Source organism: Salminus brasiliensis, chromosome 21 (assembly GCF_030463535.1).
Source record: "Salminus brasiliensis chromosome 21, fSalBra1.hap2, whole genome shotgun sequence".
NCBI lineage: Eukaryota > Metazoa > Chordata > Actinopteri > Characiformes > Bryconidae > Salminus > Salminus brasiliensis.
In genome coordinates, this window is record NC_132898.1 from 30,255,273 (window position 1) to 30,518,302 (window position 263,030).

At 42.8% G+C, this 263,030-nt stretch overlaps 10 protein-coding genes across 28 annotated transcripts in view; 8 read left to right on the plus strand and 2 right to left on the minus strand.

Moving 5' to 3' along the window:
* Positions 1 to 1,927: 1,927 nt before the first annotated feature.
* On the plus strand, positions 1,928 to 95,026 carry acap3b (ArfGAP with coiled-coil, ankyrin repeat and PH domains 3b). 6 transcript variants are annotated; one of them, XM_072666471.1, is made up of 26 exons: positions 1,928 to 2,137; positions 42,171 to 42,228; positions 46,738 to 46,854; positions 48,290 to 48,343; positions 58,150 to 58,208; positions 60,749 to 60,932; positions 63,358 to 63,402; positions 63,592 to 63,687; positions 65,371 to 65,445; positions 66,478 to 66,489; positions 75,517 to 75,629; positions 75,723 to 75,774; positions 75,863 to 75,963; positions 77,161 to 77,272; positions 77,449 to 77,657; positions 79,836 to 79,905; positions 80,005 to 80,099; positions 80,210 to 80,424; positions 81,218 to 81,313; positions 81,479 to 81,580; positions 81,692 to 81,912; positions 82,895 to 83,004; positions 83,459 to 83,569; positions 84,124 to 84,185; positions 87,034 to 87,080; positions 89,069 to 89,815. In XM_072666471.1, the coding sequence occupies exons 1-26, from the start codon at positions 2,091 to 2,093 to the stop codon at positions 89,135 to 89,137; spliced, it is 2,532 nt and encodes an 843-aa protein (XP_072522572.1). In that variant the 5' UTR covers positions 1,928 to 2,090; the 3' UTR covers positions 89,138 to 89,815. The 6 variants fall into 6 exon arrangements, with proteins under 6 accessions (XP_072522572.1, XP_072522575.1, XP_072522570.1 ...); XM_072666474.1 differs by lacking the exons at positions 87,034 to 87,080; positions 89,069 to 89,815 and adding an exon at positions 94,997 to 95,026; XM_072666469.1 differs by lacking the exon at positions 87,034 to 87,080.
* On the plus strand, positions 92,808 to 98,423 carry LOC140543362 (ubiquitin-conjugating enzyme E2 J2-like). 2 transcript variants are annotated; one of them, XM_072666476.1, is made up of 7 exons: positions 92,808 to 93,093; positions 94,997 to 95,127; positions 95,354 to 95,394; positions 95,567 to 95,669; positions 95,753 to 95,891; positions 96,459 to 96,539; positions 97,570 to 98,423. In XM_072666476.1, the coding sequence occupies exons 2-7, from the start codon at positions 94,997 to 94,999 to the stop codon at positions 97,855 to 97,857; spliced, it is 783 nt and encodes a 260-aa protein (XP_072522577.1). In that variant the 5' UTR covers positions 92,808 to 93,093; the 3' UTR covers positions 97,858 to 98,423. The 2 variants fall into 2 exon arrangements, with proteins under 2 accessions (XP_072522577.1, XP_072522576.1); XM_072666475.1 differs by lacking the exon at positions 92,808 to 93,093 and adding an exon at positions 93,669 to 93,776.
* Positions 98,424 to 101,822: 3,399 nt separating this feature from the next.
* Positions 101,823 to 112,994, plus strand: hipk1b (homeodomain interacting protein kinase 1b). 3 transcript variants are annotated; one of them, XM_072665938.1, is made up of 18 exons: positions 101,823 to 101,896; positions 102,033 to 102,143; positions 103,042 to 103,712; positions 104,311 to 104,684; positions 104,900 to 105,023; positions 105,132 to 105,251; positions 105,762 to 105,848; positions 105,971 to 106,155; positions 106,295 to 106,445; positions 106,760 to 106,946; positions 107,175 to 107,293; positions 107,566 to 107,700; positions 108,985 to 109,142; positions 109,342 to 109,476; positions 109,840 to 109,980; positions 110,143 to 110,345; positions 110,533 to 110,651; positions 111,136 to 112,994. In XM_072665938.1, exons 3-18 carry the CDS (start codon positions 103,044 to 103,046, stop codon positions 111,550 to 111,552), a joined length of 3,324 nt encoding a protein of 1,107 aa, XP_072522039.1. In that variant the 5' UTR covers positions 101,823 to 101,896; positions 102,033 to 102,143; positions 103,042 to 103,043; the 3' UTR covers positions 111,553 to 112,994. The 3 variants fall into 3 exon arrangements, with proteins under 3 accessions (XP_072522039.1, XP_072522040.1, XP_072522041.1); XM_072665939.1 differs by lacking the exon at positions 107,566 to 107,700 and having other exon boundaries at positions 108,982 to 109,142; XM_072665940.1 differs by lacking the exon at positions 107,566 to 107,700.
* A 2,978-nt stretch (positions 112,995 to 115,972) lies between these two features.
* b3galt6 (UDP-Gal:betaGal beta 1,3-galactosyltransferase polypeptide 6) lies at positions 115,973 to 120,830 on the plus strand. Of its 2 annotated transcripts, none has more exons than XM_072666017.1 (2): positions 115,973 to 116,276; positions 118,475 to 120,830. In XM_072666017.1, exon 2 carries the CDS (start codon positions 118,485 to 118,487, stop codon positions 119,487 to 119,489), a length of 1,005 nt encoding a protein of 334 aa, XP_072522118.1. In that variant the 5' UTR covers positions 115,973 to 116,276; positions 118,475 to 118,484; the 3' UTR covers positions 119,490 to 120,830. The 2 variants fall into 2 exon arrangements, with proteins under 2 accessions (XP_072522118.1, XP_072522119.1); XM_072666018.1 differs by having other exon boundaries at positions 115,973 to 116,207.
* A 259-nt stretch (positions 120,831 to 121,089) lies between these two features.
* On the minus strand, positions 121,090 to 138,619 carry LOC140542723 (protein FAM107B). Of its 2 annotated transcripts, none has more exons than XM_072665634.1 (5): positions 138,313 to 138,619; positions 123,456 to 123,495; positions 123,187 to 123,331; positions 121,476 to 121,620; positions 121,090 to 121,227 (listed from the first exon to the last, which is right to left on the minus strand). In XM_072665634.1, the coding sequence occupies exons 2-5, from the start codon at positions 123,478 to 123,480 to the stop codon at positions 121,126 to 121,128; spliced, it is 417 nt and encodes a 138-aa protein (XP_072521735.1). In that variant the 5' UTR covers positions 123,481 to 123,495; positions 138,313 to 138,619; the 3' UTR covers positions 121,090 to 121,125. The 2 variants fall into 2 exon arrangements, with proteins under 2 accessions (XP_072521735.1, XP_072521736.1); XM_072665635.1 differs by lacking the exon at positions 138,313 to 138,619 and adding an exon at positions 130,150 to 130,336.
* On the plus strand, positions 130,182 to 134,835 carry tmem167b (transmembrane protein 167B). Its single transcript, XM_072665636.1, has 3 exons — positions 130,182 to 130,312; positions 132,399 to 132,530; positions 133,572 to 134,835. Exons 1-3 carry the CDS (start codon positions 130,303 to 130,305, stop codon positions 133,652 to 133,654), a joined length of 225 nt encoding a protein of 74 aa, XP_072521737.1. The 5' UTR covers positions 130,182 to 130,302; the 3' UTR covers positions 133,655 to 134,835.
* mapk14b (mitogen-activated protein kinase 14b) lies at positions 138,097 to 169,056 on the plus strand. Of its 2 annotated transcripts, none has more exons than XM_072665633.1 (12): positions 138,097 to 138,634; positions 146,488 to 146,617; positions 152,065 to 152,123; positions 158,312 to 158,423; positions 159,055 to 159,084; positions 160,405 to 160,452; positions 160,714 to 160,828; positions 161,156 to 161,227; positions 165,407 to 165,486; positions 167,885 to 167,963; positions 168,130 to 168,303; positions 168,448 to 169,056. In XM_072665633.1, the coding sequence occupies exons 1-12, from the start codon at positions 138,516 to 138,518 to the stop codon at positions 168,513 to 168,515; spliced, it is 1,086 nt and encodes a 361-aa protein (XP_072521734.1). In that variant the 5' UTR covers positions 138,097 to 138,515; the 3' UTR covers positions 168,516 to 169,056. The 2 variants fall into 2 exon arrangements, with proteins under 2 accessions (XP_072521734.1, XP_072521733.1); XM_072665632.1 differs by lacking the exon at positions 165,407 to 165,486 and adding an exon at positions 166,141 to 166,220 and having other exon boundaries at positions 138,099 to 138,634.
* Positions 169,057 to 173,064: 4,008 nt separating this feature from the next.
* Positions 173,065 to 220,598, plus strand: srpk1b (SRSF protein kinase 1b). Of its 4 annotated transcripts, XM_072665398.1 has the most exons (16): positions 173,065 to 173,121; positions 178,134 to 178,188; positions 204,286 to 204,404; positions 204,880 to 204,988; positions 205,788 to 205,875; positions 206,141 to 206,228; positions 207,346 to 207,452; positions 207,565 to 207,730; positions 210,004 to 210,029; positions 211,138 to 211,354; positions 212,168 to 212,629; positions 213,566 to 213,666; positions 214,489 to 214,596; positions 215,719 to 215,788; positions 217,072 to 217,164; positions 218,165 to 220,598. In XM_072665398.1, exons 1-16 carry the CDS (start codon positions 173,109 to 173,111, stop codon positions 218,347 to 218,349), a joined length of 2,007 nt encoding a protein of 668 aa, XP_072521499.1. In that variant the 5' UTR covers positions 173,065 to 173,108; the 3' UTR covers positions 218,350 to 220,598. The 4 variants fall into 4 exon arrangements, with proteins under 4 accessions (XP_072521499.1, XP_072521498.1, XP_072521497.1 ...); XM_072665397.1 differs by lacking the exons at positions 173,065 to 173,121; positions 178,134 to 178,188 and adding an exon at positions 182,257 to 182,464; XM_072665396.1 differs by lacking the exons at positions 173,065 to 173,121; positions 178,134 to 178,188 and adding an exon at positions 190,071 to 190,276.
* Positions 220,599 to 221,715: 1,117 nt separating this feature from the next.
* Positions 221,716 to 228,153, minus strand: lhfpl5a (LHFPL tetraspan subfamily member 5a). Its single transcript, XM_072666216.1, has 3 exons — positions 227,739 to 228,153; positions 224,494 to 224,733; positions 221,716 to 221,789 (listed from the first exon to the last, which is right to left on the minus strand). Exons 1-3 carry the CDS (start codon positions 228,151 to 228,153, stop codon positions 221,779 to 221,781), a joined length of 666 nt encoding a protein of 221 aa, XP_072522317.1. The 3' UTR covers positions 221,716 to 221,778.
* Positions 228,154 to 241,950: 13,797 nt separating this feature from the next.
* kif21b (kinesin family member 21B) overlaps positions 241,951 to 263,030 on the plus strand; it is an 85,770-nt gene continuing 64,690 nt past the window's right edge. For 4 of the 5 annotated variants that reach the window (XM_072665391.1, XM_072665394.1, XM_072665393.1 and 1 more), the window contains exon 1: positions 241,952 to 242,291. In XM_072665391.1, coding sequence (XP_072521492.1) covers positions 242,251 to 242,291 — 41 coding nt within the window. In that variant the 5' untranslated portion in view covers positions 241,952 to 242,250. Of the gene's footprint in view, positions 242,292 to 263,030 lie in introns of all 5 variants that reach the window. The other variant, XM_072665392.1, reaches the window with a different exon arrangement.

Consider the following 263,030-nt stretch of genomic DNA (forward strand, 5'->3'; position numbering starts at 1 on the left):
GCTACCACCTTCAGCGAATAGACCGCTTTCACGGTCCGTCTGCAGTCAGGACCCCGCCCGCGGTTTTGTTTCCCGCCCGTGTTCCGGACTGTCTCCGTCTCCTGCGCTGCTATTGGCTGATTCGCCGTAACGCTTGTAAATATGAGCTGTTAGCCAATCTGAGCACCAGCGCTGGGAAGATACCGGCCAATCCGAGCGCAGGGAGGCGGGACTGGTCGGAATACAGGTGGGAAAAGAACAGTAATGACTGGATTATTGCGAAGTGCTTGTAGGCATTTATAACGTCTCTAATTATTATATTTAATAATTAAAATTAACTCGTGAGAAATTTACAGCTATATGATAGTAAAAATAGCTGCAAGCTGCAATATTAAATTAATCTTTAAAAAAAAAAAAAATAATAATAATGTCTGATTGCACGAATCTGAAGTTCATATACCTGTTCAGGTAAAAGTACATTTAGCCTACATGTTAGTAACAGCCTCTAAATTGTAAATTAGCCTGTCACAGCTATTCCTGACTGGAGTTTTGAATTATAGTTTGGAATATTGTACTATATGTCCAAATGTTTGTGGACAGCTCTTCTAATTACTGAATTCAGTTACTTTGTGCAGTACAATCTTCAAAGAGTCATAGTGTTTGTTTTAATAAAGTGTGGCCACAAGATAATATACTGAGGCCACAGATTAAGTTCATAGTGGCCACAAAACAATATACGGAGGCAACTAGATAATATATTGAGGCCACAAGATAATGTAATGATGCCATGAGATGATATTTTAGTACAACCGCAATATATGAAATGTAGCTACTGTAAACTTAATTTGTGACCCTAACATAATAACTTGTGCCATGCCTTTTTAAAGAAAAAAAATTATAATAATAAGTAATAATAATAATAAGTAGAGCTGGGTGATGTGTTGTCTACACTTTTTGTTTACACGTTTTGCTGTGAAGACCAGTTTTCATATATTACCATGTTTACCTCTTACCATGCAGTTTACCTCTTCAGTGTATGAAAGTTATTTGGAATAAAATATTGCTGCATTATTATTATTAAACCAGCACTGCTCCCAGCGGACCACATTCACACACACTTAACTACACACACATGTTCAGGGAACAGAGGTCCCTCAATGTTAAAATACTATGTGCAATACATCCCCCCCCCCACACACACACACACACGTGCAATTAAGAGTCATTTGCAATAACCTGTATATAATATTGATATTGCTTTTTAAAATCTTATTTATATTGTGTATATAGTGTAAATTATTTATCTACATTTTTTGTAACTGAGTGTCTTGCTACCCTTTCTGCTGTGACACTGAGAATTTCCCCACTGTGGGACTAATAAAGGATTATCTTATCTCTTGAATCAGAATCAGAATCAGAATCTCTTTATTTCACCAAGTATGTTACACATACAAGGAATTTGTCTTGGTGAGAGCAACACGTATGACAAGTAACAAAAAACACAGAACACAGATTATTTACAGTCTTAAACTAAAGGAAAATTACACTAAACAATAAATAGGGTAGGGGATAAATTAAAAAAGTAAGAAGTACTAAAGGTAATAAAGAGCTGATATTTACAGAAAGTAAAGAGCTGATATTTACAGAAGAGAACATCTGTACAGTGTGCAAATAGACATAGTGCTATATCTTATCTTATGAAAACATATTACATATTCGGACACAATGAAATCCCTCTCTCTCTCTCTCTCTCTATATATATATATATATATATATATATATATATATATATATATATATATATATATATATATATATTAATAATTATCTAATCATTACTTTAGGTTAAAGTCAAGTATTTTTCGTTTATGATCCCTAACGTTTGCGTGAACTTTGTGGACGGTCCCTTAGCAGAGCGGCGCGGCCGCCGGTGATGAAACTGAAGCTGGGGGAGTGAGTGAGTGAGCGGAGCGTGTCACAGTGTCACTGCTCCAGTGGGCTAGAGGAGCTCAGGACCCGCTGGATCACAGCTTTACAGGACGGTCTAACGGACAGCAACCTATGAAATGATTTTTTCAGATTTCTGACTGGAGACGGATTAAACAGCCAAAATGACGGTGGATTTTGAGGAATGCATCAAAGATTCCCCCCGTTTCAGGTAAGAAGAGCCTGGGGATCGTCCACTAAACTAAACCGCTGCTGAGTTAGTTTTAGTGTGTATTAGAATAACATTCATATTGCTTAGTGCAGATTTTGTGCTAATATTTCCTTAAATTGTACAGTTTTTTCTGTTGTTTTTTTTTTTTTTTTTTTTTTTTTGCTTTAATACATCTGCATTTATTTTTTAATTTAATTTTTTAATTATTTTACCGAGTTACACTTAACTAGCTATATCCAAACATTAAACCTCGGTGTGCTCCTTTAAGGAAACCAGTTGAACGCTCACTTTTAGGGGATCCTTATTGACAATAATTATCCAGCTAGCCTTGAAAAGCGAACACATACGAGTGTTTACTATGCAATCAAATTAAGTATAATATGTGTAGTTCAGATTTGAGAGGTGTGATAAAGCTTAAAATTGAACAGAACCCCGTTAATCGAAGGACACATGCTCGAAGCCCCCGTCGTCAAGCTGGGTCCTGTCTCGCTAAAGCAGTGCGTGTGGCGTTGCTTGTTTTTCCGCCCGTATTTCGGAAAGCCCGCCCTCTCTGTGCTGTGATTGGCTAGTAGAACACACTGACACGCAATCAGCTGTCGGAGTTGTTTGAGAGGATGGTCCGCCAGCCAATCGTAGCGCGGGGAGGGCGGGCTTTGCTGAATACGGGTGGGAAATGAATGGAATAACGTGCAGGGGGGCGTTGCTTGTTGCTCGGAGGTTATCGAAGTTATCAGTGTTAGCTAGCATAGCACGTGAGGACGTAATGACACTATGAGACTATTATATTGCATTTATTATGCAAATTGTAAATTAACGCTATTGTAATAAATAAAAAAAATATTGAAAAAGTCCCTCATGGACAAAAGTGGCGAGATGTTACAGGGATGTAGTTCAGATGGTCGTGTTGTCTCCTTCTCTCAGGGAGTTCATATTTGCTTAAAAATGTGCTTAAAAATATGGCATCACATATCACCAAGTTATGGGTCAACAGCATGCATGTCTTCATAACAGAGCCACTAAAAGCATGGTTCCAATTATGGGCTTCTCTCTCGTGACTCCTTTACACCACTGTGGGGGTCCTAAGGTGAGATCATACTTGAACCTCATTTAAATCTAATAACTACAGGGCTCATATTTCCTGTGCACCACTGGCCTTTTTATTTTACCAAAGCTTTGAGAGTGAGAGGTCTGGTCTGGGGACTGTGGTTGACTTTGATATCCTTACTAATATGGTGGGACGTTTCTCCTGGATCAGTTTCCTAACCCGAAGGCAACTGATAGCCTGAATATGCTCACAGAGGTGCAGATGTATGTGCTGCTTGCTGTGTCACATTTAGCTAAACTAGACATCTCTGGGTCTAGGCCATTTTTATCTATGGGAAAATGAATGGAGTATTTCTGAGAATTGCCCTCCCAAACATTACTGGATCCTCTGATTTACAAGGTCACCGATGCCTCCTGCTAGTGCGGACCACACCCTGAGGTGAGGAAGGCTTTCCGGGGTCTAGGTGTGACGCCTGCTTTTTGCGGCCACAAGGGCAAGACTAGCTTATTTAGAAGGTAAACACCTAGAGCCTTAACAGCCATATACACTATATGTCCAAATGTTTGTGGACACCTCTTCTAATGAATGCGTTCAGCTACTTTAAGTTGCACCCATTGCTGACACAGATGTGCAAATGCACACACACTCACACAGCTTGTCTAGTCCTTGTAGAGAAGTACTGCCAATAGACTAGGACTCTCTAGAGCAGATAAACATGAACCTGTTGGCACCATGCTGTCTAATGCCAGGCATGGGCTAGAGAGGTATGAAGCCCCCCAGCATTAAGCATCAGTGGCAATTTAGAGAATGGCGTTCATTTTTCCCATTGAAAAGGGAACTGTAGACCTGGAATTCCTAATTTGGACACAATGCTGAGGCGCCGATGCTGAATTCACACTTCCAACTTACATATTCATGTCATAGTAGTTGCCAAATAAAAAGCCTCAAGATTAATAACCGAACAATAGCCCTGCAGTTTAAAGGGTTAAAGATCTTGCATCTTTCCTTATGCAAGGAAATGGAGGCCACATGGATGTATTTCCTTTCCTTTTTTCAGTCCAGTCCATGTGTGGGTCACACATGAGGCGGCCCAGTGCAGCCTGTGTTCAGTTTGTTGATGTAGGTATGATTTATTCGCCCTAACTCAAGGGCATTTAGACTTGGCTGCATAACACTGCTGGACATCGGGGCGTCCGCTTGTGTCTCACGGGTGATGAGTGATGTTCGGAGGCCTGACCTCCTACCCCTGCAGCAGGGTCTCCCAGCCAGAAGACCCTTTGAAGGCCAGGCAGGCGGGGGGACATGTAGATGGGACTCTCCATGGGGAGGTTGCATATTCTGGGCTAAGCTCCAGCACGCTTCGTTCTTCTGATGCATAAAAAAAGCTAACATAAACCAGGGACTGGAGGCCGAACTGCTCTAAACGGCCACTTGGCAACTTTATGAGGTAAAAACACTGTCAGGGAATTGCTGCTGTGGCATCAAGGTGAATTATAACTGTGTCTGTGGAGCCACAACTCGCATGGTTGAGATGTTTCATTGACATCAACCGATAAGTCCATATCCTTTGGGTTGTAAAGAAAGAAACATCCCTCATCCTTTGGTATTAGTTTAATTTGGCATTTATTTTTGCATTTAGAGACCACACACACATAGACCATCTCTACAAAGTGGTGTGTCAAAGGCCAGACATAGCCTCTTGCCAGCGTTACCTGTTTGTCTGCTACCACTTAGTTCACAGGAAGCATCATGAAGAGGAATATTCACTCACATGCTTCCTCTCCTCCCTCTAACTCTTACAGTTTTACCTCTCGCAGCCATTCGCACTGCCCCTCTCTCTTTGAACCATCTGGATTATACCCTGACATCTGAGTTCACGCTCGTGTCACAGAGGCTAATGAGTATTACAATATTAGATAGGCTCTGCAGAATACAGCAGATTAAGGCAGATTACCACATATTTTCAGTTGGAGTCGCAAAGATCTGCAGATTTGGCCCATGAGCAGTAAAATGGCTATACTTTCTACAGTAAAAGGAAAAGGCCTGTACCTGCCTTCACAATCCTGAGTTTGCACCAAAAAAATGCGCCATCAGATTTATAAGGTTTATATTTGACTAACTAGTCGCGAGTTCGAATTCCAAGCAATGCTGCTTTGCCATCAGCGGCCGGAGTCTGAGAGAGCACAACTGGCCGTGCAGAGTGTGTCCCACTACATATACACACACTATGCACACATTGAGTCCTAAAAGTGTGAGTTATTTATTAATTATTTAAACATAAAGACTGGAGCTGGAGCTGGATCGTTACTCATGAGGTACTCGGATCAGATTGGGGGACAAGAAGACTGGATCTGGACATCTCTAAAAAAAAAAAAAAGGGAGCCATGCATGTCATACATTTTATGTCAACATTTATGTGGCCTTGGCCAAGCCATATAAAAACGCAAGTATAAACGCACCCAAGATGCACTTAAATCCGATGCAAATCCGATCACTCAAACGCATCCAGGAGGAGGTCTGAGATGCATTTCAGCCACATTATGGCAGTGTAATGACATCCATCTTTCTCTAGGACATATCTGACAACCAAAATCCTGTAAAAACCTCAAACACCAGTAAAAATTGCCATGCTACCAGCAAATCTGCATATTCTGTAACACACAGCAATCAGATTTCAGTCTGACTAACCGAAAAAATGCATGGTGCATTAAAAAGGCATGAAGAAGCATCTACTTTTTCATACATCGTATAACGCTGATACCCTGTGTGTTCAGTTTCACATGAGGTAGCTTCATGAATACCCAAAGCCCTTGAGCTCTGTGAGCTCACTGATGGACAGATAGGCTCCTGTGGCTGTTGCGTAATGCTGCGGAATTGGGCCATGAGAAGGAATGCTCTAGTAAGACCTTCCCACACACTGCTTGTCACCTGCTGAACTGCTTGAGGTGTATAAACCCCTGCCTGTCTCTACCTGCATGTCTGAACTGGGGAGCTGTATGAGGAAAAGGCTCGCTTGGGTGGAGCTGGGGAGATTATACATGCCAGAAATCAGGAAATCAGGACTGTCTGTTGTTCTTATTGGCTTCCTGTTGTATTCGATGCAACTGAAAGGAATCTTAATAAGTCTTGAACGAGATGGGGCATGTTATGTTGTCATTCAGATTCATTCAGGTTCTGGGTCTGTGCAGGTTTTGTTGATGGGTGAAGCAGACTTTGCTGTCTTTGCTGTCTGCCAGGAATTCCAAACCCCACAACTCTGCCAAAGTACACAATTAACAGACCTTTATCACAGTCTCTGCGTCGTCATGTCCGTCTGCACCCCCTTCAAAATCTTCATTGGGCTTCGGCACAGCCAACAGGAGGTCAGTTAACGTGTCTGGAGGTCCGTGACCCTGCACGTCTGCTGCCGCCCGCTGATCAGACGGTGGAGTGCATCAGAGTCTGATCTGCTAGGAAGTTTAGAGGAGCAGAGAAGGAGCTGAGGGTTCACACCACTTCAGTTTAACTCTCGTTTTATTGGTCGCCTTGATAAAAATGACGCAAGATGGGTGGAGTTTCTCAGCTGGAGTTGTACATTAAACTGGATGGGGTGGAAACTTTGGTAAATTATGGGTGTATTTAGGAAAGAGTAGTAAGTAGCCTCAGCCATTGTTTACAATAATGCTATTTATGCTACTACACTAATGAACGTAGAGGTGTGATAATGGTCTAGACATTTTTTACGGGCCCTGTCAGTCACAGGCTCTTAGAAGGCTCACAGAAACCTAACCCCACCCCTCATATGGCGACTATTTTCCTAACAGCAACCTGCATGTATCCCTCTGCCATAAACTAAGGCATTAAATAATACATATTCATCATATTTTTGGAGTACAGTCCAAGTTGTGAAATGTCAGAATTCCCAATGTTCTGAGGTGCAACATGCCTGAGTAACCTCTGGTAACCTCTCTGTACTGGCACACAGCCTTCAAAGTGACTGCCAGTGAATAAAGCACTTGGGTTTTATCAATGTATTGTCAATGGACACCAGTGTATGACAAAGATAGACCGTTCTACTGGAACGACGTCCTTTCATTACTCTCTCTCTCTCTTTCACACAAGTACATTCTTGTCGCAAATTGGTCCTATTCAGCCTCGACCCACGACCTACGGCAGCCTCTCCTCGAACAAAAGCAGACAAACTAGTGTTGTGAAGCACGCTCAAAGACATGCAACCTGAACCTCGGGCACCCCACCTTCTATGCATTTTCACACACGCTGGTCCATTCTGCTGAGGACGTCTGCATTTCAATGGTGTCCAGAGCAGATATTCATCACTAAATCTCTTGCTTCCAGTACAGACTATAGCTGCCTTTCAATTGGTAAGATTGACGTGGCTCTGGGAGCAGATGGACTGGAAGCACACCCAGCGAAACAGGCTCCTCCGGTCGCCACAAGGCAAAAGCGTGCTTTGTCCTCGCGCTGTGCTTTCACCAACCGGCACTGATGACTGTGTATTTTCTATTTGGTTGCCGTGGTAACAGGAAGCTGACACTTTCCTTTACCTCGGCTGCCCACGCCAGAGGGAAATGCACAGATATGGGAGGTCACGACCTCGAGACGGACGCAACATGTGTTTCTAATGGAGGCTCTTCCTTAATTAGGGTGCTGGAATGCTCGCAAGGAATATATGGTCGGTGTTGACGGTGTGCCCGACCTGTGGATTTATAATATCAAATGCTCAGCCGCTGTGACCCAAATGACCCATGACTATATGGACAAAAGTATTGGGACAAATACTACTATAATTGTTTCCTCTGAAATCAAGGGTATTCAAAAAAAAATGATCCTGCATTTATTGGAGTAACTGTCTCTACTGCCCAGGAAAGAAAGAGGCTTTCTAGTAGATTTTGGAGGAGCATTGCTGTGAGCATCACTGGATGGAGCACCATCATCCATCATTCCAGAGAACGCAGTTCAACTGCTCCACAACTCAATTCTGGGGGTCTTTATAGGCATGGTGCCAATAGGTTCATGTTTATCTGCTTTAGAGACTCCTATTTTAGTGGTAGGACATACGTAGATATGCTCAGACTGGTCTGAAACATGATCAGGAGGCCAGAAATCACAGTCTGCGCCCCTCACAGACTGTCGAATTAAACCTGCAGACTAGAGCCAATCATTGGGACTGAGAATCAGGACTAAAATCAGGGTACAAATCGCGTAGTGTGACCCTGGCACAAGCGGGACTAATTCTACTCCCTTTGTGATGACCCATGCAGTTGGTCAGTACTCAAGAAGTACTAATGATACCCACGATATTCTCAGAAAAGCATGTTGTGCTGCAGTTGATCACAATAACAGTGAGTATCATCATATTGCCCAGCTTTAATGCCAGAGCTATCAAACAGTGTAGTGCTAGGCTTCATTCTGGACAGCTGCATGGGCTGTATGTATCCATAGGAACCTTTATTTGACCAAAAGCACTTCATATGCAGCCTCCACAGAACCTTCGTCAATTACTTCCTACCAGCATGTGATCTTCTCTCCTTGCTGACCTTTTCAGAAGATGAATAAATGACCAGCTGCCAGTAAAAAGCGACAAACTACCTTCTGCAGGAGATATCTCATCAGTGGCAGCCATGGCAACAGGCTTTTTAGGTCGGGAGGTGGATGCCTGCCTCACTGTGTGTGCATGTCTATGTGTGTATGGGTGTATGCGTCTTCATTAAGTGATGGCTAACCGGTGATTCGCCTACCCATGCTGATTCACACTCATGCACAAGTGGAATCTGTAGAAAAAGGATGACAAGTCCCACTTCTTTATGTAGGTGGACGGAGTGAGATATTAGTGGAATCTTGAATGTCTTGCTGTATTATTTCCACAGAGACTGCTCCTATGTCTTAACTCAGGCAATATGTGCCATATTCTTTAAGGATGCACAAGGGATCTTGGAATGATATTGGCATTGATGGTTTAGTTAGTTTGCATGTTGAATGGCATTGTGTAGAAAAGCAGAAAAACAACACTTTAAGCAGCACTATGTAGCTTTTTTTACCTTTTCAGAATCATTGCGATGATCCACTCGGGGGCACCGAATGAGGGGAGGTAAAGGTAGGATGATTCTAAGGGTCTGTGACTGACAGAGGCCCTAAAAAAATATTAATTCAATAATTTGGCAGAATTTTTAGAATTGCAGGCCTAGTGTAATGTCTTTCAGTGCCTCCACCGACCTGTAATAAAAAGAATAGCTCTAATCTCTATCACTCAGCACGCTGCTACCTGCACTATGTAACTTTGGTGAAGTGGACAGGACAACACCCTAGAACTGCAAGAAAATCACAGTCATATCTGTGTAAAATCCTGTAATACTATTCGACCACCTCAGCCCACATGCGTCTCTACCTTTCAGCGAAGGCTCTCTATCTCTTAAAAGTCAAGACATGCATAAAAGTTTGTCCTTTTTGAGAGTTGGCTCAAAGTGCGGATTCCACTTTCAGACAGTAGGGGGAGGCCTTAGCGTAAGTGCGTTACGCACGTAAGCTATGTCCGAAACTTTGCCCTGTTCACTATATATGCACTACTTTGGGGTTCCACTGTTTTGTAGGGGTGTCTGAAAAGGTAGTGCTGAGTTTTAGCTGAGGTTAGTATTCCAGTATTCCAATGTTCATCCAGTCCACTCGTCATCCCCACCCAAGCAATTAACAAAAAAGCCCTAAACAAACTCGACTCGAAGACTCTGAACTTTACTTATTTCCTTCTCTCCATGAAGACTGGGGCACCATGGCTTCCGACCCCTGCTGTGAACACCAGGGCACCCTTTTTCATGTCGGCAGGCTGGCAGACCCTTTGAGAACTTCAAAGCGGCATGAGAAATTGAGATGTTGCTCTGCTCATAATGTGTCGAGGCTGCTTCAGAGTTGGTATGAAATAGTGGTGTTTATGTTCTCAGCACTTGAGTCTGGAGCGTTTATTCACTCCTGGGATTAGTCGTTGCAGTATTGATGACTCTACTGAAATGCATCTTCTCAGGATGCCGGAGCTATCAAACACTATATGGACTCTGTCGCTACTCTTCACTCAGAACAACTGCATTGGCTGATCTGATGTAAATAGGTTCTGATACTTACTTCGAACAGACTGTCTATCACAGTCAGGGCAAAGGTCTTGGAACAACCAATGCAGTGATCAAAATCAATCGCAGTCAAGAGGAGGTCTCAGGACAAGGTTATTAGAACCTCCTCCTGCCAGGGCAAAGGTCTCAGGACAACTAACACAGTGATTAGGACCGATTAGAACGAGAACAAACAAGGTAATTAGAACCAATCACAGTCAGGACAGAGGTCTCAGAACCAAACATGCGGTGGTCGGAACCAGTTGCAGTTAGGAGGAAGTATCAAAATAATGGAAGGGATAAGAACCAGTCACAGACAAAACAGAGGCCTCAGAACAGTCAACACAGTGATCAGGACCAGTTGTAGTCAAAAAAACAAACAAGGTGATTAGAACCAATCACAGTCAGGGCAGAGGTCTCGGAACGAACAATGCAGTGATCAGAACCAATCGCAGCCAAGGGGAGGTCTTAGAACAAACAAGGTAATCACAGTCAGGCCAGGGGTCTTTTATCAATGTGATCTCAACCAATCACAGTAAAGACAAGGTCTCATAAAAAAATAATGCAGTGATCACAACCAATTAAAAACAAAGGGAGGTCTCAGGAAAAAGTGATTAGAACTAATTACAGTTAGGTCAGAGGTCTCGGAACAAAACAGAGACCAGTGAGCAGTGATCAGAACCAATCGCAGCCAAGGGGAGGTCTAAGAACAAACAAGGTAATTAGAACCAATCACAGTCAGGACAGAGGTTTCAGGACAAAACGTGCAGTGTTCGGAACCAGTTGCAGGTAGGAGGGAGTCTCCAAATAATGGAGGGAATTAGAACCAATCACAGACAGAAAAGAGGCCTCAGAACAAACAACACAGTGATCAGGACCAGTCACAGTTGAAAGAAGGTCTCAGAACCAATAAAGTGATTAGAACCAATCACAGACAGAACAGAGGCCTCAGAACAAACAACACAGTGATCAGGACCAGTCACAGTCAAGAGAAGGTCTCAGAACCAATAAAGTGATTAGAACCAATCACAGTCAAGACAGAGGTCTCAGAATAAAGGAGGGGATCAGAACCACTCACAGTCAAGAGAAGGTCTCAGAACCAATAAAGTGATTAGAACCAATCACAGTCAAGACAGAGGTCTCAGAATAAAGGAGGGGATCAGAACCACTCACAGTCATGGCAGAGGTCTCAGATCAACAAGGTACAAAGACGTGACCAAAACCAATTACAATCAAGGGAAGTCTTAGAACAAGTGAGGGGATTTGAACCAATCACGGACATGGCAGAGATCTCAGAGCAAACTACGGTGATCAGGATCCAGGACCAGATCTAAAAGAAAATGAGATGGTGATTAGGACCAATCGGTCTCAGAACAAACTATGTGATTAGAACCTATCACAGTCAGGCCAGAGGTCTTCTATCAACGTGAACTCGACCAATCACAGTGAAGACAAGGTCTCAGATTAAACAATGCAGTGATCACGACCAATTACAGTCAAGGGGAGGTCTCAGGACAAAACGATTAGAACTAATCACAGTTAGGTCAGAGGTCTCCGAACAAACTATGCAGCGATTTGAACCAATCACAGTCAGGGCAAAGATATCAGAACAAACCACAGTGTTCATGATCCAGCACAGTCAGGAGGACGTCTCAGCACAAGGGTGGGTTCTAAGAGGAATCCAGACATCTGTGCATAAGCCTTAAGTTAATCTCAGGAAAAGCTCAGCGTTTGGTCACAGTCTCTTCCAGTGGAGGTCTATCTTGAGAAGTCCGTCCAACAGCATGGTCTGGAAAATAATTCAGGAAGCACCAATATCTCTGGTAAGACCTTAATACTTAACGTCCATCCCTGAGTCTTTCACTGCAACCTGCCATGTCACACAAATCTCATAGCTTTACCTAAACAATGCATGCTGTGTCTTTCCTGTTCACCCTGGAACCAGCAGAGCCAAACCGGAATAGCAAGGCCGTGAAGTCACTGTCTTGCATCGGAGCGATAAGCGCTGTTTTAACAAGGTAATCCCGACATGTCTTCTCGGATGCTTCCGAGAGAATGAAAGTGTGGATTGTCTCCGTGTGGGCTTGGCGTCTGTTTATCCTCTCTCAGCACAATGCCAGAGGAATGTTTTTTTTTATAACTGCTCGTCAGGTGAATTCACTGACTCATAATACGCACTTCTGTTGAATGAGCTCATCCGTTCTTTATCGTTTGACCATATCTGTCTCATAAAGAGGCCCATTGTTGCCTCCAGTGCAGTTTTGGACAACACGTCATGACTAGCGGCTTTAATGCCTGGGCTTGAACTGAAGCGCTTTAGAGACGTTATTATAAAAGATTTTTATTATATAGGCTGACATTAGAAACAGATGACGTACACTTAATGTCCAAATGTTTGTGGACACCCCTTCTAATGAATGCATTCACACACAAACAGGTCGTCTAGCAGATTAACATGAACCACTGGCACTTTGCCTAATGCCAGGTGTGGTCTAGAGGGGTTTAAAGCCCCCCAGCGTTAAGCTGTGGAGCAGTGGAAGAAATGTGCTCTCTGGAATGATGGTGATGGTGCTCCATCCAGTACTTTTGGGATGAGTTGAGGAGTTGGGGATGAGGTGGGGTGAAGATCATCATCCAACATCCTCACCTCACTAATGCTCTTGTCACGAAATGCAATCAAATCCTCAAAGCAAAGCAGCAAGCCTTGACAGTTACTCCCAACAAAAGCAGGATAAACTCTTTTTAATAGCCTTGATTTTGCAGGTGTCCCAGTACTTTTGTCCATAGAGGATCTTTTGTAAATGCGGTAGCTGCGTTTCTAAAATCTGATTGGCTGCGTCATGTGAGAAGCTGCTGAAAAATGCCCAATATGATCAGCTGCAATCTCTGTTAATGTTGCAGGTGTACCAGAATCTACTGTTAATGAGCTACTAACAGAAAAGTGCATTTCCTGAAGGAAACGTGGAATGGTTGCGTAGCTTAAATGGTTCCCACCGCCTGCTGGGTTGCTGTTGTGGTGGTTTCTCTGGTGTTGCTGGCTGACGGTGGATGCTATTGTCAAGTTCCACCTTAATTTCAGTGTCAGTGTAAACTCAGTACTACCTTAAAAGAAGTTCCACCTTAAAATTCAGTGCTACTTAAGCACAATTCCACCTTAAAAGCAGAAAAAATATATTTTAGACTTGAGGCCTTTTCTTTTATTCAATATTTCAACCTTCCAAGCACTGGCCCTATTGTCGGGGGTCGGGTTCATGTGTTCCAATCCTTGCTAGTGAATGGGAACTGATCATAACTGAGAAGAGTGACTCAAAAATTGCATCACTCTGTAGAGATAATGTCTTTATGGAAGATTGTGTTCTGGGATGAGGTCATAACCTCATATTGAGGTTTCATATTAAAGTTATGGGAGTTATATTAAAGACCTCTGGGAATATAAGTGCACACATATTCCATACCATAAGAACCTTATCTATATTAATCCCAGGAAGTGGTGTTCAGTATGGCAGCCTTGTCCATAATGTTTATAATGGCCTTGGCGGTGTGGGTCTTAGGCTCCTTTGAGATTAGAAATGGCACAATTCCACTCTCTCCTTTCCGATATTGGTAGCCATACTTCACTTACAATAATAAAAGTTGGCTATCATGCTTTAATCACTCAAATGCTCCAGTACCTCACAAGATTTGGCCCGATTGACGCTGAAATGCCATCAAAAACATGCTAGCACATGCCTTCTCATGATGGTAGACCATTAGCCGGATGCTAATAATGTGTGGTGACTAATGGTAAATAATGGTATGCACTCTGGCTTAATTAGATACATTACATGTCCAAATGTTTGTGGACACCCCTTCTAATGAATGTATTCAACCACTTTTAAGTTGCACCCATTGCTGACACAGATGTGCAAATGCACACACACTCACTAGTCCCTGCAGAGAAGTACTGCCAGTAGAATAGGACTCTCTAAAGCTCAGAAATGTTCTGCAATCTAGTGAAAAAGCCTGTAAATCAGCTCTTTTTTAATACCCTTGATTTCAGAACAAATAATGAAGGTGTCCCAATACTTTTGTCTATATAGTGTAATTGAGTGTAATCAATGAGCGGATAATTGGATGACCGAATTCAGGGGAAGATTTAAAAAAACAATGCCAAAAAATGGGCAATACCAACATTAATGTGGGGCTCTAGGCTTCAGACGAGCTAATGAGCTAAGAGAGCCAACCAGTGCAACGCTGGATGCCACTGAGGACAACTTTCTTCTTAGGGGACAGCGTGTCAACGGCTATTGTAGTTATCCTAGTTAGTCACGCCAAGAACCCAACACAGGACATTTCTCCCTAACTTTTTGCTTTATGGGAGATAGTTTTGAAGGGTCTCATCATATTTTTTGTTATTTTGTGGTATTTTGCTCAAATATTTAGAGCAACCAGTAAATTATACAAAAAAATTCCTTTGACAAATAGTGAAATATATAATCAGGAAAAAGAAACCACATCGAACTTGTGTTATAAAATACATCATTTTATTAGTTGCGATGATAATGCCGGTTGGTTAGGTGTTTTACTATTAGCACATTGTCGCTGTCATGCAAAAACCTCTCATCTTCAATATGGCAACTTTACAGGCGAAGGAAAAAACCTTCATTCAATGGAAGTCACTGCTAAAATATTTGATTTAATTTAATTTATTTTTAGTCCTTTTGGAGCATTTCTGTTGGCCCATCCATCATGAACTCATGATACAATATCAAGAACAATGGCCAGATTCAAATTATGTCAATACGTCAAAAAATAAGGTTTAAAGGAGAGCTTATATGGTCATTTTTGGTTACCTATTTTTATCGTTGCTTTACATTACTACCTCTTGCCCCACAAGGTGTTTCCCTGCTAAGAGAACAAAACCCAATCCCACTGTGGTGAACTCCATTTGAAACCGAGGGCTACTTTCTTTATCATCACAGCCTGATGATAAAAACACAGAAGTGATAGCGTGTAATCGAGCACAGCAGCCTACACTGCTCACGCTGGGAATGTAGCTCAGTGAAGCATCTGCTTCTCAAAACTCCAGGAAGACATAGTTCCTGAATGGCCTGCTGGAGCAGTCCAACAGAATCTGGCAGCCTAGTTTTTTTTTTTTTTGGCTTTTTTTCCATCAGCTATTCAGGACGGCTCCGGCGATAACAGAGCGGTTTGTTTTGTCTAGGCTGTTTGGCAGTTTTGCACTTGTGGCCCGAAATCCTGTGTGGTCAGTCATGTCATGTGTGGTAATTGCTTCTGCTCAGTTGCATTTGTGACCTCTAACACGCTTTAAATCTGGGTCACCCTATGCTGGATCTCTGTGGAGCCGGGCGTGAATCATGGGGTTCGCTCTGAAATGCTCGTGGAAATGTATACAGTAGAGCCGTGACTCATTCTCCAAAAGCTGGACTGAAGTGCATTGGCCATCTGGAGCAGTTTGCTCAGTGTGACAGTCGACCAAACTGCCATGACTCAAAGAGTTTACATTAATCATTGTTTTGTGTAAATCACACACAGACAGTCTGAAGATCCCATGTCCTGTTCCCATTTTCTGAGGCCTTATTGGGATTTGGCAGGTGATTATAATAGAGAAGCCTGGCCTGCTTCTGAAAACTTTGTAATGTATTCAGAATTCTAGTTTCATCACCTTTTCAGCCAATTAGCATTAGTATTTTTCTACTATTTCTACTCATTTAATTTGTGCAGTCATGCAAAAGTTAAAACTGTGCTTCAAGTATTATTTTTTTTTATTTGCTTTTATCACAGGTTCTTAATTGCTGGGGCTACACTACATGACTTCTACCCCGATTCCAGCGCCAGTTGTCTGTGCTGGTTGGCTCTAGTCTGCAGATTTTGTTGGAGAGAGAATCGGGTAGTGTGTGAGCCATGCAGACTCCATATTTTGAGCACTTCATCCAAACAGATTAATAGCCTATAAAAAATAGAGCATGCAAACTGCAGTAACGCTATAACCCCTACTTACAAGTAAAGCTAGTACCACACTTACTTGATCACGCCTGTTTAGCAGGATGACGATTCTCCACAAGAAGGCTCTGTAAGTACTAAAATAGCTTTTCGTTTTAATGACACTGTGTTGAATTAACATTGTTGAAGATATTTTCTGCTGATATTGGTCTGATATCAAAAATCCATCAATACTGATGTCATCTGTAGTTGACATTATCAGAGTGTGGCTGACAATTCTGGCAGATCTGACTATAACAGCCTAATTATAAAAAGGAGAGAGCCAGAAGGTAACACAGACACGGGCGCACCCTAAAACACTGGCATCCATCCGCTTCACCATGCACAAACCTGTAAAGTGATCACATGCAAGCAGTGGGACGAGAGCTCCAGCATCTTAGTTTGCCACAATTCCCTGTGTCCATGAACCTGCAGCCTGGATTTAGAGGGAAACGTTCATTACCAAAAGCTAAACCAAACAGATGAGTTGTCAGCCTAGACTTCAGGTCTGACTATAAAGCTGATGACTTCTTCTGCTAACAGATACAACTGTGATGTCGATTATAACATTCCCTGAACCTGTTTTCAACTGTATAAATCTGGATCAATGAACACTTTAATTTAAGCAATTCCCGGGCATTAACTGTGATCTCTGAAGGCTGAAATAGAATTTTCTGCTTGCACTTTTTTCATGGAAACCGAAGCCATAATTTTCCACACCCTTGCTGAGCTGACGCGGAATTACCCATGACTAAGAAACCTGTCTCACAGAAAGTGTGCATGGAGATCAGCAGCTCGGTTGAGAGAGCTTTTCCAGCTCCCAAACCCAAAATGACCGGGTTTGCTTGTCAAGTTGTTCTCACTGTTTCTCTGGAGCATTCCAGTCCTGCTGCATGTGGAAATATGCTGCTGTTTAGGGCTCGACCATATTGTCCACAGGCCTCAGCCGCGTAGCCCCTCACGCTTCTTTTGTTGTTGCTTTTTGGCCGCAAATGAATCAGCGAAACACTAAATAGGCGATGACATGTGGAGCGCATCTGAAACATCCAGCCCAGCGATGTTTGCCTTGCTAATGGGCTAACGTCCCCAAACTGTGGTGGAAAAGAAGCTTCTGCAACAATCCTGAAAGATCTCGGAACTTCTCAGACTCAGCAGTAACGCTTTGTTGTGGGTTGACTGAGATGGAACGATTTATGGATTTGCATGAGAAAAATGTTGGGCTGTTTTGCCAGCTGGATGTGCTCCAGACCAAGCCTAGTCACATTACATGGGTAATTTTTTTTTCTCCCATGGAAATTTTCATTCATCCCGGCCCGGCTGGCCTGAATGCCTATGACTTGGATTCCTGTTTGGATATACTGCTTACTGTTGCAGGATGTTTGGGAATTGGGCTGTCCCACGTTGTGTCACAGGCCAAAAAGTTTTATACTTTGCTTATCGTCAGTGTCATGTAAAAACCTCATAACAGGATTTTTTTGTTCTTGTAAAGACTGTCTGAAATTTCCAGCTGTCTTTTGCAGCATTCCATGCTGAGTGGATTAATGGAAGCGGTCCAAAATACTTGGACCTTTTTTTTTTTTTTAGATAAACTTTCATTCAAATTAGTGTTAATTGGAAATTTAATGTGAAAATTTGATGTGAGGAATTTTCAAGTCCAACATGGTATCAGGGAGGGGTCTCTAAGCCACTAGCTAATACCTTAATACCTACATTTTACCCTGCCCGCTCCTTCATGGTGACCAGAATTACTTAGAAGTGCAATGAAACCCATTTAACCCATCTATGATAGTGAACACACACACACACATAAAACACACACACAGATTGGTAGCCACCTCATTACTCAAAAAGCATTTGGAAGAACGCTTCACTCCCACACTACCCCCTAGTCCAGGGAACAGAACCAACGACCTCCCGGTCTCAGGCCCGCTTCTCTCAATAGTCAAGAGGTATTGGAAGATACTGAGCTCCTTGTAGGCAGTAATGCTGCGATATCTGGCTGTGATAACTTGCTGTGAAAGCTCGCTCATGTGTATTTACTCTTTAACATACCGTAAATGGTCTTTCCTGTTGATCAATATTGGTGAATAGCATTCGTGATTGATCGTGAGAGCACGTCCACCAACTGGCTGCTACTGAGGCACTTCATCTTGATTTCCAATACTGAGCTCAGAGCGTTGGCTTTGTTTGTGTGAGTGAGTAGTGTAATGGTATTGACGGAGGCTCTCCCTCCCTCTCCACCTCTCTTTCTCTCCACTCGTTCCATTAGTAGTAATGTGTGCACTTAAGGGGAAAAAAATCAATCAATATTACATGTTTTCGGAGCCTTTCTGTTTAATTTTCCAAACCAGGCAGGGGTGGGTACGGTGACATTACTAGAATCATATGGAGCCCCATGCAAACAAAAAAAAAAAAAAAAAAAAAAAAAAAAAAAAAAATTTCCCGGGTCTTACTGGAAAGTGATGCTGTCACACAACCCTGTCACACAGAGGATGCTAAAGCCAGTGTGCTGCGGTTAGTTTTTAGCCTAGCATGGATATGCACTTGCGACAAAGCAAAAGCCAGGGAAGCGACCTGCTTTCAGTCACCCTTCCTGTGGACACTGACCTAGGAGAAGCAGTGGTGACGAGGCCTGGTTTGTATAGCGATAACTAGTTTTCCATATCTAGTAGAGGTCTGCTGTGATAGGGTAAATATGACGATTCAAGACTGTGATGTAACAGTTTTGAGGTTTTAGAAGTGGCCTGTTTTACAGCTCTGTTTTGGTTATGCTGGATATAAATCTTATTGAGGTTTGACAGTATGTCATTTCCATGTACCAAACTCTCATTATTCAGTTACTTAACCAAGACAGTTCATCATTCTAGGACACTTTTACTGATTTAAATGTGGCAAATTGTTGAAAGCGCAGTGAAATTCTTCTGTAATCTGTGTTCTTACAAAAGACTGGCCCCCATCCAATAATATAATAGTAATAAATAATAATACAAAATAGTCCATCTGGCTTTGAGGACGGTCAGACTACAAAATTATTGAATTCTTATTTTTTCATTTCAGTTCAGTTTAAGGGGAAAACTGTTGCACAAACCAATGTGTGGACTCGCTTCCCTTCTGAAAAAACAGACTGTCCAGATTAGCTCTTGATTAGCATAGCGTACGTTTTCGGTTTTGTTTGAGGGTTTAGCTGATCAATTGTCCAGTTGTCCAAACTAGAAAACCAGTAAGACCGAGCTTGATCATGCTGGTTGGCCTGTATGACCAAGCTGGTTGACCAGCATGACTTCCCTGGTCGACTAACATAACCAGTATGACCAAGCATGAACAGCATCACCAAGCCTGCTGACCAGCATGACCTTTCGACCTTTCGAGGCATGGACTCCACAAGACCTCTGAAGGTGTCCTGCTGTGGTATCTGCCACCAAGACTAGCGTTAGCAGGAGATCCATTAAGTCCTGTGAGTTGTGAGGTGGCCGGGGCCTCCATGGATTGCATCAGTGAGCCTTAGGTGGCTATGACCCTGTCACCTACCAGAACCCACAAGGCCTGCCTGATGCTTTGGAGATGTTCTGACCCAGTTATCGTCTAGAACATCACAGTTTGGTTCTTGTCAGAGTGTCTCAGATTCTTACGGCTGCATTTTCTGCACCTCCATCACCTTCAAGATCTGACTGTTCACTCGCTGCCTAATATGTAGATCCCACTCCTTGAAAGATGCCACTGTATTTCACTTCATTTGTCAGTCAGGCGAATGTTACGGCTGATGGTCGGGTATTTAGCCTTTGGATGTCACAGCTATTGCTGGCCGTAACAATTACCTGGTGTAATCTGATTTTAGCTGATATCTGATTAGTGTTTGATGGAATCAAGCAGATGATACTTCTTTAAAATACAGATTCTACCTTTTCGGTCATCACCACAGCTGATTTTGTGGGTAGAACAGGAGGTGTTGTGTAATACACTTTTTCCCCCACATTTTAGTCAGTTCCTGACATTAATACAAACGTAAGAAGTCAGAAGTCAGAAGTTCTGACTGGATACAGTTCTTACATTCTGCGGCTACAGAACGAGCTTCACAAGGCATTCCATAGCCTGCAGGACCATCAATTTTCCACGAGGCATCTCTAGAGTGAGGCCCTGCAGGAGCTGGAGCTGGAAAATCTGCACAGCTGAAGCGCTGTCGTGTTTCTTAACGGATGGGTTCGCCTGCAGGAAGGAAGTGCACGCTCAGTATACTCTGCGCATCGGGTTCGGTTTGCTTCGCTCCGGATCCAGACACTTGGAGGGCTTGGCCTGAACCCAGTGGACGACTGCACAGCTTGACCGTGTCTTAACAGCAGTGCGGAGAAAGGGGGAAATGGGATATGTGAGCCAAAGCAGGAGCTTGGCAGACTCTACGCTTCAGTCTGTACGTCAAAAGTTTGTGGACGTCTACCTTTACAACGACTGGCCAAAGGAAGGCAAAACAAGCTGTAGAAAGAACAACTGGGAAAAGTCCTAGCGTAGGAAAAGGGCATACTTCATTGGGAATGCATGAAAATGCACCATGTTTTTTTTATTGTAATAATATTCACTCATTCTGAGCCTAAAATGAGACCTGAAATCAAAATGGACATTTTTTACCTTCATTTAAAAAGATAGAATTTAGATTTTCTTCCAATCTCCAATTAAAATATGAATTTTCTGCCTTAAAAATGCCTTCTGATTCTTGATGACATCACCCTGCATCACTGGATGGGGCTAAAAATATGAGCTGCTAATGATTAATGTCAACAGACATTCGACAGAAATGTCAAATCAACTTTGTTGTCAGTTGACATGGGACTAAGATGACACATGATCAATAATCCCACAGTCATTTTCCATCTAGGGCTACACCAGGATTTGAACCTGTGACCCCCAGGCCATAGTGGCAGCACATTAGACCAGGTTTCTGGCTAAGAAATGACTAGGAAACCCCTTTTTTAATGATATTATGTGAAGGTAGGAAGAGTTTTTGATGAACTATAAGAAGTGTGAGACTTGAGGACAAGTTGTTTAAAATGTTTTTTTTTTTTATGACAACGTATGTTTTTAGACAAATATAATTTTGCCATGTCTCCACTGATTGACATTACATTTAAGTAACCTTTAAAAACTTATAAAATATAGAACTTATTGGTTTGTTAACATTATAAATGAGTTTTTTCCCACAAAATAGTTTCAACCCTCAATTTTTCAATTTTGCTAAAACCGTAGTTATCAAATATTTGTAAAATACAATCCTAGTACAGAAATATCTCATGTGAAAACAACATTTTGTACAATAGTGTTAAGTGTGTTAGCAATTTTAGTATGAAAACCACCACATTCAGTTGAATTTGTTGAATGATTGTTACAGAGTTGAATGACATTTTCATCTTTGGGCACTCATTTCTAAGAATCACTCCTAAAATCCTGAATTCTGTCAAACCAAGGAGGTGAAGGGATGCAATACTACACTATAAATGATTACATAGCATGCCAGATAACACACCACATGCTAGTTTTAGGCCGGAATGCCCTTTTAATCTGAAGGTAAGGGTGATAATCCCAAACCCTGTCCAAAGCAGCCTGGGTTGCTTTACACTGGGCTATACGCTACCGCTCCGGTGAAGTGAGCCGGGACCCTGAGGTATGAATCAGTCATGATGTTATGAGCAAAACTGAAAGGGTTGAAAGTTCACCTGGAAATGTGGTGAACATCCTGTGACCCCTGTCTGTCTGTAACGCTGATGCTAACTGAAGGCTGGAAGGCTGCCAGGTTTGTCCCCTATAGCTCTTAACAGTACTGATGCATCTTCAGCGGCTGGGACATTCTGTCCTAGCAGAACACTTCAGATGATTTCACATGAGCACACACATGCGTCACACCTGCGCAGACTTACATACACACGGGCATGTTCTCTACAGCTTCCATAGTGTGTTACAGACCACCCTCTGCGTTACTGTAAACCTACAGAGAGGAAGCTCTCAATCTTTGACTAGTCACTCATGACTATCGTCTTTCCTTATTCACGTGAATGTATCCCTCCCTTCCACGTCTAATCTTGTCTCAGAGCAACCCCCCGAGGCCTGAGCAACAACAAGGCTCATTTTGTCCTTTTTTTTCCTTCTCCACCATCGCTTTCATGTCAAGTGACCCTTTTTTCAGAGCAAAATAAGATGGCAAGGGCTCTTCATGAGTCATCATATGCCCTGTCCTGCAGTCCTATGGCCCTCAATGGTGCTTGCATACCCTCCTCTGACAACCACAAGGTTGAAGGCTGTCCCAGTCCTCATCCTTAGGCAGGTCCAGGACCTTCTATCCATAACTCCCATCTAACATCTAATAAACAAGCCTTTCCTGAGTTGGCCGTCGATTGTTAGAGAAGGACACCACTCAAATGCACAGGGTCCATGGGATCGGGACCACTGCTCTAAGGGGTACAAATGTGTGCCTTTGCCATGAACTGTACTAATGCAGGGTCAGCAAGGGCCTTCAGGTGAGTTCCCATCCGAGTGGGTGGCTTATTTACAGCTTTCCGACCAAATTTGACTTTTGACCTTACTGGTTATGTCACATACAGAACCTGCAAGTGGCTTGATTGATTCTACCACAAATGCTTTGACACATAGAGGTAGGTTTTTTGCCCCCATCATCCAAGTGTGGGGGACCTAAGGTGCCTTTTGGAGTCTAGAGCTGTGTTCATAACTGACACTATTCACTATCCTCTACATCTGAAAATCCAGAGCACTAGATAGAGCACTGTTATAGGGGACAGAATTTGACATGGTAGCAATGCACCTCGAAAATCTAGCAGAAAGCTTGAATTCTTTGGATAGCAGAGACAGTTACAAGTCCTTGGGTCAGGTCCCTTGAACTAAAACATTGGAAACCCAGATAAACCCAGATAAAGAGCTAAATATGATGGTCAGGTCGCTTACATGGGTGTCTACATATGCCTTTGAATAGCGTCAGGATATTTCCTATAATAAAATAATGCTTCTTGTGACCACAAAGGCCATTATGTAGATTATGTAACAGTATGCGTTTGGGTATGTGGCTCCTAGTCCCACATTTACCTGGAACTTCAGTCTTGATGAAACCCACTGTAAGCAGAAGCACAAAAAAACCTGCCTGAAGCCTGAGGCACTTTCTTAATATGGACTCGCCTCAGGGCCTGGTGGCTTTCCTGTGTGAGTCCAGCTGTTCCGTCATCATATTGCAGCGCTCATCAGGGCCCTGGCTGAGCCCGCATTGGTAATACACACTTTAAACACATTCCCCATGCGGAGTCATATTCACGGCCACAGCACATATGCCTTACCCACAGCCTTGTGGCTCTGGTGAACGTTCTGTCCCTCGATTTGTTTTTCCTCTGTCAGAAGAAGCAGAAGGGCTATTTTTCTACAGCTAAACAAGGTCCTGTTACATGAACATCTGTATGTTTCACTCTCTTTTTTAAGAAACAGTCCACTCCCAGATGTACGGTGAAATTGCTGTTGAGCAATGGCTCAAGAACCAAGCTAACAAGGCCTGCTGCCTAAGCACGTGTCGAGCGATGGTGACTCTTCTTCTCTTTGGCGGAAAGACAAGTTGGTCCGAGGAATAATGGTCACCTTCATAGCAGTGCTGGATTCAGCCTTGTTGTCTCGGGAAGATCTTCAGGGCATCAGTCCTATGTACCTTCCATTAGGGCCGTCATTTTGAGCGTGTCCTCACAAGATGAATGACCCTGGCTTCAAGAAATGGGCCGAGAAAAGCAAGATGGGTGTGTTTACTCACAATTCCAAATGATGACTCAATTCAGCATTTCGGATCAGCACGGTTGACGGAGGAGGATAATGTGGTTTGAGTCAGACAGGGATCAGCTCTTGGGTTTCGGTTCTTCGTTTTGTGAGAAAGACGTTGGCCTTGGGCTGTTTAGAGAAAGCAGAGGGGGAAAAATCCCTGCCAGTGACTATTTGCATTGTTTGCATACAAGACCAAAATTCAAATAACTCGTAGGAGTTGAGTGGAACCAATACTTCCTATCCAGTTTCTTTCTTCCAGCCTTTCCCTCTTCACTGGAATGACAAGCCTAGGCTTATCTGTTCGCTCCAGCTCTTGCTGCCAAGCACAACAACCCCCGCCAAGACAATTAGCCCCTCTCGCCACAGATCCAGCGGTAGTGCTGGCCAGCCACGAACGCTCCACTGTTCTCATGCATTGGCCGGCAGTTCTTTCTTTAGCGCACTGTGGCTTGCATGCTGGTGCCTTTGGAGGGTCGTCTAGTGTGGCTGCCTGTGTGTTTTTGGTACGTTCCATGGAAAAGTGCTTGCGGAGGAGTCGCAGTGATAAGAGCCTCTTTTTTGCAGAGGGTTTTAAGTACAGGAGAAGCACTCCATGGCTCCAGCCTGTCTTTGTTCCTCGGGATTAAGACTTAAGGCTTGGTGGGTGCATTCTTGCAGACATTCTTCCAGGCCGACGCGATGTGTTCACAACTGTATAGACAGTGATTTCTAATGCTTGGCTGGAGGACAGGAATGTTTGGATTGGTGATGGCCTACCTGTGCACTTATGAGCAGGTCTTTGTCAATTGCTTCCCCTCTCTCTCTAGGTCTATTTCTGACTCTCCCGCTCTCGAGAAGCAGGCAGAAAGGATATAATATGAACCCAAACTCCATAGGGCTGGACTGGCTGAGCTGACTCTGGTCAGCCTTAGACGCTCCATCCACAGCATTATTTGGACCAAGTGCTGAAAACTATCCACATTGATCAGAATCTTGGCCACATCTATCAGGATCTTGCCAATTCCACTCTCATTGGCTATCCAAGGGGAAAATTTGAGCTTATTGAGCTATCAAGTCATGCTAGCTAGTCAACTTACATGGGTTTGTTAGTTGCTTACTCTGCACATTGTGACCATCATGAGCTTTTTGGACCAAGATATAGCCACTGGATTGAGAAGGTTTGGGATGTTTTTGAAGAGTTTTGCTTGAAGCTGACACTGCATTCCCTGCTCAACGCTGGCCCATTGACCCCATTTACACCTGGTTATGTATTTTGAGTATGAGCATTGTATCTGGATCTCGGATAATTAGTCTGATCCAATGAACTGATCCATTTTTACGGAAACCGATTCTCGCACCGCCAGTATTCTAGGCTTCATAACTCAGGATCAGAGTAACTTACAGATGTGATACACATATAATCCAGCTTGTCTTCCATATGAGGAGAACCAAGAAGGGAAGAGCTGCTAGCTCTTCTTTAGTCTCACAGACTTGGAATTTCAGAAGAAATTATTTCAGAAGTTATTCATTTCATATTTTAGTGACAAATAAATAGAAATTGGATTCATTTATATTGGTATTTATTTTTTATAGTTTGTTTTACGTGTTTTAAGTTAGTAATGTAATGTGTAAGTCAATTCTGATACCTTAAGTCTTTCACATGGTGAGATATATGATTTATTAATTCAACAATGGTATCGGACTGGTATCGGGTATTGGCCAGTACACAAAGTTCATGTATCGGTATCTGTATCTGAATAGAAAAAGATGGATTGGTGCATCCCTAGTGTAAACACACCCAAGACTCATTCAAACCTGATTCAAATCTGATCCCTCAAACCACTCCACTTCTTTGACAAATTTGAGTCAGTTATAGCAGTGTAAACGTACCCATCTCTCTCCAAGACACATTTCACAACCAAAACCCCTCCCAGTACAACCAAAACACCAGTAATAACCGCTACGCATTGGGCAGATTTGCATATTTCATCCCACACTGCAATCGGTTTTCAGTCTGTCTAACTGGAGACGCATTTAACTACCAAGTGTAAACACATGTATCTGAAATCTTATCAAGATATGATCCAGACACATCACATTAAGTGATCAGGTGTAAACAGGGTCTTAATATGCCCCTTTTGTTCTAGGAGGTCTGTTTTTGTTAAAGCTCTGTTTGAACAATTTGCAAGTGCTTACATTGTTCTCGGCCTCATTGAGAGATGAAGCCAACCAGCCTCTGTGGAGATCCCCAGAGGACTCGAGTTGATCCTAACCACATCAGAAGCAGGATTTGATTTCATTTTTGCTAGTTCGAGGTGATGATGTCCAGGAGCGCTCCACCGATGTCTCTGATGTGTCTCTGAGTGCCTTTGACTTGCAGCCCATTTAACCCATGTGGTTGCTTCCCATGACCTACTGGGGTGCTTCAAGTGGAGAGGGTCTGAGGTTCTCTCTCTCTCTCTTTCTCTCTTCTCCCACTCGCTCAGTTAGATTTTTGCGGTCTCTGGGGAGTTGTCAAACCGCAGGCTGTTTGGCACAGGTTTAGGTCGTCTGGCTGGTGAACACACTGCACGGGTGGGCCACGGCTCTAACACTTTAGAGTTTAGCGCTGTGTCAATGCCTTGCCGGCCTTCGGCCTCTGTGAAACATATTACAATAGTCTTGTAACGCAGTGTTTTATAACGAGTGTGACTTGTGATGATTAGTGCTATTGGGTAGGCGCCCACCGTCACAGACAGTAATGCAGTAGTAAATACAGTACATTAAGAACTGTAGCATAGCACTAGTTTTCTTAGTACACAACTGCCAGCCTGTTTAACTACTTACTACTGTTCTGATGTTCTGATATTTTCGTGCCATGCCTTGATCTATTTAAAGGGCTAACAATTGCCAGGGGCAGCTGCAGAGCCACTGAATTACCCTCATCACCAACAAGCTCTTGACAGAATTGCTAAGACCTGCCTACAGCCACCAGTGATGCAAAGTCTTGGCCATATGGGGTCACGTGTATTCAGCTTCTCAGTGCAAGAGCTGACCTTGGATCAGCTTTGATCACTCATATGGTCACTTATACAAATCCAGGAGGTGGTTGATGCAAAATTGGCCTGGACCTGGTCTGTTTTCCATGGGCATCTTTCACTTCCTGGGTCTTCTGGCCACCACTGCAGCAAAACTAGCAGGGAGGGATCCATCATCTTGCTTCTGCCAATGGGAAACAAGGTTTCAGCAAGCCTCTCAGTGCAGGAATTGACCATAGATCAGCTTTGATTACTCATATGGTCAATTATACAAATCCAGGAGGTGGTTGATATATATATGCTGGCCCTGCTTAGGTTTCCATAGGCCCCAGGGATGATGAGGCTGGTCGGATCTTGGTCTTGCTGGGTGTGCTGAGTTGAGTGCAAAACTGGAGGAGATCCGCCATATTGCTTCAGACTATGGGAAAGAGTGTGCAGACTGTCTTCTTGTAAAATGTCTGGAGAGCATCAGTGTACGTTAGTGTTTAATAACACTGTAAGTCAAAGGATTTTAAAGAAGAGAGGGTTATGCCGTTAAATCACACTTATACCATACAGCCCTTGTACAAACTAAATCACTCAAGGCCAAACCCAAACCCTAACCCTAGATATGACTGATAGCTGGTTTGACATCTTTTGTATAAACAGAGATCTGTTTACTTTGTCATAGCATGAACAAAATCATATTCACTGGCTGCTTTCCTTTTTACTTAATATCTGGCACAAAACTGCAAGGCTGCATAAATATTTATGAACATTGCAGAATGCATAATGTTGGGGTCACTGGAGAGAGGAGGCCATGGTCAAATTCTCAGCAGCATAACCCCGCTAGCGTCTAGCGCGAACGCCATAGCCATGGTTCAGAATGGAAAGGAATGTGTCCGTCCTCAGTCATAACAAGATGGCCAACTCACGGTATGTCTTGTGATGAGAGAGCAGCTGTAGGCCTCTGACTGTGCAGAACCTCCATGAGTAGTTTTGACCCGAAGCAGTGTTGTGAGAGGTGACGGGTATTGCCCAGGTCAGCAAAACCATGAGGTCAGAGGGTTGTTATGTTTCTGTGGGGTTTCACCAAAAGCCTTGGCTATCTGTAGTGCAAATAAACCGTGACACACTGAACCAAGTAAGGCATATTTGTTCAATACAAGCTATGTGTAACTGTCTACATTCCAGATTCTGGGACATATGGTTCTAAGTAGAGATGGACTGATCAATGTTTTTGAGGCCGATACTAATGGCTGATCGTCTGTCAGCTCGGCTTAATGCCACGTTAACCTGCTCTGTCCCTCAAGACGAAATATGCTTTAGAACTTTCAAGCACCAGCTGTGAGAGTCTGTGAATTCAGAGCTGTGAGTTTGCTAGCTCTGCTGTGTTCTGATATCCACTGTACTGGGCTGAGTGATTTGCTCTCGATAGGGGGGTATCCAGTTGGTGGCGTTTACTAAGTCTTTACTCTGCTTCTACCATGAGACACATTTTAGAGCTTCAGTACTGTCTGCATAACAACAGTGCTCCCTGTGTCATCCAACTGAAATCACATCCTGCTAAACCCAGTTTATTAATAAAAGCTTCAAATAATCCTAAACCAGATGTCTACATTTACAAATGGAGATGGGCTACTTCATATGATATCTGCATCCAACCAGATGTTTTCCCGCTTGGATTGAGAATTTTGGATAGACTGCTGTTGAGTGTAAATATGTGGACCGTTGATCCGAGTCCCTGTTATTTGCTAGGGGTGGCTCGAACAGGACGGGGAACCCTAAAACTGCAGTAATTAACTTTTCCTCCATCTTTCACTAAAACGTTTGAATACTAAACAGATGTCACATTGCGGACACTTATTGCGCAAACACCGGCATCACATTGTCCAGATTAATTTGCATAAAGTTTGTCTAGACTCAACCTTTCACCGCGCTGCATCCCCCAGACTTGACGCACCAGACCTGTTATGCACTGCGTGGCCACATCTGACGGAACTGACGCTTCCCATTGAAAACGAATGGGATAAGTTTGCTGTGTTGATGCGCCAGAGCAGTGTAAATACAGCATGAGGGTCCTCGCACAGCGCAAAATATGGATGATATCATTTGTCCAGCTCTCAGGATTGGCTAGAAATATCAGCCAATTGCCAATGCATATTTGGGCTGAAAAAAAAAATATTCAGATAAATAGCCGATTCATCCTTTTATGTGTAGTTCAAAGTAAAATTCTTAAAAAAAACCTTTGAATTTGGTCAAAAATGTTTCTTTCAAGAACCATCAAGTGAAAGGTTTTACAGGGAACCAAATATGGGCCTCATATGCCATTGCTCCACCTTTTATTTTTAAGACGTTGCTTAACAGTCATGAAAACCTAAAGTACAGATATGAAGAGGTTTGCTAAAGCATTGTTAGTTCAGTGCCGTCTGTGAACATTTCTACTGGATCTCATAGTTTTGCTTCATACTTGGCTTTGGGCTTCAGCTGACTTGGGGAAAGGTGCTATTTGCTCCCCCCTCCAGTTTACTGGGGAAAGAGTGGAGCCAAAACAAACGAAGCCTGGCCAACACTTTTAATGCTTGTTTCTTTCACCGCAAACAGCGTCTGAGCACTTTAGTGGGGTTTTTCTCTGAACTATCCCCCAAGTAAACACTCAGCTCCTAGGGGAGCCATTTTGTAAAACGCCTTTTGGGCCCTGTCACTTTCTCATTTCGCTTCTCTCCTGCTGCGGAGTTCATCTCTGTCCACTGAGATAAATATTCCTTACGGTTCTGACCCTCTTCACCCGGTTCCCATGTACGATTAGGTGTAGCACCAAGCACATATCTGGGAATATCTGGCCAGCCTTCCTTCCTTCCATCTCTGAGGGCTCCAAGTCTGCGAGACGAAGTGTGGGAACAGCTCAGTGTGCTTCCATTCACTGTCAACCTCGGTACAACCTCAGTGACAGACGCTATGCAGCTGATGAAGCATCTGCACAAGCATAAGCGAAAGCTACACTAGATACTGATCTCAAGTCAGCTTCTTCATTTCTGTTACTGTCGTATGCATTTGCTTTTTGGAGATGGTCGCTGGTCCTGCTTCAGGACGTTTTTGCTACATTTTTGTCCCACACTTTACATGAAAAAATCTGAGACATGTTATAAATCCCTTACTGGTTATTCTCCTGCTACGCTCTCTGTGTGAGGAGAGTGTTGGCCGGTTGACGGATGGCATAGGAATTCTTCATTCTCTGTAAGCTAGGCCTCAGCCACTGCTCTGTTCTCACAAAGGAACGAGCAACAGCTGTTACGGCCTCTCTCCACTTTAGCATGCTGTGGTAAGTAAGCACGTTGTGGTTAGCATGGTGTGTTTAGCGTGCAACCCCACCAGCTGGGAGGGGTCTCTTGCTGGGTTCAGAGGGTGAGATCCTTGTCATTATGTCGTGACGCAGTTCTCTGATTTCCAATGGCACCTTGTAATAGCGGTGGGATGAAAAAAGGGCCATTGACGTGCGTAGGCCGAGCTAGTGTCAGCTTTGATCTTAGCCACACTGTGTGGTGTGACGTTTGGAGAGATATGGAGATAAACACCAGAATCGGCCTCGTCACTTTGTAGGCTTTGGGGTGACACTTTTCAAAGTGCTGGTGGCAAGTAGTGGATTTCTATAATGGGGAACATTTCACTGATGAAGGCGTTTGTACATGTTTTTCAGGAATCTCATTAGTGGCTGGATTCTGGAAGTACTTTATCAAATTTGGAAGGATGAAACAATTTAGCAGCAAATGGTAACCTCAATTATAAATGTGGCAAAAAAAGCCTTCCTTGACGTGATCCTTGTTTGGTAGCATAAAGAACATTTCTGTGAATAGTTCTTCAAATAACCACTTTTCTAAATGTTTTAAAGGAATCATTGAATGCCAAACAGTACACTTCAATCACGGTTGTTCCTCCTTTAAAATAAAATAAAATAAAATGCCTGGAGACTGGGCCAATTCCAAAACCCCCAAACTGTTATGTAACGGTCTTTATTCCTTATATTTACACCCCCAAAACGGACATACCCGAACAGCATGTGGGGCCGGTATAGAAAGCCTGAAAACCCAGTTAGCCCAGAAAGTTGAAAGTTTTGTCCATAGGTTCCAAGTTGGCCCAACATATGGATGCCCGCCAGTGTCAGTGATGGGAACATGAGGGGTTAAACATGGGCCTCATCTGGGTTATACACTGCACATGGGACCTTGATGTGACCCATGTGAGATTAGGATGGTCTGTAACGATGGGGCCCATTTAGAAAGCCCAATTGGGTCCCAGTAACAACACATGTGCAACCACGACTGCGACTTCAGGAGAATATGGTGGTGTTGATCCTGGAGAACAGCTCATCATCTCCAGACTCTGCTAGTTATGGGATTACAGGCTGCCACAGGAATCAGGCCTCGTGACTGCTGTTTTTTCAGTGCCATTTTCTGCAGAAGGAGAGCGCAAACTCGGCACGCAATGAAGTGAAAGGTTAAAAGCTAGCGCTAGGCCAGTGTTTTCTTTAGTCCACTATAGTCTATATTGTTTGCTTATAAACTAATGGGACTACCTTTAGCTCCAAACAGGTGCTAAACACACTTCAGGAGTCATATATCTACTATTTATACTTTAACAACTTAAAAATGCTTAATAAATATATCCAGTATTTAAATTGGGCAGCAATTCAATACTCTAACTGTGCTGTCAGTACTTTATTCAAAATAGTTAGAAGGGCTTTGACAGAAGAGATAAAAAATTGATAAGAGTCTACAAAAGTCTACAGAAATTAAAGACTGTGTTGAGTCCAATAAACATTTGGCGGCAGTTTCCCAGACCCAGATCCTAGACTAAACCAATTTCCAATGGGGATTGACTTCTTACACTGGAATTAGGCCAATGCTAGGCCAAATCCAACCCTAGTGTCTACACCAATTACAGAGTTCTCATAGAACCTCACATCCAAGCCACAAACCTTTATTTGTGAAGATTGTACCTGAAACCAAGCCATCAGTTTAGTTGATTACCACAATCTTTTGCTACACCAGTGCACGAATCTACGCTAAAGTGGCCTAGTGACTGATATATAACTTTCCAGTGACGCTCATATGTGCCTCTTCCTCTCTAAACTGATGTAGTCATTGGGCGTTATGGCTCTCAGAGGGAACTTTACATATTCCCACCACACAGGAGATGCCAAACGCTTCACAATGAACTTGTCCCATGTGAGGAGGTGATGCAACTTGTTTTCTCTCTGAAAAGATTCACAATTTAGAAAATAGCTCTTCCCTGGAAAAGTCCTTGGCTGATTTTCTTTTCAGATTATTATTTTAAAAGGAGAGAAAAAACATATTTCTGGTCATCCGCCATTTGGCAGGGTTCGGACACTGTTCACGCCACCTGGCCAGGAAGAAACAATGGTGATTATGTTTTATGGACAGAATTCTGTGGTCGGCCTTGGTTCCTCCAAGTCTGGGAAGATAGGGTGCATCAGCAGGAAAACTCTAATACTGATATTTGACAGTTTATTATTAAATAACACATAATAATAAAAGTAGATTTTACTCATGTACCTCTGAAAGAAGATATATGGCAGATCACAATCAAACTATTCTTATCTGGCTTATTTTATGATTATGAAATATCTGAAAAGCCTATAATAGTATATTATTCCATACAATTCTACTGATAATATCACCACTTTTCATATGACTTACCAATGGCTCAATTTTGAGCGTAAATACAATTTTAAGACCTATAGAAAAGGTTTATTGTCTAGGTCTGTAGCAGTTTATACAACTCATAATAATGTCTTTAATATTTTTTTTACCACAGAAGCTGTGTTTCTTAGTGTACAGATCCCAGGATGTAACCACAAGCCAATACATAAACCGCAAGCTAACCCACGATTCACCATCTAGCAAGCAAGTCATGATATGATAACACAGAACAGTACGTTATGTTGTGATTCAGGTCAAAACAACATGATATGCTTTATTGTTAAACCCTTTTATTCTTGTTGTACTAATACACAAAATAATGAAACATAAAGAAGTTAAAGAACATAACAGAACAGCTAGTAAGTAAGACTAATTGCTACTTATGCTAAGACTGCATATAGTGCACATATGGACAAAAGTATTGGGACACCTGCTCTGCTGTTCATTGCTTCATTGATTTAGGTATTGAAATAAAGATCTTATAATGCTTTGGTTAAGTTATTGTCTCTACTATCTAGGTAAGAAGGCTTTCTACTGCAGTTTGGAGCATTGCTTTGAGGATTTGATTGCAAGAGCGTTGGTAAGGTCAGGATGTTGAATGATCTCCACCCTACCTCATTCTCAACTTTCCAACTCATCCCAAAAGTATTGGATGGAGCACCAACAATGAATCCAGAGAGCACAGTTCGTCCACTGCTCCACAGCTCAGTGCTGAGGGGGCTTGATGCCCCTTAAAGTAGCCAAATGCATTCATTAGAAGGGGTGTCCACACATGGACACATTTGGTGTATGTTGAAGCTTTTTGTGACGCAAAAACTAAATAGTTAAATAACCAAGCAGTATAGAGGTTAAGATACCAATGTTGGAACTGCACCGCCTCTCTTGCTATATTAGGCATCTTCCTGCATCCCATCTCCAATCTGACAAAGACCCTCTGTTCCCGCTGCCTTTTTTTAATAGATTAAGCGTCTCACTTTTGTCTTGGATGCTTATAAAGAGGGGTCTGTAAACAGTGGACACATGTGGATATAGATTGATATTCAGTGAACCGCTCGGCCTGGCCCTGAAGGTCCTAGTCATTGGGTCTGATGAACTCGGCCGCTGTTTCAGGCCATTGAGCTTGTTTGCTAACAGCCCAGGCTTTGTCAGCGTTCCAGCGCACACTCGGCTGAGGGAAATGTGCTGAGCCGCAGTTGGAGCCAGAACACAACGCAGCATTTTAGCCATGTGCAGGTGCCCCTATAGTTCTCCCTTCACCCCTCGTCCTGTCCCAGTGCAGCTTCCCTGTATGGGGGATGTATAGGGAGCGTGCAGCTGCCTCTTCCAGAGATGGGTGACTCCCCAGGGCCAGGGATGCATCGACTTTCCTTCACACTGAATAGTTCTCAGCTGTGGACCACTGTATTCAATCTTGGTGCCCATAATAGGGGTCTTTGGAGCAGTGTTATAGATAGGGATGTTTCTAAAATCAGTAAAACTCTGTAATGTTTAATATCTTACAGTCCAGTCTGACTGACCTACCTGACCATTCAGCTCCCAGCTCCTTTACAGCTCTGCAGTCTAATGACTTAGCGTGTGTGCATTAGCATTAGCCTTCTCCTTGGATCTGAATGTACCGTTCAGAGCTGGTTTAGAACCAAAGAAAGGAGCGAGGTTCTCTCTCTGGTAGAACAGAGCATTTCCACCATAGTCTGGTTTATAACCAGGCAGAATTCAGGAGTAAAGTTTTCCTCTTCCCCGAACTTTCCGTTCCACCTTAAATAAGGCAGCAGTTCCTCTCAGCTGTTGAGATGCACTCACTGTAGCTGCAGCACTATTTAAGGTGGAATGGCGAGTTAGCATTAGAACCAGCTTTAGCTTCTGTTTTAGCTGCTAACTGGTAACATCGCCACACTTATCAGTTCAGATAAAGCTCTGTTTGATTCCTCACTGAAATAACGTCACAGATGAACTCGGTCTAGGGTCATTTTTGAAAAAATGAGAAGTTCATCAGCAGCAGTTCAGGATCATGTCTATTAATGGGGCCTAGATGGCACGGAAGTAGATCGGAACCCTAAAGGCCGATATCTGATCCATTAAAAATTCCAGGATTGGCCCACCATGATGATTCACTGGATCCCTGGTTAAACAAGGTCCACAAAATTGATTCTTGTAGAACCTTCAAATGCGTGGGTCTGTTTTTTACATGGTGTTCAAATTTCATTTCGATGAATGGACCAATAGCAATGTTCCAAAATGTCTCGCAATCAATTTTTTTTACATTGACATGCACTGAAAGTTAAGAAGTTTGTTTCCTTCTACTGTAAAGTTTTGGAAATACAAGGTGAAATTGCATGAAATTATTCAAAATCATTGCTGATATGCTGAATAACTTGAGTTGAACTCAGATTTGGCTGCTGGCTTCTATATAAACTTCAGCCAATGTATGGATTTGCTCAGTTTCACCAACCAGCTCAACTGATTTACTTTAATGAAGGACTGATTAGATAAACTAGGGATTGGATGGTGTGGAAATGGTTACGATAACACACTCCCATATATACAGATACACACAGTGTGTTGTTTACTTGTTTATTTGTGTGTGTTTTTGTGACTTACTGCCAGATAAATATACTTGTCATTCTATATGAATGCTCTGTGAACTCGGACACTGAGGTCGGACACTGAGAAAGAGGTTATAAAGGCCGTGTGTGTGTGTGTTTGGTTAAAAGGGGGCAAGGACATCAAGCCAAGTCAACAAAATGAAGGAAGCGTGTAAACGAATGGACTGTGAGGCTCGCAGAGGAAGAACGCCGCATGAAATAAACGCAGAGCTCAGAATAAACTGTTTGCTTTAAACAGTGAAGCTGCGTGTTTTTCTGACGGACTTTCACATTTATTGCATCAGGCTCACAGGGTTAGCATTGAGATTGGATACACATGCACGCATCACACTTGCACCCAAACACACACACGCCGTCTCTAAAACAGCCTGTAAAAACACGCTGGTTGGGGCCACCAACAAGTGTGTGATAAGAGCGACAGAGAGCCCATTTACGAACCTTAAAAATAAACAAAATGCTCAACACAGCGACTGCAGAGCAAAAGCCGAGCAAAAGCAGGCGGTTAGGAGGTCACTGATTTGCCTGTCTGTGACATATAATTACCAGTGAAAGAACGTCACACATCGAAGGTTTATAGAGTGACACATACCAGCTATTAAAATGTAAGAAGCTAATGGAGCCAAGGACAGTGAGACACAGGTCATTTTATATAGTTCAAAAGGCCTAGCAGGAGAAATGAAAAGGATTGACCAATAAAGCCATGTATGACCTTTCTAAGATCTCATGAGATCCCTAATCAAATCTGGACCCTTACAAATTGCCAAAATGTGCTCACTTGGATCCTGGCCTTAGTATTGAAGCTTTATTTGAATATAGTGTGGATTGTCTATAATGTCTGCTTTCGCTTCTTCAGCTCTGAAGTTCCTTATTTCTTCTTAAAAATGAAGGTGCTACAGATGGTTTGGTGAAAAAACCATAGAATAGAGGTCTTCATATCTGGATCTAGAATCCAGTTTTCCATCCTAAACTTCGTAAAGCTCTACGTGGCCAATCAATTGCATTAACTGTTCCTTTTACTTCCAGCAAGAACAAAATCCAGGACTTGAAATTGGAAAAGGTCCAGATTTGAAGACCCGGACACTGTTGGTTCTATAAAGAATCATGTTTGTAATAGAGGCTTAAATGTGAAGAACCTTTAAATTGGTAAAAAATTCATCTTTGCATCAAGTGAAGGTTCTTTTGACCTCTATCTCTATTAACATGTTTCTTCTTTATGGAACCAAAAATGGTTCTTCTATGGTTTTGCTCAAAGAACCATTTGCTGCACCTTCATTTTTTTAAGAGTGTAGGCTTGAGCCCCATGTGACATGCACAGGCCCACGTGGGGCTAAGAATAGTTCTCGGATGGCCAGGAGGCTGTTCAGTGCAGCTGAACTGAAGATGCACATGAGACCACCACCCCCCATCATCATCATCCTCATAAGCCGCCATCCGCTCACTTGCGCACATGGCTGCATCTTAGGCCGGGGGCAGTAGCAGCTTACCCACACAGAGAGTGGTAGCGCTAGTTTCCCTGCAGGGTTGTGTGCAGGTCAGCAAACACACACACACAAACACACACACACACATTGGTTTTAATACAATGCAGGCACATGGGGTCCATTATATGATGAGACTTAAATGAACGTATATACAGTACCAGTCGAAAGTTTGGACACACCTGAAATTTTGAGGTTTTTTTTTATTATTTTAAAAATGTCTGCACTGTGGATTAATGTTAAAGTCATCCAAACTACAGAGAAATATGGAATTATTATTTATTAGTATACCAAAAAGTTTTAAACAAACCAGAATATGTTATATTTTAGATTCTGTCAGTTTTTGAGAACCAGCAGTGGCTCAGGAGTTCATTACTTGAATTTCTTGCCCTCTTCATGTGTTTGAGACCAACAGTGTTGTGATGTGAAGACGTAGAGTTGGTATACAGTGGATAGCCATATTTGAGTAATGCAAAATACAGTGTACACTGTTAAGTTTACTATATGATTCCTTATGTGTTCCTTCGTAGTCTGGATAACGTCGGTATTAATTTACAATGTAGGGGAAAAAATAAAAACATTGAATGAGAAGGTGTGTCCAAACTTTTGACTGGTACTGAATATTACTTGTATAACTGCCCTTTTGCAAAAAACTACAAACCGGTGCAGACTGCTGTGAATGCACATGTATTAGCTGCCGTAGCGTCCTTTAAACATCCCGAAAGACAAGGAATAGCAGTGTGTGCACCTTTCATGTTCTGATAATGATATCAATGTCATCGCAGCATTACAACAGTTCATAACTGTGAAATATGATCAAGTGGCAAAGTGCTTCGCCAGTAAGCCAACAGCTGGTGCGGATCAATCGTCTCCTTGTAAATGAGCTTGAAAACCACCCTCATATGGAGTACGGTAACATTAGATTTCACTGGCTGTGTTCTTACATTAACAGCATATTGTGTTTCAAATCCACTTTACAAATGATTTGCAGCAGATTTTCAGACATTCTGACTATAACTGAGCCGTCTCCTATGGGGCTCTTTCTCACAATATAAGATATTTACCTCAGATTTCCTCCTTTTAGCTGCTGCAGCTAATGTATATATGTATAATGTATACATAATAATAATGTAGCTAACATGTTCTGAAAGATTAAAGCCTATACACCAAAATTAGCATTGTAGACTCCATGTCTAATCTCAAACTGGCCTACTGTATTGTGGTGCTTATCGGTGTGCTGCCATACTTATTTTAAAAGCTTATTGTTCGTCAAATCTAGTTACCTTTAACAAATATTTGCACCAGGTTATCAGACATTTTGACTATAACTGAGCCGTCTACTACGTGGCTCTTCTGACAATATAAGATATTTACCTCAGATTTCCTCCTTTTAGCTGCTGCTAGCTAATGTAGCTAACATGTTCTGAAAGATTAAAGCCTATACACCAAAATTAGTATTTTAGACATTTTAGACATGTCTAATCTCAAACTAGCCTGTTAGATTGTGGTGCTTATTGATTTAAAATTATTTTAAAAGCATACTGTGTTTAATATCAACTTTAAAAATTATTTATAGCAGCTTTTTAGACATTCTGACTACAGCTGAGCTGTCTACTGTATGACTCTTTCTCATAATATGAGGTATTTACCTCAGATTTCCTCGTTTTAGCTGCTGCTAGTTAATGTAGCTAACATGTTCTGAAAGATTAAAGCCTATACACCAAAATTAGCATTGTAGACTCCATGTCTAATCTCAAACTGGCCTATTGTATTGTGGTGCTTATCGGTGTGCTGCCATACTTATTTTAAAAGCTTATTGTCCGTCAAATCTACCTTTAACAAAAATTTGCACCAGGTTATCAGACATTTTGACTATAACTGAGCCGTCTACTATGGGGCTCTTTCTCACAAAATAAGATATTTACCTCAGATTTCCTCCTTTTAGCTGCTGCTAGCTAATGTAGCTAACATGTTCTGAAAGATTAAAGCCTATACACCAAAATTAACATTGTAGACTCCATGTCTAATCTCAAACTGGCCTACTGTATTGTGGTGCTTATCGGTGTACTGCCATACTTATTTAACAGCGCATTGTGTTACAAATCCATTTAAAAATGATTTGCATGATGTTTTTCAGACATTCAGACTGTCTACTATATGGCTTCTTCTCACAATATATGATATTTTCCAGCGATTACCTCCTGTTAGCTGCTGCAGCTATTGCTAGCTAGCTAATCTAGCTAACATGTTCTGAAGGCTTATATACCTCTAAGTCTAAATCTCTTGCTTAGGCAAACGTATTATGCCATACTTACACTATATGGACAAAAGTATTGGGACACCTGCTCATTCGTTGTTTCTTCCAAAATAAAAAATATCCTGCTTTTGTTGGAGTAACTCTACTGAGTCTCTACTGTCCAGGAAAAGCTGTTTACATTGCTGTGAGGATTTCATTGCATTCAGCGACCAGAGCATTAGTGAGGTCAGGATGTTGGATGATCATCATCCCACCTCATCCCAAACGTATTGGATGGAGCACCATCATTCCAGCTCAGTGCCCCTCTAGCCCACCTCCAGAGAGTCCTACAGAGTCCTACACTAGGTCTAGAGAGTCCTAGAGCCTTACACTGGGGAGCCAGGGGGGTCTTTTAAATTCAGTTCAGCCATATACACAGAGCTCAGCTGTCTGCACTATGCTTAAGGTGCCTCCAACAATAGAATCAAGGGAATGTGACATCCCTGCAGCTTTGTCTCAAAGATGACAGAGAACACCAAGGCTCACTGCATTCTGAACTGCTCTGTTTCTCTCAGCTGTCACGTGTCAAAGCTAAACCAACAAAGTCCATGACCCTTTAACCCCCGTGGAGCAGATAATAGCAGCACTGGTGTTGTTTGGGGTTTCTTTCGCAGTACAACAGAGCATTGCTATTGTTTTAGACAAATGTCAGCCCCCAGACACTGCAGAATTCAGCTGGAGAATTAGCCAGAGAGCTGCTGTCAATAAAACACCACACCTCCTGGAAGTGCCTTTCTGGACAGGGTGCTGGCTTTGGGCCTCCGAGTCCCGGGGCTTGGCACAAAAGCTGCAAACTCACCCTGTCCCCTGAGAGAGGCTGTCAGAGCTGGAGCTCATCCGAGTAAAGCCACTTAAAGTGGTAGTTGGGCGTGAAATCAGATTTATCCAGTTTGTCATCGTCCCCCAATGTGGTCAGTATTTTGTAGATGTATTTGGTGTCTGAAGCATCTTTATCATCGACAAAATACTACAAACTATCTGAAATGTGCTGGCACTGGACTTAGTAGGAAGATCTAAGCATTATTGATCAGTCATGATACCTCAGATGTGTGTCTTATTAGTGGACTCAGTAGAGGAATACCTCTCCCATGGCCTTAATGCTATTCTTAAGGATTGCCATGCCGGCCGACTCCTGTGCTCCCTCATATGTATATGTGAGTGTGTTTGTGTTGGGGGTTAATGGATGAAAAGCCCCTAGAGTAACAGGAATGTATTGAGGGCAGCTGTGACTTCTCTTGATCTCTGGCCTCTGCAGATAACCTTAGGGGTTGTGCCCTCAATTCCCAGCTCTGCATTAAAGTGCATGAAGGAAGGAGGTGGAGCTGGACCATCACTCAGGGTTTAACTGTAGACTGTATACCGAGAGAATTTTAATTTTTTTAGAAGTTTACATATGACCACTTCTTTAAGTACAGGGCACCTGGGAAAAGGAGGAGCCGATTGGATCAGAGGTCCTCTAGTGTATAAGAGAAATGGCCTTTTCAATACCAAGCGTGTTCAGTGGTTTTATATGGAATGCTCACCATGCTGCGTTCACAGTTCACAGAGCTAACAACAGTAGCTTGTAGTGATGGGAATAAAAACAGGCAGTGTTTGTGAAGTGGTGCATTATTTGGCAGACAATGCACAATTACGTCAAGCTCTATATAGCTCTATTTCTTGAATTGTACACGGGTGCTACAGCAGTGATAGAAACGGTATAGGAAGAGCAAGAGGGAATAATTAGATCCAGCTCGCTCTTTATCTGTTCTACTAGTTGGTGGAACTGGGCCGTGCCATGAGTTAGTAGAGCTGGAGAATGAACTGGAGTAATGAGACAGTCAGCCAGAGTCAGAGTGCTCAGGGCTTTCACAATGACACTCATTAGCTAGATTTATTTAAATGCAGACGCAACGTCCCCTCAGGTACACACTCCACACTCCTCTACTCTACTCAACCCTCCTCTCTTCTACTGTCCTTCCTTCTTCATTTCTCTTATCTCTTATCGTTTCTTATTGTTTCCTCTCACTTCTTCTCTTCTCGTGTCTCTTTTCATCTCACTCTTTTTTCTCTTCTCCTCTCAGTTCATCTCTGTCCACCTCGTATCCTCTCTTCTCTCCTCTCATCTTCTCTTTGCTTCTCCTCTCATCTCATCTCATCTAATCTTCTCCCCTTTCATCTTCAGTTCTCTCATTTTCTCTTCTTCTCTTGTGTTCCTTTATTCTCTCCTCTTCTGTCTTCCCATCTTCTCTTCTGTCCTCTCGTTGTCTCTTCTCTCCTCTCATTTCTCTTCTCCTTTGTCCTCTGATTTTGTCTTCTCCCCTCTTTTTTCTCCTCTCATCTTCTCTTTGCTTCTCTTCTTTTCTCTCATCTCGTCTTCTCTCCTTCTGTCCTATTGTCTTCTTTTATGTCCCCTCTTCTTGTATTCTCTTCTCTTCTGTCCTCCAGTCTTCTCATCTTCTCTTCTGTCCTCCAATCTTCTTTTCTTTTCTCTCCTATCAGCTTCTCTCCTCTCCCCTCAACTTCTCTTCTCTTATCTAATCTCCTCCTAAACTTCCTCCCATCTCCTGTTTTCTTCTCAATTATTCTTGTCTTGCCCTCTCTTTGTGCTCCTCACCTCAGCTCATCCTGTCTGGTCTCATCTCTCTTCTTCTCACCTCCACTCTCTTATCACTTCACTTCTCTTTCTCCTTTTCTCCTCTCATCTCTTTTCCTCTCACCCCTTCTCCTCTTCTCAATTCTTTATATCAGTTTTTTTTCTCCTAACCTCATCTTGTCCACTTCTTGTCTTCTCTTCTGTTCTCTTCTCTAGACAAGGAACCCTATTCGTCATGCTCTAGATACCCTGGAAATAGAAAACACATGAAGCAAGTCTTGCTTTATTAGTCATCATTATTTGTTATTATGTGATATGGTGAAAACCATATGATGCGAAAAAGGGAGAATGCAAAGGGATTTATGGTGATTTGATGGGGCTTGTAGGTCCAAGCGATTCTATGTCAGACGCCGCTCTAATCATCCACTTAGTTTCTAACAAGAATCTCTGTCTTTTTTTCTTTTTTCTTTTCAGAGCGAACATCGACGAGGTGGAGACAGATGTGGTCGACATCGAGGCCAAACTAGACAAGGTACTTTCGATTACAGCAGCCAATCAGCCGCTCACGTAGCCCATGCCAGCAAACTTGAACCTTATCTTTTTGATTGCAATACACCATGAAGAGCCGATGGTAATTCCTCTCGAATTCTATTGCCTCGGGCGTCTTGAAATCTGAGCAGATTTGAAGCAAGGCTGTGTGTGTGATAATATCAGTGTTCCGGTGCAATAGAGTCATGCTAGCTAAGTCCTACCTCTGATCGTAGGGGATTAACAAGGATCAAGAGACAAGCTTGGCTAGGCCCAGCAGCAGGCTAGTGTAGGAAAAGCACAATCCCCTCACTGGCCACTTTATTAGAAACACCTACATTGTAGCTTCACCTTGATTATGTATCATTAGAGTCTGTTTTTTGCTGCACAATTTGGGCTAGTCATCCGCTGGCTCTTCATCAGTGGTCAGTTGCTAACTGCAGGGGATTGAACTGCCAACCTTCTGGCGCCAGGCCTACTTCTTCTCTACACAGCAAGTGTGCCAGTGTTAAGCCAACAATACAAATGTAGATTGAACACTGGCAGCTATAGTGCTGCTTTGACTGCAAGAGCGATATACTGTACACCATGTTTTACTTGACTCTCTACTCATGCCTGCTCGTTCCCTCTCTCTCTCTCTCTCTCTCTCCCCCATCCTATCCCCCTTTTCTGATCGACTCGACGTTCCCCTAATATGCGCCGACATCACTACAAGCATATATCCATGTGCGGCGTCACACACGTGCTGCTGTGGTATACGCTCCAGTTTGCTGCTAATGTGATTAGAACGAGTCTGCCGTTCCTTCACGTCTGTGGATGTAGTGAAGGGGACAGATGCCACGCTGAGAAGCTCACACTATCTCTCGGGCCTGCACATACTTCCGCATGAATAATTTCTATAGGGCTGTAACAAACATAATGGGATGGTGCTGTAGACATTTAACGTTGGTATAATTGGTTTTTGCTCAACATCAACAGCGCCAATGGAACAACAGCAGTGCAATTTTATCAGGATCTCAACGGCTAATTGAACTGCTCTATTTTTAGGGATAGCACAAACAAGAAAAATCCTTTCAACATATCATACAATTGTTCATAAATTCTGGACTTTTCTCTCATAGAATGAGGTAGTTTCAGATGACTTTCAGACAAACCTCACTAGAAATAGTGTTGCAGATGGACAATTCTTGTTCTACTGTACTTATAAAACAGAAAACCTGCATTTTTTTAAACACGCTTAAAAAAATAATACTAAGTGACACATGGCCTAAAGTTTGTAAACACCTGCTTATCCAATGTCTATCTTCAGAGTTAATAAAAAGGAGAATTGTGGGCCTCTAAGTGGACCAGCGGACAAAGGCACTGCCACTGAGATCCGAGGATCTCTCCAGGTTCAAACCCTAGGTTAATGCTGCCTGCCATCAGCAACCAGAGCCAGAGAGAGCACAGTTGGCCTTACTCTCTCCGGGTGGGTAGATGGCTCTCTCTGCCCCTAAATTACTTCAGTGTGATGCTGCCCAGCATAGGTGGCGTCTTCTAGCCAATGCATCAGAGCTAGATATACAGGGCTTTCCTCCAAGAGGGTTGGTTGCCCCGTGACATTGCATCGGCAGCAGTTCGAAAAGAGGTGGTGGCTGGTTGTGCATGTTTCAGAGGAGGCATGTACCAGTCCTTACCTACCCAGTGTCAGGAGCATTACATGTGACTAGGAGAGAATACTAACGAGTTGGGTTGGGTAATTGGCTGTTTAAAATTAGGGAAAGGAAAATTGGGGAAAAAAATATTTAAAAAATAATTGTTATAATAATTGTTTTGTGTTGGGCACTGAAATTGCCTGTATATCTGGTTTCCGTGTTTTTGGCTTGCTGTCGCTTATGGATCGAAGTTATTGTAATCCGTAGCTCTGATTCTGAGATATTAGGCCTTTGCATTTTAATATGCAAAAAGGAGCTCATTAATATGTTGATTTGAGTGGCTATTGCGTTTCGATTATTAAAAATACTGCATCCTGAGAAGCAGCACCAGAACTTTATGAATAGGATTTATATTAAATACCAAATTTATGGGAAATGTATGTGTTACCACTAGGGATGCACCAATCCATCCTTTTCTATTCCGATACAGATACCGATACATGAACTTTGCGTATTGTCCGATACCCGGTACCGATACCATTGTTGAATTAATAAACCGTATACCTGACCATCTTGGTGAGACCTAAGGCATCAGGATTGACATAATTATTACTTTGCAAAACAAACTATAACAAATAAACTCAGATATAAATGAACCCAATTTCTGTTTATTGGTCACTAAAATAAAAATAGAATAATTGTGCTGGACCTCGGCACAGTGTTGTCTGGGCTCAGGACTTTTATTCTAAAGTTCGAAGTCTGTGAGACTAAAGGGGAGCTGGCAGCCCCTCCTTTCTCTGTTCTTTTTATATGACAAGCTGGATTACTCGCTGATAGTTGATGACAGCTCAAGAGCATATGCTCTGATTGGATTTAGTTAGTATCGGGACTGATATCCGAGCCTAGTATCCGATCAGTGTTTTATGACACAGGCTCAATGGGTTTTCGGATCTTTAAGATCAGTATTGTCCACAGTGGTTGTCAACAGTATGCCACATACACAGCAGATTAGGTTGATTATGGGTTGATTATAGGTTAAAACAGCTGGAGGCCTCTTTTACCCATAGTGAAACATACACTGGTGCCTAAACCATGTCAGAAGGCTTCAGTCCTTTGAAATTACAGTTATAAAATGAGCTCAGTTCGGTAGTTTTATCTATATTTTATGCCATCCTTTCTGACATTGCATGAGTAGAGTGATGTATTTTGAATGGGATCCCGCGAGTGTGCGCAGCTGCATGGCGTAGGTAATGTGCCCACGTAACGGGTCGTTATCTCCATGTGTTCAGAGGGATCACTTGGTCACAGTGTTTCTATAGCTCTAACACACACGCACACCTCCTTCCCTAGCCACGCATGTCTCTAATGGATTATGAATGGTACAGCAGAACACTTAAAAGGGCAAGCATGAATTATATGTGTAGCACAGTAGGCGGAGTGTGAATGCATGTGTCTGGTTGTGTGTGAGTGGGAGATGGGGGAGTGACATTGAGAGAGTGTGTTATTAAGGCCTTATGGTGGATGATGTTCAAGCAAAAGTCTACAGCCCTGCGCGTCACTGTGCGTATGATGTGTATTGTCGTACCGCACAGCACTCCACCCGGACACCTCAAGCTGTTAGCCAGTAATATTTGGAGTTGCATGGGATTGTGGGAATTGTAGCAAATTTATGGGTATCACTATGGCAACTTCTGGTCTTTATCCATCATATTGTAAGTCATGAAATCATGGTGGATTGTATGAGGACAGCGGGTCGGTGTCGTTGGCGTGCTACAAAGGATTCATTGAGCAATGCCTTAGAAAAAAAACACAACATGTCCAAATGTTTATGGACACCCTTTTATTAAATAAATTCATTTAGCTACTTTAAGTTGCACCCATTGCTGACACAGATGTGCAAACGCACACACACAGCTTGTCTAGTCGCTGTCTCGTCTAGAAGAAGTACTGGCAATAGAATAGGACTGCCTGGAGCAGATAAGCATGAATCTATTGCCACCATGCTGCCCCCAGTATTGATCTGCGGAGCAGTGGAAGAACTGTGTTCTCTGGAATGATGGATGGTGGTGCTCCATCCAGTACTGGAGTTGGATGAGGTGATTTGGGGAGTTGGGGATGATGAGTTGGGGTGGTGATCATCAAACATCCTGACCTCACTAACGCTCTTGTTGCTGAATGCGATCGCTTTTGATTAATTCTCGATTAATTGTCAAGCCCTAATCAAATCCTCCTGGCAATGCTCCTCCAAAATCTAGTAGAAAGTCTTCTTCCCTGGACAGTAGAGACAGTAACTACAACAAAAGCAAGATCAACTCTTTGATTTCGGAAAAAACAGTGAATGAGCAGGTGTCCCAATACTTTTGTCCATATAGCGTATCCTTAATATGACTGCATATACAGAGTGCAGTGACTGACTGCAGCAGAAATACTGTAAAGCTCCATGCTGGTCTCAAAGTGACTTCAAACTGAACGTCTAATTAACTCAGTCTTAGGGCAGTATTTATTCAATTTGCCACTTTCAAGGGTGTGTGTGTGTGTGTCTGGTTGAATATGCCTACATCCGTCCCTTCCTTGCTGTGTGTGTGTGTATATATGTGTGTCCATGTCTATTATCCAGTCTGCAGGCTAGCATCTTAACAGCGCCGGCATGGTAATGTTTATGTTAAAGCTCTCACTTGCTTTTGGGTGATAATTGTAGGGTGATCTGGGAGTAAACACTTGGCAAGGCTGTAATTTCAGTGTCAAGCCTAATTTTCCTCCCTCTTTAAGGCTCTGAAATTAGACCACATGTGATTGGACAATAAAATTGGGCAGTAAATTTTATGTTTATCTCTCTCTCTCTCTGTTTCTCTCTCTTTCTCTATAATTCTCTCCATAAGTTGGTAAAGCTGTGCAGTGGGATGATCGAAGCTGGCCGGGCGTACGCCAGTGCCAATAAGCTCTTCATCAATGGCATTCGGGACCTGTCCCAGCACTGCAAGGAGGAAATGATCTCTGTGAGTGGACATGCATTACTTCAATACAGTTGAATGAATTAGTGTAAATCTGATACAGTATTGATCAGTATAACTTTATTATTTAGGTACAATGCAGTTATTTTGGGAAATAAATCAGTTAATAGGTAGTTGATTGGTATAACTAGCTTGTGGGAGTGGAATATAGACAGTTAAAATAGTGTACCAAGGTTTTTATTGGATTTTTAGCTTTTAAAATAGATTATTCTTTATTTAATTACAGATTATTGAATATTATTATAATAAATTTTAGCAGTTTGTGAAGTTGGGCTGCAATCTTAGGATCTACCCATCAGTGCCTATTACTTCACCTGTACCACTGAGCCAAAGACTATAGCAACGACTAGTAGTGGGTGGTGAACTGGTTCATAGGCTTGACCGCTCCTCTCTGAGGTACCCCACTTTTTAAAGCAGTGGACATAAACATAAGAGTAATATAAAAGGAACAACACCATCTTATGGAGTTAGTCTTTAGCCTAGCATAGACTGTAGCTGCATGAGCCGACACTGCGACCTCAAAGCCAAAGGCCAGCTCATAAGATTAACAATCCCACATTCCACCAGTGTCTTAAGGTCATGGATGGACCCAGTTAGCACTGATTGATGGTGTCCATGCATGGTCTGACTTAAATTGGGTGATGAAAGGCTGTGGTACAGTTTACTTTTCTTAACAAAATATAGGCACCACTTAATCAGTTAATCACTTAATATCAATATTGTCTATGTGCTCACTGGATAAGCGAGGAATGTTCTGAACTAGGGTTGCACAATATTAATAAATTTGACATTGCAATATGTTTTTCTGCTATATGCATTGTGATATTAAAAATACATGCTGTACATTTATGTGAGTCACTGTTACACAAAAACCTCATATTTCCAAAACTGCAACTTTACAGGAAGGAATTTTGGAGCATTTCTATTCATCCAACCACCATGAAATAAAATTAATACATTGTAAAGAATAACTGCAGAATTTATCTATATATATAGGTGATTATATATATACTGAATATATTGTCGCTGTCCAATAAAAACCATGTATCTCCAAAATGGTGACTTTACAGGAGAAGGCAAAAATGCTCTTAGCTTAGCTCTTAGCTTTTCTACATATATATTTATTATATCTGCATTACTCTACATAGATATGCTCTATTTCTAAAACTTTCTGTTGTTTACTTCCAGGTTTAAATGATAAAAAAACACAATTTTTAATGATATTTCAGTCATCACACCCCTCAGTTTTTGCCAATAATGCCTAAAACTCATAAAAAAGATGGTCTGAGTAGATCTGACATTTAAGCTGAATTCTGTAACATCTTAGGTCCTATACACTAGACCGTAATTCTCTTTGTCTTGAAAGAATGCATCCACAGGACGCTTGTGTGTAAAATAGTGTATGTGTGCTGTTTTGCAGGAGTGTCTGGAGAAATGTGGAGAGAGCCTTCAGGAACTCGTCAACTACCACATGGTGAGACACGACTCCCTGGTCTGCCACAATGTGCACACATGCATCCCTAATAAAATACACACACACGCACACACACGTCTGCCATTTAGATGCCGTAATGGTCCGTCATATGCTTGCACCTTTGGCTGCCCCCTTGGGTGCCTTATTGTGAAACAAGGGGCATGGGGTACAACTCAACCTTGAAGAAGCCTAATCTTTTTACACGGAGCGTTTCACATTACATGTGACTGATGCTTTCCACATGCCACTCTAACAGCCATCTGCACGTATAGCCAGTATATACTGTAGGAATCTGCATTAGCATGGTCCTGCATGAAGCTGTTGATGCTGGTCTGAGATCAGGCTCACAATTTGGTTTAAACTGGTCCATATGTTGGTTGTAGCTTGAGGAAGCTGATGCTGGACCAGGCTAAATGGGTAGCTTCTCTCAGTAGATCATAGTCTAGTTTGATAGCAAGATTGAGCCACTAGCAAGCTTTTACCATTCATCTAAGATAAAATCAACCAAACTCACACAGAAACTGTTGGCTTCTGGACCTTTTTGTCCAATCTGGATGTCAGAAAATAGCCATGTGTGGGATATGGCTTATACAGAGAACGCTCTTTTCCTGTTTTTGAGGGCTGGTATAATTGGAAACATAACACAAGAAGGAGACAGAGAGAGAGAGAGAAAGAGAGAGAGAGAGAATGCAATTGAGAGGAAGAGGGAAGTAACATGAGACTGTATAGCCATGTGTGACTTTGGTGGCCAGCAGCTACTTTTACATCCTTCAAGAATTCTCCACTAAATCCATGGAGAACCTGAACTGTCCACTGGGTTTTATCCTCAAGTGTTTCTCCAAAGCACCTGAATTCACTAGGTAGGCTCTCTTCCTTTTAGCTTTTCACACTTCAAAAAAAGGACTACCTGCAGGCACAGGAGCAGTGAACAAGTATATGGGGCTTTCTGGAGCAGAGGAAATTCCATGGCAGGGGTATAAAAGACCTGTGGCTTTTTAATTGTCAGCCCAAAGACTGCTGATCCTTTCCTGCTTCTAGATGCATCAGCACAAGACCAGAGCTGTGCTTTGAGTGCGTTCTCTTTTTTTTTTTACTATTGCACTGTTTTTATGGTTAATTAGAGCAAGTTTATTCCTGTGATAAACTGTTTTTGTGAGTCCTGCCTGTGGTGGAGATGGCGAATTCCTGCCATTGACCACAGAGGCATGATAATTTAGGTCACAGACTGAGAATGTGTAAAGTGTTGACAAAATTGAGATAAAATCCATGATTTTGGTAGAACTGCTTAAAGCTGGCTAAAGATTCGACCAAAATGTACACATTTACTTACTAAATAAGCCAAGACATGATTCGTTTACTGGAGCTGTGAGGCAAATGTAGCTAACATCTAATCTAAGCTTCTAGCCATTGGGTTAGCATTGTGCCTAAATCTTCACACACTTACCACAAACTACATCAAGATGTTCAGTAATCTCAAATAAACGGGCTTATGTGGTTTCTGACTCTGTATGACACACTGTTTTTATCAAAATGGACCAAGGTAAGGACAAACGTCAGGGTACAGGATAGCTGCTGCTAGCCCACTGTTTTAGCAGTGCACCAAATTCAGCCAAAGCCTGTATATAATCTTTGTTAAATAGCAGATGAAAGAGAGTCAAAAACTGCCAAAAACAATACTAAATATGTCAGAATGAGGAGAAGACAGGAACATGTGACTACAAAATCTGGAAATACACAATACCACAGCCTGGAATTGCTAGTTAGATAGGCCAAACCACACATGATTTCACAAAACGGAACTCAAAAAGGATTTGTCTGTGAATATAATACACACTTTCACATAGACACTAGTGGACATGATTGTGAACAAATCTTATAAGTCAATGTTGTGTTTTTAAAGGTGTTTATAGTCTTTTCAGTCATGCTTGTTTGAAGTGCATTCAGTGACACTGTGTCAAAGACATTTCTGAAGGCTTGGACACTGTGCTTCAATTCAGACCTGACCGGGGGCTTCATTAGCTTCCCTAGCTTCACTACCTCAGAATGCTGTCTGAATAAGCAGTGTGTGTGTTTTTTTCTCCAGCAGCATTTCTGAACATTTCTAAAATGCATGCCAGCCCAGCAGGGAGCTCTAAAAAAGCAAGTATAACGGGCAAAGCAGACCTAAATACAGCGCAAAAGACCAAACCATATGAACCATATTTGTACCAGACAAATGACTACGGATACGTGACAGCAACTATGGCTACGTTGCTGTCTCTGAATCACACACACACTCCTGATCAGATCAAAAAGCTCATTAGATATCACTAGTCCACTGTGAAAACAGGAAAACACTTGAGGCCAAAACACAAATAGAAAGCTATGTCTTAAAATATATCTGGACACGTGTGGACAATTCTATTTGGCCACATTGTTGTAGAATGATTGATTGTAATCCATGCTGTCTGCCCCCCATCTCTTTCTGCCATATTGGAGCAGAAAGGACATTGAAAGACCTCCACTTTAATTTACTCTTATTTCTCTTGTTCTCTCCTGGGTCCTGGGTCAAGGCAGTTAACCTGCCTCTCAGTGAATCAAAAGGCAGGGCTGTTTTACAATAGACCTAATCCCTCTGCCTCGTAAATTCTCAGCCCTTGTAGCTTTTGATGTGCGTTTCACGTCAGGAGGGCTGGAAACGTGTGTGGGGAGGGCTGGTCTGATGGCCATCTGTGCTGTTTGAGCACGTGCTGCATCATATTTGAAAACACATACAAAAAACAATGACATGGGGATTAAATAACACGCACACCAAAAATCCTATTTTACACTATACTGAAGGCTGGCATACTTAATAATTGTCAGTAACACACCACTTACTGTTTGTAAGGCTACATGGCAGGCTAATGACCACTAACATAATTCTTTATGATCATTTAAAGCAGCATTATGTACCATTTGTTACCTCAAAATAACAGCTTCAAAATCACTGTGAAGCTCTACTGACTTTTAACAAAAAGAATCGCGCCTATATCGTTGCTATATTGCTGTGTAACCAAAGTCATATTCATGTAAAATCCTACAATATTACCCTACCGCATCAGTCCACATGCTTCTTTTACTTCAGATGCTGCTGCTCTGTATCTCTCAGCTTGTCCAGAAATGCATGTAAAAGGCATGTCCTTCAGTGGTGGAAATTCTACTTTCCAACTGTAGAGGGAGCCTATAAATACCAAATCTCAAATAATGCTGCTTTAAATGTCTGTTGTGATATCACTTTTCAGGTTAAATGGCATCGACATTGACAAAAGTGGCCTTTATGACAGCTGATGCTCTTTGTAATAAGCCTGTATATTTCAATTATTCTAAAAGTGAGGATGGAAATGATGCTATTTAGGCTTCTTTCAAGGCTAATGTGGATACAAAATAATGAAAACTTGCCCCCAACAATTAATTAAGTAAGATTAAGGCCAATTCTGAGGACAAATGACTGCATCTATTTCTGGATTAATAACAGTACCAGTTCTGGCCACCCAGGGCAACAGACAAGTTGCTGATGAGCCTTGGCATGGCGTTTAGCATGAAAGACAGAGCAAGTGTAATCCTGAACACCCCTGCTGCAAGTGTCTCATCTGGGAAATCTAAAATTAAAGCAGTCCTTCTTTTCTTCGCCCAGTTGGCTGTAATTACTGCTGTTGTCTGGCACCTTGTCAGGGAGGAGAGAGAAAGCGACGGCAAGAGCTAAGAGAGTTGTTGGCAGAGACGATGAGAGGAAGTGGCATGGAGAGATGTTTCTCACTCTCACTTCTGACTATAGAGGTGATGCCACTTCTGAGCTGCCTGCAGATTCACCTGCGGGACACGATGACTCTGGTTTTCTCTTTCCGTTAAAGGAACTCTCCAAACTGCATCGTCAGCTGAGTTTTATAATAGGAAGTGCAGAACAACAATCGATAATTTGCTTATTTATTTGATTTCTACATACAGTATGACAAGGGTGGGCCCACTATTACCACTATTCGAAATATTGTGTAGTTGTGACGTTTGCCATCAGCAGCCAGAGTCCAAGAGAGCACAACTGGCCACGCTCTCTCCGGCTGGGTAGATGGCGCTCTCTCTCCTCATCACTCTTTAAGCGACACTGCCCGGCATAGGCGTCTGGTAGCTGGTGCGGCGGAGCCGGTGATGTCTGGCTTCTCATGTATTGGAGAGTGTTGGGGGCATTGGGTGGGCGGTACCAAATTAGGGGAATTGGGAAAAATTCTGGACTAATGGAATCCAATAAAAGCTTACACGAGACCTCTGAAGATGTCCTCCAATATCAGGTAACCCCAGGTTGTTAGCAGCGGATCCTTTAAGTCCTGTCAGTTGTGAGGTGGAGCCTCTATGGATTGACCCTTGGGCACCCATAATCCTGTTGCTGGTTCACCGGTTGTCCATCCCTGGATTACTTTTGGTAGATACACCTCATAAGACCTGTCTGATGTTTGATCTTTGTCCATTTTTATAGAAAAGAGTGCGTCTTGCAGAAGCCCCATAAGCAAGTCTATCTGAGATTACTAACAGTAATGGTTGTGTTGGCTATGAGTTTCCATTAGCTTATTAGCTGCACTGGTGGTGTAGCTCCAGTGCAAGACTAAATAAGCAAATGAAACTCCCAAACCTAGAGATCACCACTTTCATGTCCCAAGCCAGCACGATCACTGAAGCGCCTCAACATTCTTGCGTAAGCCCACGCTGGGCGGTTCTCAGTTCTTAAGCCCAGACATAGACTCAGCAGCACCAGCCCATTAAATCCTCTCACTTGTGCCATCAAGCATCTGTGAAGGCGTCTCCAGGCCCACATGAAAGCCGCAAGACGAGCCAGGATTATGGTGGAGATCAGCGCATGATCTTTGTTTATTTACTGGGACGACCCATTGCATAATGGGGGCTCTTACTCACCCGCGCCGCCATCGTCATGTTCGCATGAGCAGAAGGACTCCCGCCAAGGCAGCCCACCCACTCCCACGAGCCAGGCTGACGTCGCCTTCTGACAGCTTGCCATGCAGTTCGGCTTGACGTGAATCAATATTGAATTTCATGGCAAGCTGCTGCCAAGGTGGTCTTACGCAACATGAATGCATCTTCAAAAATCAGTGTTTCAGAAAGGCCCATCATCAAGTCATTGGCGTCATCAGCAATCCACTGCTTTACCATATGCATATGTATATATACTGTTCGTCACTACAAACCTTCCAGCAAGTCATCAGTTCTAGCTGGGACGTGACCTTGGCCACAGACCTCCAGGGTCCTTCTAGGGTCGAAATTCTCATTTCGTTGCCGTTATACCCATGGGAAGGCGCCTTGCGTTTGTTTTTTGGGTGTTGTTGCATTTTTTGAGATCAGTGTGGAGTGCTGTAGCTTCGTCTGTCCAGCACATGTGTTCTAAAAAGCCTGCTGAGAAGGGCCCGGGCCGGCGGCAAGAGGTCATTTTTCAGCTTTATTATGTAATGAACCAGTTTCCTGAGTGTGGACAAAAAATACAGCCAAATAAACACTGTAACTGAAGCACGAGTAGACTGGACATTTATGTCTTTGCTTTGGTTCCAGGGCTGTTTTTCACCAAACGGCTTTTCTTTTTGTCCAATTGGAGACTTTCTCAAGGCTTGTTTTCTTGTTGATGTGGAATGTTGTCCCCAGTGTTTTGGATGTTGTACTGCTTGTTTGTCTTTAAAGTTGAACCTACTCATGAATGGACTTCAGTGGAGTGTTCTCACGTATATGGTTAGATTAAAAAAAACACGCCAAACCAACTATACTCGCCACTTTATTAGAAACATCTACCTTCTAGGTTCTGTTGATCTGTTAGCTTTCCTCTAGTCCTTCTAGACTACTGTATGCAGACCCAACTAGTCTTGATTTTGGATTTTATCTCACAAGCTTTCATCCTTAAGAATGGATCCTTTGAACCTTTTCTGGAAGGTTCCTTAAAACACCATAAGATGCTCCGCCACAGTTTCAGACTGAGGAACCTCTAAAGGATCCTCAAGTATTTTGTCCTTTTAACAGTGTACGCTTGTACCAGCATAAACCACACTGCCTTTCTGAGAATGGTCCACCATCCAAGTAATATCTGGTCAGCAGAGGTCCTGTGGTGAGAACCGCTAAACAATGATGAATTATCTATAAGGTAAGCGACTACATAAAGTGGCCAGTGAGTGGAGCTCATGAGTGGCGAAACCATCTGTGTGTGGCCAAGTGTTGGCCATGTTGTTGGAAGATCTGTTCCCAGCCACAGTCATCCTTGACCAGAAGTTCAAGAGAGCATACCTGGCCCCCCCTCATCCAATGACCAGGTCCCCACCCCCCAGCATTGGTAGCATTGCATTGAATGCAGTGGTCTAGCTAGTAGTAGGAAATTGCCAATTTCCTAGTACTAAATTTGAGAATTGGAGGGAAAATTGGGACCAGTGAGTGAAATATTTAGTAAAGGTTTTGAATAAGTGGGCGTTCATATTGCTCCCAGTTAACTGCCGCCCTGCAATCTGCCTCCAGTGTGTGTCGCTTCCTTTCTCTTGTGGGTTCCTCATGTGGGGAGCACCTGCAACATCTTGGTACGATTAATTACCTTCCTACAGTTCCAGAACCTCTCTTTCCCTCGTTCTCTCTCTCTTTGCCTTTGTGCGCTCTCTCCCTCTGTCTCTCTCTCTCTCTCTCGTTCTGGAGGTCAGGTCAGGTTCTGTAGGCCTGGAGGGACTGCAGGTTTCTTTGTAACTGTGATGTGTGAGTAGCTCTCCGCTGCTTCGTGCGAGTGCCTGGCACAACATGAAAGAGCCTTCGCTGCTCTCTTTAAAAGACCCGGGCTTCAGGCCATGATTAAACTCTCACTCCTAACCTCTCTCTCTCTCTCTCTCTCTCTCTCTCTCTCTCTTTCTCTCTCTCTCTCTCTCGCGTGTGCTTACTTCTTTTGGGTTTCCTCTGATTCTCCTTGCTACACTGTTTCCTGTCTCTGATTCAGTTAAGGGTGCCGAACTTATTGACGCTGTCAGACAAAGTTACGAAGCTCAGTTTGGTCTTCTTTCTGTTTTCTGGGATTGAGATGAAGGGACAGAGAGACAGAGATCCTGAGCCACTCTACTTACTGTTCATTTCTGGTGTCTAGAGATGTAACCGTAGCACAGCTAACTGCTCACATCGCCACATGCAGGCTAATTAACTGACACAGAGAGCAGCGCACCCAGCCCTGGGCCTCTGTGGACGGGCTGTGTGTAATGGATGGGTCATGTGTAATGGGCATTTTTGGGGTTAGTGGAGGAGGAAATGCTGATTCCAGTCTAGACTTGGAACAGGAATGTTGGACCACATTAGGCAATGAAGAATGTATGACAGGGTGAAATAGTCGAGTGACTGGCATTTTAGATTGATTTTACATTTTACATTATGAGCAGCTGCTGTTAAATCGACATTTCAACACAAATCCCCACCAAATATTAGCTGAGAACTTTAGAGATGAAAAAGAAACAAGATAAACAAGGCAAGCCGAGTTTTGTCGGACCACCATTGGCTGCATAGAATCATCTGCTCTTTATTCTGAAAAAAATTTTGGTTCTGTGGCATAAAATCACCTATATTCTGTTTCCTACAGCATTTTATGTAACCCTGTCTGGCGAAGGACTCAAGCCCTGCCCTCAGAGCCTTAAGACGCAGACCTCATATTGACTAGTGTTTAGATGTGAAGGCCCCAGGACCTCATGAACATGGCTTGAGCCTAATGCTGTGGAAGCGATGCTGGGCGAGACTGGCCCTCAACATGGCAGTGATGCCAACGCCACAGTAGTGCTAAAAACACACGGTAGTGATGCTGGGCGAGGCTGACAGCTGGCACAATATGATGCTAACATTGCAGTAGTGATGCTAAGGCCACAGTAGCGATGCTTGGCTACACCAAAGGCCGGCACATTAACACTGCGGTGCTGATGCTGGGCAAGGCCAACGCACTGCTAATCCCATGGATTCCCAGAAGTGAATGTGCTGTGATTTGGGTTTCTATAGGGTGTGTGTGTGTATTAGCATTAGCGCTAGCCTCCACTCTGTTCTGAATGCGCTCATCAGAGCTGGTTCTTCTTTACTCATTGCCCATAATAACAGCTTCATTGGCCATAGAGGAGCACTCTGTTGTTCTTTAATCCCAGACTCACCCTGTTCTTCAATGGTCAGGACCCCACAGGACTGACCACCACAGGGCAGGTATTAATTGGAGGGTGGGTCTCAGCACTCAGCTCTGCAGTGCATGACATGACATGAAGGTGGTGGCGTGTGTGTTGCACTGGTTGCTACGAGGGTCCAGGGAGTATTAATCCCCCTGATGAGCAGGTGTCTACAAACTTCTGGACATAGAGTAGATGTACAAAGATGGACCAGTCCACCTCTCTCTCTCTCTCTCTCTCTCTCTATGCTATACGCATGCTGCATGTGACATGATGTCACATGTCCTTCTTCACAAGCTTATCTCTGCTATAAAGCCCCTGTGTTTCCAAAGCCCCCGTGCTTCTAAAGATGATTACAGCGTCCAGTTATCTAGCATGCCCTGATGCACTCACTCTGAGTCTGTGTGTGTGTGTGTGTGAGATCCATGATGGCATGTTTGCATGTGTTAATGGCACAATGATATGCCTTCATAGTCAGAACCCTCGTGAGAGCTCTCCTCAGACAAAGGCCCGAGGGCCTGAGACTGTGTGTGTGTGTGTGTGTGAAAGAGAGAGAGAGATTGCATGCCTAACTCTTTTTGACTCCCAGCACCCTGCTTCTCACTGCGCCAGCGACCTATTTTACCCTTTCCTTGCATCCGCCTCACGACATGAACATCAGCTTCCTGCAGAGCGACAGAGACAGAGAGAGAGAGATGGGGGTGAGTGAGAGTAAGGAGGTGTGTAAGGGTTGTAGGAAAGCTTAGCTGTGTTCGCCATTGCACCTTTGCCATCTAGTGGTCATATGTGGGTAGTGCCGACAGATGTGCTTTCATCGTACAGATGTGCTGTTGGCTCAAGGCAGTGATTTTAACAGGATTCTTCTTCTTCTTTTCAAGGTTATTTTTCAGGTTACCATGGAAACGTGCAGTTCAAAACAATAACAAAAAGTGAGGCCCACTTCCAAAAATTGCTGCTTGTGGGAGGGAGACCACTTCAGGAGGTGGTCTGAGACGCACTTGAGCCACATGTTATAGTGTAATGCACTATGACGACACATGCGTCAACTAAAACCCCTCCCAGTACAACCCGAAACACCAGTAATAATTGGTAATTTGCATATTTCGCAGCAGACGCCGATCAGGTGTCCGTCTGACTAACTGGAGAACCATGTGACTACCCAGTGTAAGTGCATGTAGCTAGAATCTCATCAGGATACAGTCCAGATGCTAGTCAGGCTCATTGTTCTCAAAGCAGCTGCCAAGAAATCCAGGCCTGGACCTCTAATGCTCAGACATAGAGCACAAATGGCAGGGAAAACCTCCTAAGAGCATGAAGAAGAAACACTGAGGCGAACCAAGAGGTGTGACACAGGTAGAACAACCCCACAAACAAGGTTAAGCGGAGGTTAAGCTCGGATCAAACTGAGGGCAGATCTGTGAGATAAACCAATGACTACATCTAATAGTCTAGTCTGTTAGGTCTGCGTTAGCCCCGGATAATGGCAGTCATTATCACCTGGATGATGAATCTGTTGTGTTGCTGGCAGCTTGAACCCCTGCCAGCTGTGTGCGTCTGGTCATGAACACCTCGCCAGATAAGCAGTTAATGATGTATGACCGTAAATCTTAACACACTTGCTGTATTTGTCTCGTGTAGATCCTCTTTGACCAGGCCCAGAGGTCCATTAAGCAGCAGCTGCACACTTTCGTCAAAGAGTGAGTAGATTTTCACCTCAACCATAACACTCCAGTTTTAACCCAAACACACCTATAAATCTCCCTCTTCCAGATTTCCTATCAGCACTAATGTTTATACACCAGGCTACTCTCTCACTATCTCTCTTTCTCATTTCCTCTCTCTCTCTCACTCTCTTACACTCCCTCTGTCTGTTTCTCCACACTCTCTCACTATCTCTCTTTCTCATTTCCTCTCTCTCTCTCACTCTCTTACACTCCCTCTGTCTGTTTCTCCACACTCTCTCACTATCTCTCTTTCTCATTTCCTCTCCCTCTCTCACTCTCTTACACTCCCTCTGTCTGTTTCTCCACACTCTCTCACTATCTCTCTTTCTCATTTTCTCTCTCTCTCTCACTCTCTTACACTCCCTCTGTCTGTTTCTCCACACTCTCTCACTATCTCTCTTTCTCATTTCCTCTCCCTCTCTCACTCTCTTACACTCCCTCTGTCTGTTTCTCCACACTCTCTCACTATCTCTCTTTCTCATTTCCTCTCTCTCTCTCACTCTCTTACACTCCCTCTGTCTGTTTCTCCACACTCTCTCACTATCTCTCTTTCTCATTTCCTCTCCCTCTCTCACTCTCTTACACTCCCTCTGTCTGTTTCTCCACACTCTCTCGCTATCTCTCTTTCTCATTTCCTCTCTCTCTCTCACTCTCTTACACTCCCTCTGTCTGTTTCTCCACACTCTCTCACTATCTCTCTTTCTCATTTTCTCTCTCTCTCTCACTCTTACACTCCCTCTGTCTGTTTCTCCACACTCTCTCACTATCTCTCTTTCTCATTTCCTCTCCCTCTCTCACTCTCTTACACTCCCTCTGTCTGTTTCTCCACACTCTCTCACTATCTCTCTTTCTCATTTCCTCTCTCTCTCTCACTCTCTTACACTCCCTCTGTCTGTTTCTCCACACTCTCTCACTATCTCTCTTTCTCATTTCCTCTCTCTCTCTCACTCTCTTACACTCCCTCTGTCTGTTTCTCCACACTCTCTCACTATCTCTCTTTCTCATTTTCTCTCCCTCTCTCACTCTCTTACACTCCCTCTGTTTCTCTACATTCTCTCACTATCTCTCTTTCTCATTTTCTCTCCCTCTCTCACTCTCTTACACTCCCTGTTTCTCTACATTCTCTCACTATCTCTCTTTCTCATTTTCTCTCACTCTCACACTCTCTTACACTCCCTCTGTCTGTTTCTCCACACTCTCTCACTATCTCTCTTTCTCATTTCCTCTCCCTCTCTCACTCTCTTACACTCCCTCTGTTTCTCTACATTCTCTCACTATCTCTCTTTCTCATTTTCTCTCACTCTCTCACTCTCTTACACTCCCTCTGTCTGTTTCTCCACACTCTCTCGCTATCTCTCTTTCTCATTTTCTCTCCCTCTCTCACTCTCTTACACTCCCTCTGTTTCTCTACATTCTCTCACTATCTCTCTTTCTCATTTTCTCTCACTCTCACTCTCTTACACTCCCTCTGTCTATTTCTCCACACTCTCTCGCTATCTCTTTCTCATTTCCTCTCTCTCTCTCACTCTCTTACACTCCCTCTGTCTGTTTCTCCACACTCTCTCACTATCTCTCTTTCTCATTTCCTCTCCCTCTCTCACTCTCTTACACTCCCTCTGTCTGTTTCTCTACACTCTCTCACTATCTCTCTTTCTCATTTCCTCTCTCTCTCTCACTCTCTTACACTCCCTCTGTTTCTCTACATTCTCTCACTATCTCTCTTTCTCATTTTCTCTCACTCTCACACTCTCTTACACTCCCTCTGTCTGTTTCTCCACACTCTCTCGCTATCTCTCTTTTTCATTTTCTCTCCCTCTCTCACTCTCTTACACTCCCTCTGTTTCTCTACATTCTCTCACTATCTCTCTTTCTCATTTTCTCTCCCTCTCTCACTCTCTTACACTCCCTCTGTTTCTCTACATTCTCTCACTATCTCTCTTTCTCATTTTCTCTCACTCTCACACTCTCTTACACTCCCTCTGTCTGTTTCTCCACACTCTCTCGCTATCTCTTTCTCATTTTCTCTCCCTCTCTCACTGTCTGTTTCTCCACACTCTCTCTCTTTCTCTCTCTTGCCCCCCTCTCTCCCTCACTTTCTCTCTCCTGCTCTTCTCTTGCTTTCTCATTTTCTCCCTTCCTCTCTCTCTCATCTCACTCTCTTTTTTCATTCTCACTTCCTGCCTCTCTCTCTCCCTTGCTTTCTCTCTGCCCTGCTCTGCTCTTGCTTTCTGGTTGCTTTCTCTCGCTCTCTCTTGTGCTGTTCTCTCTTTTTCATTTTTCTCTCCCTTTCTCACTCTCATCTCCCCTGTCTCTTTCCTTGCTTTCTCATTTCTTCTCTCTCTCTCTCTCTCTCTCTCTGTTTATATGTATCTTCATTCTCTATCTGCTCTCTGTCTCTCTTGCACCCTCACTCCCATCCTGTCTCTCTCCTTTTCGCTCTCTCCCTCTACTCTGTCTCCATGTCTCTCTCTCTCTGTTGTTAATCAGTGTTGTTGCTGTGTGCTCTCTCTCAGGGACGTGAGGAAGTTCAAGGAGACGAAGAAGCAGTTTGATAAGGTGCGTGAGGACATGGAGATTGCGCAGGTGAAAAATGCTCAGGCTCCCCGCAACAAACCGCACGAGGTGGAGGAGGCCAGCAGCGCACTCGTCGTGACACGGAAGTGCTTCAGACACCTCGCCCTCGATTACGTCTTACAGGTAACCAGCTCCTCCAGCCCTCCTGCACACACACAACCGAGCGGGTCTCGCTTACTTTAGCAGATGCACCTAAATCATCACACACCTGAACTCAGATCAGCTATCAGCTAATCTCAGATACCCTTCCCAGTGTGGTTTCTCACACTGGAGGACATACTGTTGTCTATAAGCATCCTTCCAATGAATGTATAAGGTCATCCTGTGCCAGGTGTGAGCTAGAGGGGTATAAAGCCTCCCAATATTAATCTGTGGGGCAGTGGGACTGTGTTCTCTGGAATGACGGTGGGGTTCCATCCAATATTTTATTTGGGGATGGGGTGGGGTGGTGATCAAGAAACAATGAATGAACAGGTGTCTCAAAACTTTTGTCCATATAGTTCAAAAGTCTCAAATTTTACCCATCTGTTTTACAGAAACCAGAAGCAAGTCTAGTAGTGATTATAGAGCCTCTTGCTGCAGGCCCCCTAGTGGACATTCCACTGGTGGAATAGAACTGAACTGGTTAAATATAATAATCTAATATATATTTTTTCACTGGTTTAAATCTCATTCGTCAAAAGTCATTTGTAAAGGTAAAATTTGTGTCGAATCAGAGCTTTCTGGGAGCAGCTGTGTTTCTATAAAAACTTTTTTTTAAATGTCCAAGGGGTTTCCTTTATTGTTGGATGCGCTGTATTTTTTGTAGTGTGATTGAGTGAACTCATTCAGAGTGCAGTTTGGATCTCTGCAAGTCAGAGTATAGTTTGAGGGTATGGCAGGCACTACGTCCGGTGTATAGCTTCCATTACTCATTAGCTTTATTAGCCTCATAGCTCCATGAAGAGGCAGACCTGTCCATGTTACCATCAGCCGGATATATTGAACAGTAGGTTCGGACAGATATTAAAAATACTACAGTTAATATATTTAGAGGAAGTCCTACATCCCTGCGTTTCTTAATGGCCCCTTTTTGATAAAGCCTTGATTGTGACCCACTCAAGTGTGTTTAAGCCCCCGACCCGGCTCTCAGTTGCCCCTGGTAACTCTGTGACTGATTGGACCTGATTACATCTTTCCTCTGCATAATGCATTATGTCTGCTGGCCATCATCAGCAGGCTGTTACTGATGTGTCCTCCTTTTGTGCCTTTTAAGCACAGTAGTGTTTCCCTTTGCTGTCAGTGGGTCACTTGTTAGAAGAGGCATTAGATCATCTGCGACTGAAATGACTCACTTCAGCTGTCAGCGCTTTACAGCAGCAGTGTGTGGTGAGATGGCAGTATTTTCCGGTTCCTCTTGGGGCGCACAGTCGATTACCACGGACAGCAGTCGTGATAGATTTCTCAGTGCTTAGGAAAAGAACGAAGAAATGGATTAGGAGTAAGTGGAGTTTTGAGTCAGTGGTTATTCTGATCTTTTCCAAGTACAGGAACGCTATTGATTGTAGTAACGGATCATATGTTCCAGATGTGACCGATGGGGATTAGACTGAAATGTACATGTTGTTTTTTTTTTAACAATAACTGTGGTGCCTTTCAGAGTGTCTAGAGCTGTGGCTGGCTTGTCAGGGGCAGTGATATACAGAAGCTCACTCATATTTAGTGACCAGGAGCATTTTAGGGTGTGTTTGAACCAGCCAACTTTATATTGGTAATAGTAGGCAACACTGCACCTGCACCTCTGTGTTGCAGCGTCTGTGGTTTGTCTATTGAATCTAAATACACTGCATGGACAAAAGTGTTGGGACAGCTGCTCATTCATTAATTAAAAAGAATTTTTAATTCCTGCTTCTGTTGAAGTAACTGTCTCTACTGTCCAGGAAAGAAGGCTGTCTGCTAGATTTTAAAGGAGCATTGCTGTGAGGATCTGATTGCATTCAGAGACAAGAGTGATAGTGAGGTCAGGATGTTGGATGATCACCACCCCAACTTATCATCCCCATCTCCCTAACTCCCTAACCCAGAAGTATTGGATGGAGCACCAACCATCATTCCAGAGAGCACAGTTCTTCCACTGCTCCACAGCTCAATGCTGGGGGGTTAAAGGCCTCTTGCCCACGCCTGACATTAGACATGGTGCCAGAGGGATCATGATAATCTTCTCCAGAGAGTCCTATTCTATAGGCTGTACTTCTTTTATACAGGGACCAGACAAGCTGTGTGTATGTACATTTGCACATCTGTGTCAGCAATGGGTGCGACTTAGTAGCCGAATGCATTTATTAGAAGGGGTGTCCAGAAATATTTGGACATATAGTGTATTATACTCATTGAAAGCTCATTGGAAAAAAAAATTGTTAATGTTTGTCCCACGTTCCACAGATGCTGCAGTAACAATACACACCACTAGGTGGCAAAGTAGTATTTGTAAATGTTCTGCAGGTCAAATGAATGAGTGGCTGCCTCTCATATGTATGATCTTGTGTTTCTATTACCTGTTTCTCCATAGATCAACGTTTTACAGGCCAAAAAGAAGTTTGAAATCCTAGACTCGGTGAGTGCCTCCTCTCTTCATTAGCTTTATCCAATTTTCAAGCATCTGTAATTGTATTTAGCAGCTTAAACCTGAAGTGTCTGTGTACGTGGGCCCACACTTCAGGTCCTCGCTCTCTGGTCTTAGCAGTCTAGGACACTAGAACTGTGCTAGGATGTTCTTTGACCTCTCCTTCTGTACCTTTCGCAGATGCTCTCATTCATGCAAGCGCAGTACACGCTGTTCCAGCAGGGCTACACTCTCCTGGACGAACTCGACCCCTACATGAAGAAACTGGCCGCTGAGGTGAGCGTCACGTCCTCCAAACACCTGCTCCTTCAGACTCGTTAGCTCTGCCCCACCCATCTGCTGTCCACACACACCTGCGTCTGGAGCCGAGCATGCGGTGGAGGCGAGCCACAGAGCAGCGCAGGCTGTTTAATGAGTAAAAAAAGAGGGGGTAATCTGTGCCCTGGCAGCTTCTGCGGGCCATGTGGGAGTGTGTGACAGAGGCCAGGTGTGCGCTGTGGGAGGGCGACACAAGACTGATAGCTATACACAAGTGGAAATGCAGGATTTTGAAGGGCCAATTTCTGAAATCACTTAATAATAAAGGATTATGACAACAATAATCTTCAACTTTCACAATAATAATAAACTTTTTGTTATTTTTTTAATGAAATAATTAGTTATCCATGTAAACACACATAAAACACAAAAGATATTTTAAGAGGTTTTACTTAATATTCCAAGTATATATATTCCAACATTGATAGACACTTTAATATAATTAAGTGTAGAGTCTGTTAAGAGTTGCTTTTCTGTCATTTAATCACCACTTTTGAAACATTCTAGATATTCAGAACTTTATTCTTAATCTTCTACAGCGTATTATCTTTCTGAGCCCCCAAAATGTATTTTTTGTGTTTATTCAGATTCTCAGTTTCCTACAAATGCTTTAAAAGCTGTGAGGCTCCACAGGACCAGCTTATTAGTGTCAATGTACACTTTTATCCGCCACCTACTTTTTTATCATTTACTTTATTAAAACCATGGATTTCAAACTTCTGAACAGTAGAGTATGTAGTTTGATGTACTGTGGCAACACATACAGTTTTGACTTGTATGATTCCTTTATTAATCCATACAAGGACAAAGAAAATCAGTAAGAAAACAAGAACAAAGCAGGATATAATTCATAATATAATTTAAGTTCATAATATTTTCTATGAGTTAAGTTCATATAATTTAAGTTCATTAAGTTCATAATGATTAAAAATGGCAAATTAAACCCTTTAGCTTAAGTTATTGCAGTGTTGCTATCATTAAAGTGCTTGTAGGCAATGTTCACTCCATGGCTATCTTTGCAACACCACCGTTATTTCCAGTCCCACAAGACCAGGCTCCTATCTGTATAAATAAGGAGAGACAAAAAAAATGGGAACTGAAGGTCAGATTACCATTTCAGAAACATGTTTTAAATCACTAATAAAATATGACAGCTCAATATATATATATATATTCTTTTACATTTTGTATGAACAGATTTTAGTTTTATAGTTTTTTGTTAATTATATATATAATATATAAGTTAAATAAACATTTACATTTTATTATATATACCCATTAATAATCTATTATACCTTATTATTAGATTTATTATGATAAATCGATTCATATTTATATCTATTGTTTTTTTTTTCTTTCTGTATTATAAGACACTCAGCAATAACGTTCCACCAAATTCAGATCATAATAAAATACACATATGGATTGTTTTTTAAAAGTTTTAAAAGTAAAATTATTCAAAGTAAAAAAAAAAAATCTAAAATTAAATAGTTAAATATTAAATATATTAAATATTCAACTAGCATACTATAAGTTGTGTAAGCCAGAAAGGTGACCTCTGAGGGGTTCAATGTAAGTTGCTGTGTTGTTTGTGTAAAGTCTGGTTCTATCTGTTTTGATCGTGTTGTATCCCGGCTGCAGCTGGACCAGCTGGTGATCGACTCGGCCATGGAGAAGAGAGTGATGGAGCACCAGCATGCCATCATCCAGCAGAGGGTGAGCACTGCCTGCCTACATGCTAGCTAACACACGTACAGTACCTACATACTGTATGAGTACAGTAGGGTCATTAAGTTGATAGATTTCAGCTCAGTTACACAAGCTGAGACAGAATTGATCCAAACCAACAGACAAAAACGATTGCGGTCACCTAGAGGGTACTTAGTGAATCCGTTTATGGGATGCTGCTCCATTGGAATAGCAGGACTGATGAATTCTGCACAAATATGAGTACTGCAGCTCCTTTCAGTCTCTCTCACTGTTACATCCACTGTAATACAGTTGGATAGATCTGCTACCCTTGCTCTTTTCCTCATATATGTGTATATTGGTCTGTCTGTGTGTGTGTGTGTGTGTGTGTGCGTGTGTGTGTGTGTGTGTCCGTAGGGGGGTATATAGACTGATATTGGTGTACGGCTGCAGTGCATGGTTTATGATTGCCTTATGTAGAATTTCATCAGCATATGAATAAAGTACACTTCCCTGACCAGCCTGGGGATTTTGGCCCTCAAGGCTCTCACACATACATATGATTTGCCACACAGGCACTAACCATCTGTTAGCACATTGCTAGCCAACAGGGCTACCAATGCATCGTAGCCAGTCGTACAATAGGCGGTCCCATGGGCACAGTCAGCATAAAATACCTTAAGTATTTATCTTGAGTTAAACGCTAATGGAATAAATCTGTAAAGTTGTAGTTGACTTTTGCAACTTTTAAAAGCTCCAAAACTCTAAATGTATATTAAATATTACTAATACAGCGGCACAACTTGTGTAATTACACATATACAATTATCCATTATCTTTGTATAAAAATAAAAAAAAATAAATATATATATATATATATATATATATATATATATATATATATATACAGGTGTTCATATATCAAATTACTGTTATTATCATTTTTATATTTGTTTCTTTATGAATGTAATTTTTTGCTCCTTATTTTAAGGGTAATTTTTCTTTTCTCTTTCTCTTTTCTCTTTTTGTGACTTTATTCTCCATCCTGCCTCTGAATAGACATTGATGCAGGTGAGTGCATTTTCTCACGTTTTTTAAATTTAAGTTTAATCGATTGATCATATGCTACGAATGAGGAAGATAGAGGCTATCTTTTTAAACATGTAAATGTATCTATTTTTTTTTTTTTTATGTTTCCCATCGTTTTATTCCTAATTTAGTCAGTCCAACTAACTAGCTTAGGCTAAATGGTGGGGGAGAGGGAGGGCCATCATACCCACCCAGAGAGAGCAAGGTCAGTTATGCTCACTGGGAGTCCTGGCTGTGAATGGCTGTGGCATCACGGGGTTCAAACCTCTGATCTTCTGATGATAGGAGCCAACATTTTAAGCCAACAAATTTGATAGCAGTTACTGGTTAACTGATTAAGTTATAATTAAAGTTATATTCCAGTGTTTTTCAACTTAGTCTCTATCTACCACACTCGTAACATATAATTGATTGCCACAGACAATAACTCGGTGAACAATTTTGACTGTGTAAGTTTCTCTAGAATAGAGCATCCTGCATCGAACCGCTGTGGGTGACTTTGTTTACGTCTTACATCTTATCGAGTTCAGCAAGCTAAACCTTACATGCCCCATGTTGATCCCAACTTATGATCACTCAGCAAACGCAACGTGTATGCAAGAGCCTGTGGGAGATGATTGATTCCTGATCCATAAAGTACTGATTTATGGCCGTCACATGCTGAGCACTTTCTGAGGGATCGATGCATGTGTGTCTGTGTGAGTGTGGGAAGGCTGGAGATAAAGGGAGGGCACAACAACACATGGACAATGAACTTATTCAGCCTGTGTGTTTGAAGCACAGGAGGTGGTGGGTGCCCACAGAATACCTTTTTTTACGATGCCGTCTGTGTCTGGGCAGTATCCAGAGAATCCAGCCTCTGTCTGTGTACACACAAATACACACATTTACATGAGAGGTGGGACACCACTAGGGGTGGAGTTTGGAAAGAAGTTAGGGGCATCAATTATGTACAAAAAGACAAAAAATAATTGAAATGACAGATCTAATTGTATTCTGTGTAAGAGGTTCTATTTAGAGCCAGTAAATTTACTCAAAACACCCTAAAGAACACCCTCTTTTAAAGAGTGCATGTCCCGTAGCTTTTTTACTGGAACCACTGTTCCTCATATCTCATGCACATGCACATGATTACAGTGTGGTATATATTTTAGAGTGATCAATACATGGCACGTTCACTCATCATGTGCCCGCTGTTATAATTTTACCCCACTCCACACACAGACTCACATGGGCTTCACAACACAGCAGACCGCACAGCACCCAATACCTAGAACCACAGCACTAAAAGCACAATCAGCCACATTTAGGCTCGGTGGGACAGTCCTACGTCTTGCCCTGTGCTTTGCAGTGAGCAGGTGGGTTTAGAGGAGAGTCTCTCCCCTCAGGTCTGGATGTCTCTCCTGGTGGCACAGGGCCAGGCCCTCTCCCCTGGCCAGCTTCACTAAAGGGAGCAGATGGCACTGGCATAGAGGTAACAGAGCTGGAGAGCGGGAGATAGGTGGCCCGCCAAAAAGCATCGCTGCTGAATTAGTGCCACCAACTGTCCCGCACACGTGCGGTTCGATTCAGCAGCGGCCCTGCGTACGCATGGACACACGCAGCTGAGTTGTCTGCAGGCTAGGTCTGTGTCATTGAGAATGAGGCTTACAGGTGAAATGAGCCATCTGCTTCTGCGCTCAGGGCAGCGCATCAGAGGAGCAGGACTCTGACTCTGATCGAAAGGCATTAACGCAGAATCTAATCAGACAGAGTTTCAGCTGCCTTATTAATCCTCAGTGCCACCCATAAAGTTCAAAGGATTACTAAAATGAAGACTTTTAGGAAACATACATGTGGTTTAAGCTAGGATTCAATCAGCCATAATGATCTTAAACAAATATGTCATAAAAACTTAAAACTTAAATTACCAACTAAAAAACATAGTATTAACAACAACAATAATAATAATAATACATTGAATATATATTGTACTGTAATGAATATATATTGTAAATCATTTATTGTGGGTAACATATTTTTATAAATTATATGCATAATATTGTATACTGTACACAGCTTTACGAATGTATCATATACATAAATAACTACCTAAATGAAACAAATATTATTATCATTTTATTAATATAAAGATAGTATATATGAATAGATTGTGCATATTATCTATTTAATTTTTAACTATTTTAAATAAAAAGGGTTTTTATAGTATGCTATATTTTATATATAGTAGTCTAGAACTCAAATAGATAATTCTAATGCTATTATTATTAGTAGTATTAGTGGTAGTAGTAGAAATAGTATTTAATAATTGTGTACGGTAAATAATTAATATATAATGTATATTATCTATAATTGACAAATGTATTAAATAAACGTAACTTTTATAGTATGCTATATAATATACTATATTTCATATATAATAGTTTATAATTAAATGATGTTATGTATTGTTGTATTTATGTATTATTTTTGTATTATATATTTTACATCTAATATTTTATACCATATTCAACTTGCATTAAATACAGTTTTATGATAATAAATATCAAATACAGTTTTAATGAATTTTTCCAACAACATGATGACCAAGAGGAAAAATAGCAAAAACAAGTTAAAGGGAATAAAAGGGAAAAGAGAATGAAATGTGTGGAAGGATAAAGAGAGAGAGAGAGAGAGAGAGAGAGAGAGAGAGAGACTTTGGTTCAGAACAGGCCAGTGTGTCGGCCCCTGACTATTAAGTGGATGTTCAGCATGCTCTCATCCCGCGTCACGTTGCTCCCGTGACCTGTTGCCCCTGCCTGTGGATTAGCGTCTCTGTCCCGCCCCCTTCAAAAACCCACTGGACAACAAAGCTGTCCGTCACGCTTCCTTAAGTCCGCAACCCTTTCTGGAGGAAGTGTGGGCAGATCACAACCTTTCTGACCCTGTGACCTCACAGCTTGTGCAAGAGTGCGCCCACCTCATGCAGCAGTATTTGGTGGACTGAAAGACAATGATATCACACACACTGATCAACTAATGGACTTCGGTAGGAGACACTGTAGTGGATTTTAGGAGCTCAGGTTGTTTCTGGGGGTTTAGGGGGCATCAGTTATGTCTCTGTTTTGACAGGCACTGGAGCTGTGAGGCTAATATAGCTTGTTTACATTGTGCAAACTGGAGCTGTGATGATGCAAAAAGTCTGTTTTAAGATCTTTACATCTTAAGTAAAGTCTTGAAATTGTTAGTGTGATATATCTGTTTATTAAAATTAGAGGCTGTGTTGCTCCACACATGAAGGTGCATGTGTTCACACCTTAAGTCCACTTCTCTGAGGGCTGCAGCGGAGGAGAGCGGCTCTATGCTTCATTCAGTTGATTTATCCATGAAGATTCCTGTGCAGCCCTTCTCTGTCCCTCTCTCATGCTTTTTTCCCTTCTACTCTCAGAATGGCAGAGTTACGATCTCTCCGGCTGTCCCACCGTCCCACCACTCCCACCGCGCGTTACATCTGCCACCCCAAACACACACACACACACACATAAACACACATACACGCAGTATAAAACACACGCTGGTCCTTTATCCAAGTCCAACTTCATTGTGACACCCTTGGGACTTGCTTTCCTCCATTCTCCCACAGAGTTATGGCATGTACAGCAGGACCCAGCAGCTGTGTGTGAGCACACACAAGCATTTTCTGTCCAGATAAGTGAAACAGAAATTAGGGGCAATATATTATAATATATAATATTATATAATATAGTATATTATAATTGTTAGGAATGGTTAGAAATGTTGGTTGTAACAATGGATGCATAGAAATGCCCCTAGAGAAAAGGGAGCCACGAGAGCCTGTAAGATTTCTATGATGCTTTATAATACTCTAATGATCTTGTATTAGGTATGTATGCATTATAGTAGTCTATCATATGTGTGTAGTATCCGGTAGCTGTCTGAATTACTATAAGATTCCTGTAGGTGTTTTTTCCTGAGGCTTGCTGATTGCATTATGCAAACTGCTTGCCTCTGTCATCGCACACCTTCGGCCTACAGCAGTTCAGCTCCTGCTAATTCACACTGAAACCAGGCAGAGGGGTTCAGCTCTGCTTCAGCCTCAACACAAGGCAGCCAATCACAACACAGGTTGTTAACATATGCCAGTTGTATTGTTTACATGTTAGCGTTGAAAATAAGACATTAGTTACTCCCTCTCTTAACAGTATGGCTGTGTCCAAAACGGAAGGTAGCTGCCTCCATGCCTTGCTGCCAATGCTGTCGCATAAGGCAGGGCCTTAGAAGAAGGCAGCAGCACTGTGATGAAGGGACCTACAACCAAATCGGTGTTGGCGTGACTAATTAAAATCATTAGACATAAAAAGCCAATATTCTACTATTATGCTGAATTTTTCCTCAGAAATAATATATTTAGAGATGTCCGCCAAGTTGCTTTTTCTCTTGAGACTAGCCAGTGCTAATCTAGAGGATCATAGGATATGTAAGGCAGTAAAGGATGCATCTACATTTACATTTACATTTACATTTACGGCATTTAGCAGACGCTCTTATCCAGAGCAACTTACAAAGTACTTTGCTATTTACCCAAGAAAAGCCTCAGCTAGTTAGAATAGACTAATAATACAAAAGATACCTCCAAGCTTAGACATTACTAAACACAATACAATAAGGCGATCATAGAACTATTCGCCCAAGTACTCTCTGAAGAGATGGGTCTTCAGTCTGCGTTTGAAGACAGCGAGCGACTCGGCTGTTCGGACACCCAGGGGCAGCTCGTTCCACCACTTTGGTGCAAGGACAGAAAAAAGCCTGGACGCTTGTCTTCTGCTTTTCTACAGGGTACCTAAAGAGAAAGCATTTTATACAGGCATTTACTTCAGATGTGACTCAGTAAGGAGCATTTACTACAAAACTGTACTTAAAAAACTGGGAAAATTGAATATGCAATGTTCCACTGGTTAATGTGATGCACCACCATTACCACTGGCTGACTATTCCACTGTTGATTATTTGGAAAAAACACAGAATATCAGTGCAACAGCCATGGAATAGCTAATAGCTATGGAGTAATGCAGTATAAGGGATAGATGGCATTGCCAGTAAATTATTTCAACAGGGCTTCTTAATGGACCCTTTATGGATGCCCAATATTTATGGCATAACAGCTAAAATAACATAAAAGGATTTTTGGCCACATAAACATCATATAAGTGAACCTCAAGCAAAAAAAATCAAACCTTTGAAGTATTTTCCATTGCACTTACACTGATATCTAGGAATAATCATAGGCTAATAGCCGTTAGCAAAAGTGAGAGAGTTCAGGGGAGGGGTCCAGCTCGAGCAGTGCCGCATGAGAAGGCGCCTGTAAGGGAAATGGAGGAGGAGGAGGAGGAGGATCAGGAAGAGGACAACTGCACGTGGGGAGGGAGGGAGGGAGGGGGTTCGCGAGGGGCAATAATGTCTGCTTGATTAAGCAGGAATTGTTTGGTGGACTGTCAGACAGATGGACGCCGACTATTCCAAAAGCTCCCAAAAGGTCCCCCTCTTCCCTCTGTGCTGGCCTCGGGGAGGAACACCGGGCACGAGGGCGCTCGTAAATCCACGTAAATCTGCTCGTGGCTGTGAAATAATGTTTGCGGTCTTTCTGGACCCTCTCTGGCGCTCCTCTCCGGTCAGGTCATGGGGCCGCGTGCAGAGCCGCGCGCAGAAATCGACAGCTGTATGCTAATGAGGGCTTCAGCGCGCGCCGCTGCAGCAGGTGGCGCTTGAAGAAGAGCGGAGCGCGAGGCTGCTGCTGCTGCTGCTATTCGCTCTGGAGCCGCGCGGCTGTGAGCTGCCTGTGCGCGTGCCTTCAGAGCGCCTCGGTGGGGATGAGTCTGCTGTAGACTTTTAACGTGTTTATTCATTTTATTCAGATTTTGGGGGATTTTTCCTTAATTTTTCAATGTTTCTCGACAAACACTTTTTAAAGATGAAGATTCTTGGGAGGTTGTGGAGGTTTGGCTACACTCTGGTGAGTTTAATTTAGTTTAGTCTCTCTGTCTCTCTCAGAATTGCAGTGTTGATATCTTGAATATTTTTTTTTAATAATATAAAATCATTGTAAACTATATTTGGAGTTGCCACTGGTAACCGTGTAATTATACAGCTGCAAGAGGAGTGTATAACTTGTAAATGAATGGTAACATAAATGGCATTAAGGACAGAATATCTTTAAAGATCTGTAGATCAGATATTATTGCTAGTAAACATTTCATAAATAATATCTGAGAATAATGAAAGATATAGTTCTACAGTGTTTCTTAAGCATCTGCATTCAGAATACTCTGTAGTACAGGACTAGACTTAATCCTAACCTGACTTATATCTTTCATTACTGACAGTGTCTGATATGTTGACATGTCTTATTATAATGGCTGTATACATATATATTACAGTTGTAGTAAATTTGGGTAGCGCAGTATTACTCTAAGTTGGCTTCAGCCCACATAATCAGGATATCAGTAGCTGATCAGGTGGCTGGTAATGTAAGAGTGATAGCCTGGATACTGCAGGACAGTGTTGTGGATCTGGCTGACCAAGCATCTCATCAGATGAGTGGTCAGATGAAATTCTGAAAGTCTTGTCAGATGTTTTTATGCTAACAGGTTGAGAAGGACTCACCATGCTGCATTTGGAAAGAGTCCTAGAAACTTAGAAAGCGCTAAGGGTAGATTCTCATTCTCTCTGCATCAGCAAAAAAAAAGAAAAAGAAACATGGAATATTTTCCAAAGAAACTGAAGAAAAACTAAATAATAAAAAATAAATGATACTGTCATAGACATAAAGGAAGGGATATAATATTATATATATATACATACACTAATATTATTTATATATATATATATATATATACATATATATATATTAACCAGTTGCCCACCCACCATCTACTGCTACCTGCCTCGGACTAGTTGCCCACCCTCCATTACCAACTACGTTTAATTTTTTTAATGGACTATTTAGACTATTAATCTTCTGATTGTTATGATCATTTTTATTATTAATCCTCACCATTACTTTTATTATTCCTATGATCACTACTGCTCATTAAAGGAAGAATATAATAATGTATTTTTATATATATATACTTAATAAATATTATTATTATATATATTATTATTATTATATATATTATTATTATTATTATTATTATTCCTATGATCAGTACTGCTCATCATATCTGTGATTATCAGTACACCTCTGTGGTGTTAAGGTGACTTTTTACCCCTTATTAATTGTTTATAAGTAGTTTTGACAAGGGTCCCCCTTGTGCGTCTTGGTTTCCCCCAAGGTTTCTTCCTCCAGCTTCAGGGGAGCTTTTCCTTGCCACTGTCACCTTTAGCGTGCTCACTTTGGGTTAAAAGTAGTAATGCTGTAAGTGTTGTTACTCTTTTGTTACTCTCATTACTGGAAGTTGTTAAAAGTTAATTAGATTAAATTAGATTTGATAAACAGAGTCAACATACAGGCAGTTACTACTTAGGCTAGTTGTGGGTGGTGTTAACTATTCAGTTGTTATTGTTTACAGGCTCTCTATCATTGGCCTAGATCTGTCTATTTAAGAAATATTTTAGAAGTAATGATTAAACTAGAGATATATAGTAAAGAGTATAGCAGTACTAATGGTTGTGGGTATCAGGCCCAATCTGATCCAATCAAGATTTTAATATATATTTATTATAGTCAGTTGCAGTCTTTAAATATACCAACTTCCATCACCTCACACTCATTTCTGGATTAATCTAAACCCACTTGTGTATTGATATACAAAAAATCTCAAAATCCAGCCATAGCTTCCACATCCAGATTCAGGCCAATCAGGGTTCATAATACTATTTATTAATATTATTATTATTTTCTTTTTTAATAAATGTTTTAAGAAACTTCAAATTAGGTGTTTCACAGTATGGCCAAGGCAATAAGCAAATAAAAGCTATCATTCATGTGCAGCCCACACTGAGAAATACATGGCACTGGGGTTCTCTGGGTACATGCAGGCAGATCATTTTGATAACCTTTAGTGTATATGCTTATAGCATCCTCACATCACAGTAGTGGGACTGAAATCAGACTGAACTTGGGAGCAGCATTGTGCAAACTTTCCAACTAATGTTTGTTGATCACTGGATGGCTCCTGGTGACACTTTAAAACATCTAACATCATGTTTCTGTAAAGTGCTTGTTGTGCTGACTCAGCTAAAGGTAAAGGTAAAGGTAAAGGTGCACGTATTTGTCACTGTACAGTGTGGACTGTACAGCGAAATGTGTCCTCCGCATTTAACCCATCTGGTAGTGAACACACACTCACACACACACACACACACACGTGTTAGGGGCAGTGAGTACACACACACACCCAGAGCGGTGGGCAGCCAACTCCAGCGCCCGGGGAGCAGAGAGGGTAAAGGGCCTTGCTCAAGGGCCCAACAGTGGCAGCTTGCCGAGCCCGGGAATCGAACCCACAACCCTGTTATCGATATCTCGGCGCTCTAACCGCTGAGCCACCACTGCCCAGCTGTTTGTGGTTGGTCCAATAGACTCCATACTAACAGATGGACAAAGTTATTGATTGCAGGTGCTGGTTTGTTGGAGTTCTCTGACGTTTCCTCCACTTTGTTCTTGTTGCCGAATTTCCTCACACAGACGTTTGTCTCAATTTAGAGCTGATGGGAGCAGAATGGGTCCTGGGATTCTGTGTGTGTGTGAGTGTGTGTGAATGTGTGTTATTTAGATCTGGACCGGTAGAAATTAGGTAGCAAGGATATGACTGCTGTATCCATGAGGATTATCTTTGAGTGACGGGGGGATTAGTCCTTGTCTTTTGTTTGTCTGCTAGTGGGCTTAGCAGCAACATGACTTTAGTAGGGACCTCAAAGCAGTAGTGCTTCACCCACTGGTCAGCTAACACTGACTGACACTCAACACTACTTTGTTAAGACTTGTCACAATTATTATTCTGTCACTGGCAGGACTTTTCCTATGACGACTCGAAGGTGGAGTTTAACGTAGATGCCCCGAATGGAGTCGTGATGGAGGGATATCTGTTTAAGAGAGCCAGTAATGCTTTCAAGACATGGAACAGGTAAGATCCTGAAGCACTCTCCTCTTTCAATCCCGTCTTCAGTCGTAACCAAGTAAATGCAGCTGAAATGTGGTTCTCTTGCCTTTCTGTCAGGCGATGGTTTTCAATACAGAACAGCCAGCTTGTGTATCAGAAGCGATTAAAGGTAATTAATTGATTGTTTCATACCGGCTTTTATACAACTATAAAACACAGTATGAGTCTGACTGACATTTTTAAATATCTCTTTCTAGGATGCTCTGACAGTAGTGGTAGAGGACTTGAGGCTTTGCTCAGTCAAACCTTGTGAGGACATAGAAAGGAGGTTCTGCTTTGAAGTGGTGTCCCCTACAAAGTAAGCATGGTGTCATATTTACATTATATGCATGTGTTTATATATCGTCACTGTCACACCAATTTTTTTTACTTTTATACATGTGAATCTGAATCTGAATGTGAGTCAAAAATTCATGATGAATGAACCCATAGAAATTCTCCTAAATTACTTATATAAAATGATTAAATTATTTTTTCATTGACTTACATTTTAAACAATATATATATTAAAAATATATATAAAAAAAAAAAACATCTTCTAATCTTTGTTTTCACACAAGCTGTGTCCAAAACTGTGTCCTGTTTTCTATAAAGTGCACTAATTTAGGGTTCTGCCATTTTGTAGTGGTGTCCAAAAATGTAGTGGCAATTAATTTTAGTGCACTGTAATAATCGAGCAAGGAAGATGGACGTTCTCTGAAGAAGACGGACGTTCAGTCTATTTATCCAACACACTCTGTCTGAAATCGTTCACAACCTTGCCAAATTTTGTTCCTTAAAACAGTGCCTTATATAGTGATCAGATTTTCACATGTAGGGGATAGTGAATAGGACACAGCTACAGTTGAAAAAAAACATGTAATTTGGAGACTAGTTAGAGAACACTGGCAATAATATACTATTTGTTAAAAGGTTTACAGGTAAATTACGCATATCTGTAGGGAATTTGTGAACATTGCATTGAGAATTTGATTGCATTCAACCTCCAGAGCATTAGTGAGGTCAGGTACCGGTAATGGATGATTAGTTATGGATTACAAATACTACTCCAACTCTATGGTATAATCTACATCACTCCAGAGAACACAGAAACACTACTCCACAGCCCAGGGCTTAGGGGCTTTATACCCCTCTAGCCAACTATTGGCATTGGACATGGTAAAACTATGGTCATGTGTAGCTGCTCCAGAGTGGCCTGTTTTTTGGCAGTGAATGTTTGGGGATTGTGCAGGCTGGGTGTGCAATTGAAAGCAATTATATCCAATTACTATTTATTTATTATTTAAACTGCTGTTTAAAGGAGCCACATATCTCAAGTTGTAAGTGCATAAGAGAAAAAAACTTTTTTTATGTAGATTTCTGTAACAGTATAATATGTTGAAATTCTCACACAGTGTAAAGGCATCTGATTGTAAAGGGCCAGTAATAAAAATTGTAGTTTTAATATGACATCAAAGGCATATTTATGACCCCTGTTCTTATCCTTCTTATCCAGAAGCTGCATGTTGCAGGCGGAGTCAGAGAAACTGCGTCAGGCCTGGATTCAGGCTGTGCAGGCCAGCATTGCCTCAGCGTACAGAGAGATCACAGATAACTACTACATAGAGGTCAGTCCTGCTACATACATGCCACTCACTAAAGCCCTAGAGTGCAAGATTCCACTTGTTGGTATTGGTATTGTGAAATCTGACTCTGCATAGTTTAAGTACAGAGACTTCATTGAATTCATCTAATAGACTGAAGTGGTATACAGTGGTAACTTCCTGCCTGCCTCTCCTTTCAGCGTTTGGACAGGACAGCATCTCCCTCCACCAGCAGTATAGACTCTGCCAGTGAGCCACGGGAGAGGAGCGTTAGGGGGGAGACGCTGCTGCAGAGGGCTCAGTCTCTACCCGGCAACGAGCTGTGCTGTGACTGCGGGCAGTCCGACCCACGCTGGGCCAGCATCAACTTCGGCATTCTGCTGTGCATTGAATGCTCCGGCATCCATAGGTGAAACACTGACTGCAATTTATTCAACATTTAGCAATGAATTACATTTACAGTGTCATAAAAAAGTGTTCGCCCCCTGTTTGCCCCCACACAATGTGTAGTATTTAGTTGTTAGTGTTCCCAGGAGTGAATGCCTGCCCACAATCTCTTCAAGAAAGATTCAGGAAGAATGGGATCAGTGGTAGCATAGCACAGTGGAAACCATTGCTATCTAATAAAAATGTAAATGCTGGTCTTAGGTTCGCCAAAAACACTTAAATGAGTTCTGGACAATGGGTTTTATGGACAAATGCACCTTTTTTGCACATGCGACCTGATCCAGAAGCTGCCACCTGTTAAGCATGGTGGTGGTAGTGTGAATGATTTAAGACGCCTTGCTATTATTGAAGGAACGAAATTCTGCACTTTATCAGAGAATTCTTCATGAAACATCTTTCTGATATGGTCCCTCATGCAGCAAGACAAGCAAATCTACCTTACAATGGTTGAAAAATGGACCTGAAAGTGTTAGATAATCACTAGTTCAATAACATAAATTACATTTTCAGTTTACAGTATACAGTATCCAGTATATAGTCTTTACAGTATATCACATTGACTGCTCATATTAAGCTCTAACTGAAATGAAAGGGCAGATTTACTATTGGGTCACATCCAGAGTTGACTCATGCCTCTGGCTCACAGTATGACTGCTATGACAGTTGAATGACAGCCTGCATAAGTCTAACCATGCCTGTTGACGTCACATGTGACTTGCTCTTCCCAAACAACAGCGTGGCTGTACAGCAGGAAAGCCGTTTCCTAGCATCTGACATACACACACACACACATATCCACACGTACAGTATGCACATACACGCATAATACGTCATGCAGTCTGGCTCTGGCACCTCTTCTCAAGTGCCTCATCAGCCCATCTGTAGATTAGTGGCGCCAGTCGGCTAATCAGATTAAATCGCTCCCACCTTCACACAGCCAGCCAGCCGCTGATGGCAGGAGACAAGACAGCAGACTTAAGACACAGAGAGGCGTTCAGCGTTAGGTTTAATGTTTATAGTTACAGACACAACAAAAATGCAGAGAAAGAGAAGGAGCCTTTGTCCCTGAAATGTTTAAGATAGGAATAGAGATAAGAAGATATCCACCCCTATATGACAGCACTGGTTGGCATTAATAAAATGGTCCTTTGTTCTGTGTTGTCGCAGGATCTTTGGCTGTGTTAAATGCATCACAGTGTAGATCTCGTTCACGTTAAGAAAACAGCTACTAGAAGTGTTGTCTAATGCTAGAGTGAACAGCTCTGTGCCCTCAAACAACCTGCATATGTCAGTGTCTGCTCTTCCAGTCACACCTGTTCCATCTAATCAGGTGCTTTCTCAGCCCTTCCTGAGTTTAAGTGGGTGCATTAGCGATTTTCTGCCCCCCTCCGCCCAGCAGCCATTAGCAGCCTCACTAGCTAGTTCTCAGACTACTTTATATATATATATATATAAATATAGACAACATGAGAGCAAAAATGAAGCAGCAGGCTAAAACTGTCTCTACTGTCCGTGGAGCATTGCATTGATATTTGGATTGCATCAGTGAGGTCAGGATGTTGGATGATCACCACCCCAACTCATCCCAAAAGTACTGGGTGGTGCACCATTAACCATTAACAATAAGAGAACACAGTTCCACTGCTCCACAGCTCAATGCTGGGGGCCTTTATACCCATCTAGCTCACGCCTGACATTAGGCAGCATGGTGCCAATAGGTTCATGTTTAGCAGCTCCAGAGAGTCCTATTCTATTGGCAGTGCTTCTCTACAGGGACTAGATAAGCTGTGTGTGTTGCAATGGGTGCAGCTTAAAGTAGCTGAGTGCATTCATTAAAAAGGGTGTCCACAAATATTTGGACATATAGTGTAAATCAATTGCGAATGCTTAGCGACCTTAACTCTACTCTGAATATGTGAACCCTTGCACTCAGAAACTGTTACAGTGCATCCACCAATAAGGGCAGCATGACACTTCTATGCAGTGATAGAAAACATAGTAGTACACTGAGGACTCCTATGACTACTTTGACCAACGTGGACATGCATGCTCAACTGGGAGCAGATCTTAATGTGATGCTATAACATTACCAAGCTACATTGGATTTATGGTGCTTTTACACTCATGTTCTTCTCTGTAGGAGTTTGGGTGTTCATTGCTCAAAGGTGCGCTCTCTAACTCTGGACTCTTGGGAACCAGAACTAATAAAGGTAAGATTTGAATTGCGTGAACCCATTCTTTAACGATACAGCTGTGCCAACTAAACAGTCTTCTCACCAGTCTCCTCTTCTTCCTCTGCCTCGATCTAGTTAATGTGTGAACTCGGCAACACAGTAATTAATCACATCTATGAAGGTGGCTGTGAAGAAAGAGGGCTGAAGAAACCTGGCCCCAACAGCTCAAGGTCAGTCTGGCTGTTGTTATCTCCTCATTAGATCAAACACTGAACAGCTGTCACTGCGGGAAACACTTTAATAGAAATGAGAGGATTTCTGATTTATGTTTGTTTTCCAGGCAAGAGAAGGAGGCCTGGATCAAAGCTAAATACGTGGAGAGGAAGTTTCTGAAGAAAATGTGTGGCGCTGAGGCTCTGATGGAGGGGGGCAGGAAGTCACATCACTGGCGCGTGAAGAAGTGCAGAAGAAACAACAGCTCCGTCTGTGCACCCAAAACCCGGCGGAAATACAGGCACGATGGTGGGAGCGTATCGCCAGGCAATCTCTCTGCAGGTATTGCATGGCTGTAAGATGGTCAGACAAATCTATACTTACCTTAAATGGTGGATGGATCTTATACTTAATCATATACAGAATGTCTTGAGTTTTAGTCATAAAGGTGCGCAGTCTAAATGATTAGGCATAGAATACTATGGGTTTTTGCTGCAAATCTGTACTCAGAATATCTCACACACGTTATGCACACACAGGAATCAGAGATATTTCAATATTTCTCATTTTATTGGTTGCCTGGTTAAAAATGACACATGATGGCCGGAGATTTCCTGCTGGGAGTTAACCATTTTAAAACTTGACGGAGTGGAAACTCTGGTGTGTGTGTTAGATTGAATTATGGGTGTATTTAGGAAAGGGCGGTAGCCTCAGCTATTGATTACAACACAACTGGAAGCAGTTTAACACTGTGTGATAACGGTCTATTGAAGAAACCATAAATTCTGCTCCTCTAGCTCCATGGGCCAGTGCATCTTCACATCCTGGCTTTCTCATGTTGGCTAAATCATTAATTCATACTACAGGATGAGTGAATTTTCAGTCATAAAAGTCCTAAACATATTACTGAGGGGTAAGATTTGGCTAAAAACACGTACTATATGTCCGACTTAAGGGAGGCATGATTTAAATGGAAGTTAATTGAGTATATTAACGCTAATTCTAGTTTAGCACCCCACCGTTAACTTGCTGCTCATCTCTTAAACCAGTACAAGCCAGCATAAAGAAAGAAAGATGGATGTACTGATGTTTTGGATTTGATGGCACTCACTTCTTCTTCTCTCCTCATTCTCAGCCGCTGCAGCAGCCAAGTTCCGCAGAGAGTCGTTATTCTGTCCTGATGAACTAGACTCGCTCTTCTCCTACTTCGACACAGGCTCTGGGCCTCGCAGTAAGTCATGACACTACTTTGCTCACCAGGCTGCTATTGCTAACTTTAGCTAAAAGCTAGTAAACAGCCATGTCACTTTGATACGTGTGATTGTCCATAAACTGTTTGCTGTGAGTTTGAAACGGCTGTGGTGTGAGTAACGTGTCCGTGGCTTGGCAATGATTGGCCCCACAGGTCTCAGCAGTGACAGTGGTCTAGGCGGCAGTACGGACGGCAGCACGGACATCCTGGTGTTCGGCTCAGTGGTGGACAGCGTCACAGAGGAGGGTGAGTTTTTTTTTACACTGACATTTTTTATTTATTCCAGCCTTAAATAGTGAAGGAAAGGATCTCAAGCATTCCCTCTCTCTCTCTCTCTCTTTTTATGCTACCCTGCAGAGTGTGAGGATTCAGAGGAGTCCAGTGGGGAGGTGGAGATCGAGCAGGAGGCGTCAGATCCAGAAGATTTGAGGGAGCTACATCCCGGAGCGCTGCTCTACAAGGCCTCGCGGGCCCGCAACCTGCCCGTCATGGCTGAAGCACTAGCACACGGAGCAGACGTCAACTTGGTCAGCAATGAGGACGAGAGAAAGAGCCCCTTAATACAGGCTGTGACAGGGGTGAGTCAGTCTACTCCGTAACACTGTCACTTTATAATGCAGTTTGAGCTGAAACTGTCTTTACAAGGAGAAATTCAATGTGAAATTCCCAACCTGCAACCAAGTTACAGCGTAGAAAGACTAACCTAGCATAGAAGTCTGAGACAAACAGCTGTTCAAACAGCTGTTATTTTAATGTCAGCTGAATAGCTATCTAGCTACCTACCTGAAGTGAACTGACTAAATAAGCAGCCTTACTTAAAACACTATCAGAGCTTTAGATTCTGCAGTAAGTGAAATCATAAGTGATCCTTTTTACTGTAAGATTTAAATGTTCAGGTTTCACAGCCAGACTTAACAATTAATTATTGTTATTTTGCTGAGTATTCGAGTTGCAAGACATAATCATATGATTAATTATGTAGTAATTATATATATATATATATATATATATATATATATATATATATATATTTATATATATATATATATATATATTATACTAATTATAGATAGATATATTACATTTACAGTATCAATAAGTTGGACTTTATTAATTTGTTTTTAAGGTACCATTTAATGCATGTATTTGAAGTCGTTCTTTAAGGTAGAAATACTCAGTATGTGATTTTGATTGGGGTTAAAAATGCTAAGAAACATTTTACAAGCCTATTTACCACCCTGTTATTTCACCTCGCCTGTAATGAAGGGCTTGTGGAAACAATCATAAGCTCTGCTTTTATTGGCTGGTTCACAGCACTGCGTTGGACTACACCCACATCACATAGCCTTAACTAGCCTAGCAAAGCCTAGCATAGCTTTTGACACTTTAACAGGAACAATTTGTAACTGAAACTGTATAATTTCAAGGTATTGGGAGAACCTACGACTGCTAAATGCTGCAGAGTGTCCCAATGTGTCATACAGTGCTGGTTTGCTTTCTTATATCTATCTCTTTGTTTCTCTCTCTCTGTCTGTCTCTCTCTCCTACTCTCATTCCTAGGGTTCTTTGATAGCCTGCGAGTTTTTGCTGCAGAATGGAGCCGATGTCAATCAGAGAGATGCAAGGGGACGAGGCCCTCTCCACCATGCCACGTGTCTGGGCCACACTGGGTAAGCTTTTATTGATCCTCGCCTAGCGTATTAGTTTGCAGTCTTTAAGAACACTTTTCTTGCCTGTGAATTAAAATTTGCATACTCGTTATGATGGAATAACAGACAAAATCCATTGATTGTTATTAATGTGGTAATGTTTCTCTTATCACTAATTAGCCAAGTCTGTAGTTCACAACACATAACTTTGGTGTTTTTTTACACTGTATGGGAGCTCCATGCTAGTGCGTTTTTTAGCTATGAAATGTATTTATGTTAGTCAGATATTAATTCTAATATAGAAACAAGTATTTGGTAGCTGATTATTTGGGTCTGTTAAACTGATGTCAATTATAATAGTAATGCAACTTCGAGAGTGATGAACTGAGGTGTGGGCTTACACACCACACAAGGTCTAATGGGTTAGGCCATAGAGTTGCAATAACAACTCTTTCCTTTCCTGCTCTGTCCACAGGCAAGTGTGTCTGTTCCTGAAGCGAGGGGCATCTCAGACAGAGGTGGATGAGGACGGACAGGACCCTCTGAGCGTCGCCGTGCAGGCAGCGAATGCAGACATTGTTACATTGTGAGTACCAGAATTAGCCTTATCTTTATTGACTCCTATGTTAAATTGGTGACATTTGGTGTTAAATGTTAAATCAGAAATCTGATATATGGCCATAAATATTGCAAATATGTTAATGCATGTACATGTTTATTGTACACATATAAGAATAATTTCTTAGACACATATGCTTAATATATGGATCATATGTATATTTGATTCATAGTAAATAAGTAAATATAAATGATAGTACGTGTATGTAAATACTGTATGTATAACACAGACCGTCATTGTCCAGAAAAAACTTTTGACATAACATAAATCTGGTAGTCCAAAATGACTTGGAATAAAGTCATCTGGTCGTTTTGGAGGGTTTTTTTTGAAGGTTTTTGTGTAACAGCAACAATTTTCTGTGGCCCATTTTGAATAAGTTGGCAAATATGTCATATATGTTTCAATGTGGATATATTATATAATATATTTTCTTATATTCTAACATAAAATTGCCATAAATTAGATTTCCATCTGGCAATGCATTCTTAACCCATTTCTTATCCTCTCTTTTGTTGGTTTAGGTTGCGGTTGGCTCGGATGAACGAGGAGATGCGCGAAGCGGACGGACCCCTCGGCCAGCCAGGTCAATACCCCGGCAGCAGCCCCACTGAACAGCAGTACAAGAAGTGCATTCAGGAGTTTATCTGCCTTACTATAGACGAGTGCTAAGTGGGGAGCTCCTGAGCAGGGTTAGGGCTGAGATAGGGGCCACTTCCAGTAGGGGTCAGCCTCTGTCTAAGTGTGGGAACAATAATATTGGTCTAACTTCGGTCACATTCCTGATATGTCCAGATAGTACTGTCCCAGATGACTCATTCACATCTTTGGGACAGTTTTGGTCCTCATAACTAAAATCATCATCAGTATCCGCACAGCATTTAGAAAACTTCATGAAACTGTTGTAGCTGTTATCGCTGTAGTAGCAACAGGGAGTTCAGCACGGCTGTCGCGATGTGCAAGGCCCCGCTGAATGGCTTAGAATGGATGTGGAATGATGCTAGCCAAGCTGAAATTAGGGCAGTAGTGTAATCATGTAGGGACTGCTAAATCTCATAGGAGTGAGTCACAGGTAGTTCGGTACGTACGTAAGCAGACGCATCCAGCCGGAACGACATTGTGTAGTATTATTTAGTCATCATGTACAAATACGACTGTGTGCACTTTTCCTACCGACAGTATTTTATTTGTTTGTTTTTTTAGATACATTTTGTTCATTGCGTTACTCTGCCTTGAGTGTGTTTTTCATCGTGTATGCGTGTGTGTGTTTTTGGATTTTTTTATTTATGATGTTCCGCCCGGAGGACTAGTGCAATGTTAACTGGAATACGGAAGAAAATCTGTATCCATATACGTATATTTTACATTTTTTCTCTATTCATTAGATTCATAGCTATTTCAGCTTTACTTACTGGACTCTCTTTGGCCTTGCATTAATTATCTCATTCATTAAACCCGGTTGATTGGCCAGTTTGCCCCTAGCAATCCCCATTCCTGAATCAAATTCCTCGTGCAGTTGAATTACGGGTGTTTTCAAGCCCTTTAAAGTTTAAGAAAGATGTCAGTTTGACTAAATTATTTATAGAAGCTATATAATATCTGTATGTTTTATATATATTTGTACATGTATCCCCCAGGTCCCCAAATCTCTCGTAACGTGATTTATTTTTCCAAGTTATAATGGAGCTTCCGTTAAGATCAGTTGCTTTGAACAGTCGAGTCAGTGTGTAGAGCAGCGGCCCGTTTCTGCATGCGTGCTGTTCAGATTGCAAGCTGGAGCCAAACCTGCTTCCAAGCATGATCCCTTATGCTGGCTGGCCGACCTTGTCGATTTTTTGGAAATGCATGACTTTTTGACGACATCTTAATGCCGGACACTCCCACTTTGCAGCTCAGCTGATTGATATGTTTCCATATGTCAGCATGAAATCGGTTAACCAAGTTTCACCTCTTGGATGGGGACGTGGTTGAGCGGTTGAGAGTGGTAGGCATTATGTCATGATAGCTAATTAAATGCACACTAACGGAGCAGAGTTGAGTACACTATGTGTTCAAATGTTTGTGGACACCCCTTCTAATGATGCATTCAGCTGGCTTTTTTTAAGTTACACCCATTCCTGACATACACACGCGCACACACACACCTTGTCTAGCTTGTCCAATAGAATAGGACTCTCTAGAGCAGATACAACAATGCTCCAGAATCTAGTACAGAGCCTTTTCAGGACAGTAGAGACAAGGTACTCCAACAAAAGCAGGATTAATTCTGAATAAATCAGTGTCCCAATACTTTTGTCCATATAGTGTATGTTAAAGAAAAGATAGTTGTATCAAATAAGAGCAAAGCATTGTCGCTGTCGTAATGAAACCTTGTATCTCTTTCATGCATGTTAATGTAGCACAGATAACTGGCATTCTCAAAAGGTATCAAATCAAAATCATAATAAAGGACAAGATTTTGATATGACAGCGACAATAAGCTTATTTAAGGGCGTTTTCACACCCATTAAATCAGACTCTGGTTCGTTTTCATCCTTGGTGTAATTCATTTGGGGAAGTGTAAACACAATAATTGAACAACCGCATAGAGACCCTTGAGAAGAGGTGGTCTCTGTCCCGTCCCAAATTGAACTCTGGATCGGTTCCTTAGTGGTGAGAACATGATCTGACCTTGATCTGACCCAACTGCTCTGCAAAAACAGTAAAAACAGTAGTTTAAACAGTAGTTTAACCCAGTAGTATTTCCCAGATAATCGCTACAGCTATGCAAAAATGCCATTTCTGACGTGGCTTCATGTTTAACTGCACAGAAATCTTCCTGTATTTGCTTTCTTGCTCCACCCCAGACAGATCTGACCAATACGTGCAGAAAACCAAACCAAACCAAGGGGAAAATGCCCCAGTTTACAATCTCATTAACTGATTCGGACCAGAGCAAACCAACTATAGGTGTGAAAATGGTCCTTTTTTCTGACCATATGAGGCCCATTCGGTTAAGGACTGGCCAGTGTCGTGTCTTTGGGTGTGTGTTTAACGTGGAACTGTAAAATGCTTCTGAACCGCTGTTGAAGTTCAACTGTGGATCCTTTCGCTGTTCTCTTTGCAACAGTCTGTACAGTCCGTTTTCATACTGTTCGATATTTGGAGACGTCCTTGTACTATTTCCATGACTGAAACCTTAAAAGGAACTTGTCTTTTAAAACACTGAAAAAAAGCTCAAAGAATAAAACTATGATGCTCTTGAACTCCTCAACCTGTTCTGTGCTTTGTCTTTCTTTCTACTGAGGCACTACAGTGGCTGGTGTAGGGGATTCTCTCTGCTCTCCTGGTTCTGGGGTGTAGTGCGTTCTCTGAGCGTTGGTTTGCTCCCAGTATGTTCAGTAGCTTAATGTTCAGTGGATTCTTGTCTGAAATCAGTTGTGTTTTCTTTATAGACCCCAGTTGTCCTCTGAGCCCTCGGAGAGTAAAGCAAAAGGACAGAGTGAGTGATGTTACATGCTCTTATTACTGGGGATGGATTGCTTTCTTGGTGGCGGTGTGGTTAAGGGTGCAAAAAATAGAAGGATATAAGTATATATATGCATAATTTGATGATGTGGTGAAATTACAAAAATAATCAATAGGTTGTGTGATTACTAACATAACTCATAGTGAGCGAAAGCCCAACATAAGACAGATGCATTTTTCATTAGTTTCTAAAATTCTGTTCAAATTAAAATACTCACCAACCAGGAGCAGAGCCAGACATTTCAAGTGCATGTCGGGTGATGAGCTTCTCCTAAGTTAAACCCATTTATGCAGTTAAATATAAAAAAAGGTTTTATGCAAAATAACATACGTTGATTGTAGAAGTTGTTGAAAATGATGTCATTTAAAATTAATGTACAAACTGCACATATGATGATATTTTAGCATTGTGAAACTGTCCGGCCTAGCTGGAGCTAGCGCTTATGACACAACCCGGCCTGTTCGTGTTGCATTGATGATTTCGATGTGTCCGACTTCAGCGTCAGACTTCAGAGGATGTTCATGTTAATTTTTCTAATAAAACTGACACCGCTTGAATACAGCGTTAGCCCTAATGTCCAGACTTACCCAAAACAACACCTTTCTGCTGTTCACCGGCCGATGCTGCTGCTGCTTCTGAAGCTGAATCACTTTCTATGGCTGCGGTCGACACCTTTTTAAAAAAACTTCCATCCAATTCCTTTCAATATCCATCCATCAGTCAGATGTTTTAAATCAGCGATCGGCTCAATTAAGCAGCTCATTTTGTTTAAGGGCGGGGTATCAGAATATTATGACCACCTCCAGGACGTCACAGATGCTATGTGACAGGGTTTGCTGCACGTATAAATAAGCAAGCACACCAGTCAGTTGTAGCAGAGCACTAAACAATAGTCATAGGTATAGGACGTTATTTGACTGATCTCCAAAAGGGCATGAGAATAGGGTTCCTGAGCGAAGGGTAGTGGCATTTTAGAAAATGCTAACTTCATGGCATGTTCTAGAGCCGCCGTAGTGAAGGTATAGTGAGAATGGACTGAGTTCATGCCAACAGCATAATAGTGGTGCCATAGATAGAGGGGAACAACGACTCCTGCAAGTGATTACAGAGCGAACCGTGCACCCTTGCTCTGCACAGTTTACAGTGAAGTCAATGTAAAAAAGCTTTTCATCTTCCTCGGACTATCGAGTCATTTAAGTAATTTTGGAGCATTTCTATTGGTCCATTCATCATGAAATTGTGACACAATGTAAAGAACAACTGCCAGGTCCACATTAGATAGACAGATACTTTACTGATCCCGAAGACAATTTACCAGCTAGTAGCAAGTGCACAATACAGCACATTAATACAATAAAATAATTACAATAATAACAAGAAATAGAATAAATAACAAAAATATGCACTTAAAACCAACCGGAGATGAAAGGCAGTGCATTTATAAAGAATAAGGAATGAAGCAGACAGATGAGAAAACTGAATAAATATGTGCAAATATTGGTTTTACAGTAAAGTGTCAGTAGTGTCCAGGAGTTCAGATGTACAGTAAAGCATAAATAGTGCAGATTAAACCTATGATTATGTCAGAAAGTCAAAAATGTGTTGTTTTGTGTAGTATTTTTAACAGATCCAGGTATTTTACATATCCAGGTGTTCATGGACCTGCTCCTGACCTAGCCTAATTTTGCCTCCTAAAACTCAGCAGCTTTCTATGAAGCTAAAGCTTTTCGCAACAATCATGGGATCTAAAAACCAATTACTTTTGTAATTATTACACAGTTGCATGCAAATCTGCTGTCACAGCTGTCTCTGATCTCAAAAGAAGTACATGGTCTAACTGTTTTGTTTTTTAACTAACTAAAGATGTATGCAACCATGTGTCACCCAGCCTCTTCTGGATTTCATCAGGGCAAAAATGAATCTCTAACGAACTTATCTTCTAACTCTGCGTCCTGTTTTAGACAGCGACACGTTCAGTGACATCATTTGGGAGTTTCCGGACATGGCTCCAGACCAGCCCGAAAATGTGAGAGGCAGAAGCACTCCCATGCATCACGGTTACCTCTCCAGCAGGCCTAAAGCAGCCTAAAGAAGACAATGATCTAAATAGGCCTAAAGAAGAGGAAAAAGCCATAATGAGGGTTCACGTAGCTACTTTGAGGTGTTTAGGTGTCTAAGGACACACAGCTTATATAATCTCCAGTAGAACAGGCCCCTCGGAAGCAGTCGCGTATGAGCCTAAGGTCACACAGTGCTAAGGTTTGGCTAGAGGGGTATAAGGCCCCCAGCTTTGGGCTGTGGAGCAGTGGAACTGTATTCACTGGAGTGAAGGTACTATTGGGATGATCAGTTCTGGATAAACATTTACTTGTAACATGTATTTGAATATTGTACATTGAAAGGGATGCAGCCCATTAATTAGCAAATGAACATGATTGTGACTTTTATGGAGCTTAGGATACCCTGGGAAGGATGTTTGCTCCCATTTTGCCATGAATAAGGTGGGAAAAAGTTGGGACTTGTAATAAGCAATAGCATGTAAGCTAGAGGTTATGTTTACATCCATCAACTATGACAAAGTGCACGCTCACAGATCCTTGGGTTGGGTTTTTTAATGTATGAAATGTTCTATATATATAGTTTGCACATTCTGGTCATATTTCAAATGATTATTATTTGGTTTTGCAGGTTTTTGTTCAATATGATAAGAAAATAAACAATTTTGACAGCATTTGTGTAGACCTCTTGTTTTTGTGAAGCTTGTGCGTAGAGATAGTGCCACCTGGTGGTCACAGGTATAGCTGCAGCACTGTTTAACGTCTATATGTTGTACTGGTGTGTTATTTAAAGATAATATGGACATTTATACTCCCCACATGTCATGCTTAACCGTCCAGAATCAGTACACAGCCAGTCCATTTTCCATAGTATAATTCTGGCAGTTGTTCCATGATAATATAATGAATTAAAACTCCATGACAAATGGACCAATAGAAATGCTCTAAAATGACCTGGAATAAAATATTTTACATTGACGTCCATTAAAAGTTTAAGTTTCCTTCTCCTGTGAGGTTACTATTTTTGAAGATAGGAGGATGACAGCAGGTAAGATATCTAGACGGGGGTTAAATGTACAGCTCGTTTTGGGTTCAATGTTTTGTATGGAAAATACATTGAAATCCATAGCAACTGTTCGTCTGTATAAAAACATGAGCGTACAAACTTTGTGCATAAACATGAAACGTAATACGTTAGACTGATGCGTTTATGTGTTCTGGGGGAGCTTAGGTAACGTAGATTTCTCCACGTCAGAAGCACTTTCTGTTGGTGGTGAAGCGTGTATTGACACGTTTATCAACACGATACAGCACAAAGAGACGAAAAGAGCATTTACCGTTAAGTGCGTTTCAGGTTTGTCCTTGTTTTGCGTAAAAACGCACCAGATGCGCAAAAACGCACGAAATGCGTAAAGACGCACAAAATGCGTAAAAACGCACCAGATGCGCAAAAACGCACGAAATGCGTAAAGACGCACGAAATGCGTAAAGACGCACCAGATGCCTAAAAACGCACCAGATGCACAAAAACGCACAAAATGCGTAAAGACGCACCAGATGCCTAAAAATGCACCAGATGCGCAAAAACGCACCAGATGCGCAAAAACGCACCAGATGCACAAAAACGCACGAAATGCGTAAAAACGCACCAGATGCGCAAAAACGCACGAAATGCGTAAAGACGCACAAAATGCGTAAAAACGCACCAGATGCGCAAAAACGCACGAAATGCGTAAAAACGCACCAGATGCGCAAAAACGCACCAGATGCGTAAAGACGCACGAAATGCGTAAAGACGCACCAGATGCCTAAAAATGCACCAGATGCGCAAAAACGCACCAGATGCGCAAAAACGCACGAAATGCGTAAAGACGCACCAGATGCGCAAAAACGCACGAAATGCGTAAAGACGCACGAAATGCGTAAAGACGCACGAAATGCGTAAAGACGCACCAGATGCCTAAAAACGCACCAGATGCGCAAAAACGCACGAAATGCGTAAAGACGCACCAGATGCCTAAAAACGCACGAAATGCGTAAAGACGCACCAGATGCACAAAAATGCACAAAATGCGTAAAGACGCACCAGATGCCTAAAAATGCACCAGATCCGCAAAAACGCACCAGATGCGCAAAAACGCACGAAATGCGTAAAGACGCACCAGATGCGCAAAAACGCACGAAATGCGTAAAGACGCACGAAATGCGTAAAGACGCACCAGATGCCTAAAAACGCACCAGATGCGCAAAAACGCACGAAATGCGTAAAGACGCACCAGATGCCTAAAAACGCACGAAATGCGTAAAGACGCACGAAATGCGTAAAGACGCACCAGATGCCTAAAAACGCACCAGGTGCGCAATAACACACTAAATGCGCAAAAACGCACAAAATGCGCAAAGACGCACGAAATGCGCAAAAATGCGCCAGGTGCATAAAAAACAAAACACGCAACAACATCGCAGTTGTAGATTTTTTTTAGTTAAGAAACTTAGAATAAAGCATGGTGTGCTGGCTGCTTTTAATATAGTTCTCTAAATAAAAATTCTTTTGGGAACTGGGTTCTACAGCATTGCATAAAGAACTATTTTTTTCAGACCTCCTGAGTGTGAGTGTAAACATGGTGAAAAGGTTCTTTACCAATTTAAAGTTTCTTCTAACGTTATTATTATTCATACGTCCCTGGGAAATAAATAAGGATGCCAAAAAGGGTTGTTCTACACTGTGCTGCAGATGGTGTGCCGGTTCCTTCCAGATGTGCTGGAGGGTGTGCCGACAGCTTTAAAATGTGCCAGATGGTGTTGCAGCAGCTTTAAGATGTGCCGGATGCTTCAGGATGTGCCAAATGGTGTGCCGACTGCTTTAAGATATGCTGGAGAACATGCAGGATGGTGTGCCAGATGCTTTATGATGGTGCCGACTGTTTTAGGATGTGCCAGATGCTGTGCCGGCTGCTTTAGGACGTTCTACATGGTATGTTGGCTGCTTTAAAATGTGCCGGATGGAGCGCCAGCTGCTTTCAGGTGTGCCAGTTAGTATATGAGCTGCTTTAGGACATTCTGGACGGTGTGCCAGCAGCTTTATGATGTGCTGGATGCTGTACTGACAGAGTTAGGATGTGCTGGATGGTGTGGAGGCAGCTTTAGGATATGCCAGATGGTGCGCCAGATAGTGTGCCAGATGCTTTCAGATGTGCCGGTTGGTGTGCCGGTTGCTTTCAGATGTGCTGGATTTCATGCCAGATGGTGTGGCAGCGGCTTTAAGATGTGCTGGAGAATGTGCCAGATGGTGTGCCAGCAGCTTTAAGATGTGCAGGATGGTGTGCCAGATAGTGTGCCGGCAGCTTTAAGATGTGCCAGATCTTTTGCAAGATGCTTTAAGACGTGCCAGATGGTGTGACAGACAGTGTGCCGGATGCTTTAAGATGTGCCAGTAAGTGTGTCTGCTGCTTTAGGCCGTTCTACATGGTGTGCTGGCTGCTTTTAAGATGTGCCGGATGGAGTGCCAGCTGCTTTCGGGTGTGCCAGTTAGTACGTCGGCTGCTTTAGGACCTTCTGGGTGGTGGGCTGACAGTTAAGATATTCCACATATGCTGGTTTAAGGTCGGACATTGTCCTGTAGCCGGGACTTGTGCCAGCCAACGTGCCTGCCAGTACACGGAAGGTCTGTCCGGCCGGTATGCTAACAAACAATACAACAAGTGCCTGGAGAAGTGCCGGCCAGCACCCGGCAGAAAGGCTCTAAGCCCCTCTCACCAACAGAGTCGTTTTCCTGGCGTTTCAACGCCCTGCATCCTGAACTGCTGCCAGCTGCCGGCAGCGCCTGTGATGCAGACAGGAGCTGGTTCAGCTAACCTGATCATCCAGCCGGCACACCTGCCACCACACCTGCCACCACACAAAAGCGTCGACTCGGTCTGTTTTGAGAGGTTAGTCTCTGACCCGTTTGGGGGTTGTATTCATCATAATCCGAGTCTTGTGGAGATTTTATAGACTGGAGTGATGCTAGCCTGGTTAGCGTCTAGCTAACAGCGCTTTGGCTAGTGCTAGCTAGCTAGATAGCCAAGCTGGAAAGTGAACATCGCCTAGTTTTCGGGTTCAGGGCTTGACTGTGTTTAGTTTCACACGATCTTATCAGCTGTTAGAGACCCTAGTGCTAATGGTTTAGTACCCACACGCCTTCTTACAGGTACTTCCCCGTGTAGGTTAGCTAGCTAGCACCACCGACCTGAAACCAGCCAGTGGCATGCAGTCAGCTTCATCAACGTCCAGCTGTGTTTTTGCTGATTTACTGATTTACTGTAACATTAGTTATTAGTTATCTTGGTTAAACTGCTTGGCTAAGTCATCCCAGACTTGTATTTAACCTGTAGTTGATAAATGAGGTGATTTATAGACTTACAGAAATATTAGACTACATTTTAAAGACTTAATGAATCAGCAGTGTTGTTGATACTGTTCTCATAGGTCTTTAAAATGTGCCCTCCTTGGGGTAATCTTCCTAAAATCTCCTCTTACATCACTCTATTCAGCAACCGTCAACACCAGCTACCACCCTTCTTCCTTACCACCCTTCTTCGCCCATTGTCACAGTCGTCAGAATATGGTGAAGGTAAAAAAAGTGCACGTATTTGTCACTGTACAGCGAAATGTGTCCTCCGCATTTAACCCATCTGATAGTGAACACACACTCACACACACACACATGTGTTAGGGGCAGTGAGTACACACACACACACACCCACACACCCAGAGCGGTGGGCAGCCAACTCCAGCGCCCGGGGAGCAGAGAGGGTAAAGGGCCTTGCTCAAGGACCCAACAGTGGCAGCTTGCCGAGCCCGGGAATCGAACCCACAACCCTGTTATCGATATCCCGGCGCTCTAACCGCTGAGCCACCACTGCCCCCTATGAGGATCACCCCTGGTTTGGAATCAACTCGGCCCGGGACGTCCCAGATGCCACCTGACAGGGTTTACTGCACATACAGTGGCAAGAAAAAGGATGGAGGAGGTACCCTTTGGAATTGTGTTTTTTTTTTTTTTTTTTTTGCACTAATTTGTCATAAAATGTGATCCAATCCTCATCCAAGTCAAACGTAATGACATTCAAAGTGGTAGTGGAAAAAGTAAGTGAACCCTTAATTAATTACTGGTTGACCCTCCTTGGCAGCAATAACCTCAACCAGGCTCTACATTTTTGGCGAGGCATGACTCACATACGTGTTTCCTTCCTGTGCGGAGCAAACTCAGAAAGTTTGAGTGGTTTTATTAGTTAAAGTAGCTCTAGTCCACACCTCCAAACTTACTTTCTTAAGATGACTCCTATTAGCAATTTTGAGCTTATTAACTCAAGGGTTCGTGTACTTTATCCACTAGCACTATGAGATTTTTATATGGTTGTTCTCAATGAAGACATGAGTGATCATATTTTTTTGCGTTATTATTTTAGGCACATTATATTTGTCAATACGCTTGACTTGGATGACTTGGGATCAGATCACATTTCATGACAAATTAATGCAGAAAACCATCAAATACCAGAGGGTGCACATACTTTGTCTTGTCACTGTGTTAATAGGCGAGCACACCAGTCAGTTGTAGCAGAGTGCAAAGTAATCAGCGCAGCCAAAAAATGCTAACTTGACTCGTCTGATGTCCAAAAGGGCATGATAATAGGGTACCCAGGCGAAGGGTGGTTGCATCTTGGAAACAGCCAGCTAGCTTCCTGGGATGCTCTAGAGCCATAGTGAAGGTGTACCGAGAATGGATATAAAATGGAGAAAAGTTTGGTCTGTTTGGCGAGATCAAATATGTTCTTTTTCCCCACCCAGATGAACAACAACAGGAATAAGAGGGCACCAACAACAGCAACACAGCGATTAAAACAGGATTACCTCCGAATAAAGAAAGACCCTGTGCCTTACATCTGTGCTGAACCTCTTCCCTCAAATATACTAGAATGGTACTACCTCATATTTCCTCTCATCCACCACATCCGCAAATCCAATGGCTGTATTTTGTAACTCTCTTCAAACACATTTCAGATTTTTTTAAATTAGCTTTAACCTTGGAAATTTTGCAACAAGATTGATAATTTCAGTCATATGGTTTATATTTTAAAATGAAGTATGGAATTACTACCTTTCTCCATTTTGAAGTTTCTCATTATGCCACAATTCCTGATCTAGGCACTATGTTGTTCGGGGACCAGAGAAAACCCCATATGAAGGTAGTGCAGTTTTTTAATTTCAGTGATACTGCTGTTCGCTTGAGGCTTCTTGATCATTCAGGCTCTTGCATTTAGGTCATTTATGATCCTTGCTTGTCATATTACCAGGAATATCAGAAGCTTAATTTGAGCTCTTTTTTTTATTTATTTATTTGTTTTCCTTTACTTTTAGGGGGTTACTACCATGGAAAAGTGGTATTCCCACGTGAATTTCCATTCAAACCACCTAGTATTTACATGATAACCCCGAATGGGAGATTCAAGTGCAACACAAGGTATGGTTTTGAAACGCATATCAGGCTACAAAAACGTTTTGATTAAGGTTACGATTTTTCTAACTCCTTATTTTACTGAGCAGGTTATGCCTTTCCATTACGGACTTTCATCCAGACACGTGGAACCCTGCATGGTCCGTCTCCACCATCCTCACAGGGCTGCTGAGTTTCATGGTGGAGAAAGGGCCAACGCTGGGAAGCATTGAGACCTCTGATTGCACTGTAAGTACAGGGTGTCAGAATAGAGTGGGGCAGTATGACAATATTTTATCGTATTGTGATAAATTTTGTTATCATGATGGCAATATGCTTTTCTAAGCATATGAAGGAGACTGTCAGTGCTTAATAAACACTGATCAGCTGCAGGTTTCATTACTAACAGTGTGATTAGACTGATTTAACTAGATGACGTGGAGCAGATGTTGAATAAAAATGACTATTTAGTACGGGAGAGGATCTGAATAGTAGTTTATAAAATTCTTCTGTATCACAAAAAAAAATATTATGATATAGTATGTTTACCACATCGCCCACCCCTAGGGTTGGATCTTTCACTGTTTCAGATTTGTATTATCCAATCACACACATGGTACATATGACCAGAAACTGGCATGTTGACGGCGTATAAATACAAACCTCACCTTGCTTTTGATGATATTGGTGCTGCTTTCAGAAGCTAAAAATGGAGATGCCTTCACATATCTTACAACAGCTTTAAACACTGGAAGTATCCACGTGTTTTACAGTTTATTCTTTACTAAAATGCTGTTTGTCTCAACTCTTCCTCAGAAAAGACAGCTGTCTGCACAGAGCCTGGCTTTCAACTTAAAGGACAAGGTTTTCTGTGAGCTGTTTCCAGATGTTGTTGACGTGAGTCTTGATGTGCAACCTTTCACTTAAGACTTTAGGAGTTTTATTCATAGTATGTAATTTCATAGGTGCTCTGTCCTGGTCCTGGTAATCCGCAAACCATCCTCGGCAGGTTGGATGGGTGTCCTGATCAAGGTTTTTTTACCCCTTGAATCGACAATGAGTCTCTTAATGCTGACTATCAACTAATGCCATTCGATCTTTTTATAATGTTTCTATACATAATACAGCCCAACACCTTAGGTAAGATGTGCTAATACTGAACAGTAAACAGCAATGAAATCACTATTTTTAGTACCTGTTTCTAAAATCAGACTAAATTCTAATCTGATTTTCTTTTTTTTTGGAAAAACTTTTTAAATGACTGTTTCAAACTCTGTAGTGTTTAATATCTTAAGCCCAGAATAGAACAGAGCATTTCCACCATAGTTTTTAATTCAGGAGTAAGGATGGCACGTTAGATCTTCCCAAATGAAGACAATGGAGTAAAGTATCTTAGTTGTTGCACAACAACAACCAATCTGCAGAAAATAGACCAACATTTTCTGAAAGAGTGAAGAGTTCAGATCCTCCTTTTCTGACAGATTAACCAACTCACTCTTTACCTGTTGTTGCTGCATCACGTTTGCAGCAAGGCTCTGAGCTAAAGTATTCCCTTATCCCCAAACCTTTCACCACTCCACCTTAAATAATGCAGCAGTTCTGCTCTGCTGTTAAAATGTGCACACTGTAACTGCAGCACTATTTAAGGTGGAATGGAGAGTTAGCATTAGAACCAACTTTAGCCTTAGTTTCGGCTGCTAACTGTTAACGTCGCCGCTCTTATCAGTTCAAATAAAGCTCTGTTTTTTCTTGTTTACTGATAAAATGTCACAGATGAACTCTGCCCTAAGGTAGCTTTCAAACTCCCAATGATGGGGACAATGCTTAGACGCTCTAAATTCTTTCATTAATGTCCTTACTTATAGTCAAGGAGCCTGTCTTTGCTTGTGCAACTGTGCCTACCAGAATTTGAATTTGTCCTTTACAGGAGATCAAGCAAAAGCAGATGACACAAGTGGAGCTCAGTTCACGACCACAAGCTCTTCCACTGCCAGATGTGGTTCCAGATGCAGACCAGGGCCACTACGGGCTGGCAGCAATGAATGGACATGTGCCTTTGGATGTGGCAGCTCCTCCTCAGCCAGTTGCCCCCCAGCAGGCAAACCGCAACCATGGCCTCCTTGGCGGAGCGCTTGCAAACATGTTTGTAATAGTTGGCTTTGCTGCGTTTGCTTACACCGTAAAGTATGTACTTCGGAGCATAGCCCAGGAATGAGGCAGGGCTTACCCCGGACTGAGTATCACGAGTATCAGGTCACAAAAATGAGCTCCCAACCCTACCAGGAAAAAAACTGACGAAAAGGACAAACCTGTTCCACCTTTCTAGGAAGCTGAGGAAGATCAGGGTAAACATTCAACAGAAGATCAACAGCAGGTTTTGGTTTGAGGTTGTTTATCATCTCAGGACTACTTCAGCACATAGCCACTAATTAAAAAAAAATCTTCAGTCAACTTCTAAAACAATGGAAGAATATTTTGTAATTGCTACCATTTCAATTCAGAATTGATTTATTTATTTTCACCTTTCCAACATTTATGGGGTTTTGTGTATCCATTTTTACCATTTGCTTTCCACTGATTCCTCAAGCTGATGATCACACAAATATACACTTGTAAATTTGTACATTTAGATTTAGTAGTTGCTTTAACTTGCCATTACAGAGCCCTTCTTTTAAGGTCTTTTTGTGGAGCATATACTAATAACATTTTTCAAAATCTGATATTTACATAGTTTTATTTTTTTTTCCTAATTTCCTGTTTTAATAAAGAGTGGTCTCATGATTATTATCGAGTGTACTATTTCCACCAATACTTTTTTTTTATACTTAAAATATTTTGCTTATATTAAAATATGAAAGCTGTTGAAGCTTTGGAATATACTGTTGACTCCCTAAACTTCAGTCTGTTGTTGAATTCATATTTGTGGCACATTGCATTTACTTATTCGCCTATTCAGCCTTCAGCAATTCAGCAGACTAGCTCCACCCACTGATGTTATAAGGCGTGTTCCAGCCTGGAGCGCAGTCAATCAGGACAGAGTCCATTTGCATAAACATACATGCATATTCATGCCAGACCGTTGAAGGTGTCTGAATGTTATTCCTAGAGAGAAAGAGTTAGGACTGTGTTTGGCACATAAGGATGCTAGCTAAAAGTGGTCGGTGTGGTGCGATGATTAAGAGCACTACCTGCCAGTGAGCTACCACACCACGTGGGAGGCTGGGGTTCGATTCCCTGTCTGGGTGACTGTGCTGGGCTACACCAATAAGAGTCCCTGGGCAAGACTCCTAACACTGCATTGGCCTGCCTGTGTAATACCAGCAACTCTGGATAAGAACCAGCTTAAAACTGTAAATATAAATAAGCAAATGAGCACTTCAAATTAGCTATATTCACAATTTATGCTATTTGTGTAGGAGAATGTCATGAAATCATCCAACTTGCTTATTTTTATTTTAAAAATGCACTAATTTTGCCTAATGAGATTAACTAGCTTGTAAAAACAATGTTGTAAAGTCCTTCTCACTGGCTGAATAATATCTTATCATGTGCTACTGCAGATTTTTAGCAGTTTAATATCTTTTATTTTCATAAACTTTAAAAATCCCAAGCACTGAAGCTTGCATAGTCTCCCCTCAGAGATTACCAGTGACCAGTGTAATCTCCAAGCAGCTTATCTGACTTCTATTGATAGCTCCGTTCTGCTGTCCTAGTCCTTTTCTGAGAACATGCAGAGACAGTAATGTGCTCATTTCATCACTTTTATAAGCTTTAACTTCATTTATTATTCAATCTGTTCTACTGTAGAGAGGAGGGCCATGCTCGACGGTCGTGTTTTTCCACTTTGGACGTCACACGGCCTTAGTTACCGTAACCAAGTGACAAATGTACCGAATCACTGCTTATTTGCTCAGCCTCGCTTCCAGCTCTGGCTCTTTAGTCACGACACACACGCAGAGCGATGTTTTCTCAGAGAGAGAGAGAGAGACGGGTAAACATCCTCATTCAGTGAACAACGCTCGCCGGTGTTTTCCAATCCCAGGCCTTGCGTAACATTCCTCACAGTTCACGTTACAGGCAAGTGATGGGGAGTTCGAATCAGCTTAGCGAGCCGACTCCCTCGGGCTGTTCGTTTCGGTGTATCGAACGGCTGATTCAACAACTCATTTGACTTTTTTTTAATCAGTGCTGTGGACTTTTTTAATCGACCTAATTTATAACTCAGTACAAAAACAGCACAAAAACAACAGAAATAATAAACTAGAGACTGTTTAAATGATGGATTACTGAACAGTTAGCCTCCAAAGCATTAAGGTAGATATGGTGCATGGTGCACTTTATGGCAATGCTCTTTGCACAATATCACAACAATATTTACAGTTTACTAAACTACCTGTTTATGTCTACATCTTAGACATATGTCTAGTTTAACCATGTGTATAGGATTTACATCTGTGTATATATATTTGTATTTTTTTTTTTTTTTGCTTATATTTCTATATTTTCATTTTTTATATTTTATTTTTTAACTTAAATGTAACTTTACATTCTATTTTTATTTTTTTATTTTATTTTTCTTTTGCACTTTTGCACTTTACTTCATTAAGTTAAGGTGTAGTTAAGTTTAAATGTAGATCTTTATTGTATAGCTTGATGTGGGCAGACTGTCATAAAAGCATTTCACTGCAAGTTATATATATATATATACTGTGTATGACTATGTATGTGACAAATAAAATTTGATTTGATTTGATTTGATTTGATTTAACTTATCAGCAGTTTGCAGGGTTTTTTTATTTATTTATTTATGTCTTGTGTGTTAGTGGAGGATTAGCAAAGTAGGATTTTATTGTATGCCTGTCTGCTGTGCATATGACAATAAAACTCTTGAATCTTGAATCTTAAATAATATTTAGAGACATACACTGTTCGCTCAGTTTAATAAATCGTTCTTTCGGTTATTAAACAATTTATTTTCTCAATGTAACAATTAGTTCTTATAATTTAAAAATATCCCTCAATTTATTCATTTGTCCCCTGTATTTCATAATTTGTTCCCTCCATTTAATCAATTGTTGCCTCTATTTATTTTTTTCTCAGTTCATTCCCTCAGTTTAATAAATCGTTGACTCTATTTAATAAATCGTTCCCTAAGTTTAATAAATCACTCCCTCAATTAAATTAAAAAGTTCACGCCATGTAATAAATCATTCCCTCCATTTAATCAATTGTTGCCTCTATTTTTTTTTCATTTCCTCAGTTTAATAAATCATTCTTTCGGTTATTAAACAATTTATTTTCTCAATTTAACAATTAAAAAATATCCCTCAATTTATTAATTTGTCCCCTGTATTTCATAATTTGTTCCCTCCATTTAATCAACTGTTGCCTCTATTTCATTTTTTTTCTCAGTTCATTCCCTCAGTTTAATAAATCGTTGACTCTATTTAATAAATTGTTCCCTCAGTTTAATAAAACCATTCTCTCAGTTTAACATATTGTTTCCTCAATTTAATAAATCGTTCCCTAAGTTTAATAAATCACTCCCTCAATTAAATTAAAAAGGTTCACGCCATTTAATAAATCGTTCCCTCCATTTAATCAATTGTTGCTTCTATTTTTTTTTCTCAGTTCATTCCCTCAGTTTAATAAATCGTTCTTTCGGTTATTAAACATTTTATTTTCTCAATTTAACAGTTAGTTCTTATAATTAAAAAATATCCCTCAATTTATTCATTTGTCCCCTGTATTTCATAATTTGTTCCCTCCATTTAATCAACTGTTGCCTCTATTTCATTTTTTTTTCAGTTCATTCCCTCAGTTTAATAAATCGTTCCCTCAGTTTAATAAAACCATTCTCTCAGTTTAACATATTGTTTCCTCAATTCAATAAATCGTTCCCTACGTTTAATAAAACGTTCACTCCATTTAATTAACCGTTCTCTTAATTAATAATAAATAATTCCCTTAATTTAGTAAATCGTTCCTTCAGTCTACAGATGACACTTTAGCTAAACTAGGGAACAATTAATTATTTTTTTATTAACGATTATTAAACTGAGGAAAACCCTGTGCATATTTCACAAACAGCTCAAACATTGAATCGAACATGTGAATCGGTTCGGCCGATTGCTCGGAAAGAGCCGGTTAAAAAAAAAGAAGCGATTCACTCACGAGTCGGGACAGGAAGCCTGACTCGAGCAGCTGATAATCGGACTCGGGATGTTCCGGTGAGAGGAGCTCGTCTCTTTTAGGTGATTTTGTTACGAATTCTTTGCTTTTTACAACTACGAAGTCGAAGATTTACATAACAGGATGTCAAATAACCACCGGAGGCTCACGAGTGTGTGTTTTAATGCTGATTCGGTTTGTTTTCGCCCCGTTTTCTAGGCTGCTGCTGTGGGTCGGCTAACTGCGAGCTAACAATGAAGGCCTAAGCCGAAAGCTCCGGGATTTAAACCTCCACGAGCTGGCTCACGAAACGAGGACAAACGCGCTCAGGTATGCTGCGGACACGGATACACCCTGTGTGAATTTGCCTGTTTCGTGTCATAGTGTCTTATTTGTGAGGCCGAGAGTAATTTGAGCGGCTTTCTGGTGCTGCAGAGTGGTGCTATTCGAGCTAGCAGCCATGCTAACCAGCCCGCTGTGTGATGGATGTTGGGGCTCGAGCCATGGCGGAGTCGCGCTGCAGTAGCTGCATGTGTGTGGATTTCAGTAACTAGCTGTGCGTGTTTATCTGAGCTCATGTGAGTTATGAGAGGTTTCTGTAGGGTTACTGGTCGAGGATGAGGATATATATAGCGCAGCTCTTTAGAAAAGGGTGGAGTCATTTTGTAGATACTGTAAACACTAAGCTGAGGGTAAAGTTAGACCACCAGAAAGCCTCCTCAGGGTCCTGGGAAGGGGTCTGGAGGTGTTGTAGGATTTATTATATAGTATTTTATTATATATAAAATGATCTTTAGATTATAGAGCATTGTTTTTATGGTGCATGCAAAATTCAGTGTGTAGAAGACTACATAGAAATATTATTGTAGAACTTACAGTATAAATATAGATAGAATTGAACGATATGAACACATAACAGAAATACTACGTTCTTATAGTACCACAAATAAAGAGAAATAACAGAAGTGCTCTGTAAATGGTCTTTATTTGTGGTACTATAAGAATGTAGTATTTCTGTTATGTGTTCATATCGTTCAATTCTATCTATATTTATACTGTAAGTTCTACGATAATATTTCTATGTGAATAGTCTCATCTATACCTCGAGATCCAAGCCTATGGCGTGTAGCTTATTTGGCCATACAGCTGTTAGTGCTGCTTGCTGCTTCCACCGCTCTGTATATATAAGCAAACATCTGATTGCTCCCTCCCTTCATATTATTCCCAGGCATGGCCTCCCAGCTGCAAGTCTTCTCCCCTCCGTCCGTGTCTTCCAGTGCCTTCTGCCGGGTGAAAAAGATGAAGGTGGAGAGCTGCGCTTGGGACGCCTCTGGTGAGGCCTACGGCTCAGTGGGCCAAGCTTATGGCTTCAACCCTGCCCCAGCGCTCCCGTTCAGCGCCTCCGGCCTGGTCTTCCCACCGGCCTCCCGATGCCAGGTGGTGGTCCGTGCCGCAGACAGTACGGGGGGTGCGCCGCAGGGCTCCAGCCGCCGGCCCACAGAGACGCATGTGTCTCGCAGCCAGAGGTACGGAGTGAAGAGAAAGAACGAGGAGGTGGATCGGTCTGGAGGCGGGAACAGTGGCAGTGGGAGCGTACAGATCCTGGAGGAACTGTCCGCCCCAGCCTACTCAGCTCGAGCTGCCGGGGGCAACACCACCCAGTCCATTCCCCACTCGGCTCCCACCACCAAGAGCAGCAGCTCCAACTGTGAAGGGGACTACCAGCTCGTCCAGCATGAGATCCTCTGCTCTGTCTCCAGCAGTTATGAGGTGCTGGAGTTCCTCGGCCGTGGCACCTTCGGGCAAGTGGCCAAGTGCTGGAAAAGGGGCACCAATGAAATCGTGGCCATCAAAATACTGAAGAATCACCCTTCATATGCACGCCAAGGCCAGATAGAGGTTAGTTATTATTGCCCAGTCGCAGTACGTGTGGTACTCGTGGTTCTCTACATGCCCAACTTGGCTCATCTGCTAATTAACAAGATCCACATGACTTTAAAATTGGTCCAGAAGAGCAGAGGAATCCTAATCGTGTCTATTGATTGGGTACTTATCCAGGATTAGGAGGTGTTCTTTTCTAGAGATTAATTAGAGATGAATAAATTCTAGAAATAATCTGTTGACTATTTTATTAATATTAATCCATTGGCAGCTCACGTTTCATCTCACGTTGTAGCGCTGCCATTCAAAGATGTGTATGCACCAATAATGTTTTATGGTCCAATAAAACAGTATGAGCCTAAAGCCCTTCCTGTAGTGTATCAGAGTCCATCTAGAGCATTACAAAGTACTTTTGTTTTTCAAGTGTGGACATATGTATTGTGTAGTATTTACTATGGATAACTAAATGTTTTGGCTAGAAAACACTTCAATACCCATCAATAGGTGCTTGTTACTTCAACAGTAAGTTCAAAGCTAGATGCATCTTCTGATCTAGGTAGTTAGATAGTTTGGAGAGTATGTTGCCCACAGTTTCATCTGTCCCTCTGCTTTCCAGGTGAGCATTTTGAACCGTCTCAGCGCGGAGAATGCAGATGAGTTCAACTTTGTGCGTTCATACGAGTGTTTCCAGCACAAGGGCCACACATGCCTGGTGTTCGAGATGCTGGAGCAGAACCTCTACGACTTCCTGAAGCACAGCAAGTTCAGCCCGCTCCCTCTACGCCACATCCGCCCCATACTGCAGCAGGTGGCCACGGCCCTGATGAAGCTCAAAAGTCTTGGCCTGATTCATGCTGATCTTAAGCCAGAGAACATCATGCTGGTGGACCCCATCAGGCAGCCCTACCGCGTCAAAGTAATTGACTTTGGCTCGGCCAGCCACGTCTCCAAGGCGGTGTGCTCCACCTACCTGCAGTCTCGCTACTATAGGTGAGGGAAGATCAGCGTTCAAAAGGGTTAAAATTGGCTTGAGATTGGCACATTTCACAGTGCCCTCTGTTGGGGCGTTCTTGCATATACCTGACTTTAGATCAATCAGTTGATTATTCATTAATAATCTAATTACAGTTACCAGATTTCAGACTTTTTGTTCTGTAGACATGTAGTTGATTATTATTTTTTTTGTCCTTAACACTAATCTGTAGAGCTCCTGAGATCATCCTTGGCCTGCCCTTCTGTGAAGCTATTGACATGTGGTCACTGGGCTGTGTGATCGCGGAGCTCTTCCTCGGATGGCCGCTGTATCCTGGGGCGTCTGAGTATGATCAGGTCAGAAGCTGTTCCTTAGATCATCTTATGTTTTCATGGATCTGAATAATTAAGCTATAATATTTTAGAACACAGGATGACCTAAATTGGATTTTTATGTTCTTCCAGATCCGGTACATTTCTCAGACCCAGGGTTTGCCAGCAGAGTATCTGCTTAGTGCCGGCACAAAGACCACCCGCTTCTTCCATAGAGGACCTGACTCCAGTTATCCATTGTGGAGACTAAAGGTAGTAGAGTATTTATTTAATCTTTTTGTTTATTAGGTTTTTTTCCTTTTGGAAAAAATGTGTTGTTGCCTTTCACTGCTTGCCTTCTAATCAGGAGGAATATGACATCATGCACTGCAGCTCCATTAGGGAAGCAGTAATCTTTATTTTTTATGGATGGGTCAAATTTATTTACACCTAATTTGGCAGATGGCTAATATATATTGTTTTATTGCACTAATTTTCTTGGCTTACTTTCAGTTAGCCAGAGTTTCAATACTAAACCTCAGTTGCTGATCTTTCTGTTGTTTATGACAGTGTTCAGCACCAAGACACACTACACTGTCTATTATTCATAATATTTCATTCATAATATAAGTTGTCATTTTGAACGTTTTTTAAAACAGATTCAAGAGGCTATTGCGTTTGGTTTTGTAGTTATGGGCGAATAAGACAAATAAAAACCTGAAGGACTTTGTATAGTCTAATTGCCTCTATGTATGTATGTGTAATTTCTTTGTTTTTCAACAGACTCCGTCAGAGCATGAGGCAGAGATGGGCATCAAGTCCAAAGAAGCACGAAAGTACATCTTCAATTGCCTGGATGACATGATGCAGGTATTTGGAGAGAACACAGCCCGCAGGCTGCTTGATCAGCATATACTGATTAAGAGATCTGTGCTGTAATCTACAGTCACTTCCTCTTCATGACTTTTTTTACTGAATGGACCCTTTTCCAGGTCAACCTGTCCTCTCACTTGGAGGGCACTGACATGCTGGCAGAGAAGGCAGACCGGCGGGAGTTCATTGACCTGCTGAAGAGGATGCTCCGGCTAGACGCTGACAAAAGAATCACCCCTACAAAAACGCTGGCCCACCCCTTTGTCACCATGACGCATTTGTTGGACTTCCCTCACAGCTCCCAGTAAGTACATGGTTTGCTGAAGTATGGATGACCTCTAGTCTTTTAGTCCAAGATTTGATTAAATCTGGAAAACTAGGCAAGACATAAAAAGTCCTTCTACAGGTGTTGTGTGGTTTAAATACTTTTTTATTTCTTCCAGTGTGAAGTCATGCTTCCAGAACATGGAGCTTTGCAAGCGGAGGAATAGTAGCTATGATAATGGGAAGGCTCTTTTTGCTGCTAATACTGTTCCCGGCACAGCAGGCAACCTGACGGTGACTTTCAGCAGTCAGCTTAACCAGAACAACCAGGTGCGGATCCTGTTTTCCTTGAAGATCAGATAGATCCTTCTGTGTGCACCAACTAGAATGTGCTGAAGTAGAACTTGCACAGAAATGGTTGGCCTGCTCTGAGAATTGTTATAAACACTGCTATTTGGCTTATGTTTAATAATCCCTGACGTTAGAGATGATGTGTGATCCACACAATGGGATGAATTTATGACGTATTATGATTTGTGATGAATAGGAACTTCCCAAATTTACCTTAATGATATTTATTTTTCCCAGTAAGGAATAAAGGTCTTCAAGATGGTCTCCTCATTAAAATTGTTATGTGTTCTCAGGTTCCCTCAGCCGGTGGAGCAGTGCCTCTCCTCAACTACCAGCCAGCCCTTTATCAGCAGGCCACGATAAACATCCCAGGCCTGGCCCAGCCCACCATCCCCCTGCAGAGTCGACCCCCTCAGCTGTGTGCCCAAACTGAGCCCTTCCAGCAGACCCTCATTGTCTGCCCCCCCACAACCATACAGGGTAAGATAAGCTGAGGATCACTTGGTTATCTTTTAACGTCTTGCTGGTGCTATTTTTGATTGATGACTACTACGGTGGTATTTCCAGAGGTTCCAAATGTAACCTAGAATGTCATTCATGCTCAAATATATAGAATTTGTTGAATACATTTGACGTTCTTTTTGAGATGATTTCTAGGACGTTAAATTGGTCCAAAGTGCTCATTTCCGCTTGTCTGTCTTCTTAAAGGGCTTCCGTCCTCCAGCAAGACCTCAAGCTACCCGGTCAGAATGGAGAATGGCGTTCCCGTAGTCCAGCAGAGCCAGAATACGCAGCCTCTCCAGATTCAACCAGGAATGCTGACACAGGTAAGGCTGTCACTATCCTTCAGCAAAACAGCAGATCACTGACCCAGATCAGAACCATGATGATTTGACGGTAAACGGAGGTGGCAGGGAGAGCGGAGGAGACCATGCAGTTCATAATAACGTCCATGTGAGACCATGCATGTTCCGACAATGGCCCGTGCTGGTCAGTGGCACGTGAAAGCACTGCCTTATACTCTTCACCCTGAGAGGGAAGTTTCTCTAACATGGCCATGCCTTTTGCCCTCCCCTCTCCCATGGCAAAACCTCCGTAGGGCTCCTGTACACCGCTGATGGTGGCCACATTGCATCCCCACGTGCCGGGCGTGCCATCTCAGTACCCGCTGCCCCTGGCACTGGGCTGTGGGGCAGGAAGGCCTTCCCTGCTGGAACAGACAGCCACCGTGCTGGTAAAGAGCCACTCACCTGGGACTCTACCACTAACACCATCATCTTTCATGCCCCCTGCTTCTTGCTCTCACTTTCGTGATCTCGGCTTCCTTGTTTTCTTCATTCCACAGATCTTTCTAGCTTTCTTTCTCTTTTCCTGAAGTGTTGAGTGTTTTTTGCTTATTTCGCTCTATATCTTCTGCCTCACTGTTTATCTTCGTTTTATTCTCTCTTCTTCTCTATCTTTTTTGGTTCCTCTTTGTTTGTTTGTTTGTTTGTTTTTAAATATATAACCTGTTTACAGCCTCTTCCTCTTGTCCTCGATCTAGCATTCTTTTTCTGTTTTGTTTACACCATTTCCTCTTTCCCTTTATTTTCAGCTTGTCTGTCTCTCTATGTATGTCTTTCTTTCTTTCCCTCCTACCCCCACTCCATTTTCTCTCTCTGTGCAGGTCTGCTCCAGGCATGGGGCGCATGTGCTGACTCGCCTGTTTGACTGCTTGCAGCTTCTTGTTGTTTCATGCCCCCTTCCCCCATCCCCCTACTCTTCTTCTCTCAGGGGAGGAAGCTCACCTCGTTTCCAGCTCAAGGACACTCGCGCACTCCCTCCTCCTCTTTCTCTTCATAGCTCTGTCTATCCACAGGTCTCCTGGCCTTGTGGCTGCCATCATAGCCATGACTCTCCTTTTTTTTTTTTTTTGTTTACTTTTTTCCTCCACCAGATTGCTCTTATTCATTTTCTACTGCTAACAGCTAATGCTCCTCTCAACAGGTTGCTGGACTTTGACCACCTGCTTTCCCCTTCATCCATTTTCTTTTGTTATGAAATGCTTGTGGAAGGTTTTTGCACGGCGCGCTGGTCTTGGCTTGAAAATATAAACATGTGCTTATGTCTGTGCTTATGCAAAGCTGTTTTTATTTATTTACTTTTTTTAAAAGCTTCGGAACTGAATGGATTGCTGGATTTTACTGCTTTTAGTGCTTTTACTGATTTGTAGTCATGCTCAGGCTGCCTGTGTTCCATCAGCATGCTGGTTAAGGGACTGTACAATCATGTCATGATGCAGATCATTCATGTTGTGTAATTAATTGTGAATACATGAACAGAAATCTTTCTGAAGTACATCTACATATGAGTCCAATCTCTTTCAGTCTTTTGATATCTCTTTCAGAAATATCATCACTCAAATGAGGCTCTGCATTGGTTATTTTGAGGCAGTGCATTTTGTAATATTGACCTACTAAAATCTATTTGACTAAACTAATTATCTTGAGCGTGTGTCTTGTGTGTGTCCTCTTAGCAGGCCTGGCAGACGGGCACACAGCAGATCCTCCTCCCCCCTGCCTGGCAGCAGGTGCCAGGAATGACCCTTCATGGCACGGGCGCAGCACAAACCATCACAGAATCGCCCCTGGAGACCATCCTCTCAGACAGCTCCACGCAGCAGACACCCACCTGGAGGTAGGCATAGCAGGGACTTGGAATATATTTCTATAGCATACTCTGCACATGGACTTCTTTTGAGTCATTCTGGTTTATAGCTAGCATTTAAATGAAGCCACTAAGCTCACCACAACCTTCACTTTCATGGACTACTTCAGGTCCTTATTTGATACCCAAGGTAACATCCTCTGATAACATGTCTAATTGTCTCTCCCAGGGCATCTCACAATACAGTTCTCCAGCAGAACCCTCATGTCTTGGACTCAACTCAGTCCCTCAACCGTGGAGTGTCCACCGCTACTCGGTCATCACAGAGCAAGAGGAGCAGGGCTCGCTGCCTGGACAGCAGCAGGTATTTCAGTGGCATTTCAGCCAGTTTACAGCTGTCTTGTGAGCTGGAGTTATTGATTAATGCATTTTAAACTTTTGAGCCCTATAATATTATTATTATTATTATTATTATTAACTTGAATGCAGAAACTACTATGAGTTACAGTTAAACATCCTTTGTGGAGTCCCACAGGGTTCTATTTTAGAGTTTATGGAACCGATGTTAGTTATGGAAGTGAAGATCGAAGTGTAGGTATATGTACAGGGTTTAAAGCAGGGTGGTCTGATAAACCCGTTTATTAATTGGATGGATGAAATCACATTTCAAATTTCTGGCTTAAAGGATGCATAATTATTATTATTTTTTCTTTCTCTTTCTCTGCAGTGGTCTGGTCAACACACCTTACAACAGCGCTGCCCTGTCCCAGCCAATCATCATCTCTGACACACCCAGCCCTGCTGTCAGCGTCATCACCATCCACAGTGATTCTGATGACGAGGACGAGAGGAAGTTCCACCCTGCCAGGTTAGGGCACTTTGTCATTTTCTGCACATGGCTCTTGTTTTCCTTTTAGCTCCTGTTGCCTGAATAGGTTGTTTTTTGTTTTTTTTTTGCTTTTTTTTTACATTTGAAAACAGCTGGCTTGTTTCTCACTTTCTATGTTGTATTACATTTTGATTTGAATAGCTGTGGGCCTAGTCAGAGAGCCAACGTTATTAGCTGTGTGACAGTCCATGACTCAGACTCCTCCACTGCTAGCCCACTGACCCCCCTGCCCCGAAATGGCCTGGCAGCTCAGTCCTCACGTCTGGCAAAATCTTTGGCAGTTGTTGCTCCCTCTGTGAAAGCCCAGCTGGGGGAAAGCTCAGCACTGGCCAAAGTAGCTACAGGTGAGTATCATTTGCATTTGCATTCCCAGTGACTGCAATGAAGGGCAGTGATTAGAAAGAAATCAAAACAAAGACATAAGTAATGTAGCAATGGTTCTTGCTGAATTTTAGGCATGCTAGTAGTCTCCACTACATCTTGTATTTGAGATGTATACATTTAAAGTTCTGATGCACTTTTTATTCATAGGAGTCCTGCAGAGTTCCTACATTAAGCCTAAGAAGGCGGCAACACGGCAGCCATGCAGCTCGGGGGAGAGCGTCAGTCACCAGGAGCCCAGCAGGTCCCAACCACTCAACCTCAGTCAGGTGAGTAGAGGAATTTGTGTATAATGGAGAACCAACTTGCAAGGCTTGTATGACTTACTGTGTACACTTGTTTATTTCTCTTGATCTGTATAGTGTTGCATCTGTATTGCAAGATCAGCTCTTATGAATGCATGTTTTGAAAAGGCATAGTTTTTAGATACACAGTACCTTTTCATTTTCACTGCCTGTTACCACTTTGCTGTAGCGCTGTTTTAATAATTGACCCTTCGAAGCAATAGTCTTTTAATTGGTTTTGAATGGCAATCAAATAGCCCCTTCCTGTCAATAAAGGCAGTATTAGGGCAAGTTTAGCGGCAAAAATCTTCTGCCGGTCAGAAATTGATTAGCACTGAAACTCTTAATCCAAAAAACATGGCTGACGTCCTAACGAGAATTCAATTTGTGGGTTATGGCATTATTTCTAAGGTAGTACCTAGGTCAGGGTTTTTACACTGTTGTAACTATAACAAATCTTGCCTTACAGACCACGGTCTCATCATCTCAAGAGCACACTAGCGGCTCTTCGCTGCGCCGGCAGCAGACCTACCCGCCTTCCTCCTCCCAGTACCGCCTCCAAGAGGCCCTGCCATTCACCAGCGCCCCCAGCCTGTACACGTACCCGGCGTCTGCCGCGCTGGCCTCCGCCTCCCACACCATGGAGCAGCTGCTTGTCCAGGGCTCCTCCCCTTCCATCCACGTCCCGCCCACCAGTCACTATGCAGCCAGTCTTATCCCGAAAGACTCGGTGGGCGGCGTGGTACACGGATTGCCCGCCCACTACCAGCAGCATTTCCCCACCCACCCTTATGTTGGCGCAAACACCAGCAGCACTAGAGGAAGTGCGGCCTATGGTGGCTATCAGCTCAGTCCTAGGAGAGTTACTCAATACCCATACATATGAGGCACATAGTAGAGAGAGCTGACTGAGGCGTAGTAACCAAGATAGGACCACATCCTCATAGACTTGCCATTGAAACTGCTGCGACATTAACAGCTATTACCTATTTAATTGAACTATTTTAGAGTTTGTTTTTTTTTTTGTTTTTTTTAAGGTTGACATTTAGAAATATTATATTTTACTGGTCTTTATTTGTATCCTTCCTCTGGAAAAAAAAAGTCCTGTTATCTGTTAGGGTCAAGTTTGTTTTCCTAGCACAAGAAATGTGGTGTGGTGACATGTGGTGTTGAAAAAGACGTTCTTTAGCAATAGCGAAACACTATTGAAAAGCTGACACAAAGGGACGGCTAGATCCTGGTACAGCACGACCCCTTCCCCGTAGTTCTCTTTCTGTACTACTAAAAGCTCCACACTAACCCTGTAATCCATATTCGACCTCTTTTAGTCGTTTTAATGTTTTGTGTCTTTTATGTTTTAGGTCCTACACTCCCCTCTTTTATTTTCTCTTTTGTTTAATCATTTTAAATTATGTTCCACTGTGTTGGTTTTTAATTTACTGGACGATGTGTATTGAAGTGGCTGAAAAGGGAAGAAAAAAAAACAAACAAAAAAAAAGAGTATCAGGAGTATGTACGGAGTCCACGTGGCTCCACTATTTAAGCGGAGACTTAAGTGTTAGTTAAACGAAAGGCAAGGTAGGACCGTAGGAAGTATGTTGTGCTGACGTAAAATGATAGAACTCAAACGATTTATTGGTTTTGTCTAGAGTTGTTTTATCTTGTTAATTCATGAAATCCTCTGGAGGAAAAAAAAGAGCGTATAAACTGTGATCATGTCAAAGCCAATGAATCAATGAGTATGTACTGACTAAACTTTCCCTTGCCTTTGTTTCTTCTCAATTAAGGATTCATCAAGGCTTCTGGAACCCCCGCGATTGCACCCCGTCTATCTGTTTGCTGAATTGATGTGCTGTTAAGGTTCTTTTGATGCTGTTAGGAGTAGAACTTGTTTGCAAAATGAACTAACACCAAAAAAAACAACCTGTTAAAATCCAGGGTTATGTGTTGGTGAGCTTTTGAGCATTTCGTTTTTTTGCAAATGTCACAGACCTGCGTCCTTCAGTGAGTAAAGATGAAGCTTCATTAAAACAAGGGCAGGTAAGAAAGGCATTACTGGTGACCAAGCACTGATGCGTCCTGTTTGCAGACCCTTCGCTCAAAAGCACACTGGCTCAACTACATGGTCTTACTTACTTGTTCTGCTCTCAATAAGATGATGTGCCTTGACATTCCTCCTCTCTCTCTCTCCATGTTTTGAAGTCAAGAGTACATTTTCTCATCGATCGCAAAAGTACTGTATGCATTTTGTAACGCCAAAATTATGGAAAACAAAAGTAGATCAGAACACCTCCGTTGTAATACCATCCAATAAACGACACAATTCCACTTTGTCCTCTCTTTTTTTTCTTTTCCTCAGAAAGCAGTGTTTTTATCGCAGTAGTGAACAGTATACAGACTATATATATAATCAAGGCTATACGATGAAAAACATGTATCTCCAAAATGATGACTTTACAGAAGACAAAAATGTTAAACTTTGAATGTCAATGTAAACAGAAGATACCTTAATTACCATTAGTATTTGAACAGGTGGAATTTGGCCCCTGCATTTAACCCAGCCGTCCAGCGAGCAAACAATGACAGGGAGTCACACCACTGCGGCCCCAGGGAGCCTAGAGGGTTAAGAGCGGCACTCAAGGACCCAACAATTGCAGCTTGCCAAGCCTGAGTATTAAACGGTCAACCCTGTCATCAATAGCCATGTGCTCTAGCCGCTGAGCCACCTATTACAAGCAATTTAGAGTCCTGAATTATTTACAAAGTGGAAAGAGTATCAACTGGGTATAATCTATAGAGAATATATATATATATATATATATATATATATATATGATTGGACAGCAGCAATATACACATTGACATACCATATACATCGTCTACCGCACTGATCCAAGCTATTATTATATTAAATGGATACAAATGTTACCTGCAACATTGTTTACAATAGTTCTAAGAAAATGTTGGCCTTTATTTACATTTATGTTTAGGAATTAAGGGTGTGGTCAACCTATAAATGTAAAAAAAAATATATATATATATAATAATAGGACACCCTATGGATACCATTGTCTTTTTGAATATTCCAATATATGGACATTTGAACAATAGTAGGATATTCCCATGATGTCATTTAAACACATACAACTGAAAATTACTTGAAAAAACACTTATGAACTGTGAATTATAGAAATGTAACAAATGTAAAGGAAAGATACCCCCCCACACACACACATACACACACACACACAGTAATTACTTTAAAAAGTGGAATCAGAAGCAGCTACAGAAGATCAGAACATGGTTGGAGAGGATTATTCTGGAGGAGTCTTAGTGTCTTATTTAAATCTCAGACGTTTAGTCTGGTCTGATCTTGATGGTTGAAGTGGAGGGTGAAGAAGATCACCATCATAGCCAGATCCAGAGAGCTCTCTGAGGCCTTCAGAAAGAAGGTTGGAGATGCAGAGGAGTCTGTAGATGGAAGGGGTTTAAAGAGATCTCAGAACTGTTAGAAATCAGCCACTGTTCCACTAAATCATTTACAAGTAAATCAACTGACCAGCATGACCAGGTCAGGACGTCCTAGCAGGTTCAGTCCAACAGCAGAACCACAAGCTGAGTAAAGAAGCCTCCAACAATCCTAGAATGTCATCATGGGATCTACAGGTGGCTCTTACAACAGCTAATGTCAAAGTACAGCCTCTACCATCAGAAAGAGACCAAACAGGTCACATGGGAGGGGTGCAAGTAGGAAAAGGTTTTCGTGGTGTGTCCTAACTTTTTCACTGTAGACTAGCTGTGGTGTCGAGAAGGTGAGACTTAGAGACGTGTTTAAAGGGAAAAAGAGGACTTATGATCACCATACTGTTACACATGCTTATATAAGCCTATTTCTGCCACTTGAAGTTAGAAAAGGTTAATTAGTAAGTCATAATTATTATAATTATAATCATTTAATTATGACATAATATTTAATGTATGACTCAGTGTCTCATAATTATGAAATTTGTCTAAATTTGCTTAATATCTCATAATTAGGACTTCGTATCTCATTGTTATGATTATTATTATAGTAAAAGTTAGTTCCGGCCATGCTGGCGTACAGCGTATATCACTCCGCTGAGCGCCGCAACGGATAACAAGAATGACCCTAAATTAAATGAAAAATAATTAAGACAAAAACACACAATAACAAACAAACAGTCCAGAAACTAATGAGAGTGGAAAAAGAAGTTTAATTAAGAAGCTTGAGAAGAAACTGCAAACTGTGCAGTGAATGGAGCTCCTCGTTAGGGAACTATACTTTGGCGGAAGGAAATGCTAACATTAAAACATATTAAATGCTACGTTCACTGATTTATCTATTTACTGTTATTTATTTACCACACTGTATAAAAGCCGTATAACACTCAATGTCTTGTGTCATCGTGTAATAACAGCACTGCTGTGGTGAAATACGGTCGGTGTCAGCCTCATCACAGCCACCCTGTTATTGCAGGATCCCCCCTTCCCCCTGTTGTTGCTGTACTCTCTCATTATCCTGACTCACAGTATCTCACAGTTATGACTTACTATCTCATTATGACTTAGTAACTCATAATTATGACTTATGATATCATAATTAATGATATCTAATATCCCATAACTAATATCCCTTAATTGACTCTGTAACTCTAATAATTATGACTTGTTTTTTTACCACTAGCTTTTTTATCTCATTATTATGACTTACAATCATATTATGACTTAGTATCTCATCAGTACGATTTACTATCTCATAGTTTTGACGTACTGTGTGACTGTCAGGCTTTCTTATACACTGCCAGCATCACACACCACTGCATCTATAGCTACTCTACACCGTTTATGAGATCTTTGGACATTTGGTGGTTCTTCCATTTAAAACACTTAAGATGCTTTGAGAAACCTTTTGAGAAACCTTTAAGAAAGTTTTTTATCAGATAGATGTTCATGAACTTGAAGTTCCTTAAGGATCTTAAGGATCTTAAGGATCCTTTTAACAGTGTACATCAGTGGTCGCCAATCCTATCCGCAAAGGATCGGTGTTTCTTCAGGGTTTCCTTCCAGCCTCATGCAGAAACACTCCTTATATAACTGCTGAGCTGTTTGGAGACTGAAACGCACTGATTAAACAAGCAGAAGATGGGCGAGCCCTCAGTTTGGTGACCCTGCTCCACATGCTGGACGACTGCGAGGCCCTACTCCCAACAGCAGCGTGTTGACCTTTGCGATGTTCGTGTTCGCCGCTGGGAGGCGCTGTGTGTTCAGCGCTGTTCCAGCTCACTGCCTGCGTCACCACCAACCCACAGCTGCCGTCAGAGCGGTCTTTTAGAGAGTCTTTTAGAAGAAGCGTGAAGAAATTCGCTAAGAGATATATTTTAACGTTATTTCTGGGCTTTTCTTTTGTGTTTCTGTCGTTTCCGGTCGGTGTGTTTGATGCGCGCTACCCGGTTTGCTGTGCGTGGTAACGGCATCGTTCCCGTTTAGCTCCACCGAGCTAACCAGAAGCTAACAATGCAGGCAAGCGACTTATAAACCTTATAAACCTTATAAACGCCTTCAGAGATCACTGCAGCGACTGGATACCAGGTAAACCAGTTACTGTACACTGCTTTTCCCAGTCCAGCCCTTTACTGGCACCGTCCACCGTCCAGTGCTCTCACTGGGACAGTACAGTCAGGGTAGACGCAGGCTGTCTATAGGGGCAGTGAATGGGGAACTTAGGGTATAAAAGGGTGTAAGAGGATATAAGAGGGTATAAGAGGGTGTAAGAGGGTGTAAGAGGGTATAAGAGTGAATAAGAGGGTGTAAGAGGGAATAAGATTGTATAAGAGTGAATAAGAGGGTATAAGAGGGTGTAAGAGGATATAAGAGGGTATAAGAGGGAATTAGAGGGTATACGAAGGAATAAGAGGGTATAAGAGGGAATAAGAGGGTGTAAGAGGGAGTAAGAGGGAATAAGAGGGTGTAAGAGGGAATAAGAGGGAGTAAGAGGGAATAAGAGGGTGTAAGAGGGAATAAGAGGGTGTAAGAGGGAATAAGAGGGTGTAAGAGGGAATAAGAGGGTATAAGAGGGAATAAGAGGGTGTAAGAGGGAATAAGAGGGTGTAAGAGGGAATAAGAGGGTATAAGAGGGTATAAGAGGGAGTAAGAGGGAATAAGATTGTATAAGAGGGAATAAGATTGTATAAGAGTGAATAAGAGGGTGTAAGGATATAAGAGGGTATAAGAGGGAATTAGAGGGTATACGAAGGAATAAGAGGGTATAAGAGGGTATACGAAGGAATAAGAGGGTATAAGAGGGTATAAGAGGGAATAAGAGGGAATAAGAGGGTGTAAGAGGGAATAAGAGGGTGTAAGAGGGTGTAAGAGGGAATAAGAGGGTATAAGAGGGAATAAGAGGGAATAAGAGGGAGTAAGAGGGTGTAAGAGGGAATAAGAGGGTATAAGATTGTATGAGAGGGTATAAGAAGGAATAAGAGGGTATAAGAGGGAATAAGAGGGAATAAGAGGGTATAAGAGGGAATAAGAGGGTATAAGAGGATCAGATGGTGGCTTATATATTGCAGAGTAGTCTTATTGATTTGGGGATTTCTTCCAGGCAGATATAGATAAATAATAAATAATATAAAGAGTTAAGTTAAGGGTTGAAAATGTCCAAAAAAGATATTTACGGCATTAATTTTCACTATTCTTCACTTTCTCAGATTCATTTGGCCTAAATCTTGCTTAAATAGGATCTTGCCTAGACTTAGTCTAAGCTCAGGAAGTGTAAATATGAAGGAAAAGGGCTTCCAGTGCTGATAGTCCTGTCCTGAGAGATTTCACATGTTTTATAGTTGGTATATCTGTCCGGATATTGGTCCTACAGTGCAAAATAAGCACAATATTGATTATTGACCTGGATCTGTGTATTATCTGTACCGTTATTTTGAGATGTTCAGTGCTGGTCCATTTCCAGCTTGTAATTTTCCTGCTCGAGATTATTTTATACAACTCATTTTTACGGGTTCTGGAAAGTAATGGAAAGTAATGGGAAATAAACATGCTAAATTCAGTATTGAATAGTCCTTAAATAGTAAAAGTAAATATAAAAGCAAATGGTAGTATAATAATAAAAAAAAAAAATCAGCTACTAGCGTGAACAAAATATTCCCAAAAATAAATGATGGGAAAATTTGTGGTCCTGGAATTTAGTTTTTGGTACTTGAAAATTCATGAAACGTCCTTGAAGTTGAATTTGGTTAAAGTGTATGAACTCTGTTTTTAAAAAAGGGGGTCCAGTCCAACAAAAGGGGGTCCAAAGTAACATGGCATGCTTCTGGACTCTGAACTGCCCTCTAGTGGACGTATTGCTTAATATCCATGCCGACGTAAAGCAGGCATAGAAGTATGTGGGCAGTGGCGGTACGTTATCTGTTATCTGAAATGGACATGTTCGTTTTTGAATGTAAAGGGAGTAAAAAATAAAAAATTCATCACTGATGCTTTCAGTGATGAATTCAGACTGTAGGGGGAGCCCAGGAGCAAGAAATCCCAATTCTTGCATAATGCTGCTTTAATCATTTAGGGGATGGAAACCAGAGATATAATAAAAACTGCAGAGGTCTGTTTTCTATTCAAGTATCACTGTGAACAGTTCTGGCTTAGCAAGAATCTCTAGAATATAGCCTAGAGTCTAAAGGTCTAAACTGTGATACCCCTGAGTGGTCACCACGTCTGCTGTAAGTTCATCCACAGCCATGTTGTGTGATCTAACACATGTACTTTCTTCTGCCTTCTTCTAGCTGGACCATCATGAATTTCGTCCGCCTTGTGTGCCGCCACAAGACGGCCCTGGCTCTTGGCGTCCTCTGCTTCTTCGCCATGGTCCTACTCTTTCTTGCCAAGTGCACCTCAGAGACGCTAAAGCCGGCCGACTCCCCGGGCATGGCGCCACAAGCGGAGCCGCGACGAGAGCACCCGCCAGCTCCTTCAAATGCCAAACAGCTCTCCGCGTTCCTGGTGGTGCTCATCACCACAGGGCCCAAGTACACTGAGCGGCGCAGCATCATCCGCAACACGTGGTTGGCCAAGTTGGACCTGGATATTCTCGCCCTGTTCGTCATCGGCACCGAAGGCCTGCCAGCGGAGGATATCCAGAATCTAAACACGGAACAACTGCGGCACCACGACCTCCTGTTGCTCCCGGACCTCCGCGATTCCTACGAGAACCTGACACGCAAACTCATCCACATGTACTCCTGGCTGGACCAGAAGGTGGATTTCAAGTTCGTGCTGAAGGCGGACGACGACACCTTCGCCCGCCTGGACCTTCTTAAGGAGGAGCTGAAGGCCAAGGAACCCAGCCGCCTCTACTGGGGCTTCTTCTCAGGCCGCGGGCGCGTCAAAGCGGCCGGCAAGTGGAAGGAAAGCACGTGGGAGTTGTGTGATTATTACTTACCGTATGCCTTGGGTGGAGGCTACGTGCTGTCCGCCGACCTGGTACACTATGTTCGCCTCAATGCCGCTTTCTTGAAGACGTGGCAGAGCGAGGACGTCTCTCTGGGTGCCTGGCTGGCCCCCGTTGACGTGAAGCGCCTGCACGACCCCCGATTTGATACAGAGTACAAGTCGAGGGGCTGCAGCAATAAATATCTGGTCACGCACAAGCAGAGCTTGGAGGACATGCTGGAGAAGCACCAGACCCTTGAGAGGGAAGGCCACCTGTGCAAGGAAGAGGTGAAGCTCCGCCTCTCGTACATTTACGACTGGAGCGTGCCGCCTTCGCAGTGCTGCCAACGCAAAGACGGCATCCCTTGACCTCCCTCGGCGATTACGCCACACCTTTGTGTCGCTATTTATTTATTTATTTATTTATCAATCTATCAACGTCGTCTGTGCTTGACCCGACCAGCAGCTTCTATGGACTATCTTTTTTGGGAAACGTTTTATAAGTTTACATTTCAAGTGGGAGATTTAGAAATGTCTTTTTTTGTTTTTTAATCCAGTTTTGATGACTGGGCTTGTTGCGTACTCTGGATGTGCAAAGCTCTTTGTCTTTGCCTGTGTTTGACTGATTGTACAAGGCTGTGTTATTGTGAAAAGCCTTTGAGAGAAGTGATTTGGCTGCTGTATACCCTCTTCCCTCTGCCTTGTTCCTCACATGTCCAGCCAGTCTCTTTTGCACACGGACAAATTATCCTTTGCTGATTTTCTAGGGCTGACCCGAATAGCATTTTCCAGCAATCATTACCACCCTAAAACCTTAAAAACAGTATTCACATTTCAGAATGACCCATAATACAAAGTATGTTCATTACTGCAGTTCAATAATAATAATAGGCGATACCAGTGATGGTGCGAATGAACTGAAACCAGCCATGGTGTAAGGCATGATAAAGGATCACTGTACGTACAAATGTGAGGCCTCTTATGTAAAGTTTTTGTGCTGAACATTTTTCTAATTGGATAATTGGAACCAGTGATTTCTTATTTTATTGGAGTCTTTTTTTAACAAGCCATGCTGTCGAGTCCTGAGCCATGCTGCTTTGCCATCAGCGGCCGGAGTCTGAGAGAGCACAGTTGGCTGCGCTGTCTTTGGGTGGGTAGATGGCACTCCCTCATCTTCCCTCATCACTCTTAAAGTAATGTTGGCAGGCACAGGCTGGAAAGAGGCGGTGGCTGGCTTTGCATGTATTGGAGGAGTCCTAACCCTCTTAGTGTCAGGAGCATTGCTAGTGCCGAAGGGCGCTACGAACAGGTGGGTTAATTAGAAAAATTAGGCAAAACTAAATTCTAAAAAATATATATATACACATTTTTTCATTGGCTTTGCTTTGAATTTAGGCATTTGTGACTTAACAAAAGCCTAAGCCTCCAAGTACTACATAGAAAAGCAAATACCAGATACAAATACTCAAGTATTCGAATTATTCGGGCCAGCCCTGCTGATTGTATTTAGGTATTTAAAAAATGAGCTCCACAAAAATAAGTGGGAATTGAGTTGAATTGGTTAATTGATTTTTTTTTTTTTTATGCTGAAAGTATTAGCCCTGTAAATGCTTCATGCCAGTGTGCCCGGTTAATAACACCTCCAGATGTTACTACTGAACAGTAGCTTATACCTCTTGTTCTTTTATTAAATGTTCTGTTTTTACATGATGCAGCTGATCATGTCTGGTTTCTTAAGTAGTAACAGTTCCCCTCTTCAGTATCTTCAAAAATATGTTGACTCGTTTGCGTTGCGGTCATGATAGTTAGGAAATAGTAGGTGTAAGGTCGTAATATAGGTAGGATTAAGGGGTGAACATGGTATTGTGAGTGTTTGAGTGATTTCTGGTGCAGAGTTTTACCAAGACCTTCCAAAAGGAATCTCCAAATCCAAATGACTTGATGACTTTATTGAAAAGCAGTACAAAAGGAGTGATAATAGGGTTGTAATAGGTAATAGGTCTCACTAATTGCCCAACACTCTCACGCGTCTCAGGTTGTCCCTCACGCGCACAAACTCTGGTGTGTTTTTCAGATCTTCTCGCCTCTTCTGCTCTTCCAGTTCGAACTGAGGATGAATAACGATCTGACATTAGTGCACAAGTCAGGATTACACAAGGTGGTGAAGGATGAGTGTGGTTTTCATGGTAATTTCTGACCATACGAAAAACGGAGGCTCCACTGTTTTCATATCTCCTGAGCAGTACACTGTATCATGGAGTAGTTGTTCTCTCAATACTTTTGTCTATGTGACTAATTGTCTGGCCTGGTTTTATAGCACTGGGTGGTGTGGAAAGCAAAGAGAGCTTGTCTTACTGCCAGCAGTCTTTGTTGTCTCTTGCGCAGCTCCTGCTCAAGGTCAGTGAGGGACTTCAGAGCCTGCTGTCTCTCTCTGTGCTGCTCTAGCCTCCTCTGCTCCATCACCTTCTGCAGCTCAGACTTCTCGCTGGGTAGCAGACCCCTGCAAACCCATTTACAAAACAGATGGGTGAGCAAGAAAAGCCAGACAAGCCTTTTTTAACTGGACCTTCATTGGCTGCATAGAACCGTCAATGACATCTCAACAATTGAGGAATCACAATATCTGCTCTTTTTTTAGCCATTTCTGTTTCCCACCAGGAGCTAGGACTCCCCCTGCACACAGTGCCACCAGGGTCAGCGGGTGCTGAATGTAGGCTCATTGCCTCATTTATCAACATCCAAAGCAGCTCAGAAAGGCTATGGTTCTCTTTGGCCCAGTGTAGGGAGGTCATGCCCTGGCTAAGAGGCTCTTCTTGATCCCTGGGATTGACCCCTTGGACCACCAACTCAGGCCACATTCGGAACTCATCCGAAGTGTTAGAAGTACTGATAATACCTCATGATCTATATGTGCAGATATTTTAGGCAACTGTGAAACCTGGGCAGTAAGTGTTTATTTCCTCAGTAAAGCACTAATATATAACATTCCTACAGAGAATTGTGGTTTTCCATCACCGTGTGGTGCAAATCTGGAACCAAGATTTGTTCTTAGGTCAGAAGATCTTAACTACTTTCTTTTAAACAACTTTTTTTTTCATGTACTGTATTTATTATTATTATTATTTATGTTTTCTTGCATCTGTTCTAATGTGATCTGGAGTTTTTACAGTGAAAAAATAATGTTTGGTGCCTAAAACTGAAATAGATGAGCTTTTATTCTTAATTATTATTTTGAAAATCTGTACTTTACTCAAATAGTACTGAAACTGAATAGTGGTACTTTTACTCAATTACATTTCCATTGTTTAATTATAGATGCTTTATGACTTCCCCTTTTTATTGAGTAAGATTCTGAAATAGCCCAGAAAAGGCAATTTTCTCATACTGATGGTCTGAGGACTACATTTTGCCACTAGGCTAACAAGTATCTGTGTTGCCGAGAGGAGCTTTAATCTTAGGTGAGCTGGGGTTGGGTCTCCCTGCTTGAAATACTATTGTAAAGGGAAGTGGTGAGAAGACGTACAGTGGCATTAATGGTGTGTCGAAGTTCATAGCAATAGCATGTGAACTCAACATCGCTACTGCAGCATTAGCAGCACACCTGCCGCCGGTCTCACCCAGCATCACTACTGTAGTGTTAGCACACCAGCTATGGGCCTCATTCAGCATCAGTACTGCTGTGTTAGTCACAAGCCATGTTAATGAGGTCCTGGACCCTTCACATCTAAACACTAGTAACTATGTGGTCTAGATCTTAAGGCTCTGAGGGCAAGGCTTGAGACCTTTACTAGGCAGGGTCACATGAAATGCTACAGGAAACAGAATAGAGGTTATTTTATACCACGGAACCTTTTTCCAATGTTTTGGTGCCAAACTCCCCATTGACAAAACGCCATTGACGATTCTATGCAGCCAATGGTGATCCGGCAGAAGCTCAGTGTGTAATACCTGTAGTGAGAGTTCTGCTAAAATGAGCATGGTTTAATAGAGCAGGCTTTTTTTAATCCCCACAGACAGGCCAGACTTAATGTATGAGCAGAATACTGAATCAATGCTACCAACCCACCATCTATGGCTAACTAGAAGCTCTCTGTGCAGGCCTCTGTGGCTGGGTGACTCTAGCACGGGGTTGGACAGTTTCTTGGGCTGAATGAGCTCGTTTTGACTGTCCGTCATCTGCTGGTGGGCTGTATTCTCACAACTGGAGATTTCTGACATCAAAAAGAACACAAATGTATTCATGAATAATGTTACCCTGTCCTGAGCTTATGGTGATCTTATCTTATCCATGTTCTAGATAGTCAAGAATGAGTGATGCAGGACTAGAAATCATACCTTCGCTGAGATTTCTGTCTACCATGCCAGACGAAATGACCTTCAGCAGGGGAGAGAAGAAGTGGAAAGGTAATGAAGTTACTGAGCTTAAACATGCAGCACACACAGCTTTAGCAGAGTAGACATGAAGTCTAGAGGGTGGACAAAATAATGGAAACCACAAAGTCTAGCATTAATATCCATTTAATTACAGTGTGGGTTTGATATTCTCAGTATGTAATTATGAGTGATATGGCAAAATGATAACATCATGATGCATATAGACATTTTTATGATTAATATAGTATAATAATACAACAACAATGACACCATTGCCTTGCCCCAGTACGTAACTGCAGTAAAAGTGATTAGCCGGTATGTGGGAACCTAGAACTCTTGACCCAGTTTCAGCAAATGCGTAATCTTTCTAAAGCCCAATCCACCGTTTGTTAAGTATCTATATGCTGTTTGTTGTTGTTTATAAACTCTCTACTTCTTCGTCTTTTTAGCATGCAGTTGTTCAATGTTCTAAAAGAAGTGCTGAGAGTGGTAAACACACCAAAATACACACCACAGGGGTTGTCCAGGACCAGGATGGGGTCTAGGGAGCTAATCTAACCAATGATACCCAACAATCAATGGCAAAACCCAATGATCCACACATATAAGCAAATAGTAACATATCATATCATGATAAACCGAAGTGGAAAACACTTGAGTAACTGTAATCTGATATTATAGTTGAGTATTACTTTCAAATATCTGTACTGTATTTGGGTTCTATTAAAAATAATACTTCAAGAGAAAAATGCTGCTAACCATATTGTCCATCCCTCCCAGTATGCAACAAATATCAAAAACCCTGACGCCAAATGCTAAAGAATGAAAGTGGTGGCAACTGGAACTTGCTGGCAGAAACAAAATGGACAAGAACCCTGAAAGAAACCCCACCTTACTCCCTCAGAAATGACCACAGATCTGAACGTGCATCTCTCTGACCCAATTTCAGCAATCGTGTAATCCTTCTCAAGCCAGATCGGCAGTTTGTTCAGTATCTCTATGCTGTTTGTTGTTGTTTACAAACCCTCTAAACTCTCTGCAATTGTCCTGAAGGTGTTGAGAGCAGTGAACCCACCAAAAAACAGACAGCAGGGGTACTCTGGGTCCAGATTGGGACTATGGACCAATGGTACCCAACAGTCAATGGCAAAACCCAATGATATATGCCTAAAAGTGAGTAGTAACTTCATATCATATCATGATAAATCGGAGTGGAAAGCACTTTGAGTTGAGTGTTACTTTGGAAATTTTGTGCTTTATTTGAGTGCTATTAAAAATAATACTTGTACTCTTGCTTGGTTACATTTCTAAGAGAAAATACAAAATTTGATCTTTTTAAAAGTTTTTTATTGAGATTTATCCCCCTTTGTTTTGCTGCGGAGTTCAGTTTTGTTTGGTTGTATAAAAATATTCAACCAAATTCACCTTCATAATGCCTCCTATACACCACCCAGCCCTGCCAGTATGCAGCTGTAGCTGAAACGACTCACTTTTTTTATAGGTTGGAGAAGGAAAGTGGTGGCAATTGGACCTTTACTGATGGAAACAGATGGACAATAACCCTAAAAACCTCAGAAATGACCACAGAACTTAACGTGACCACAGAACTGAATGTGCGCCTCTCTGACCCAGTTTCAGCAAATGTGTAATCTTTCTCAAGCCCGATATTTAAGCTGCAATTTGGAAATGACCTGTAACAAAACCAGCGGCAGAAAAAAGGCAAACACCTGCTTTTATACACATAAACCCGAACCAAGACCAGAATATGACCTAATATATCAGAACTGACAAAAATCTTACATCTCCACAATGGCAATTTTACAGCAAAATAACCTTCTTATCTTTCAATGGAAGTCAATGGAAATAAAAATAAAGTAATTACAGATAATTTTGGAGCATTTCTATTGGCCCATTTATCATAAAATCTTGATACAACATAAAGACAAATTCATTTTTTTTATTAACACAATAATTTGGCATAATTGTAGTGTTTATAAATTAAACACACATAAATACACATTCACCACCCAAGCAAATTCTATCATATCATGTGTAGCTAATGAAAAATATGTGTTATCTCATCTTCATACAAAGTGCAGACCAGCAGCATTACCTGTGCCGTGTAATATAACAGCATAGTGCCGAATGTCGTTTCAGCTGAAGGTACCAGCAGGGTCCACAGTACTGAGGGGGCTCTTCGCGCACCAGCATACACCAGACACACAGAGAGCTCGAAGGAAATGCAGTTTACAGTGTGGAGAGTTTGAGTAGGAAAGTGTGGGAGCCACTCAGCAGATGCACGTAATGACATTAGCCGTCTAATCACACCTCTGGCAGGAGAAGAAAACCAGGCTCAGTCATATTTAAGACGGAGCAGATGGTGGACTGCAGGTGGAGACCTGCTTTACAGCCGGCCTGCTGAAACGCCGCTCAGTCGCTACAGACCAAAACCTTCAAGAAGTTTATTATATGAATTATTCAACAGTTAGGGGTTGATTTAATCGGACCCCGAGCGCTCTGACCCACAAACACCACATACCATATTACAGCTCTTCCACTGGAGTTACTGGTATCTTTTAATTAGGGAACGTCTCTCATAAAGAGGGTTCAGCCCCCCTGCCTTTAATAGTGTCTTAGGGTGGACAGAATATTGGAAACTGCAATATATCTGAAGGATACAGTTCAGTCATAACGTTAAAACCACTGATGTGAAGTGAAGTAAAGTGAAGTGATCTACATATTAGGCAGCAAGTGAGCAGACAGCCCTTGAAGGTGCTGAAGCAGGAAAGGATTAGCAAGCTTAAAAACCCCTCTGCCAAAAACCAAACTGTGACGGCTTATGGGGGTTTCCAGGTATGCAGTGGTCAGTACCTACCAAAAAATGGTCCAAGTCAGCAAAAGTGGTGAACTGGCAACAGGATCATGTGTGCCCAAGGTCATGTGATGCTCATGGAGGCCCCATCTCACAACTTACAGGACCCTTACAGTTCCCAGTGACACTGCCAGGGATTTTGAGCCCCACAAAAAGATTTTACACTGGGCCACACAACTCTAACAATTAGGCCAAAATACATAATCAATACATTTTTTGGGCCTTTAGAGGTCTAGTGGAGTCCATGTCTCAACAGGTCAGAGCTGTTTTGTGGGCAAATTTTTAATGTTATGGCTGATCTGTTAAAAAACACAGCATCACAGCATCCTCACAGCTGTGCTCCTCTTCAAAATCTAGTAGTAAGTCACCTTCCCTGGACAGTAGAAACAGTTACTCCAACAAAAGCAGGATAAACAGTTGATTTGGGAAGAAACAACTAATAAGCATGTGTCCAAATACTTTTGTCCATATAATGTACATTTAATATATGTTTCCCCTGCTTCTATAAACTTACACTGACACGGCCAAACAGGGTTTTTCTGCCATAGGTGGATCATAGATGGTTCCCTACAGACGTTTTCAGTGGGTGGTTCTTCAGATAACCTTTTTAAATATATGGACAGAACCCATCAGCATGTCCAGTCTTTTATGACACACTTTATGACTTCGGAATAACTGTAATCTATGTAGTTATTCTCTTATAAACCTTAGGATAATATGTCTGCAAGAACCTCCCCATTATAAACATGTTCCATACCATTTAAAGGTATCTACACAAGAACAAACACCAGTCCAATTTGATATTACAGGAGTGTATTCCTCCCTGCACAGCACTGCCACTGAGCCCCTCCATGAACTCCCCCTAATGCAGGAACATTGGATTTGCAGATACTGTGGATCCAGCACGTGAGTGAGATGCTAAGACGGATGGCCTACGCGCCCAGGCACACTGCCATGCACTGTGAAAGAGCAGCTTCCAAGGAGACACAGACGACAGCTGACTGCGCCGTATGTATTCACGCAGGTGCCAAGAAAGCCGTCTGTGGTCCTGCCAGGACCCTCAAAGCGTGATTATGCACGAAGCGGACACAGGCGCCTGTCTCAGAACACATATCGGTTGCTTGCTGCTCTGCCTTTGACAGCAGTTTATGGTATTATGGTCTTATGTAATGTGCTGGTGTATTCATAAGCAGCCATGCGTTGATACAGCAGTGCCCATGAGCTATCATCTGTGGAGATACTGATGGATGCAGAATTGCTAGATACTATTAAGCAAAGGCTCCTTTTTGGAGGCCAGTGTTGGTCACCTAGGTTCCTCACTCTGGATGTGAACCACAGTCTTAAAAATTAAGATATTTGGCTCATGCTATAGAGGAATCACTTACAGCTCTGTGTGGTATCCTACATTTTCTTGTATTTCCCCCCCAATTATGTTAGACCTAATTTTACTGAGGCCTCAGCCTCAATAACTGGTGCTATTATGGGTAGACCTCCATTTCCTGGCCTGTTTTCTGTGCTTTAGGTATCTGTTGGGGGCCTTTTTGGCTGTCCTGTCAAACATGAGCATTCCTAGGTTACAGAATTCCCATACAATGGATGCTCTTATACTCCACATTACCTCTGAAGGCCACTTATGACCTCAGAATTTATGTTTATCAATTATTTTTCAACCCCAAATCTTTATCCCTGACAATGAAAAGGCCTGTTTTTGCAACCGCGACTTTAAAATCATTATATGCAAAAAAATGGTTGATAGGCTGCCTTGTTCAATAAACAGTCTGGGCTGAAACACTTGTGGTGGAAATTTTCCAAATAAGCAGAAATCAGTAAAATCACAGAGTCACAATTAATGCACCAAAGTAACAGATTAATTAAAAAAAAAAGCTTTCGGCCGGGGAGAAGCTCCTGGCAAATACCCAGAGATCCTGAAGGTTGACCAAGTTACAAAAGGTTATATATCTCCCCAATGGGGTGTTGTCACCTTCCATTGGTTCACAGAAGACAAAGAAGTTACAGCGCATTGGTTACACCTAACTGTGATATGAATAAACAAAAGGGTGTTAACATACGTGCATAATTAATGAAGAGGAAGGAAGCTCAAATATGGTTTTTAGAAGCCCTTTACTCCTGGAGATTTCCAAACGAGTTGGTATGCAACTTCGAGGTCACTCGGACAATAACTCACTGTGGCCAGCATAGGGAAAACAGATAAGGCCTACACTCAGGACCGGAGGAGTAGCTAGTTTGTTCCACTTCGAGCGAAGGGGAGTAACTGATTTGTGGTCTCACTTCATCTGTAGCAGTAAAAGTCTATTAGTATGTTAGTCTGGATATAATATACTAAGAGAATGAAGCAAATGGAATACATATGGTATATGTGAGAGACAATAATCATCTGACTGTGAATGGGCGGAGCTAAACTGCTGTAGGCTGAGTATGCAGATATGATAATATGACGATTTACCTCACATTACAAAAACATGGGCTGTAATTACAATATAGTATAGAGAAATGCATTCACTGGACAGACTATCCCAGGATGTTACATTCCAAGACAGAGCGTTTCGGACTGGGAAGACATCTCATTAGCCTCCCAGTGGGAAAGTGGTGAAGATAAGCAGATTACAGTTTTGTTGTGGATAAGTAAAGGTAAGCTTTAAGGGAACATTCACACAACCTGCAGCCTTTTCACAGCTTCTGTAATACACTATAATTATGCTTATCATTATAATCAATATAATCATAAAAATGATCACTTACTCCATAGAGATGGACACTGAAATCTAATCTTAACCCTGGACCCAATCATAGCTATCTTAGCTATTCATAGAACAAACAGTAGCTGATTGTCTTAAAACAAGCAGGGTTGCAGGATATAAGGGTCCGTCTCTCTGGTGTTTTTTCCTGTATTAATAGCAGTGAGAGCCACTATATACCGAATAGAGTGTGAAGTCACCCCGGCTATGACTGGCAAGAGAGGTAACACTGCGGTTCTGGGTCAGTCATAAAATTGAATAATTGACCACTTTGAAATATTGAAATATGCATTAAAGGCTAAACATGTGGTAATAAAAATAATCTAAGAAGAACAGCAAACTATTATTATTATTATTATGATTATTATTATTATTAGTAGTAGTAGTTGTGGTGGTACACTTACCAGAAGATAACAATAAATAATAAATTTACCAAATTATTTGGTCAGTTGGGGATGGGGTGGGGAGGTCATCATCCAACATCCTGACCTTATTAAAGCTCTTATCACTGAATGCAATCAAATCCTCACAGCAATGCTCCCTGGACAGTAGAGACAGATACTCCAACAGAAGTGGGATAAACGTTTTTTTTTTTTTTTAATACTCTTGATTTGGGAAGAAACAATGAATGAGCAGGTGTCCCAATACTTTTGTCCATATTATGTACATTTCATGTTTTCCTTGCTTCTATAAACAGATAATAATAATAATAATAATAATAATAATAATAATATTATTATTATTATTATTAATAATAATAATAATAAAAGTAGTAGTACACTTAACAAAACATAAGAATAAATGATACATTTATCAAATATCTTAAAGCTTTCTTCTCAAAGTTCACGTCTGCGGGCTTTTATTTTGAAACCAACTAAACAGCTCAGCAATGCCAGTTAAGTTAAGTAAGTTAGCTAAGTAAAGCTCCCATAAATATGTTAATTTAATAATTGTATATTATTGTATATAATTGTATAATAAATGTATATTTTTATACATTTTAATACTTTCTATTTTTTAAGCTCACCGTAAGACTTTTAATTTGCTGCGCGTCTCCGCCGTCTCTTCATCCAGGAAGCCTGAGCGAGAGCTGGAATGGAGGCTGGTTATGGGAGGCGAGTAGAGACCAGCTAGAGCCTCCGTTTCATTTTCATTCCCAGCAGAACTAAACACTGCCAACATGACAAATGGTAGGTCGGTTTAAGTGCGTTTAATTCAGTGAAGGGTTTCCTTTTGAACTGTTGTCGCCGGGGGTCAGCAGGCTAGCGCGGTTAGCCAATAGCTAGCGGGTTCGGTTGGGGCGGTTTGTGCGGACGTGGCTTGTTTCAGCTTCATGTCCAGGACCGGTGTCCCGCTTTAGCCGGTCTGATCGGGCTGTTTTTGAGTATTGCACACTTCCAATAACTGTTATCTACATTAATAAGATGAGTAATTTAGTCAGTGTGTTTGAAGGCGTGCAGCTAAGCAGCGCAGTAAACAGCCTGCTAACGTTAGCTAGCCAGCCAGCCAGCCAGCCAGCCAGCCAGAGAGCCAGCCAGCCAGCCAGCCAGAGAGCCAGCCAGCCAGCCAGCCAGCCAGAGAGCCAGCCAGAGAGCCAGGCAGCCAGCCAGCCAGCCAGCCAGCTGTCACCTGTGAAAGGCAGCCAGCTGTCACCTGTGAAAGGCAGCCAGCTGTCACCTGTGAAAGGTAGGCAGCTGTCACCTGTGAAAGGTAGGCAGCTGTCACCTGTGAAAGGTAGGCAGCTGTCACCTGTGAAAGGTAGGCAGCTGTCACCTGTGAAAGGTAGGCAGCTGTCACCTGTGAAAGGTAGGCAGCTGTCACCTGTGAAAGGCAGGCAGCTGTCACCTGTGAAAGGCAGCCAGCTGTCACCTGTGAAAGGTAGGCAGCTGTCACCTGTGAAAGGTAGGCAGCTGTCACCTGTGAAAGGCAGGCAGCTGTCACCTGTGAAAGGCAGCCAGCTGTCACCTGTGAAAGGCAGCCAGCTGTCACCTGTGAAAGGTAGGCAGCTGTCACCTGTGAAAGGTAGGCAGCTGTCACCTGTGAAAGGTAGGCAGCTGTCACCTGTGAAAGGTAGGCAGCTGTCACCTGTGAAAGGTAGGCAGCTGTCACCTGTGAAAGGTAGGCAGCTGTCACCTGTGAAAGGTAGGCAGCTGTCACCTGTGAAAGGTAGGCAGCTACACACCATTAAAAGACCTTTATCATTTAGCTAGTCTTTAAAACAGGGAGAGAAAATGCTCTACTTATGATTAGTGCTCGTTTACTATAAAGCTAAGACATGTATTTGTGCCTGTAGTGGATGATGAACACAACAAAACATATCAATAGAAACATATGGAAGAAATAAAGTTAATTTGCTGATAAGGTAAAGTCCTAATGCTGTCTGTGATTTCATGAAATGTTGAAAATGTTGTTTTTATGTGTGGTCAGGCAGACTGTCTGACTGTGCATGTGGTGTAAACCTTTATATAATACATTATTAAGTAGTAATAATAATAATAATGTGGTTGGTGTGGCGCAATGGATAACATGGCGTTTACGGCATTTAGCTGACGCTCTTATCCAGAGCGACTTACAAGGTAACTCATATTACAGATGAGGGTCAGTGTAGCGTTAGGAGCAGCACCCACAGTCACCCAGATCGGGAATCGAACCCCAGCCTGCCACTGAGATACCACTGAGATACCACTGGGCTATAACACCATGTGGGAGGCTGGGGTTCGATTCCCGATCTGGGTGACTGTGGTCCTTGGGCAAGACTCCTAACACTACACTGACCCTCATCTGTAATATGAGTTACCTTGTAAGTCACTCTGGATAAGAGCGTCAGCTAAATGCCGTAAATGTAAATGTAGTAATAATAATAATAGTATTAGGATTAGCTCTGTGGTTCCAGCTCCGGGTTGTGGGTTTGCTACCCGGGCTCTGCAAGCTGCCACTGTTGGGCCCTCTCTGCTCCCCGTCTTGTCTTGAAGCTGACTGACAGAAGGCCTAGAATCAGCCTTGCTGCAACACCCACACTCCAGCCAAACTCATCTCCAGCAAGATGGCTTAAATCTGAATTATAATAAATCTACAATATTCCTTTTATCCAAACTCTTAAGCAGTGATCTTGCTCTCTCTAGGTAGCATGTAATACTAGATATGCAGTTAAAGTCCAGTGGAGAAACTCCTTTGTGTCTCTATGATCAGTCATTTATTTGGGGTGATGCACAAAAACATGAATGACCGAGTAAGAAGTAGAAGTATTAAATTATCCTCCTTCTGTTTTTTCCACAGTCTACTCCTTTGACGGCATCCTTGTATTTGGGCTTCTCTTCATTTGCACTTGTGCGTACCTGAAGAAGGTCCCTCGCCTGAATAGCTGGCTTTTGTCGGAGAAGAAGGGCGTGTGGGGAGTCTTTTACAAGGGTATGTTTGTAATGTTGTGTTTTTGCTCACTCCCTGATGGTTTCCAGTTACAAACAAAAAAATATATGTTTTTTGTTATTAATAAAATATTAATATAAAAATATTGTTATATATAATAAAAATACAAATGGGATTTACATTGTTCGTTCATGTCCTTGGTCGTGTTTAGCATAATCCAGTTGTAATTATTAGTAATATTTGGTCAGAGGGCTTTTAAATGCTTCTGATATTTGGCTAACATTTAAATTATCACAAGGAGGGCGGTGAGGGTAATGGGGCTGTGTAAGAACCTGCTGATATGATTCATATTTTTAAAATAACATTTTAGGAAAACTGAATATTAAAAAAAAAAACAAAAAAAAAACACCATGCATAAAATCTGAGTGAAAGAAAAGTTGACTTTTTATGTCATCAGAACCGTGGGATCAGAATATGGAGTACAACACTAGCATTTAGTGATTGGGGTTTATAAACAACACAAAACTAACCACTCTCTGGCACCAATATTCAATATAAATATCAATGCTGTTATTGAGACTCAATCCAGTATTGCAGAACATTAAATTGTAATACTTTGATATATTGTAATGTCAGTATATTTTCTTACACCCCCAGAGGGTAAAGCGTATGAAATAAGGACCACCTGATTTACACCAAAAGGAGAGAATGCTTTTGCTAAAATATTCAATTTGAATTATTTGACATTTCCAAGTTATTGGTAGGGCATATGTTATACATTACATATAGTATGCAAAACCTTGCATCTTTCTTTTGTTTTTATTTTTCACTTTGACGTTTGACTCTGGCAGTCGTTCTTTACATCAAATCAAAAATTCATGATTGCTAGACCAGTAGAAATGCTTCAAAATGACTTGGAATAAAATAGTTTTACATTGACTTCCATTGGAAGTTAAAAAGGTTCTTACCTTCTGTAAAATTGCATTGAGTTTTTTTTGCATGACAGTGACAATATACAATACTATAATTAAAAATATATACTGTCTCTGACCTAATATATTTCCACATTTTCCCCCTCCACAGCTGCGATCATTGGGACACGACTGCACTTTGCCGTGGCGCTGTCCTGTTTGGGTATGGCATTCTACCTGGTCTTTCTGAAATGACAGGGACGGAGCAGCTGCTTGGACACTGTTCGGACAATGTGCCCTGGAACGCCATTAGAAATGGGGTACTGGCAAGTGCTGCCATCTACTGGTGAGGGCGCACACAGGCTCTGCTCCACCGTTCTGGTTCCTGTGTGGACTCCCCATGCACAAATACACACGGTTCAAATTGTGACATATGGTGATCTCATCCAGCAGAGTTTCTCATTTGATCATTTCCTTTAGGCTTGAGGTGAGCAAAGATGACCCAAGGGCAAGATATACAGAGACGTGTCATTCCCAACTGAGGTTTAAACACAGCTCAAATTTAGGGGGATAGAGTAGTAAAATGAGGACATATAGCCTGTGTGTTTAATTATTTATCCTGTAACTGGGTAGAAAGTACCTTTTTGGGCCAAAATGAAGAAACACTATGATTTTTTTTTTTTTTTTTTTTTTTCTTTTGGATTGGAAATGCTTGGTGGGTCTTTATAGGTTCGGCTGTACAGGCTGGTCACAGCCTTTTCTAAATATACTCTATTTTAGCTATGCTGTTAATTTCAGTGTATATTATAAACTTCTGTCACTCCTTCTAAGACGAGCGAACTTCAGCTCCAGCAGGTCAACTCTATGGGAGATTTTGGAGGCCTTTAAAACTTGGATTACAAAATGTTAACTAAAATATGTGAAAATGTGCAGCGGTTTCTGTCTTCTGCATCTGGATTTGCACGTGACGTTACTGTCCCTTCCTACCATATCTCTTCCACACAGTGGTCATTCTGTAAATACACAGCCATATACTTTACCTGTTCTGAAGGATCGACACAATATGATGGGCATTGAATGTTGATATTTGTAAATAAATGTGAGAAATATATTACGGGGAACCGTGAGAAGCATCTTAATGATCGGGATGGGTTTCTAAAGCAATACTTTGCTAACTGAGTGGTATTGTCTCCTTTAGTCAGTTACAGATCTAGCAGATGTAAAACAGTCCAGAAAGTCACTCTCTCTAAACGTCGGCTCACGTTGTTCACTGTAATCTGTAATCACTTAGTAAATACCAAAGTGGTCATAGCCTTGATGTCGACGTCGATGCTGTGCTGTTCATATGAAGCATTAATGCTGATCAATATCAAATGGAAGGTTTTGAAACCCTTGTTTTTTTGTATTTAAAATAAAGACTATACACCCTTTCATGAGTTGGAGCTCTAAGAGTTTATGTGGGGTTTATGTAGCTGCCTGTGTTGCTTTGAGAAAAGCGCATAGCTCTAGAGATGCTCCATCTGTTTTTGATGAAACTTTGTGTAGAGAATACCCACAACAGTGGTCACCACTACCTCCTTCTTGGAGATTTACCTTCTTGCAGACTTTAAGCAACCCCACCCAACCCCATCCATCAAACTACTGCCAACAGAAGTGCTTGATTAGCTAAAGAAGGTGTTTGATTTGGACTGGAAATGAAACCTGCAACCTTTTTTTTGACTGAAACATAAACTAATCCACTATGCATGGTTGGTAATATCAGAGGGTGCTTATAGAAACCATGTGTCCAGAAAAGCTGAACCATCATACAGCTATTTATATATAGATAGATATATAGGTGTTGAGGTTATTGCAGTCAAAGGGGGCAGTACCAACTATTGGAGCATATTGTGTCCTAATTGCATTGTTATTCATTATATTTTACAAATACTTTTAAAGAACATTTCTTCAGTTGTATATTAAAATGAATTAATGACCATGTGTTTAAATACATAGCTGTCATATTTGTCATTACTTGTGCACTTGCCCTATTTTAGTACTTTAGTAGTTTAGTAGAGAACTTACTTCTACTTAAAAAAATCAACAGCTAATATAATGAATAACATTGCAATTAGGACACAATATGCTCCAATAGTTGGTACTGCCCCCTTTGACTGCAATAACCTCAACACCTATCTATTTATCTATCTATATATAAATTTAAATATACACACACACACATATATATATAAAATTTGTTTAACTTGTCATGCTTTCTAGATATACATAGGTAGGCCTTATGGTGGCCCATATACTGATGGGCACATGTCCTAAATTCTTGCACTGTTTGTAAGGATTGAACTTTATTCGAGTAGAATGTTTTACAGTCAAAACCCCACTTACAGCTGTAATAACAGGTCTAAACTATTTCAATGACTCTGTGTCATGTAGAGAGGCACACTCCTGTATTTAGATTAATTTTATTTACAGGCACCAGCTGCAATTGCGGGGCACTGCCACGGGGTGGCAGCCTTGTTGAGCTCTACGTGTAGCAAATTGCAAACAACCAGTGTTTAGAATTTAGGATACTACTACTACTACTAATATTAATAATAATAATAATAAAACAAATAAACATGTCATATTAACGTTTAAAGATCATGCAGATCAAACAAAACATCTAACAGATGGTGCAGCATCTCCCTCTCCTGTCATTTATGGCTCTTCTGTTCGCTTTGTTTTTACTGGCTACAGTACATTTAGCAAGTGCAGTTTACAGTCCGTACGCAGTGTTTCCTGTCCTTGCTGCCCCCTCTCTCTCGCCCTCTCTCTGCGGCTGGACCGTCTCTGCAGCCAGCCTGCTGTCTCTGCTGCTCTCCCTGTTCAGCAACATCACGCGACTTCACGCGAGACCGGGGGATCACGAGAACACGCCGTGCGTTCAGTTCACGCAAAACGTGGCAGGCTGTTTAAAAGAGCGGCTCGACTGGATATACGAGCTCAGGTTGAGCCCTTTCACACACAAACTGTCCACGCATGCAGGTTTTTATAGGTTTCAATGATCATAACAGCATGCACATATTAATATCGACACTCCTCACTGTTAAACACTAAATATCTAGCAAACGTGGTTTGATTGGACCGTCTTAAGCCAAAACTGTATTGAACTTTTCTGTTAAATACAGAATTACAGCACAGTTTATATTTCTTTGCTAAATTTTACATTTGCACACATAAATAAAGTGCAATAATTAAATAAATGCATAAATGCATAAATAAAGACATAATTGTGTCATTACTTGTGCACGTGCACTATTTTCTTTATGTTAAATGAAACAAACAGTACTTTTACTGCTTTAAAATATGCAGAAGTGTGTCCTAGTAACTTACCTCTACCTAAAAAATCAACAGCACATGTAATTTGACCACAGAAGCCCAGACTTTTGCACACAGCTGGATAATATATTCATTATTTTGCTGCAAAACTACATATTTTGCTGCAATAGCAGCTGTAACTCTACTTTTCCTATTTGTTCGAGTACTTCTATTATTTATTTTATGTAAATATTGGTAATTTATCTACGTTTTTGCATCTGAGTGTCTTGCTATCCCTTTTTAGCTGCTGTGGCACTGTGCATTTCCCCACTGCGGGACTAATAAATGACTATCTTGCCTTATCTTATTTGTCCTTGAGTTTTAATAACATGCCCAGTTCCCCATGAGGAAAGGTCTCCTACAGCATCATGCTGCTACCACCACCATGCTTCACCTCTGGAACAGTGTTTGCAGGGTTGCATCATACCTAACATTGGGAAGCTCCAACACAGCTCAGAGGCCCCAGTTAGAAAACACCTTAATGCAAAGACGACTCTGGTAGAGCGAGAATCACCCTGAACACTTTCTCTCTACCAGTTACACTGGGTTTAGCACGAAGATGGATTTTTTGGGGAAACCAGGCACTAGACCAGGTTTCATCATACAGAACAAGGGGTTGATGTGAGGCACGCTCACACTGACCTGGAGCTCGTGACACCCAACACGAGCAGCAGCGGTGTTTAACGAATCAGTCCGAAAAGAATCGAACAGCTCGATTCATTTTTGCTTCGAGGCTGGCGTAATGATTAGACGTCAACTTTATTACTTTTATTACTTATAAACAATTATAATGAATACTTAGTATAATTAGAATGCTTTATAGAATTATAATTAAAAAATTAAAAATACTATGATATGCTAAATATATATATCTCACACAACGACAAGAGAGTGGAAAGAGGAAACTGAATAAACATTAAAATATTAATTTATTTCCATTTTAGTTTAATAAGATTAAATTATAAAAAGGTTTACAGGCAAAACTACGAAGCCGCTAAAATGTCAAGGTGGGAAAATAATATTTAGAGATATTTATTGATTATAAAATGCATTATTAATTTATATTTAATAGCATAAATAAGTACATTAATACATTGAGATAACATATGGCTAAATTGAGAGAATGATTCATCATGATTCAATCGAGAAAACGTTTTAAGTCTCTAAATAAATATTTTTTTGTACCCTGCTACTTCAGGGGCTCCGTAATTAACACAGTGTGTAAATGCTAGCTACCAAAAAAAACACCCCCCCCCTCAAAACAAACAAAAAAACAGGTCGATTCTTTTGAACTCGGTGAGTCGGTTCATTAGAACAAGTCATTCACGAGTCTCCACGACCACGCGGCGGAAAACAGCAGCTCGAGCGGGGAGCAGCGGAGCAGCGGAGCCTCAGCACGCCGCCGCGGACACGTTTGAGCGCAGTGAACGCGGCGCTGCATCAGGAAAAATCTCCAGCAGCAGAAAACAAGCTGCGAGTCGAGTCGCGCGTGGTTAACTCGGCTAAAAGCAGCGGATCGGTGGCGAGCAGAGCAGAGCAGAGCAGAGAGAAAGGGGCACCTGTGGCGAGGAGTTCAGTGCATCGCGTTCAGTGCACCGGACCGGACCGGATCTCGCCTGAGGGGTCGTGTCTTGCCTCGTGTGCTGATCTGGGGAGCAGAGCACAAGTTTTTTGTTTTGTTTTGTTTTTGTTGCTTTGCAGAGAAAGAGAGCGCGTGAGGCAAGAGGAGAGGAGAGGAGGGGGGGCTGCACGGTCGGCAGGAATGTCCCAGAAGGAGAGACCCACTTTCTATCGGCAGGAGCTCAACAAGACGATATGGGAGGTACCGGAGAGATACCAGAACCTCTCCCCGGTGGGCTCGGGTGCTTATGGATCGGTGTGGTAAGTCGTCTCTTCCTTTTGCATGACGCTTTCTGCCATTGCATAACACTCAACGCTACCGAGCGAGCTCGCGCTTAACACACAGTCCCTGTAGCTAGCAAACATGCACGCGCGTACGAGCTAAAGTTTTGTCCTCTGTTGCACACGCTGCTGCGAGTGCTTTCTTGAGTTCAGTTTGGGTTGTGCATTCGTTAAGACCCTGCTTGATGCCTCTTTAAAATCGTCGATCGGTTGCATTTGGATAAGAGAAGGCTCGTGCATTAACGTGGAAGTTGCACTGCTGGTGCAAGGGAGCTGCTGTTGGCCTCTAAATGCAGGCATTCGAGCTGTTTTGCCTCTGAATAGTAGCCTCTTTTGTTTACTGCACGGGACGTGCTCGTGAGCGAGGGAGGGAGGGCTCGAGGGCTCGAGGAAGAGGCCTCGCACTGCCTTTTTTTTATATTGCATGTTTGCACAACGTGCGTGCGTGTGCGTGTGTGTGTGCGCGTGCAAGTCCGGGCAAAAGTGGTGACTTTTGTCATTTGAAGCCCACAGCATTCATATGAAAAGCAATGAAGGCATCCTGGGCATCCAACAGAGCATGCGTGGTGAAATGTCATGCTTTTTACTGTAATCCATGCGTTGAGCTGTGTCACGTGCTTCCATGCATGGAGTGGAGCATTTGCTTGCCATGCATGTTGCACTGTGGCTATAGGGGCTGGACTGGAATGATGTCACCCAGGGTGTCTGCTCTGACTCATACTTCCAGGATTAGGTGGTCTCCTCACCGCTGGTTAGTCATGCAAGATGGATGGGGCACCCTGCTCCACAAGGCCTCTTTAAGGGTGACTCGTGCTGCTGTTCTGCACTGCTTAGACTGTGTGAAGGCAACCCATCCGTTACTGTCAGTGGCCACTGCAAAGGATGATTAGGACAAGGTCGCAGTGGAAAAGCAGGGTCCTCTGATCAGAGCGAATACCGACCGGTTGTGCACCTGTAGAGATTTTGTCGCCAACAAGTCCGCACCCCTCTGGGTGTGCGGTACGGCCGGCGTCAAGGTCAAGCTGCAGAAGCAAGAATCCCCAGGCTGGGTTCGAATGGCACGCTGTCCAGAGTTTCCTGGACTGTCCTCTAACATTCAGGAGCATCCTGTTCCAGCGCTGTTCCAGCGGCACCCTTGGAGCATAAATAATTCTCTGTGCCTTTGCCTCATGCGTGCCAGCTTGGTAAATAAGTCCCTACACGAGTGAATTAATATCTCTGAGCTGGAGCGCCATCCACACTTTGGGATGGAAATGACACCGCCTGCTGTCTGTAGATAGATAGATAGTAGCGGGGTGATCATACACACAGACTGGTTAGATTTCACAATTTCACAGTTTCACTATTCACTAGTTCACTATTTTGCTATGCGTTGAAACCCCTACTTTTATCAGTTGTTTTATTCAGAGACTGACGTTAGCAGCAGACTTTGCCTTCAGTTTCGAAGGAGAGTAAGCCCTCGCTCTGCTTTCCCCGACAGCCATTCCCTGTTTAAACCGCTGGAACACACACACACACACACACACATACACACACACCAAATAACACCAGTAGCACAAAACTGAAGGCAGACACGCTGAAGCTCAGCAAATGACTGAAATCTGTCTGTGTTGTGAGTGTGTGTCTCTCCCCTCCAGCCTGACTGTGGTGCTGCTGATTAGACCGCCCAGCGTTGCTCTCTGAATAAAACTGAGAAAAATGAGTAATGTATGAAAGAATGGAAAAAGTTGAGGAGGCAGCTACAGATGCGAAGCAGCTGACCGGCACTAGACAGAAGTAAACAGAAGTGTTGTTTGGAAAGGAGATGTACGTCACGCTGCATTGTGCCTGTGCTCTATTGTCCTCTTCAGCAGAAGGGTACGACATGCAAAACAGCCTCTAGCACAGTGATCTCCAACCCTCCTCTTGGAGAACTTCCTTTCTGCAATTTTTAATGTCTGTGGTCGCTGAAATCTGAGCTTTTCCAAAACACCAAGGTGGAGAATTTAAAAACTCTGTTTTGATGATATTCGCATGGACGGGGAAATCGGCCAATGCTGACTTCACAGCGCATGCGTATTTCTGGCTGAATCTCAAATACCTCCTCACTCCCTAAATAGTGAACTACATGCATTATAAAACTACAAGATAACCCTAGATTTCTGATTTCCACATATGAATAAATGTAAAAACTGGTCTATTACAAATATGGAATTCTGTATTTAGATTTAGAATCTGTAATTTCGTGACTTGCGTAGTGCACTATATAGGGAGTAGTGTGTAATTTGAGATTGAACCTGCTATTACTATTCCCATACAAGGCTGTTATGCTCATGCAAGTGTTTTTGTCTCTGGGAAAGTTTAAAATTTAATGAAATTTTGTAAAAAATACCTGGAAACCTGTGGACGGGGCCTAATGCATCCTGTTCAGCCAATGATGGACTAGAGTTTAGGGTGTTTAAAGTTGGATCCAAATCCAAAGTAGAGCTGGTGATATGGAAAAAAATGATATCACAATATTTAAAGACATTTTTTACGATATATGATAATTATCGCAATATTTCATCATGTAAACAAAATGTACCAATTTTACCAATGTAAAATTTTAAGATTTTTACTTAAAATAGGCTGCACTCTGTTGAATTAAATAAAACTGAGCTCTTTGTAATGAAACATGCAGATAATCAGTGTTCTTTAAGTACTGACGATATTCACAATACACTCATAAAAGCATACTGTGTATCACGATAACAAAACTCATCACGATACAATAATACATTGTCATATTGCCCAGCTCTATTCCAAAGTCTGCAGGACATTAGCTCTGCAGGAACCGGGTTGGAGAGACTAAACCATAGCTATATTGTGTGCTGTGAGCCACCTGACCAATCTCAGACGTTCTAGATGAGTGTTCTGTGGGTTTTATAGACGAATCGAGGCTTTCACATGCAGCAAATGTGTGTCATTTTGGTTGAGCTAGAAATGGCAATTTCCAGGCGAGTCTTTAATCATTTCCCATCAAGGACTAACCAGAGTGCTTTTAATATCCCAGCATGTAACCATATGATCGCAGTGTGTTCAGGTCAGTACAGTAGAACTCTAATTTCAGTAGCTGTGCACTTCTTCAGATGCGGTTTTAGTTGTTTTACTTTTAGTCTCAGCCGCTGGTGGGAAAAGGTGTGCAGTTATTGTTAGCTTTGTTGTTTTCCGGAGTTGAAAGAATAGATCTGGCTTTGTTGGAGCACAGCCATCCTGGGTATTTTCCCAAGGGTTGTGGAATGCATCATTGTGAAGATGTCACATGAATGCAGCTACATGCTTTCCTTTTTTGTGAAGTGCGAGGGAACGTCATGATGTTCCTGCCTTGGAATGTCCTGTACCTTCTGCAACAGACCAGTCCAGACAGAGTTTTGAACACAATGTACTTGAGATGCACTAATTGCAATTGTCTTAGCTGTACCAGGACCGACCATCAGATTCTGATCTGGGTGGATCAGAATTTTTTTGCAATTGCAGTTTTCATTAATACTATTTTTATATGCATAAGAGCATTTTTTAAAGATTTTCCAGATTAAGACATGAGACGTAGACCTGAGACACTCGTAAAAAGACTTCCTACAAGTTTAAAAATGTAAAAAAACAACAAGCAAACCAATGAAACGAGAGTAAATGTGACCGGCCAGTCGATCAGCGCATTTCTACAATGTACCAAAGTTCTTGCTTAAATGTAGGACATCTGAAGACCTGCCTGATCATCCAGGTGAAAGTGAAAGTGAATGTAGCAGAGACGAAACTGTTAATCCAGCTCTAGTTTCATGTAAGTTAGGGTCATCATTTCAGGACTAAGAGTTATGTGCAGGACAGCATTGCGGTGAGCATTCATAAGTAGGGAGTTTTCACTTCTGTTCAACCACAGCCTTTTCAGATCTGACGGCACCAGGCAGGAAATTCAGAGTTAATGGTTCTCTTGATCGCGAGCCCAGACCATCTGGCCACATTTGTGCTGCATTTGCAGGAACTTCAGGGGATTTTTCACCTCGTTCTGGCACCAGGTTCTCTCGACCTGGCCAAGGTTGTACAAAGGACGTTCAAATTCCAGGCTCCTTCTCTCTCTATCTTGCTCCCTTGGCATCACGTAATCAAGAAGATCAGCTGAGACGGCCTAACATGCGAGGGTTGATTATGCAAGCTAATTTCCTCCAAGTGATTTGCGTGGCACTGCCTCCAGGAGCGTTGCTTCACTGCCTATAGAAACGAAAGCACAGGAACGCCACCATGTGCTGCTTTTGTTCTAGGTACAGTGTGAGCCTACATCTGCTTGATCTTGTCTGCAAAGCCTCACCTTCTCAGGCACTCGGCTGACTAACGTGCAACAGTGCCTGCTGCCTAGATAAGGAAATGGGAGCTGTCCCTCAGGCCTTGGTGCTTTCCCACGTTTCACAATCGAAATTTGACTCACACTTTCCAAACTGTTTTGTGCCTCCAATTACGAGTGCCGTAGGTCAAAGCCCAAATATACCGTGCTGTCTGACCATGGATACGTTTGCATGAACTAATTTAAAGGGAGCTCCAGTGATGTGTATAATTAAACCATTGAGATCATTGAGATGTAAACACAGTTGCTCAGAGTAGTTCATCTCGAAGGGCTTCGCTCTGGAGAAACGTACCAACGTACTCTGAATGGCTCGGTCTTGCTTTTCCGCACCACTTCTGCACCACTTTTCCACACCACTTTAGTGTAATGCTGGCCGACATCAGAGCTGGTACCCGGGTCATTGCTGCAAACGCATTGGCCATAACCTCCCAGCGTCGGTAGAATCACATGTGATAGGGGAGAGTACTAAGTGGGTTGGGTAGTAGGCTAAAATTGGGAAATTGGATAAAACAAACAGAATTTGTTAATTAAAAAAAGGTTCTGATGACTAAGGCACTGTCACTATGAACAGAGGTTCGAGTCCCGGTCATGCTGCTAGCCATCGGCAGCCGAGACCAGAGAGAGCACAATTGGCCTTGCTCTCTCCAGGGGCGCTTTTCTGCTGTGCTGGCCGTCGCTGGCCGTCGCTGGCCGTCGCTGGCTGTCTGCAGGCTGGTGGATTGAAGCCAACTTTGCGGCGCTTGCCTCCAGGCGCGTTGGTTGCCCGGCGATGTTGCATCAGCAGCAGTTTGAAAAATGAGGGGCTTGACTGCGCATGCATCAGAGGTTGGGTATGCTAGTCCGCCCTCACTGCTGTTGGGGGCATCGCGTGAGGGTGGTGGTGGTTATGAATAGGTTGGGTAATTGGCAGTCCAAATTGGGGGGAAAAATGGGTATAAAAAAAAAAAATTGGCTAAACGGCTAACCATTGCACGTCAAGGGGATCTTGCTGTGTTGTGTGACGCCCCATACATCATCCAGCACTAGGAATGTGTCCCACATCTTGGCGTCAGAACAGGAATTATACGAAACTTGCTTTTGCCTCAGATGCTGAAAGTAGTTATCTGCTGTTAGTGGCACGCCCTGGAGGGAGCGGGGTTGTTGGAGTGGGATTTGGCCTTGCAGCGAGTCCGCTCTGAGTCACACTTAAAGTCTTATGTAAGATATAAAGAGAAACGTTAGGCAGCAGGATTCAGCACTCCAGAGTCCACAGCTTTCGCTGCTGCTCTCTCTGCAGGCGGTTTGGGTGCGGAAATGTATGTTCGTCTGTTGCATTCCAATAAACCCTATCAGCCTTGCCACTAATGGAAGGCTTGCATCCTCTGTAGGCGGTTCGGGTGTGGAAACGAGTAATGTGTCTATTGCATTCCAGTAAGCGTTGTCAGTCTTGCCACTAACTGAAGATGTGCCTCTTTTGTTGCACTCTGCCACGCCGCTGTGTGCATGTTTGTGCAGTAACCTCATTTCTTGTTTACTGGCCTTCTGCTTTAGTTTCTTAGGAAATGCCGTATTTGAAATCTGATCAGCCTCAATTGCTTAAACGTGCTCAACTATGCCACTGTGCAGGACATTCATGGTAGTTCTTTGGGCTCAGCAGTGTTCTTCATAGCTTTAAGGACTTTAAGGTAAACTGCTAGCAGGCAAACTCCCTTCTCTTATCAGGTCTTGCGGTTTCGTCCCCAGTACTTTCCTTCCCAGTGGCCTATTGTGTATATGCATGGTTATCTGTCTTAGCAGACACTGTGGTGAGGAGCGTTCTTTGGGGAATGCTAATGGCGCGTGTGCTTTTGTCTCCCTCCGCCTGTAAGAAGTGGCCTAGTTGCACTTCCTGGAAACTCTATTCACTCGCAGTTTGACCACACCAGCCCTAACTGCTATGGTTACTGCAGAGCCATTGTTCTGAAAGATCACCGATCTTTCAGGGGGAGTTGGGTTGGGGGGAGTTGGGTTGGGGGAGTGGGTGGGGTCAGTGGGATAGGTTTGCTTTGCCTGAACTTTTCTTAAAGGGCTCATATATATAAACTTTCAGAATATAGCATTCACTCAGCAGTGCAGACAAATCTCGACTGCCTGTTTTTGAATGTGTTCGCCCCTCCAAAAAAACCAAAACCTTAAAAACGACACTCGGCCTACAGCAGTTTAACTTCTACACTTAAAAATAGAAGATTTTTTTCAGCCTGGTCAGCTCATTTGAATAAAGCACAAATTCACTGTTCATCAGAACTAATATCTAATCTAATATCCATCACAAGGGCACAGCAATAAGAACAGCCTATTGGAAAATAAAAACATTGAAAGATGATCATGTAAAGTGAATTCGGACTGTTTCTGGCTCACAGAACCACAATAATGGCACAAAATAAAATACGAGACATTTGGGATATGAGCATTTAATGGGAATTGCTCTACTAGTGGCTGTGCCGCCGGGTCCCCCGGTGCTATTGGGATGGTACTGTGCTGAACAACATTTTGCTTAAAATGTTAAAAAGTTTTTCATCTTCACCTTCCTGCCTTTTGTAGATCAGTTCTTTAATAATTTAATTGTGTTCATTATTATTATTATTATTATTGTTATTATTATTATTATTATTCATCATTTTATTTATTCACAGTAACAGAAAGTTTGGTGAGGAGTGCCCAAACAAAGCCACTGCAAAAGTTAGTGGACACCTGTGTTTTCCAAATGTACTCAACAGAGCCACATGTTACAGCTGAGACCCATTCGATAACCAAAACTCCTCCCAGTTTGACTCAAACACTAGTAATAATTGCTTTCCAGGGAATTTGCATATTAAGTCGGATTTCAGTCTGGCTGACCGGAGAACCATTTGGCCATGGAGGGTCAATGTCTGTGGCTAAAATCTAATCAGAATACGATGCAGATACTGGTCACATGAAGTTACCAGGTGTAAACGGGGTCAGAAAGTTTGGATACTCCTCGTTAGGATGGGCTCTGATCAAGCCCTGATTATGTTCCTATCGAACTAGCAGCAGCAAGAGGCTCCGGAGCTCCTACAGGAGCCTTTCATTGTAAAGCATTGGCTGCACTTATGTAAGTCTTATATAAGGTGTAAAGTGGAACGCTAGAAAGCAAATGTACCCCTCGTTCTGCTGCAGCCTTTTTTCTGCAGGCGGTTTCTTCCAGTGTATTCCATTGACACTCGTCACTCTACTAAGCTGCCGCTGTCTTCATGTGATTACGTCACTTCTTGTTTACATGTGCTCTAATTTAGCTTCCTGTGGAAAAAGCTGCACTTTATTTGGTGCCTGATGATCTTACACAGTCTGATATCGGCGAGGCCTTTAAAAAGGGACCTGTCTTTCAGACCTTTCTGCTCTCCACTGTAATCAAAAAGTCCTGATGAAGCGTTTATTAATTGTTTGCTGTTCTAAACTGACAGTCCAGATAAGCGTACTGACGTCATGTTCTCCTCCGCAGCTCGGCGTATGACATCAAAACGGGGCTGAAGATCGCAGTGAAGAAGCTGTCCCGACCCTTCCAGTCCATCATCCATGCCAAGCGCACGTACAGAGAGCTCCGGCTGCTCAAACACATGAAGCACGAGAATGTGAGTGCCACTTCCTTACACTGACACCTGACCAGGCAAATAGATGCACCAATATCGGACATTGTGGGCTGAAGCTCATCTTCGGTTTTCTGCATGTACATACACTTTGCACAATAAGTCCCAATAGGTTCATGTTAATCTGCTCCAGACAGTCCTATTCTTTTGGCAGTGCTTCTCTTCAGGGACTAAACAAGCTGTGTGTGTGTGCATTTGCACATCTATGTCAGCAGTAAGTTCAACTTAAAGTAGCTCAATGCCTTTCATTAGAAGAAGTGTCCATAAATATTTGGACATATAATGTATCTGCTAATGCTGAAACCTGGAATAAATAAAAAAGTACATCATACAGGCAGTGTTAAGAGTTTAAAGGCTTATTTCTTTTGTTTTTTTTGCCTTTCATTTATTTAAGTAAATTAATTAATTAATAATTAATTAAATAGAATTATTAAAATCCTAAATAATATTAAGCTCAAATCCTCATTTTATTAACAGTTAAATAACTCTCCATGGTTAAACACTGGCTATATAATAACTGAATTATCTAAAATGATCCAAGTTATGGCCATGGCTGTTGGGGTTGCCAGGTTGAGTATAAATCCCCACCCCAAACTTTGCTTTAAGGTTGCCCACCGAAAGTCAAAATGACCAAATTCTCCACCCAAAAAAAGTAGTTGATCATTCGTAGCTTGTTTTGTGTCCAGGGTTGTGGATGGGAGTCTTGCTTCCTCTCCAGGTTTCTTCCTCTTGCTCTAAAGGGGTTTTGCCTTGAACTTGAACTCTTTCGTTTTAACTGCAGTTATGAAGCTACAAGTACAAAAAATCCCCACCCTAAACACCCTTGTAGCCTCTTGTAGCTCCAGTGCTAAACTGAAGATCCCTTAGAGCCTCATTTGTTGCTGCATTTTCAGCTGATCCATCGTTTAAATATGGTTCAAATTAGGGACGAAAAACTGGCTTTTGCTTTCATGCTGGAGAGCCAGCATCTCGCGCCTGTGGTTGTCTCGAGGCTGGCTCATGAGTTTCATGAGTGTCCCTAAGCTAGTTCCCATACACGGCCCTGCCTGTGTTGTCCAACCTCTGCTGACCTTCTTGTGATGCTACCCTTGGCCTGTAGTGTTCATTGTCCCTGCACGCTACACTACGAGTGTTCTCCACCTTTTAATAAGCAGACGGAAAGCAAACCTCCTCGGTCTGAGCGAGCATCGGGCCTGAGTCTGGGGTGACGGGCGTCTCTCAGTTGTGAAACACTATCGATCGCTATCTCTAGCTTTGCAAGTAATGAGTGTGATCTTGCACTTTACAGTTTGATGTGCAACTTGACACGTGTCTGTGTGTGTGTAAGAGTGTGTGTGTGTGTGTGTGTGTGTGTGTGTGTGTAAGAGTGTGTGTGTGTGTGCTGTAACAAGGTTCAGAGGGCTTTTTGATTAAAATGTAAAAAACCCAGAAGTTCCTGTCTCCACTGTTTGTTGGTGTTTGGTTAGAGATATCGACGGTGTGGGTCTCTCCTCAGATTTTGCTGGTTTATTCATTTGGCTGTGTGTGAAGGGCCGAGCTGGAAGAGATTTGTGTGAGACGACAGGGCTGAAAGACTAATGCTTCACTTAATTTGACATTTATGGCCTTTCACAGACGCTTCTATCCAGAACAACTTGCAGTTTAATGAAGTTTGAGGGGATAGGAGGTGTATAAACGACATGCTCCATGATTAAACATAATGGGGAACCAACAGTGGTTCTTCTATTGCATCACCCAAAGAACCATTTGTAGCACCTGTATTTATAAGAGTGCAGAGCTCTTAGCCTGTTGTGATTAGGGCATTGCCAGCACTGTGGAGGCACGCTGTAAACCACACCTACAAGGCAGTTCTTTTCGAATGATAAAATGGCCATTTGATAAAGTCTTCTGAGTAACTTTGTGAAGATGGGATAGAGGAGGGTGAGTCAACTGCCATCAGACAGAGTTCAGATCCCTCCTCTCCCCCAAACTCAGCAAAGTAGTTCACAGTAGCGTAGTGTTGCAGCGGTATGAGATTACAACAGTAGGACAGATAACCAGTGATGAACAGTATGGTAACACAGTATACAGAATCTCACAGTCCTTCATCTTATTATTAATAATAAAATTAAATATTCATATAATGTTATTATAATATAATATAAATATAATAATTATTATCTGATACAATTACCCTTAAAGGATTGAAAACCTTTTTTTTTCCAATTTGATCGAACTAATTATTTACTACAATATTTTAGTTAATTTATATAGCATTATAAATATTTATCTATTTTAATATGAAAGTATATGTAATAAATAAGACAGTGTAAAATAAATAACTACTGATTCATTTTATTTTAGATGGATATGTTGATTAATTTCTCCATAAATCAGTTGACTGGTTTACACATTTTTTTTTTTTCAGATTGGAAAATTTATTAAATATAAGAATATTCTAATAGAAAGTTTAGGTCAGATTCATGATATTTTTAAATATATGTGCAGATTTGTTCACAGCTCTGCTCTTATAATGATTAATCCCACTGTTCTCACAAACTGAACAAATCTCACATAGGAAACCACTGGCGAACCTTAGAATCTTCATGAAAACCAGCGTTTTCAGCATAGATAAGGCCTATTGACCCCCCCCCATGTTGCCAGACCATGCTACAGCATATTATTCATTATTAATAAGTTTTAATGTCTGATAGAAATGCTCCCAACATTATTTAATTTATTTTCTAAATGTTAAGCTCAGTACTATTAATATTATTTACTTTATATTAAAGGTAAAATCTGACAAAGTAACTACTGTTGTATTCCCAGCCTGGTAAGTCTTGCACTGTGAAGTGTATTATGTTGTGATCAGATCAAACGTGACTGCAAAATAATCCTGACATCTGACCTGATATTTTGTGCTGATAGTGCAGAAGTGTGCAATATGCAAATGAGCGTTTACCGTGCAGTGAATGTTTTTGAAATGCTGTACTGCGCACTGTGAGCATCCTGACCAATCACTGGTGTTTGTTGTGTGTTGAGATGAGGCAAGGCTTTCCCATGATTCAGGAAACTCACATTAAGTGTGTCAGAAATGCAGGCCGGCTCTGAACCTTCTGAACTTTCTACTGTACCTGGTACCGTATTGGGCATTGGGTGGTATCGGAGTATTGTAGCGGCTGTGGCTAAATTATACATTATACTTCCTATATGCAATATGCAATTCCTAATTATGTTCCTGTCATAATTCAGTCTAATCACACGCTGTTCATTGCTATAAACGTTTGAAATCCACGGTTTGAATGGAATTCCTCTGTGTGAAAGAACCCCTCCCTCTTGGAAGTTTGCATACAGCCACCACTGAGGAGGAGTCAAGAGACTAGGGGCATTTTCACCCTTGCCCCGAATGAATAAGCCCGCTCCCAGGACCGATTCTGGACTCGTTTGGGGGAGGGGCTCATTATCACTGGTTTGCTTTCACACAGAAGAATTCCATTCGAACCGTGGATCATTTACGCAATTTCAAATGTCACAATTTTTGCTAAATAGTCGGACCTACTGGTCCTAAACTGCTTCTAGGCTGGAAGAAGTTGTTGTTGCAGAGTGCGATGAGTAATGAAGCTATTGCCCAGAAGTGAGCAGGCCTGAGGGTTTCCTGAGTAACTTGTGTTTTATTGCAAAGCTGAAAAGAAGCCCTTAAATTATTTATTTATTTATTTATTTATTTTATTTTAGTTTTTTTCCCCTTTCCCCTCCTTTCCTTTTGGCCATGGTCCGCCACTCTCTAGCGTTGGCGTTTGTGCGTGGGTGAAACTCAGTGGCGGGTCTCACTGTACACATGCATACACACAAAGAGGCTTACACACACTACAGCTACTCAGTTTCACTTCCTGCTTGCCTGTTTTATTTTTTTCCCCCTTTTTTTGTCAGAAACTGGTGTTTACTTGCTGCCACTCGAATCCCTGAACAGGGTGTCCTTGTCAAAAATTGATTCTTACGTTTTCCCCAACGACCTCCCTCTGCGCTACACGCTAGGAGCTGATTCACTTGTGAGCTGATTGCCGACTGAACGGTGTAACACGAGTAAATATGGGGGGGTGGGGGGGGGTAGTAGAGTAGAGTAGAGGAGTAGAGCTCAGTGACTAGGCCTCTATGCAATGGCCTGAGTCATAGAGTGGGGTTTCCCCATAGACAAACATACAAACGTCCACACACAGGCTTATCCTGAAAGGCTCGGCAGCCGGTGGGGTGACACAGGACTGAAGGTGTTCCACAGCTGCAGTCCATTCATCACGTCGACCGTACTGAACCACCACTGCTGCTGTTTGATGGTGCTAAAGCTGACGCCCACACGAAGCGCATCGCTGCCAGATTGCACTTTAACACGAACGCTTCCTCTTTGAGTATTGTTCATATGATGGTGAATGCCACGAGGCCGGGAGTGAGGGTGGGAGAATGAAGCTGATCGTGACTAATCACAGAAACCTCAGAGACTATTTCAGACCGTCAGCTTTTTACATTCTGGTGGAATTCTGCAGATTTCTCAGCCATAACCCTGCTGATAAGAGCTTCGGAAGTCCTGTAGATGTCTGCGTTAACGACTCCTAAAATGGGATCGGATCTCCGTCTTGGTCATACTGATAATGAAATACACTCATTTCTTATGTGTGCTCAAGCAGAGCACACTTTGCTGTGTCTGTGTTGAACACATCAAGGTCATTCGAGGACAAATCCTAATATTTATTAACTAGTGGAACATCTCGTCTTGGCAGTAACCTCAACCGGACGCTTTCTGGTCAGTTCCACACAGTGCTACTTGGGTTCATTCCTGAATCCTGGGCTAGAACATGTGTTCCAGCAGTTCTAGGGAACATCTACACTCTTAAGAATGAATTTGTGCTAAATGGTTCGAATGGTTCCTTAAGCACTGCCATAGAAGAACCAGGCCTGGCTCCATAAAAAGAACCTTGTTCTACGATAGAGATGTGCAATTGAGAAGAATCTTTTAAACTGACCCTTAAAAAGGTTCCAACATTTCTTTATGCCCCATTGAATGTACAGTCTTGTGCAAACGTTTGGGCGCCCCTGGTCAAGTGACTTATTTTCTTGATTTTCTAAGTGAAAATAGTCCTATCCTAAAAGTATCTAACAATTTCTATACTTTTATTTTAAACATAAATATTATATAATATATTATATAACATGCGCCATCACTTTTGCATGTGCCATTTATTTATTTATTTATTTATTTATTTGTTTGTGACATTTTAAAGTAAAATAACCGTAGTTGTGCTTCAGAATGTGCAGAAATGTGTCACCAGGGGTGGCCAAACTTTTGCCCAGCTCTATATATAGGTTCAGTTTCCAGCACCAGTGTAATCATGTGTGCAGCTTATTGTTCCAGAACGTAAGTATTGATGTGTTAATGGTGATTTTCTGTGTGTGTGTTTCAGGTGATCGGCCTTTTGGATGTGTTCACGCCTGCCACCAACCTGGAGGAATTCAATGACGTGTGAGTAAATTAATTCTTGTCTGCTTTTCAGTTTGTGTTGTTGTTACAACAGGAAGCCAAAAAAAACAAAAAAAAAACCTGCGCCGCTTTGTGAGAGCAAGCATGCGAGCCATGTCCTAAGTGCAGCTCCCAGGCGAATGTGCTTTTGTACAGTAATACTCTTCATCTTAAATGAGGCCGTCGGTGCTGCAGAGCTGTAATTGTCTGCAGCAGCCGCAGAAGTTCGCAAGCGTCTGCAAACCCGTTCCCTCATTCCTTCACGCCAGGTCTTGTGCTTCAGCTGGCGGGCCTGCAGTGGCTTTTCGGTAGTGAGCATAAGTGCTCAGGCAAGATGTTTAGAGAGTTGTAATGCACACGTTTAGCTGAAAACAGCAATTATACTGCTTGACTGACCGCTCTCCACTCTACTGATGCACTGATGCACCACTTAAATGAAGGTAGGCTTAACTACATGCTGTTTAAGGTCAGATGTTTGTGCATTTCTGCTTATACACTATCTATACACTACTAGGACTGGCCAATTAATCCAAACTGACATTCAGAACCTATACTCGACGTAATCATACCCATTACTGCTCTGTAATTCTGGTCATACTCTCCCTGTGGTGTGTGTTCCTGTACTGTCCCCTTAAAAACGTACTACTGCCTGTGTAGTCACGTGACTCTGCCCTGTCCAGGCTGCAACATGGAAACAACATGGAGGAGAACTCGAACACTGAGGGATCTTAAGCAACGCAAGCAGTCATATTGCCCAGTACTATACACTACCTTTTACAAGTTAACCTTAATTTGTCATATTAATTATAATATCTGAAATATAATATAATATGATTATGATGGGGGGGGGGTATATTTGGACATATAGTGTAAATACTAAAAAAGGAACCCTGTTAATACATGCAGTTATGTTCAGTTAATGATTAGAGATTGTGTATATGAAGCTGATTGAGACTGAATATAAATGGTGTCTTTTTAGCTCTATATAAAGCTCTACCTTGGTGTAGAAGCCATTATGTCATGACCTAGTGCACTATATAAGCAGTAGGGAGGCATTTGAGAGGCAGTATTTATCTGATTTGTCAGCATTCTCTGGTTTCATATTGCCTCAGGGAGCAGTAGCTGCTTCTCTTCTGGTAGGTTCGTTTTTAGTCATCTGTGTCTCGCAAGCCCCAAAAAAATAGCAGGGAGTGAAATTTCTACGTGGTTTGGATGGCATGTGTCTCTGGTACGGTTAGTAAACCAGTTTTTCAGTTTTCATTGTTTCCTTATGAAACAGTTCCACTCTGCCGACGTCTGAACCAACGATGTCCGTGGCTCATTTCTACTATGCAGCTCAGGCTTAGATTTATTGTATTTCTAATGTTACCCAAGGCCAATTACCCAAACTCTACTGGTGTGAACTCTCCCTATCAGTAGTAGGGTGAAGACAGGGAGGAAAGCACCAGACCCCCCCCCCCCCCCACTCTCCAATACAACATCTAGTCGTGTGATGTGGGAAGAAAGGGCAATCAACCCACCCCTGAAAGAGCAAGGCCAATTGTGCTCTCTCAGACTCCGGCTGCTGATGGCAAGCAGCATGACCCGGAATTCGATCCTATGGTCATAGCTCCTCAGTCTGCTGGACTGCTCAGAGCCTCCCAGCTCAGGCTCGGTATAGCTGGATATTCCCTGCTGCACTGGACGGGACTGTGACGTCCGTAATTAGTACAGTACTAATGTATTTCATAGATACACTGATACACACATGCTCCCCCTCTTTCACTCTGCTTTCTCAACTCCGTAAGAAGAGCTCAGGGTTTATCATAGGGGGCTATGAGATCACTGCAGGCAGGTTGCGATGGGATGCAAGCAGTGGTGCGCATATGTGTGTGTGTGTGTGCTTGGTTACCGGGCAGAACGACAGGAGGAGGTCCGTTTTGGGGAGAGGAAAGACGAATCATAGCTGACAGGAAGTCAACTTGCTTGGCACTTGGCAGTGATGACTCAGGCTGGTACTCTTCAGTTATTGTGTGTGTCTGTGTGTCTGGCTGCATTCCCCACCTCTACATGTGTGGGCGGGGGGCTTATGAGACTAACGTGGCCCATTTATTCACCCCCCCCCCTTCCCCACCACTCCGCTTTTTCATGTGCTTGCCGATAATCTGTTTTTGCCACTCATGTGGAATCAGAGCTAAAGTGACTGTGTCCTGAGCCCAGTGTGTGTCTCTGCCGTGTGACGGCCTTAAGGGGAGTCTGAACACCATGGCCGGACACGTGCTGGGAATATCCACAGTTACTATAGCAACAGATCTTCATCCCTCCTCTGCGATATTATTTCAGATGTGCAGTAGCCCTCCTCGTACAGCTTCTCTGTGGCTCTGTTAGCTGCTGCACTAAACAACAACAGACAGACAGACATAGAGGCAGACAGCCGAGTGTAGGACGAACATGATGAATGGCATCACAGTTTGCTTTTCTGAGCATAGCATGAGCGTCATACGTCTGGATCACTGAACAAGCGCGTAGAAGACTGATTTAGACCAGTTGACCAGTATATAGTAACTACATGAACTGCATAGTAACAAGTAGCTGATTGGATGTCAGCCCTTATGCCATTATTTTATGTTGTTCTATTTTATTTTATTTTTTTGGACAAATTTAATGCTAACCATGTATTTGTACCAATACTATTTTTTAACAAATGTCAAATTTGATAGAAAAAAATATATTCCACATCATTTTGGACCTTTTCCAGTGGCCTGTTCGTCATTACAATTGGACACAATGTATTTTCATATCTCACACGTCATTATCGTATATAGGAGAAGACAACATATCCTTTAAATGCAAGTTAAAGTAAAATAAATTTAATCCAAGTCATTTAGAGCATTTAATATATAAAAATATCGGGAAATCATTTTACTTCCAAGCACACGCCCTGCAGGCAGTTATAGCCCCAGCATCCTCGTGCAGCGCCATCTGCAGGAGCCTGAAGGTACAAACACCTTAAACATGAAAGGTGACGAATGCAATCAAATTCTCATTACATCCTCCTCCAAAATCTAGAAAAAAGTGAAATCTTTTGGGACAGTAGAGACAGTTACTCCAGCAAAAGCAGGATAATCATAACTTTGCCTTTAGAGAAAACAATGAATGAGCAGGTGTCCGAATACTTTTGTCCATATGGAGTAAATTTCATATACATTTTCCCTGCTTCAAAAAATTACATATTTATAAATGGTGTGTGTGTGTGGCACAAAGAATGCAGACCACTACTCTGCAGACACTCCCCACTTCTGACACATAGCACTCCAGGAGCCTTTGCGGTTTCAGAAATCCTCTGACCCAGTTGTTCATCCTTCTTGAACTGTATTCCAGCTTGTTTGCAATCCTCATAAAAACTAAACGCAGTAAAACATTGCTGTGTACTGTAAAAAGAAATGTCCAAATATTTTTGCCCTGTCACTTGCCCTTAGTGCAGAGCTGGCTGCTTTGCCTTGTTGAAGGATATTTATTCCCTCTCTCAAAGCACAGCGCTGCTGTGTGTTTTTAGGACACGGGGGGAAAAATTCCAGGCAAAGAACATCGGAAATTCCCACTTGGGAATTTATTGGAAATTGTCTAAAAATACCCAGTGCAGAGCTCGCCAGAATTTTTTTCAAGTTATGTCCTTTTTTTTTTTTTTTTTTTTTTTTGAGCTTTGTGTTTTTGTCTGTCCACCCAGCCCAGTAATCACAAACACACCACACACACTGCCCTCTGTAAATGATTTGCTGCCCAGTACGCCACCCGAGCAGACTGCCCCCCCCCTTCTTCTTTTAGTTCAGTAGGGTGAAGACCAGCTGAGGTCACAAGCACAGAGATGGACACGCACATCTGCACACACACACACACACTCTGCACACACAAGTCTTTCTACAGTCTCAGCTGACTACTTGAATAATAATGCCCAGCCTGTAATGTACATATGAAATATTGATTATGTCCAGTATGTATTTTATATATATGTAACTACTATAACTATTATAATTGATATTACTATTATGTGTAAAAGTACTGTCTAGCACATACTATTTATGTATATGTAATTATAATAATATTCAGAATGTATTATAAATATGCATGTACCTACATGTAATAATGCTCCACATTATTCCATCTCAGAATAATATACACTATTACTGGGGGGTTACATTTACTGCATTTAGCAGACGCTCTAAGCTTAGACTCTACTAAACACGTCAATATGGAGACCATAGTACTCCACAGTACAATACACTTCGCCCAAGTACTCTCAGAAGAGGAGGGTCTTCAGTCTGGGTTTGAGGACAGTGAGTGTTGGACTCTGCTGTTCGGACCCCCAGGGGAAGTTCGTTCCACCACTTCGATGCAGGACAGAAAAAAGTCTGGATGCTCGTCTTCCGCGGATCTTAAAGGATGGCGGGTCGAGGCAAGCCGTACTTGAAGCTGGAAGGGCTCTTGGTGCAGATCAACTTTTGACCATCACCATCAAGTACGGCGGGGCTGGCTGGACCGGTCTTGGCTTTGTAGGCCAGCATCAGTGTTTTGAATCTGATGCGGGCAGCAGCTACAGGATGCCAGCAGAGGAGTGACATGGATCAGACGGCTGGTGTTGGGAGGAACAGAAAGGCGGAATGGGAGACCGGTTCTGAAGTCTTTGCAAGTCTTTGGACTTGTAGCTGGCTATCTAGGCTTAGATAAGTTAGCTCGCAGAGTGTGTTCCAGCTAACTGAGGCTCAAATCACCTGTTTGGAGGACAAAGCCTCATATCTAAGAGCACGGAGTCGAGTGAACGGTCCTTCAGGCTCATTTAGTAGACTGGATTATCCAGGTTTGCTTGGTCTGCCCTACAGCGGGCACCTGTTTTCAGAGCATCAGGCAATCAGTGAGCACCAGCAGCGCCCCCTACCCTGTGGCTCTCTGAAATCCACATGGGGGAGTATGCGTAGTCGGCCGTGTACTAGAACAGGAACAGGAACAGGAACCTCTGGACACATCGATGCATCATTTTGAGACACCGTCAACATTATTAAAGACAGCAGTGTGTGGTATTACCGTTATACCGTCCAAACCTATGCCTAGATTGAATATGCACAGTATTTACAACCCTGTCCGGTATGTGTTTTATATACTGGTACTTATGTGCACTACTAATAATGCCCTGTGTATATATCCTAAATGTCCTATAATGACTGCATGCATTATATATGATGTGTGTATGTTTATAGTTTTGTACACACACACACACACACACACACACATACATATATATATTATATTATACTGTCTGGTATTTATTGTATATATCTAAATACAAATGTGTTATAGTGCTGTCCTATATGTTTGAGCGCATGCTCACGCACTGGAATTGTAGAGGGCTATTCTGCATGCCACTTTTACTCGCGTACCCATGAGAAGCATGGAGACCTGAGATAAGAATACTCTTTATAAATATCCCTGCACAGCTAGTCAAAGAGGGGCAATGGGGATAAGTGTAGGGCCAAATTTAGCAAGACATATTTATAGTGTGTGTGTGTATGTGTGTTTGTGTGTGTGTGTGTGCATGTGCATGCTAGCCACATCCCCTCTGCAGAACTGCTACACTTAATGGAAAGCATTTTGCAGGCTACTTTTGAGAAGGCCGAGCTTTCTTAATTGTTTAGGTTGGAGCACTTGTGGTCGGGTCAGTGTTGGGAGATGCTCAGATTCCTTCCACAGAACACCGTAGTTAAATACCACTGGCACTAGGCCAGCAGCGTTATACTGCACCCTGCCGGGGCTATGCAGGTAATGGGCTCTGCGAGATGCAAGCTTAGGCCCAGCTCCCGCCTCTTTTAGCCCGTTTGTCACTGTGAGTGCAGCAGGAAGGGTGCTTTATGGCTTCTTCTTCCTCCTGGAAGACGAGTGACTTGAATTTTGCCAGATGTTTGATTTACATTGCATGCATGCATAAATAAATAAATAAATAAATGCAATGTAAATCAAACATCTGCCAATTTTTTTATTTTTTATATTGTTATTATATGGTATATGAGATTGTTATTACGTCGTTACACGTAGAACGTGTATTATGTCTACTTTCAATTTCCATGCAGTGTTAAAACTTGTTTTTAATGATGGGTCTCAGAAGCCAGGTTAATAGTTGTTTGGTCCGTTGCCGAGTCATTTTGGTTTTTCTTGACTACCAGGTACCTGGTGACTCACCTAATGGGCGCTGACCTCAACAACATTGTTAAATGTCAGAAGCTGACGGACGACCATGTGCAGTTCCTCATCTATCAGATTTTACGAGGCCTCAAGGTTGGTTTTCTGTTCCTAAATCCGTTCTAAATGATAATCAGGGCTCAGCCTCTGTAACCCTGAAACCAGTCATCAGGCCTTATCTTTCACTTCCAGCACATAAAGATACAACGATGATGATGTGTTCGCATTTCATTCACTGCAGGTCACTTGCCTGTTGATGATCTGGAGACCTTTCCCGCCAGCTGGCTGTAATAGTCGCTCCCCGATTGTGTCGAGTAGATCAGTTCGATTAAACTGGGGTTAGAACTGATTGAATTGGCTGATTATAGGCTCTGTTAATTACTAAAGTCAGTACTACATGTATAACTAGTATCAAAATAGCTGTGCGCTCGGTCAGTTACTTCCTGGTTAGGTATGGAGTAGCCGGTACAGTATAGCCAGTTCTGTCTCTATCACACAGTATCACTACCAGTGCTCAGATCAGACTCTCTACATGTATTACATCTACAGGTATTGCAGGTACATGTAGAACCATGGTGGTTCTAAGCAGTGGTTTCTCGTTACTGCCAATGCTGTTGCTATAATAAAAATACAATAACATGTACAGTGTGGTAGAGTCATTTTAGCTTATGACCGAGAATCCTTTCACTGAAGTGAATCTGATCGATCTGTCCTTTTCTCCCTCTAGTACATTCACTCAGCGGACATCATCCACAGAGTAAGTCGGCCATGCTGTTTATTTTCCCCTTTCTCCTAATCGTCCTGTCTGTGTCTCTCTCCGCTCCTGCTAACATAATGAGGGTGCAGTGGCCCGGTCTCCTCAATGCTAGAGTGGTTATCATAACGTCCTTCCATTAATGGAGGGCTTGGTTGATTTTTGTCATTAGTCTGGTGTGTGAGTTTTATTGCTGTCGTTGAGGCTTTGTAAGATTTGTGGGTTCAGGAAGTGCGTCTGGCATCACTGGCTCTGGAAGCAAGCCTTTATGGTCCAGAAACAAGGAAACGTCAGCTGTTTAGGAAAAGCTTTGACTTTTATTAGCAGGTCTAAAATGAGATACTCTCTATCTCGTGTGTGTGTGTGTGTGTGTGTGTGTGTGTGTATATATATATATATATATATATATATATATATATATATATATATATATATATATATATATATATATATATATATATAGCTGCCTGTCTGTCTGTCAGTCTTGTGCATGTAAATATGGTAATATGACTTACCATAAAGACGTTTTCTTAACAAGTGATCTGCACCACGTTTAGTTCTATCTGTTCAAGCAAGTTGGGGCACAATTAATACATTAGTGCATAACTAAAATGTATAAAGGTGCCAAAGATGCACTTATTAAATATTTTAATTTTTTTGATGTATAAATAGTAAGTATGTGACTTGATTGGGGCAAAAACTGCTTAAATGTGCTTTTACAAGCAAATTTACAACCCTGTTATTTTGCCTCAGAAAGAATTTCGTTTACATGCAGGCTTCATTGGAAAAAATTAACTCTCAGTTATAGTATTGCTGTGCTCTCTGCCTTTTTAAACAATTTGTAGTATTTTATTATTTTTTTTTAGCTTTGGTTCCATATTCTCTTAAAGTATCCTTTGCGCTTAGACTCGAAATGCTTTCGCTAATGTAGTAAAAAATGAGTTAAGTGAGCATTTATTTTGATATTGGCCTGTTTTTACAGCTCTTTTTTTGGTTATGCTTATCATTATTCAAGCAATACGCAGAGGAAAGTACAGGTTTCCGTTCTCTGGCATCTTAAAAAGTCCAAATTTGCCAATAAAAAAGCTTTTTACATCAAGTCTGTTACTAATACATCCAGTCCAGTGTTTATCCACCTGTTGTTGTTGTTGTTGTTGCTGTTTAGAGACTTTTTATAGTCTAAATTAAGTTTAAATTAAAGTAAAAATCATTTTCTAATACATGCAGTTCAGTGTTCTTAAGTATTTTGTCTGTCTCTTTGTCTTTCCATCTCTCCTCCATCCTCTGTTTGTGTGAGTAAAATATTTCTCTCTCCATCTGCAGGATCTGAAGCCTAGCAACCTGGCTGTAAATGAAGACTGTGAGCTTAAGGTCAGTCGGTGTGTCTGAGTGTGTGTTTTGTGTTTCATGTTGGCATGTCCCGGCCTCCCCTGCTGACCTTAAATGCTTCTCTTCCCACCTGTCCTGTTATTGTTTGTGCTGTAACTGCTAACCTGTGCTGACCAGCACTGTGTTTATAGTCCAGAAAACAGATGGTGAAATAGGGTCTCATTAAACGAGCAGGTAAGTCTCTCTGAGTTTATGACTGACCTCTCTCCCCCACCCCCTCCCCACACTACTCTCTGCGTGCAGATTCTGGACTTTGGGCTGGCGAGGCATACAGACGATGAGATGACGGGCTACGTCGCCACGCGATGGTACCGCGCCCCGGAGATCATGCTGAACTGGATGCACTACAACATGACAGGTCGGGATCAGCTGCACTGATCAACTGCAGCGGGGTTATAGGAGTGCACTTAATGCACTGCTCTGAAACCTGCACTTCTGGATTTATCATGATGGATTGTGCAGGTTCAATGATAAGAAGTCATTAAATTACAGTTAAATATGGGAAAGGTTATTTTTTAGACTTTAATACAGGAAATTCTGGATATTATAAATGAATTCTGTGCAGATTCTGTTCTTAAGGAGTCAAATACAGCTCTGTTCCACACTCTAAACACATGACTAATGTGTGTTTTGGACATTATTGGGTTTGTAAATGAAGTTATAAATGAATGCATTTGTGTTGCAGTGGACATCTGGTCCGTCGGCTGCATTATGGCTGAGCTTCTCACTGGACGGACCCTCTTCCCCGGCACTGACCGTATCCTTCTTCCATTAAACCTGTCTGCCGTTTTCAGGAATTGCTTTTCTAGAATTTTTCTCTTTTGAAAAAGTCTCAGTCAGGGGTGCCCGATCCTGCTCCTGCTAATCTCTACCGTCCTGCAGAGCTGAGCTCCGACCCTAATCTAACACACATGATCTAGAAAATCCATGAAGGCTTTAAGGGGCTTTGGCGTGTCTGGAAGCTCTCTAGGATGGAAGCTCTTCAGGACCTACTCCAATTGGTCTTGAAACTGATAAACGTGAAGCATCTGAAGCTTTTGCTCACATTCCAGCAATTTCCCAGCAAATTCAGCTGGGATTTGAGGCATCCAATAACAAGAAGTTCTGAAGGCCTCCAAGGACGACTTGTGTTCAACTTTGCCACAGGTCCTTCACAGAAGGGTGAATGAACTAATGTAATGCAGCCTCCTAGTGAGTCACAGTGCCCACTTCTGTTGACGACAACATGAACTTTGCTCATTTCTTTCCCAGCCTGGCTCAGCTAGCTCAGCTCAACTCCGCTCAGCTCTGCTTGGTCCACAGAGGCCGTGCCAGGAGTCCAGGGCCCTTTTAATAACCGCGTGGCCTTTGGAACAAACACACAAAATTACGACCCTGGCCTTTTCCAAGAGATGAAGCTTGGTGTGTGTGTGTGTGTGTGTGGGTGTGTGTGTGTGGTTCAAAGAAAACATCTGCAGAAGAATGTTTCCAGTTCATTTGATCCCACGTATGACCTCACGTCCCTTCAGCGGCTTCCTAGTGCATCAATCTCTACGTTTGTTCGCTAGTAGAGAGGCAGCAGAGTGTGTGTCCGTTCTGTTGGAGTCGGAGCATGAGCAGGTTTATGCTGATCTCCTTGTAAATAGATGAAATTACATTAGTCGGACCTCACTTGTTCTGTAGACTTGATTTGTGGCTCAGGCCTCTAAAAAGGGTGCTTGTTTGCTCAGATTATGCCCCTAAGCCTCATTCCACACATTAACGAGGCCTGTGCGTTCCAAGCATTTAGACGGTTTCCATGAACTGTGAGCAAGGAGGTATGTAAAGCCCATTCAGAACTTTTAGAAGGTACTTTTTATGGTGGGCTGCACTATTTATTTATTTATTTATTTATTTATGTGTGGTATAGTGCTTTACTGTTGTTGGCACATCAGCTGCACCAGCTGGTGGTTTCTCTGTTTTAGGTTTTAGTCATGACCCTTTCCCTCTGCTTTTAGCCCCTGTCCAGCTAACACTTCATACACTACACGCCTGCCATACACACACACATGGCTCTTTTAGGGTTTAGATAATCAGATACTGCTTCTAAGTGCTTGGAAACGCTGTGACTGGCATTGACTGGTTTGTAGCTGCTGCACGTTTCTCTAGATTACAGCCTTGCATCCTTGCAAGTAGTTGCAGCACAGATGCCAGCACTTTTTGGGCTTCTTCTCCACTTGACTTTATTAGCTACTTTCCATAAAATGACTTTTTTGCAGTCGAAAATGCTCTGTAACGTACACCATTCCTGCAAGAGCCTGGTTTTCCATGCCTTTAAAAAATTGCGTTCATTTTTTTTTCGTTATCTACTTTCTGGTATGTCTTAAATTCTATACCGTCCCTATAACCTATTTATCAGGCCATTTTAAATGAACATTCTTGATGATTTGATGTTAATTTCCATCAGAACCATTTAAGCAGGAGGTCCAGTTGGCCATATACAGCTGTTTGAGACTTCCCTTGGTCCTGAACAGGCTAGAAAATGATGGATTGTGACATTTAAGCCCTGGTTTGCTTTGGGTTCTTACTGGCGTATTTGCAGTCGAACCAAAAAGTGTCAGCAGGTCCTGCTTGATCCGTGCATCCATGCACCATCTAACCAGTGGGCGGGATTTAATGTGCAGCACCGCAGTCATGGCAAGTTGTTGGTTGAAGTGGGTGGGTAATATCGCTCATTGGGAGAAGCAGAGCTTGGGCGGATTGAACACTGGCCGCTTGTGGAAGCGGGCAGGAGTAAATAACCACATTCCTCATAATGTACGCTTGTTAATTCCTTGATTGCAGCGGAACGATGTTAATGCTAAAGCTGTAAAATGTAACGTTAGGAGGCTGCATCCCAACTCTCACACATCAACGCTAATGAACTCAGTTCTAATGACTGGATAGTTTTGAAACCCTGTGTAATGTGGTAGTGTGTGGTTTGGGACACAGCCCTGCTTCTCATCCTCTTCTAGCTGCATGATCGTCTGAACACAAACATCTTGTAACGTCACGTCCTGAGTTGGGTTCTTTCAGATGCCTTTGTTTCTTACGGTGTTCATACTTCAAATGAAGCGCACCAGAGGTCCTTTAGAAACAGGCCGAGACCCACCTGCTCAGGCGGTCTCAGTCGGCTTGTCTGATGGGCATCAGAGTTCGATAGGCAGCGTTCACACACTTACTCTCATGAGCTGCGCTAACAGAGCACTCGCACCGGGGTTCGTTGTAATCGCGCCAAAGCTGACACGTATAAACACCCTCTTAGGAAGACTGCAACCTTTTCTGGACATCTGTCTCTCTTTGAAAGAGCTGAAAAGTGGCAGCATTACTTTTAGAAACACTCTCTTCTCCTCTTTGGCCGATATACTGGTTGTGTTTGGCCGCCTCCCAAACCACACTTCTTCTATTCGGAGGCGGACTGCTGCCAAGCAAGATTAGCAAAAATCTTCTTCAGCCTGGGGTTATTACTAGATGTTATGTCACAGTTATAAACATCTTACTGTCACAAGGAAATATCCTATTATAAAATTGTGACGTTTTATAAAGGTTCGAGTATGTTATGTCGTAAAAACAACGGAAATAGCTTCTATAAAATATCTTGTTTTTTATGTCCGTGTCATAACTGTTGCCTACCAGAAAGGCTAGATTGTCATTTTTTACTTCATGCAGAAGCAAATTTTACTTCATGTTTGGCTTAAGTCACAATTATATTTTGGTGTGTGTGCATACAGATATATAATCATCTATAACTCCGATCCATTTCTACATATGGCTTCTTTCAGCCACTGTAAAAAAGCTGTACAGGGCTAGCATAGTAACCTTAGCTGAGCTCACCTGATCTCATCATTTGTTTGTTTACTAAAAGACTGGCTGCTTTTCTCGTGTAAATATTAAGTCACATGATCGACTGTGGCTTTCTGTGTCTCAGTATGGCTTTAACTGAAAAGTGTTGTGAGTGCATCCATTATAAACAAAGGTTTAGGATTTGTGGACATGTTAAACGGGCTTTACGTTATATTGAAAAAACGTTTAAAGTTCTTTAAAATCTGTAAAATCCACATTTTCTGTTAGCTAGTCTAATCTCTCGTCTCTAAAAGCCCTCTGCACAGTTTTGTAACTTCAGTTTCATGACATTTCATCCAATTCTGAAGAACATATGTAGCAGAAACACTGCTTTTTCTCATAATTAAGACTTACTTGGTCTTTACAATATTATCTCATGATAACAAGATTCGTTTCTTTTAAAAACTAATAGTTTAATTTATAATTATGACAAGATCTCATTTATATGTGAAAGAAAAAAAAGTTTATAAATTTATAAATTTTTTAAGCATTAAAAACATTTTGTTATTTATTTTTTGTTTGAAATGGAAATGTAGCTACTGCCTCTTGTACACACTGCTCAGAGCATCCTTTGTCTCAGCTGCTCATCTGCTTGGCCTCGCATCAGCAGCCTGTTGCGGATTCACACTAACGCACTGGCATGTGTTTGGTTTAACCCCCAACATCTACACTATGTAGTCATGAGTACTCTTGGCTAAGTAGTTTGGTTCTCCGGCACATCTGTAAGGTTGCAATATCTACCATATTGAATAGCCAGACACAAGCTAACGAGCTCTATTCTATTCATCCGTCTAGACCTAGACGTGTCTCTGTAGTGAAGAAGTGAATAATCTGTATTGGGTTAATTAATCCAGTTATTAAATGTGCATTTTTTATAATCCAGTTTTTAATGCAGCGTTGATCAGATGAGCTGGGTTTTCTATTTCCTGTGACTGAGGTGAACGTCCTTGTGGTCATATTTTATGTATGTAGGTGCATTATTTTTTGTTTGTTTGTTTTAGCTCATCAGCCTCCTTTGGTCTCAGTTTTGTTTCTGCAGCCCCCGCTTCCATAGCCCATCCCACTCCCTACGTTTTCCTTTATGTTGCTCATGAAGATATTGATCAGTTGAAGCTTATCATGCTGCTCGTCGGAACCCCAGGGCCCGAGCTCTTGATGAAAATATCTTCAGAGTCTGTGAGTTTTTTTGTTCGTTTGTTTTCCTCAGTTCTGCCTGAGTGTCGCGATCCACTCTGATCGCTGCGTTTGCTGCAGCCGCAATTCACCAAGAGCTTTCGCAGCATGACTTCAGTCTTCAGCCTTTTTTTTTCCCCCATTCCCTTCCCTTCTCATTGGCATGAATCATTGTTGTCTCCTAGTTGGGTCACGTAATTGCTAGGTAGAACGCTTCCACACGGTCACTCCTGGGTTCTAACACTTAGATAGACGGCTAATCGTTTGAAAAAAGGGGGCTAGCCCGCTAGCTGGAGTCACTTTCACGTTGCTGCGTGAAGGTCAGCGATGCTCTTCACTTTTGTCGCTCATCATCCTTTAATCCTTCTGTCCATCTATTGTTTTTCGCTTCTGGATTAATTCATGTTGGCATTTTAAGTATGTGTGTGTGTGTGTGTGTGTGTGTGTGTGTGTGTGTTACATCGCATGACTGACCTAAGCTCCTCCTTTCCCCCATGATGTCATGATTTCCTTATGTTTTCCGCTCCCTCAAAAGTGGTGTGTTCTCCCTGTCCCGGCATGAAAAAGGTAACGGGTTCGGTGGGTTTAGGAAGCATTTTGTCGCGGATGATGTCGAACTGTATTGTCATTGTAAGCCCCTTGACCTGGGTGCCTAAGATATAAACCAGCTTCAGCAGATAATGCGCCTGACTGGAACTCCTCCAGCCTCACTAATAAGCAGGATGCCCAGCCACGAGGTGAGCAAGGACCATCATAGTCCATCCACACATGTATTTAAAGCGACAGTTTGGCAAATACATACATAAGTAATCATCAAATTTCCTCTTAACCTGAATGCAGTCTCTTAGGGCATTTGGTGTCAGAACTTTGCGCTGTTCCCTTTTGCTACAAAGTTCATGCAAATGTGGAATAACTGAAGCATATATCCCACCAATAGCATACGTGCTTATGTGGCTTCTGATACAATATAAGTGGACTAAAGTATGGAAAGGGTAGAAACTGGTACTGTTTGCAGTAGGGATGTCCCGATCCTGGCATTTAGATCCTAGTATGTAGGGGGCAGATCCTGGCATTTTTTAACAGATCAGGTATCTGCTTTTAAGGTTCCGATCCACCTTCGATTTAGGTTTACTGTAGCTGTACTGGCTTCTTCTAGGCCCCATTAATAGACATGATCCTGAGCTGCTGCAGATGAACTTCTAATTGCTTTTAAAAAATGACCCTAGACCGAGTTCATCTGTGACGTTATTTCAGTGAGGAATCAAACAGAGCTTTATCTGAACTGATGTGTGGCGATGTTACCAGTTAGCAGCTAAAACAGAAGCGAAAGCTGGTTCTAATGCTAACTCTCCATCCCACCTTAAATATTGCTGCAGCTACAGTGAGTGCATCTCAACAGCTGAGAGGAACTGCTGCCTTATTTAAGGTGGAGCGGAAAGTTCGGGGAAGAGGAAAATTTAGCTTAGCGTTAGCTCAGAGCCTCGCTGTAAACGCTGTTTACTGCTCTGTATTAAGTTCTGGGACTGTAAAATGTATAGAAACACTGGAAAAACTGTATTGGCTGATAGTCCGCATTAAGAGACTTGGATCAGATCGGGACGTCCCTAGTTTCAAGCCCATTTTAGTATCATGACCTCAGACCCCAAACATGCCTTGGCTAAATTTTTACATTTGTGGGGAAAGCTGTGCAAAATTTAACTTTTAGGCAAAGCATTTCTTCAGCTATCTAGCCATGAGATAACGGAGATAACGAGCGCTCTTCAGTCTAGGATGTTCTGTTTTTCAGAGGGAACCCTTTGTCCCGGTTTATCCCTTATCCTCTTGCCGCCCCATCCCCCCCTCCCCTCCTGCCTACTGCCTGCTTTTTGTCTGAGACACATCTCTGACCCAGTTCCTAACCCACCACAGTTAACTGTAGGCTTGAGATGTACGCCACCTCTCCTTTGTCATGCTGGCATGGTGGAGTGTGCGCCAGTGCTTGTAGCTTTAACACTGGGTGTAGTTGGCTCTAGTGCACACCAGTAGTGCTGCTTATGTTCACAGCATGCCTGATATTTAATCTTGTAAATACTATACCATACTAAATTGGGAGATCTCTCTTGGGAAGACCCTCCTGTGAGATTCTCTCCAATCTCCAGTGATTATTTTATTTATTTATTTATTACATTTTCTTATTTAAATGAATATTTGCCCTGAATTTGTTTATAGCTGCAGTTTATGAAGCTTTATGTGTGTGCTTTATCGCCAGGCTTGCATTAGGTCAAAAATAAAGCTTTATTTATATCAAGAACCTCCAAAAGAGCCTTAGTGGAACCTCCTATTTTAGGACGTAGACTTTCTTATGATATTACAGTAGTATGTTAGTGTCTGAGAGACTATTTGTTTTTGTCTTTTCTCACAGGCCAGGAACTACATTAATTCTTTGCCACATATGCCAAAAAGGAACTTTGCTGATGTGTTCATTGGTGCAAACCCACAAGGTATTGCTCTGGTATATTAGAACACTCATCCATATTTCTACAATATCAGTATCTCTATTCATTTTGGATCATTGATTGATAATATTGAGATTTACAAAATACTAGCATAGCACCGCAGGCCAGTGTTGTACATGTTCATGGTTTCTCTTATTATCTTGCTGCTTAGCTGTAGACCTCCTGGAGAAGATGCTGGTTCTGGACACAGATAAGCGGATCACAGCTTCGGAGGCCCTGGCCCACCCGTACTTTGCACAGTACCATGACCCAGACGACGAGCCAGAGGCTGATCCGTACGACCAGAGCTTTGAGAGCCGAGAGCTGGACATTGAGGAGTGGAAAAGTAAGTCTGTCCATTGTCTCTTGAATCAGGTTCTCGAGGCCAGATGGTCTGTAGTCTTGCTCTTCAGGGTGGTAGATCTCCAGGACCAGGCTTAAACAGAAATTTCTAAAAGTTCTAATATCAGGACCCTGCTCTCTTCTGTAGGGCTGACCTATGAGGAGGTGCTTAGCTTTGAGCCGCCGGTGTTCGATGGAGACGAGATGGAGTCCTGAGGTGCTGCCGCACCCACTTCCCGCCGTAGAGGGACCGCAGGGTTCATCGCCTCGCCGCCCCCCTCCTCTAAACGGGATAACACACGCAACGTGATGTTAAAGGAACAAATTGACCAAAAATTCCACTGTTGCTAATCATGAATGAAAGCTCATAGGAGCTACTTAGCATTGGCCAACATTTGCTCATGCTAACTAGCTGGCTAGCTTTCATTGATTGTTAATCACAGTGTTTTTGGTCAGACTGTTCCTTTAAAGTGCCTGTGCCATCTTTCAGTACCGGCTTCCTGAAGTTCAGAGACTTATATCTCCCCTCACACATGCTGTGCTGTTTGTGGACGGAGGAAAAAGAGAACACACACACACACACACACACACACACACACACGAGCACACACACACATGCACACCTCCACTATGATGTAGAGAAGGATGCAGAGAATGTAGAGTATTATTTAGTCATTTATTTCTCTTTCTCTTGCTGTTTTCTTTCTTTTTTAATATTTACATATGTATTTAAATCTTGGGGGAGAAAGGGGGAAGGAGGGGGCGGTGGGGGCAATCATATCTTCAGTCTACCAGTATCCAAAACGTTTGGCCTGTAGTTTTATTGCTTATTGCTTCCCAGAGCTCCAATCTACCTTTGAACCTACCACTGCTTTTAGCCTGTACAGTAACAACGGCCGCAAGACGCGAGACGCTCTTTAAATCACAGACATATTAGATGTGTTTTTAGTGATGTAAATAAAATGATACACTTGTAAATAAATAATATTGCGCAGCAACATTTGTGTGAGGCAGTCAAGTGTTGCTGCTCTGAATGTGGATGCCTGAACTGTGGCGCTAATCTGATCAGCGAGAATGTAAATTGTAATTGTATGTAATGCTAATTTGGAGTAGGAGGAGCTTATGTCCACATATCTGTCAGCTCAGTGCTGCCCCCTGTATCTCCTAATCAAATAGCAGAAGAGCAATCGGAAATGTCCTTCCACTGCCATACGCTCTTAAAAAGAGAGGTGCTTCAGATGGTTACTTGAGGGATACCATAGAAGAACCACTTTTGGTTTGTTCATTTTTTTGGTACCATGTTTGGTGAAGAAAACCTTCACGTCAAGTGACGAGAACTTCTTCACACTCATAGTCTTCACACATCTGTATTATGACCATAGTTCTTCATGGGACCAGCAGTGGTTCTTCTATAGCATTGCTCAAAGAACCCTTTGAAACACGCTTTTTAAGTGTGTACCATACGTTCTAAGTAATTACTCTAGTAGTGCTAGACGTACACGTAAGCAAAAGGGTGACTGATGTGATGGAGTGTATGCTTGACGGTCATTTCTACTTAATTTTGTTGTACATGTCTTATGGCCTAAAATGTGTCCTCCTGTGTTTGTTCTGATCCTGGTTGCATCTTAGATTAATAGCTGACCCCCTGCCCTCATAGCCTGGCTACCCCTCCTTTTTTAGGGGTCCAAGCACTGTGAGTGCTGGAGCTCTGTAGGTTTTATTAGGATTTTTTTGTTCTTGCTGTAATTTAACTTATTATTTATAGAAATTTCTGGATTTAAATAGAGACCATTGCTCGAATGGAGGGGTGGACGATTTTCGACAATTTTGCTGAGTCTTTGGAGAGTTAACGGAATATTTTTTTTTCCCTCCATCTTACTATTTACATTTGTGGCTGATTCTCTTATCCAGAGTGACTTAGGCTTCAATCATGTTACAGAGGTAGACGAGTGAGGGTTGGAAGTCTTGCCCAAAGACTCAACTTTCTGGTGTAGTGTGGTGTGCTTGCCCAGCCTTACCGACTACTTTACCCCACCTGCGACAGTGTCAAAACCTATTGACACAATACATGCTTACAGTAGAAGTCAGTGGGCAACTGCTTCACATCTCCCCATTGGCCTTCATTACAAGAGAGTTCTAGGCCAGAGATGGTCAACATTATGGTCCGTGGCAATCAGTCGCGTGCTTTTCAGGTGTAGCAGATAAAGGTCGAAGGCCGAAAACCACCGGAGTATTCCCTTTTAAGCAGCTCACTCCAGTATGAGTGGCACTTCTTGGTCCATTGCAGTGAGATAATCCTTCATCCAGATGTTTATTAACCCCTTTTATTATTAGATGTTTATTATTTTCCCCGATAATGTGCACAACCCAATGCTCCTTATTTCGCTGGTATATAGAAAAGGTGTCGGTGCTGCTGGAGAAAACCCTGTCCGTCTCTATCTGAGCCAAAAACCGAGCATGATCCCATCATGTTAGCTCCCCCAAACTAGAAGAAGACCCATTGTGTGTATTTTCTTTTCTTTTCTTTTTCTGTTTGGTTGTTTTTTGGAAATACAGTAAACCGTGCCAGCAACTAACTTATTATTGTATTAGTTCTACTGTTTAAGATTTGTTTTAGAGTGATTTCCATTGAGTATATATTATCACTTTAATTATTTTATTCAGCAATACTTCCTCTGTTTTCAGCATGACTTTGTAGGCGTGAGGGAGTGTATGCCTGTTTGTATGTTTGCAGCTTTCTGTGCAAATCACAAAACTGGTCAAATTAGCAGCAGGATTTCCATGACCATGTGGCCACGGGATCCGCCTGGGGTGATTTTCTTTATGATTTATTTAATTGAATTATTCTCATGTTATTTTTGCATGTTATTTACAACACGAGAGGAACTCGAGTCCTTTTGAGCATGCAACACATTCGGCTCATTCATCAGTCAGAGCAGGTGACGACCTGTAAATAACCACTGGTAGTAAAATAAAGGCAATTATTTTTCAACATAATGCGTCCTGTCGTTCCTTTGTTTCATTAATAAGCATAACTTCTTAACTAGTTGCACTTGAATTCTACCTGCACAGATCCTCCCTCTAGGATCCGAAGCACTGAAGAGCTGCTTTGGCGATGCTCATGGAAGCAGCACTGACCCCTGACAGTCATATAGTTTAATGATTAATCACATCATACTGGGAAGCCTATATATCCAGAAGCTACGTTAAAGTGCATGCACTGCTCCCACATGGGTCCAGTTTGTATAATCTCTATAAGAAAACTGATAAGTGGAGTTTGTGATCCAGAACTGCTCCGACATCACTACCTGACTTTAATAGTGCTGTTGTGGCTGAATGCAATCAAATCCTCACAGCAATGTTCCAACAGCCCAGTCAGAAATGTAAAGGCTCTTACTACATAAAAGAGGGGATCAATTCCCTGTGAATACCCCTAATTTCAGAAGAAACCCTGGCCAGACAACCTGGCGTCTACAAACTTTTGGACAGAGTTCATATTGCATCATGTTGCATTTCTAGTAAGCACTATTTCATCATCTGAAATACTATTCAGCTCTCCATGTAGTGGTTAATGGGGTATTTGGGGAGATTTTGTACAAAGTTGGCCTGTTATGGCACTTGGGTTTTACCACTAGATGGCGCTATTAGACTGATAATGAAAAAGACACACAAAGCTAAAGTAGAAAATATGGAATAGAATATGGGTCTTAATATATAAATGACAAGATTTCATTTGGGCTTAAAATATACTCCTCTGTACTGAGTCCAGATTAGTAAGAGCCGTGTTTTCTATAGAATCGTATGATATGGAGGGCTAGTGAGCTATAAAGTTTATTTTTTATTATGTATATGTTCTTTAATGAACAATTACCAAGCTATTTACCTTGTATATGGTTTTAACGAGGCAAAGAACCACTATCAAGTTATCATGGCTCTATACAGACATCTCTAACACTGCCTTTACTGAGAAACCCCTTAAAAAACTGGTTTGTGGGGCAAAGACGATGGAAGGCCCAAGGAGAAACGCCTGATTGACAGAAAGCAGAGCTTGGGGCAGGGCCTGAACGATATTATTAGAGGATCCTTTCATAGAAAAAGAATGATTTCAGAGCATGAATTAGAACGAGTGAAAACACCACCCTGATAGAACCTATCCAGAGGTCTGAAGATGCCAATGAGCAGCTAGAAGACTGGCTGCGGATGCGGGATGAAGTGGAAAACAGAAAAGGCAGGGGTGGAGGAGACTGGATGGAGTCTTCTCATGGCTGTGCTGAAACAGAAAACATGTGCCTAAGCCAGGCTCTTACACTTGCCTTATTATTATTATTAATAATAATTATTATTATTATTCCTGCCTCCAGCACAACACTTCCAGAGGAGTCCATTCTTTGACAGGTGCTATTATAACCATACAATCAATGCTATTAACTTTACCGGTCTGTAGTTTTAATGTTATAGTAATTGTGGAGTTTAATACAATATTAACTTAAGAAATGATTAAATAAATAATTGTCTGTGACATTAAGGCCTTTGTTAATTTATGACTGTACAGGGTTGACTTTATTATTGAGAATTATTTAATTTAACTTCTTATTGTATTTTAATATATCTTCTTACGTGTAATATTATTAATTAATTTGAATATTTCTAGGCTGCTATGGGCTTTCGTTTGAGTTAACGAGCTCTGCACCCCTGCTCCAGCTGTGAGCACCCCGGGTGTGTTGGAGTGTGGAAGTTTTGGATGAACTGCGCATGCGCCTGAAGTTGGTCGCCCTACACGCCGCCGAGCCGGTAGCTGATAATTTCAGCATGGAAAGAAAAGGTGAGCAAATGAAATCAGAACCATTGAACTAAACGTCGGAGCGACCCTCCGAAAACAAGGGGATCGGGACTGCAGTACAGTTGTGTTTGTAGGAGCGCTGTTATCGTCAGCACAAAGAGCACCACTGTCCCACTGAGCTGAACAATAGTCCATGCTGCTGCTGCTGCTGCTGTGTCGCGCGCGCCACACACACGCGCACTGTGCAGCGGCAGCTAACAGGCTAACTCGCTAACGGAGCTAGCGACCGATAAACAGAGTATTATACTCTATAAATCGGGGAATATATATAAGTATAATTTGACAAAGTCCGCAGCTTGACGCTAAAGCACTTAGCTAGTGATTTTTCGAAATATGAGCGTATACACTGAGCATTAAACAGCTTTATTCGGTGATGCTAACGGCTAACTGAGTTAGCCGCTGATTTTAGGCGTGTGGACGATTAACGGAGTGGATAAAATGTATAAATCTGTTGTTACTAAGTGGATATTTCGTTTACTTTTAGCTAGGATACTTACCCTAACTGTCAAAGTGTGTGGTGGGGAGTTTAGCTAGCTAGCATAGCTCACCTAGCTACGTGTTAGGGAGCTAGCTAATAAATGAACGTTTATTCTACGTTACCATGGGGATAACGTGTAAAATGTTCAGGGCTCAAGGTTTAACTATTGTTTTAAGAGTAGGTGAAAAATAACCCAGCTATAGTTAAGAAAACTCAGTAAACAATAACAATTTGAACAAAGGTGAGGAAGAACTAAATTGGGGGTCAGACACAGTTGCTCAGATGTACAAGCTGATGTTTATCCAGCTCAGGTGGACAGCAGCTAAAAATGACATGATCTGACAACCACAACACACCACACCACACTACAACACACCACATCACACCACAACACACCACACTACAACACACCACACTACAACACACCACACTACAACACACCACACTACAACACACCACACCACACCACACCTCACCTCACCACACCACACTACAACACACCACACCACACCTCACCACACCACACTACAACACACCACACCTCACCACACCACACTACAACACACCACACTACAACACACCACACTACACCTCACCACACTACAACACACCACAACACACCACATCACAACACACCACACCACACCTCACCTCACCACACTACACCTCACCACACCTCACCTCACCACACTACACCTCACCACACTACAACACACCACACCACAACACACCACAACACACCACATCACAACACACCACACTACAACACATCACAACTCCACACCACAACACACCACATCACATCACAACACACCACATCACATCACAACACACCACAACTCCACACCACACCACACTACAACACACCACACTACAACACACCACACCACACCACATCACATCACAACTCCACACCACACCACACCACATCACAACACACCACATCACATCACAACACACCACAACACATCACAACACACCACAACACACCACATCACACCACAACACACCACATCACACCACAACTCCACACCACACCACACTACAACACACCACACTACAACACACCACACTACAACACACCACAACACACCACACTACAACACACCGCACCACACCACACCACACCACAACTCCACACCACAACTCCACACCACACCACATCACAACACATCACACCACAACACACCACAACTCCACACCACAACACACCACACCACATCACAACACACCACATCACATCACAACACACCACAACACACCACATCACACCACAACTCCACACCACACCACACTACAACACACCACACTACAACACACCACACTACAACACACCACACTACAACACACCGCACCACACCACACCACACCACAACACACCACAACTCCACACCACATCACACCACATCACACCACAACACACCACAACTCCACACCACAACTCCACACCACATCAGACCACACCGCACACCGCAACGCACCACACCACACCACACCGCAACGCACACCGCACCACACCACACCACACACCGCAACGCACCACACCACAACACAACACACCACACCACACACCGCAACGCACCACACCACAACACACCACACCACAACACACCACACCACACACCGGCGAGATGCCACACCACACCACACCACACCACACCACAACACACCACAACACACCACAACACACCACACCACACACCGGCGAGATGCCACACCACAACACAACACAACACACCGGCGAGATGCCACACCACACCACAACACAACACAACACAACACACCGGCGAGATGCCACAACACACCACAACACAACACACCACAACACACCGGCGAGATGCCACACCACAACACACCACACCACACCACAACACAACACAACACACCACACCACAACACACCACACCACACCACAACACAACATACCACAACACACCGGCGAGATGCCACACCACAACACACCACAACACACCACACTACAACACACCGCACCACACCACACCACACCACAACACATCAGAACACACCACAACTCCACACCACAACACACCACAACACACCACAACTCCACACCACAACTCCACACCACATCAGACCACACCACACCACACACCGCAACGCACCACACCACACCGCAACGCACCACACCACACCACACCACACACCGCAACGCACCACACCACACCACACACCGCAACGCACCGCACCACACCACACCACACCACACACCGCAACGCACCACACCACAACACACCACACCACAACACACCACACCACACCACACACCGGCGAGATGCCACACCACACCACACCACACCTCACCACAACACACCACAACACACCACACCACACACCGGCGAGATGCCACAACACAACACAACACACCGGCGAGATGCCACACCACACCACAACACAACACAACACACCGGCGAGATGCCACAACACACCACAACACACCACAACACACCACCACACACCACAACACAACACACCACACCACAACACAACACAACACAACACACCGGCGAGATGCCACACCACAACACAACACAACACAACACACCGGCGAGATGCCACAACACACCACAACACAACACACCACAACACACCGGCGAGATGCCACACCACAACACACCACACCACAACACACCACACCACAACACACCACACCACAACACACCACACCACACCACACCACAACACAACATACCACAACACACCGGCGAGATGCCACAACACAACACACCACACCACAACACACCGGCGAGATGCCACACCACAACACAACACAACACACCACAACACACCGGCGAGATGCCACACCACACCACAACACACCACACCACAACACAACACAACACACCACACCACAACACACCGGCGAGATGCCACACCACACCACAACACAACACACCACAACACACCGGCGAGATACCACACCACACCACACCACAACACACCACACCACACCACCACACACCACAACACAACACACCACACCACAACACACCGGCGAGATGCCACACCACAACACAACACAACACAACACACCGGCGAGATACCACACTGCTCGTCTAATGGTGAAGTGAGGAAGTTCAGGGGGCATTGATGGAAGGGGTTGAGGAGTGGGAAAGTTCAGGATTGAGGACGTTCAGGGTCCAGTGATGGAGGGGAGTGAGGGTGTTCAGGGTCCACTGATGGAGGGGTGTGAGGGTGTTCAGGGTCCACTGATGGAGGGGAGTGGGGACGTTCGGGGTCCAGGGATGGAGGGGGAGTGGGGACGTTTAGGGTCCAGGGATGGAGGGGGAGTGGGGACGTTCGGGGTCCAGTGATGGAGGGGGAGTGGGGACGTTTAGGGTCCAGGGATGGAGGGGAGTGAGGGTGTTCAGGGTCCACTGATTGAGGGGAGTGAGGGTGTTCAGGGTCCACTGATTGAGGGGAGTGAGGGGTTAAGGGCGTTCAGGGTCCAGTGATGGAGGGGAGTGGGGACGTTCGGGGTCCAGGGATGGAGGGGGAGTGGGGACGTTTAGGGTCCAGGGATGGAGGGGTAGTGGGGACGTTCGGGGTCCAGTGATGGAGGGGGAGTGGGGACGTTTAGGGTCCAGGGATGGAGGGGTGTGAGGGTGTTCAGGGTCCACTGATGGAGGGGAGTGAGAAGTTAAGGGCATTCAGGATCCAGTGATGGAGGGGGAGTGGGGACGTTTAGAGTCCAGGGATGGAGGGGGAGTGGGGACGTTTAGGGTCCAGTGATTGAGGGGAGTAAGGAGTTGAGGATGTTTAGGATCCAGAGATGGACTGGGTTAAGGAGTGAGGACGTTTGGACAACTTCTACAACTTTGTTAAGAAATGGGTAGAGAAACGAGAATTTCCCCTCTGCAGGACTAATGAAGGATTATCTTATCTTATCTTATCTTGACTACATACAGTCTGGTGTGTGCATAATTATTGTGGAAGTTAGTATTATAAGCATACATTCCTACTAAATTTGTTTCCCAACACCATTTTAGCCTAAATAAACAGTGTCTCCAATGATTTAACATAATAAACTGTTCATGAGACTCCTATAAAAAGGAGGCAACACTCTTGAAATTGCCAAACTAGGTGTGGAAACGCCACAGTGAAGTGCTGTGTTAATAATAGTCAGATGGCTTATTGAGAAAAAGGTGGCTATAAACTGTAAAAGACTTAAACATAAAGCTGCCAGAATCCTGTAGTGTCCAGCATCACCCTTTTTCTCAAAGTGCAATCTTCCTGAAATCTCCTGAAGTACTTGCCCTGGGAGACTCACACTTAATAAGAATCACAGGCTAAAGCCATTAGTCCAAGACTGACTTTTCAAAGCACTATAGATTGCTAAGATGAGTGTGTTCATGTTTTTTTTTTCATAATAACGTAATATTAATATTATATTGATGTTAAAATATCTTCAGATTTGACCAATATTGAGTAAATTCATTATCTTTGATCATGGTCAATATTTCTTCCTGTTTTATGTTTTTTGTTTTTGTCACAACAGTGCTTGCGCTCCAGGCGAGGAAGAAAAGGACCAAGCCGAAAAAGCCTGGCAAGAAGTAGGTTGTCTTTTATTACCACAAGAAGCAGGTTTCCTGAATTGCACAGGTGTTGTGGGAACGTATATACCACATAAACCACAGTGTAATTAGGATGGTGTACCATATGATGTGGTTAACTACTATGCTTCATAACAGCGCACTGTACAGTCAGATTTAATATCAATCTGTAAGAAAGGCTGTACCTACCTGGGATAAAGTGGAGAAGTGAAAGCCACCACTAGTAATTTAACTTCCATTAAAGCTACACTATATAACTATTTTACCTTAAAATAGCAGCTTGGAAATCGCTGTGATGCTCCAATAACTGTATTGGGGAGAATGGCGTTACTGTTGTTGTACTGTACAACATCCGGAGAATTCGACCCTTCCTCTCTAGAGAGGCCACCCAGGTCCTTGTTCAGTCTCTCGTCACTTCCAGACTTGACTACTGCAGCTCTCTTCTGGCTGGTCTCCCTCTGCGCACCATCAGGCCCCTGCAACTCATCCAGAATGCAGCGGCACAGGTCGTCTTCAACGTCCCAAAATGTAGCCATGTCTCTCCACTGCTGCGTTCTCTCCACTGGCTTCCTGTAGCTGCTGCCCGCATCAGATTTAAAACCCTGATGCTGGCCTACAAAGCCAAGAACGGACCAGCCCCTCCGTATCTGATGGCAATGGTCAAAAGCCGATCCGCACCAAGAGCCCTTCGAGCTTCAAGTACGGCTCGGCTCGACTCGCCATCCCTCAAAATCCGCGGAAGACAAGCGTCCAGGCTTTTTTCTGTCCTTGCACCAAAGTGGTGGAACGAGCTGCCCCTGGGTGTCCGAACGGCCGAGTCGCTCGCTGTCTTCAAACGCAGACTGAAGACCCACCTCTTCAGAGAGTACTTGGGCGAATAGTTCTATGGTCTCCTTATTGTATTGTGTTTAGTAATGTCTAAGCTTGGAGGTATCTTTTGTATTATTAGTCTATTCTAACTAGCTAAGGCTTTTCTTGGGTAAATAGCAAAGCACTTTGTAAGTCGCTCTGGATAAGAGCGTCTGCTAAATGCCGTAAATGTAAATGTTTTACAGTCCTTGTATTTATATTCATGTAAAATTACTCTGAATTACTCTACCACCTCAGTCCACAAGAGGAGGATGAGGAGGAAGAGGAGGAGGAGAAGGAGGGGGGGGGTCTCAAAGCATGATTTGTCACCCCTGCAGTAAATAATAACACTCCCTAACACTGTTCGTTAAATAAGAGTCATAGCTACTGTATATATTTGAAACTTCACGTCACAGCATCCACACTACAAAAACTTTCTGAGTGCTCTGAGCGAAGCTGTTGTTTTCTGTGGAGCTGGAGTATGTCCCAGCACTGCATGGCCGTTCATATCGCCCAGCAAAGCCCTGCCAATTATTGATGGAACTGTCGGCTCGATTACCCGCTCTGTGCCTCGCCGCCATCATGCCGCACACACACCTGCACGCTCCGCTAATCTTTCCTCGTGTAGCGGGATTACCGAGTCAGCTTCCATCACTGGGTGCACATCAGAATTTCCTTTTGCCCCATTATCTTCTGTGAAATGAACTTGTCTTGGTGCTGCTGTTGGTTAATCAGTGTGAAAACATGCACACTGCATATGCTATATGTCCAAATGTTTTTGGACACCCATTCTAATGAATGCATTCAGCTACATTCAGTTGCACCCATTGCTGATACAGATGTGCTAATGCGGCGTACACACACACACAGCTTGTCTAGTCCCTGTAGAGAAGTACTGCCAATAGTAGGAGTAGGACTATATGAACCCATTAGTACCGTACCTAATGCCAGACGTGGGCTACAGGGTTATAAAGCCACCCGGCATTGAGCTGTGGAACTGTGGACTCTAGGATGATGGATGGTACTCCATCCAGTACTGTACTCGGTGTGGGGTGAGGTTGTGATCATCCAACATCCTGTCCTCACCAGTGCAGAGAGCATAATTGGTGGGTAGGATGCCCTTCTATCTCCCCCTCCAAAATGATGATAGCAATTTAATGTGGGTAACAATGATTTTGCATCATCATCATATTGAGTTTTACTATATTATTTTATGATACATTTGCATTAGTTATCCAATGCCAGATTTACTGTTTTCAGTGTTAAGCAGTGGTGGATTCGGGGCCACAGCAGAGTCTGTAGAGTCGGGACGGCCCAAAATAGTGTCTGAATTTGGGATGCAGGGCCTGGCTGATGATCAGTGAAGCCCAGTGCTGCTCATGCACCTCTGGGAGTGTCTGTGTGTGTGTTTGTGTTTGCTTGTTCCTCTCATTTCCTTTTTTGAGGCTGGACGGCTGAGCCTGCGGCCCTGAGGAGGGCTGTTATGTAAGGCTGCTTTCTGGCAGACGGCGAGGCCCGTGCCCCTCTCTCGCTCTCTTTGGGGCGCACCACATCTGATGCAAGTTGACCCCCCCCCCCCCCCCCCCCTTCCCTGTATATACTTAATATTCCCACAAAAAAAAATCTAATTCTGCACCAAGTTAAGAATCGTTTCATTGCTCGTAGAAGAATCCCTCACCATTGAGTTGCTTGCTTGCACTGTGGGCATAGGTGTGTCCAGTCATTCGTTTGTGTATTAAGTAAACGGCCTGAAACCAAACTAAACATATGCTACCAAGAACCATGTTTTTGTGTAAACTGAAAAGATGTCAACATCTAGGTCTGCTGACCAAGTAGACCAGCAGATAACTAATAGGCTAACAGGCACCTTTATTCGGAGTTCACCTCAGTGCATGCTAGACATGTTCCATTTGTCACAAGGTGCACTGGTCACACTAATGCACTGCTGCTTGCTTTCGGCATCGGCATTTAGGGTAGTTTTCAATTTCTTTGCTGAGAATCTTGTGTGTTATTTGTGCGTAGAGGACCAAGCTGAGGCTAGAAAGTGGACGGGGCTTGAAAAACATGATAACCAATCCATTAAAAACGCCTGGATCTGATCAGGACATCCCTAGTTCTGTGTGGTATGGCTGTGTTTTGAACCATCCGCCACATCTGACACACTGCATAGCTGACCTTAAATCTTTACTGAATGGTTCAGTGCGAAATACCTAGTAAAGAATGTACTTAGTAAGTAGCGTTCAATACAGTGTGGAAATGTAAATATTATTATTTTTGAAATGATTGTTTTAAAAGTCACTGAGATGTTAGGGAGCCTGTGTACAATATTCACGTCTAATATGCTGTTCTCCATGTGCCACCAAGATGTCGGAAAGTGCCCTATGGCTTCTGGCACCAGGATGTTACAGCAGATTCTTTTAGTCCTGTATGTTGCAGGGTGGAACCAGCAAGGATCAGACTCCTACTCCTTCCAAGCTTTTAAGGTTTAAGTCATTGTTGGCACTTTCAGCAGTGGACAGGTGTTAGCATGACAGACTGCCATGACCCATCCCTCCTGTTACCGTCATCAAATTTCTGTATCTTGTGCCATGGTATGCCCTTATGGTATGCATACTAGACATGTTCCACTTCAGAAGTTGCACATACTAGTTCTTGCATTCTGCACTGAGGTCTTTATTGCAGTTGCCCATCGATGACTCTCGGGTGGCCAACCCCCTGTCGCCGCTTCCTGGTTTGTCCCCTCTCGAACCACTCACGGTAGATACTCACCGCTGCTGAAAGCGAGCACTCCACAAGCCTTGACATTTCAAAGATGCTCAGACATGGTCGTCTGGCTATGATGATTTGAACCTTCACAGTCAGTCACTCTGGTCTCCACAACCTTCTATGGAAGGTTACTGTCTTCAAAAAGAATTTAGAAAATTAGCTTGTGGTGGCAGTTCTCCAGTATTACACTCCAAGGCAGCTGTGCTGTTTGTGTATTTGGTTAAATAGCTTATTAACTTTGCATATGCCGCCCAAGTCATTCCTCCTGTCTGCTGACCAGTGGAAGTTTGGCTCCCCCACCTACCGCCTCCCTCTGCTTCTCCAAACCTCTACCTCTTGTGCTGTCCACTCCTCCTCCTCCTCCTCCTCCTCCTCCTCCTCCTCCTCTTCCCCTCCCCTAGCCTTCATCTCCTCGTTTTCTGCATCGGTAGTGCTCAGTAGTGCCGAAGCAGGCAGTCAGCACGCAGTCAGCCTCTCTGAGAGAGAGCAGGATAGGGAGAAATACACGAAAAGAAGGAGGTTGAACCTCAACCCTGGTCATCACTCTGGCTCTGGCTACCTCGTCCTGCCCCACCCTTTCGTCCCCCACCATGTGGCTCCTGGACTGGATCGTCTCTCTCAACACAGCCGTGGTGAAGCTGGCCAGTGGCTTTAGGTGCAAGTGAGTGGCTCAGTGTGTGTGTGTGTGTGAGAGAGAGTGTATTATGTGTGGTACACCGTAAGAGAGCTGATGACGGTGATGCTGCAGCAATGGGCAGCTACTGCTGACTTATTGATGGGCAGATTTATTTTTAATTAGGTGCCAGACACTGACCGCCAAGGTGCTGGCTCAGTATGTTCAACCTCAAGTTCTGGCTGAAAGACATGTGTAGACAGTTTTGTGTGTGTGTGTGTGTGTGTGTAAGAAAGCAGGCTGTTTATGGGGCAAGCATCGATCGGTCAGCCAGCTTGAATTTGCTGACTCGTCCCTGCATAAGTTGTACTTGCGGCACTTTTCCCTGCCCAAGTTTATGCAGGACATGAATGTGACTACCAGCCCACATTTAGCGTCATGGGTAGAACGTGCAAAATCTTGCCATTGTTTGACTGCACTTGCCAGCTCTGCTTTGTTTTTGCCTCACAGAGAGAGGGAGAGCGATGGTTTGGGTTATATAAGCTCCTTCTTCCTCAGCTGCAGTGCTGAGCTGTGGATGACTGCAGATAGCTCGACGCTGGCTCGATCACAGCGAACGAGGCCACGGGGAGTTGCTTGAGAATTGCACACTCTGCAGATGCTGCGCTGTCCCATTTAGAAGCAAGTTTCTTGGGGCTACAAGCTGTAGTCTTAGGCCTCATTCACCTATATTTGGATGGTGTTGGAAGCAGTTTTTCCATGCATGTCCACACCATTGACGTTTTTCAGATTGCTCACGTGAGGAGTGTAAATGCAGCAATGCAGTGATGTAAGGCTATGTTATGTATGTAGGTATAAGCTTAATTAAGTAAATGATGATGATGATGATCATGATGATGATACAAATGACCTTCCATGCAGCCAGTCAAGTCACCAGCCATGTCAAGGGATGTCATTAAATATTCAATATGGGCTAATGCCGATCCCTGATCATGCACTCTACCAGTTAAGATGATCTTGCCACTAAGGCCATTTTTACACTTGAGCTTTTCTTCTGGACTCTGGTCAATTTAGAGTTGGGTTGGGTTTTTGAGCTTAGGATACATCATCTTCTGAATGGTGGGTTTAGTTGGTGCTGTTGCAGCATGTGAAAACTGTCCATTCCAGTAGGGATGTCTGCCGATCCAGTCGTTTTAATGGGCCGAGTATCTGCCCTTAAGGTTCTGATCCACTGCCGATCCTTAGGTTTACTGTAGCAGAGTGCCATCTGACATCCTCTAGGCACCATTTAATGGACACGATCCTCCAACTCATTTATTTATTTATTTACATTTTTAACAACCTTTTCTGAAACTGTGACAATATTTTGGTGAGCAAACCAAAAAAAGAGCTGCTGTGTTACCAGTTAGCAGCTAAAGCAAAAGCTAAAGTTGACTTTCAATGCTGGCCATTCCACCTTAAATAGTGCTGCAGTTACGGTGTGTAAATCTCAACAGCAGAGCAGAACTGCTGCGTTTTTTTTATTAAGGTGGAATTAAACTTTAGCTTAGCGTTAGCTCAAAGCCTCGCTGTAAACATGACTGAGCAACAGCAGGCGACTCACGGAGCAGCAGGTAAAGGTCAGTCTTGGTTGGCGAAAATGGATAGATCAGACACACCTGATTCAGAAAGTTGGATAATGGATAATATGGCAATTATTGCCACCAATGGGCCAAACATGGCAGGAGTGTTTTGGACAAATTTTACTTGCCCATGTTTATAGTAAAGGAGGCTGAGTACAGGTAATAGCTGTACAATCTTCTTAACTTTCAGTGCAAATTAGGGCATTTCTATTGGCCTGTTAATTATAAATCAGTCAGTTTCAAAACGATGTGAAGACCAACTGCCATATTCACACACAGAAATTATATACGGGAAGTGAGTCAGGGTGAATCACTCCAGAGGGACTTGCAATTAAATTATGTTACACAGGTAGGAGAATGTAGTGTTGGGAGGCTTCCCCAAGGACTCTTATTGTGTAGTGTGGCGTTCTTGCCCAGCCAGGGAATCAAACTCCAATAGGTCGTAGGGAAGGTGGTGGTGTTATCTGCTTATAGTGAAATTTGAATACCATTGTCCATGTCAATTATTTATTTATTTATTTATTTATTTATTGTTAATACTTTACCCTCACTGTGTTCATGTACTGCCCCCTTAAAAACATACTACCATGTATGTAGTCATGTGACTCCACCCCATCCGGTCTATGACATGGAAGGGACATGGAAAACTCAAACACTGAACCAACCGAGCAGCTAATTAAATGTAATCAAGGTAAAACATTGTAGTAATAAGGTAATACATAAAAAAATAATAATATATAATACATTTAATAATATTATAATAAATTGTTTTAGTTTATTTTTACTTTTATATATAAATGTGATCATTTTTGCTACTGTAGCATCAGAAACACTAACACTAGCTAATATTTCCCTTTGAGGCTTCATCAGTTCACCAAATTGGACACAAGTCCAGCCCTTGGAGCTGCTCCAGTTCTTCACCACTGCAGGTTCACATCTCTGATAAGAAAACTCATCTGTGAAAGTAATGTTATATTAAGCAGATATTTCCTCAGGACAGAGAACAGTCTTATATCTGTTCAATTTACCGTGAAGAAATGGAAGAAGCTGTTAGAATATAGCATGGCTATCTCAAACCGCTTCTCAGGCTGCTTTCGTGAGTTAATGAAGTAATGGATAACGCAAGGACTTGATTGTACATTACTGTGAAACTGCAGCGAACACTCAGAACTGTGTTCATGAACGTCTTGCAAGTGGTCATGGATTTGTTCTCCTGTTTATTATTATTATTATTATTGACCCCCTCGTGCAGCTTGCGATGTTGCAGGCTTACATAAGTGCCTCACACCTCTAGGGCATCACACCTCTATCTCTGAGATTCAGGTTTGAGCCCCAGCTGTGCCATGTGCTCTGCACGTGTCTAGGTCATGCGCTTGCAGTTCTCTTCCAAAACTCTGAGCCTGCCTGAGCAGCTGTTTACAAAGACATGGTGACAGCATTCAAAGGCAGGGGGCAGGTGGAGTATTATTAGCCAGGCTTTTCTGGTTCAGTACAGGTAAATGGTAGCAGGCCATCCTTCATTTATGTAATTCCAAGTGAAAACAGTCAGTAAGTAGACTTGATTCATCAGTCAGTAGATGTTTTGGAGAATTGGAGAGGAAGAATTGGGACCCATAACAGCTGGACAGAAAGTGATGGACCACCAACACTGCCCCATCCAGTAAACAACACAACCAAGCTTTCATTTTTGAGATAGACGAGCAGATCTGGTTTCAGATCTGAAGACATCCACAGGTGTTTCTGGCAGCGGCGTGGATCTGAAAGTGAACAAAAGAAACCGACGGAAAGAACATCTGCAAATCAGACGCTGCTGAAGCTGCTGGTGTTCTCAGAACAGTGGACTGACCCCAGATTCACACAATATTGAGTCCAGACCTCAATATAAGTAAATATGGATGAGGCTACTTGGATGATGAGAAGAAGAAAATGCTCCAACTTCTAAATCTGAACTTTGGAGATGCAGAACAGATGCTGACTTTCTCTGACGCCGACAAATCAGCAAAAACTGAAGATCACCACGTCCTTCGATTACCCCCCTCACTCTCTCTGGCTCACTCACTTGCTATTTTTCTCTTCCCTTTCTCCTCCTTATGCTGTTTTCAGCAGCACAGATTGCATAACGGCACAGACTCTATATTTACTACACGCTGGCCTGTGCTGCAGGCTGCTGAGACAGCAGTGTGCATTCTGTAGACTCATGTCTACCGTGCCCCTCAATAGACCCTCCACTGCTGTCCTGCCATCCTGCTCACTCAGGAGCATCACTGCCAGCATGCACCCTCTCGGTCTCCAACTGCACAGGATTGCACATCCACGTCATCTTTTGCTCTCATGAAGACGGATTGCTTATTTACTCAGCATGCTGCGAAATGACAAAGTGAAGGACAGCGTGTGGGAGAAAGTGTTGAGTTTGGGGTTCATGGGCAGGGCAGTGCGATGTAGGAAAAAATGATATGTGATGGCTCTCAGCAGATACAGTGAAGCAGCGAATAAGCCAGTTGATTGAAGAGCCGGCATCTGACGTGACCTTTTCCCAACCTCTCTACGGCCCTTAAACAAGCTTTTTGTGTCCAACATGGTTATACACCAATCAGCCATATTTTGTAGGTCTCACTTATGCCACCAAAACAGCTGACCCATCAAGGCATGGGTGCCTCCAAGACACGAGACCCCTGAAGGTGTCCTGTGGTATCTCAAACCAAGCAGCAGATCCTTAAGGTCCTGTAAGCAGTGAGGTGGGACTTCCATTGTTTTTTCTTGGACCACTTTAGGTCAGTTCTGACCACTGAATACCAGGAACACCCCACATTTTGGAATGAATTAGTGGCGCCCATACCTTCATAGCGGTACAAGACCATCGGCTGCATGTGTTGATGTGGTATTATTGGAACAGCTGTTAATAGTTGAGTGTCTGGTGTTTTCCACTCTTGTTCTGAAAGTGTTGTAAATACACCTGTTTCCTGATTGACTGTTTAAAGGTGCTTTTTAGTTTGTTTTGTTTTTAATTATTCGCACCCAGGACTGATTCTGGGTTCTGCGTTTTTGCTAAATAGATTATTCGTTTATTGATTTTCATTATTTTCCTTGGGCACAAACACTCAGAGGCGGCAAAGAACAGCACTTTCAGAAAAGCATGGCATTGTTACCATGCAGGAGCACCTGCAAACAAGGAGCTGTTTTTTTGTAGAAGCAGGTATTTATATTTGTTTTTAGTCATGCAGGCAATAATTTGAAGTAGTCACGTGACAAAAATTAACCAATCACCCAACTCCACATGCAGCACCAGGAGCGGTTAGCTTCCACACCAGCAGCAGGCCCCACCGGAGATCATTAGAAGCAAACCGCAGACCACTGATTTCAGCAGGACAGGAGATCGGTGCTCTGGACTGCTCCCAGGCTCAAACACAGCTTTTACACTTGGCCAAATGTGCCAAACTTACAGCGCAAGCTATACCCTGTGATTGACTGGTGCTCTGTCCAGGAGCTGTTCTGACCTTATGCCCGTTTATTATGGAAAGGCTCTGGAACCACCACGACCCTATCCAGGAAGAAGCTGGTTACTGATGGATGTTGATGTAACAACAAATGTTGGGGAAATTCGAAGCATTGATGGAGTGTTCTGCTAACAGTGACGGCGGCTTCTGTCAATTTTCCTTTGAAATCATTAGAATATCCCAGTTGTCGTGGTCCGTCTGCCACCAACATGTAAAGGTAGCATTACACTTGATTATTTTGGAGGATTTCTATTGGACAGAATGTAAAATACAAACGCTGAAGTCTGCATGATAGAGATGCAAGGTTTTTGCCTGACTGCATCGATTATACACCCATTACTTGCTCTGCATTGGATCATCTTTGGTGCATTTGTAGTAAGGTTCATTTTTCTAGTAGATGTATTTTTATAGACCTCCTCCATCTGCCTTCTGTTGGCTTTTTCTTTACAGTAAGTGCAGAGGGGATGCGCCGGCTCACTGTGCCGTCCGATTTATTGCCCACTTTGATGCTTGAGCATGCCTCCGCTAACTGATGCACTCTTTACAGATGCGCTCCATCACACGTGAGGGTTATTCTTGGAGTGCAGCTCCAGCAGAAGTGGGTGTAGAGGACACTAAAGGCCAGGTTTCTTGCTCTCTTTGCGGTACAGTATCTCATTGAGCGCTTAAGTGGCAAGATGATAGCAATCCTGGCCAGAATGCATCAAGCTTCACGTTGCGATTCTCCTGTGCTGCTCTTTTTATTGCTTGTTGTCTAAGTGCACAATTTTCCACTTACACCAAATCAGGCAGTCAAGGCCTATGTCTAAAATGTCCTTCTTGTGCTAAAGAACATGTTAATCATAGAGCCTATCCCACCAAATAGCATTGTAAAAACTGCAGGGTGAAATCAACACACTTCTCAGACTGCATCAGTTTGAGGGGGAACGTGCATCCGGTGGGTCCAGAAAGCGCCAGGTCTTTACCTCAGCTAACAGGCGCCGGAGCTGGCCAGCATGGAACTGGGAGTGATGTGGGGAGGGAGCTCCATCTACCCACCGAAGGAGCATGGCCAATTGTGCTCAGACTTCAGCTGCCCTGGGATTCGAACCAGCAATCCTCAGATCATAGTGTCAGCTCATTAGTCCTCGGAGCCCTGTGAATTTGATTTTTTTCCCCCTCCAAGACATTCCTTGGTCAACTGTGAGTGTTATTATTGAAAAGTGGAAGCATTTAGGAACCGCAGAGAGCAACTCTGTGTCTGTCAGACCACGTAAAGTTACAGAGCGGGGTCAGGGCCGAGTGCTGAGCTCGGAGCATAGTGCAGAAAAGTCTCCAACTGACTCAGTAACTGCAGAGCTCCAGACCTGCTGCTGTTAGAGCTGCCTGTGGATTAAGAATACAATGTCATAAAAGCTCCTGTAGATGTAACGTGGAGGTGTCCCAATACTTTTGTCCAACACTGAAGATTTGTAAGCTGCGCTAGCTAGTGCAAAACTGCCTTAACCACTGCAACTTGGAGTAAGCCCCTGGTTTTAAACTCAATCACTCATATTTAGCAGGAACGTTTTTTTCACAAGAGGGCGCTATTGGCACTGGAGTTGTCTCTTTTTGGTGCTTCTCATCAAATGGCACTGTGTGTCCTTATTTAAATTAGATTTTTGATCAGGCTGTTTATTTCCTCTCTGCTGTTAGTCAGACTAAACCGCCCAGTGCGGATGTTTTGCCCCACACACACACACACACACACACAGACAGTGTCCATAAGCCGAGCATTTGCTTAGTGCTTATGTTGTCTAAGTGCTGAATCCCTTCATCAGCTTGTGTTGGTTTGCGGCGGCGGCGGCGGTGGTGGTGGGGTGGAGGGGTTCTCTGGGGAGTTATGTGGAGATGTTCAGTAATTGATTGTGTTGCACTTGCTGCCAGTGGAGGGCCTCAGTGAGCAGTACCTGTCAGCTCTAATAAAGAGGCTCTTTTGGGAGAAGATGAGGTGAGGAGGTGTGTGTAGGACACAGAGACACAGATCTGATGAGAGTGAGGGTGTCTGATTCAGTTTTTTACTGCGAACCGAGGTGCAGCGTCTGCCGCCCGGCCTCCTGTAATTAGAAAGGGCGAGAGAGAGAGGCTGAAAGTGAGGGAGAGGAAGAGAGAGAGGCAGCGTAGTGGAAATATAAGGAATAGAGAAGGAAAGGAAAGTAACGGAGGGAACACATGTTGTTATGAAGGAGGACTGAATCAGGCCTCCTTTTTTTTTCTTTTTTTTTTTTTAACCTGCAATGCAGTGCTGATCCGCTCCAGCCAATCAGATCGCAAGACTGGGAGAGAAGGAGGCGGGCTCTTGGTTCTGACGACAGCAGAAGGGGGGCTGAGGCATGGTGCGAGAGAGAGAGAATGTGTGTTTGAGAGAGTGAGCAAGACCATGTGCCTGTGAGAGAGGGAGAGAGCGAGCGCGAGAGGAAGAGAGAGAGAGAGAGAGAGAGAGAGAGAGAGAGAGAGAGAGAGAGACAGAGAAAGTGTGTAAGGGAGGGAGAGAGAAAGTGAGGGAGGGGGTTGGGGGGAGAGAGAGATAGTGAGTGAGTGAGTGAGCGAGCGAGCAAGCAAGCAGAAGAAGCGTGTGTCTCTTCAGTGCTATGCGTGTGTGTGTACGAGTGTGTGCAGTTAAAGGTTGAGCAGCCGTGCTGCCGCCGCTGGTTCATGGCTCTGGCTCTCATCTGTGAGCCCCCATCACCTTCGCTGTCTCTCATGGGCATCCGCGCGTCCTGCAGGTGAGCAGAACCTTCTGCAGCTCTGGCGGTGAGCGTGTGGACATGTGCGGGTTGTGAGGGAGTGTGTCCGTGTGTCCTCTTCTCAGTCAAAGCAGTGTTTTGGTTTGTGCAGTTTGATCAGTGGCGCACTTGCGGTTCTTCTGCAAGGAACCTTGGTTTGAGGGTTTGGTGTCTTCAGACGTTTCTTACACAGCCCAGCAGCTGCGCTCCTCATGAACCCCGACTGTACTGAGTGTTCTCAGAGTGGAGCAGAGGAACGGGAGCTTAGGGGGCTGTGTGTGGGGAATGAGCCCCATTTTATAATGGAGGGGTGCAGCGGGGTATAGTTCCTTTTGACCACTTTGATGGTCAAGGAAGTGCCCAAGACTTTGACCCGGTCTGTTTAGTCCCTAGGTTTGATTAAAAAAGAAAAAGAAAAAAGTTACCTAGGGTCTTCATCGGCAATCAAGTGCCAGTTGAAAGTCGGCAAGCAGCAACTGCAAAAGTGAGCTGAAGGGGGGCTCTTTGGGTGCCGTGCTGTTGGCACCCCACAGTGCTCTTCCACCTTTCCAGGGATGCTGTCCTTCTGTGATGCTGAGCAGCTATGCCTGCCTGACTCTCTCTCGTCGTTTCAGACGTTCTTTGATGTTCCTACATCTACGTTTTCCACCGTGCTCAAGAACCGAGTGCTGCTTGGGTGCCGGTTTGATTTCAGGGTGCTTTCTTTGCGCCATAGACCTGGATGGTTGTCCTCCAAGTCTGAGCAGGAGGTCTCTTTACAGCTGCATTGCAGTGCGAATGAGAAGAGGAACAAGGGGGCTTTCTTGGAAACTTTGGATCTAGAGAGATGACGGCGTAGAAATTTTCCCCGTCCGTGTTTGTGTTTGCATGGTGTCTTGATGGACGACATGCCTGTAATGTTGTTGTTGTTGTTGTTGTTGTTGTGCGGCGTGCAGTGTGTGTGTGTATGTGAGTGTGTGGATTGGCAAAGTTCAGAAAGCAGAGCTAGCTGCGCATCCAGCTCAGGGTCTTGACCACATGTGTGCCAGATGTTCTGCACCTGCTATGCTCTTGCTGAGCATGTGATGAACAAACAGCAGCACGCTGTAGACGCCACCTGATGCCAGCATGATGGAAGCTACGAGAGTGATGAACAGCCAGTGCCGGTTGCTATGGCGTGAGCGTTTTTAATAGAAGCCTCCCCCGCGGAGAACCAGAGAGCGACCTGAAGGAAATGGAGGAGCAGATATTGCGAGGAACATTCATTCCACGTCCCCTGGTAGGAAAGATTATAGAAAGTCAATTTACACCTGCACAGAGTCACAGGTGGTTCATTTTTGCCTCACACAGAATTTGAGGGAGAGAGCTGGCACTGTCTTTTGGTGGACTGCGGTGATTGATCACGGCATGGTTAGCATTCCGACTGATGTTGGGAACTTCCATCGCTTCCATAACAGCATACTGTTCTGAGCATTCATCTAATGCAGGACTTGTGGAGTACAAACTAAAACGCCATCCGCGAGAACACGCGCCCGAAATAGTTTGTAGCCCCCGTCAGCACCTTAAGAGCCCATAGACATTATATAATATCTAAGGCCTCTCATTCGTGAATGAGCAATGACAAGGCACCTGTTTACTCACTCCCCCAGCCCCCACTTCCTGCCAGTCTAGGGGATCGAACTGGCAACCTTCTGGTCCCAAGCTCACTTATATAACATTTAGGCCATGGCTGTATGCTCTGTTTGCAACCTACGTCATGTAAGACCTCTGCCAACCTTTCACATCCCCCCCCCCCCCTAATTTTGTTATGTCAGCTAACGAACTTCTTTGTTGGGAGGGAGAGGGAGGGCTGGCCTACCCACCCAGCCAGAGGGAGCAAATTATGCTCTCTTGGATTTTGAGCCATGGGTGGCTGTGGCAACATTGGGTCTCCCCAACGTTATTTTGGAGCTCTCCGCACAGTCACTATCCGTTTTTTTTTTTTTAATGTACTTGTATGTAATTGTACCCCTTTTTCTATCAAGTTTGAAAGGCCTATCACCCAATCCCCTCATGTGAAATCCCACTACCACTGACGACCAGCACGTTCTGAGGAAAGTGAACCTGTGGTGACCATCATCACACTATGAGAGAGCAAGGATAATTGTGCTCTCTGGGACTCTGGCTCCTGATGGCAAGCAGCATGACCCCTCGGATAATAGTGGCAGCACCTTTGTCCACTAGACTACTTGGAGCCCCCCCTGGCATCAAAATCCAGATGAAGTTGATGTGGTAATTTACACCTAGTCCGATTTCTCAGACATTACCTGAAGTCTTCATCAAGCCGATAAGTTATCAGGAGTTACAGTAATTGTCCGGCTCATATGGTGGTGTTGGCTGGTCATGCTAAGGACGTCACATCATGATGTCTAAAAGAGCTGCATCTGTAAAGTAAACAAAAGCTAAGCACGAATCAGCTCTATTACTTTATTCACTTCACTCCAAGGCTGATTACAGGAAGCCTTTTTTTTTTAAAGCTTTGCACACCATCAGCAAGGACGGTACACTCTCGCTGTGTCCTAAAACCAAAATAAAACCCCAGCGCAGTGGGTTTCTGGTCCAGCTCCTCTTGCTCCATGGTCTGTCCTGGTTTCTCCGTGCACCAGCCCAAGTAGACGGATCTGTCTACCACAGACTCCCACGGCTTCCCCGCTTCTATTCCGAACGCCTCCACACTCCTCTTTCTCAGCCAGACAGAACAAAGACTCAGAGCGGAGCTCAGCAACAAGCTGCCAGTTATTGCTGCCCTATCACTAACATTACTAAGCAACCGAGTTATGCTGCACTGCTCTGACCAGCCATCTGTCTCCAACGGTGGCTTATCTTGTCTAATAAAAATAACTTGCATAGTGATGTACCTTGCTGCTGATTACCTCCACTCTGAGATACGCTGAGGTGGCTCTCTGACAGAATTTGTAGCTATCGAGATGCTGCAAACCCTTAAAAGTTTATGGTGCATAATGGCTGCATTGTTGCATTTCTACCAGTGCATTCTGGCACATAGAAGTATACACTGATGAGCCAAAACATTATGACCACTGCCATATGAAGCGAATGGTGTTGATGAGCTTGTAACAGTGCATGTCAAGGTCTGGGATAAATTGGACAGTAAGTGAACAGTCCGTTCTCATAGTCGACGTGGTTGTTGGTCGTGGGAGTAATGGGCAGGCATGAAGATCTGAGCAATGTTGACAAGAGGCAGGCGATTGGGTTGGAGCCGGCAAGATTTGTGGGGTGCTCCCGGGTCAGCAGTGGTGAGTGGGCTGACCACGTTCGACAAGTGGTGTGAGGAGAGATAAACCGCGAACTGATGGCAGGGTGTTCACTGAAGGGTAGAGAGTTGTTGAGGCTGAGGCGGGGACCCACACCTTTTTAATTTCTTTTGACTTTTGGTGAAATGTTGGGTGAGCAGGTGTCCACAAACTTTTGTATATTTAAACAGGTGTTTTCATCATGGGCTTGGATGGTATAGCGGTAATCCCGTATGCCGTGGTATTTAATAATGTTGGCTAGTGTTCACTTTCTCACCCTGAGAGCAAACTGGATGTTATATTTGGTCATTTATTTTAATTTCTTTAAATAAGGCAGGACGAGATTGTACAGAGCCACATAAACTTAATCGGAAAGCCGCAAAATCCTTTTTTCAGTCCTTGCGGATTCATCAGTAAGGTCCACTTTATTGAATGGTCATCGAGTGTGGATCCGTGTGTGTAAACTGAGTGAACGATATGCGATACTCTGCGCTGAGCCCTTACCAAATGAATTACCTGACACGCACTGGCGAATAGCGTGATTCTGATTCTTATGAGCAGTGTTAATTTTCATACAGTGTGTGGGAGTGAGTGGCAGGCCAGACTCACCATAATGAAATGTGAGGAATCTCTGCAGTGCACAGCGGTGTCTGTTGTCCCTGCTATCAACAGTAGAAAATAGGAACACCCACGGTGCCTTCCCAGACACTTGGGTTTCTCATTATGCAGTGGGCAAAGTTTTGGCCTCCTCCTCACTGCAGCACTGTTGTCATTACGAGACAGAATGCTGTAATCTTTTTCTGCTTTTCTACAGTTTTGTTTTTGTTTTGAATGTTTTTTTCCCTGGAGTGTTTTTTTGGGTGCGCAAAGCATCCATCCTCAGAGCATACTTCTTCTGTATTTACAGGGATGATTTGTCTCGCCTGCGTGGGCTGAATGAAATTGCTGTCAGGGGGGAAGAGAACAGATTTGAGCTTTGTGGTGGTTACAGATAAGACAAAGTGTGCAGTAGGACACTTTGTCCCATCTGAAATTTATTGCACTCCGCTGTATTATCAGGACGCGGCCGTTTGGCACCGCCGACACCTGTTTAAGACTGCGGGCAGAACCTCCATGATGTTCGTGTATCCCTGTGTTATTCATTCATCTCCTGGAACTCGCTTGATCAGTCCTCAGTATCTTTGCTGTTGGTATATAATGACTGGCAAGATGATGGATCAGCTGTGTCCGCAAGGATGGCCTTGGTCTTGGACGTGGGATGTTCACGAAATGCAGCTCCCAAGCAGCTTAGAGTTGACAGAAATTTGAGCTGTGTGTAAAAGTTTAGTCCTCTGAATGAGACGGGGAAACTCTTCCTACTAGGCTTTGTCCCAATACTTGCATGCTCTCCCTGTGTGTTCCTGATTTGTAGCTCATTGCCTCATTAAATATGAGCAGAGCTGTGGCTCAGCGGTCTAATTCGCTACCACAATGGCCTGGGGGTTGCAAGGTCAAATCCCGAGCCATCCCGCTTTGCCAGGCCGGGCTCTCTCCAAGGTGAGTGAATGGCGCTTTCTCCCCTCATCAAGCGGTGTTGGCCAGTCTGTTGACTTTGGGCGGTGGTGTTGGGGCAAGTCAGCAGTGCCTGGCAGTGTCGCATCCACGGCAGTGTTAAAAGAGGCTGGCTTCACCCCTTGTATCAGTGGAGACATGTGACCTTCTAGTGTTGGGAGCATTACTTGTGCTAAGGGAGCTACGTACAGGTGGGTTAAATGGCAGTACCACATTGGGCCAAAAGGGGACAATTGATTAAATACAGATTTGTTGTGTGAATTTTTATTTTATTATAGTCAAATTTGTAAATTCAGATCTCAAAATTGCATTTTTTGGTTTCTTTGCATCAACTGACTTAAACAGTCTATTTTTACCTTCTGACATCCAGTCTGATTGATTACTGGGTTAATTATCAAATTAATCATTGATGGTTTGCTTGCTAACCGTATAGTGTTAGCACATGTAATACACTCATCTTTAAGGAGAAGAGTTCAGAGCGGTGAGAGCTCTCTAGCCCCTCTGTCTGTTAGTCAGCCACATGTGAGGCACATTTTGGGGGTGTGAGGAGTGGACTGAAGTCTGAGCAGCATGGCAATTTTGCACATTCAGTGAAGAGCTTTTCTTTCTGAAGCGAAGCCCAAGACAGAGAATTCGCTTCCAAGTGAAGAGGCTGAAGTTCGATTTTTGTTTTTCGCTTCATCTCTCGCTCTTCATCTCCTATTCTCACTGGGTGCAGAACTTTGGTACCTCATCTTTTCAGATCCACTTGGGACTCGAACCAGTCGATCTTTCCTCACAAGCCAGGCGTCCTGGTGTTTAAATTCCTCCTACTATATTTCACTCCAGGCTTGTGTGAAGGTGGGAGCAAGAGCTGAGCTGCCTCATGTAGCAAGGCCTCAGAAAGATGAAGAGATGGAGTCATGGTGGAGAGCTCTTCCTTGCATACATTGAGGATCTAGTTTTTTTCAATGAAGATCCAGTTGTTCTTGTAGTTGTTTTGTTGTGCATTTAATAATACAGAGTTGAATTATTAAGAGGTGCGATTAGGGTTGTGTATTGGCAGGAATCTGGTGATATGATGCATATCTTGATACAGGGGTTACGATTTAATATTTATACAGTTATTAGGAAAACTGTCATACTATAAAAGCAGCATCATATGAAAAAAAAAAAATCAGAACGGTGTTTTTTTTGTACACGTAAGCTATTCATTAAAAATCTATCAATTCAGTAGTTGCAAAATATCATATTGCGGCGTAAATATTTTTTTTACACCCCTAGCAGCGTATTATGTGTTATATTGCTGTTAGCATGTTAGATGGGGCTTTAAAAAGCATGACCTGTTTAGATTGCATTCTAAATAGTTAAATATTGTACTTTTATAATATTAAATGCTCTGAAAACATTCACCTGTTAAATTGAATTTAATAGTATTATTATTTTTATATATATAAATAGCGTGAGATAAATTAGAGTTTCTCTCCACTGCATTTATACATACAATTAAGGACTTTCACTTTCATTTGAACAGGCAATAAAGCAGGAAACAGACATCTGCAGATCTTCATCTAGTTATATATGCAATCCCAAAATTGCAATCCAAAATTCCTTCAAATATGAACATTGGGGTCTGTTTCCTTAGGCCCTGGTTTGTACTGTGCTGCAAGGACCAGCTTCCAGCTTTGAGCTAGAGTGGTACTAGAGCTAGAGCTACTCTTGTCTATGGAGCGCATACCGTGCCTCGTCCGTGTCCACAGCAGGTGTGAACCAGCCTTGAGAAGACTCCTGCCTGCTGCAGGACACCTAGGAGATGCCAGAGGGTGCTCTGCTGAAAGTGGTAAAAAGGATACGAAGGATTGGAATTGTTCTGAGCTTGAAATACCTGATCCATTAAGATACCCATGATCCTGATCTCTGGATCGAATCGGGACCTCGCGAACGGCAACACTGTCATAATGCCCACGCCTACCTTGAAGAGTGCCCTGAAGAACTGACATGGATTTGGAGCGTGAGTGAGAGAATGATGGAGAGCCAGAAAGTGAGTGGGAGGAGTCTGGCTCAGTGGGGTGGGCATTAATGATGTGGAGACAGCTGTTTGATGTTGTGCCTGCCTGGGATGCTGTGTGTAGAGAGCATAAGGACCAGGAGCAGAATGCAGGACCACCACAGCTAATTAACTCCCGCTACACCTCCACTCGTTTAGGTGAGCAGGGCAAAAGCGGCGGCTTATTTTTTAGCATCCAGCGTCTGTCACAGCAGTCTTTTGGAAAGTATGATCAGCTTGCATCCCAGGCTGAATATTCGAATGCTCGAACCTATTTGAGGGTCCTTCACTGGGCACTTGACCCGCTACCAAAGACACTCATATGCAGATTAGCGTTTAATTATGAGCCGGAAGGATCGCACATTGCTATTCCAGCCGAGTAGTTCAGCTTTCTAGCATTTTCTCCCAGATGGTGCCTCCATTACCCAAATCATGCCTGGCTCACGAAGCGAAAAATTGGTTCTGGCTGTGAATGACATGAGGATGGAGCTAACATACACTTTCTCTTATTCTAAATATGGAGGCATTTTCCGTGGCTGTTCTCTGAAGGCTGAAGTGTGTCGCACAGGAAGATTTTCCTGCCTGTCAGCGCACTGTTTACTTGGACGTTTCTTAGGGAAATTTTTTTACTCCTCTGCTTCCCCCTGTGTTGTGTGTTCTTGGAGAGTTCAGGCCTGCTGTGCTTGACAGCGTTTATTATTCATATTCTTCGCTTCAGGCCAGAGCCAATTTGGTCACTAGATTGTGTCCTTTCATGGAATGTACATAGATTTCAGTGGTCAGTGCGTATGTGCTTTCATATTTAGAACTAACATTGGTGGGGTGCTAATATTGTTTGGCATCGTTTCAAATGCAACTTCATATGAGAGAACTTTGCCAAATTGTTTTATATAAATTAGACATTGTAGATGTCAGAACGATGTTCAGAACGATGGATAAAGCTGTGGAAGGAGAGGTCTTGGTGATCGTTGTAATAAAGACAACAAAGGAGTTCCACAATAAATGAGTTATTGCTGTTCAACAATATAACATTATATCAATATAATATAACAATATATCAATTCCACTGTCTTAAGAAAGAAATTCTTCTCAGAGCTTTTTATTTTCTCAACTTTATGCTGAATAAGATTAGTTATGATAAATTGTTATTCAAAAGTCTTACGAATTTTCTGATATGTTCTGATATGTTAAGTTTTTCACGCAAGTATTTGCTTTACCTTACGATAGGCTGTAACCGTTCAGAAGGTAAGCCCCTAAAACGATCAGTTTAATAGTTCAATTACTAGAATTAATAACTAATTTAGTTAAAAGCATTGACTGAGATATGTCCAGTTTTCTCTCCACTGTTCCAATTAAAAAAGTTCAATTTTTTTTGCATTGTTTTTCATAAAGGAACATAAAACACAACTGGCCTAAATAAGAAAGCAATGATGAGTGACTTAAGGGAGAATTACATTTAAGAACATTTTTATGAACCACTCATATCCACAATATGATCCTTTTTTGGAAAACCTTTGAAAATCTGGCCACAGCACTAGTCTAAGTGGAGCTTTGTTAAGCTACCTGTTGAGCCCTGAATGCAGTCCAAAGTAACTGCTAATGCTATAAAGTTCACTAGAGCCACAGAACAGTGAGGAGAGTGGCCACTGGTTGAACTATGAATGGGAGCTCTCGTACTGCTCAGCATGGTTTAACAAAGTCTCAATCTTTAGCAAAAAGAGGCGGTCAGCTTGCTGGTTGTGCCACGAGTGGAGGTCAACGCTCTCTAGTGGGGAAAGCCTTATTCAATGTGGAGATATGTGCAAGTGCAGTAGCCAAACAAGCTGAACAATCTTTTATCATTATTATTATTATTATTATTTATTTAATTTATTTATTTTATTGTCAGATTTTATCAGTGATTTTTTTTTTTTTTTTTTTTGGAAACCATAATCTGAACTTCTGTATTTTGGTCTCTCACCATTCATAGAGATGGCAGCCTGGTCTTGTGTGACTGGAAATGACTTTGATTCAACTCAGTCCTGTCAGTTGTTGTCAACATTTTAGCTGGGTAGTACTGTGTTAGTGTACAAAATAGTCGTAACTAACTGTTGTATAAATACAATATTATCTCATTCAGTGGTTTAACTTTGACTGAAAACACTTGACATTTTGTTTTTTATAGAGTCAAAGATCATTACCCTGACAAGTGATGGACTTTTTGAGCTGTACTGAACCCAGTCCAAATTCAAAGAGCTCAGAGTCATAAATTATGAAATAGAAATCCTTGGTGCCAGTGTACTGCGTGTCCTTGGGAAGCCCGCGGTCATTGCAGCTTTACATCAGACATTTAGGCTTACTTATGAGCTGGGTTTGAAATACAGAGGGTTTCCTTCATCATGCCACACTAAAGAAGAGTGGAAAAGCTCCATGGTTAATAAATGCTAGCTTTAATTTAAGTAACTATTGGTACAGGCGACATACAATGCTTATAATACGACACTAGAGATTCTGTAGATCCCCAGAACTCCTCAAAACAAGGCTGTTCTTTTGGTCTGTATTTTGTTGCTGATTAACCCTAACAACTAGATCTGGGTGGTAGGCTGATATCAGTGGAGAACAGCAAAGATTGTCAAATAACTAAATGACTATACTTTCATATGTGGTGAAAAGAGAACTGATGGAGAACTATAGGGGACTAATTCATGGTGCTTTTTCCACTAGGGGTAAAGCTACTCTTTATAAAACATTTATCAATGATCTTTTATATCAATTGCTTCCAGAACTTGTTAATAAAACTAATTGAAGTGACGTGGCAAGTCAACTGGAATGTAGTAGCCTTTTTTTGATCATGTAAGTAGGATAAGTAGGGTAAGGCGAAGCCAGTCGTCCTGCTTTGAGAAAACTAAAAGACCCCTGTGCCGTCCAACATCGCTTAAGAATGATTAGGTAAGAGAGCTCCATCTACCAACCTGAAGAAAGCATGGCCAATTGTGCTCTCTCTGTCTAAGGCTCCTGATGGCAAAGCAGCATGGCCCGAGATTCTAACTTGCGACCCCTTGGCCGTAGTGTTGGCACATTAGACCGCTGAGGCACTCTGAGCCCCTCGAAGGTAGTAGCCTTGACACAAGGCAGCTTAAGCGCTCGCTGAGAGGCCAGGTTTAACATATGTGCCTAGCATTTGACATGTAGGAGTTTATCCTGTTCAGTGGCAGCAACCATGTTGTCTTTTATAGCTCAGCCATATCCGCACCCCTGTGGCTCTCATTCACTGCACAGTTGCGGTGACGCAAGAGCTCGGGGCAATGGCTGTCCATGCATCACATTACCTTCTTTCTTCAGTGATTACATGACTTCGGTTTTGGTCTTATTGTGGAAACGCTGGGATGCTGCTGTATCTCGACTCCAAAGTGTGCAATGGCGTGAATGCTCTGGTGATTACAGCCTGAATAGGGACACACAAATCCATGGCAATAGAGGTTGCGATAGTTTGTAAGTTGTTTCGGCCTTTCTAAGTTGGTCGGAAGCTGTAGTTGTTGCTAACCAGAGCCAAAATGATTCCATATTCTAGCTTCAGTTAGATTTCATGCTCTGCGTTGTCTCTGCGTACGCAACACACTGTCCGACGCTGCCCATCCACAATTCCTAGGTCCCAAATTGTGACGTACCACCCAAGGAAAACACATTTTCTGCTCAGCTTAAGATAAGATAATCATTAATTAGTCCCACAGTGGGGAAATTCTCAGTGTCAGAAAAGCAGAAAAGGGATAGCAAGACACTCGCATGCAAAAACGTAGATAAATTACACTATATACACAAAATAAATAATAGAAGTAAAAAGCAATAACTATATTATTTACAGATTATTTACAGGTCATTGCAAATGACTCTTAATTGCACCTGAGGGGGGGTATTGCACATTGTATTTTTACACTGAGGGATCTCTATTCCCACAGGGATCTTTAGCACATTTCAGATGTGTGTTAATGTGGCTGCATCATCATTTCAGTGTTTTAGCAGTTGCAGTGCTGGTATTTTTCCATGTTCTTTAGCACTGCTAGCCACCATTACTCTTTTTCATCAGGAGGAACCATGTAGAGTAAATCAAACATTGACTCTATGACTTGACGTCAGTCCTCTCACCTAACCAAACATCCATTGAGTTGAAGCCTTGGCCTTAGGGCTTTTTATAGCCTCTTTTTTTTGACTTGTGTGTGTGTGTGTGTGTGTGTGTATATATACGCGCACACACATTTATATAGACCTACCCAGGAGGAACTGTGCCCAACACAGAACTGGCATTAAACACTTTCTCTCAGCTTGAAGCTTCCTAAGCCTCTCGCTGTGGCTCCCCACTGAAGCATTCTGGGTGTGATACAATGGGCTTGCAAATACCGTTGGGCTGCTCAGTAGTTCATAACACCCCAGTCATCCACCGTTCTTTATGTCCATCAGCTGCCCCTGCTGGTTTGCTTTCATTACCGGATGACCTTCTCTGGAGTTAGACTTCAGGGCAGGGAGAAGGCCGTGTTATCACGCTCGCCTTCTGAGCTCTTGTTTGTTGAATGTGATTAGGGCTCTTTCAGCAACAGCGGGGTAAAGGCTCCTCACACGGCCGAGAGGCGATGCGGGTGCTGCAGAGTCGAGGCGAGCAGGAGATGTACTGTGTGATGTGTGTTTCCAAGTGGGGCTAGCGCAGAGATGGTTTCAAGGTGAATGAAGAACTTCCTGCATTTTTGTCATTTCTTGACATTATCCACCTCTTTGCGACATTCCTCTCAAGCTGATTGCATTCCTAGGCCTCTAGGTGCTGCTCGTTTGGGATGTGTAAGTCGTTGAGCATTTCAGGCAGACCCTTGGCGGGTCATTGGCATCGCCAACCAGTGAACGACTTTCATATGTACTTTTGAATGGTATTTTAGGTAAGGAAGGCTGGGGTTTAGGTGAAGAAGCTAAGGTACAGAAGATCTGTTCTCTGGTAGCGAGTAAAATGGAGGTGCTCTTTCAGGAGAAGGTTGCCAATGTGTGTCAAATGAGAAAATGCTCTGGATATGCAGAATCAGCAGTATCAGTGATTATGTGATATTCGAAGCCCAGTCGGTAATTACATAGTAGTTATATTATCAGTGAAAAATGAAGATCAGTTAGGGTTGTAACGTGGCGTTTCTAAGTGGTACTTCACCACTGAATTTGCATCATGATGATATTTTGCCTTGTTAATCCTCCAGACTGTAATAATAAATACAAGCGAAGCTTATGAAGTCACGTAGACCTCTGCCATTGAAGCAACCCGATGACGGAACTTCAAACTGAGAACTGATGAGCTTTGTCACCTTTTAATGTGATCTGTATCCAACATTTGTCTGGACAGTTAACGCTACTAAACTGATGTGCACAAAAGATCAATGACTAGCTATTAAGGAGTTTCCCTGAGAATGAGTTTAAGCTTGCTGTAAAAAGGGCACGATATTCCTCCATGGACACTTTCTTTGGTTTATGATCTTGGTTTACTTTAAACTTAACCGGGCAACCAATGCACTCTAAGGAAAGCGCAGGGTACCCGGCTCTGATGCAGCGGCTAGCACCTGCCAATGCCCACCAGCATCACACTGAAGTGACGTGAGGAGAGACAGACAGAGCGACAGAGACAGACAGAGCGACAGACAGAGACAGACAGACAGAGCGAGAGACAGACAAACAGACAGAGCGAGAGAGAGCAAGAGAGAGACCGAGCGAGAGAGAGAGAGAGAGAGAGAGAGACAGACAGACAGAGAGAGAGAGAGAGAGAGAGAGACACAGACAGAGAGAGAGAGAGAGAGACACAGACAGAGAGAGAGAGACAGACAGAAAGAGAGAGAGAGAGAGCGCGAGACGCAGAGAGCGCGAGACACAGACAGAGAACGAGAGACGGACAGGGCTAGAGGGACAGACACACAGACAGAGATCTACCCACCTGGAGTAACAATTAGCAAGGCTAATTGTGCTCCCTCAGACTCTGGCTGCTGATTGCAGGCAGCATGACCCAAGCATTGAACCGGCGGGTCCTCAGGTCCTAGTGGCTGGACCTCTAGTAGCTCTAGTAACTTGTTTTTAAGCTTAGTATTTTTCTTGAATGCTGCTGCAGCAGTGCCGTCCTGTGCTTGCATTTGTTCATTTCTTTTGGAATTTTGCTATGGAGCTGTTCCGATATGTGCCCCTGAAAACCTCCCTCACTGCTACCCTCTGTGTTCCCTTCTCCAGCAAATATCCAGCTGGATTGATGTAAAAGTCACATGATTTCCTGTCTGGCTGTTCAGACCGAGTAGCATTAACACATCTCAGTACCACTTATGAAAAGTGGCCAAATGGGAATTAAAGATGTCAGATTTAGTATACACTGCCACACAGAGAACACATCTGTGTCGGCTAACACATTCGATTTGGCCCACTTTCACCTGCTGTTTGAACAGCTTGCCATATTACATTAAATAGTATATGTATATGTATTTATATTTATGTAATTTCTGTATTAAACTGTTAAAATTGTGGATTGTTGGGGGATGTGAACAGCTATTTCTGATTATGATCTGTTGCGAAATGATGAAAATATCACGCTCAATGCTTTCCAACAAGTATATGTAGCTGTCCAGTTTTTAAACAAGTGGACGTTGCTTTAAAATGCTGCTGTTTTGTGCGTGAGTTCCAGTTCTGGAGTTTCTCCAGCAAGGAACTCACACAAGTCGCTGTATAAATTTTTCTGTGACATCCAGAAAACACTAGTGACACCTTTTATAGGGTGTAGATTTTAAATAAGGTTGGGCGTTTCGGCCAGAAAATAACCGTCGGTGATGTTTCCCTCATGTTTTGGTGTGGAGGAACAACTGCAGATAGGTCAGGTCACCCTTCTCCCCTTTTTGTAAAGTGCCACTGTGTTCTACAGCTGCTGTTGTGTTGGTCTAAGCAATGTTCTAATGTGTTGAAACACGACCCATGTTGAAACCCTCTAATCAGCAATTCCTCAAGTAGCGATTGACCTCAAGGTTCTGCTCTGTTCCCTGAAGAACAGTCTGCTTCCAGGACACCAGACAAAGAGATGCTCCTGGCACACAGAACTGACCTAATTTCCAATGTGTCGCTGTTGTAACAGAGCCCTGATTTCGAGGGTTGTGACTGTGTGCTGATGATAAGTGCTCTCCACCCTGCAGGCCCGAGCCCCACCCGCGGGGAGCCGCACAAGCACCCGACTCCGCTCTGCAGGAGCAAGAGGAGGAGATCCTAGGATCTGATGATGAGGAGCAAGAGGACCCCAACGACTACTGCAAGGGTAAGAGCCAAGCCGTGACCAACTGTATGCTGAAGACGCTCTGTGATCTTGCCTGATGGGAACAGTTTTCTGTATTGTACTGAATTTAAGAATTAATAGATTGCCTGAAAATTTATCTTAATTTATCTTATTGATAATTCTGAATTGTGAAAAGTTCGTCAAATAGCAGTTGATGGCTGAAGGCTCTTCAGGTTCCTGAACAGTTTATATTGTGTAATTTCCATTTATTCCCTTAAATTATAGTTGAAGGTCTACACTTCAGTCACATCTTGATTGCTTTATTTCAAATCCATTGTGGTGCTGTACAGAGGCACAATCACAAATATTGTCATTGTCCAAATACTTATGGACCCAACTATAAGTAGGGTGGGCCTTTTTTGGATAAAAAAAGAGAAAAAAGTGAGCTTGGAACAGATTTACTTTGAAAAAAGATGAAATATGAAACTCAGTCCTTTGCTTCTCTGGTCCTACACAGGTGGTTATCACCACGTGAAGATTGGTGACCTGTTCAACGGCCGTTATCATGTGATCCGCAAACTGGGCTGGGGTCATTTCTCCACCGTGTGGCTGGCATGGGACATCCAGTGAGTTCTGATTCTCATATGTTGTCATTTTTTGAGTGGCAGGGTGTTCACGGTCGCTACTGTCCCACCCCTCCCACACAGTTCTGAAGAGGCAGCAGGTCTGAATATTTATCTACCATTAAATTATATTAATCCATATTTTGTCTTTCTCACACAAAAACATTGTTTTCATTTTTGTCATTTTTCACTTTTCTGACTTTTAATCTGGCAGTTCTTTACATTTTATGTCCTAGTTTCCTGATGATGAATGGACCAATAGAAATGCTTCAAGGTTACTTGCATTAACGTCCATTGTAAATTAAAGTGGACACTTCCTTCTGCTCTAAAGTTGCCCCATTTCGGATATACATTATGTGTCCAAATGTTTGTGGACACCCCTTCTAATTAATGCATTCAGCTACTTTTAAGTAGCACCTATTGCTGACATAGATGTGCAAATGTGCATACACACCTACACACACAGCTTGTCTAGTCACTGTAGAGAAGTACTGCCAATAGAATAGGGCTCTCTGGAGCAGATGTTCATAAACCTATCGGCACTGTGTCTAATGTCAGGCAGACAGTTACTCCAACAGAACAACTCCTATGATTTTGGAAGAAACATTGAATGAGTAGGTGTCCCAATACTTTTGTCCATATGTATGAGGGGGGTTTTTTTCTAGTAAAAAACATTGACCAGGGCTTTAAAGATGCTTGTGGTTGATATACATAAGTACCCTTGAATGTCTGTAAACGACTGTAAAAGATCTAATGTAATCTGTAAAAATTCTCATTGAACAGTGTGTTTTGTTTATTGTAGAGGAAAGCGCTTCGTTGCCATGAAGGTGGTGAAGAGTGCGGAGCACTACACTGAAACGGCGCTGGACGAGATCAAGCTGCTGCGTGCGGTGAGCTACCACTGACACTGCTGCTGCCATGGTGACCGGCGCGATGAATCATCACATTAGCGCCGCTCACGCCAGCTGATTTCCAGAGTATTTCATTCTGTAGTTTAAGCTTAATGAAATTTCGTCGTTTTTTTCCCCCCCTGTTTCCGGAGGGTGAACAGGAAAGCTCTTAGAGTTTGTGTTGTACAGAAAATTGTGTTTAAAACTTTTGTACCCCAAAGCTATCTGAAAGGTCTGGAACATGCTTTCTGCCTGGCTGCTTTAGGTGCGAAACTCGGACCCTAACGACCCCAGCCGAGAGAAGGTGGTGCAGTTGCTGGACGACTTCAAGATTTCAGGCGTCAATGGCACTCGTATCTTTTTGATTGTGGGCATCAGTGAAAGCGGGGCTGTCTGTATTGATTATAGTGTATATTGAGGTGTAGATGCTGTTTAGTCCAGGACAAGCCTTAATCCCTGTCCAAGAAACCAACCCCATAATTTACTATTTGGACAAAAATACGCAGGTTAAACAAAGATGCATATATATTAGGATTGGGGGACATTACAGTAATACTGTATACCATGGTATTTAAATATACTGGTGTGTCATTTGTACTGTGTCTATCTAGTTCACAGCCAAATATGCTCAGAGAGCCACGAGTTGGGGGCGCTGCTGGTGCTCACTGATTCTTGAGGTCACGGTGATTTAGCGATGATGTGTTCTACTAAAAGAGAAAGCAAGCAAACCTAGATTAACTAATTAGCCACAAAATGTGTCTGAAAACAGTGGAAAGCACTCAGAAGACCGTTCATTCGGCTCTGTGCTCTCAAATTTGAGGCTTATCCTCTAATCCTGTGTGATTTGAGCCTCAGTTAGCTGGAACATGGGTCTGTGCTGTGGTGTTTAGCCTGCTAACTAACTTGGCTAAGCCTAGATAGATGGTCTGTAGCTGCTCTGGGCTGTCGGATACTTGGTGGACCTGTAGCCGAGCGAGTTATGCGAAGGCTAGTTTAGCGGAAGGGCTACAGATCCAAAACCATGGGGAAAAAACCTGTCCTTACAGCAGTCGCTCGATCTTTAGTCACCACTCGTTCCCTGCTTATGTGCATGTATGTCACATTCTGTTTCTTACTCTATGAGGCATCAGTAGGAGAACTGCTGTAATCGTGGCGGCCCTAATAATTAAAATATGGTAAAGTTACTCTGGTCTAGGATCAGTCTGTGGGTATGTTAAATATGCTTTATGTAACATCTGCTTACCCAAGGCTCTGCTGCTGCAACAGTCTGCTGAAATCTACCCGATTCCTCTCCCCACAGCTATTGTACCAGGCAGAGCGCCCAGACACTTTGCTCTTTAATGCTGGAAGAGCTTTTAATGAGCCAGCTTTGTCAGTTAATAGGAAGCGGGTTGAGATCCCCCTTTCTAGGGGTCTCTACTTCTCTCTGCTGTTTTCTTTGTGCATGACCTTGACCGTGAGCGTCGTCAGATGTGTGCATGGTGTTCGAGGTGCTCGGCCACCACCTGCTCAAGTGGATCATCAAGTCTAACTACCAGGGTTTGCCTTTGCCTTGTGTCAAAAGCATCATTCGGCAGGTGAAGCACCTTTGATCCGTCACACTATGAAACATGCACTTAATTACCATCAAATTGTAGGATATAAGGAAAGATGGGGCTTCATATAATCACACAGAATTGTCTCCCCTAGGTTTTGCAGGGTCTGGACTACCTCCACACCAAGTGTAAGATCATCCACACAGACATAAAGCCAGAAAATATCTTAATGAACGTCAATGACTCATACATCAGGAGGCTGGCGGCCGAGGCCACAGAGTGGCAGAAGTCTGGAGCTCCTCCTCCCTCCGGCTCTGCAGGTGAGTCACTCTCAGGTCAGATGGATGGAAAATTGGAGCTGCGTCAAAGCGCCTGTACTGTACGTGCCAAAAGTGCCCAACCTTGCTGTAGGAAATGTAATGCCCTGCAGCGTTTGGCTCGAGCCATAATTGAACACCTCTGTCTCAGCAAGTTAAGATTACAGTTCAGTCTGATGTCATTTGCATTTTGTGCATTTTGGTACATCTGCAAGAGCGCGGTTTGGGGATCTCTGGCTTGTTTAACTCCAACTTTACTTCCAAGTCTTCTGGCTGCCTATGGATGCCGCACTAGTAGATACACATGTATCGGAGGAGACTTGCTAATCCTAACCCTCCCTCTGTTAGGGGAATTCCTGATGATTGGGGAGTTTACATGAACAGGGATTGTGTAATTGGCCTTCCAAAATCGGGTAAAATGAGTAATTATTAAAAAATATATAAATAAATAAATAATACATGTTAAAAAATGATTAAATGTACATAAGCATTGTGATTATGCATGTCCTCTTCATGGTTAAGCTCAGTATTTTTTGTGTTTATCATCCAGTATCTGGTGTAATTAATCAGTGCTTGATTAATTGAAATCAGGTGTGCTGCTGGTAGACTTGGGGTCTGTGCTCACTGAAAATGGAGCTTTTCTAAAACACTGTCCAAAGTGGAGATTTTTGAGGCCGCGTGGACTGGGAAACAAAGCTGATTCCATAAAAATGCTGACATCACAACACGTGCATGTTTTTTGGCTGAATCTCAAATACCTCCTTACTCAGTATAAAGTGCACTACACTATAGTCATGACACTACAGTGTCTGCATGCAGAAAGCACTCGATGTTACAAATGTATAAATGTAGATGGTGTACACTGAAATAGTAGTCTGTAATTAGTCTGGGATTAAGCCTCAGTGTTCTCTTTTTTCTTCATGGTGTTTTGAAGTTTCTCTTTATGAGGCACTATCACCCCATACAGGGCTAGCATTCTCATGCAAGCGCTTTTGTCTCTGTGTGGATAAAAATATTGTCAAAAATGGAGGGAAACCTTAAGTGACTATTAAGGGCCGTCAAATCAATCTCTAAATACTCAAAACTCAATACTTTTTCTTATTTACTTTTCTTCTTATTATTACTTTTTAACTGCATTACTGTCTGTTTGGATTTAATGTTCTATGGTGTTAGTAGAAGCAGAAATGCACTAATTGCCCAGACTAATGGTTTTAAACAGTTTGCTTAGGTGCCTAAGGCTTTTTCACAGTACTGTATATTCTTGGCTTTTAATGCTGAATGTGGGCCAAATTATAGACCTCCTGGGTCTACCCATATTCTACGAAAATCCTTTTATTCACAACATATTCATATTTTCTTGCTGAATAATAATAGGACTAGGACTGTCACGCTTTTAACCCTTAGACACAGAAAAGCTCATCACACACTAAGGTGTATTATTTAGTAACTACATGGACTAAAATAATAACTACACACTGCTGGGACTATCCTTTGATAGCAGATGTTTGTAATAACACTTTCAACCCGCTGGCAGACCCTAGGCTGTTTTAAAGGGGTTAAGCTTTCACAGTGCATCCAACATGATATATATATATATATATATATATATATATATATATATATATATATATATATATACACAGTGATTGAAACCACAGTTCTGTGCAGTTACACATGCTCCAATTCCACATGCTGATCCATTTTACTGTGCCCAGGATGGACTTGCATGCTCATGGGGGTAAATGTTAATTTTGTGCAGATCTGATTAATGCATCATCCAGCAGTCCATGCATTAAGCTGAATGATCTGAGGAACCTGAGTGCGTGTGGTTGTTTACAGGATGTCAAGAAGTGAGACAGTGCAAGCTGATGAGGTGAAATCAGCTCCACACAGGGCAAACATTTCAAAATAATTTGTCTTGAAACAGCAGGACAAACAGGAAGTATTAAATCATGTCTGAGTGATTCAGTGGAGAACGGCATCAAAACACTTTCAATTATGCAATGTTAAAGCTGGTGCGCATCTTATAAACGGAGCTGTGAGTCACTTGGTTGGCTTTAAAAATAAACCCGTCCCCCAGACAAACGCATGATGATGAATTCCCATGGTCTAAAGCTCCATGGAGGGCCTCGGTGGAACTGCCTTTGAAGTTTGCCAAGGCTGCCTCCCTACATGTTAATCAGTATGGCAGCGTGGCGTTTCCTGTGTTTTTGGGGTTTTTTCTTGTCAACATTAAACTGATTGTAAGTGTGTTTGTCTTCCCTCTTGTTTTGCAGTAAGCACAGCTCCAGCCCCCAAACAGGTAAGAGTTGTCGATCATCCATTCACTCATTCGAGCGGTAAGGATGAACAGTGACGTCTGAGCTATATTGGTTTTTTTCCAGTAGGTAGTTAATGTGCTTAATATACTCCAGAAATGCAGAACTGGCGTTTCCGTAAGCATCTCTGCACAATCATGATTCTTTGAGCAGTGGAAGCTCAATGGTTAGTACACTGCTTTTGGTCCCATAAGGCCCTTAACTCTCTCTGCTCGCTGGGCACCACAGCAAAGGCTACCTACTGCTCCGGGCCTGTGTGCTCACTAGGGTTGCAACAGTATGGGATTTTTTTCCACGGTATGATAAGTCTTGTAAAATATGATATTGAAGTATACAAGATTTCACAGTTCTTTTTTTTGTTATTATTATTATGAGTAATTATTATTATTATTATTATTATTAATAATAATAATAATGATAATAACCATAATATCATTAACAATGATCTTTAAATAAATGAAAACAAAGTTGTTTAATGGTGCGTTAAATATATAATGCACATAAAATTTACTACAACTATTTTCTGTCCAGGTAGGGATTATTTTCTATAATACTGATGTGTGTGTGTGTGTAAGGGTAAAGGTGCACGTATTTGTCACTGTACAGTGTACACAAATGTGTCCTCCGCATTTAACCCATCTGGTAGTGAACACGCACTCACACACACACATGTGTTAGGGATAGTGAGTATACACACACACCCAGAGCGGTGGGCAGCCAACTCCAGCGCCCGGGGAGCAGAGAGGGTAAAGGGCCTTGCTCAAGGGCCCAACAGCTTGCCGAGCCTGGGAATCGAACCCACAACCCTGTTATCGATATCCCGGCGCTCTAACCGCTGAGCCACCACTGTCCACCCCTGTGTGTGTGCGTGCGTGCATGCGTGCGTGTGCACTCACCACGCAGAAGGGTTAATGTCTTATACCTTTGCAACCCTAGTGCTCAGCTCTGTAACTAAAGGAAAAAAATGAAAACAGGTACAAAATACTAAAGTATCTGACATCTGTCTTGACTTTAAGAATAAGCCTGGCTTGATCGTGTGCTACACATTTGACAGAAATGGTTTGACTGAATGTTGCTTTGTCCTTCTTTCAGATGGCGAAGATGTCGAAGAACAAGAAGAAAAGGCTGAAGAAGAAGCAGAAGCGTCAAGCCGAGCTGCTGGAGAAACGCATCCTGGACATTGAGGGACTGGAGAAAGGGAATGAAGGGGGTGAAGATGAGGAGGACGAAGAAGCAGAAACCCCAGACAGCACTCCATCAGTTCCTAACAGTCACACACTGCAGGAAATTGCAGCAGAGGCCACTCTGGGTGAGTGCGTCCTGAGGGATAGGGGGTAAGGGGGGGGGGCGGAGATGTGAGACGTCAAATGAAAGTTCAGATAGGAAATAAATATTTTATGGGTTCATTCTGGTTAGAAAATCTTTGCAGACTGAATGACACAGCAGTGACATCATGAGACGTCTCACTGAGTTAGTAAAAATAGCCCATCACCCTCACTGCTGGACTGGCTCTGAATGAAGTTCAGCTGCAAACTCATTCAGTTTGATTCAGTTGATGCTGCAAGAACGTGTGACTCACCGGTGGCATTATAATGGCTCTGAACAAAACTCTGACTCATTCTGCATGCTCATGTTAGGAACTATCATATACTTAACTTCCAATTTCCCTAAGTGATTGTTAGGTGTCACAGATTCTTTAGTTCTGCACAAGATGTGTGCGTACATGAACCAGAAAATACCAGGCAGACCAAATTGAGCAAAAATAAGCAGAACAGCACGATAAAATGTGGACTTTATAAGTCGTGTGTCATTCTGTAGTCTGCACCATGCATATCATTGTATGTCAAAAATAGCAATTTTACTTTATATATTATTCTGAGGCATTTTTGAACATTTATTTTGGTCCATTCATCATGAAATCTTGACAAAATCTAAACAATAAGCCAATTCAAATTTTGTCAGTAAATCAAAATTGTCAAAAATGGAGATGCATGCTTTTTGCAAGACAATTCTAGAGCATAGAGTTAATGTGTTTTTAAAGGCTAAAATACAAGATAAGATTCCAAGCAAATACCAAAGTAATGAAGCTATATCACCTTCTTGCCTCCTCCCCCCCACCCAGACTGTGTTCCGGACAGCTGGTCTCAGCATAGAGAATGCGCCGTGGACGGGAACTGTAATGGTCACAGCCGAGGCCCAGAGGACGCAAAGGTCGCTGACCTTCAGCAGGAGGCGAAGGACGACACCCCAGTCAATCCTTACGACAGTGGCACAGAGGGCTCCGACTCACAGCCTATTAACCCTTACCCAGCATGCAACGGCACGGCGCAGAGCGAGCTCAGCCACCCGTCCCCCGTCGCTGAGGGTAATGGACCTTTGCTTTGTGGCATTCTTGAGTCGCAGGGCCCTAGGGTGCAGCAGACACAGGAGAGCGGGGACCAAGAGGTCAAACTTAACGGCTCTGAGTGTGTAAATGGGCAGGAAGGCCCTACCACGCAGGAGGTTGCCAAAAAGGACACAGCCTCTACATCGGAGGTGGACCCCAGCTTGCCGGGAGGCCCAGAACTGGAGAGTTTGAAGGACGGTCAGTGAAGTGGCCCAGTGGAGGAATCCCTCACCTTGCCCCTTTGTGCTCCTTACTAACCTCCAACTATCTCTCTCACGCTCTCTCTCGCTCGCTCTCTCTCTATCTTTCTTTCTTTTTCTTTGGCTCTCCCTCTTTGTTTTAACCTGTAGAGAGAACGTCCAGCTTTTCTAACTGTTGTTGGGTCGTGTGGGATTTCTAACACACCTATGATTGCACATTCCTGTTTGTGATGTCTTGTCCTTTATTTTTTCTCCCCTCCAAGTTTTATTTGTCCCTTTTGTAGCGTGCTGGCAAATCTTCATAACCAAAGCTTTTCAGTTCTAGACATTTTTTGTTGATGGCAATGCATAAAAGATCACTGATCTGCTTGATAAGCGTTGACATAGCAGTCAATACTTGGATTGAATGCATCACTAATCGTCCAATTGAATCAGGATCAATATCTTTTACCTGGGAGTCCTAGGAATAGGATTAATTAGTGTCTCTGAGCTGCTTTGTTTATGCCTCCCCCAGAGATTAGCAACACACCCTGGTCCTGCTTAAAACAGAGCCAGAATTGGGGGGAAAAATGAGCCTGAAATCACACTGGACACAAGCTTCCCATATTAGTGCTTTGCTGGGGTAGGGTCTGGGCATGGTGTCCCATTTCTAAGATGCCAGACTGATGTTTCTGCAGCTACAGTCTCCAATTCCTCGAGGGCCGATGTGTCTGCTGGTTCACTACAGCGCTGTATTGATCCGAAAATTGATTGGCTCGAAACTCCCCCTCCAGACGTCCACATCAGACTTGCTGATTAAACGCCACGCCAGCAAACACATTAGCCCTTCTAGCTTCCTTCTATCCAGCAGCCTTGCTGGCAGTGTCTGTAGGGTAGCATTGATTCTAAAGTTATCCTGTCTCTTCCCTCCCCTCCTTTGCTTGTGTCCCTGCAGCTAAGCTTGCAGCGGGGAACCTGCTTGTCAACCCCCTGGAACCACTAAATGCTGACAAGATCCAGGTCAAAATCGCCGACCTGGGCAACGCCTGCTGGGTGGTGAGTAAGATCGTTTTCATTTCAGCAGTTTTTCTTCTGCTGAAGGATGTATTACTCCAGTTAGGGATGCACCGATATGTTATTTCTGGCCCAATGACTATAATTGATCATTAGCATCTTGTTGGGGGAGATACCGATAATATTAATCAGTCATTTTACTTTTTAAACATTTTAAAATAATCTGAAAATGTCCGGATCCATTTAGACATTTTTATGAGACACTACACATAACACAGTATTTAATATGTCTGTAATATGGGTGATGGAATTAGGTGAATATGCAAAAGTTTGGTCACCCCTGATTTTGGGCTCTCTGATTGTGTGGGCTCTCTGATGCTAGCCTGCTCTCGCTAGAAACACGCTAGTGCTAAGTGTTCAAGTGTTCAAGCTAACTGTTGAATTACATAGTACTAAATGTGTCTGTATTTTTTGCTGTAAACTGCAGTATTACGGTATGCAAGAAACATGGGCTAAACAGTGTGTACCATCATACTGTCAAGCACTAGTCATAGAATCTCACAAAAATCAGTTTTTCCATTGTTTTGAAATGGTAAAATATGGAAAATAATAAAGTAGATGTGATTAAAAACTTAAAGAACTGAGGAGCTGTTCCCAGTAACAGAAATAGTATGTTTATTTCTATAAAACGAAGAAAGTGGCGGATCCTTTCGGAGGGTGCTTTTACGTTGTGCACCCCTAGCTCCAGGTTGCTAATTCAGAGCTGGCGTGGCTCCAGTGCAGTCACTCCTGGACCTATCTAAATGTGTTTGTGGTTTTGTCTGAGGTATCCCCACACTCTCTCTTTCTCTCTACTTCATGCAGCACAAGCACTTCACAGATGATATTCAGACACGGCAGTATCGGTCCCTGGAGGTGCTGATTGGATCAGGTTATAGCACCCCGGCCGACATCTGGAGCACAGCATGCATGGTGAGCTCACACATATACGTGTACTCGCACAGTTACAGTGATCCAACATCCACTTGAATAGTTTGTTTTAGCCACAGTTTCAAACACAGTTGGTGTGTTCTGGTTAACATTTACTCAGCAGTGTTATTGTGTTGCACCCTCCTGTTCTGTTCTGCAGTGAGTAACTTCTGTCAGGCTTTGTTACACTTTAAAGCAAATACAAAAAAGGCTTAGTCATTTATACAAGTGGTACAAGTGTACTCTAAGAATAAAAATGGCACATATAGATAACAGCATCAATATACACTTGGTTGCCAGCTTGTTATATACACCTGCCTCCTACACACATTGTCTGTTATCAGCACACCCACCACACAGCAGATCTACACAGATCTACAGACTATATAAGGCCAAAATGCTTGAAAGTGTGACTGTGTGTCTGTTCTCCACAAGGCGGCTGTTGACCAGACTCTCTTGCTCTCTTGGCTCCTGCCCTACCCTGCCCTGCCCTGTCCTGCAATGCTCCGACTCAGCACTTTTTCCTTTAACAATAAGGGCAGAGGGAGCTAAACCTCCATCAGCATTTCAAACCCACCCTGAAACAATGGAATCCTACAAGCAGCATACGGTCACCTCAAGTAGGCCTTGATTTGGTGAAGGGCACGAGTCTGGACTGACCTTCAGTTCACTGCCTACCAGTATGGGAATGTGATGATTTTTGGATGGTGCTGGACACCCATACACACACTCCCTGGCTCAGTGTAGTACTATCACGATAGTAAACACCAGTAAACACCATCGCTGGCTGTCTGATCAGAAGTGGCTCAGAGCCTTAAAAGCTTATACCCAATCCATTAGAAATATAAGGACAATTTGTAGGTTGGCTTCAGCCCATCTGTTGCTATGCATAAGTAACCAATTCGAGGCAAATCACTGTAATGCTACCACCACCATGCTTAACAGTTGGTTCACTGTTCATGCGGGTCATTTTGGCCAAACACCTCTGGATTTGTCTCATCTGTTCACCTTTGCAGCAGATGTTTCTGGCAAAAATGGCAACTAGATGTGCATGCAACCGCCACCGTGATGTACATGTGAGCACCAAATCACACACTGTATAACTGGGAGTATATGTGTCCCCAGGCATTCGAGTTGGCGACGGGGGATTACCTGTTTGAACCACATTCTGGAGAGGATTACTCCAGGGACGAAGGTAATTTCTTTTCCTCCTCCATGTGGTCCGAGAACCTCAGCGTTTCTGTACATAAAAAGGTGCAGTGCAGTGCAGTCTCCTTCATTCACTGCAGCAGCAAATCCATAGTCTACAGGTCCTAATAATAAATCTCCAACCTCTGATTATCTTCTGCTAGGAAGACCCGTTCACATCCGGAGCACAGTAAGCACACTGTACTCCTTTGTCATCGCTGACCCAGTCCTGTCCTTATTACACATACAGCCTCACGGTGTTGGCTCTGTTGAACAGCCCCAAAGCTTTGATGCCCTCGTCGTCTGTCTGTGCTGTGTAATAGCCGGCGTCAGTAGCAGAGTGCTGTTAAATATTAAACCGCATTGTGCTCATTAATTAGCGCTTAGGTGAGAGTCATGCAAGTTTAATGGGAGCACTTGATGCACATGCTCTTCAACCACTCTGTTGCTTTTACACTGGTCATTAGTGCTGGGGCACACAGCAGTGAATAGATTTTTTACAGCTTGTTTTATTACAGACGAAGCACCACTGAATTATCTGATTATGTAATTTGGTGTTTGTATTTTGGATTAGCAAAAGACATCCATTGATTACATTATAGGTGCTATATATATATATATATAAATAAATAAAGAGAGAGAGAGAGAGTATCAGTCTTGCAAACACCTTGTTTCTCCAAAGTGGCAGCTTTACAGGAGGGGGGGGGGGAGATCATGATCACTAACAGGAAGTTAATAGGTGATGGCAAGTTAAAAGACACCGTATTTTGGAACGTTCAGCATCGCTGAATTAATAATCTTAAGTGGGTATAGGTTTTACATTGTTATAAGTACATATACATTGTTGCTGATGTGCAAAAGCCTTGTATCCCCTAAAGCAGAGCATAAACTAACAAATAACCCAGCATGAGTACATTTGATAATAATAATAAAATAAAAGTAATAATAAAAATTCCATATTTTGACACCCCTCTCTATTACCTAAAATATGGCAATACATCTGAACTTTCTGAGGGAATGTACACATTTTGTGATTGCCCAGAATTTTGCTCTTAATAGCAATGAAAATGATAACAGTTTCCATGCAAACCTTAAAAGGTGTTCTTAAATGCAAAAAATGTGAAGCATTATGGACCCTTTAATGTATGTTGTCCCGATAATGTAGGTTGTTCATTATCATAACTAAAAAAAATTCTGTTGGTTTAATTATTCTGATGTGATGAATGTCTCCTGTAGATTTCACCTTTTAATTCTCTCTCTCTCTCTCTCCCTCTTCGCTCTACTGTACAGATCATATCGCACTGATCATTGAGCTGTTGGGGAAAGTTCCTCGTAAACTCATCCTGAACGGAAAATATTCCAAGGAGTTCTTCACTAAGAAAGGTAAACCCTGTTAATGCTTATAACTGACTAACAGCTCTGATTACCTGGTTACCTTGTGTACCTGGTAAGTGTGTGTGGTGTGTTTGGCTACCGTGAGTTTTGTAGTTGAAGTTGAAATATTTAAAGTTAATGACAGCAGGGAGTACTGCTACTTTGAGATGGAGAGCCATTCTACCCACCTGGAGAGAACAAGGCCAGTTATGCTGTCTGAGACTCCTGGGCACAGATGGCTGTGGCAGCATTGGGAATCAAACCCAATGATGTGTCCAGCACTTAGACTGTTGCACCACTCAAAAGCCATCCTTGATACTAACAGTCGTACACACCAGGTCTGGCAGGCTTGTGAAATGTGTGGAGGTCCGATAAACAGATCTAACATCTGTTTATTTCTTTTTTCAAAGGATTCTTTATTTTTATTTGTTTCTATGTTTATTTAAAACATTCTGGGTGTACTGCTACGCCAGGAAATAGGGGGTCGTCATGCCCACCCGGAGAGAACAAAGCCAGTTATGCTTTCTAAGACTCCCGGGGCAATCAAAGCCATAGAAAGGTCCAGCACTGTTAGTATCAATGAGGGTTTCCAAGTGGTGCAACAGTCAGTCTTACGCTCCAGGTCTGGCAGGCTTTTGAAATGTGAGAAGGTCTAATAAAGCAGCTATTAATGAATTAATGAATTAATTAATAACATGCTCTCTGAAACCCAGCTACAGATGGCTGTAATCATTGGAAATCAAACCCAGTGATGAGGCCAGTGCTTAGACGGTTGTGCCACTTAGGAACCTGAATATTTTGTTTTATAAAGGAGTTATTTAACCTGATGACTTGCCTAAAATCATACTGCAACCACACAGGTTCTTCTTTTTCTACTCGACTCTGACCTTTCTGATTTATTGTTTTCTGTAGTGATAATCGTTATCCCATACTTTCTATGTTCTCATTACTTCCAGTGACCATAAATCCATATTAAAATGGATGCCCATATATGTGTCTCTCGCCCCAGGTGACCTGAGGCACATCACCAAGCTGAAGCCATGGGGGCTGCTGGACGTCTTGGTGGAGAAGTACGAGTGGCAGCGGGAGGAAGCTCAAAGCTTCGCCAGTTTTCTCCTGCCTATGCTGGACCTGATCCCAGAGAAGAGAGCCACCGCTGCTGAGTGCCTCCGCCACGCCTGGATCACCTCCTAGTGGCCGCAAGCCTCTAACACACACACACACACACAAGCAGGCACACACACACTTACACACTCACCGTGAAGACGGGGAAGCACTCTTGCAGCTCTTTCATAGGTACTAACAGTCTTACGTGCCGGGTCTGCAGATATGGTGGGCTGTTTGAAATGTTAGGAGGTCCAACGAAGCAGATCTAACGTCTATTTATTTCTCGTTTTTTTTCTGTTTTTCGTTCTTTTTTTTCTTTCTATTTTATATAACCTGCCTTTTCAGTCGCCTCTTTCTTTCTTCTCGATGCGCCAACAGTAAGTGTCCAGCCAGAAGATTGTCATTATGTGAAAGCCATAAAATCCATTTAAAGACATATTCCAGCATTTTTCTTGTAGCGTATCGTTGCTGTCACACAAAAAACTTATCTCCATTTAAATTTTTTTTTTTTACAGCAGACGAAACCTTTTTGGAGCATTTCTATTGGTCCATTTATCATAAAATTTGGACACAATGCAAAGAACAGCTGCCAGATTCGCATTTTATTCGTGAAAATAAAAAAAATGAGATACAAGGTTTTTTTGCTCAAAATCACAAAAAGAATTTTTTTTTTTTTTTTTAAGCACAAGTCTGAATCAATGGCTTTACTGTTCTTATACGAAATACAGAAAAATGCATCATGTCTGAAGTAATGGATCAAGTCCTGAAGATTCAGGTGTTTGAGGGGCTCAGAGTGGCTCAGTGATCTAATGCCCTATGCCGCTTTGCCGATAGATAGCACAATTTGCCAGGCTCTCTCCGGGTGGGTAGATGGCGCTCTTTCCCCTCAGCACTCTTAAAGCGACGTTGGCTGGCACAGGGGTCTGTTAGCTGGTGTGGTGGAGCTGGGGACCCGCTGCTTTCCTCTGAGCGTGTTGGCTGCCCGGTGGTGCTGCATCGGTGGCAGTTTAAAAAGAAGCGGTGGCTCACTTCACTTGTATAGTAAGTCCTTACCCTCCTCGTGTTGGGAGCCTTGCTAGTTCTAGGGGGTGTTATGAACAGGTGGGTTAATTAGCCGTACCAAATTGGGAGAAAAAGGGGAAAAAATGCTGGAATATTCCACACCTTTTTTTTTCTTTTCTTCTGCGCTGTAACTGCTCATCTTATGAGCAGACAGGCTGGACTGGCAGTATTAAAGGATGCAGGGATGCTGTGCTCTTTTTTCACCTCCCTTCGCATTCCAAGGCAGGTAGTATCAGAAATCAGAATGATAAAGAGCAACAGGGACAGCCCTGGCCATGACTGGACGTGTCTATGAGCTCTGAGGACGTGAACTGTTAGCTTATTGGACTCCTGGAAGAGCTGCTGATCAACTCAGTAAGAAGAAAACAAACCGTAAAGCATATTCACGGCCATATCAAACGCCTGGAATCTCCCAAGTGGTCATTTCCTATGAGAAGAGAAAAATGCCCTTTGCTTTAATGTACATTAACAGAACGAGATTTTATTCCATTTCATTTTGGGCCATTTCTGTTGGTTCAGATGTTCACACCATGTAAAGGGCAGCTGCCGTTTTCAGATAGTGTTAATAAGCCGTGTAAAAATGTAAAAGAGTTTTGATATGACCGGGTCGATCTCTTCAGTTGATTATTGGAAGTGTTTGGAAGTACGGTGGGGAAAACCAGTATAAATTTCATATCATTGTTAATAGTGAATCAGCATAATGTGGAAAACAGTGAACGTCTTCACCACAGCTGGTGTAGCATCTTGGATTTTTCACCGATCAGTTTCAGAAAATGTCTCGTTTTGTACATAATTGTACCAAAGAGTTGGCTCTCGCGCGCGCTCTCGCTCTCAATCTCTCACACAGTGTCGGTATTGTTCAGTTATAACAAACTCGCAGTTGCGTTTTCTGCCGAAGCTTTGCCGAATGGCTCTGGGGACAGTGTTTGAGTAACTCATACGAAGATGCCTTGAAATTTGCTTCTCGTACCGACGTTGGTTTATCGCGCTGATGTTGTTTGAAGCAGGATCAGTGCGTATGATCTTTTTTCTTTTTTTTTAATGTATAAATGAAGGTGGAGGGATTATAGAGGAATTTTACTGTGAAGGGTCCTGACCTCTGCTTGCTCTTTTGTAATAAAACACTTGGATCGTTGATCTTCATCGGTTTCCACAAGCACATCATCTGCTCCGCTTTCTCTCCTTTTTCAAAGCCGCTCTGCTTTTGATTGTTCACTGCTGAACTAAAGCCGTTTCTGTAGTTATTACAAATAAAGGTTTGGAAATCGCAAAAAGGCATTTTTGGTGCTGCTTCTTTATTATCCCCTATTATTATTATTATTATTATTATTATTAGCACAGATTTTGCACCTTTTTTGAGCTAATGGTTTAAAATGTTTTGTAGTCATGTTTTAAAGATCGCAGTGTAAATATTATAATGGACACGGAGTTAAACTGTATGTTAACTTTCCTTGGTGGTTTCTCCAGTGTGCGACCTGCTGTGCTGTAAAAATGGATAAAAAAAAATTAGGTAGTAGTGCCCACCAGACTGAATTAATTAATTTATTTAAAAATAGATTTATGACACATTCTAGAATTAATGGTACATTTAGAGTATGCAAAGATTTGACTTTGATTATTTATTTATTTATACAGTAACAGAGTAACTTGACTCCATGTGCTAACAGGGTTGTGGGTTTGATTCCCGGGCTCGACAAGCTGCCACTCAATGGGCCATTGAGCAAGGCCCTTTACCCTCTCTGCTCCCCGGGCGCTGGAGTTGGCTGCCCACGGCTCTGGGTGTGTGTGTACTCACTGCCCCTAATTCACTAATGTGTGTGTGTGTGTGTGTGTGTGTGTGTGTGTGTGTGTGTGTGTGTGTGTGTGTGTGTGTGTGTGTGTGTGTGTGTACTACCACAGATGGGTTAAATGCGGAGGACACATTTCGCTGTACAGTGTCCACATACGTGCACCTTTACCTTTTAAAAAATATATGGATATTCAACACATAATCAGTGATTAAAAATTGAATGGGAGATTCCCTCAGTATCACAATAGAAGATCTGACCAGTGATTTTGATGCTGCTGATTTTATTCTCCACATTTCATACAAAACAATGACATTTCTCACTTGTTTTCCACCAGAGGAAGTGACCTCACTTTCAGGTCACATTATTTTATTAGAACTGTTCGCAAATGTTATGCAGTGTTGACCTGAAGACAGATATACATAGTTCATGTAGTTTTTCTGTAGATAACTGTGCAGTACAGACCCAGAAACCACTTACACAGGTCGATTAGGTATTTATTTGAAATGAAATTGCAATATGAGAAATGATTTAAAGCTCATAGATATGAGGATAAACACAGTCCACGTTTCAGGGTTATGTGCTGTGGTGGTGGTTTCTGGGTTTTTTTTTTTTTTGCAGTTGTAGAAAAGGTCATCTCAGAAGGTTCAGCAGTTGTCTGGAGGATTCATGCCTCTTCTGAAGAGAAAAAGAAAGTGGTACATCAGTCTCAATGATCCACACATGCACTGAATTGACAAATGAAAATGTGTACGTGCATGTCATCTCCACATTCTCTCATATATACATAAAAAAAATTATATATATATATATATATATATATATATATATATATATATATATATATATATATATATATATATATATATATAATCAGTGTTGATGGAGTGTTTAAAGGTGTGATAATTGGATACACTGAGAACCGATCTGCCTCTCTCATGATTAACTCTAATGTCTGAAGTTATTTGTGGTTGATTTTAATAGTTCTGACCTTTAATCAACTACAGCTACTTATTCCACTCTCCCTGGTCACCACAGCAGCAGCAGCAGTGCTAATTAACTTCTTACAGTCTGCAGCAGAGCCATATCCACGGCCCACTGCTGAGTCTCGTAGGAGCGGATTACCCCGAGGGAATAAACCAAAGTTACTTACTAAACTGACTCCGGTGGCTTATTCTGGTACAGTTAGCGACGCACTGGAGTTCATTTTAAAGGGAAGGAAAAGGTTCGAAATGTTCTCGCTCATTTCTGGAGGGATGTGGTGGGAGCGCGAGCAGCTCCAGCTTCATTCCATCTAATGATAAAACACCTTCACATCCTTTCAGCATCAGTATAGTATTGGGCTGACCTGCTCTATCTTACTGACCAGTGGGAATGCTGGATAGTGTTCTAACTATATGATACCGTATCAGTATCAGCGCAACACTAGAACAAATTTTAAGATACTTTGATAAGTACTGCTGTTACTGACATCCTACTTTTTAATTATTATTATTTTTTATTATTTATTTTTTTACATAACATTTTTGTTTACCAGTAATAAACAAAATATTGACAACATAAATAGTTTATCATTTAACACTTTTATTATACACTTTATTATTATTTTTATATATTATTTTATTATTAAACCATTTGTTATTATAAATTGTATCTGATTTTCTCCCCGATTTGGACTGCCAATGCTCTGTTGTGTGGGTTCAATACCTGCTTTCTCAAAGCTGCCATATTAATGCCCTAATTGCTGCAGAAGCACTTTTTTAACTGCTCTGAAATGTGAATTTAAAGACCAGTTAAAAGCTGTTCGGTGAAGCTTAGCAAGATTACTCTTCCCTGCCTGCACGTGTTTCTGCATTGTGGCCAATAGAATTTTTTCCTAGCTTTAAAACTTTTGAAATGTGCAGTTCCTCAACCCGTGAACGCTGCTCTTTCAAGCTTATGAGATCTTATTTGGGATTAGACATAAAAACGTATGACCTATAAAAAGTACAACACTATAAATATCAGGATTTATAGCCATCTATTGAGTATTTAAGTATTTAGGAGTTAGTATCGGTACTCTGTATCGGCAGATGCTTGAAAATCTGGCTTTGAAAAGGTAAAAGTGGAATCAGTGCATCCCTACTTTAAACACTATCTTTCTTACTTCAGTTTTCTTGCATTCGTTTGTTTAAATAATTATAATAAATTAATAATTAAGGTTCTGCTTCTATAATTTCTAATTAATACAGGTAGTGCTATATCACGGGCCCCAGATGTATTACTAGTCAATTAGCACTAGCCAAGACAATTGGAGGTACTATGCTAATGCTGCTAATGAACTCTGGACTTAGACTGTCACCAATCACCAATTCAAATTTTAGTTGCTATAAAAAGAATCTATTTTATGATGATTTAGTCAAATTGCACCTTTTTTTTTTAATCTAAAATTGGAACTATAGCTAATATTGGCTGACCCACCATTGAGCTACACAGAGAAATGCATTTTTGTAGACTAAAGTAAGTCAGTTCCTATAAAATTCAGATTTTAAGTGGCCTGAGAGACATTTTTGGGTAAGTATTTACAGAGATAATATTTGGTTAAGCGCTTGTTAGCAACGTTAGCAGCCTAGAATCCCCCGTTGTAAACTAAAGAAAAACACCAAAGTCAGATACCAAAGATGTCTTGACTAATAGCTTAGCACTACCTCAGATGCAGTTGATTAATCACTTTGGGCAGTGGTGGCTCAGTGTTAGGAGAGCTGGGTTATCGATCACAAGGTTGTGGGTTCGATTCCCACTTTTGCTATTAGCTGCCATTATTAGGCCCTCAAGCAAGGCACCGGGGCACAGTAGTATGGCGGACCCTGCGCTGGTTGATATGAAGGATCTGTTGATGCACATTCTGTGCTGGTCATTCCTCAGGGTCTGTTTTTGACCACAGAGCTGCTCTTCACTGGATACTTTTGCTCATTCTTAACCTACCAGAGACACTAATGAACCAGTTACTTCAGCATGGCACACACTACCACGTCACCACCAGAGTCACCGCTGTGTTGTGAAAGGTCCGACACCCAAATAATATCTGGTCAACAGCAGTCCTGTGGTCAGAAACTGACCCTGTGATAAATGGTGTGGAGGGTGGCTGTAAAAATATGCATAATAACAGATGGTCTCCAGCAGGGGTCACCAGTCTTATATACAAAGGGCCGGTGTGGCAAACAAGCTCAAGCACACCTGATTCCACTTGCTTGTTCAGGTGGTTTCAGTTGGTCTTCAAGCTCCTTCTAGATGGACGTTGATGAGGTTGGTGACCACTGGTCTACAGCTCGGAATTGTATACCTAACACGAGAGCTATTGGTAATATTAAAAATGATAGAGATATTTTTACACTACTACCACCTTTCTTCTCCTCCACCTGGAAGTCCTCAGGCAGCAGTTTGTCCTGCCGGTTTCCCAGTACAAAGGCCAGGAAGGACAGGATGAGCGAGTCCATGATGCTGATGATGGCCAGGATGTAGGCCCAACGCACTGTGCAGTTGCCCAGTGTGTATTTATCTGTGCGCTGGCCACACATCCGCTTCACCTCCTCAGAGTCCCAGCCGTCTGGATAGATCATGCAGCCTACGACCATGCAGGTTGCTGGGGAAGACCACACAGATCACAGTGACGTAGATATGCAGATATGGTGAAACAACACTATGCGTCCAGCGATTGTCTGACTCCTGCTTGTTTGTTAGTGAGGTCAGGATGATGGATGATTAGTTCTGGATCATAAACAGCAGTCCAGCTCATCAAGCTCCATCACTCAACAGAACACAACTCAATGCTCCCGACACTTAACTGGCAGCACCAAATTGGGAGGAAAGGGGGAAAGTGTGACACGATGTCCAACCGAAGGACGTTACGACACCCACTGCACAGTTTACCCACAGCTGTCCGTTTGCAGAAGTGCTGCTCATTACCTCCAGCTCTCTATAGAATAAACAGTGAATGATGTCAGTGTTCTCACACACTCACTACCCATGTCCTCAAAGCTGCCACTGTTGTGTCCTCGAGCAACTGAACCCACTTAACCCTCTCATTCCAGGGATGCTGTAGCGTGGATGACCCTGTGCTCTGACCCTGTGCTCTGACCCTGTGCTCTGACCCTGGCTTTCTAAGCTAAGAGATGCAGAGACATAACTTGTACATTAGTCAAGTCAAGTCAAATTTATTTGTAAAGCTTTTTACAGCTGTTGTCGTCACAAAGCAGATTTACATAAATAGTCATTAGTAAAAGACCGAGACAAAAAAGAAATAACGTAAGACATGAAGGATCAAAGACCCCCAGTGAGCCCCAACGGCGACAGTGGCAAGGAGAACCTCCCTCAGAGCTGGAGGAAGAAACCTTAGGAGGAACCAAGACTCACAAGGGGGACCCAACCCGTCCTCCTCTGATCAGAACTATTGATAAATTATTGATAAAAATGCCCAAACCAGATACAGCAGATAGTTAATAGTGGCGATATTAATAGTGGCAGATAGTTACGAGTCCATTTAGGTTTTAACATGGTCATTAAACAGGTAGCAGTGGTAGGACGGTGTGCCTGTGGTGGGTGGGGGGCCTGATGGTCGGACTGGTAGGTGGCAGGTGGTCTGACGCAGATAGAGGGGACCTCAGCGGGCAATCTTCCAGCAGGTCATTACTGTACTGTAAGTATAATGACAACAAATGCACTCAGCAACACTGGGCAAGAACACAAAATCTGTAGTGTGCCTTCAGTGAAACTGCAAATATTGAGGTTGTTAAAGTCAATAACAAAAACAAGTCTACAAGTTAATCTCGGCTAATTGGTGCTAATTATAAAGTTAAGCAGTGAAAAGGCCCGATGAAGAAAATCAAGTTTTTAAATTACCCCCCAGCCCCCCCAGGATCTTTAAAAAAGCACGTTTGACTCCGGTCCAGGAGCGCAAATCCCCGAGAACCATAAAGCTGACAACATAAACAATATCCCATGCGCCCCAGCCATAAAAGACAAATGGCTTTGGCACAATCCATCAGTCCTGTATTATTACAGGGGTGAGTTATATCTCAAGCACTTGCTCTTCTGCTGGCATGTTCATCAGAAGCCCTTGTGCCGGACAGCTCTTGGTTCTTGAGTCTAGAGTCATTCTCTTTTCCCTTACCCTAAATTTTCTGAAGCAACGCTAAAAAAAAAAAGGTGGTTAAAGACAGACAGGAATGTAAGAGACGAGATGTGCTTTCACACTCGGAAGGTCTAGATCATATTCTGAAAAAAAAAAAAAAAAATACTCAACTTTGCTGCTCTCTAACAGTTGCCTGGCAACTCTGGCCAGCCGTGCTTTCAGTGCAGGGACCCGGCTGAACAGCTATCTATTATTTACCTACTCTGTGTTATACTATATCTGCTTATCAGGATGGCTGCCGCAGGCTCGGGTGTTGTCTTACGGAGTGCTCTCGCTTTCGCTCTCGCTCTCGCTTTCTGCTAATGAGTGTAGCTCATTACGTAAACATGTTACACAACACTGTGTGGTGGAGTTTGGAGGAATGGTGCAGACACAGAGACGTCTCTTGGTGAAAGTGGTGGAAGTGGCTGGTTAGGCCTTCTGAGCCTCGGGGCTCTTTGTTCTTGCATACAAAAGATAACAGATACACCTGCCTCAGGATCCCTGGGGGGATGAGGATGCCCCTGGAGCTCAGGATCTATGGAGTGGATTTGGCTACTTTAAGTGGCACAAAGCACACATACAGCTTGTCTAGTACATAGAGAAGTACTGCCATTAGAATAGGACTCTCTGAAGCAGATAAATATCATGAACCTGTTGGTCCCATGGATTATGCTGGACTTGGCCTAGAGGGGTATAAAGCCCCCCAGCATTGAGGAGCTGTGGAGTAGTGTACAGTATTCTCTGGAGTGATGGATAGTGCTCCTTCCAATACTTTTGGAATGAGTTGGGGCTGATGAGGTGAGAGGGGTGGTGATCATCCAACATCCTGACCTCACTTTCCCTGGACAGTAGAGACAGTCACCAACAAAAGCAGGATCAGCTCTTTTCTTTTTTTTTTAAAATACCTTAAATCTAGAACAAACAATAAATGAGCAGGTGTCCCAATACTTTTGTCCACATCATGTTTCATTGATCTAATATGTGTCATTTATTTATGTGTGTTATTATCTTTAATGTCTTTACTCTCCTGCACTGTGTTCTCCACTTTGTACAGTACAGCTTTACCATTCTACAGCACAACCTGGTCCAAGTCTTCAGCTAGCTACTGAACCCTGCAGGGGCTGATCCGAAAGCATTGGACCACAGAGATCACACTAAAGAGTACAGGATGTAGCCAGCGGGTAGTTTTCTGCTGCAGGAATCTAAGCTCTTTATTCAATTGCTGGGTATTATATAAACTTACACTCTGCAGAGAGAAACCTCATGGAACTAACCATGGTTCTGAATTCCTGAACGCCTACTCTTCTCCTCTGCTGTGGAAACCTGATTTTTATTTTGGCATTTTTACCATTTCTTTTTTTTTTTTTAAGGCTTAGCCTCAAACTTTCAAGAGGCTGAGCAGCCCACGCTGAGCATCAAACTTTCATAGGAGTCTGTCTGCCTGCCAGGAGCATGAAAAGAACCGCAGCACTTACACGATGCCAGCTGCATCCAGGCACAGATCTTGTAGACGCTGCCGGCGTTGCAGAAGAAGAACAAACTGAAGCAGCCGATGGTGCCTACAATCAGAAGGAAGGAGATGCCCACGAAAAACATGGCAGTCTTAAATGCTCCGGAGGGAATGGAGCCAAAATCCAGGGCACTTCCCTTGCAGACCAGTTCGCCGGTGATGGGGTTGCCGATGCAGTAGTGAAAGAGTCCGAAGTAGCCTGACTGAGGAGTGTCCACGCTGTCCCCGATCCAATAAGGCTGGATGAAGACGACCATGGAAATGATGGCGAAGCAAATGGTGAATATGGTCCAGAGCACGCCAATCGCCCGAGCATTTCGCACATAATTGGTATGGTAAATTCTGGCGGCCTCACGGGCCGGGAGAAGCTTGTTGCTCATTGTTGCAAAAGCAGATTGCAGAAGATTACAGAAGTCTTACACTGCCACTAGTCACTAGTCTTCAGCGTCCATTGAGTTCTTCTTTATTGCCATATCAGCTACAACCTATCCGGTATAGCTCAACAACAGCAACCTTTCAGCTCAGATGTAACTTGTAAAGTATAACCTGTCAGCTGAAACCTCTCAGTCAACTCTACTGTATCAGCTCTAGCTTGTACAGTATAACCTACATCCTCAGCTATAACTTCAATCAAATCAAATATATATAACCTACCATCTCTCACTAATCAGCTATAACTTAACAAGTAGAATCTATCTACCTTTATGTTACACTTGATGTTAATCAGTCAGTTGTTTAAAGAAATTTGCTCCTCACTCAGCTTTTCCTGCCGATTTCCAGTCCAGGAAAATGCACCGGACAGCTCCTGGTGCTGAAAGCCGTTCCACAGCTTTCCTCAAAGCCAGCAGCTCATTCCTCAAGAACTCTGCTCTGCTCTGCTCTACAGGATCTTCAGGACAGGTAAGGCTGTAGAGGCTGTAGCTGCTAGAGTCGTGGAGCTCTGCAACTGGTGAAGTTTGTTTCTTTGCTCATGCACAAGCTATGCTGTGTAGCTCTGAGGTCGAGCAATGACTAATTCATGGTAAACGTAGCCAAGCAACTTCAGTTACAAGCTGATCCTTGTTTTATTCCTCTTAGCACAGAGCCAGATGGGGAGTGAGCTCTTTATGAATGTTTTAATTACGGGTTAACAGAGCCATGGCTCTCGATATGACCTCTGTGTCGATTAGTGCTACGGTGGCATTGGAAATGATTACAGTAATTACACTCAAAATTATGCATAACAAGTCTTATACGGTAAGATAATTACCTGATAATATTTTTTATATATACATGGATGCAGTCCAAATCGAGGGGTGGCAGCAGTGTCTGATAGTAGTTTCTCCTGCTGGATTAATTTCTAAGGCCATTTCCAAACCATTACAGGGCTCTGATGGCTGATTTCTTGGCCAGTGGTGGCTCAGCGGTTAGAGCACCGGGTTCGATTCCCGGGCTCGGCAAGCTGCCACTGTTGGGCCCTTGAGCAAGGCCCTTTACCCTCTCTGCTCCCCGGGCGCTGGAGTTGGCTGCCCACCGCTCTGGGTGTGTGTGTACTCACTGCCCCTAGTTCACTAGTGTGTGTGTGAGTGTGTGTACACTACCACAGATGGGTTAAATGCAGAGGACACATTTCGTTGTACACTGTACAGTGACAAATACGTGCACCTTTACCTTTAATGCGGTTAGCTGAGATTCTTTAAACCCTTTTAAAAGTCTGTGTCTAAGAAAACCAAACCCTAGATCAAACAGTGTCCAATTTTAACGTTTCATTTCTGACCCATTTCAGCCTTAAAGTATTTTGCAGAGCACAATAGGCTGTTCCAGAGCTGTGGCCTATGTAGTACCATGCTGTGTCAATCTCTGTAAGGCTGAAAAATAATGTCATAGTAGTCACTGGAGTTTGTGACCATGCCCTGAAGGGATGTAAGAAAATTATCAATATATAAAAGTATCGCAATATTATGTTTCATAATACTGTATTGATTATCAAACAGTGTTGATTTTTTATAAACAGTTTAGATGTAAAGATTGGTGGCAGACAGTGGTTCATTTAGTGTTGTGTTGAAAAGCCGACCACTAGATGGCAATGTTGTACTCTGTCTTCAGATCCCACTGTTCTGATTGGACTAAAAAGTAAAAAAAAAGTGTTTTTATACTATATGAATAAAAAATAAATGCTTACAGTATCGCAATATATTGCAACATATTAAACTGTAACCCCTGTATGGTGATACTTATTGTATCACCATCTTCTTGCTACACTTTATTGTAAAGTCTTAACTCCCCATTATGAAAATCAAATTATTTAAGCATGCTTAACGTAACCAGTCATAGCTAATTGCCAATATAAACCTCCTATCACATCACCTCCACTCAGATTTCTGAATTAATGCATTTTAACATTAAGTTCATATTATAGCTTATTATATTATATCATACTACAGTTATTAATGTGCTTTAAAAGGGTTAGTAAAACTCACAAAACTGCCAAAAACTGCAGTCTACCACACAATACACTGTCAAAACATGCACAGCACCATTAGCAGCATCCTCAGTACTATGGTATGTTTCTACCATCCATAGAAACTGATTAATGGAGCTACTGAAATTTCTTAACGAAATTGCTTAACGTTAAAGGTCCCTTATCTCACAGCACATTTATATTTTTAATTTCAAGCTCCACTTGAAATGTTTTCCCAGCCTCTCTTAACCAGGTAAACAGGCTGTTTCTGTTACTACACCTTTAAAACCACATATACAATAAATGAGCTCTGTTCTGATTGGCTGCCCTTTATTAAACGGCACTAAACAGAGCTGAAACACTTCCGGGAACTGCAACAGGGGATTTAAAAGGGGCTGATTTCGCAGCTTAGTCTGCTGATATGGACTGTATGAACTGGGGGTTAAACAGTTAACTTTTTTCCAGAACAGTTTGAGAAAGTCAGTTTTCCATCAGAGGGGCTCCTTGAAAGCAAGTATTGGCACAAACGCTGTTAGCCAGACCGTCTCCATAGCAACAAGGGGAAAAAAAAATTAAAATGTGTTGGAGAAAACTACAATAAAAGATGTCTGGAACATCAGTTCATGTTGGCAGTTCATTTTTCATGATTGTATATAAGGCAAACCTTCATGTGCAGTACATGTCCAAATATTTGTGGACACTCTTTCTAATGAATGCATTCAGCTGCTTTAAGTTGCAGCCTTTGCTGCTGACACAGATGTGTAAATGTACACACACAGCTTGGCCCTGTAGAAGAATTCTTTATTGGCATCATGCTGCCTAATGCCAGGCGTGGGCTAGAGGGGTATAAAGCCCCCCAGCAGCATTGAGCTGTGGCACAGTGGACCTACGTTTTCTGGAATTATGGTTGGTGCTCCATCCAATACTTTTTTGGGATGAGTTAAAGGAGTTGGGGATGAATCAGCATCCAGACCTTACTAGCGCTCATTCCGCTGAATGCAATCAAATCCTCACAGCAATGTTTCTCCAATATCTAGTAGAAAGCCTTCTTCTTCCCTGGACAGTAGAGACAGTTACTACAACAGAAGCAGGATAAAGAAACAATGAATGAGCAGGTGTCCCAATACTTCTGTCCATATAGTATGCCTTCACCTCAGCTCTTTGAAATAGCTAAAGCCCCCCTTTAGGGGCTGTCTTGGGTCCTGGAGGTGTACATCATGTGAATTCTGTTCACCCTCTGAACAGAAACTGTAGATTCAGAGAAGGACAAGCAGCTGTTTCGGCTTATCTGAGGCCTCTTTTCAGAGACGCCTGAACTGTGCAGCTATTGCTTCATGCCTAGGAGGAGAGTAGGAAGGGCACATAGCCTGAACATTAATCACACTGAGACATAAATGGACAAATGATGACCTTCAACCAACTGCAGGACCTTCAGAATACACTCTGCACGGTTTAAAATGAGGAGTAATTGCATGACTTGTCCAGTAGGAGTCACTGTAATATTGTGAAACACACAATAGTGGAGCAGGAGCTGCTACTTAGTTTAATTAATTAATTAATTAACTAACTAATTAACTAACACTTAGATTTGTAGTATTATTTATATTTTAGGGATGTGGATTATAGGATCCATGTTTACAAAAGACAGAAAAACAGAATAGAGGCCAGTTGTACCCCCCCCCCCCCCTTTTTTTTTATTGTTTTTTTTTTTTAAATATGACTGATCAGGGGCCAGTTTTACAAAAGCATCTTAACGTTAAGAGCATCTGAACTAGTAGAGAGAGAGAGAGAGAGAGAGAGAGAGAGAGAGAGTTCAGTAGGATGCTTTCTTGACCCCTTTAGGAATCATCATATACATCATTGTGCTTAGATGCTTTCAGGAAACCCAGCCCAATGCAGTGCCAGCCTTGCTGTAATGATTTTAATGGAAAGGTTTCCTGGAGTGAAGCCATAGAAGACCCCCTTTTTTCATGGTTCGAAATTGGAACCAAAAGTGGTACCAAAATCTTCCATGGTTTCGCTCAAAGAAACCCTCATATAGCACCTTATTGGTAAAAGTGTAGGCCTGTAAAGCCTGTCTGCCACGAGCTGCTACTTTTATTAACGGCTGTTATCTCCGGCTGTTCACTACAGTGTGTGTTGATCTGTGTGTGGTGTAATTACATCACATTCACCCATAATCTTTTGTTTGAGCTCATAAAGAAGCTTATAAAGAACCCCTGTCAGCTTAAACAATTGTTGCTGCTGGTACCACTGGAGGAAAAATAAAGGAACAAATAACACTGACATTTAAGGGGAAATAATGGCACGAGCCCCACCTGCCACTATGCATAATTTCTCAATAATTCATGATTCAAATATACGAATCAACGGCAGTGGGACAATAGCACAATACAGTGGTCTCCTGGGGGGTGGCCTAAGGAAATCAATGAAGCGCTCATCTGTCCAGTTCAACTGGCTTCGGCATGAATGGCGTCAAGTGATTGACGGAAATTGCCATCTGCTTGTGCTGATAGCTTCTTTTTTTTATTGTAACTCATGTCCAAAATGTCACCTCTGATATTAAGTTGCAAACCAACACATGATGAATGTATTGGGTTTTATTGCAAATATCACATTAGCATAGTAGCCTCGACTACCACCACTGGGGACTGGGGTTTGTTTTTTACACTGGAAATTAAAACTGTTCCTTTGGAAATTAAAGTATATTTTGTATTTTTTGCTGTGAATTATGTTTACTAAAGGATTTAGTGGATAAATTAAGTTGATTTATTCACTCTTTTGTTCAGTTTATTAAGGTGTTGGTAGTGACCCTTTTTTTTTACTGGAGTATACTTTTAGGCTGGTGCCCAGTGGTATTAACTAAGGCATAGCTAAAAGGCCACATGATTAAGGTGTTGGGAGTGGACTCGCACACGATGCTATAGGATGACATATTTTGCAGTTTTTGGAGAAAAAAAGTAATGTTTTTATTAGTAATAACCAGTAACCACCATCGTTGCAAACAGATTTTTACTGTAAACTGGTATTTTATGGGTTTGATCTTCTCTGAGTAAGTATTTTAAATTTGCACAGTGACACGTCAATTGCTCTGTACCACTCATTCATTCTCAGTACACGGCTCTAGAACATCCTATGAAGTTAGCAGTTTCCGAGATGCTACCACTCTTCGCCCGGTACGTTATCAGGTCCTTTTGGACATCCTTTGCCCATGATGATTGTTTTACGCTTTGCTACAACTGACTGGTGTGCCCGCTTATTTATACGTGTGGCAACCCAGCAAACACGGTTACCACATGACAACGTTCTGGCGACCTATTGTTTTGGTGCCACAGTATTGAAATGCACCATATATATATATATATATATATATATATATATATATATATATATATATATATATATATATAAATAGGATGTGTTCTATTGTCAGAAAATTAATGATGATTGGAAATTTTGGAAAGTTGTCAAGAGGTAGTCTTATGACCCAGAGGCAGTGTCACCTAATGATGAGGTTGTGAACAATGTAAACAATGTAATGCAACCTTTAGACAATGTCGTAGCAATGTTGTAAGAAAGTAGACAATGTTGATGTTTGGTAGGAATCCTTGTCACATGGCGTCTATGACCTCCTGAGCTATATATATATATATATATATATATATATATATATATATATATATATATTATAAAATAACAATAATATTTGTATTATTTCAACATTTCTGGATCTATTGGGTCAATTCCTTAGGATCCTCCCAAGCATTCATGCTACTCTGTAATTAACTTGCCTGGTTGTTATTTTTACATCTTCTTGAGTCACTATTTAATTAAGGTAACACCTTTCCTTACTGGAGTATACTTTTAGGCTGGTGCACAGTGGTGTGAACAGTGGCTGGTGTTGTAATATCCAAAAGGCCTCATGATGTAGCTTGATGTAAAGATCTAATTCAGCACATCGCAGGGCAGTGGTCCATCTACATGTTGTATCTCACTCTGCAACTCTCTGCCAAATGACCTCTTCCCCTCTGTTCATTAAGCTCCTGCGTTATCGTGGCACAGTGGCATAAAACTGCATCCAGCAATGGCCCAGTGACCCAATATACACAACTGCACTGCGCAGGGGTGAGACGGTCAAGAGAAAGCCACGCTGATGTGATTAACAGGTCGGAGAGTAAGCTTATTTAGTCAGACTTATTAAATGTACAGACGTCGTACAGTAACCCAGAGACGAGGCGTGTAATCAGGTTACTGTGAAGCTGTGATGCAATTTTCATTCACAAAATGGAGTGCTTGTGCGGCACTGGGCTCCAGTATCTTCATCTACGATCGCTAAAAGGCTCAGAGGCTCATTTACTTTTTACTGTAATGAGAAACAGTGGGGAACCATGCGGGAACCCTCAGGGCCTTCTAGGCCTTCAGGATGTTTGTTTAAGTGGTATTTAGATACAATGTCTTGCTGCACAGCTTTTCTAGGATGTTTAAGGTCCAGGAGGACCATTCCAAAAGCTTCAGTTTGTACCTCTTCAGACCACCAGTCTCTTCCAGCCAAGGCTGTCAGTCACTTCATTCCTAAATGAAGCGGCGCCAATTAGCACCGGGAAAACTAGCTGTGAGAATTAGACACTGGAGATGGAAAATGGGCGGAGTTGTTTTGTCATTGAAACATATTGGGATGGGCGGAGCTACACATCATACTGCAGCCAACCAACCAGCAGAGGTGCTAGACCTGTGGTTGCTTCATTTGTGAGGGATTGCGCTGTCATGCTTTCTACAGTCAATGGCTTCAGTTTTTGAACAGATGGTTTGACATTTGCATCCAGGACTTGCTGGTATTTTCTGGAATCCACGTGCTTTCCTCCACCTCTGCAATATTGCCAATGCCACTGCAGGCAACACAACCCCATGAGCCTGATAGATCCACCCTCCAGACTTTATCAGCCCATGGCACGTGTTTCCAAACTCATGTGGCTCTTCTAGATGTTCTGTAACATACTTTAGACATTGCGTTCTGTGGCAAGGTTGCAGCTGAGGTTTCCTTTTATTACTCTGTCATTAAGCTTGTGCAGCTTGGACAAGCAATGCTGCACAGTAGAACGGTGCACCACCACTCACTCTTGCTCAGCCAAACCTTCCTGCAGGTTCTTGGTAGTCATTTGGGGTGCGCTGATCCAGTACTCAGAAATGGTATCAGTCTAAACTGTTTTTGGCCTAAACTATCATATACATACATGGTTCAAGCCTACATGCCCATATTCTAGGCTTCATAACTCAGGATCAGAGTAACATTTTCACATATTATAACAAGCAGCAATACTTACCCTATCTAAACATATCAGAAAAGATTTTGGTAAAATATTTTCTCACATTTCTAATAATTTCTCACAAGTTTCTAATACAGGGACGTGTTAAAATCATTGTCTGTGACCCAAATAGCTCCTTTTTTACGTTAAACAGCACTATTGAGCATTGAGTGTTGGAATTTAGGGATTGTAAAGTGGACTTCAATGGTGATTTAGAGGGCACTGTAATTTATTACATCATTTATAGTAAACATCATAGCTAAATGTATACCAAGATGCATTGTGAGTGTCTTGTTACTAAGCAACAGACAGCAGAACGAACTGAAGCAGATGACGTTTGCTCCACTCCACTCAGCTAAAGTTTAAGAGACTTACCCCGCCTCAGTTAACCCAAACTCCTCCTCCATCACCCTATATATACACCCAAATTCGCACCCACAACCGTAATCCCGTCTCCTCCCATCTGTGTCATCACTCATCTCCTTGGGCGGGGCCCGTACTAGCACGGCTAGTACAAGCTATACTATACATTTGACATATTCTCCCGTTAAATTTGCTAATGGGGGGCTGATATTCTACACAATATCATAGTCTTTATTCCCTGAACAGCTCAATGCAGATACTGATTCAGCAGCTGATGATGATGATGACGAGGAGGAGGAGGAGGAAGTGTCCGAATTCAGTCATGTTTTAGTGTTACTTAATGAACTAAATAGTCCCTCCCTATATAATACAATGCCAATGACTGAGTAGGTAAATGTAGATGCAGATGGAGGTAGTTACATAAGTCTTTGATCAACCGAGAAGGGCAAATTCGTTTGGTTTGAGATCCACTTATTTATAGAATTGATATTGATAAAATTTCAACATCTTTTTATTTTGTTGCTGGTGGTTTTTACTTTAGGCTAGAGCCAGATGCTCACCCCGTGATGTATCCTGCCTCAGGTGGAGAGAAGGCCTGCTTATTGAAGCATCCAGAATGACCCTCCGTACAACGGCCTTTTGTAGTATCTCCCTTTCCTTTTCAAAACCGCTTACATAAATATTGGAGACAAGATCCTAGAAAACAGAATAGACAAAAGATCTGTTGGTTCTAAAAATACATTAATCAGAACTTCAGAGGAGCCGTTTCGTTATATCATCAGCAGCATTGTAGCATTTTTGCCACAGTGACTCCTTTGACCATTAACTCTTTCTTTCTTTTATAATGCCAGTGGTTCGCAGTATGTCAAGTTAATGATTAACCCTTAAACTCTATCTTACCTCATCCTCATCCTCATCCTACCATTCATTTTACAAACTAATATGGTTTACCTAAAACTCTCATCTCCACTTTAAGCAAAAATGCGTCTATCATACTGAAAAGGGTTATTTAACTCATTATTTCTCTAACGATATGTGGAACTCTTAATTGACAAAAGTATTGAGACGCCTACTCCTTTACTGTTTCTTCTAGAATCAAAGGTATTAAAAAGAGTGCATCCTGCTTTTGTGTGTGTAACTGTCTCTACTGTCCAGGGACTGGCTTTCGACTAGGCTATAATTATCCTATAATGGCTAACTGTTCTAGATTCTGATATCTATGAATAATTTATAAAGACATCTAAATCCTACTGTTAACATCCAGTGTTTCTTCAGGTTCGTGAGAAATGGGTGCACAATCACCTTTCTTTTGGACAAAGCTCATTTCCCACACTATATGTACACCCCTTGTAATGAATGCATTCAGCCACTTTAAGTTGCACACATTGCTGGCACAGATGTGCAAATGCACACCCACAGCTTGTATAATCCCTATTGAGAAGTACTGCCAATAGAATATGACTACAGCAGATAAACAAATACACATGAACCTATTGGCACCATGCCTAATGCCAAACGTGGGCTAGTGGGCTAGTACTAAGCCCTCCTAGCATTGAGCTGTGGAGCAGTAGAAGTGTCTTCACTTCAATCTAGTAGAAAGCCTTCCTCCCTGGATGGTAGAGACAGTTAGTCCAACAAAAGCAGGATAAGGTCTTTTTAATACCCTTGATTTCAGAACAAACAATGAATGAGCAAGTGTCCCAATACTTTTGTCCATATAGTCTTTGTTTTCTGTGCAATGAATTACTTACTAGACTTTTTTTGCAACCACTAAATCAGACACTTTTCCCAACTTGCAATCTGACTCTGCAGCTGGCCCGGGGAATAAGGGCCACTTTTCTAGCATGCATGTGAGCTCTGAGGTCTACAGTGGTCCAGTGAGAGTCCAGCAAAAGCCTACCGCCCTGCTCAGTAGTGCAGAACTCAACACTCAAAAACCCAGCTGATCCCCTCTGTCCTCATGATCCCTCCCATCCATATGTGCCATCATGTGACACTAATGTAGTCAATGTGAGGGTAAGTGGGATAAGCTCCGCCCTCTGAGAGGTCTATGGGGTATGCTCCTCCCCCTCTGTTTACTTTACAGGCCAGCTGGACCCCGAAATCCAAGGTGGAGGGAACTAGACAACGGCTGTGTATTGAGCAAAGACCAAGAATGGGTTTGTGGGTGGAGCATGGATAGCCCAGTAATCCAGGCATGGTGGAGGAGAGTGTTGGACTCAGACCTGGGCTTGCTGGCAGGTCTGTCCTCCAGCACAGATGGTCATGTGTATGTGTGGAGTGTCTGTATGGATGTGTGTGTGTGTGTGTGCTTTCTAGAGTGTGGCCCAGGGGCACACTCGACAGACTGATGACCTAGATGAAGTCAGAACCAGCTGACTCTGTGCCGGGCTGCTCTCTCTCTCTCTTGTCAAAACGTGTGTCCTCACAATAGTGCAGCAGACATGGGCTGCGGCCAGTCTGCCTGACCTACCACCCCCCAAAACACATACACACGAGCCACGCACACACTTCGCCAAGCATTGCACCCCTGGCTATTATATGGGAGGCTTTGTCTGTTGATGCAAAGCACAGCGGGGGATGTCCAGTGCGCAGTGCGATGCGTGCTGGAGTCTAACTGCTGCTGACCACTATTAGCCACATACCCACAAATAATAACATTGACAATGGCTCCTGTCAAAGGGTGCGATATACAATATTAGGCAGTAAGTGAACAGCCCGTTCCCGAAGTTAATGTGTGGATGCAGAAAAAAATGGGCAAGTGTAATAATCTGAGCCAATATAGCAAAACCGACCGACAACAGGGTCATGGGTGCCCACAGATCATTGATATGATCCATGGAAGCCCCCCTTCTCACAACTTACAGGACTTACACTATATATACCCTATATGTCCAAATGTTTGTGGACACCTCTTTAATGAATGCATTTAGCTACACACAGCTTGTCTTGTCCATGTAGAGAAGTATTGTCAATAGAATGGGACTCTCTGGGCCATGCTGCCTAATGCCAGGTGTTGGTTACAGGGTTATAAAGCCCCCTCGAAAAAAGTATTAAGCTGTGGAGCAGTGGAACTGTGGTCTCTGGAATGATGGATGAGGCTCCATCTAATGTATTGAACATCTCTTGTTGCTGATGCAATCAGATGCTCACAGCAATTCTCTTCCAAAATCTAGTAAAAAGTCCCTGCACAGTAGAGACAGTTACTCCAACAAAAGCAGGATCAGCTCTTTTTTTGTTTTTAAATAACCATGATTTCCGAAGAAACAATGAATGTGTGGGTGTCCCAATACTTTTGTCAATATAGTGTACATGTAATAATATATCCCTAACTTTAATTTCTGCAAACAGAAATGAAATAAAATAGTAAAATAGTATAAAAAGAAAGAGGTAAAGGCTGTAGACTAGGCTCTGTGTGCCTCGTGGTTTATCCTTGGCTGCTGGTTTAGGTGTGTGTCCCGGTTCCTGTGTGTTTATGCTAAGCCAATGAGTTGGCAAAAAGCAATTGCATAATCCCCATTCAATTCCGAATTGTGGACGTGGTTTATTAAAGAATGCAAATCAGCTTATGCCTTCAAAAAGCCAAAAATAGAAACCCGACAGTGGGGGATTATGGAAACATCAAAGAAAGATTACGAAAAAAACTGTAATGTGCTCTTGGCGCTATCGCTGTCACGCTCTTATAGATGTCTCTATATGGATCCTTTTCATTACACGACTGAAATAAGGTGCCTATTTTGTCTCAGGGTTGCTCTGAAACTCTGGTAGGCCCTGGCAGCTTCTATGCTAATGCAATTCCTGAACGAGTGCAGATATGTGCAGATAATAGCCTAGTATAATTTGGTACAGTTACAAGGTATATGGAGATGGGGAGTGTTCACAAAGACCTACAGCACTATAAACACACGTAAAGCCATGAAGGTCTGCTGTCTATACTTGGATCACATAGTGTTTGAAATGCCAAAGCATATTAATGTCTGAAAGATGCCCTCAATAGGTCTTACATAAACATATAATCCTTAGGAAAATCACTGACGTCTTGAACATCCGCTTCTTTCAAGATGTCACTTCATAGCGGAGCATTAAGATGACTCTGTAATGCCAATAACCCAGCCAGAGCTACAGTCAGTAAATCCCTGGGTGTCTGTCTGGACAAACGTCATGAAAAAGCAAGGTCTTCTAGGGCTGTTTTTATATAGATTGTGAAAGCTTGTGTTATGCAATCTGCCTCTCATATGATACAGTGCTCTCCCGCTTGTTTTGGTGAAAGGAACCCATGTGCAGGATTGAGATTGATCCTTGCAAGCTGATCTGCTTGGGAATTCAGCATTCCCATGAAAACATGCACCAGTGTGCTGGACAAAGCACAGCTTGGAACGCTAAGCTAAAGCCCTGAGCTCCTGCACGTACTGCTAACATTCCCTTAAAAGTAACCTAATTTCAGCCGCACAACAAAATGCTTTATGGCATGTCTGCTGGACCCCAGTGTCTGGTGAACACGTCTGGCCTTGGACGCCATTAGAAGCACTTAAGTCCAGTGCTACATCCACCAGTCCTACATGCAAAGCAAATGATTCAGCTCGAGAAGGGCTTGATCATTGGCTAATGGGTTCATAACACACATTGGCTTTTTACTTTTTGTATTTGGGTATGGACCCTGTGGTATCTGGCACCAAGTTGTTGCATCAGATCCTTTAACTAAAAGGTTGAAAGGTAGAGCCACTGTTGCCAGGGCAACACCTTGAACTCTTCATCATGTTGCTCATCATGTTGCTCCAAACCTGTCCTGGAGGGCTGGTCTCCTTGAGTAGGGCAACTACCACATTTTACTGGAGAATGGCCCTGCAGAACTGGGGTTGGTCTGCACTGATGTTTAGGTAGGTGGTTGTCTACATGAATGACCCAGCAGGACACAGCCTAGAGCATCACACTCCCTCTACCAGCTTGTCTTCGCCCCCCAAAGTACATTCTGGTTAAGGGTCCACACATACCTGGATGTTCATGTGATTAAAACAAATGTGAGGGGCGCTGCCAGGGATTTTGGACCCAATGAAAAGACACTGGGACCCACAACTCTAACTATTCTGGCAAAATCAACTCAATTAATACTTTTTAGGGCCCTTGTCAGTCACCCCCTTAGAATCCTTTCTAAAACGTTCCCCCTCACGACCGTCTGACCTTAAACATGGACGGCTTTTGAGTGCATCGATAAGCCTTGGCCTCCTAACTCCGCGTTGCTGGTTTGTGGTTGCCGTTGCTGTCCGATCCATCCACCACTGCTGACTGGGAGGCCTTTGCAGGCCTTGCTATTTTGGAGATTTGGCAATTTGGCCTGCCCCTTTTCCCTACATCCAACACCATTCCACCAACACCATTCGCTTCCTGTCTAAAACTGCATCTCAGACCATCATCATTCGCTTCATCTGTGAGTGGTCATAATATTTTGGCTCACCAGCTCTACTAAATCCTATGAACACTGTTGATTTGCATGACGATGGACTGTTGATGGGTCAATTGCTTAATGGACTCGATCATAAATGTGTTGAGATAGTGGAATTTTGGTTCTCTCAGCAGCAAATCGACAGATCAGGTTGAAGTACGTTGGCGTTCTCCTATGTGGCTCCCTATTGAACACGTGGAGGTGTATGAATGGGGCCCTGAGATGCCTTGCTTATACTATAATCCTATTCACTGTTATTATCATAACTATGCATATCAGTGTAGGGTGTAAACAACCCCTAAACAAGCCTAATACCTCTCAGATTTCCCTTTTCTTATTTTGTTGCTCCCCTCCCCAGCATTCCTCTCAATCTCTGCCCGGGAGGTGTTTGAAACTCTGCCCTTTGCCCCCACTCCTCCACAGGGCCACTTCTCTGGGTTTACAGCCGTTCAACTCGACTCTGTCTGCCTCCTGGCTACGCTTCACCTGATTGGCTAATTGCGGCGTGCAGTGGGCGGGAGCGTTGGACGCGTGTGGTCGGGAGGCTGTCCATCACTGGCGTGAAGCCACGCCCACTCGGCGTTAGAAAGAGGCGCAGCCACGACTGTGTGTGTGTGTGTGTGCGCGCGCTCTGATAACACCTCGCTCTCTCTCTATCTCTCTCTCTCTCTCTCTCTCTCACACACACACACACGCATATGACAGGGCACAGCGGAACTGCAGGACTGCAGACGAGAGACCATGTTTTAGAGTCAGCCGCGGTGTTCAGGAAGACGGAGGGCGATCATGTCTGGGCTGGAGCTGCTGGGACTGTTGGTCCAGCGTGACTGACGGGTGCTGGTGGACTGGACCGCACGGTGGTTCTGCAGATATTGCAACGCAAGACACTGACAGTGCTTTCACGAAGGAGGGACGAGCCACCGTGAGAACCATGGCGGCACAAAACGACTGTTGTGTGAAAGTGTCTCTACGGTAAGCGCGAGCGTCCCCGTTTACTGTTTACGACTCAGGTAAGGTAACGGTGCAGCCTCGCGCTCGCGCTCGCGTTCCTCTTTGTTTGAACTGAAGGACAGGAAGGAGATTAGCCCATTTCCTTCGGGTTAGCTCGTCCCTCAGGGCTATTAAAGCCTAAAAATGGAGTTTTTTAAGGCCAGACGTTGCTGGGGCGGTGCTGAGGTGAGGTGAGGTGAGGTGGGTCTCGCTTGGCTCGCGCACAGCCCATTCTGATGGCAGGCCTCCATCAAATATTCAGGGTTTTTACACCACACACAGCTTTCATGGTCCTCATGGTGTCCTTCAGCCTTCACTGCAGACTTCTAGCCCAGATGTTCTGGATGACCTCCTGAGGACTGTTGAAGTGGCAGTAGTAGCAGTAGTAGTGTGAGATGCTGTGGACTTTCTAGGAGTAACAGAACATTAAGTGTCTGATTGATTGATTGACTAACTAATTAATTAATTAATCATGTGTCTGCACTGTCTGTCTGTCTGTCTGTCTGTGCACTGTCTCTCATTGTGAGCTATGGGCTGTCATGTCCTTTGTGTTAACACTCTTGCAGATCCAGGGTTTGCTTCGAGCATTGTGCGAGCCTTCAGCGTGCAAGCCGTACAGTCATACTCGCAGGTTCTGGTCGAACGAGGAAGGGCAGAGAGAGAGAGAGAGAGAGACAGACAGAGAGAGAGAAAGAGAGAGAGCAATCGAGGACGGCCACCAGCCAGAGTCTGAAGCTAGACGTGGTCTGCCTATTGTCTGCCTCCCACCACTCTTCTGAGATCTGACCTGAGGGGGTGTGTATGCATGGAGGATGGTGGGAGGATGGGGGGGAGGTTGGAGGAGGTTGGGGGAGGTTGGGGCGGGTGCAGCCCTAGTTTGGTCTGTGGTCAAGAAACGAGGTGTAATAGTCCTCTGAAGCCGAGCGTGACAGACAGCCCCATTTCCCCAGGCTACGAGCCCCGTCTGCGGCTTCCTTTGTGCTCCGCTGCTGCACAAAAGAGGAAGCACCGCGCGCCGAAATGCTGAACAGGGCTGAACAGCCCAGCCTGAGGGCTGATGGGCTTCGTATTAGGCAGCGAGGCTGCAGGTGCGTGCTTCTGCATTCAGCTGCATTGGTGAGCTTCTGCACGCCGTGGAGGTCATACCTGCAGATGGGAGGGTGCTGCTGCGTCCATGAATGAAGTGGGGCTCACGTGGTCCTCTAGGCACCACAAAGGCGGCAGTGCTGCCAGTTTAACGGTTTACGTCATCCGAGAACACGTCTGTCTGGCACTCCGTGCACCTCGTGTGGGCACCTTGGGGACGGCTATTCTGGCAGGGTTGCGTGGGCACGAGGAGTAGGACGCATGAGCTGCAGGATTGCCAGTTCTGCTTTGCAAGGTTCGCACATCGTCGGGAACACACATCGCTGGATATGATCTGGACAGGGGAAAGGCTGGGGGTGGGCGATTTAGCAGAATTATCACGATACTTGAAGATATTTTATTAAGTTGTATCACGATTAGAGATGGCATGTTAGAATATTAAAAATATTCATTTTTACCCAATTCTCTCCCCAATTTAGCAGAGCTAATTAAATCCACCCACTTACTAGAACTCCCCCTTCACTTGCAATGCTCCCGACACTAAAAAGTAAAGGTGCAAGGATTTGTCACTGTACTGAACACAAACACACACACACACACACACACACACACACACACACACACACACTAGTGAACTAGGGGCAGTGAGCACACCCGGAGCAGTGGGCAGCCAACTCCAGCACCCGTGGAGCTGAGAGGGTGAAGGGCCTTGCTCAAGGGCCCAACAGTGGCAGCTTGCCAAGCCTGGGTATCGAACCCACAACCCTGTCATCAATAGCCCGGAGCTCGGGTGAGCACAAGCCCATAAATGTGAAGTCAGCCACCACCTGCCTCCAGTGCATCATAACTAGGCAGCTCACAGACACCTGTGCTGGAGTGTCCACTCTGTTAGACACTCCTACCTAGTTGGTCCACTTTGTAGATGTAAACGTTTGTTTAAAGATTATTTGTGTTGGTCATCCTCTAGTCCTTCATCAGCGGTCATGGGATGCTCCCCCAGGATGCTGTTGGCTGGATATTTCTGGACTATTCTTAGTCCAGCAGTGACGCTGAGGTGAGGTGTTTAAGCACTCCAGCAGCACTGCTGTGTCTGATCCGCTCATACCAGCACAACACACACTGCTAACACACACACACTCGCCACCACCATGTCAGTCAGTGTCACTGCAGTGCTGAGAATGACCCACCACCCAGATAATAGCTGCTCTGTGGTGGTCGGCCCTGTGGGGTCCTGAGCATTGAAGAATTGGGTGAAAGGAGGCTGACACAGTGTGCAGAGAAACAGATGGATACAGTCTGGAGCTATAGAACTGCAGAGGGCAGTGAGTGATGATTTGGTGTATGTCAGTTGTATTTGTGTAGGTGCTCATTTATAGTGGTAGATAGAACATTACGATGGTCAGGATTAGGTCTATACAGTAAGCCTTTAAACTTGGTTCCCACATCTTGTCAAATTGAGCGTTTACTCTCACCCCCCCCCCCCCCCCATTTTCTTTTCTCCCTGCTCCCCCTCCTTTTCCTGCTCTTCCGTAATCACTGTTAATGCCTGTCATCACTGAAAGATTGATTTTTCTTCTCCTCCATTGGGTGGGAGCTGGTTCTGTATATGTGAGTTATCTCCCCTGGGCCTGTGTCATCTGCAGGCCATCTTTTTCTGAACCCTCCCTCCACCCACCCACCCAATTTGAAGTTCTTCACAAGGTGTTGAGTCACTGGTGTTATAATTAGAAGCGAGGAGAAAGCCTGTTTAGATGGAGCTGCAGATGATTCTCCGATATGAGACATTTATCTGTAAAGCTCAGACTTCGGGTCTGCCATATGAGGCTTCTTTCAAAAATGCCTCTGGAGGCTGGAGATAACCCGTATCTGGTGCGTTCTTTTGGGAATTGTCTGGAATTCATAATCATATGCTGCTAAAAATACGTTCTCTTGCTTTGACACAGATTTAGGCCTAATCGCTGCCAAACGGCACAATTTGAGCGATGCCACAGCGACGTTTCAGCGCTGAAGGCAGGAGGCCGTCACTTTTGAAAAATGTATGTCCTGTTTACATGTCCAGTCTGCTTCCTTCTGATGTTGTTTGAACTCCGCTTGGGCCAGACTGAGAATGTGTGGGGTTTTTTGGGGGGTTGGTGTAGCTGGTTTTAAGAGGTGAACTGTGTGGGAACCAGCCTCATAATAGCCCTGTTTATGGGAATGGCCTCCTTCCTCAGGGCTGCAGGGGTGAAGCGTGAACGATTTGGGCTTGTTAAGATCTCTTCTTGATTAAGAGCTTCATGGTGGCTTCACGGACATGCTCTTTATTTCCTTCTCATTGGAATCACATGTTGGGGCCATTCTGACCCCCAGGAAGCATAACCATGACCATTCCTTATCTTTGCACTGGATCTAAAACCAGTTTGATCCAAACCAAGATCTTGACTCAGTGGATCAGCAGACTGCAGGGAGTTTGCCGCAAAGGTGTCTGTCCTCCACCTTGGTTTTATGAACTCTGTGCTGCATTGCTTGCGTAATTGTGCAGCTGAACACATGGGCTCTGCCCCACTTGTGACAAATCTGCTTTTTTTAGACCTGGTGAACAGATGCAGATGCAGGAACTCATCCTCAAGGCCGTGCCAAACCATATGAAAATGAAGTTTTGAAAATCGGAAGATTCATTTAGCCACTCAAAGCTGGTCCAAAGCATTTTGGTCCATTTTCATGGGGGTTAGGGTTTTAATGAGGCGTGCAATGGTTTAGTTCTAGCTTGTGGCCCAGCCTGTTGCCTTTTGAAGCTTCATTAGTGTGTGCAAACAGAATGACTTCCTCTCAGCCACGCAGGCAAGAGGCACTCCTTTGAGCTGCTTCTTGTTGCTGTAACATTTTGAATCGTCTTCTCAGTGCTGGTGGCAGGATGGGCGGAGCCTGCCCTTTCTGATTGACAGCTGCAGTCGTCCCCAAAACCTCAGCATGTGTTGGCATTGCTTCAGAGACACAGAGTCACAGGGTGAGGGCCAACCGTGCGTCTTAACGTTAAAGTGCAGGAAAATTCAGCAGCTTCATTTTTGCCTATGATGTAATGATTGGGGTGCACCGATCTGATACTAACTATCGGTATCGGTCTGATACTCGGATTTCACAAGAAAAAAGTATTGATTCAGACATGACTCTGCACCTTGCTGCTGTTGTATGCTGCTCGAGTAGGCCTGCTTTTCAGATGCAGTCAAGGAAGATAGGAAGATCTTGTTAATTTATTGATTAGCTGGTTCAGGGCACACACTGAAATGTGCAAGGCAGGGAATGGTTCTTTCAGGACCGGGGTGGGTGGGGGCGTGGATTATTGAGCTTATAAAATAATGATCTGCCCTTGGCAACATTTTTGGGTGCATGATTATCACTGCATTGCGCTTTCAGTAATTACATTGTGCCCTAGCTTGTCTTTGAAGGCCTAGTTTCTGATGATTGATTGTGGTTATCCTTAAGTTGTGGTGTTTGAGTTATGTCTGTAAAGTAGGTTAGGGTAAGGCTGCATGAAATGTATGGAATTTCACATTGTGATTCAATTGCTGCCTATTTTGATAATGACAACTTGTGAGTGAAGTGAATCCAATGTTATACAGTTAAAGATACGTTAATTTTGTTTTTCTAGCAAACTGATTTTTGCTTTTTAAGGAATGCTTATGTCTTGGTTCATCCGAACTTCCACATTAGATTAGATTAGCTCACAGCGCACAAACAAACAATGCAGTGATTACAGGCTAGTTTGCATATTGAAGCCCTCTGTGTTATTGATGTAATGTTGGCATCCCAGTGGCCAATAAAGGCTACAAATGATGTATATATATGCCGCCTCTCTAACTCTATGTTAGACTTATTTCTCTCAAAGGAAACCTCAAGCGTCTTCAATAGAAGCCCTTCATCCTTTTGTATTCGGTATTGAATCCCAGCCAGCAGCACTACTTCATAGCACTGTGTCATTTTCAGGGAGTACAATGCACTGCTCAGGAAATGAAGGTCAGAGAGGTCAAGGCTATGCTTCCGTGTTCTACTTATGACACTAATCTGCTTTCCCGCAACCTACAGTCGCCTCGCAGGTCTTTTTTAATAGGCGAAAAAACATTGTCTGACTACGATACCCAGTGGCCAGCTATGCACACCACAAGCTGTAGCTGGCCAGCAGCTCGGATTGGCCTCAGGCTCTCTTTTTCTTTTGAGGCCATCCACAACCACCTCCTCTGTCCTCAATACTTGCAATGAAACGACAGTGAGGAGGAGGAGAGATACGGGCGGGCGGGCGAGCGAGCGAGCGAGCCAGCCGGGGATGGAGAGAAAGAGAGGGAGTCAATTGACGATGTCCTCCTCAGTTAATTAGATGCTGTCCTTTTGGGCTCCGTTGCCTGGTTGGATGAAAAGAGTAGCTGTGTTTGAGATGAAAAGGGGAAGTGGGGGGAGGGAAGGAGCGAGCGAGAGAGAGAGAGAGCGAGAGAGAGAGTGTGAGAGAGAAAGCAGGAAGTGTCTCTTTTCTCCTTGAGTGTCAAAAGGGCGGCAGAGGAAAAATAAACATTTAGCCCTTGTTGGAGACAGACAAATAGGAACATTTTGTAAATTGTGAGTGTAGTATTGATGTGACTGTGTGTGTCTGTGTGTGTCTGTGTGTGTCGGATGACAAGGACACTGCTGTTACAGTCTCCCACATACATAGTGGCCTATGGGTAGAGGAGTAAAGGGCTTACTGCTGTACTCTAGAGCCAGGTGTGGCCCCTTTGGGATGGATGCACACACACACGCACTCAATCACTCAAACACACACACATGCCCCACAGATAGATGTGCTTAGATGATGAGACTTGAAGCAGGCATTAAAACAATGAATTACTATGTCATGTCAGCCTCTAATTATATATTAATGGGAAGCTGAGTGGTGTATAAGTGTGTGGGTGGGTCATGTGTGTGCGTGTGCTTTCTGGACTGACAGAGTTGGGTTTGTACTGCATGTATGATGTGACTGTAGTAGTTATCTCAATAAATTGTTATGCTAAGTGTTTTGATGGGAGTGTGGGTGAGAGAATTAGGAGAATTAAGTTAAAATAAAAAAATTATTATAATTTACTATATTGTCGGGAGGTCATGGGTTTTAATCCTGACCATGCTGGAAGTTAAGGCATTAGGGCGGCCGATATGCCATGAGTATAGTATCGCAATACTTTAAGAAACACTGTGTCATTTAGGGGGTTTTCACATTTGTCCTGAATCTGAGTCCGCACCTAAGGCCGATTCTTGGTTTGTTTAGGGGAGGGGCTCATTATCCCTGGTTTGCTTTCACACAAAGGAGTTCCTTTTGAACCATGGATTAATTGCGTGCAGAAAAGTGATGTGAGAAATTGCACTATATTTATAAATGCATTATTTCATTATTATTGATTATTATTTATATTCACCATAATGTTTTGTCCCATATTGCCAACCCCTGAATTGTAATGTGGGATGAGAGGTGGGTGCCTATCCTTCAAAACCCCTCTCATCCTTTAATGCAAGCCCTTCCTAGACTCTTCTTCCCATAATTATCTCATAATTGATCCAAAGGGCCATTTTGGGCTCTTCATCGCTGAACTGTTTTTGCTGACTGAGCCCAATTTGCCTTCCTCCACTTCTGAATTCCAGCTAAGCTCCGAGGAATTTCAATGAGGGCTATTCTTATTGAAAATTCAAATACACATACATGAGGCATTTACTTCCTTCACGCTCCAACAGGCCTCTCTGGCTCCCTGCTGGACAGTCCGGAGTGGCGAGGCCTCGAATGCAGTCCCCCTCCCGCGATCTCGCCACTCATTCAGTGGCCGCTTCCACTCCAGCTCTTTGAAATCTTGCCGACCCCCGCTGACCGCGCCCTGCACCCCCTTATTTTTCTCTGCCCAGATCATGGGGAACAATGAGGTGAATGGAGTGGCCTGTAGTTACTGACATGGTGCTCTGCGCAGCCTCATTTTCCGCTCCTCATACAACCCAACCGTGACAGTACAGGGCTGATTAGAAATGCCCGGTCCACGTGACCTCAGGAATGACCAGTCAAGGCTCAGTAGCTTTGGTTTAGCTCGGAGATCTCTCCGTATCGCCTCACTGGTAAACAATAACAAAGGGCTGGTCTTTGGAATGAGGGTGACCAGCCGGTAATTAAGCCCTTTCCGTACTAAGGAGCTTACACACTTAAACAGTGCACTGGCTCGGACCTGTGTGATCTGCAGGGGAAAGAGAGGTGGCTCAGCCCCATGGTGCTGCCCTATGGGCATGCTCTGGTGTGAACAGAGCCAATTAATGCAGAAAGCTGCTAGAGCTGATGATTTGTTTTTTTTAATGAATACAGGATTTTTCTTTGGCTTAGAAGATGTGACAAATTAAAATGAGGGTTTTACCTAAAGCTGCACTAGGCAACATTTAGACTTATAAAATGCAGATTTCCTAAGTTGTATTATTATTATTGGAAATTAATATTCTATAGCATGCTGTCTACAGTTGCAAACTACTACCGTACATGCCAAACCACTCTGGATTACCTGGTAATTCCCAGTCCTCCCATCACTTCCGGTGTGATGTATATTATTTTATTTATTTATTTTTATTTTTATTTTTTTTATTTTTTTTATGTATGTGTCCAGATAGCATTCAATATTTTCAGAAAACACAGACACGAAGGCAAAGTAGTTTCTTGCCAAGTTAAAGATGCACCTTTACAAGCGTAGTCCTGAAAGAGTGGTGGTAATGGATGGATTTGGTTCACAGCTGAAAGTGTCCACAGCTAACAAGCCAACGTAAAGCCGTTGTAGAAAGCTTGTAGACTGTGTGCTGCAACTAACATCACACTTATCCCAGCACTTGTAGCAGAGTAGTGCCAGCCCTGCAAGCAAGAGGACAACCAAACAAAAGCAAAGGCCCTGATCTGCACTTCAGCACACAGGACTGAAGGCAGTATTTTAACACAAACGTGCCAACATTCGTAAATCATTAGTGCAGGCTCTATAAGCACTATAGAGTGGATTCAGCAGCTGGGGGGTTTAAGAGTGTATTGAGACGCTAATGGAGTCAGTGTCTCTTCCATTTTAAAGCCGGGTCATTGGATTCCTGGATGCATTGTGTTTAGCTTGGACTGCCTGGGCTCTCTTCTTCTGCCCATTTGCACTGAATGTGGATCACATTTCCATTTCTCACCTTGAGCTGCTGTGACAGACGTGACGTTCATGGACTTTTCTGTGTGTGTGTGTGTGTCACTCTTTCTTTGTCTCACACCGACACATTTAAACTCCCTTCTCCACACAGTCAGTCACTCATGCGCACGCTAAATTCTTAACTCCGCTGCATCCACAGAGATGGCATTTAGCTAATCTGGCAGGGTGATCCCCAGGGAGGAGCTCAAGGCGCTGTGAATCAAACAGGATGTCTCCTCTTTCTCTCTCTCTTTCTCTCCTGCTGCCTCCGAGGGGGTCATCCTGGGCCACAGCTCACAGCGTGCCCATGCACACCCAGCCAACCTAAGCAGGGTAATGGGGAAATGCTGAGCGTCAGATTGCCCATATAGAGGCATTTAGTGAAAGATGAGCGTAGCACTGAGGTTAATTACCGTCTGTCTGTGGTGTATTTCTTAATGCATGGGAACGTGTGATGACTTGAGGTTAATCTGCACAGGAAAACTGATTAACCTTAATGTCCTTTTAAAGGACAGGGAAGCAGTTTTGAGCAGTATGTTTAAGCTTCTTTTGAGAATATGCAGATTTGGAGATTTATGCTTCCATAATTAAGGAATTCTGCTCCCCCTTTTCCACTCATTGCCTCATTTTTCCCTTCTTACTGGGCTTCCACGCACATATACATACTTGCAGGGTGCCAAGCACTTTCTGAACACGCTACAGTAATGTTAAGAAGCTAAAGGCTTTCTGAGATCTAAACTTTCTAAGGTCTGCATCATGAACTTTGACACTTTTATTATTAAATATGTGTGTTAGTAGTTAAGGAAGCCACTGTTAAACTATAAAGACAGGCCTGTTTTTTCTAATAGGATTTTAGTCACTTTTAGCCAATTTTACTCGCAAAAATGAATAAAATGCTTCTTTTTCTTCTTAAAAAATATCATGATTTACATTTTTGGTCATACCACCCAGCCCTAGTTGGACATTTCATCCCATCACAATTGTAAAGTGGTTATCTGTGTTTTACTATAGCCTTTCTGTCAGCTCTGACCATTCCCTGTTGACCTCATCAACAAAGCATTTCCCTCTGTAGGATGTTTTTTTTATTAATTTATTTTATTATTTTTCTTTATTTTTTACCAGATTTATTACCATTCTGAGTAACTCTAGAGACTGTTGTGCTAAAGAAAACCCCCAGATGACCCCAGAACACCCCCCCCTCATTCTGATAGTTGACATGAACATTATCTATCATTATCTGAACAGTATCTGCATTATTGTATGTGCATTGCTCTGTTGCCTCAGGATTGGCTGGTGTGCCTTTTTGTGTGCTTGTTTCTCTGTCACATGCACTATCGCTTGCACACACACTCGCACATACATTCACACACTGCCACGCCTTACTGCAGCTCTCTGTCAATCTGACCTTGGGTAAGGCAGCGAGGAGGAGGTAACTAATCCCAGCCACTGGGAGTTTGCTGAGGCTTCTTCCATGTTAGCATGTGATTTTGTTAGTGTGTGTGTGTGTGTGTGTGTGTGTGTGTATATGAGTGTGTGAACGCGCTTAGTTCTGCGCTTATGTTTGTTCTTTTTCTAGATTGTGCATTTCCATAAATTGTTTCCTGCTCTAACCTGCACCTAAGTCTTTGAAGACCAGTCCACACGTTGTCCGCTCATGTTTATGTATTGCGTCCAGTGTGTGTCCGTGCTTTGGCAGCATTTAAAGCACAAGCCTGGTGGAAGCCTCCTCAATTTCCTGTGCAGGACCTGTGTCTTAGCCCCTGTGTGAGAGAGGGGGCTGTGTCTAAGAAGTGACCCAGAATTTGCTCTGCTGAGACAGAATAGGATGCCTTTGTGGCTCTGATGCTGATTTACTAAGCGGCTGAACATGGTGGAGTAAAGGCTTACATCAGAAGTCAGAGTATGATCTGTAACCATGTGACCTCAAAGCTTCACCATTCTTCAAATATATATTATATAAAGATGGTGAGATACTATGTATAGATACTGTGATACTGGGGACTACTGAAAAAATTAAGGGTATTCTACACGTGTGTGTGTATGTGTGTGTGTGTGTGTGTGTGTGTATATGTATATATGTGTGTGTGTGTGTGTGTGTGTGTGTGTGTGTGTATATATATATATATATATATATATATATATATATGCACACTTAAGTCCTACCCCCACTATCCATAATGTTCCCGAATGCCTGCAGCCTTTGCTCTGTCTGTGCCAGTGTTTATTTAGCTGGCTATTATGCTGGGTTTTTAAGTTACACTCACAGTACAGAACAGCCCTCCACTTTCCCACAGACCCGCCAGTACACCACTGCCCTGCATGTAGCGCTTTCTTTAGATCTTTATAATGGGCGTAATCCCATCCTGTAGGCCCCTCTCTGGGATCGGCTGCTGAGCGGCCCTCTGGGAGATGTAGGCAGGCTCAATGTGGGATTGTAGGGTTTGAGCTCGTTCATTTTGCTGCACAGTTAATTGATTGGATAACAAAGAAAGACAGGCTAGCACACTGCGTGCCAGGTGATGAAATCTCTATTTGATTGCTGCAGGGAAATTTGCGAGAGTAAACAGCTAAAACGATAAACAGTTTTAGCATTACAGGCTAAGGCAAACATGTTGCCTATGTTGGTTTTACTCAAGAAAAAAGGCTACGTGTGTGTTTTTGTGTTTGACTGCGTGCCAACTCCGGCACTGTGCAGCACTTGTGTGTACATGCACTACTCAGCTACTGAGTTATGGTTACATGGTATTGCAATCTAACAAAGTAGGTTGCATGATGAAGAGGGTGGCAGATGCAGGTACTGTACTGCATGCTATTCAATTAAATCCCACCTCTCTCCGGGCAAAGAGTTTATGGACGGAACCTATAAGCTATAGTGCGCCATATAGAATAACGGGAAGGAGAAAGAGGGTCTTTTCTTTCTTATAGGGATGAAGGGATCTGGAATTTGTGGACCTCTAACAAGAAGCTAGAATTAGATATAGCTAGAAATATATATGTTATATACACACCGGTCAGCCGTAACATTAGCACCACATGCCTGAGTATACCATGAGTAGGTCCATTTTGTATCACCAAACCAGATTTGACCATTTGAGGCATGGACTCCACAAGACCTCTGAAGGTGTTCTAACAAAATGAACACTAACAGCAGATCCTTAAAATCCTGGAAGTCATGAGGTGGGTGGATGAGCATCAGTGAGCCTTAGATGTCCATGACCCTTTCGCCTTTTCATTGGTTGTCCTTTCTTTGTCCACTTTGGGTAAGTACTGACCACTGCATACCAGAAAAAAACCATAAGACCTGCCTGATATTTTGGAGATGTTCTGACCCAGTCACCTAAAACATCACAGTTAGCTTCTTGTCAAAGTGACTCCTATACTTGACCATTTTTCTTGGTCTTCATCATCATCTAATACGGACGGTTCACTTACTACCTAATGTATCCCACCCCTTGACAGTTTTTCACTTCCCCTGTCAGTGGTGCTAATGTTATGGCTGATCAGTGTGTATTTGTTTGCATCTTAAAATAACACCTGAAACCTCATGTGTTGTGTCCAGAGTTTACAGTATATAGTAGACACTACAATAGTGAGTAAAGGTAGTGTTCGGAGACTCACCCAAAAACCAGCATTCCTGCCTGGATGGAGAATCAAATCCCCAGTCTTCCATGCGTGGGATAGTGGTGTTATCAAAGATGCTCTATTTGGACCGGCATTAGTGGTGTGAGCATAAGCTGAGCCAAAAATAGGGAGCTGAATTATTGATTGCAATTTTTGGCTCCAATTCCAATATTCTACAGATAATAATGACATTTTTAATGAATAATATATAGGCCACCGACCCACAGTGCACCCCTGCATCTCTCACTTTTCCCTGCCACCATTGGGACCACGCAAAGCGTCCTGGCAGCACTACTCTGGGCATCAGGAGACATCGGGGGAGCCAGCGCCAGACAAGGACAACAGCATGTTGGCACTCGAAGCTTACTCTTTCCACCACCTGTGCCGTCCAACTGTCCTCCATTTAATCAGTCCGCCTGCCTGTCTACCTGCTGGGACTCTTCCCTTGATCTTTCCTCGCTCACCTTCATTGGTAAAGTGAAGCATAGGTGGCAATAATGGAATTAGCCAAAGCCCCCTGAAGAGTCATCGGCCAGCTGAGCCAAAGAAACCGCCCATGCTGGAGCGGCCACCATATGACGGCCTGCTGTCCGCGGTAGTCCTGGCCTTAGCTGGGAGGGAGGAGGCTGGTGGTCATATGGCGTCTGTAGTGACAGATGTTAGCACGCTCCGCTAGCTGCGAGAGTGAGCTCTTACTGTAGTGTTGCTATTGCCCAGTGTCCTTTGTACTTGTGTGTAGAGAGAAGCCTGTCTGTAACATTGACTCAAGCCAGATCAATGGAATTTTTGTCTGATCAGATCTCCTCCTTGAATCTCAACTGTGTTGAAATAGGAAGATTTTATTTGGTATTAAATTTCTATTAACCCATTCATGAAGAACAGTTTCTTGGTAAGATTAGTCAAGGTAATGGTGCTGTTATCGCTGCAGTGCGTTAATTAGCCTCTACTATATGTAGACGGGCTTCTGTGTGACCTCTCGGGTCTGTGTATGAATGGACTTTCTCATTCTCAGAGAAATCAATAGTGTGATCAATAGTGTGGCATGGGAAGGAAAATGACCATTATGCTGATGGCTAAACCACTCAAGGACCATTCAGAGAGCCATTTCTCGATTATGACTGCTGTGATGTTCCTCAGCGGTTTGGATTCTAATATGAGAGATGTGTTTTTTTGTGCTTTTGGCAGTAGCTCTGTTATGAGACTGGCTTTATTTAGAAAGGGGGGACTTTTTACTTTAACACATGAGCGCAACCACACGTCACCGCACTGTCCTCTAAACGACCACACCCCCTTTTGGGTGAAAACGAACCTAATCGTATTGCTGCCGCCAAATTGGAAAATGGTCACCACGCCTAAAAGCTGCAGTGTGGCATTCTGCTCCTTCAACAGTAATGTTCTTTACTTCCCCAAAGAGTGAAGGACTGCAACAGGAGAGCTCTGTGGCTTTAGGCCGTCTGCAGAGAGGATGCAGGTGGTACCTGAACCGTGGGGCCCAGCCAGTTCATACATGCACATGCACTGTGGCAAGTGCTCGATCACAGGTCAGTTAGCTAAAGATGCAGAAGAACACAGTGGAAAGCTGAAGAAATCCCAGTTTAACATTAGCCTGTGACATAAGGTTTCTCCAGGTGGATAAAGTGATGTTGGACGGCACAGGGATCTGTTGGCTGATGGTGGACCTGGGGACCCAGCACTTTCCTCCAAGCGTATCAGCTTTCTGGTGATGCCACATCGGTGGCAGTATGAATAGAAGGGATGGCTCAATTCACATGTATCAGAGGGGATGCGTGTTAAGCTCTTATCCTTCTAGTGTCTGGATTCAGCATTGCTAGTGCTAGGGGGAGTTACGAAGGGGTGGGTTAATTGGCAGTACCGGAAAACTAAATAAATGTAAAAAAGGCAAGACAAGTCAAATGTATTTGTTTAGTACTTTTACAACTGTTATTGTCACAAAGCAGCTTTACACAATCAGTACTTAGTAAAAGACAGAAATAAAATTAATAACAATAAGATATGATAACTCTAAGATTCCCCCCCAGTGAGCAAGCCAACGGCCAAAAAGTCTGATTATTTGCAAGGCAAGCAAATTACAGTGTAATACAAGATGCTTTAAAAGGACTTTATTCCCTTCCTGCTAATAGTCAATAAAAAAACATGGCACCTTTCTAACAGGTGAGCAACCTTTTTAAGTCGGCTCTGTTGCCTTTTACATTGTGGCCGAGCCCTCCGAGCTGTATCTGTTTTCAGTTACATGGAAAGAGATCGCTTCATTCCCATCACCATAATCTCCCATGTGACCAAGCTTTAATGAACTAAACAATAACTCCTACTTTGAAACTTCAGAGAGATGCTATCAAGTGTCATCTCTAAGCCAGAATATCAGGCTCAAAGATCTCTCCCTTGGCAACAGCAAACTCATGCTCTACCGTCACACGGGCTGATTGTTTTCTGCTTCTGGCACCACAGTGGCAGTCAAAACAGGGCCCACTGCAGTCTCTGTAGAATTGCAGCACAGGAAGACCAATGAAAGAACAGCCCATAACGTCTGTTCACTACCTGTCTGCCTCGACCGTGACCTATTTTGAGCCGTCTCGAGGGGAAAAACCACAATAGTGATGCATAGAAACAGAAAACGATAGTTTAGAAGAAGTCGGTGTGGTCACTGTTGGCTATTAAATAATAGCCCAGACGGCCTTTTTATAATGTAGGCGTCCTGGCTGGAGTTAGATGTTGAAAGGCTGTGTGGAGCGTGGGTGCAGTACACAGAACAGTACTCTGACTTTTCTCAGAGAACCTCATTCAGTGGCTTATCGTAGCAGTGACAAAAACTGACCGTTTTACAAAGTGCATTCGTATATGTTGATTAAGAGAGAGCCTGTTGTAGATCTTGTTGATCTGGTTGTAGATTTTATGCTTTTGTGTGGTAACAGAGGCAAACATTTAAGTATTGGGGTGAGCAATTCAATGTTATGATTATAATATTGTGAAATATTGCATTGTGTTAAGCATCAGTATAATCATCAGTACTTGTCACTTTGGCTTGCTCAAAAGAGGCTCGAACCCGGATCTCTGTAAAGCTGCGTGTAAATAAGTTTGAATGGAAATGAATTGAATTAAACTGCATTTTTTTTTATTAAAAAAAGATTTACAAAAGACTGCAAACGGTCATACCTGTCTCAAGGTCTTTTACGCACTGACCAATAGATTCATTTAAATATGTGTAGAATTGATAAGATCTTGCACACCAAACAGAACTTTTCCATTTATTTTCGGAACCTCATGTTTAATATTTGCAAACTTTTGCTAATAACATAAAATCAGCACTGTTCTGTGGCTTTATCATGGCGACAACCAAGCTGATGGATGGTCTGTGTTCCAAAAACTGCAGCTTTCTGGCAAACATCAAAAAGACTAGTTGTTTTTTTGCTTCGTAATGCGCTGTGCTAAAACCTCCAACAGCAGCTTTTGTGGTGCGAACAACATAGCAGAATTGCGGTGGTGTTGTATCCGGTGTGTTTTGATGCAAAAGAAAAACAAACAAGCCAATAAATGAAATAAATAATATGTATATATATGTATATAAAAAGGATTTAATATTTTCTTGCCATTTAATAACAATAATGATGTCTTTGCAAAAGAATATGATTTGATTAGAAGAGCATGTCTAGTTCCCACCCATTACCCAAGACTTCCCCAGTCACATGATGTTTCCAGTGCATGATTCTTCCGAACTGCATAAAGCCAGCCAAAAAAAAGCCATTGTCTTTTCAAACTGCCTTAATGGAAAATGCTAACTGTTCCATCATCAGGTAACAGCCGCCTGTGCTGGCTAGCATCAAGTGATGTGGGCGGGAGAGAGGGAAGCGAGGCCAGTTCTGCTTTTTGGGGCTTTTGGTCACAGATGGCTGTGGCTTCACAGGGATATCTCCTGATGATCGGGCCAGCGCTTAGACAGCTGCGCCACTCGGCTGCCCCAACTAAAGTTCTGTCTTGCTTTGGATCGTCTGTCCCAGTTTAGCAAGCCTCAAAAAGTTGAAGTGTGTATTGTATGTCATTTTCTGTATTAGACGTTTTTCAGAGAGGTACACTTGTTTCAAATTCAAAAGCTTTCCATTTCAGAGATGTCCCGATACGATCCAGTGGATCAAGATTGGTGCGGATCCGGGCATATTTTAATGGATCCTGTGTTGGCTTATTAAATTCAAATCCATTTCCGAGTCATTTCCATCTGGTATCCTCAAAGCGCCATTCACGGACATTATTTTCAGCCACAGGTAGCAATGCGGACGCTCTCAGACGCAGTGTGGAGCTATTTTACAGTGGAACATGAAAACAGGCCATAATATCTGACCCTTTATAAACTGTCAGAACCGAGTGGAGGCTAACGCTAATGCTAACACACACACGCTTTAGAAACCCAAATCACACACAGCACATTCACCCACTATAAACCAGTTATTACACACCAGTAGACCAACAACCACAGATATCAGTCCAGAGTTCGTGCCACTACATACCTTACACACACAGTAAGTGACCTGACTGCAGTGTTATGAGCTGATCGGTCAGGGAGGAGAGTCAGACTGGATTATAATTATATATTAAACTATAAAACAGTCGTTTTAAGAAAAGTCTCGACTAAACTAAATCAGAATGTCTGATTTATAGAAACTGATACTAAAATACAGGGATTTTACTGAAGCCATTAATCAGCAGCTTATTTAATCTAAACTGTGGGGCTGCATTAATTATACAGACACTAAGATCAGATCAGAATCCACAGAGCCTCGGATCGGGGTGAGGGGTGGCAAGATAACCGAACCTTTTCTATTATTACAATCCTAAACTGTGTGCTGTGGAAATACATGGCTTCTCTCATTAAACTGAGATGTTGGGGGTTACGTAGAGCCTGTGAGGTTACACAAGCGCCATTGTTGAGAAGGGTGAGATTACGTGCCGACCTGAAAGTAGAGGTTGTGTCCTCTCTCCCTTTCTATCTTTGTCTTGCTCTGTGCTTCAGTGATGAGAGTGCGAGTGTGTGCAGTTTGTTCTCAGGAGTGGGTTGTGGCCGTGCGGGGCGGACGTTTCCGCCTGACTGCGCTCAGAAGAGGCTTTGCTAAACGAGCCCTGTGAAGAGCAGCGAGGAGGGCGAGACGCTCGAGTTTACACTAAAGACATCCTGCTCTGTTTTTAGACCCAAAACAGACTTAAGGTCGAGTGACACACACACACACACACACACACACACACACTGTCACACACACACTCTCGCACTCGGTCGCACACATGCACACATTCCAAGACAACTTGCCCTTTTATGAAGACCCAAAGAACACGTGCACACACACCCTGTTAATAAAGGGCTTCAGCATAGCGTGGTGAAAAGACCCCCCCTCTGCCCCGGAGGGTCTCTGAATAATGCTACTTCCTGATACACACACACACGCATAGATACACACACATACCCACAGTGTGTGACACATGAATGTCCCACAGTTTATTAATTTGCACATCTCCGAATGGATAGGTCCTTCTTTGCTCTGGCCTGCTTTGAGTTGTTGAATTGAAGTTACTGGCTTCCGGTAGCAGCTGTTTCATCTCGTCACCAGGTGTGACTGAGTGTGTGTGTGTCTGTGAGAGAGAGAGAGAGAGAGAGTGTATTAATGTGTGTATGAATGTGCGTGTGTGCATGACGGAGCAGACTAATCCTAATCTCTAGGACACATTTGCGTCATCTGCATTAGGAGCATAACGACTGGACAATTTTTTTTTAGAAGGGAAAGAGCAACAGAAGGACAGGAAAGAGCTTGTGGACACCCCTTTTAATGAGTGCTTTCAACTACTTTATGTTGCACCCATTGCTGACACAGATGTGCAAATGCACACACACACACATCTGTGTTCTGTTGAATGCTGGTCGGTGCGCCATCCAATACTTTTGGGGTGAGTTTGGGAGTTCGGGATGAGGTGGAGGGGTAATCATCCAAAATCCTGACCTCACAAATGCTCTTGGCGCTGAATGCAATCAAATCCTTACAGCAATGCTACTCTAAAATCTAGTAGAAAGCCTTCTACCCTGGACAGTAGTGACAGTTACTCCAACAAAAGCAGGCGAAACTCTTTTTAATACCCCTGATTTCAGAAGGAACACTGATTAAGCGGGTGTCCCAATACTTTTGTCCATACAGTGTAGTTATATAAACATAGCTGCTGTTTTGGATCCTCAGGCTGTGTCTTTTTTATTTTTTTACCCAATTCAGTGCTTCAAACCTGTAATCTGTCAGAGGCACCACACCTTACACACTCGTATGCATGTATGAGTGTGTGTTATGTGAGGATTTACAGTGATCTGGTTATATCTGGATTAATATCGTTATGAGCCGATATTTCACGCTGGTAGTTGGTGTCTTTTTGGGTTGTACTCCAGAACTGCAGAACGTGTATGATTGGACATGCACGCATTGCAGTGGCGATGCTGAATCGATATATTGTGCAGCCTTACCCTACAGGACTCGAATGTAGGACTGGGTGATTTGGTAAAAATATTGTATTGTAATGTTAAAGACAATAAAGACATTTTCACAATGTATTGGATCGACTCTTTTGAAAAACAGGACATCTACAGGACTGTGGACTTTGATGTAGGGCTGGGTGATTTATCACGATATTTTGACAGCCGATTATAAAAATTATATATCATTTTCAGGACAGTGATATTTATTCAAAATGTGCTGCACTTAGTCTAATTAAACTGGGCTAATCAAACGCTTTATAATGCAGTTGGTCAGTGTTGTTTAAGCATGGACAGTGTCCACAATTTGCTCAGAAAAAGTTGATTGTGTATCGTGATAATAAATTTGATCATGATACGATAAAATCTTGTCACATCGCCCACCTCTACTACTATACTACTCCTGCATTTTTACTGCATTTTAACCCCTTAGAAGTCAGTACTTGCTGATGTGTTAATCCAGGTGAATCTAGTTCCTGCTAGGGTTTGACATTTTATCATGTTAAATTATATAGTATCTTAAATATCACGATGGTATCGTATCATAAACCCTGGAGATTCCTTTCTGTGTAAGTAAAGATAAATGGCTTGTTTGTGCAGCATTTGTGATCTGCAGGGCCTGTTTGTCATTGTAGTAATGTTTAAATTCCCATAAGAGTGAAGAGGGGGTTGTTGAAGTCAAATGTGGTATGTGTGTGTTTGTGGTTTTTGTGTGTGTGAGAGAGGACTGAAGACTGCAGTTTAAACACAGTGTGTGGCTCATTGTGGCTAAAGGTTGTGTGAGCTGACGAGGCTATGCATGTGTTCCTCTGGGGACGGAGATGGTCCCACATTGCTGCGGGATCTTTGAAAGAGGGCTGACAGGACAAAGAAAGGTCACACAACCACCCACACACACAGACACACACTCTTCCACCCCTAAACACACGTATGCCACATGCTCCCTGCGCCTATGCGGCTCTTTTGCTGATCTTCGAGTTTGAAAGATATGAACTGTGCCCCAGTGAGGGGTCCTAAGGTCAGCTTACACACAGAGGCCCCATATATCAGTTTGAGAATGACACCCCAGATAAAAAAAACTGGCTGAACACGGGGAAACGTAATGTAAAGGTAAAACCTTTGAGCAAAATATCTCGCAATGCTTGAAGATGTCGTGATTCAATTAGGGTTGTTATGGTATGAGATCCCTCTTATAATTGATCTTTTGTTTTGATTATTTGATTATTAAACTCTGAACATAAGTAATTGGTGGGATTCTCCGTTCGGTTGCACTCATTAGCCAGGACTGCCCCATGACTGGAAACCTCCAGCGCTTTGAGGATGAAGGATCATCACTGTCTAAGCATCATTAAGCAGCTCAACATGCTTGGAGGAGAACACTTACTGCCAATTCTGTCATAAACGCTGGCTAATAGCTCCTTGGACAGCTCAGTATCTTTAGAGGTGTCTTCAACCACAGACTGAAGACCCACCTCTTTCAAGAGTACCACAGAGTGTCCTGAACGTTGACAATGGTGTATCTAGGTCTCCATACTGGCTTCAGTATTTAGTAGGATCTAAGCTTAGAGATCTTTTGGGTTGTAGCCAATACAAACTCGCTAAGGTATTTCAACTGTGAAGCACTTTTGTGAATCGCTCTGGAGGAGAGCGTCTGCTAAATGCTTTAAATGTAAATGAGGTATACCGCTGCAACTCAATACACAATAATTAGTTCGACAAGAAAAATGAGTGTAATATTCATAATATGAACAGAATTCTGCATTGTGGTGTAATTGAATAGTTTAACATTAAGTATAAACATGTAACTCGGGCTGGGCGATATGGTAAAAATATTAGATCACGATGTTTAAAGACATTTTTCACGATAAATGCAATCACAGACTAAATACGCCAATAGCGACAGCTTCTTAAACACGATGAGTACAGTAATTTTTATTCAACATCTGCTGCTCTTCATCTAATTACACTGCTGGTAATGAAACTTGCAGTTGATCTGTGTTCTTAAAGCACTAACACTATCCTTCTGATGCTTAGAAAAGCATATTGTCTATCACAATAATGAAATGTATCACCATAAGATAAAAATATCGTCATATTTCCCGGCTGTGACACACCTCTAGACCCTTGCAAATCACTGGAGGTTTGTTTGAAACTCGACCATAACTGCAACGACCAGTAAATTAGCCGCCATATGTAACTCCCTAGTTAGCAGACCAGCTGTTTTCATGGCCGGTATTTGAATCCAGCTGTGTAGTAGATTCTAGATTTCACTCACACTTTCAGAATCGAATCGAATGGTTCCTGGTGGTCCCTGCAGGAACATAA

What these genes read in the sequence shown, in the direction of transcription:
- acap3b (XM_072666469.1), top strand. Translation starts at nt 2,091, where the DNA reads ATGACGGTGGATTTTGAGGAATGCATCAAAGATTCCCCCCGTTTCAG. An exon ending in TCGAGGCCAAACTAGACAAG is followed by an intron (nt 42,229 to 46,737) that starts GTACTTTCGATT and finishes TCTCTCCATAAG; the next exon opens with TTGGTAAAGCTGTGCAGTGG. An exon ending in AACTCGTCAACTACCACATG is followed by an intron (nt 48,344 to 58,149) that starts GTGAGACACGAC and finishes TGTCTCGTGTAG; the next exon opens with ATCCTCTTTGACCAGGCCCA.
- LOC140543362 (XM_072666475.1), top strand. An exon ending in CCCTCAAATATACTAGAATG is followed by an intron (nt 95,128 to 95,353) that starts GTACTACCTCAT and finishes TTCCTGATCTAG; the next exon opens with GCACTATGTTGTTCGGGGAC. An exon ending in AGATTCAAGTGCAACACAAG is followed by an intron (nt 95,670 to 95,752) that starts GTATGGTTTTGA and finishes TTTACTGAGCAG; the next exon opens with GTTATGCCTTTCCATTACGG.
- hipk1b (XM_072665938.1), top strand. Translation starts at nt 103,044, where the DNA reads ATGGCCTCCCAGCTGCAAGTCTTCTCCCCTCCGTCCGTGTCTTCCAGT. An exon ending in GACTTCCCTCACAGCTCCCA is followed by an intron (nt 106,156 to 106,294) that starts GTAAGTACATGG and finishes TATTTCTTCCAG; the next exon opens with TGTGAAGTCATGCTTCCAGA. An exon ending in AGCTTAACCAGAACAACCAG is followed by an intron (nt 106,446 to 106,759) that starts GTGCGGATCCTG and finishes ATGTGTTCTCAG; the next exon opens with GTTCCCTCAGCCGGTGGAGC.
- b3galt6 (XM_072666017.1), top strand. Translation starts at nt 118,485, where the DNA reads ATGAATTTCGTCCGCCTTGTGTGCCGCCACAAGACGGCCCTGGCTCTT.
- LOC140542723 (XM_072665634.1), bottom strand. Translation starts at nt 123,480, where the DNA reads ATGGTAGACAGAAATCTCAGCGAAG. An exon ending in CTTCTAGTTAGCCATAGATG is followed by an intron (nt 121,621 to 123,186) that starts GTGGGTTGGTAG and finishes ATGGGTTTGCAG; the next exon opens with GGGTCTGCTACCCAGCGAGA. An exon ending in GACAACAAAGACTGCTGGCA is followed by an intron (nt 121,228 to 121,475) that starts GTAAGACAAGCT and finishes ATTCATCCTCAG; the next exon opens with TTCGAACTGGAAGAGCAGAA.
- tmem167b (XM_072665636.1), top strand. An exon ending in GTGGGGAGTCTTTTACAAGG is followed by an intron (nt 132,531 to 133,571) that starts GTATGTTTGTAA and finishes CCCCCTCCACAG; the next exon opens with CTGCGATCATTGGGACACGA.
- mapk14b (XM_072665633.1), top strand. Translation starts at nt 138,516, where the DNA reads ATGTCCCAGAAGGAGAGACCCACTTTCTATCGGCAGGAGCTCAACAAG. An exon ending in CTGGAGGAATTCAATGACGT is followed by an intron (nt 152,124 to 158,311) that starts GTGAGTAAATTA and finishes CTTGACTACCAG; the next exon opens with GTACCTGGTGACTCACCTAA. An exon ending in AGATTTTACGAGGCCTCAAG is followed by an intron (nt 158,424 to 159,054) that starts GTTGGTTTTCTG and finishes TTCTCCCTCTAG; the next exon opens with TACATTCACTCAGCGGACAT.
- srpk1b (XM_072665397.1), top strand. Translation starts at nt 182,394, where the DNA reads ATGTGGCTCCTGGACTGGATCGTCTCTCTCAACACAGCCGTGGTGAAG. An exon ending in AGATCAAGCTGCTGCGTGCG is followed by an intron (nt 205,876 to 206,140) that starts GTGAGCTACCAC and finishes TGGCTGCTTTAG; the next exon opens with GTGCGAAACTCGGACCCTAA. An exon ending in CAGCTCCAGCCCCCAAACAG is followed by an intron (nt 210,030 to 211,137) that starts GTAAGAGTTGTC and finishes TCCTTCTTTCAG; the next exon opens with ATGGCGAAGATGTCGAAGAA.
- lhfpl5a (XM_072666216.1), bottom strand. Translation starts at nt 228,153, where the DNA reads ATGAGCAACAAGCTTCTCCCGGCCCGTGAGGCCGCCAGAATTTACCAT. An exon ending in CTGGATGCAGCTGGCATCGT is followed by an intron (nt 224,734 to 227,738) that starts GTAAGTGCTGCG and finishes GGTCTTCCCCAG; the next exon opens with CAACCTGCATGGTCGTAGGC.